General features: G+C 38.0%; 1 protein-coding gene, 1 non-coding gene and 2 pseudogenes across 5 annotated transcripts; 3 read left to right on the top strand and 1 right to left on the bottom strand.

Annotated features, from left to right (window-relative positions):
- Positions 1 to 58,249: 58,249 nt before the first annotated feature.
- On the bottom strand, positions 58,250 to 58,378 carry LOC118620589 (annotated as a pseudogene).
- A 1,863-nt stretch (positions 58,379 to 60,241) lies between these two features.
- LOC118620533 lies at positions 60,242 to 60,535 on the top strand (annotated as a pseudogene).
- A 71,511-nt stretch (positions 60,536 to 132,046) lies between these two features.
- CAPZA2 (capping actin protein of muscle Z-line subunit alpha 2) lies at positions 132,047 to 239,753 on the top strand. Of its 4 annotated transcripts, XM_036246682.1 has the most exons (10): positions 132,047 to 132,177; positions 190,565 to 190,628; positions 201,866 to 201,917; positions 215,607 to 215,670; positions 222,453 to 222,659; positions 224,155 to 224,234; positions 229,249 to 229,327; positions 232,469 to 232,540; positions 237,603 to 237,665; positions 238,767 to 239,753. In XM_036246682.1, the coding sequence occupies exons 1-10, from the start codon at positions 132,139 to 132,141 to the stop codon at positions 238,905 to 238,907; spliced, it is 861 nt and encodes a 286-aa protein (XP_036102575.1). In that variant the 5' UTR covers positions 132,047 to 132,138; the 3' UTR covers positions 238,908 to 239,753. The 4 variants fall into 4 exon arrangements, with proteins under 4 accessions (XP_036102575.1, XP_036102576.1, XP_036102578.1 ...); XM_036246683.1 differs by lacking the exon at positions 232,469 to 232,540; XM_036246685.1 differs by lacking the exons at positions 232,469 to 232,540; positions 237,603 to 237,665; positions 238,767 to 239,753 and adding an exon at positions 229,530 to 229,679.
- Positions 167,936 to 168,072, top strand: LOC118620588. Its single transcript, XR_004957490.1, has one exon. It is a non-coding gene; the product is annotated as a small nucleolar RNA SNORA42/SNORA80 family (small nucleolar RNA).
- Positions 239,754 to 240,903: the final 1,150 nt, after the last annotated feature.

Here is a 240,903-nt window from a genome sequence, read left to right on the forward strand (position 1 = left end):
ACACTACTCTTTTGCCTCACCAGGCATTTTCTCTTTCCTTTACACTCGCTTCCCCTTTAGGGTCTTGCCCTCATTACCTCTGGCTACAACTCTCTCCTCAAGATCTTTTCCTGGCTGGCCCCTTTTCATCATTCTCAGTGAGGCCTTTCCTGATCACCCAGTATACGAGGTACCCAACCCCTCAGTCATACTGTCACATAAACCTGGTTTCTTTTTTTTTTAAATTATTATGTATAATTATTGGAAATTATCTTGTTTATCCACATCTACTTTTGTATTGCCTGTTTCTCTTCCACTAGATTATGGGCTCCAGGAAAGCAAGATTGATCTCTCTTATTAATTCCTAAATCTATAGTACCTAGATAGAGCTTTACACACAACAGGCACCAAAAAATATGTGTCAAATGAGTGAATAGTTGAGTAAGCAATAGTTGATATTGCTCTGCCTATATACAAATCTGAGATTCAGTTGCTATGGAATACCATCCTTTACTTGGTTCCATTTTTGTTATTTGGCCAGTTTCTTCTGGTTTACTTGAATTCTTTTTTCTTCTCTTTCTCTGCTTCTACCCATATTTTAAATATTAGTGTTTTCCAAGGCTCAAATAGTTATTAAATTCTCACTCTTACGTATCTCTTATTTCTATCTTGTTCTCTCCCACTCATGTCTACTGCCTAACCCCAGGTAATCATCTGTTACCTTAACATCATAATCTCTCCTAATGGTGCCTCCATTCTTAAGTCCAATATCCAATTTTTCTTTCTTTTTTTAATTAATTTTAGAGAAATAAAGGGAAAGGGGGAAAGAAACAGAGAAATATTGATGTGAAAGATCGATCAGTTGCCTTCTGCATCCAACACCAACCCCAACTGGGGATGGAACCTGAAACCTGCGTATGTGCCCTGAATGGAAATCAAAATCACCACCTTTTGGTGCACAGGATTATACTCCAACAAACTGAATCATACTGACCGGGGTTATCCAATTTTTTTCTAATACACAAATTTCAACTGACAGCCTTCAGAGTTTCCACCATTTCTAGAGACTCCTAAGTAAGGTAGGAAAAGGTCCTTTGTGATTGTGTTAGGAGTGAAACACCACCAGAATGTTACTAGCAATTGGATTTCAGTTTAGCAACCACAGTACTTGAGTTCTGGATAAGAAAGAATTCAAAGCTACGACTCAAATACAAGCAAAAATTTATTTAGAAATTCACAGAGGCAGAAGTGGGCTGTGGAAGAAGTCAGCCAGGTGGGATTCATGGGCTCTGGAAACAAGTTATAGAGGCAAAAGAATGGCCCTTGGAACTTAGGATAAAGAAAAAAAGGATATAGGCACCTGGGGGGAGTTCTTGGGTATGCTTCAAAGAGAGGGAGCCACCCTGGGGAAAGAAGGGAGTAGGGAAAGGCATGGGTGTGTGCGTGAGAGAGACATATACACATACACACATACATACACACACACACTAGGTCATCTGTCCTAAGGGCTTTTAAGATAAGGGTGGAGGTTTTAAAAGAGGTCGCAGGAGAGGGTCCTAACACACTACTCATCAACTTTTCAGATGTGTCATTTCAAGGTTGTGGTCTCCACTAATTGGTTGGTGCCAGGGCAGGGGGTCATTACTCATCTCAGCTGCTCCTGATGTCAGCCATGGCATCACCGAACCTGGCCTTGCTGCTTTTCTGGGACTAGAGTTGAAACACATCTGAGGCTTAGATGTTATCTCTAGTTTGACCAAAACTGTCTCCATGCTCAATAGATCTGAGGCTTTGTTCCTAAGATTATTTGATGCAGATCAGAGCCTCATTGTCCTGAGGTCTTAATGCTTCAGGGAGTGATTGTGCAAGGGCTTCTATGGGAGGCTTATGAGGCTATGCTCTGGCCCCATTGTTCCTCCTATAAGGGGGTCCTTCACATGACTAGTGACATGCTTGGGGAGGAAAGGTCACCCTTTGGGTGAGGTCCCATCCTACAACTGTCTGTTTCCAACAGTGCTGGGTGACCTTCTATACAATTTTCTTTGCTCTGCTCATGTCGGTCTAACTGCCTACTACAATAGGGCCCCTTCTGTGTGCATCACAATTTACAGCTTCCCTAGGTCTCCTATGCTACAGTTATTTCAAAGTGACTTTTAAAAGTGCTTCCATTTTTACCTCTTTGCTCTTGTACAGACTGTTCTACTGATAGAAATTCCTTTTCAACATCCCCCCCAATCTCCCATTTGTATGTTAAACTCACACTCTTCCTTCAATATCTAGTGCAAGAATTTTCTCTTCTGCAAAATCTTCTCCAATCTACCAAATCCACATTGGTCTTGTTTTCTCCCCTGTATTGCCTTTTTAACAAATACATACTTTTGTTATTTTATTTTTTTAAGCTATATAACAGTTATTTATTAGCTTGATACCATATTGTGAGCTCTGATGACAGGAACTACATTTTGTCATTACATCTCTAGCACTGACTAGAATACAATATTGTCACTAATAAACATTTGATAGAAAACACATAAAAAGGTAGAGACAAATACATTTAAACACTCAGTAAACTTGCACTGTACAAAATAAGTTTGACTTCCAAATAATCATTTTAAAAGTATCAAAGGTATCACCATAAGCTCTTTTATTATAATAATTTTATGCAAATTATCTTTTAGGCTTTTATTTCAAACACCTGGATCTTTTCTGGGGAAAATCCTATAATTTAATACTAAATTTAAATTATAATAAGAAATAAAGCAAGAAAGAATTATATCTGCACTGGACTTAGTGAGAATCAAGCCTTCCCTCTAAATCTTCTAAAGTTAAAATAAATTTAAGAGACTCTTTGGGGATTCTATATATTATATTGTATGCTTGTTTATGGGGGTGGGGAATACTTGTCTATGTTACTGGAGAATTGTGTGAATTTCCTTTTTCCATTGTTAGTGGGAGTGGGGTTCTTACAGTATCTCAAGAAAAGTAATTTTCTAAGACCTATATGGGAGAATGAATGATCTTTTATTTGTGTGAAGTTACATCCCTGAGGTTCTAAAGTCCTGTTTGTCTTAGTCCAGAGAAGAACCAGAAACAAATCCAGTGTCCAGTTTCCTTTCCATGGTGGAGTCGAGTCTCACGTAGCATCAGGCTAATCACAGTCCATTAGTCCATTGTGTGTGGGGTCCACATGGCTCACAGCCATGTGTGTAACTGCAACAGCATGAAAGCCTCACAAGCCAGGAGTCAGGCTCTAGCAACAAGCAAGCAAGAAGCACCAAGAGAGCAGGAGGGGAGAACTCCCTTTGTTTAGGCTTTAAGTATATCAGATTTCATGCCCTGGCAGTGGCCACGCCTATTCTGATTAATTGCCTGTTTTCAGGTGTAATTGATAGGCAAGAACCTTCCCATATCACCCAGACCTTATTAGGCTCTTCCCCCAGCAATCTGTAGGGAATAGACTTGGAGAATGTTAAACTGCAGCTTTCTGGCAAAGCTATATTAATGGCATGCCTATATTATCTAATCCCTGCTGTTAATTAATAACCAGGTTATTACAGTGGTATCAGTCTATACTTATTAAAGCCTAAAAAAATTAATATATTCTTCTACTTTTATTTTTGAGAAACAATATTTGTGAAGCTTATGACAGAATAATTACACTATTTTGAGACTGATTTGCATTTTTCAGTCTTGATTTACTACAGAGATACTTGTCAACTGGATATCTTGATTCTATAAATTGAGTCCAATTTCTGAAAAATAAATTTAAAAAAATAAAAAGTATCAATGAAACATGTCATACATTATTACTCTTTAGATTTACCAGAAAAATAAAAAGTATCAATGAAACATTTCATATACTATTACTCTTTAGATTTATTAGAAATGAGTGATGGAAGACACTCATTCTGAAATCCTGCTTAATAATCTAGGTCAAATGTCAGAAACTTGGAAATCACACAGTTTTGAAAACTGTTTGTCACCACAATGTCTCTCCCCACCACTTGTCACTTTGAAAATGGCTAGTTAACAAAATCCTTTACTTTAAATGCATCTTAAGCCCTGGCTGGTTTGGCTCAGCAGTTAGTGTTGGTCCACAGACTGAAGGTCTCAGGTTTTATTCTGGTCAAGGGCATGTACCTGGGTTGCAGGTTCAATCCCCAGCCCTGTTTGGCACCATGCAGGAGGCAACCAATTGATGCATTTCTCTCATGGTGATGTTTCTTTCTCCCTTTCTCTCTCTCTTCCATTCTAAAAATCAATGGCAAAAATATTTTGAAGTGAGGATTAACAAAAATAAAAGAAATGCACCTTAAAATAGCACATTTTTTTAAGTCAGCAATATGAATATTATGAGAACTCTAGGTTATTTGGGAATTCCTAAACAAAATATACAAATCAATCTTTTAATTGTCCTTGGAAATACAGATCAACAGAGCAGATATCAAAAGGAAGGGAGGTGCTTGATATTCTTTAGGTGGGGCCTAAAAATACCATGAACACTAAGAACACCAAGAACAATCATACTGCAGAGTCGGTTTTAAATGTAAGTCTCTTTTTTTTTTCTTTAATTCCCTAAAAATATCTGAAAGACTAAAATAGGAAGTACAATTAAAATGTATCACCCTGGCTCATGTGGCTCAGCAGGTAGAACCATAATCCACTACATCATAAGGTCCCAGGTTTGATTCCTGATCAGAGCACGTACCTAGGTTGGCCCTGGTTGGAGCGTGTGTAGGAGGCAACCAATCAATGTTTTTGTCTCTCTTCCTCACCCTTTCTCTAAAAATCAATGAAAGTGTCCTAGGGTGAGAATTTTAAATAAATAAATATAAATAAAATACTATAAAAAAGACACACCTAGCCCTGGCTGGTTTGGCTCAACAATTAGAGCATCCGCCTGAGGACCAAAGAGTCCAGAGTTCAATTTCAGACAAGGGCACATGCTTCAGTTGCAGTTTGTCCCGGGCCCTGGTTGGGGTCATGTGGAAGACAACCAATTGATGTGTTTTTTTCATATTGATGTTTCTCTCTCTCTCTCTCTCTCTCTCTCTCTCTCTCTCTCTCTCTCTCCCTTCCACTCTGTCTGAAGATAAAATGTAAAAATATCCTCAGTTGAGGATAAAAAAAACAACATGTACCTAATAAACTGTATCATAAGGCTCTCCGCAGCTCAAAACAAAACATCTTCTCCTCCTCAGAAAAAAAAGGAGGACCCTTTTTTTGACCAAAAGCCATTTGGATATTTATAACATTATTTGAGAGCCATACAAAATTATCAACTTAAAAGTTAGCCTGCTATATTTGGTCAAACATTTAATTAATTCACCCCTGATGTGATGGTTGAAACTGCTTCTCTTTGGTGAGGTATTTGATGTTAGCGAGTATTGATGATGTTGCTACCCAAAACTGCTTTTCCAGATTTGTGTCAGTCAGTCGGAGCACAGCTGACTCTTTGCAATGGTAACAAGATAAATATTCCAGTGCAAGTCTCCTCAAAGTGGGAAATTCATCATTGCTTATATAAGGCAGTGGGAGGTTATCAGCTTATTACTGCTTTGCAGCTAAATGCTTTTATGTTTTAGGTTTTCAGGCACATCAGCTGTTTCCGCATTGAATGGTGTAGCAAAGTTGTTCAATTCCATTTGCTTATTTTTCATGTCCTTGAATCTTGCATTAAATGCTTCAAATAGTTTTGCACATTCAACAGCATATTCAAGTATCATAGAAGGCTTTTGTCCTTCCAGAATGGGGAAATGCACTGTTATTTTTTTCAAGTTGCCACAGCCTTCATTCAGCTTCAAATGATTTCATGTTTCAAAGTAGAGAGCTAAGCAGCTGGTCAGCTTGATGTTCAGCTCTGAGAGGTACTTGGTAATGTCCACCATGAATGCTAAATCACACAGCCACTTGGCTATCACTGAGTTTCCTGACAAGTTTTCCTTCATCTCTATGAACTGATTGACTTCATCCCAGTTTGTAAAATCTCATGAGCATGTATGTTCCTCTAACTCTCAGCTACTTCACTTCACAGTGATAAACAAGATCACTGTACTCAGAATCCAGATCATTTAGTAACTTCTTAAACTAGTGGCTATTAAACATTCTTCTTTTGACAAAATTTATGCATGACACTACTGTTGACATCACATTGTTGAGCCACAATGACTGTGCACAGAGACTTTGTTGGTGTATAATGTAGTGGCATATAATTAAATCACATGGATCAAGAGAGAAGATTCAGTTCTTTCTTGACAAATGCATTAACTATTTTTATGAGCCAACCATGGCTGGAGATCTATCCATAGTAAGGCCAGTTAACTTTTCAAATATTAGTTCAAGTTTTGTTGTTTTTTTCCTAATTTTTTTTTTCCTTTATTAATTTTAGAAAAAGAGGAAGTTAGAGGGAGAAAGAGATAGAAACATTGATGCGAGAGAACATTGATTGGCTGCCTCCTGCATGTCCCCCACTGGGGATCGGGCCCACAACCTGGGCATGTGTCCTGACTGGGAATCAAACCAGCAACCTCTTGGTGCATGGGTCGATGCTCAACCACTGAGCCACACCAGCGAGACTAGCTCAAGTTTTTTCATTGATAAAACAAGTATTTCAAACAAGTCCTTACCTCCTGTAGGGCCATGCATGGCTTCCAGTGATAGCAGTTCCTCTCACGTGTCAAATGCTACAGTTATCCCATGAACAAAAACAACCAGTTGGGCAGTATTTGTTATGTTCGTTGTCTCATCACAAGCCAGAGAAAAAAATTGGAAATCTTCATTGTTTTTTCAATATCTTGTGCTAAGTCAATAATTTGATCTGAGATGGTTCTCTGAGACAAACTAACACTCTGAAACAATTTTACTTTGGTGCTAATAACTCTGCAGCAATCACCATGCACTCAAACTCTCCCTCTACAAGAGGCCTCAGTTTCTTTGCAACTAGCTTGCTCACTACATAACTTGTCTGAATAACATTGTCTCTGTCACAGTTAGGTCCAAGGAAAGTGGCTTGTGATTCCAAACTCCACTGAAGAGCCCTGATTTAATCCAGATGCATTTGGCCTCCCAATTCAAGTTTAGCATGTGTTGAGCTGTAATGACATTCCAGAATGGCTTTTTTCATTACTGCTAATGCATTGACAAAAACTAGGCACACAGGTTTGCCTTTAACTTTAACAAAAAATAATCATTTGTCCATTTCTCTTCAACAGATTGACACTCTACATCAACTTTGCTTTTCTTTGTAGTCGCCATTTGTAGGATGTCATACCACTTAACTTTTAATAACTATTCAGTGTGTGTGTGTCACCAGTGACATGATTATTTTAATTTGATTGCTGCTCTAATCTTGCATCTTGAATTTGGAACATATCCAACATTCATAACATCAACTCTTGAGGTCTTTCCTGTGTACTGTAATTTTCTTAATTTTCATCTGAGATTAAGTTTTTGCGAGGATTGTTGATCATGGACATGTAAATAAAGGTTGAATTGGAGTTATTGTCTGTGTCAACAACATTGTCATTAATCATCAGAGGCAAGGTCATCAATGTCACAAGTAATCATCTCATCACATCTCGTCTCATCATCACCAGATCACTGTAGTTTTGCCACAGTGTGTTAACACTTTTGCAATGTCTACACTCCCAGCCTATTTGGCACTGACTGTCCTCTGAGTCACTGTAATACAGGCAGTTGGACCATGGGCAGCCAAATAGAAGCATATGTATCTGTCCTGTCATATACTTGTATGTGTCCTATCTATCCCATAATGGACATTCCTTGCTTGTCCCTCAAAATTTATGTTATTATTATGATTCACTTAATATAAATTTATGTTGCTATGAAAAAAGCCCTAGTTTTATTAAATTTTGAGTCCTACCTGCAGTTGCCTTGGCAGGGCCAGATCAAATTATTTCACAGGCCTATACTGCCCACAGGCCTCTTAAAGCCTGTGCTGCCTAAGGTTAATGTTTTATTGAAATGGGACAATGAATCGGTCCAAGCTTCTTGTCACTACTTGAGCCAATTAAGCAGAGATAAGGTTGAATTGTATATGAGTGTTTATTTCAATATTGCCAGTAATATGGGAGATCAGCGGGTCATCCCTAAAAAATCTACTCTGTACTCCCTTGATAGCCAGTCACTTATATTGTGTAGCTATGGGAGCAATGGAAGATTGACAAAAAAGGAGCAATAATGCGTAAAATGGTTACAGATTCAGGCATGAGAAACAACAATGAGTAAAATGATTACACATTACAGATATGAAGAAGTAATGTTGGCTGGGGAATGTTGGATGGGAGATACAAAGGGTTATCCACCTCCAGGGCTCCAGGGTTATTGGTTTTTCCATGATATTAAGCAGTTTTCCCTTGTTCTCAAAGAAGGAGAATGGACAGCATTTCTGAGGTAAACTCCCAGGACGTACAACCCCCAGCCAGGTCACAATGGGCTTTCTTTAATCAGAAAAAAGCAATCACAATTAACAGAGTAAGGATGTTTAACATTTCTTATAACTATGTCTAGTACCCACTGTAATTAGTTCCCTATTATTCTATTATCTCCCCCACACCTTCATTACCTCCTACTGATTTTATTATCTTATATATATGAGATTATTTTTAAATATAAAATGTCTTGTTGAATTGTATTATTCCTGGCTTATTATATTTTCCCCTTATGGATTTTGAGTCTGAATCCCTTCAAGGAAAAGAGGTGTTGGGGCTCTTTTGTTACTGCTCCCTGCTGATAGAGAGAGGAGTCTTGAGATTCTCCCTGGCTTGTTGTGGCACGAGAGAACCGAGAGACCACCAGAGCCAAATTAATGCCAAATAGAGAGCAAAGCTGGCCAGCAACTGATCCCCAGTTCTCGGCAATCAGCCCTGACTTTCAGCTTTTTTATTTTATAGGGGGCTTGTTACAAACTTCTACAACTGGCATTTCTTGTTGGCCTTGGGGGAGAGCAAGCATGCAAGTACAGAAGCGAGGCAGTTAGAGATAAGCGGAGGCAGTTAGAGATAAGTGGGAGGGAATATAGGTGGGAGGAAGCTGAGGCGGAAGAGAACTGGGTAAACTGGGTCATCACACATCTATCCTGCTATTTATTCTATTTTCTAAGTTCTAAAAACTAACAAATTCACTTAGAGAACAAATTCATTTAGAGATGTACCAGACCAGCTGGTACTTCCTCAGTTTGCCTCTAAAAGCTTCATAGTTGGCCTTTTGTTTATTTAGTCAGGACAAGGTGATAAGAGCAGGCCAGTACAGGCTGACTAAAGAATTAGGGAGCCAAAAGGGGAAAAGAGTTTTTAAGTGAAGCTGATTTATAGTCCATGTTTCACTGACTCAATGATAAGTCCAAACCACTGAGTCTCATATTTCAGGAGATGGTGATGCAGATGACTTCTATAATGAGGCCTATACTGTGTGAGTAAATAATTAGGTAAACGGGAACATAGGCATACATTCTATGAAATAGAAGAACACAAACATAAAGGCTAATGTATACAGTAAATCATATACCATTTGAGAAGATTTCCACATGTAAGTCTTCTTCTAGAATGAAATCACACTGTGACAATCTGATAGATTGTCTGTAGTTAGAATATCTCTGGTGATGTCATCAGGTGCTGAGGCATGTATGGCATACACAGACAAGCTTAAAACAATACTTTGAAGACAGTTAACTGCATTGTAGTTTATTACCCACAGTTAGGCCTTATAGTTTCTATTGAAGCACATTATTTTCTCTCCCTAAGAGTACCCTCCTATTAAAGATACTTTATTAAGTCTAGTTCTAGTCTGGCTTGGTTATTTGCATAAACACAAGAGTATCAATAGATCATATTGATCATACAGGCTTTCTCTGATTTGTTTGGCTGGAATGTCAGTTATTTATAAGGAATCTTTAGATTGAGCTCTAGTAAACAGTCAGTTCCCCAGGAAGGAGAAGCCAAAGCCACACTTGCTATCAAGCTATGTTGGAAATACCTGTAGATTTGGGTCATGTCCTCAAGTCCTTGAGGTTCCCAAAGATGCAGAGTTCCCTTTTGCCATCTTTCAGAAAAGTAACCTTCATTCCTTACCTAAAAAGATTGCCATAAACTACATGGTAACAGACCATGTCTCCAAGGGACTTTTTCAGCTTCAGAGTCAATCTTCATTCCTTAAAGCTTTCTGCTGACATCCAGAATCTTGGCATGTCTCTTAGACATGACATTTCAGTCACAACCTTGGTTAATAAAACCACAATTGGAGGCTGGATTCATGTGTCCTTTTATGAATAATCAGATTCCTATTGGAATAAACATATTGCCGTGAATGTAATAATACTCACTCATTAAGAGCTTCCAAATTTCAGAAGGAGAAAAATATAAATGCCTCAATATTGCTTATGAAAATATAATTTACTAAATTGCTTTAAGAAAAGAAACAAGTTTACAAGCAATACTTAAAAGAATTACAAAAACTATAATTATTTTTAGTTCATTTATCTCATAATCAAATCCTGTTTCTCCTGATTTTTCTTGCCAGTACTTCCATAAATTCAGATATTCCCCAGAGTTCTAGTAATTTCCATCCAGTTCAAGGGGGTTGTCTGAAAATTTATTCTCAGAGATATGTAATTTAAAATAAGTCAGAGTCTTTTCCATGAATCTTTCAGAAGATGTAATATCTTTGGAAGTGCATCAAAATAAACCAATGACTGTCTGTAAATGACAAAAAGAAAACTTAAAATGACACTTGATTATAACACAATTGATAAAGAACTTTGCTTTTCTGTAAGATATAACATTCCAAGAAAACAACTTCTTGGTAAATAATAATTATTATGTAATGACATTAAAGAACAATATATAAAGTTCACATGTTTAGTCAATATACAATTCCAATCTATAAAGAACAAATATTATGCAAGATTTTAAAAACTGCACATGGCTCATTGGAAGTGTGCACTGAGCACTATAAACAACTCATAAATGCCCCAATGTCTGGATTACAAACCCCGGAGTACCACTGCCAGATGCCTCCCATAGGAATTCATTACTTAGCTTGCCCAGAGTCACTAACAGGATACCTGTTGCCACTGAGTGTTTCCTGTTTGAACTTGGCTCTGAATCTTTGCAAGTTCCTTCTAGAGCAAACTGAACATCCATTTCTAGAACATCCATTATAATAAAATATTTGTATACAAACAGAATATAGTTATTATTATAATTTTATTTGGCAAAGCTTCCCATGCAATTTTTAAGCCTATCAAACAGGTCTAATTAGTTCACAAAACTTAGGAGAGAGAATAAATCCTTGAGGTATTCCAGGACCCATAGGAATAACTCAAAATCATTTCTCAATTAAAAAACAAAAAAGGTCTCTTAAAATTTAAACTTTGAGAAGGTTGTCAAATATATTTAATCAAAAGGTTATGATATAAACTATTTTAAATTTAGGTAAAACAAATACATATTTTATGGTAATAACTCTAAAAGACATCAATTAAATTTAAGTCAGTTTTAATATCAAATATTTTGTCCAGACCACAGGATTCTACTTAACCTATATTGTTGTGGCAGAAATTCAATTGGCGGGAAGACACAGACAGCAATGCACTCGGAGGATTAAAAAAGGACTGTTTAATGTGCACCAGTGCTGTCCCAGCAGTCACCTTCAAAGGCTGAATCCCAAGTCTGGGTTCTAGCCACCTTTTATACATGATAAGCCTCCAGGCATTTGGGGGCCTTCTAGTTCCACTGTAGTTTAGGTGGTTGGCAGATGTATGGGAATTACATTACAGAAGCCAAAGATGGGGTCACTGCACTGCCTAAGGGGCTGCACCTGCATTGCCTTCTCATTTTCCCCCACCCCTTGATTCTCAAGCTTCTCCCAGAAGACTTAGATAACATCTTGGACAGGGAGTTCCCTTAATGCCATGTGAGGAAGAGAGGCAAGGACCTCTCTGACTGCTTCCTGCTGAAATAGGGGCATTGAAGGGGAGGGATGCAGCAACTAGAGTTCATCATCCAGAGAAGAGTAGTTGGGGGTCTTTATTTAAAGCATCATTTGGAGCTTTATTGTTTCTAAGTGAAAGGACATAAAATGAGTTAGCATGTTGAGAATACAAGGGCCAAACAGGAGCGCTATAAAAAGCATTAAGAGAGGACCAGCTAATGGGAATACCCAAGATGCCCAGTATTTTTTTTTTTTTTTTAACTGCTGGGCCATATCTCTAACTATTCCTGATTGATTAACATAAAAGCAACATTCCTCGCTTAAGAAGAGGCATATTCCTCCATTTTCCGCAATCAATAGGTCTGCCTTCCATTTTGTCCTGTAAAGCTACTAAGGATACAGAGTCCAGTGCTGGGATCAGTCCAGCAGGTGACAACCCTTGATTCTACTGACAAAGTCCTCAGGCACTTGCTGTAGACGGATCAGCAGGTTTTACTATCCTCTTAAGGGTGACCTGCAGAGGATTGTTCTGGCTGGTGGTCACTCTCCAGGCAGGTTGGTTGTCATGTGGCAAGTGAGCTGCATTCACCCAAGAATGGTGGATCCAGGTATTCAGACCTGCAACTTTAAGAGCTGTGGGAGTGGTTAGCATAACTAAACAGGGCTCTTTCTAGTTGGTTTGAGGGGTTCCCTTTTTCAGTCTTTTATCCAGACTTGATCCCCTGGTCCCAGGGAAATGAGTATTCTATTGGTTACCCACTTATGTACCTCACAAATAGTTTTTCCTAGTCCTTGTAGTTGTTTTTGGATTTTTAAATTTTCCAGTTCTTTTATATACCCTTTGAATTTAATCATTGAGGGAGGTCTCCCATATAAGATTTCAAAAGGGAAAAACCCTATCTTTGCCCGAGGGGTACAATGTACTCACAGGAGAGCTAGGGGCAGTATATCAGTCCAGGGAATTTGGTTTCTTGACATAGTTTTGCCATGGTCTGCTTAAGGGTCTGATTTATGCATTCTACTTTCCCTGAGCTCTGGGGCTTGTAGGCTGTGTACAAATTCCATTGGATGCCTAGAGTTTGGGCTACCTCCTATACTATTTCTGCTATGAAGGCTGGGCCATTGCCTGATCCTATAGTCAATGGCAATTTTTATATCTCAGGATCATGTCTCTCAGTAGAGCTTTGGTTATTTCTGTTGCCTTTTCTGAACGTGTGGGGTAAACTTCAACCCAGCCTGAGAAAGTACAGATGAAAACCAGGAGATATTTATTTCTTCTACTGGGTCTTATTTCCAAGAAGTCTACCTCTAGATCTTCAAAGGGTGCTTGGCTGCAGTGCTGGATCCCAGTGGACCTTGTGGGGCCTTGTGTGGTGTTGTTTTGAGCACAGAGAAGACAGCATTGGGAGACTGAGGCACAGAAGAATGGAAGTTGAACAATCAGGTAGTACCAGCTTAATAAGGCTTCTAAGGCAGTTTTTTTGTTTTTGTTTTTTTTCAGATGAGTGAGTTCATGTTGTTGGAGGACTAACTGATGGGCTAGTTGTTCTTGCACATAGATTCTAAAAGGTAGTCTGAAAGGATCCACCATCCTTCCTTTGTTATATTCTCCCCATCCTATTGTGCCCATTCTTCTTCCTGAGCCATGTATTTTGGGGTTGCTGGTAGTTCTGGAGCCAGCATGATTTTCGATGGGTCTGTCTGTTCTCTTGCAGCTTGTTTAGCTGTAGCATCTGCCCGATGGTTTCCTTCTGACAATGAATCTCTTCCTTTTGGGTGTCCCTTGCAGTGAATGACTGCTACCTCTCTTGGTTCCCAGACCACCTTTAACAACTTTAGGATTTCACCTTGTTTTTTTATTACTTTCCCCCTTGCAATAAGGAGCCCTCTTTCTAATGCCCTCACCAGGGCCCATAGTTCATAGCCTTTGTCAGGGAAAGTCACAGGCAGGTGCAGGGGAGCCTCTAGCTTCTCTAAGATACAGTTCATGTAGCTATTATCCAGGAAGTCCATGATAATGCAGGCACTGCAGGGGGACCTAGGCTCCTTAGGATCTACATGAGACATTATAGGAGCCATGACATGATTAGAGGTGCTCCCAGGCTTGTTCAGACTGACACATAGAGCACAGCTCTGAGCCGGGTCACATGTGCCCATGTCAGCCATGCCCAGGGTATCACAGGTAGAGACCCCACACAGGTCATGATAGGTAAACAGCAAAGTGCTCTGGGTCTGGGTCCTCAGGGGTGTTGTGTCCTCACTGCCAGACACAGAATCTGTGCAGGGTCTGGGCAGCTCTGGGTCCCACCTGGGACCCTTCCTCTCCAGGCCCTAGAACCACTAGCCAAGTTATCACCAAGCTGACAGGATTGCGGATGCTCAGATGCTTGAAGGCCTTGGCTGCAGCTGCCATGACTGTGAGCAGGTAGCACTTCAGCCTTGCACCATGAAATGCTTCCATCTTGTCATCTGCCACCACCAGGGTCTCCACAAATCTACTCAGGAAAGCACAGTGCTTGGCTCTTTGGGGGCTGGGCCTGGGGTTCCCAGGAGAAGTGTTGACACTGCACATAGGGCCCTGGCTGCTGGTGGGACTCTTCCAGTGTAGGATGGGAGCCCCAGAACCCTTTGCATAGTTAGGGGTGCCTCCCTCATTTCAGTGCAGAGATGCCACCAACTATGGATCTCTGTTGATGGTGCCAGTGAGGTAGGTACTTGGCTCAACCCCACCCAGCAGCTCAGGTGCCTGGCCCAGGTACTGCACTGTCAGCCCCTTGACCCACATGCCTGGGTCTTGCTTCAGTTCTAGCACCAGTGTCTCTCCAAAGGCAGGCAAATGGTACCAAAGCCTAGCAGGGATGTCCAAACCAGGCAGGATCCTGGGTCTGTGTTTCTCAGGAAATACGATCACCTCCTCCTAGGGGAAGGAGGCCAGCCAGCCTGCAACAACTGGGTCAATATGCTTTGAAATGTAAGCTACTGGTCTCTGCCAAGGCCCAAATTCCTGGGTTAGGAGTCCCAGGGATGGCTAGGAGTTCTAAGGCTGGTTCCTCCATGAGCTTGGTAAATGCTTTCTCAACAGGGCCCCAGAAAACGAGTACCCATTCTTCTCCTTTCAGGGCCTCATATAAGGGTTTTTCCAGTTCTGAAAATCTGGGTATCCATATTCAACAGAACCCTGCTGTTCCCAGGAATTCTCAAATCTGTCGACGAGAAGTGGAAATCAGAATAGTGCAGACTGCCTATTTCCTTTTGGCCCCTAGCATTCATTTGCCTTGGGTGATCTTGAAACCTAAGTCTGGCCAGTAGCAGCTAGGTGGAGCAGAAGTTCTTGGTTTTCCTCACTGGTTGGTTGAGGCACTCATTTTTTCACCTCCTACATGCCCCCCACTGGGGGTTGGGCCCACAACCTGGGGATGTGCCTTGACTGAGAATCAAACTGGTGACCTCTTGATGCATGGGCTGATGCTCAATCACTGAGATACACTGGCCAGGCTGAGGGCAGGAGGGAGGCCAGCAGTAGCAGGAGCAGCCACACCAGCCCAGGGAAATTCACAGTGGGGAGCAGTAGACAGGGTTGGGCTCCCCACTGCCAGCTGCCCATCCAGCCCCCCCTGGAATATGGTTTCAGCTGAAGCTGGGAGGCACTGAGGCTGCGTGGGCACTGCATCCTTCACACCCTGGCTTTGTGAAAAGCTCCTCTCTGCAGCCTGGGGCTTGGACTAGCACCAGGGTCAGAAGCAGTTTCAGAGGGGCTGGGGACCTTGAGATGAGATGAAAAATACTTGCCCCTTGGCTTGGAAGAGGTGCCTAGTAGCTTGGCTCCTGCAAACCCTCCTCTCCTGTGTCTTTGTCCCTCCCTACCTCTGTCTTCTGCACCTTCTCTGGCCTCTCTCTGTCCACCCCAATCTCTGGCTTTGCCTCTGTGCCTTTGTCTGTCTCTCTCTTGCCCTCTCCTATCTCTGTGTCTGCGGGTTTCCCTGAGGGTTTCTCATCAGGTAAGGCCTCTTGTGCCCAGGTTTCTATGTCTAGATATCTAGCTGGTGCCTGGGTCTGGACCCACTTTCTGGCTTCTGTGTACAGTCAATCCAGGTGGGGCAATGAGTCTGGAAGACTGCTCCCCCCTCTTATAGGGTCCCATCATTAAGGCCCTTTCTCTGTGGGCCCCTTATAATTACATTGCTGCTGGGGGTTTTGGTTCCTGGGTCGCTGATGTGAGGCATCTTCTCACTGGCTCCAGCAACCCTGGTTCCAGGGGCACAGTGGCTGGTTGTGGGGGTAAGACAAATGGAAGTGGGCTATTGGGCATGTGATGTTCCCCATCCTTAAGTAGTGGGGCATATGGTGGTGTCAGTGGAGGGGCCTCTTCTGAATTCCCTTGTAATATAAGAGGCCACTTAATTTGCTGTGAAGTCTTCCTTTCACCTTGTGCCATGAGGACCTTATACTGTCCCTGACTAGTAACACAGAATCAGACCCAAGGAGGCTTGATTTGGGCTATTTCCAACCACTGGTCTATGTAGGAAAATTGGTCAGATGGCCGAAGTCTCCAATGACTAGCCTTTACATGACCTGGACTGTGGGAACATCAAGGGTGCCTTCAGAGGGCTATTCCACATCAAAGATGGGTCTTTCTAATTTACAGAGGGTGCGTAATTTTCTGGGGCTCAATTTGACCCCATAATCTGAGAAATTCTTTATAAAATTCTCTCTCTCTCTTTTTTTTGTTCCTCACCCAGGGATACTTTTCTATTTATCATCAGACTGGTTGCCTTTCGCATGACCCAACCAGAGCCGGGGATGAACCATAACCAAGGTTTGTGGCCTTGACCAGAATCAAATCCTTGACTCATTGGTCTGTGGGCTGATGCTCTAACCACTGAGCCAAACCAGCCAGGGCTATAAAATTCTTTATTATACATTCCAGAATAGTGGACTTAGAGGAACTGCCCCCCATAATAATATCTAAGATGGCTAAGCAAGCCTCCCAGTGAACTGTGTCATAAGACAAACAGAAGGAAACTCTCATTTGGTCTACCTGGCCTCATGGGGATTTAGGTGCCTCTTGGCATTGGCAGGTCAGTATAAACCTCTGACTCGGATTGGGTTTGCTGGTGGAGACAAATGTCCCCTCAAACTTGATACTGCCTTTAGCCATATGAGGTCACAATGGATGCACAGGTTGGGACTCACACAGGCTCTGTAACAGGCATTGTGGAGCACGGTCACTCACACACACAATCACATAGAATTTAAACTTCCACCCAGGAATTCCTTATCCTGTCTGGTGTCTATACTGCTTGGGAGGTGATCAAGCTCTCCTTTCACCTTAGAGATGGGCCTAAACTCGGTCCTGGGTCCCTGGGGACACTTACTCATCTGATGTTCTGGCAGGTTATTCTATCCTCCCTGGAATCCACTGGTGCACAGCAGTGGCCAACTACAGTTGGGCCCAGTGAGGGTCAGAGTCCAGGGACATTACTAGTGGTGTGCCTTCCTTTCCATTGCAGGGGCCCAAAATTAGTGGCATCTTCCCGCCAGCTACCAATAATGGTGGTTCAAGGGGCAGAGCAGCTGTCAGCTTCCTGGCCAATGCACCAAAATGTTGTGGTGAAATTTAGTCAGTGGGAAGAGACAGACTGCCCACACTCAAAGGATTAGAAAAGAACTGTTTAATGTGCACCAGTGCTGTCCCAGCAGAGTCACCTCCAAAGGCTGAGTTCCAAGCCTGGGTTCCAGCCACATTTTATACATGATAAGCCTCCAGGCATTTGGGGACCTTCTAGTTCCACTGTAGTTTAGGTGGTTGGCAGATGTACGGGAATTACATTACAAAAGCCAAGGGTGGGGTCACTGCACTGCCTAAGGGGCTGCACCTGCCTTGCCTTCTCTATGTAAGTACTGTATTTAATCTCTTTAGGTGAATAATATATTATTCTTTAGTACTGCCACCCAGAGGCAGAAAAAACACTACATATAATACACAGACAAACACATATAATATAAAGTCCATATACATGAACACTAAACACATAAAGACCATACACATAATCTGAATTATTAATTTTTGTACAAAAGATGTAAGATTTTTCTCATTTGTTTTTGATGACTTTTAAGGCTGAAAAGGGGGATAGAAGGTAAAAATGTATTTCTATACCTTATGCCTTCTATTATCAAAACCATATCATTTCTTTTCAACTTAATTTAAAACTTTAACTTTTATAAACCTCAATTTCTAATGATAACTGAAATAATAATCAACATTCCTTAGACTGACATTTATGAACACATTTTAAACACACTCTCACTTTCATGAAATACACCTTTAACAAAGCACAAGACATTACAGCAATAGCTTCAAATGTACTTTACAGACTTTCTGCAATAAAAAGCCAAAAGCAGATAGACTTGAGACCTGTCTAGCAATGAATGTTTCAGTATTTCATGTTATTTTAAAACATCTAGATATTCAATAACTTTTATCAGGAATGACTGAGATAAATTAAATTGATCTGCTCAGATGGCTTGTTTTTTTCCCTTTTCATAAGAATCACCTCCTAAATATTTGTATATTTCCATAACATTTCTTAGTGAGAAGGAAACGGGTTTTGATTTGAAAATAGACATTGATTAAATATTCCTGCCATTGGTACAGAAGCTTTACTTTGAAGAAGGCAATTGCTTGGGTGTGGCTAAAAACAGATAACATAGCTCCAAGGCCTTACTGGCTTTCCCTTTTCTATGATAATTTTAACTTCTCCAAAACTAGCAGTGAGGAGAAGGGGAAATGCCCTTGGAGCAACCCTATGCTTGCTTTTGGTTTCTTTTCTCTTTGTAAATCCAATTTTGGTTTCCTACAATCCTTTTTAAGGTGACTTGGCTTTCTACAATAGAAACAATCGACTCTTCTGTAGTTTCGCAGCTGACCTTATTTAACAATTCTGTTGCCTTGCTCCAAGAAACCAGTAGGGACATTAATTGGATTAGGTCAGGATAGCCAGCACTATATTCTTCTTTTTTTTTTTATCCTCACCTGAGGACTTTTCTACATTTATCTTCAGATAGAGTGGGAGGGAGAGAGAAAGGAAGAGAGAGAGAGAAACATGACATGAGAGAGACACATCAAGTGGTTGCCACCCACACAACCCCAACCGGGGTCAGAGACAAACTGCAACTGAGGTACATGCCCTTAACGGGAACCAAACCCGGGACTCTCTGGTCCCCAGGCCGATGCTCTAACTGCTGAGCCAAACTGGCCAGGGCCCAGCACTAAATTCTTTAACAATAAATAAAATTTATTTGCAAACCCATCAGTGTTCCTGAGGAAGGAATGTGTATAATTGTGGTTCCCCTCTTGCATAAAACCAGCCTTTCTGGTTTTTTGTGTAATTGACCTGTACTCTTTCTAGGAGCTTCTAATTTGCAATCAAGCTTCCCACTAGTTCTGTTTTAATTCTGAAGCTGGCCTTTTCTAATTCTTGCATGCAAAAATAATAATAATTTAGGCATCACAAGAGCTACATTATGGCCATTTTAAGTTGATATCACTTCTGGTAAATCTTTCTATTTCTATAAATCAGGAGTATTAATGGGGTCTAGGGGCTGGAAGTTTCCAGCCCTGTAGGCACAATTTTCCTTCAGCTTGTTCCTGGGACTACAGCAGCTTCAAGGCCTCCAGTGGCTTGAATTTAAAACTATCATTTGTTTTCCTTCACAATGAGGTGGGGCACTGGCCCCTGCTGCTTCCACACCTGCATAAGGTTTTGGGGTAGTATTAATTTCTCCATTCTTCCCAGGACTGCTGTAGCTCCTGAGCCACCAGGAGGACTTAAGGGTGTTTAAAAGACTTATTTCATCACATGTTTTTTTTTTTTTTACTCTCTGGGAGGAAAGTGAAAACTTTATCCCTCTTTGAACCATCAATTTAGATCTTTCTGAGTAGAATTCTTATAATGTAACAGCATGAAACTTTGCACATAAGAGATTCTCTATCTCAAAACAGGAATGGAAACAACATCTAAAGTAAATACATGAGTAATCTCAAAAGGAAAGACTGGGACATTGGCTTCAGAATCTTCTCTCACACCATCTGACACAACAAAATGACCCCAACAAAGTCTGAGTGGCACAAAGTCCAAACAGCAGAGAAAGAGGATTCCCTGTGTTCATAAAACAGCAAAGAACAAACCAAGCCCCCCAAAAAGCAAGCAAGCAAGCAAGCAAGGAACATCCAAAACCAGAGTTTCATTACAGACAGAGAAAAACTCTCAGATAGCTCTCTAACAGAACAGAATACAACAGACAGTGTAGAGCTCTCATACCTGTTTTTTTTCATTAGGTAAGATTTTCAGGTGGCTGATGCCTTGAGAGGGAGAGCAGGGAGGTTTCCAAGCTGCTGGGACATTCCTGCAATCCCTTCCATGGGGTCGGCTGACAAAAATAGCTGGGGTCACAGCTAAATGAAATATGCCCCCATCTTTGAACAAATTATAATGAACATAACAGTCTGAAGAACAGGGTAGTCCCAGAGACATGGAAGTAGGGTACCGACTGACAATCCTCAGAAGAAGGGGTTGGGGGGGGGCAGAGATAAACCACAGAACTTATATGCATGTGTGCATGATCAATAGACATGGACAACAAAGCTGGGGACAGAATGGGGAGGGACGGGAAGGATGGTGTCAATGAGGGTAAAAGGAGAAACATCTGTAACAAAAATAAATACATTAGTTAATTTAAAAAATAAAAAAAATAAATTTAAAAAACAAATTAAGCAAAATTACAGGCAAAGTTACACAAGACAAAAAAACAAATCCACCTTAATATACAATATTTACAAGTGTGCGCAGAGACAAATGAAAGCTTATGGCTTACCATGCCCTTTTGCTTGTACAGCCAGACAGAATGCCAGACAGAATGCCCTGCTCCACACAGAGCAAGTGCCTTGACCTTAAGCTGCTCAGACCCTAAACTGATCAGGCTTGGCTTCAGAGACCAGGCAAGGACTGTGAGAGGTCACTTGCAACCAGGAGCTGATCACGTTCACACCAGGTGAGAGGCAACAGACAACAGATGCCTCTCATTACAGAATTACAGTGTTACAGAGTTACAGAGTTTCATAATGCTCATTTCAACCTTATGTGAAACTATAGGAATTGCTGAGGCTGCAGCCAGGACTCAAACAGAAAAATTCCTGGCAGTGCTGTGAATAAAATAATTCAGGCTTCAGTCCAGGAACCCCCCAGTCCAGGCAGCAAGCAGGATCCCAGTACTTACCCCAGAGGAGTCCCACTTGTGATCCCACCAGAGTTGCCAGACAATAAATGAGTCTGGGCTGCCAGTCACTGCTTGAGCCAATTAAGCAGAGATAAATTTGAATCATATATGAGCATTGATTCCAATATTTACCAGCAATATGGGAGAGTAGTAGCAGGTCATCCCTAAAACATCTGCTCTGCACTCCCTCACTAGCTGGTCACTTATATAGGTAGCTATGTGGGGAAGGTCAGATAGGCAAAAAAGGAATAGCAATGAATAAAACAGCTACAGATTACAGGCATGAGGAATAACAATGAGTAAAATGATTACACATTACTGGCATGGGGAAGTAATATGGGCTGGGGAATGTGGGCTGGGGCCTACAAAGGGTTTTCTCCCTCCAGCATTCCAGGGTTGCTAGTCTTTCCATGATGTTGAGCAGTTTTCCCTTGTTCTCAGATAAAGAGAATGGACAGCATTTCTCAGGTAAATTCCCAGGGTGTACAATCTCCAGCCAGGTCAGAATGGGCTTTCTTTAATCAGAACAAAGCAATCACAATTAACAGAGTAAGGATGTTTAATATTTCTTATAACTATGGCTAGTACCCCATTATGATTAGTTCTCTATTATTATATTATTCTCTCCCACTCTTTTCATTATGTTTATAAAATCTAGCAAATGGACCTAAGAAGGTTTCATCCATGCAAAAATTAATTCTCATTATTTTGTTAGCTGTGTTAGTTTGTCAGATTTTCAAAAACCAGCTCTCAAGAGATAAGAAGAAACATGAAGTTGTTAGTAGAAAAAGAAGCCTAAAAAGGGAAGCATAAAACTGGAGGCAAAATTCAGTCTGCTTTTGACTAAGGCAAGCCTTGATTTGACATAAAGATATGACTAGTAATACTTGCATATGAAGGAAGCAGAACAATGGCTTCCTACCTCATGCCCTTATAAGAGTTAAAATTCAACTTCAAGAGTCCCTGGAGCTCAAGACTATTCTTAGTCCCTAGAGTAACAGCAGTCTTTTTTGTGTGTGTGTGCTTATCTTGCATTAACAAAATGATTAAAAGCAATATATAGAGTTCCTAGTTTAGGGTGGCCTTCCTTTATAATATCCTTCTACGTTTGCCTTTTTAATAAAAGTGTGAGAAAATTTGAACCCTGCCCAAAGCATAAGAAGTGAGAGAAAGCCAACCACAATAAAATGTTTTGCACGTGAAAACACAAGGAACAACATGTACATGAAACTGCCTATACTTACTACACCAGAGTGGAATATACCCCACATCCAATGGATTCCATTAAGAACAGCATGAAATAAATGGCAAATGCTACAAAATCAAAATGGTAGGTACATTACAATGAGCCACAGAACACCAATCATCCCTGATATAGAAACAAATGATAATACAAGGAGCAAGAAATGGAGAGATTAAAGGCTGGCCAGCAAAAGTTGTTATATTAAATAAAATCTCTTGGCCAGATACAGAAATAGATGCTAATATTGTTATCAAGAGCAACTATTTACTGTAACTTTTATTTATAAAGGGATATTCAAAGTTGGAAAAAGCTATGACTAGCTGACTGAAAAAAAATTTTAAAAACACTCTTTAATAGTAAATCAATGGTAACGATACTTGTTACCATCAGCATACCCAACTATATTACTTTCTTAGGGATGCCATGACAAAGTACCACAAACTAGGTGGCTTAAAACAACAGAAATTCATTTTCCTATAGTCTGGAGGCCAGAAGTCCAAAATCAAGACGTCAGCAGGGCTATGCTCCAAGATTGAGTAGAATTTTTTTTTTTTTGGCTTCTTCCTAATTCTGCTGGAGGTGGGTAGTTCATGTTCCTTGGTTTATAGCTATTTATGGCTGCATGACTTCAGTCCCTCCCTCTATCATCACATGAAGTTCTTCCTGTGTATTTCTCTTCACATGTTTTACTTGTCATATAAAAACACCAATCATCCTGCAGCCCCTGCTGGGACCTGCGGCAGCCTCAACTGGGACCTGTGCCCTCGGCTAAGTGTTACGCCCTCGGCTGGGAGCTGCCACAGCCTTGGCCAGAGCGAAGGCCTTGGCTGGGTACAGCACCCTTAGCTGGGAGCAGCGCCCTTGGGTTAAAGTCCCAGGTGGCTCCACAGTGCAGAGCCGGGACACAGGCTAAAACAGCCATAGCTACTCACCTTGGGTTCCAGCAGAGAGAGGGCAAACTGGACTGGAACTGTGTGGGGACCCTCTGGATTTGGAGGGCGCACAGAGCTTTTGCAGAGTTGCAGCCATGCAGGACTGTAGTAATCTTGCTACTTCCCAGGGCCCTAGGGAGAGGTGGGGGACCCCTCCCTTGGAGATTCAACCCCACCCTGTGGCCAATGAAATGCTAATTGAGGCCCATTAATAGCCAGCATAGGCCCCACCCTCGAAAAATCCTCTCACACTGAGCACCTGAGGGAGTTTTTCATTCAACTCAGAAACCAAGGTTCTTCAGGTGACCACTACTAATAGCCTCCAGGCAAAAAAGCTAGAGGATAACTACCATTCGCTGGACTGGCAACTCTAACCAGGAAGTAAGACTTGACAGCGGTGTTTAAAGTGGGTCTTCTCTGCCTCATCAAAACCCAAGAGAGAGTGCCACTAACAGCAAAACACCAACACCCACAAGGAAAATTTAGCAGGCTCCAAAGCCCACTGTGATAGCCAAAATGGTGAAACACAGAAACAAAAGCCAAATGAAAGAACAAGAGACCTTTACCAAAGATGAAATAAATGAGATGCAGTTAAGCAAGCTAACAGAACTAGAATTCAGAGCCATGATCTTGAGGAAGCTCAAAACATTGTGTAAGGACATGAACAGCATGAGTAAAGACATAGAAATGTTGAAAATCAACCAGTTGGAAATTAAAAACCACCAAGAAGAAATGAAGAATGACATATCAGGAAAAAAAAAAAAAAAAAAAAAACATTGGAAAGTCTAAATAGCAGAGTAGAGGAAGCTTAGGACCAGATCAGTGAATTAGAAGATAGGGTAGAAAAAATCAACCAATTGGAAAACCAAAAAAAAAATTAAAAAACAGGAAGACAGCTTAAGAGAACTGTGGGACACCTGAAAATGTAATAACATTCGCATCATAGGAGTCCCCGGAGGAGAAGAAAATGAGTAAGGGTTAGAGAATATATTTGAAGAAATAGTGACAGAAAACTTCCCTAATTTGGTGAAGGACGAAAGCATTCAAGTTCAAGAAGCACAGAGAGCCCCAAGTAAGAAGAACCTAAACAGACCCACATCAAGACACATAGTAATCAAAGTGCCAGAAATTAAAAACAAAGAGAGAATCCTAAATGCAGCAAGAAAGAAGCAACAAGTTACCTAAAAAGGAAACCCCATAAGGCTCTCAGCTAACTTCTCAAGAGAAACACTACAGGCCAGAAGGGAATGGCATGAGGTAGTCAAGGTCATGAAAAACAAGGATCTGAATCCAAGACTACTCTACCCAGCAAGGCTATCATTCAAAATAGGTCAAATAAAGAGCTTCCCAGAGGGAAAAAAAAAAGGCTAAGGGAATACATTAGCACGAAACCAGCACTGCAAGAATTGTTAAAAGGATTGCTGTAATTAGCAGGAGAAATGGGAAGAAAATAGAACCACACTAAACAAAAATGGCAATAAATAAGTACATATCAATAATCACCTTAAATGTAAATGGATTGAATTCTCCCATAAAAAGACACAGATGCCCTGGCCGGTTTGGCTCAGCGGTTAGAGCGTCGGCCTGCGGTCCGGAGAGACCAGGGTTCGGTTCCCGCTAAGGTCACGTACCTTGGTTGCAGTTTGTCCCCAGCCCTGGTTGAGTCATGTGGGTGGCAACCACTCGATGTGTCGCTTTCACGTCGATGTTTCTCTCTCTCTCTCTCCCTCTCACTCTATCTGAACACAATATCAAAAAATGTCCTCGGGTGAGGATAAAAAAAAAAAAGACAGAGTAGCTGATTGGATAAGAAAGCATGACTCATCTATATGTTGTTTACAAGAGACCCACCTCAAAACAAAAGACTCACATAGGTTGAAAGTGAAGGGATGGAAAAAATTTTCCAAGCAAATGGAAAGGAAAATAAAGCTGGGGTAGCGATACTCATATCTGATAAAATAGATTTCAAAATGAAGGCCATAACTAGAGACAAAGAAGGCCACTACATAATATTGAAAGAATCTATCCAACAGGAAGGTATAACCTTGATAAACATATATGCACCCAATATAGGAGCACCAAAATATATTAAAATCTTCTGGAGGACTTCAAAGGAGAAATCAACAGCAATACAATCATAGCAGGGGACTTCAACACCCTGCTGACATCACATCCTCTAGACAAAAAATTAGCAAGGAAACAGAGACTCTAAATAAAGCACTAGACCAAATGGATTTAATAGTTATCTACAAAAAATTATACCCCAAAACTACAGAAATCACATTCTTCTCAAGTTCACATGGGACATTCACAAAAATAGACCACTAATAGGACACAGATTAAATCTCTACAAGTTCAACAATATTGAACCCATATCAAGCATCTTCTCAGGTCACAATGGCATGAAACTAGAAATCAATTGCAACAAGAACATTCAAAGATATTTGAACACATGTAGGCTAAATAGCATGTTATTAAACAATGAATGGGTTGCCAAGGAGATCAAGTAAGAAATTAAAAACTTGCTGAAAACCAACGAAAATGAACACACAACAAGACAAAATCCATGGGATGCATCAAAAGTAGTTCTGAGAGGGAAGTTCATAGCACTACAGGCCTACCTCAAAACACAAGAAAAATCTCTAATAGACTATCTAACCTCACAACTTAAAGAACTAGAGAGCAAACAAAAAGAAAACCCCAGAGCAAGTAGAAGGAAGGAAATAGAAAAGATCAGAGCAGAAATAAATGACATAGAGTCCAAAAAAACAATTCAAAGGATCAATGAAACAAAGAGCTGGTTTTTCGAAAACATAAACAAGACTGATGGCCCTTAGCTAGACTCACCAAGAAACAAAGAGAGAGATCCCAAATACACAAAATCAGAAATGAAAGAGGAGAAGTAACAACTGACACCACAGAAATACAAAAGATCATTAACAACTACTATGAACAATTATATGGTAACAAATTCGACAATCTGAGCAAAATGGACAAATTTCTAGAAACACATAGTCTCCCAAACCTGGACCAGGAAGAGATCGAGAACTTGAACAAACCAATAACAACAGAAGAAAATGAAGATGTAATCAAGACTCTCCCAGTAAACAAAAGCCCAGGCCCAGATGGCTTCACAGGGGAGTTTTACTAAACATTCAAAGAAGAACTAACACCTATTCTCCTCAAACCATTTCAAAAAATTCAAGAAGAAAGACTTCCAAACTCGTTTTATGAACCCAGCATAATTCTAATTCCAAACCCAGGAAAAGACGCTACAAAGAAAGGAAACTACAGGCCAATATCCTTGATGAACATAGATGCCAAAATCCTGAACAAAATACTAGCAAATCAGATCCAGCAACACATCAAAAGAATTATTGATCGTGACCAAGTGGGATTCATCCCAGGGATGCAAGGCTGGTACCATATTCGCAAATCAATAAACGTGATACACCACAAAAAATAAAGAATAATATCCACATGATCATATCAATAGATGCCGAAAAAGCCTTCGACAAAATCCAGCATCCATTTCTGATAAAAACACTCGGCAAAGTGCAAAAAGAGGAATCATATCTTGACATAATAAAGGCCATATATGAAAGACCTACAACCAACATCATATTCAATGGGCAAAAACTAAAAGCATTTCCCTTAAGAACAGGAACAAGGCAAGGATGCCCACTTTTGCCACTCTTATTTAACATAGTACTGGAAGTCTTAGTCACAACAACGAGACAGAAAGAAAACGTAAAAGAGATCCAAATAGGAAAGGAGGAAGTGAAACTGTCATTATTTGCAGATGACATGACACCATACGTAGAAAACGCCAAAGACTCCATCAAAAATTTACTAGACTTAATAAATGAATTTGGCAAAGTAGCAGGATACAAAATTAACGTCAAGAAATCAATGGCATTCTTATATACCAATGATGAACTCATAGAAAGAGAAACTAAGAAAACAGTCCAATTTACCATTGCAGCAAAAAAAAAAAATAAGATACCTTGGAAGAAACTTAACCAAAGAAATAAAGGACCTATTTGCAGAAAACTACAGGTCATTGAAAAATGAAATAGAGGAAGATATAAAAAAAGTGGAAGCACATACCTTGTTCATGGATTGGAAGAATTAACATCATTAAAATGTCCATACTACCCAAAGCAATCTATAGATTCAATGCAATCCCCATCAAAATACCAACGGCATACTTCACAGAATTAGAACAAATACTTCAAAAGTTCATATGGAACCAAAAAAGACCATGAATAGCCACAGCAATCTTGAAAAAGAAGAACAAAGTAGGAGGGATCACATTAACAGATTTCAACTTATACTACAAAGCGACTGTAATCAAAACAGCCTGATACTGGCACAAGAACAGGCATCTAGACCAGTGGAACAGAACAGAGAACCCAGAAATGGACCCAAGGCAATATTCTCAATTAATATTTGACAAAGGTGGCAAGAGCATACAGTGGAGTAAAGACAGCCTCTTTAATAAATGGTGTTGGAAAATTTGGACAGCTACATGCAAAAAAGTGAAACTAGACCATCAACTTACACCCTACACAAGAACAAACTCTTATGGATAAAAGACAAATGTGACTCTTGAATCCATAAAAACCCTAGAAGAAATTGTAGGCAACAAAATTTCAGACATTATACGCAGCAGAATTTTCACTGATACATCACCTAAGGCAACAGAAACAAAGGAGAAAATGAGCACATGAGACTACATCCAACTCAAAAGTTTCTGCACAGCGAAAGATACAATTATGAAAACGGAAAGGCTACCCAGAGCATAATTTTCAATGACATATCAGATAAGGGGTTAATTTCCAATATATATAGAGTGCTCATACAACTCAACCAAAGCAAAACAAAGAACCCAATTAAAAAATGGTCAGAGGAACTAAATAGACACCTCTCCAAACAGGATATACAAATGGCCAAGGGACATATGAACAAATGCTCAACATCACTAATCATCAGATCGATGCAAATTAAAACAACAATGAGGTATCACCTCACACCTGTCAGAGTGGCCACCATCAACAAATCATCAAACAACAAGTGTTGGCGAGGGTGTGGAGAAAAGGGACTTTAGTACACTGCTGGTGGGAATGCAGACTGGTGCAGCCACTATGGAAAACAATATGGTGTTACCTCAAAAAATTAAAAATGAAACTTCCAGTGATCCCCCTTCTAGGAATATACCCTAAGAAGCCTGAAACACCAATCAGAAAGAATATATGTACCCCCATGTGTGTAGCAGCGCTATTTACAATCACTAAGATCTGGAGTGTCCATCGGTAGATGAATGTATAAAAAAGCTTTGGTACATATACACATTGGAGTACTGTGCAGCTGTAAGAAAGAAAGATCTCTTATCCTTTGAGACTACATGGAGGGACCTGGAAAGTATTATCCTAAGCGAAACAAGCCATCAGAGAAAGACAAATATCATATGATCTCACTTATTTGTGGAATATAATGAACATAAGAGTCTGAGGAATGGGGTAGCCCCAGAGATGTGGAAGTGGGGTACTGACTACAATCCCCAAAAGAGGGGGTGGTTGGGGGAGAGATAAACACAGAACTTATATGCATGTATGCATGAACAATGGACAAGGACAACAAAATGGGGACAGGGTAGGGAGGGAGGGAGAGGGGAGAATGAGTGGGGGAAAAGGAGAAACATCTGTAACATAAATAAATTGATTATTTAATAAAAAAATAAAAACACCAATGATACTGGATTAGAGTGTTGTAGACCAATGAGACAGACCAGACTCAGACTTCAAACTGGGTTCAAATTAAGAGAGCTTTATTAGCCGTGCGGCGATTGTCCCATCCTACGCAGAGGAGAGAGCAGCCCAGAGCTCAGGGGTGGGTTGCTTATATAGTTGTATAGCCCGTTAAGGAATTTGGGTTAAGGGTATGCGAGCAAGCAAGCATGTACAGAAGCAGATGTTTGCAGTTAGCTGTTATGCCTGAGGGAACAATCAGTTTTGGTGTACACAAAGCAATGGTTATTTATACAATGCAGTGGTTGTCTATTAGCAGCTAGTTCTTGCCATTCTCTTAAAATCCAGGGGGTAAGGTCATGTGTTTTTCCTTTACAAGAGCCCACCCTAATGTCCTCATTTCAACTTAATTACATATGCAAAGACCTTATTTTCAAATAAGGTCATATTCACAGATGCTGATGGTTGTGTTTGAGAAAGGCTAGTTACATAGGCCTGCGGACCAGAGTGTCAGGTTTGATTCCGGTCAAGAGCACATACCTCAGTTGCAGTTTGGTCCCAAGCCCTGGTCTCTCTCATGTCATGTTTCTCTCTCTGTCTCTCCTTCCCTTCCACTCTATCTGAAGATAAATAGAAAAATATCCACAGGTGAAGATTTACAAAAAGAAATTTTTTTCTATTGATTTTAGAGAGAGAGGAAAGGCGAGGGAGAGAGAAATAGAAACATGAATGAGAGAGAACATCGATTGGCTGCCTCCTGCATACCCCCCATTGGAGATCCTCCCCACAACTTGGGCCTGTGCCCTGACTGGAATCCAAACTGGCAACTTCTTGGTGCATGAGTTGAGCCACACCGGCTGGGCTCAGGTGAGGATTTAAAAAAAAAATTTTTTTTTAAACAAACACATAGAAAGGCTAGTAAGCCAGGACAAGCAGAATAGGAAAACTGAAATAATTAAACTGCAATTTGTAGCAATCTAGAGAATCTAGATGCCAAGCAGTTTGCAGCCACTTAGTGAATCCTATATTCCCTAAACCAGGGACTCTTAAAAGTAAATGGTTTGTACTTCTCCCCAACCAGAGGTTAAATAACTTAAATCACTCTACTCAGGAAGACAGCAGAAATCCAATTAGTGCTATTTGCCAACCATACCCAAGGACAGATGAAGTTAAAAGAATAAATCTCAAAACAAAGGTCCCAGCATTCTCTCTCCTTCCCTGGAGCACACCTGCACCTCCCCACCCTCCTTCCCCACAAGGCATGCATCTTTAAACTCCAAGGGATCCCATGAGGTTTACAGCCAGGGCAGCAATGGGTAGCATCAGTTCATCCCAGACAAATCCCCTGAACCTGTCAACTAGACCCCCTTTTCTCTGACATCTTAGTGAGCTGAAACAGACAGGCCTAAGCTCATTTCCCCAGCCCTTTCTTGTTTCATTGCCCCCAGCTTTAATAAATGCCCTCTAAAATTCACCTGGACTCATGTTGTGGAACTCTTCCTGCATGAAGTTGGGAATCCACACACTGCTGGCTGGACCTATGTAGACCTACCAAGGGCCAGGTCCCCTTTCTGGTAACGGTATAGCAACAGATTCTCTACTCCTTTATGAGCATTTATATTTCAGAGTTCTCATTGCTCTTCCTTTAATCTGCCTTCCCCACACCCTTCCTCCCCTGAGTACATCCAACACTTCTCTATATGAATGAACACCAAATATGGTCATGAACCAAGTTCTTTTCACTGACACTTTTGGGACTCAGAAAAATTAAGAGATAGAGTTGAAAATCTGTTTAAGTGACCCTGTGAATGTTTTCTTCATGGTTATTATTATCATAATTATCCTTGTCATCAACATTTATTGAGTGCTTAACAGATATTTTCTCATTAAAAGCCCCATAAAGTGAGCACTTTATCATTCTGATAAATTCATGGATAAGGAAACTGAGGTACAAGGACATTCAGTAACTTGCCCAAGTCCACACAGCTATAGTAAGTGGTGGAGTGCAAGATTGCATGGAGTCTGGGGAAGCTTTATCTGCCTAAGGACACAGAGGACTCCAGGAAACTGTTACTCTACTTCACACACATGCAGCTGGTATCTGGAGCCCAGGTAAGATGTCGTGTTACAAAAAAAAAAAGACTTATATGTATAGGCAGAAAAGATACAGGTTACACAGTAGTTGATAAACTCCTAATAAACCAGGGAAACTGTGCTAATGCAGCAATAAGTTGAGACAGGAAGAAAACTGAGTGACCGCAAATGGACCTCTGAGGACATGCAAATCAGATGAGCTGCTTCTTCTTTGTTTTACTTCATTTAATTTCTAAAAAATAAATTAGATACTTAACTTTATCTAAAATGTCATGAGTGAACCAATACATAATAATGAGGAGAAAGGTGGGTAAAGAGTAAAAATAGAAATACTGAGTTTAGGGGGGGAAAAGGAGAAACATCTGTGACAAACATATATTAATAAAAGAAAAAATTACATTAAGAAAAGAAATACTGAGTTTAAAATAATAATAGTGCTAGAGAAAATAAAAAGGATAGGGGGAAGTAAGGAGAAAAGCTTTTTATAATCTTTATAAAATCCCTTTGAAAAGCACCTAGGAAGATTTCTCCCGTGCATAAATTAATTCTCATTATTCTGTTGGCTGTGTTAGTTTATCAGACTTTCAGAAGTTAAAAAAAAAAAAAAGGCATGTACATTACAAAAGAGCACATAAAACAGTTTTCTATCACACGCATGCATAACATAAAACTACAGGGTCTATGTATGGGCCCTACATCTTCTTGGAAGAGAAAAATATTTGTTAATGTTTGTTTGTTGTTGCTATCAAAGACACAACAAATTTTAATGGTGATTTTTATCTATTCATCATTAACGTATACTTGAATCAGCCCTCATTCTGGTTAGTAGGGAAGTCTTTCCTTTCTGTTTGAGTAGAAAAAATATATAGTTTACTAATACATGGCTTATTTTTTTAAATCACTTAATAATTATTAAGATAATATTAAAATATTATTTGTTGCATAAAGTAGAGAAGATGGAATGAAATACTACTCTGTAACCCTTACAAAATTTTATTTCATATAAAATTGTTTGCTTTGCTTTTGGTTTGTTCTTTCTTCTTTTCTTCCTTCCTTTTCCAAGAAATTTATTTTATGCAATGAATTCAAAGTACTATAAGATGGAACTGTTCTTGAGACTATCCCTGCCAAGACCTGGCTTGATGCAATCTTAACATGTGAGAAGTTTGACTTTGGTCCTTCATACTTCTCATCTTCACCTCATTTCATCTGTTTTTGATTCATTTCTCCCCAAATCTCTTGTTATGTATATATGCTCATATAATTAAGATATTTGAATTAAATGGACTCTAGTAGATGCAATGCTAAACCTAAAAGAATAATGTTAAGAATGGTCAGATGGTCAGGATATGCAGGGACATGTTTTTGGTAAGTAAAACCTTTTGTTGCAGGCTTCTCAAATCATGCCATGAACCACTGTGCCACTCTGCCTTTCTTCCAGGTCCTGATTGGATCTGTTACCTTGACTTCAGACAGAACTAAACTCATAGTAAATTTTACTAGCAAAAAGTGAACCCTCTGCCCTGGCTGGTGTGGCTCAGTCAGTTGGAGCATCGTCTGGCACACCAAAAAGTGATGGGTTCAATTCCCTGGCAGGACATATACCCAGATTGCTGGTTCAATCCCTGGTTGGAAAGCATGTGGGAGGCAACCAACCAATATTTCTCCCTCACATCAATGTTTCTCACTCTTCTTTGTCCTCTCTAAAATCAATAAAATATATGTGTGTGTATGAGAAAAATATAACAATATTTTTAAAAAACGTGGACCCATCATCCATTTGTTCAATTACGATAACAATAGTTTCTCTCAATTGTTGTGTTACATATTCAAAACTTGCAGAGAAGAAGGAAATGGTATATATTAATTATATACTTACTAAGCATCAGAAATGTTCCAAGCATCTGATTATTATTATCTCAGGTAATCCTCTCAAGAACTTGCTTAAGTAGAAATTGCCAAGTTTAATGTAGGAAATTGCTGATATGTGACTGTTTATAACCTATCAAAATGATAATTTTATATTTCAGCCTAATATTACTACCCCGATTTGCTGATGAGTAAACTGAGGCTCATAGAAATTTGCCTGAAATAAGTGATGGAGCCAAATATTTGAATACAGGTGGTATGATTTCAAAGCTCACAGTTTTAGAGGTGTTTGAATGACACAGTATACAACAGTGCATTAGGACATATACACATATTTTACACATGTAGAAAGTCTCTAAAAAATGTTGTTTGTTCTTCATATTCTTCATCAAGGACAGTTTCTCTTCCTAAATTAGTAATGTTTTCCCTTTTGATGCCAAATACTTAATAGAGAGCCAAAAACTTCAAAGGAAACATTATTGTAATCAAATTGTCCATCACTTCCCCAAAGGTTTTACTCTCTTAGTAATTAACCATTAGTCACCTTTCTGGACTTTATCACAGTGATTCTGAGGATCATCATAGGACTCTACCACCTGGACATAATTCATCTGCTTAGTCTGTGTTGTTTGTTGAATGTTTTGATTTATAGGAGGATGGGAATTAAGTAAATCAAAATTCAAAGGTGAGATCTTAGAACAGAAAAATAACATTAGATAAAAATTCAGAAAATGTGAATAAAGTATAGACCTTATTTAATAATAATAAATCAATATTGGTTTATTAATTGACACAAATATAGCATAATAATGTAAGATGTTAATAACATGGGAAAGTTGATATGGGGTATGTGGGAACTCTTTGTACTATCTTCAGTAATTTTTCTGTAAATCTAAAACAAAAATTTGATTCTTAAAAAAAAATCTATCTGCCTAAATATCTCCCCTCCTAATTGGCCTAGCCATTATATCACATAGAAATATTAGTTGGAAAGTTAATATAAGCTGAGAAAAGTAATACAGCATAATTTTATTTTATATAATAATCTGATTACCCCATAGCAGTCCCTATTTGTGGTTTATAGACCCCCTCAGATGGCCCTAACTAATGGTAAGGGTTCCCCTAACCTTTATATAGCCCAGTTTTTCACCCAGGGTGTATATAACCCTTAGGATCAATAGCAATGTACAGATAGACTAATGAAGCCACATGACAATTTAACTGGAAGACTAGTTGGGGTGGATGTGGGGTAAAAAATATAATTTAAATTTCAAAGTCTTCTGGTTACACTTCTTTTGCCATTCAGGACACTTCTGCATATGACTTTGAGAAGTGTTGACATGTGCAAATCAAATATTGATTATAAATTGCATATGTGATATATACTATAAATGTATGTTTATATATTATTTATATTACTGTTTTTTAAAAGTATGTAGATGCTGCTGTGATAAATATAACACATTCACATGGATCCAAAAAGGAAGGCTTAATGCAGAAGACAGCTAATCTATTGTCTCAGTTCAAAGTTCCACCCTCAACACCTTGCCTCATCAGGTGTTCTGGTTCTGACCTCCATCTACTTTCCCAACTGAGTCACCTTCTACCCAAGTGTAAATTCAACTGTCAACTCCTGTTGCCCTGGGATCTGCACAACAGCCATATTTCCCAGTCCCACCTATTTGGAATTAGCCACTTCACTGGCTCCTGTCCATTCACAAGTCAACCCAGCCCTGCTTTCCTACCAGAATTCTTCTGGTTCAGGTATTTGCTGCTCTTGAAATTCCTCCATAGCAACTGAAAATCCGTATAAGTATTTGATTGTCCCAACCTTAATGTGGGTTTATTTTGAAAAGTTGTTCAGGATTTTTAGACTGCTTCCTATCATGAAACTGCAAATATTGCTTTTCTGTCATGATTGGACCCATAGAATATACAGAAGGAAGAGGGAAGCTATTTAGCTCATTGACTCTCTGTGACTTATCTCTAGGGAACTTAATTTTTAGCAAATTTGTCAAATGAGGGCCACCTTGTTGAACTAGGTGTTGAACTAGGAATTGCTGATGAACATAGTATCATATAGCTGGAGGAAATAAATGGAAGTAATTATTAACATATCTGCCTAATTTTATTTTATTTTATTTATTTTTTTAAAATCTTTATTATTGAATGTAGAATGTATTACAGATGTTCCTCATTTTTCCCCCATTGACCCCCTCCTCTCCACTCCCGCTCCCCTCCCACCTTTTCCCACACTATTGTCTGTGTCTATTGGTTATGCATATAAGTTCTTTGGTTTATTTCTTCCCACCCCACCCCCCCAACCCCTTTTCCTTTGAGGTTTGTCAGTCTAGCAATGAATTTATACTTCTTAATCTCTTCACCTTTTTCACCCATTCCTCCAACCCCCCTCCCATCTGGCAACCAACAAAATGTTCTCTGTATCTATGAGAATGTTTCTGTTCTACCTGTTCATTTTGTTTGTAGATTCCATTGTGGATAGATATGTATTCATTGCCATTTTGTTTGTTCATATATTTTATCTTTTTCTTCAAAAAGACCCTTCATCATTTCATATAATAACGGTTTGGTGGTGATGAACTCCTTTAACTTTCTCTTGTCTGGGAAAGTCTTTATATGACCATAAATTCTAAATGACAGCTTTGCAGGATAGAGTAATCTTGGTTGTAGGTTCTTGCTTTTCATCACTCTGAATATTTCTTGCCACTCCCTTCTGGCCTGCAAAGTTTCTTTTGAGAAATCAGCTGACAGCCTTATGGGAACTCCCTTGTAGGTAACTAGCTGCCTTTCTCTTGCTGCTTTTAAGATTCTCTCTTTGTCTTGAACCTTTTGCATTTTGATGATGATGTGTCTTGGTGTGGGCCTCTTGGAGTTCATCTTGTTTGGGACTCTCTGTGCTTCCTGAACTTGTATTTCTGTTTCCTTCACCAACTTAGGAAAGTTTTCTGCCATTATTGTTTCAAACAGGTTTTCGATTTCTTGTTCTCGCTCTTCTCCTTCTGGCACCCCCAAGATGCAAATGTTGGCACGCTTGAAGTTGTCCCAGAGGCTCCTTACACTATCCTCATTTTTTTGGATTCTTTTTTCTTTTTGCTGTTCTGATTGGGCATTTTTTTGCTTACTTATATTCCAAATCGATGGTTTGCTTCTTGGATTTACGTACTCTACTATTGAATCTGTGCAAATTATTTTTTATTTCAGTTAATGCCTTCTTTATTTCTTACTGTGCATCCATCATTTCTGACTGGTCCTTTATTATGCTCTTGAGGCCCTCACTAAGTTCATTGAGCATCCTAATAAGCAGTATTTTGAACTCAGCATCTGTTTGGTTGCTTATCTCCATTTCGCTTAGTTCTTTTCTTGGGGTTTTGTTCTGTTCTTTCATTTGGGACCTGTTTCTTTGTCTCCTCATTTTGGCTGCCTCTCTGTGTTTGTTTCTATGTATTACTTAATAAGAGGTATGGGGCTATCTGAGACCAGATGCTGCTTGTTTGAAAGAATTTAGGAAAAACCTGAAGCAGGATCCAAGATAGGCCAATCCTATGGTTAAGCAAGTGGCAACAGCTTGGGTGGGCCTGAAAATTGGGTGGGCCTGAAAGTTGGGTGGGGTGGGATGGGGCCTCAGGGAGTCACCAGGGCGGGGCTATCAGTGTGATCCAGGTTGCTGGAGTCCCAGATATGGCGACTGTCTGCCGCCCCAGGGAAGGGCTCACCAAAGGAACAAAGGCCACTGATAGCATGTCTGTCCCGGAGAAAGCCCCCTCTCCAGCCCTCACTCCAGTGCCAAACAGCTCAGTTCTTCCCTGTATGTCTCTGGTGCCCCTTGAGCTGCCTGCCCTCCAAGCTTAGAGGGAGAGAGTCCGATAAGTCCGTGCACGGGCCCTTTAAGGAGCTGGCTGGGGCTCCAGCCGCGTCAGCTTCCCTGAGCCTTAGTTCCTGCTGGTTTTTCCAGCCAGAATTATGGGGACTTCTCTTCTTGGCACTGGAACCCTGAACAGGGCACCTGGTGTGGGACGGGGACCCCTCAGTCCTCAGGAAGGACCTTCCCAGCCGAGGTATCCTGATTTTTATCCGCCACACGTGGGTGTGGGACCAGCCCGTTACGCCTCTGCCCCTCCTACCAGTCTGGATGTGGCTGCTGCTTTAATTCCGTAGTTGTATGACTTCCATTCAGCTAGATTCAGGCGGTTTTGAATGACGGTTGTTCTGTAGTTTAGTTGTAACTTTGATGTGGTTGTGGGAGAATGTGATACCGCGTTTACCTATGCCACCATCTTGACCGGAAGTATGTCTAATTTTAAAGAATTAAGTTAGGAAGACAAAAATATTGGCATTTCACAGAAAAGGAAGCATAAATGTCCTATAAATTTATGAAAATATGATCATTTTCATTAGTAAGTAGCAAAACACAAATTAAAACAATGAAATATCCATACCACCATTGAGAGGGTGGGAAACATGGACTATACCAAGTTTTAGCAAGAATGTGGAAGTTGAACAATAGGAATTCACAAACACTCCTGGTAGGAGTGTAAACTTGTACAATCACTTTGCTTTGTTTGTTAGCATTTTCTAGGAAGGCTTAGAATGTATATACCCTATAACCCAAGAATTCTATTCTCAGGGTCAAGACTATTCCTAGCAGTATTGTTCATAATAGCAAAAAAAGAAAAAAGGAAACACTCCAAATATCTATCAACAATAGAATGAATAACTGAATGTTAACTCATTCACACAATGGAATGCTATTTTGAAAAAAAAAAAGTTGAGAGAAGATTAACTGTTGTTATAACCCAGTAATTCTCCATCTGCTAGAAGATGGAACCTCTCTTGGGTTCCTTGAACCCGAGTTGTTTTTGCAAAAATTCTTGAAGAGGAAGGTATGCATCAGACATGACCACTGGGGTATTAACCACGAGCTTAACTAATCAGGAGATGCCAGACAGAACAATAAAGCATTCAAGGCTAGGGTCTAGTAAATATTAAGAAATATAAAATAAACAACTTGTACAGCTACTAACTGCTGATATCTGCTTCTGTACACGTAGCTTGCTTGCTCTGCTAAACTCTTGAGTAACTCCTGTCCTATATAAGCAACCCACCCCCTGAGCTCGGGGCTGCAGTTCTCCTCTGTGTAGGTTGGCTGCAGTCTCTGCACAGGTAATAAAGCTCCTAATATTCAAAATTACTTTGTGTCCGAGTGAGTTCGATTCTCCTGGGTTACAACACTGTAGTTATATACATTTTAAGTTTGGGGTAAACCTCAAAAACATAATGTGGAAGGAAAAGCCTAAGTACCAAAAGAATATGTAATGGTATGTGGTTGCATTTACTTAAAGCTCAAAAACAGAACAAATACATACATTTTCTTAGTTTCATGTAAATATATATTTTTTAAATTTTAATATAAGAAAAAATAAAACAATGATTGACACAATATTCAGGATCGTATTTACCTGGGTAAGGATGCAGAAGAGAAGGGAACACAGTGGAAGAATGTACACAGTGGGCTTCAAAGTACCGGTAAAATATTCTCTATTTTTAGCTGGATTGGAGGGTACCTGAATGCTTATTTTATTATTCTTTAAACCACATAAATGCTTTATATGCCTGTCATAAATTGAGATCCTTGGAACACAGCCTCCGAGATAGAGATTATCATGCAAGAGATTATTTGGGAGTATTTGGGAATCAACAACTATGGCAGGAAATTGAAGGAAATAGAATAGTATAGGGAAAGAATTTGATCTGCAATGGGCAGACTTGCAATACAAGTCTCAATGGAGGTTTCAGCCAACTGCACAGGGAGTTTTGAAGCTGGGATAGCCCTTCAGAGTTGTCCTGATTTGGTGGTGATGGGAGACCAGTCTTTATATACTCATGTTGATCAGTCAGTGGATGCAAGCCACCCTTGGGAGAAGATCTTGACCTTGAGAAACGCAGATCTCTTCAGCTGAGGCCATCCACACAACTGCAGGCTCACAACTGAGGGCTCTGCTCCTGGAAGCTGAGGCTAAGTTCTTCATTCCTGAAAGGGATTGGGCAGCACATAGCAGTGTCCATCACAACACCAATTTATGTTTAGTATTTTTCACAATAAGATTGTTTAAAAGAAAAGAAAGAATAAGGCAGAAAGGCCAAGATATAAAAGAGAAGAATCTCAGACAAGACAGGACAAAGTCAGGACCCTAAGGTGATGACATAGGATGAGGAAGAAAATTGAGCACACAGTTGGGAGTGTCTGTTCGTGGAGTTATACCTATATAGATTTTCTGCTGATGAAGGGGAAACCAGTGAATAAGACGTTATTTGGTGGTATAACACAGACTACCAAGATTAACAGAGTAGAGTAAGCTTCACAGGGTGAATTAATTTGACAACTCCCAGGAAGCTAATATTTCAAATTGGGCCTTTACTTTGTCCCAACCCAACTGTAAGGGACCTACTCAACATCTCCAAGCTAGTAAGTAATAGGACCAGCTCTGAATCTGAGCAGCTTGACTTCAGAGACTATCTTCTGTCTGAACACTCAGCTGCTTCCCAGAGATGTGAAAGCATCATCCTCAGTGGAACAGGAGCTCTGTGTATTGCACAGCTCTCTGAGCAGGGTTGCAGCTTGATATGGCCAAGTTTGGAGGCTTGGTGCTGAGATGCAGACATAGCATCGAGGCATGAAGGGTGTAGGGTGACAGACAGCAAAGGCTTTGAGGATCAGAGACAACCTTACTCTGGCTCTGGCTCTGGCTCCACAGCAGCTCCCACAATGCCACCCTGAGCCCTCAAGACTGTTCTATATCACAGTAGTTTTCCATGAGCACAAAAGTGAGGAATAACTAGGATCATGACCTGAAGTTCTTGTCTGCAGATGGATTTTGAAAGAGTAAGGTGAGCAGTATCAGTAGATGAGGAAGGATGCTGAAAATGTACTCAATTCCTTGGAGAGGCAGCAGACGCTAAGTGGGAAAAAAAAGGGGGATTTTTTTTTTTCCAAAAACAGGAAATGTTCCTACTGGGATGGGAACTTTCAAGGTTATTCCCACAACATGGGGATTAAGACCAGACCCCTGAGGCAGACTGGCTGGGTACATGGCCTGACTCTACAATTGTATAACAAGTACATAGACAAAATACTGAAACTCTCTGTGCCTTGAGTGCAGATAAGATGGCATCCACCTCATATCACTGTCAGGAAAAGTGTGTAGAGTTAACACATGTCATGTGTTTAGAACCAGGCTTGACCCTGGTTGTTCTAAGTATCTACATGCTATTATTATCTCTTCCTGGGTAGCAGGACATTGTTTGCCTTGATAATCCCATTCCGGCCTTTCTTTTATTTTTTTCCAGGAAATCAGGGTGTGGTTCTGGGATCAAAAGCCTTCAGAGCAACAAAGTGACTAACCATTCTGCCTGAAAGGAAGGAAAGTATTAGAGCTAATAGGCTGGCTAATTCTATTTTAATTCTAGCATAAGCAGGCTAGTTGTAATATCTGGAAACACATCAAAATTCTTTTTTAAAAATTTTTTTAAAAAACACAATCACACTCTCTGGCCTTCTGGTTTCTCATATATAAAGTATGGTGGGGGTTGTGGGTTCAACTGGTGGCTCCAGTTGGGTCCCTGGTATTCCTGAGGTATCCTGGGCCTCCTGGGAGGAATGGAGGGGAAGCCGAGCAGGCAGGATTCCAGACTTTTCAACCACAGAGGCCGCACTTGAATGTGTTTTATATATTATTGTAACTTGTGTTTTATATATTATTGTAACTTAAGGACTAAGTACCTATAGATGGAAACAGAACAGAACTACAGGCCCTTGACTAAGAAGGTAATCACGTTCTTCCTGCAGTAAGAGTCTCAAAGCTCTTCCTTCTGTGATTAAGGGCACAGCTATTAAAATATTGCTGTAGCAGGTTTGGCTCAGCAGTTAGAGCGTCAGCCTGTGGACTGAAGGGTCATGGGTTTGAGTCCAGTCAAGGGCACGTACCTGGGTTGCAGATTTGATCCCCAACACCGGTCTGGGTCATGCAAGGTCATGAGGGGTCATGTGGGAGGCAACCAATCAATGTGTCTCTCTCACATTGATGTTTCTCTCTCTCTCTCTCTCTCTCTCTCTCTCTCTCCACTACCTTCCCTTCCTTCCACTATCTCTAACAATAATTTTTTTAATGTATATATATATATATATATGATACCCTTTTCTTTAATTCATGACAAATCCAAATGAGCACAATTTAGAAAGCAGCATGGAGGAGAATGCACAAATTAAATTCCTGTGTCGGTATTAATGTAGTGCCATAGAAACAGAGATGCTTTGAAAATTTAAGGCAGTTTAAAATATTTTTATTTTGCCCGGCCAGAGTTGCTCAGTGGTTGACGACCCATGCACCAAGAGGTTGCTGGTTCAATTCCTGGCCAGGGCACATGCCCAGTTTGTGGGCTGATCCCCAGTGAGGGGCATGCAGGAGGTAGCCAATAGATGTTCTCTCTCATTGATGTTTCTGTCTCTCTCCCTCTCCTTTCCTCTCTCTCTAAAATCAATAAAGGGGGGGACAGCATAGAGGTTTTAGATAGAGCCTGGAAAAAGCACAAAAGCAGAGGTGTGAGGAAAGCATTTGAGACCAGCTGTGGGGCTGGTTAGAGTTTCACCTGCAACTAAGACTAGATGTCTTTTTTGGGACTGCTTTCTTTTCTTTTATATATATATTTTTATCTTCACCTAAGGACACCTTTGCATTTATCTTCAGATAGAGCAGAAGGGAGAGAGGGAGGAAGAGAGAGAGAAACATTGATGTGAGAGAGAGACACATCGAGTGGTTGCCACCTACACGACCCCAACTGGGGCCGGGGACAAACTGCAACTGAGGTACGTGTCCGAAGCAGGAACTGAGCCCTGGTCTCTCTGGTCCACGGGCCAATGCTCTAACCAGCCAGGACGGGACTGCTTTCTTAACTGAAGCAACATTTTACCCAATTACACTTAATATAATAGTTAAAAATATTCATATACAGCCCTGGCTGGTTTGGCTCAGCAGTTAGAGCATCAGCTGGCAGAACAGAGAGACCGAGGTTCAGTTCCCATGAAGGGCACGTACCTTGTTTGCAGTTTCTCTCTGGCCCCTGTTGGGGTCCTGCAGATGGTAGCCAGTCAATGTGTCTCTCTCACATCAATGTTTCTCTCTCTCTCTCTTCCTCCATCTCTCCCTCCTGCAGATACATGCAAAAATGTCCTCGAGTGAGGATAAAAAAACAAAATAAACTATATATATATATATATATATATATATATATATACACACACACACACACACACACATACATACATATACACACATATATTCATGGAAATTAAATAAGACTTTTTCTAGATCAGTGTTTTCTATACTATTGTTTAGAGAAAACTATTCTTGGTGAAGTTAAGAAAAATATCCAATATGATTCTATTATTTAGCTGTTGGACACTTTAATATGTCTCAGAGCCTTTATCCTAGGGTGAGATGCTAAGAGGAGAATCTATGCAATGTTGGTAGCATTCAGCCTATTGGGAACATTTTCTTAACCCTTATTTTCATTGTCTAGATCAGCACTGTCCAATATAAATATAGCTATATGTGATTTTGTAATAGCCATTGGTAATCAGTGAGATTTTTACATAGCTGCCTTAGATCTCTGGAGTCTTGCAGGTGTCCTCTGTCTAGCTAATCCTTCTAGTTTGCTAGTGACCAGATACTTTGTGATCACATGATCATCTCTGTTCCTGTTATATAGGACTGACTGAAATGACCACTGGATTGAGCATAAAAAAGAGGATTAAAGAGTCAAACTCCGGAGAAACAAAGGCAGTGTGTGGAAGGACTCAGAACATGTGAAATTCCTTAAATAAAAATTTATTAATTTTAAATTATTATGCCTATGTTACAAATAATAAAAACCCTACACTTTTAGTAAAAAGTCAAAAAAAAAAAAAAAGAAAAGAGGAGTATCTAAGATAGTTTCTCAAGCTTACTTGACAAGAAAATCCTTTATTCTTGGAACACTGATAACATTACCTGGAACCAATGTTTTGCTGAATATTTTGGAACTTACTAATCAAGATTAGAGTACTAAACCTGCTGCATAGTAAAATGCAGTATAATTTTTATGAAATGTAACCTCTGTAACTTATAAGGGTAGAAACACAATCTTTTCTTCCAGTTTCAGACATGGAGGAGTTGCGTGCTTGATTTGTATATAGTTTGAGTTACAGTAAATTCTTCTGAACTGGTCCTGAGTAACCACTACCTTGGTCCCCAGATCAGTTCCCATTACACACCCAAACTGCAAGACACTTCACATCAGTGGAGCCATTGCCTTGGTTTACAAAGCTTAGCCTGGCAATAGTTTGAGTTTTACAACTTTTTAATACAGTCTTTCTTAGTTTTTCATAAAATAAACAAAAATAAATGTAGTTTAAGTAGAAGATTGGAACATTCCAGGGTTTTCATGTCTTCTTGTTTGTTTGTTTGTTTAGTTGCATTCCTATTATATTTATTTATTTTTATTAATTTATTTTTGTTACAGATGTTTCTTCTTTTTTTCCTCATTGACACCCTCCTCCCCATCCCTCCCACCCAGACACGGCTTTGTTGTCTGTGTCCATCGGTTATGCATACGTGCACATAAGTTCTGTGGTTTATCTCTTCCTTCCGCCCCCCAAATCGCTCTTCTGAGGGTTATCAGTCTGTGCCCTACTTCCATGTCTCTGGGTCTACCCTATTCCTCAGACTGTTATGTTCATTATATTCAACAATTAAGTGAGATTATGTGATATTTGTCTTTCTCTGCTTGTCTTGTTTTCCTTAGGATAATACTTTCCAGGTCCCTCCATGTAGTCTCAAAGAATGAGAGATCTTTCTTTCTTACAGCTGCATAGTACTCCATTGTGTATATGTACCACTGATTTTTTATCCATTCGTCTACTGATGGACACTTGGGCTACGTCCAGATCTTAGCTATTGTTCTGCTATGAACATGGGGAAACAATTATTCTATCTGATTGGTGTTTCAGGCTTCTTAGGGCACATTCCTAGAAGTGGGATCACTGGGTCAAATGGAAGTTCATTTTTAATTCACTGAGGTAACCCCATAGTGTTTTCCATATTGGTTGCACCAGTCTGCATTCCCACCAGCAGTGTACTAGAGTACCCTTTTCTCTACACCCTCGCCAACACCTATTTGATGATTTGTTGATGGCAGCCATTCTGGCAGGTGTGAGGTGATACCTCATTGTTGTTTTAATTTGCATCTCTCTGATGATTAGTGATGTTGAGCATTTCTTCATATGTCTCTTAGCCATTTGTATGTCCTGTTTAGAGAGGTGTCAATTTAGCTCCTCTGCCCATTTTTTAATTGTGTCCTTTGTCTTCCTTTTGTTCAGTTTCATGAGTAGTCTATAAATTTTGGAAATTAACCCCTTATCTGATGTATCATTGGCAGTGATGCTCTCCCATACAGTGTGTTGCCTTTCCATTTTGATGATTGTTTCTTTTGCTGTGCAGAAGCTTTCTAGTTTGATGTAGTCCCATGTGTTCATTATTTTCCTTTGTTTCTGTTGCCTTAGATGATGTATCAGTGAAAATTCTGCTGCGTATGATGTCTGAAATTTAGTTGCGTACATTTTCTTCTGGAATTTTATGGATTCATGTGTCACATTTAAGTCTTTTATCCATTTTGAGTTTATTCTTGTATATGGTGTAAGTTGATGGTCTAGTTTCATTTTTTTGCAAGTAGCTGTCTAATTTTCCCAACACCATTTATTAAAGAGGCTGTCTATACTCCATTGTATCCTCTTGCCTCCTTTGATTAATATTAATTGAGCATAATGTTTTGGGTACATTTCTGGGTTCTCTGTTCTGTTCCACTGCTCTATGTGCCTGTTCTTGTGTCAGTGCCAGGCTGTTTTGATTACAGTAAGGTTTTTAGTATAACCTGATATCTGGTATTGTGATCCCATCTACTTTGTCCTTTTTTCAAGACTGCTGTGGCTCTTTAGGGTTTTTTTTTTTGGTTCCATATGAACTTTTGAAGGATTTTTTCTAGTTCTGTGAAATATGTCATTGGTATTTTGATGGAGATTGCATTGAATCCATATATTACTTTAGGTAATATGGACATTTAAATGATGTTAATTTTTCGAATCCATGAACAAGGTATGTACTTCAACTTTTTTATATCTTCTTCCATTTCTTTTTTCAATGACCTGGACTTTTCTGGAAATAGGTCCTTTATTTCTCTGATTAAGTTTATTTCTAGGTATCTTATTATTATTATTATTATTATTATTATTTTGCTGCAATGGTAAAAGGGATTGTTTTTTTAGTTTCTCTTTCTGTCAGTTCATCCTTGGTGTATAAGAATACCATCGATTTCTGTTTTTTTTTATTAATTAATTAATTTTTGTTACAGATGTTTCTCCTTTTTCCCCCACTGATTCCCCCCATCCCCTCCCTCCCTGCCCTGTCCCCAGCTTTGTTGTCTATGTCCATTGTTCATGCATACATGCATATAAGTTCTGTGGTTTATCTCTCCCCCAACCACCCCCTCCTCTGGGGATTATAGTCTATACCACACTTCCATGTCTCTGGAACTACCCCATTCCTCAGACTGTTATGTTCATTATATTCCACAAATAAATGAGATCATATGATACTTGTCTTTCTCTGTTTGGCTTGTTTCACTTAGGATGATACTTTCCCGGTCCCTCCATGTAGTCTCAAAAGATAGGAGATCTTTCTTTCTTACAGCTGCGTTGTACTCCATTGTGTATATGTACCACTGCTTTTTTATCCATTCGTCTACTGATGAACATTTGGGCTGTTTCCAGATCTTAGCTATTGTAAATAGTGCTGCTATGAACATGGGGGTACATATATTCTTTCTGATTGGTGTTTCAGGCTTCATAGGGTATATTCCTAGAAGTGGGATCACTGGGTCAAATGGAAGTTCCATTTTTAATTTTTTGAGGTAACACCATATTGTTTTCCAAAGTGGCTGCACCAGTCTGCATTCCCACCAGCAGTGTACTAGAGTTCCCTTTTCTCCACACCCTCACCTATACTTGTTGTTTAATGATTTGTTGATGGTGGCCACTCTGACAGGTGTGAGGTGATACCTCATTGTTGTTTTAATTTGCATCTCTCTGATGATTAGTGATGTTGAGTATTTCTTCCTATGTCTCTTAGCCATTTGTATGTCTTGCTTGGAGAGGTGTCTATTTAGCTCTTCTGCCGATTTTGTAATTGGGTTCTTTATATTCCTTTTGTTAAGTTGTATGAGCACTCTATATATATTGGAAATTAACACCTTATAACATATATCATTGGCAATTATGCTCTCCCATACAGTGGGTAGCCTTTCCATTTTGATGATTGTATCTTTTGCTGTGCAGAAGCTTTTGAGTTTGATGTAGTCCCACCTGTTCATTTTCTCCTTTGTTTCTATTGCCTTAGGTGATGTATCAGTGAAAATTCTGCTGCGTATGATGTCTGAAATTTTGTTGCCTACAGTTTCTTCTAGGGTTTTTATGGATTCAAGAGTCATATTTAAGTCTTTTATCCATTTTGAGTTTGTTCTTGTGTAGGGTGTACGTTGATTGTCTAGTTTCATTTTCCTGCATATAGCTGTCCAAATTTCCCAACACCATTTATTAAAGAGGCTGTCCTTCCTCCACTGTATGCTCATACCACCTTTGTCAAATATTAATTGAGCATATTGCCTTGGGTCCATTTCTGGGTTCTCTGTTCTGTTCCACTGGTCTAGATGCCTGTTCTTGTGCCAGTACCAGGCTGTTTTGATTACAGTGGCTTTGTAGTATAACCTGAAATCTGGTAGTGTGATCCCTCCAACTTTGTTCTTCTTTTACAAAATTGCTGTGGCTATTTGAAGTCTTTTTGGTTCCATATGAACTTTTGAAGTACTTGTTCTAATTCTGTGAAGTATGCCATTGGTATTTTGATGGGGATTGCATTGAATCTATAGATTGCTTTGGGTAGTATGAACATTTTAATATTAATTCTTCCGGACCATGAACAGGGTATGTGCTTCCACTTTTTTATATCTTCCTCTTTTTTTTTTTTCAATGACCTGTAGTTTTCTGCGAATAGGTCCTTTATTTCTTTGGTTAAGTTTATTCCTAGGTATCTTATTTTTTTTGCCACAATGGTAAATGGAAATTTTTTCTTAGTTTCTCTTTCTGTGAGTTCATCATTGGTGTATAAGAATGCCATCGATTTCTTGACTTTAATTTTGTATCCTGCTACTTTGCCAAATTAATTTATTAAGTCTAGTAGGTTTTTGATGGTGTCTTTAAGATTTTCTATGTATAATATCATTGAATCTGCAAATAATGACAGCTTCACTTCCTCCTTTTTAATGTGGATCCCTTTTATTTTTTCCTCAGGTCTGATTGCTATGGTTAAGACTTCCAGTACTATGTTAAATAAGAGTGGCGACAGTGGGCATCTTTTCTTGTTTCTGTTCTTAATGGAAATGCTTTGAATTTTTGCCCTGTGAGTATGATGTTGCCGGTAGGTCTTTTATATATGGCCTTAATTATGTCAAAATATGATCCCTCTATTCCCACATTGCTGAGCATTTTTATCAAAAAAGGGTGCTGGATTTTGTCAAATGCTTTTTCAGCATCTTTTGATATGGTCATGTGGTTTTTCTCTTTTATTTTGTTTATGTGGTGTATCACAGTTATTGATTTGTGAATATGGGACCAACCTTGCATTCCTGGGATGAATCCCACGTGGTCATGGTGAATAATTTTTTTGATGTATTACAGGATTTGATTTGCTAGTATTTTGTTCAGGATTTTGGCGTCTATGTTCTTCAGGGATATTGTACTGTAGTTTTCTTTCTTTGTAGTGTCTTTTTTTGGTTTTAGAATTAGAATTATGCTGGCCTCATCAAACAAGTTTGGAAGTCTTCTTTCTTATTGAATTTTTTGAAGTAGTTTGAAAAGAATGGGTGTTAGTTTTTTTTTAATCTTTGGTAAAACTCCCCCATGAAGCCATCTGGGCCTGGGTTTTTGTTTCCTGGGAGAGTCTTGATTACCTGTTCAATTTCCTTCGTTGCTATTTGTCTGTTCAAATTTTCTATTTCTTCCTGGTCCAGTTTTGAGAGACTATGTGTTTCTAGAAATTTGTCCATTTTGCTTAGATTGTTGAATTTTTTGCCATGTAATTGTTCCTAGTAGTTGTTAATGATCCTTTGTATTTCTGTGGTGTCAGTTGTTACTTCTCCTCTTTCATTTCTGATTTTGTGTATTTTGGATCTCTCTCTTTGTTTCTCAGTGAGTCTAGCTAAAGGTCTATCAATCTTGTTTATCTTTTCAAAAAACCAGCTCTTTGTTTCATTGATCCTTTGAATTGTTTTTTTTGGACTCTCTATCATTTATTTCTGCTCTGATCTTTACTATTTCCTTCCTTCTACTTGCTCTGCGGTTTTATTTTTGTTTGCTTTCAAATTCTTTAAGTTATGAGGTTAGATAGTCTATTAGAGATTTTTCTTGTGTTTTGAGGTAGGCCTGTAGTGCAATGAACTTCCCTCTCAGAACTGCTTTTGCCGCATCCTATAGATATTGTCTTGTTGTGTGTTCATTTTCATTGTTTTTCAGCAAGTTTTTAATTTCTTACTTGATCTCCTTGGTAACCCATTCATTGTTTAATAACGTGCTATTTAGCCTTCATGTGTTCAAATGTCTGTTCATGTTCTTGTTGCAATTGATTTCTAGTTTCATGCCATTGTTATCTGAGAAGATGCTAGATATTATTTCAATGTTCTTGAACATGTAGAAACTTAGTTTGTGTCCTCACATGTGGTCTATCTTTGAGAATGTCCCATGTGCCTTTGAGAAGATTGTGAATTCTGTAGTTTTGGGGTGTAATTCTCTGTAGATATCTATTAAATCCATTTGGTCTATTGCTTCATTTAGGGTCTCTGTTTCCTTGCTAACTTTTTTGTCTAGATGATCTATCCAGTGATGTCAGCAGGGCGTTGAAATACCCTGCTATGAATGTATTGCTATCAATTTCTCCTTTGAAATCCCCCAGATTTTTAATATATTTTGGTGCTCCTATATTGGGTGCACATATGTTTACCAAGGCTGTATCTTCCTGTTGGAGAGATCCTTTGCATATTATGTAGTGGTCTTCTTTGTTTCTAGTTATGGCCTTCATTTTGAAACTTATTTATCAGATATGAATGTTGCTACCCCAGATATTCTTTTCTTTCCATTTGCTTGGAAGATTTTTTTTTCATCCCTTCACTCTCAACCTATGTGTGTCTTTTGTTGTGAGATGGTTCTCTTGTAAACAACATATAGGTGAGTCATGCTTTCTTATCCAATCAGCAACTCTGTCTTTATTGAAGCCTTCAATCCATTTACATTTAAGGTGATTATTGATATGTACTTTTTTGTTGCCATTTTTGTTTAATGTGGTTATATTTTTCTTTCTATTTCTTCTACTAATTACAGCTGTCTTTTTTACATTTCTTGCCATGCTGGATTGGTGCTAATATATTCCCTTAGCTTTTTTTGTTTGGGAAGCTCTTTATTTGACCTTCTATTTTGAATGATAGCCTTGCTGGGTAGAGTAATCTTGGATTCAGATACTTGTTCTTCATGACTTTGATTACCTCATGCCATTACCTTGTGGCCTGTAGTGTTTCTGCTGAGAAATCAGCTGAGAGCATTATGGGGGTTCCTTTGTAGGTAACCTGTTGCTTATCCCTTGCTGCCTTTAGAATTCTCTTTGTCTTTAATTTTTGGCATTTTGATTAGTATGTGTCTTACTATGTGTCTTGGTGTGGGCCTGTTTGGGTTCTTCGTACTTGGGGCTCTCTGTGCTTCTTCAACTTGAATGCCTTCTTTCTTCTTCACCAAATTACAGAAGTTTTCTGTCACTATTTCTTCAAATATATTCTCTAACCCTTGCTCATTTTCTTCTTCCTCGGGGACTCCTATGATGCAAATATTATTATATTTCCAGTTGTCCCACAGTTCTCTTAAGCTGTCTTTCTGTTTTTTTAATGTTTTTTTTTTTTCCTTTTGGTTTTCTGATTGGTTGATTTTTTCTACCCTGTCTTCTAATTCACTGATCCAGTCCTCAGCTTTCTCTTCTTTGCTATTTAGACCTTCTAATGTGTTCTTTATTTATGATATGTCATTCTTCATTTCTTCTTGGTGGTTTTTAATTTCCCGTTGGTTGATTTTTAACATCTCTATGTCCTTACTCATACTGTTGAGCTTCCTCCAGATCATGGCTCTGAATTCTAGCACTGTTAACTTGCTTAACTGCATTTCATTTATCTCATCTTTGGTACAAGTATTTGTTCTTTCATTTGGGATTTGTTTTTTTGTTTCACCATTTTAGCATTCTCAGCGGGTTTTGGAGCCTTCCAAATTTACCTGTGGGTGTTGCTGTTCTGCTGTTTGTGGCTCCCACTACTGGGTTTGGATGAGTGAGGGAGGACCCACATTACAAACCACTGTTAAGTCTTACTTTTCTGGGTAGAGTTGCAAGCCCAGGAAATGTTCATTTATCCTCTAGCTTTTGGCCTGGAGGCTAGCAGTTGTGGTTACTTGAAGAGCCTTGGCTTCTTTGAATGAAAACCTCCCTCAGGTGTTCAGCTAAGGTAATTTCTCGAGGGCAGATGCTGGTTGTTAATGAGCCTCAATTTGCACTCAATGGCCCACTTAGGTGGGGTTGACTCTCTGAGGGAGGGGCCACCTCCTCTTTCCAGAGCCCTGGGAAGGAGTAAGTTGACCACCATCTTGCGTAGCCACAACTCAGCAAAAGCTCTGAGCACCCTCTGAATCCCAAGTATCCCCACACAGTTCCAGTCCAGTCTTCCCTCCCTCTGCTGGAGCCAAGGTGAGTGGTTGTGGCTATTTTAGCACTCTATCCTGGCTCTCTGCACTGTGGAGCCGCTTGGGAGTTTAAACCTCACCCCGTTGCTCACAGCCAAGACCACTGCTGTTTGTGGGTTCCCAGCCCCCTTCTCACACCTCTGCAATCCTACTAGGATTGATTCAGTGTCCCTGGTTATATGGTCCTTGCAAGCTGCTTTTCTGTTGCTTTTCCCCAACGATTTGTCTTTATTTTAGTTGTAATTCCAATTTGGTCCTGGGAGATGGTCAGTGTAGCTTCCATTCACTCTACCGCCATTTTGGAATTCTCCGAATTGCTGCCGATCTTATCTGGAGCAAACCACAGGGAAGTGACTACACCGACTGCCCGCACCTTTCTCAGTGCTTCTGCTTTCAATCTACATGTCTTAAATTATGTAAGTATTCAAGTATTTTCTTTCTTTTGTACTCATTACCACCTCTTCAAGAGAAGTAAAGATGATACCCAAGAGTTCTTTTTAGCTCTAGAAAAGAATGGCTAGGAGCAAAAGAATATTAAACTTAATTAAAATGTGCCTGCAATTTTATACATTTCTTTGGGCTCTCTTTACCTCCCATGAGCACTAAATTTAATCAGGTGGCTCATTATTCTAAGAATTACTTTAACAAGATTGTACCAGAAAACAAAAGAATTACTTGATTTATATTTTAAAGTATTGGCCATGCCTATGATTTAAAAACAAAATAAATCAAAGGGCTTATATAATTATTACTCAAATAAAAATAAATTATTACTTATTAATAAAAGAACAATTTTTGTATTACATATGCTTATGTAATTATATACATACATGGATATATGTATATTACATATATATACATAAGTGTATAGTGAGAGAGACAGAAATAGGCTTATGAGGTTATGAAGGCTGAGAAGTCCCATAATTTGCCATCTGCAAGCTAGAGAACCAGGAAAGCTGATGGTGTAGTTCATTTCCAACTCCTGAAAAAGTCTAGGGGCAAGTCTGAATGCCCATGAATCAGGAACACCAATGAATGTTCAAGGGCAGAAAAAGATAAATGTGTCAGCTCAATTCATCCTTCCTCCACCATTTTCTTCTATTCAGGCCCTCAGAATGGATTGAATGATGCTAACCTGCATTGGAAAGGGAGATCTTCTTTACTCAGTCTACTGATTCAAATGTTAATTTTGTCTAGAAAAACTTCATAGACACACTCAGAAATAATATTTTACCAGCTATCTGGCCAGAGAAAGGCACCTAAGAGTAGAGGCCATATGGAATGAGATCTTTACCCAGCAGAGATGACAGATACTACCAATCAGATTCTCTTTCTTGTAAGCTTGAACTGAAGACACACAGAATAGTTAACCAGTGGGATCATGAGGGAACAAAATTCTCAAGGAAGTGGAGGAGACCAGTTGAGTGGCACTTATCTTCTTCCAACCACATCCACTCTGGCTTATTCTTTTTTCTTCTTTAGATACAAAAATTGCTACCTTGCTTTATTTTATGCCTTTTTTTTTTTTTAATCCTCACCTGAGGATATTATTTTTACATTTATCTTCAGACAGAGTGGGAGGGAGAGAAAGATAGAGAGAAACATCGATGTGAGAAAGGCACATCGACTGGTTGTTACCTGCACGACCCCAACCGGGGCTGAGGACTAACCACAATTGAAGTACGTGCCCATGGCCAGAATTGAACCTGGGACTCCTTGGTCCTCAGGCCAATGCTCTAACTGCTGAGCCACACCAGCCAGGGGTATGCTTTTAATTAAGATATAATAGATAACAATATATTTCAGGTACAATATAATGATTCATGTTGTATATATTGCAAAATGATCACCACAATGAGCATTGTTAACATCCATCAGCTCCCATAGTTAACAATTTTTTTTCTGTAGTGAGAACTTTTAAAATGTACTCTCTTAACAACTTTCAAATATACAGAACAGTATTATTAACTACAGTCATCATGCTGTACATTAAATCCCCAAGACTTATTTATTTTATAAATGTAAGTTTGTACCTTTTGACTCCTTTGGTCCATTTCTACCACCTTCCACGCCTGCCTCTGGCAACCATCATTCAATCTGTTCTCTGTATCTATGAGTTAGGATTTTTTGTTGTTGTTGTTATTGTTTTAGATTCTATATACAGGGGTGGACAAAAGTAGGTTTATAGTTGTAAGTACACAAATACAGAGTTTATTCTTGTATTATTATATATTAATGATTGTATTTCCATACAAACAACTGTAAACCTACTTTTGCCCACCTCTGTATAAGTGGTATCATACAGTAATTGTCTTTCTCTGTCTGACTTATTTTTCATAGCACAATGCCGTCAGTGTTCATCCATGTTGTTGTAAATGGCAAAATTTCCTTCTTTTTTCTGGCTGAATAATATTTCATCGTGTGTATATGCCAAGTTTTCTTCATTCATCTGTGGATGAACCCTTGTGTTGTTTTCAAATGTTGGCTATTATAAATAATGGTACAATAAACATGGAGTACAGATACATTTTTGAGTTAGTGTTTTCTCTGGACAAGGTCCCAGAAGTGGAATTGCTGAATCATATAGTAGTTCTATTTTTAATTTTCTGAAGGCCCTTCATACTGTTTTTCATAGTGGCTGTACCAACTTTTATTCCCACCAATAGTGCACAGGGATTCCTTATTCATAGTTAAGTGCATGTTGCCATTTTATTATTTTCTGGCTATTTCATAATTCCTCTTTTCCTTTTTTCTTCTCTTATTTTCTTCCTCTGTGATTTGATGATTTTTAGTAGTGATGTACTTAGATTTCTTTCTCTTTATCTTTTGTGTATCAACAATAGGACTTTGTTTTGTCGTTATCATGAGGCTTACATAAAACATATATATATGTTAAGCTGATAACTGTGAACTCATACTCAACTCTACATTTTTACTTCTATACCATTTTGTTTTTGATGTCACAGTTTACATCTTTTTACCTTGTGCATGTGTTAACAAATTATTGTAGTTATAGTAATGTTTAATATTTTTGTCTTTTAACCTTCATAGTAGATTTATAAGTGATTTGCTCACCACTATTAAACATTAGAGTATTCTTTTGTTGTTGTTAATCCTCACCCAAGGATATTTTTCCATTCATTTCTAGATACAGTGGAAGGGAGGGAAGTGGGAGGGGAAGAGACGAAGACAGAGACAGAGAGAGAGAGAGAGAGAGAGAGAGAAACATCGAAGTGAGAGAGAGTGACACATCGATTGGTTGCCTCCCACGTAATTCCAACCAGGGCCAGGGATCAAACCTGCAACCCAGGTATGAGCTCTTGACCAGGAATTGAACATGATACCCTTCAGTCCACAGGCCAACACTCTAACCACTGAGTCAATCTGGCCAAGGCCAAGGCAACATTAGAGTATTCTGAATAACTATATATTTACATTTACCTATGAGATTTATGCTTTCATATGTTTTCCTGTTACTAATTTGTGTCCTTTGGTTTTGGCTTATGTATATTTTTTTATATTTTTTAATTTCTCAAGTACAGTTGACATACAATATTATACTAGTTTCAAGTTAGCAAAATAGTGATTAGATAGTCATATAACTTATTAAATGATTACCTGAATAAGTCTAGTACCCCATCTGATATCATACATAGTTATTATGTTATTAATGACTATATTCCCTAAACTGTAATTTATATCCCCATGACTACTTTTTTTTTAATCCTTACTCCGAAGATACTTTTTTCCATTCTTATCTTCAGATAGAGTGGAAGAGGAAGAGAGAGAGAGAGAGAGAGAGAGACAAACATTGATGTGTGAGAGAGTCACATCAATTGGCTGCCTCCTGCAGGACCCAGACCAGGACTGGGGACTGAACCGCAACCGAGGTATGTGCCCTTGACCGGAATTGAACCTGAGACTCTTTGGTTTGAGGGCAAATGCTCTTCCGTCAAGTCAAACCAGCCAGGACCCTGTGTATATTTTTATAATTGCTAATTTGTACTTCTTTTGTTTTTTGTTTTTAATCCTCACCTGAGGATATTTTTGCATTATTATTATTATTTTTTTAGATAGAGGGAGAGAGAAACATCAACATGAGAGAGAGACATTGATCCGTTGCCTTTCAAATGACCTGAATAAAATCTGCCCAACAAGACTAATTATTCTAAGTTGAACTTTTCAATTGGCCAAAGATCAAATACGCAATGTTTATACTAATAGTAGCTAACCCTTTGGTATAGCTCACAACTTTAGAATGTTGTGGAAACAACAAGACATTTTAATTTTCTAAGAGAGCCCATAAAAAATAGAAAACAGCCCTGGGCAGTGGTTAGAGCATCTGCCCTCGAACCAGAATCTTGGGTTTGATTCCAGTCAAGAGCATGACCCTCGGTTGCAGTTCAGTCCCTGGTCCTGGTGAGGGTCGTTTGGGAGGCAACCAGTCAATGTGTCTCTCTCACATTAATGTTTTTCTCTCTCTCTGTCTCTCTTCCTTTCTCTCCCTCCCTCCCACTCTAACTGAAGATAAGTAGAAAAATATTCTTGGATGAGGATTAAAAAATAAAAAATGACAGAATTATTAGATGTAATACAAAAATTTAAACAATTGACAATTATCAAAATTCCAGGACATTCTAAAACTGCCACCATGGAAGCAAAAGGATATTATTTAACTAATACTACAGCTAGACCCGTTTTACCATTCCCAAGGAAAATGGACAGAGATTCCATATATCCAAGCCTTTATGGCTCTCAGAGGCAACCCTAAACTATAAACTGTCTACAAATTTTTTAAAAATACATAAATGAAAAGAAACATTCCAAAAATAAATAAATAAATTTTCCAGTTTATTATTAAGGTATTAAAGTAAGTAAACAAACAAACAAATAAATACATAAATAAAATACTGTCCTCATTTTACAATATAGTTTTTACAGGGGCAAAGATGTGACTCCAAAACATCAAAAGCCCACCAAATTCTTTTACCTTCCCCCAAACTCCCCTATTCATCTTAAGAACCTTATAAATAATTGACTTTATAAAACAAATGTCTTAGCACCTTTAAAATGCAAATACCTGATCTTCTTCAAAAACTTTTATCTAAACCGTCTTTTAAAATACAAACCTATAAAAAAAATTTTATTGCAAAAAAGCCTTAGCCATCTAAACAAATCATTTTAGCCCTGGCCGGTTTGGCTCAGCGGTTAGAGCATCGGCCTGTGGTCCAGAGAGGCTTGGGTTCGGTTCCCGCTAAGGGCATGTACCTTGGTTGCAGTTTGTCCCCGGCCCTGGTTGGATTGTTGTGCGGGTGGCAACCACTCGATGTGTCCCTTTCACGTTGATGTTTCTCTCTCTCTCTCTCTCTCTCTCTCTCTCCTCCTCCCACTCTATCTGAACAAAATATGGAAAAATGTCCTCGGGAAAAATGTCCTGGGGTGAGGATTAAAAAAATAAACAAATCAATTTCTAAAATTAACAAATTCAATAAGTTATTAAATAACTAAATATTTTATAATGTAAAATACTAAAACATTAATTGCTAAGCAAGTCTTAAATTAGCCTGCTTATGGCTTTTGTTACAGAAGGTCAGTAAAATAAATTTGGAACTATTAATAAATGTCTAATACTTTATTAGAGATGTATTTCATGAAGGTATTTTTGTCAACGGAAAAACCTATGTTTCCAAAGGTTATAAAATGTATTCATAAAAGTCAGTCTAGGAAATACTATTTATTTATTTTTATTTATTTAATTATTTAATTTTACATTAGAGGACTTACACCTTCCAATTCTTTAAAATTTGTTTTTATTGATTTTTTATTTTATTTTATTTTATTTTAGAGAGAAAAGAAAGGAGAAGAAAATAGAAACATTGATGTGAGAAAGAAACATTGATTGGCTGCCTCTTGCATGGCCCCCACCAGGGATTAAGCCCGCAACATGGGCATGTGACCCGACCAGGAATCAAACCCGCACCTCTCAGTCAATGGGACGATGCTCAATCCACTAAGTAACACCGGCTGAGCTAATTGCTTATTTTTTTAAATTATCATTGAAAATTAAGGTTTCTAAAAATTAAAAATGCTAATTAAATTTGAAAGTATACAATTTTAAAAATAAAAGGCATGAGGTATAGGAATTCATTTAAAAAATAAATAAGTTATTCTAAAAATAGTTATTTCTAAATAAAAAGGTTTATGAAAATTATAAAAAGGCCTTTTATAGATTTTGAAAGGCTATAATAATTTATAAAAGTTTTAAGTTTATAAAAAAAAAACCCTCCCGGACTCTTTCTCATTACTTAATTTCTTAAATTAGAGCCAAGACTTTCTTTTTTCTTTTTTTTTTAATTGATTTTTTTAGAGAGAGAGGAAGGGAGAGAAAGAAACATCAATGTGGGAGAGAAACATCGATTGGCTGCCTCCTGCAAAGCCCTCACCAGAGATCAAGCTCACAACCTGGGCATGTGCCCTGACCAGGAATTGAACTGGGACCTCTCAGTCCATGGGACAATGCTCACACTGACCAGGCAAGACTTTCTCTGTTTCCACCATTCATTCACAGCCCTGAGGCATTTATTGAAAGTCTCAACAAATCTTCCTACTTAATAATTAGGACCTTCTCTCCCCTTTTCCAGTCTTAGACATTTTCAATGACAAATTTTTTAAAATTCTTACATTATTTTTCTATAAAAACAATAATTCAAATTATATAAATGGCCTTAATATATATCATCTTTATATAATATATATACTCATCTGTATATTATGTGTGGTGAATTTTCAGCCTCCTCATGACATCACTAAAATATAATATTTTTTTGACCTAAAAATATTAAATACTATATAAATTAAAATTCTAGTATGGACAAAATATTTAATAATAAAACTCTTTTTAAGTTTAACAATTTTAAAAATTGTTACTATAAAAATATATTTACTTCACCCAGGTTTACAAGATGTATATATTAATAATCTTTTTGTTGTTGTTGTTCATCCTCACCTGAGGCTATTTTTCCATTAATTTTTAAATAGAGTGCTAGGAAGAGATGGGGAGAAAGAGAGAGATAACAACGTGAGAGAGACACATTGATTGGCTGCCTGTCGCATGAAAATGGCAGGATTTCATTCTTTTTTTTTATGGATGAGTAATAGTCCATTGTATATATGTACCACTTCTTTTGCTTTTTCTTTGTTTCTTTGTTTTTTTTTGTTTGTTTGTTTCCACTGTGCAGCTCACTTCAGTGCCTGAAGCCTACAGGCAGAGACTCAGCAATGGTTCAAGGCCACAATCTGCTCTGGCATGGGACATTAGTAGAGACCCAGAGGTGTACCATTTCTTTTTTATCCACATCTATTGATGAGCACTTGGGTTACTTCCATATCTTAGTTATTATAAATAATGCTGCAATAAAAATAGGGGTACATATAGTCTTTCAAATTAGTGTTTTGGATTTCTTCAGATATATAGCAAAAAGTGGAACTGTGTAGTTCTATTTTAATTTTTTGAGGAAACTTCATACTATTTTCCATATGGGTTGCACCAATTTGTAATCCCACCAACAATGAGTAAGCATGAGAGTTCTGTTTTCTCCACATCCTGGCCAACACTTGTTTGTTGATTTGTTGATGATAGCCATTCTGACAAGTGTGAGGTGATAGATCACTATGATTTTAATTTGCATTTCTCTGATGATTGGTGACATTGAACATCTATTCATATGTCTATTGACTATCTGTATGTCCTCTTTACAAATTTGTGTATTCAGGTTCTCTGCCTATTATTTATTGGATTGTTTGTTTTTTATTAAGTTGTATGAGTTCTTTATATTTTAGATATCGACCTTCTGTTAAATTTATCATCAGCAAATATCTGCCTCCGTTTAGCAGATGGTCTTTACGTTTTATTGATGATTCCCTTCATTGAGCAAAACCTCTTTAGTTTGATGTAGTCCCATGTGTCTATTTTTGTCTTTTGTTTCCTTAGCTGGAGGAGTCATATCCAAAAAAAAGGTTACTAAGAGACATATCAAAAAGTTACTGCATATGTATTCTTCTAGGAGTTTTAGGCTTTGGGTTTTGCATTTAAGTCTTTAATCCAAAATATGCTTAACTTCACCCTGGCCGGTTTGGCTCAGCGGTTAGAATGTCAGCCTGAGGACCAGAGTCTCAGGTTCAATTCCTAGTCAAGGGCATGAACGTGGGTTGCAGGTTCCATCCTTGACCTCTGTTGGGGTCATGCGAGAGGCAAACAATCAATGTGTCTCACTCACCTGGATGTTTCTGTCTCTCTCCCTCATTCCCTTCCATTCATCTAAAAAAAAAAAAAAATCAATGGAAAAATATCCTCAGGTGAGGATTAACAAACAAAGTATGCTTAACTTCAACAAATTGTTTTTTAAAAAATTCTCCTCCTTGACTTTATTTTAATAATTCAAAAGTAAGTGCAGTTTAGGCACTGGCTGGGTAGCTCAGTTGGTTAGAGGATCATCCTAATATGCCCAGGTTGTGAGTTCGATCCCCTGTCAGGACACATACAAGGAGCAACCAATGAATGCATAAGTAAGTGGAACAATGAATCAATGTTTCTCTTTTGCTCTCCTTTCCCCCCCCCCTCTCTCTCAAAGAAATAGTTTAAAAAAAAAAAAAAAAAAGGAACTGCAGTTTAGATATGTGAGATACTAAAAAAATAGCAGAGGCAAATGGTTAAAATGTCAACTAATAATAGATTCTAGTACACTAAGATTTTATTGGAATCATTGATTTACAAAACAAGTCAATGTACTATTGAAAAAGTTAATTTTAAACCATAATTAAATAACATTGTGGTCAAAATGAATATTTTCAACCCAATACCTCTATATCTTTTTGTTGTTGTTGTTAATTCTCATCTGAGGATATTTTTTCTACAGATTTGTTTAGGGAGAGTGGAAGGGAAGGAAAGAGAGAGAAACACTGATATGAGAGAGACACACACATCAATCGATTGCCTCCCGCACACACTCTGACTGACCAGGGCCAGAGAGAGAACCTGCAACCCAGGTGCATGCCCTGGAAATTGAACCTGCAACCCTTCTGTGCGCAGGCTGATGCTGATGCTCTAACCACTGAGGCACACCAGTCAGGGCAATACCTGTATATCTTGATTTAGCTTTCTGTATTAGCATCATCTTCTTGAGAAACTTAATAAGATCTTCCTTGGGAAGAAGGTGCTGCTATGGCTTCCAGCGCGGTCAGTGTGAATGCTGGCAGCTCTGTAAATGAAACTCCTGAAATTCCAGACAATGTGGGAGCTTGGCTTCAGGGTGTCTACCACTTGCCCGCCCACCGACAAGAATGATTTCCGGAGGAACGTGATCCTCAATTTGGGACTTTTCGCTGCAGGAGTTTGGCTGGCCAAAAATTTGAGTGACATTGACTTAATGGCACCTCAGCCAAGGATGTAGCCAAATGGACACATGGAACCCGTGATGTACTTGAACCTTCCAAACACAGAGCCTCCAATCTGTGACCATCAAAACACTTGCCCTGATGGCCGCTGAAGTTTGATTTAGATGGGTACCTTCCCTTTTCTGCCTGGTTTCCTTTTCTTTGCTGAGTCTACTCAGAACTCCATTCTCTGGTCAGCAGTCAGGCTTCAGCTAAAGTGTTATCCTCTGTTTTGGGAAGTTCTGTACATAATTCCTAAGTTTCTTGAGGAATAAGTTGATGGTATTTTAACAATTTTTTGAAATAAAGACTGCACATACACACACAAAGATCTTCCTTGGGCAATGCTTCCAGTGTGGATTCTCCAGTTCCAGGAGTAGCTGATGAAATCACCTCATCTCAAGCAGGATCCACCTCAAATGTCCTCCAGCCCACTGTGCCCTACCTCAGGCTCTAGGCCCCACAGCCTTGCATCCCACAACCAGGCTGCCCCTTTCCACACTTCCATCTCTTGCTTATGTTTTTTATTTTTGCTTTTTCAGACAACTGGGTGCACATGTGGAGAGTAACAGTGAGTTAATCAATGTATAACTTTGAAAGTGGTAGCAGCAGGAGCAGAAAGAAGCTGAGTCACTTTAAGGGCTAAGCACAAAGTAGGGATTAATGATATGAACAAATAACCTATATGCCAGGACAGCCTTGGCCCATTCTTGAAATGATCTTCCAGGCCCTGAAGGCAGTCTGGTCTTCAGGAGTCTGAGATGCACTTAGGGTTCTATTTTTTAAATTTGAAGTGGGGGAGTTCTTATTCTTGGGCCTCACACCAGACGAGATCCCCATCTTCTTTAATTCCCCAAGTTTTTTGTAACGAATACTTAGGACTGAAGTAACTACAATTTGCCTCTGTTCTGTGTATCTAAAAAATATCTAGCACAGAAACTAAATTTTAATTTTGTCATGTGTATATTTATCAACTGTGAAAACAAACAAACAACAGCAATTTAGATAATTTTTCTTCCTCCCTTTTTTGTTAAAAACAACCACTCTTCAGTGTGGCTCAGTGGATTGAGCATCATCCCATGGATTAAGAGCTCCCAGTTTGATTCCCAGTCAGGGCACATGCCCAGGTTGCAGGCTCAATCCCCAGATGGGGGCATACAGGAGGCAGCCAATCAATGTTTCTCACGTCAATGTATCTGTCTGTCTTTCCTTTCCTCTCTCTCTAAGATAAAAGAAAAAAGAAAAAAAAATATATATATATATATGTAAAAAAAAAAATATATATATATATATATATATATATATATAGAGAGAGAGAGAGAGAGAGAGAGAGAAAGCCACTCTGTTTAAGGTGATAAACAAATGTAAAAAGAAAATCCACCAAGTAATCTAATCATTATTGCTATATTGACTGGGGGATATGTTTAACTACAGGTGAGATTCTTTTAGGAGCTTCATTTGTTAAAATGTGACCCCTTAAAGTTCAAAATGTTTGTAGTGCATAAAACCAGTTTCACTGATGTTTAGAAGGGAAGTTTGGAAGAAATTTTATGTAACTGGTTACAGAGCCTATTTTTATGTATATTAATCAAACTTGTTATTTGTGATCATTGTGGTTGTGTGTGTTTGTGTGTATGTATGAATTATTTCAAGGATAATCATTCTATTAGTCAAAGTTCAAATATACCTTTTATTTTCTAAATTTTTTTAATTGATTTCAAAGAGAGAGAAACATCCACTTTTGTTATTGCACTCATTCATGTATTCATTGGTTGATTCTTGTATATGCCCTGATCAGAGGTTAATCCTCAACCTTGGTGTATCAGGAAACATTCTAACCAACTGAGCTACTTGGCCAGGGATACATATATCTAAAGTTTATATAATATGACAGAATAATACTAATAATGCAATGTGATTTAACCTATAATTCAATGACTTGACCTTATTGTTGAAGGTGACTACCAGAATGTACAAAATAAATGAATATGTATTCTCATGTTTTACAGTTGAATGGGTGATATATAAATTTAGGGTATCTAATCCATAAGGACGTTATAACACTTAATTACAATGTGGAAAAGTCTTAAATATTTATCACCCAAGAGTAACAAACTAATCATCCCAAATAAACCTCCATTTATATAGGGCTCCAATGTTTCTACTTTTTTGTTTTTTCAGAGTAGATCTAAATGTTGAAGTGTTTAAAAAGAAGATATCGCCCAGCCAGTGTGGCTCAGTGGTTGAACATTGACCCATGCACCAATAGTTTGCCGGTTTGATCCCCAGTCAGTATACAAGCCCAGGTTGTGGGCCAAGTCCCCAGTGGGGGGCATGCAGGAGGCAGCCAATTGATGTTCTCTCTATTTGATGTTTCTATCTCTCTCTCCATCTCCCTTCCTGTCTGTCTAAAATCAATAAAGAAAAAAAAATTTTTAATTAAAAAATAAAAGGAAGATTTCTTCATATCCTTACATTATTGTGTTTTACTGTATTACTATTTTGGAACATTGTTCTTTGTTGTTGCTATACTCTAACAAAAAGTCTGAATGTTTAAATAAGGAGCCAAATCACTGCAATAAAATTTTGTTTTGTTTCAGTTCAGCTTGTTTTCTTAGTTTAGTTGGCTGCTTCTCCTCCTCCTCCTCCTTCTCCTCCTCCTCCTCCTTCTTTTTTGAGTTTTATTTGTAAAACTCAAATAATGAAAATAGTTTATTGCTACCTAAAAATAAAAAAGCACTTTAACCTGACTTATATCATTCAGTTGTATCTCCCCTCCCCATCCTTATTACCATCATCCACTGGTTTGGTCACTCCTTTTCATTCCTTGAAGTCTATATCATCTGACACTCAATCTCCCCCAACCCCCAATTCTTGTCATTATCTTAACCTACATTAGTGTTCTCTTGATGAGCATTCAATATCTTTGGCTTCTCACTTAATTAACCTCACCCCAAGTGACCTTTTCCAACCCAACTCAGTCACTTTTTTATTAAAGTCACACCCACCTCAGATTTTGTCTACTCCTGTCCTGACTCCTTCTCCCACATCAAAGTCACTAATGTGGACATCAGTGTTCAAGCCCAACATGCTACTATTTTAGCTTTTCCTTTGAGTTGGTATCATCAGGCCTCTTCTCTTCTCACCCAAACCTCTACCTGGATAAGCTCATCTACCAAAATGGTTTGAATCCAACAACTCAAAAATTTAAATCTCCAATCCATATCTCTCTTCTGAGCTTCGGACTTATATGTTCAATAGTGTTTTCAATACATCCTCTCAGAGAGCTCCCAGGTAGCTCTAGAAAAACATTCCAAATTGATGTTCTACTCTTCCTTACTAATCTTTCCCACCTTAGTAAATGGTACCTGTATTCACCCAGTTGATTAAGCTAGAAACCCAAGTGTCATTTTTGACAATTCTTTTTTTTTCCACTTCCCATATCTAATCCATCATCAAATTTCATGTCCTCTAAAATATACTTTGAGAAAGAAAACTATAGGCCAATATTCCTGATGAACATAGATGCTAAAATCCTTAACAAAATAGTGCCAAATCAGATCCAGTGATACATTAAAAAATTATTCACCATGACCAAGGGATGGAAGGCTGGTAAAATACTAATTGAGCATATTGTCTTGGGTAAATTTCTGAGTTCTCTGTTTTGTTCAATTGATCTATATGCCTGTTCTTATGCCAGTACCAGGCTGTTTTGATTACATTGGACTTGTAGTATAATCTATCTGATATTGTAATCCCTCCTACTTTGTTCTTCTTTTTATTTATTTATTTATTTATTTATTTATTTATTACCCTCACCCGAGGACATTTTTCAATAATTTGTTCAATAGAGTGGGAGGGAGATAGAGAGAGAGAGAAACATCGACGTGAAAGGGACACATCGAGTGGATGCCACCCACATGACCCAACCAGGGTGGGGGACAAACTGCAACCGAGGTATGTGCCCTTAGCAGGAACTGAACTCGGGTCTCTCCAGACCGCAGGCCAACGCTCTAACTGCTGAGCCAAACCGGCCAGGACTGTTCTTTTTTAAGATTGCTGTGGATATTATGGGTCTTTTTTGGTTCCATATTAACTTTTGTAGTATTTGTTCTAGTTTTGTGAAATATGTCATTGGAGTTTTGATGGGGATTGCATTCAATCTATAGAATACTTTGGGTAGTATGGACATTTTAATGATGTTAATTCTTCTAATCCATGAACAAGTTATATGCTTGAACTTTTTTATATCTTCCTCTATTTCTTTTTTCAATGATCTGTAGTTTTGTGAAGAGGTCCTTTACTTCTTTGGTTAAGTTTATTTCCAGGTATCTTAATTATTTTTTGCCACAATGTTAAATGAGATTGTTTTTATAGTTTCTCTTTCTGCGAGTTCATTGTTGGTGTATAAGAATGCCATCGATTTCTTGACATTAATTTTGTATCCTGCTACTTTGCCAAATTAATTGATTAAATCTAGTAGATTTTTGATAGAGTCTTTAGGGTTTTCTAGGTACAATATTATGTCATCTGCAAACAATGACAGTTTCACTTCCTCTTTTCCAATTTGGATCCCTTTTATTTTTCTAAATGTCTAATTGCTGTGGCTAAGACTTCCAGTACTATGTTAAATAAGAGTGGCAAAAGTGGCCATCCTTGTCTTGTTCCTGTTCTTAAGGGAAATGCTTTTAGTTTTTGCCCATTGAGTATGACGTTGGCTGTAGGTTTTTCATACATGGCCTTTATTATGTCAAGATATGATCCCTTTATTCCCACATTGCTGAGTGTTTTTATCAGAATGGGTGCTGGATTTTGTCAAATGCTTTTTCAGCATCTATTGATATGATCATATGTTTTTTATCTTTCATTTTGTTTATATGGTGTATTACATTTATTGATTTGCTAATATTGTACCAGCCTTGCATCCCTGGGATGAATCCCACTTGGTCATGGTGAATAATTTTTTTTGATGTTTTGCTAGATCTAATTTGCTAGTATTTTGTTCAGGATTTTGGCATCTATGTTCATCAGGGATATTGGTCTGTAGTTTTCTTTCTTTGTAGTATCTTTATCTGGTTTTGGAATTAGTATTATGCTGGTCTCATGAAATGATTCGGGAAGTCTTATGTCTTCTTGGATTTTTTGAAATAGTTTGAAGAGGATCTTCTTTGAATGTTGGATAAAATGCCCTCGTGCATATATCCAGGCCTGGGCTTTTGTTTGCTGGGAGTTTCTTGATTGCATCTTCAATTTTGTTAGTTGTTATTGATCTGTTCAAGTTTTCTATTGCTTCCTGGTTCAGTTTTGGGAGATTGTGATTCTAGAAATTTGTCCATTTTGCCTAGATTGTCCAATTTGTTGGCATATAATTTCATAGTATGTTTTGATGATCCTTTGTATTTCTGTGATGTCAGTTGTTACTTATGCTCTTGAGTTTCTGATTTTGTTTATTTCAGTCCTCTCTCTTTGTTTTTTGGTGAGTCTGGCTAAGGGTCCATCAATCTTGTTTATCTTTTCAAAGAACCAGCTCTTTGTTTTATTGATCTTTTGAATTTTGTTTTTATGTCATTTATTTCTGCGCTAACTTTTACTATCTCCTTCTTTTTACTTGCTCTGTGTTTTTCTTTTTGTTTACTTTCCAGTTCTTTAAGTTGTAGGGTTAGAAAGTCAATTAGAAATTCTTTATGTTTCTTGAGGTAGGCCTGTAGTGCTATGAACTTCCCTCTCAGGACTGCTTTGCTGTGTCCCATAAATTTTGTGCTGTTTTGTGTTCATTTTCATTGGTTTCCAGGAAATTTTTAATTTCTTCCTTGATCTCCTTGGTGACTCATTTGTTATTTAATAACATGCTATTTAGTCTTCAAATGTTTGAATGTTTTTGTTGTAATTGAGTTCTAGATTCATGCCATTGTGATCTGAGAAGATGCTTGATATGATTTCAATCTACTTGAATTTGTAGGGACTTAGTTTGTGTCTTCACATGTGGTCTATCTTTGAGAATGTCCCATGGGCACTTGAGAATAATGTATATTCTGCAGCTTTGAGGTGAAATGTTCTGTAAATATCAATTAAGTCAAACTGATCTAGTTCATCAATTAAGGACTTGTGTTCCTGTTCATTTTTTGTCTAGAAGATCTATCCAGTGATGTCAGTGGAGTGTTAAAGTCAACCACTATGATTGTATTGCTGTTGATCCGTCTCTTAAAGTCCTCTAGAAGTTTTTAAATATATTTTGATGCTTCCATAGTTGGTGCGTGTATGTTTACCAGGGTTAGATCCTCTTATTGGATTAACCTTTTTAATATTATGTGGTGACCTTATTTTTCTCTTATTATTGCCCTTGTTTTGAAGTCTATCTTATCAAATATGAGTATTACTACACTAGACTTTTTATTTCCATTTGCTTGGAAAAATTTTCCATCCCTTCACTTTCATCCTGTGTGAGTCTTTTGTTGTGAGATGTCTCTTGTAGACAGCATAAATATGGGTTGCGTTTTGTTATTCAATAAGCTACCCCATGTCTTTTGATTGAAGCATTTAAGCCATTTACATTTAAGTTGTTATTCATAGATACTTATTAGTTGCCATTTTTATTTTATGCCTGTGTTCCTTTCTCTTTCTCTTTTTCTTTGTCTTACAATAGTCCCTTCAGCATTTCTTACAGTGCTGGTTTGGTGGTGGTAAATTCCTTTAGCATTTTTTTGTCTGTGAAGTTCTTTATTTCTCCTTCAATTTTAAATGATAGCCTTACTCAATAGAGTAGTCTTAGATTCAGACCTTTGCCTTTTATTACTTTGTTTACTTCATGCCATTCCCTCTGGCCTGCAGTGTTTCTATTGAGAAATCAACTGACAGTCTCCCTTGTATATAATTTTCTGTCTCTCTCTTGCTTCCTTTAAGACTCCTTCGTCTTTAATGTTTGCCATTTTTATTATGATGTGTCTAGCTGTGGGTCTTTTGGGGTTCATCATGCTTGAAAGTGTCAGTGTTTCCTGGATTTGTATGACTTTTTCCTTCACCAATTAAAAAAATTTTTCTGTCAATATTTCTTTTTTTTTTTCCTCTTTACCTTTTTATTTTATTTATTTATTTTTTTATATATATATATTTTTACAGATGTTTCTCATTTTTTACCCCATTGAAACCCTCCACCCCATCTCCCCAGCCCTGTCCCTGGCTTTGTTGTCCATGTCCATTGCTTATGCATACATGCAGATAAGTTCTGTGGTTTATCTCTTCCCTCCCTGTACTACCCCCTCTTCTGAGGGTTGTCAGTCTGTACCCTACTTTCATGTTTCTGGGTCTACCCTATTCTTCAGACTATTATGGTCACTACATTCCAAAAATAAGTGAGATCATGTGGTATTTGTTTTTTCAGGTTTGCTTGTTTCACTTAGGATAATACTTTCCAGGTCCCTCCATGTCGTCTCAAAGGATAAGAGATCTTCCTTTCTTTTTTTCTTTTTTTTTTTTTATCCTCACCCGAGGACCTTTTTCCATTTTTTGTTCAGATAGAGCGGGAGGGAGAGAGAGAGAGAGAGAGAGAAACATCAATGTGAAGGGACACATCGAGTGGCTGCCACCCGCACGACCAACCAGGGACGGGGACAAACTGCAACCGAGGTATATGCCCTTAGCGGGAACCAAACCCAGGTCTCTCTGTACCACAGGCCAACGCTCCAACCGCTGAGCCAAACCGGCCAGGGCAGATCTTCCTTTCTTATAGCTGCATAGTACTCCATTGTGTATATGTACCACAGCTTTTTTATCTATTTGTCTACTGATGGACACTTAGGCTGTTTCCATCTTAGCTATTGTAAATAGTGCAGCTATGAACATGGGGGTACATATATTCTTTCAGATTGGTGTTTCAGGCTTCTTAGGGTGTATTCCTAAAAGTGGTATCACTGGGTCAAATGGCAGTTCAATTTTTAATTTTTTGAGGTAACACCATATTGTTTTCTGTAGTGGCTGCACCAGTGTGGATTCCCACCAGCAGTGTACAAGAGTCCCCTTTTCTCCACACCTTCGCCAACAATTGTTTGATGATTTTTTAATGGTGGCCATTGTGGCAGATGTGAGGTGATACCTCCTTGCTGTTTTAATTTGAAACTCTCTGATCATTAGTGATTTGAGCATTTCTTCATATGTCTCTTAGCCATTTGTATTTCCTGTTCGGAGAGGTGTCTATTCAGCTCCTCTGCCCATTTTTTTATTTGAGTTCTTTGTCTTTCTTTTGTTGAGTTGTATGAGTACTCTATATATTTCGGATATTAACCCCTTATTTGATGTATCATTGGCAATGATGCTCTCCCATACAGTAGGTTTCCTTTCCATTTTGATGGCTGTCTCTTTTACTGTGCAGAAGCTTTTTAATTTGATGTAGTCCCATGTATTCACTTTTCCCTCTGTTTCTGTTGCCTTAGGTGATGTATCAATGAAAATTCTGCTGCATATAATGTTAGAAATGTTGTTGACTATTTTTCTTGTAGGATTTTTATGGATTCACTGGTAACATTTAAGTCTTTTATCCATTTTGAGTTTATTCTTGTGTATGGTGTAAGTTCATGGCCTAGTTTCATTTTTTTTTTTTGCATATAGCTGTCCAATTTTCCCAACACCATTTATTAAAGAGGCTGTCTTGCCCTGGCCGGTTTGGCTCAGCGGTTAGAGCATTGGCCTGCAGTCCAGAAAGACCCGGGTTCGATTCCCGCTAAGGGCATGTACCTCGGTTGCAGTTTGTCCCCGGCCCTGGTTGGTCGTGCGGGTGGCAGCCACTCGATGTGTTCCTTTCACGTCGATGTTTCTCTCTTTCTCTCTGTTCCTCTCTCTCCCTCCCACTCTATCTGAACAAAAAATGGAAAAATGTCCTCGGGTGAGGATTAAAAAATAATAATAAATAAATAAATAAATAAATAAATAAATAAATAAATAGGCTGTCTTTACTCCATTATATGCTCTTGCCTCCTTTGTCGAATATTAATTGAGCATAGTATCTTGGGTCCTTTTCTGGGTTCTCTATTCTGTTCCACTGGTGTATATGACTTGTGCCAGTGTATGTTCTTGTGTCACCTGGCTGTTTTGATTACAGTCGCTTTGTAGAATAACCTAATATCCGGTATTGTGATTCCGCCTACTTTGTTTTTCTTTTTCAAGATTGCTGTGGCTATTTGGAGTGTTTTTTGGTTCCTTGTGAAGTACTTGTTCTAATTCTGTGAAGTATGCCATTGTTATTTTAATGGGGATTGCATTGAATCTATAGATTGCTTTGTGTATTATGGACATTTTAATGATGTTAATTCTTCCAATCCATGAACAAGGTATGTGCTTCCACTTATTTATATCTTCCTCTATTTCTTTTTTCAGTGTTCTGTAGTTTTCTGCAAATATATCTTTTACTTCTTTGGTTAAGTTTATTTCTAGGTATCTTAATTTTTTTGCTGCAATGGTACATGGAAATGTTTTTTCAGTTTCTCTTTCTGTGAGTTCACCATTGGTGTATAAGAATGCCGTCGATTTCTTGACGTTAATTTTGTATCCTGCTACTTTTACAAATTCACTCATTAAGTCTAGTAAATTTTTGATGGAGTCTTTAAAGTTTTCCATGTATAATATCATGTCATCTGCAATAATGACAGTTTCACTTCCTCCTTTCCAATTTGGATTCCTTTTATTTTTTCTTCAGGTCTGATTGCTGTGACTAAGACTTCCAGTACTATGTTAAATAAGAGTGGCAAAAGTGGTCATCACTGTCTTGTTCCTGTTCGTAATGGAAATGCTTTTAGTTTCTGCCCATTGAGTATGATGTTGGCTGTAGTTGTTTCATATATGCCCTTTATTATGTTGAGATATAATCCCTCTATTCCCACAATGTTAAGCGTTTTTATCAGAAATGGATGCCGGATTTTGTTAAATGCTTTTTAAGCATCTATTGATATGATCATGTGGTTTTTAATCTTCATTTTGTTTATGTGGTGTATCACATTTATTGATCTGTGAATATTGTACCAGCCTTGCATCCCTGGGATGAATCAGACTTGGTCATGGTGAATAAATTTTTGATGTATTGCTGGATTCGATTTGCTAGTATTTTGTTCAGGATTTTGGCATCTATGTTCATCAGGGATATTGGCCTGTAGCTTTCTTTCTTTGTAGTGTCTGTTTCTTGTTTTGGAATTAGAATTATGCTGGCCTCATAGAACGAGTTTGGAAGTCTTCCTTCTTCTTGAATTTTTTGAAATAGTTTGAGGAGAATGGGTGTTAGTTCTTTTTTGAATGTTCAGTAAAACTTCCCCATGTAGCTATCCAGACCTGGGCTTTTGTTTGCTGGGAGAGTCTTGATTACCTGTTCAATTTCCTTAGTTGTTATTGGTCTGTTCAAGTTTTACATCTATTCGCGGTACAGTTTTGGGAGACTATGTGTTTCTAGAAATGTGTCCATTTCACTTAGATTGTCAAATTTGTTGCCATATAATTTTTCATAGTTTTTAAGGATCTTTTGTATTTCTATGGTGTCAGTTGTTACTTCTCTTTCATTTCTAATTTTGTGTATTTGGGTTCTCTCTCTTTGTTTCTTGGTGAGTCTAGCTAAGGGTCTATCAATCTTGTTTATCTTTTCGAAAAACCAGGTCTTTGTTTCATTGATCCTTTGAATTGTTTTTTTGGACTCTGTGTCATTTATTTCTCCTCTGATCTTTACTATTTCTTTTCTTCTACTTGCTCTGGGGTTTTCTTTTTGTTTGCTTTCTAATTTTTAAGTTGTGAGGTTAGATAGTTTATTAGAAATTTTTCTCATTTCTTGAGGTAGGCCTGTAGTGCTATGAACTTCCCTCTCAGAACTGATTTTGCTGCATGCCATAGATTTTGTGTTGCTGTGTACTCATTTTCATTGGTTTCATAGGAAATTTTTAATTTCTTCTTTGATCTTTTCGGTAACCCATTCATTGTTTAATAACATGCTATTTAGCCTCCATGTGTTCAAATGTTTTTGCATATTCTTGTTGCAATTGATTTCTAGTTTTATGCCATTGTTATCTGAGAAGATGCTTGATATGAGTTCAATATTCTTGAACTTGTAGAGATTTAATCTGTGTCCTATTAGTGGTCTATTTTTGTGATTGTCCCATGTGCCCTTGAGAAGAATGTGAATTCTGTAGTTTTGGGTGTAATTCTCTGTAAATATCTATTAAATCCATTTGGTATAGTGCTTCATTTAGAGTCTGTTTCCTTGCTAATTTTTTGTCTAGAGGATGTATCCAGTGGTGTCAGCAGGGTGTTTAACTCCCGTGCTATGATTGTATTGCTGTCGATTTCTTTTTTGAAGTCCTCCAGAAGATATTTAATATATTTTGGTGCTGCTATATTGGGTGTATATATGTTTATCAAGGTTATATCTTCCTGTTGGATAGATCCTTTCAATATTATGTAGTGGCCTTCTTTGTCTCTAGTTATGGCCTTCATTTAGAAATCTATTTTTATCAGATATGAGTATTGCTACCTTAGCATTTTTTTTTTTTCCTTTCCATTTGCTTGGAAGATTTTTTTCCATCCCTTCACTCTCCACCTATGTCAGTCTTTAGTTGTGAAGTGGTCTCTTGTAAACAACATATAGATGACTCATGCTTTCTTATCCAATCAGATACGCTGTGTGTTTTTATCAGAACATTCAGTCCATTTACATTTAAGGTGATTATTGATACGTACTTTTTTTTTTTTTCACCCTCACCTGAGGACATTTTTCCATTTCTTGTACAGATTGAGTGGGAGGGAGAGAGAGGAAGAGAGAGAGAGAGAAACATCGATGTGAAAGGGACACATCGAGTGGCTGCCACCCGCACAACCAACCAGGGTCGGGGACAAACGGCAACCGAGGTACATGCCCTTAGCGGGAACCGAACCCGGGTCTCTCCGGACCGCAGGCCGACGCTCTAACCGCTGAGCCAAACCGGCCAGGGCTGATATGTACTTCTTTATAGCCATTTTTGTTTAGTTAGGGTTTATTTTTCTTTCTATTTCTTCTACTAATTACAGCAGTTCTTTTAACATTTCTTGCAGTGCTGGTTTGATGCTAATGTACTACCTTAGACTTTTTTTTGTCTGGAAAGCTCTTTATTTGACCTTCTATTTTGAATGATAGCCTTGCTGGGTAGAATAGTGTTGAATTCAGACCCTTGTTTTTCATGACCTTGATTACCTCATGTCATTCCATTCTGGCCTATAGTGTTTCTGTTAAGAAGTCAGTTGAGAGCCTAATGTGGTATCCTTTGTAGGTAACCTGTTGCTTATCTCTTGCTGCCTTTAGAATTCTCTGTCTTTAATTTTTGGCATTTTGATTACTATGTGTCTTGGTGTGAGCCTGTTTAGGTTCTTATTACTTAGGGCTCTCTATGCTTCTTGAACTTGAATGCCTTCTTCCTTCACCAAACTAGGGAAGTTTTCTGTCACTATTTCTTCAAATATATTCTCTAACCCTTGCTCATTTTCTTCTTCTTTGGGGACTCCTATGATGCAAATATTATTATGTTTCCAGTTGTCCCACAGTTCTCTTAAGCTGTCTTTCTGTGGGTTTTTCTTTTTTTTCCTTTTGGTTTCCTGATTGGTTGATTTTTTTCTACCCTGTCTTCTAATTCACTGATCCCGTCCTCAGCTTCCTCTCCTCTGCTATTTAGACCTTCCAATGTGTTCTTTATTTATGATATGTCATTCTTCATTTCTTCTTGGTGGTTTTTAATTTCCCGTTGGTTGATTTTCAACATCTCTATGTCCTTATTCATACTGTTGAGCTTCCTCCAGATCATGGCTCTGAATTCTAGCACTGTTAACTTGCTTAATTGCATTTCATTTATCTCATCTTCGGTACAAGTATTTGTTCTTTCATTTGGGATTTGTTTTTTTGTTTCACCATTTTAGCATTCTCAGCGGGTTTTGGAGCCTGCCAAATTTACCTGTGGGTGTTGGTGTTCTGCTGTTTGTGGCTCCCTCTACTGGGTTTGGATGAGCGAGGGAGGACCCACATTACAAACCACTGTCAAGTCTTACTTTTCTGGGTAGAGTTGTAAACCCAGGAAAGGTTGAGTTATCCTCTAGCTTTTGGCCTGGAGGCTATCAGTAGTTGTTACTTAAAGAGCCTTGGTTTCTCAGTTGAATGAAAAACTTTCTCAGGTGCTCAGCAGTAAGAGGTTTTTCCCAGTGTGGGGCAGATGCTGGTTGTTAGTGAACTTCATTTTGCATTTCAATGGACCACTTGGGTGGGATTGAATCTCTGAGGGAGGGCTGCTGCCTCTCCCCAGTACCCTGGGAAGGAGTAAGATGGCCAATGTCCTGAGTCGCTGCAACTCAGTAAAAGCTCTGAGCCCCCTCCAAATCCTGAGTGTCCCCACATAGTTCCAGTCCAGTCTACCCTCCCTCTGTCATAGCCCAAGTTGAATGGCTGTGGCTATTTTAGCATCTGCTCTGGCTCTGTGCTGTGGAGCCACTTGGGAGCTTAACCCAAGGGCGCTGTTCACAGCTAAGTCTGCTACTGGGGTGTGTGGATCCTGCTGGTGTGCAGCTGGGGTATGCTGCTGCCTGGTGGGGCTCAGCTTCTAATCAGTAGCTGCTGGGGGTGAGTGTCAGCTCCTGTTTTTTGCTGCTACTGCTGCTGTTGCGTGGGGGTGCTCTCAGCTCCCAATCCTCTGCTGTTGTTGGGGGCTGAGTATGCCTTGCTCCTGGGATTTTGGTGCTGTTGGTGGAGGGACTCTACTCCAAATCCACTGCTGCAGTTGTCAAGGAGCAGGTCTCAGCTGCCTGAGTCTTGCTGCTGCTTGGGCTGGGGCATCACTCCTGATCAGCCTCTGCTGATGCTGCTGGGGATGGGTCTCAGCTGCTAATCTGTGCTGCTGCTGCCTGGGGATGAATGTCTGTTCCCAAGCCTCTGCTGCTGGATGTGTGTGTGTCAGCTTCCTAGCCTCAGCTGCTGTTGGGGGTGGGGCTCCACTAGCGCCCAGTCACTGCTGCTGTGGGGGAAGGTGTGAGGCTCCAATCAGGCTTCTGCCGAGGGGGATGGTGCTTGGCTCCTGACCAGTTGCAGCTACTGCAGCAGGCACCTTAATAGCACTGCTACTGTGCAGTGATCTGTGTTGACACAGTGGGGTCCACTGGTCTGATGATGCAAGGCACTCTGGTGGACTCAGGTTGCTCAGCCCTAGCTACTCCCTGCTTTCTTCTCCCAGAGAAGACCAGGGACCTTCCAAATTGGTGGGGCTTCCCAGCCTCATAGGGAGAAGCTCCCTGACAAGTCACTTACCTTGGTGGCTGGCTGCTTTCTGTCCAGAGCACAAGAACCACTACCCCACATTTCTGCACTGCTCAAGGTTGCTTGTCCACATTTACATCCACTCACAACCCTCTCACACTTTCTCACTCTCTCACACACTCACCCTCATTCTGGTCCTGCCCACTGCCATCTTCCTTCAGGTAACAACTTTAAACAAATTACAAAAATCATTGGGGGCCATCAATTGGCTTCAACCTATGCTTGGCATCACTACTCATCAGTTAACTCATTTATTTAACACTCTCAAGGGTGATCCAGCACTAGATTTGCCTAGAATTATATTAGTAGAGGTGCAGCAGGAACTTGAAATAACCACTGAAATACAAACCCGACAAGCTCATCCTCAGTCATTAAAAAACCCTACTGGGCTATTTGTATATCCAACTGTGCCATACCTTACAGCATTAATAGGACAATTAACTCCTGAAATAAAATATCTAGAATGAATTTTTCTCCCAGCTACCCTGTCTAAAACAATAACTCCATTTATCAAGCAACTGGCAAATCTAATAGCCAAAGGTAGAAAAAGAATATGAGAACTAACAGGGTATAACCCTCAGATTCTACATTTACCTTTTACTCAGGAACAACTTACCATTTTGATTTCCCAAGTAACAGATTTTCAAGTAGCTCTAGCAAATTTTATTGGCTAAATTAATTATTCTCTTTCGGCAAATAAATACTTACAAAATATTCCTCAATTACACCTTAACATGGTGCAAAAAAGCATTATTACCTGAGGCTAGAACTGTATTTATTAATGGATCAGGTAAGTATCACAAAGCAGGGGTAGCCTGGAAAGAAAATGAGGGGTGGAAAAATATTAGCAGCCTTGATCGTGGTCAACTTGGCATGCTGAATTATGGGCTGCAATATTAGTTCTTCAGCAATTTACAGAAGAGCCCTTAAATATAGTTAGTGATTCACAATATGTAGTTAAAATGTTATAAAGAATAGAGCAAGGCTTTATTAAGCCTTTAGCTATCAGCATCTATTAATCTTATTCTTGTCTTTCCAATCTTTGATAGACCAATGGAATCATTCTATGTTTATAACCCATATTTGATCTCATTCTAAACTCCCTGAACCTTTAACACGAGCAAATTAGCAGGCGAATGCCATTGTAGCAGCAACTTCTGTATTTCAGCAAGCACAGAGTCCGCATGACTTTTTTTCACCAGAATGCTGGAGCACTCATGAAAACCTTTTTTTGACCCTTTTGCAAGCTCAAGATATCTTTAAAGCTTGCTCAGATTGCCAACTTTTGGGAGGGACTGCAACATCAGCAGGAGTCAATCCTTGGGATTTAACCCTTAACATCTTATGGCAAACAGAGGTCACACATATTCTATCATTTGGTCATTTTCAGTGGGTACATGTTACCATTGATATCCATTCCAATTTTCTGCATGCAACCACTGCTACCAGGGAAAAAGCCAAAGATGTTAAGCATCACTGGCTGTTCTATCTTGCACATATGGGGTGTCACTAAAAATTAAAACAGATGAAGGACCAACCTATATATTTTAAAGCATTAAATTATTTCTCCAACAGTGGAGCACTGGGCACAAAACTGGCATCCCCTATAACCCTACAGGGTAAGCTATTGTTGAATGTGCTCCAGTTACTTTAAAATTACTAATTAAAAAACAAAAAGGGGGGAATATGGGTGAAACCCCTGTGAATCAACATTCTCAGGCAATCTATACCCTTAATTTTTTTTTTTTTTACCCTATTCGAGGACATTTTTTTCATTTTTTGTTCAAATAGAGTGGGAGGGAGAGAGAGAAACATGGGAAGGTGCATCTGGATTAGCACAATTAGCTAAAACATTAGGATATCCTCATAAAAGGAGGTTCATTGGATGGCTTATAGCATTCATAATTTCAGCAATAGTTATTGCTGCTACTGTAGCTATTTCAGTCATGGCCTTGGCAGAGTCAGTCCAAATGACACATACAGTGGTTAAAGTGATGACCAATGTTACTAAAGATATGTTATCCCAGACAGAGATTGATCAAGGGATTCTAGCTTGATTATATGCCTTAGAAGCAGCTGTATTTTGGCTGGGAGAGTGTGAAGAGGCCTTGGCTACTTGTTCTATGTTACACTGTGATTGGGAATTTAGTCATAATATATGTGTAACTACATTACCTTGGAATGCCACCTCCCACAACTGGACACTGGTCAAACAACACCTACAAGGAACATTTGCTGGCAATTTTGGAGGGCAAATATCTAATCTAAAAAGGGTTGTGGAAATACAGTTAGTAGATATACAACAGCTTGCTCAACAGAATGTTTTGAAGGCAATTTCAGATAATGTCCAATGGCTCAATCCAAAGCATTGGTTTGAGGGTTTCAATCTTAGAATCTGGATTTTTACTGCTATTGGTTGTTTTTTTGTTTGTGTTAGCCTTATAGTACTTCAAGGGCTCTAGCTAATAGTGTCTTCCATGCAGAAGACTGAAAAGCGAGTGTTGATGCTCCTGACCACTATAGCTGTGGTGATTCCTCAATTACAAGAAAACAAAAAAGGGGGAAATGTGGGGTTGGGGGTTTGGTGGATGAACAAAATGTAAACTTGAGATATGCATTTTGCAGCCTGGCCAGCCAAAAACAAAGTATGCATCAGAAAAGACAAAGGGCTTAGAAAACCACCCACCAAGGGAGTGAATGTGTAGCCAGAATAGTAAGAAAGCTGGGTCAGCAGAGATGCTATCTCAAAGACATGATTACCTAAAGCACAGTGTAACCAAGGGAACTGCTTTGCAAATAAATTGGGCTGCATCCTGAGATCAGGAGAATTTGCTCCCTTGTGATACTCCTCCTCACTACAAGCTGTGTCTGCTTGTAGTTCATTGCCTTGTGACAACCCCTGGCAGGCCAATAGTCAGCAATCTTCCACAGTAGTCATGGTGGGTCCTCAAAGCCCATTGGCCTAAGAGTAAATTTCTCCCAATAACATGCCAGGATCAATCAAGGCTAAACTACAATAGAAGGGTACACACAACCTACAAGTAGGGTACACCTGGAGTGCCAGGTTAGGGAAAAAGAGAGACTGTGCCACTGGACTCTACAAAACATTTACTATATAAAACCATACTACCAAGACCAGGACATGACCCTGGCTGGTTTGGTTCAGCAGTTAGAGCATTGGGCTGCAGTCCGGAGAGACCCGGGTTCGGTTCTTGCTAAGGGCACATACCTCGGTTGCAGATTGTCCCCGGCCTTGATTGGGTTGTGTGGGTGGCAACCACTTGATGTGTCCCTTTCACATTGATGACTCTCTCTCTCTCTCTCTCTCTCTCTCTCTCTCTCTCTCTCTTTCTCGCTCTCTCTCCCCCTCTCACACTATCTGAACAAAATATCAAACTGTCCTCGAGTGAGAATAAAAATATAAATAAATAAATAAATAAATAAATACTAGGACATGTAGCAGCTCTACCTAATACATAGAAACAAACACAGATAGGCAGTTAAAATTCAGAGACAAAAAAAACATGTACCAAATAAAAGATAGGAACAATAGACACAGACAATAGTGAGGAGAAGGCAGGAGGGGTGTGGGAGTGAGAAAGAAAAGGTTGAGGGGGACAAAAGAGGAACATCTGTAATACATTCAACAATAAAGATAAGTTTAAAAAAATAATAATAACAAAACTCCAAAAATAAAAACCCTAAACAAAATGGAGACAAAGAATCTACCACATGCAAATTTCAAAACACTGGTTATAAGAATGCTCAGTGAATATGATGTTTCCTCCCAAAATTAAAAATTGATGCCTGGCTGGTGTGGCTCAGTGGCTCAGTATCGACCCATGCACCAAGAGGTCACCAGTTTGATTCCTGGTCAGGGCACATGCCCAGTTTTGGGCCCAATACTCAAGGGGGGGTATGCAGGAGGTGACCAGTCAATTTTGTCTCTCATCAATGTTTCTACCTCTCTCTCCTTCTCCCTTCCTCTCTCTATAAATCAATAAAGAGTGGAATTCCAAAATGGCGGCAGAGTGAATGGAAGCTACACAAACTGACTCCCAGGACCAAACTGAAATTACAACGAAAATAAAGACAAATCATCGGGAAAAAGCAACAGAAAATCAGCTTGCAAGAATCATATAACCAGGGACACTAACTTGATCCTGGTAGGATTGCAGAGGCATGAGAAGCAGGCTGGGAGCCCACAGACAGAGGCGGCCCTAGCTGCGAGCAGCGCCCTTGGGTTAAACTCCCAAGCGGCTCCACAGCCCAGAGCCAGGACAGTGCTAAAATAGCCACAGCCACTCACCTTGGGATCTGGAAGAGGGAGGGTGAACTGACCTGGAAGTGTGTGGAGACACTCAGAGCTTTTGCTGACTTGCAGCCATGCAGGACAGTGGCCATCTTACTCCTACCCAGGGCTCTGGGGAGAGGCAACGGCGCCTCCCTCAGAGATTCAACCCCATCCAGGTAGGCCACTGAAATGCAAACTGAGGCTAATTAACAACCAGCATCTGCCCCACCCTTGGGAAATCCCCTAACTGTTGAACACCTGAGGGAGATTTTCATTCAACTGAGAAACCAAGGCTCTTCAAGTAACTGCTACTGATAGCCTCCAGGCAAAATGCTAGATGATAACTGAACCATTCTTGGGCTATCAACTTTAACCAGGAAAGTAAGACTTGACAGTGGGGTTTAATGTGGGTCCTCCTCGCTCATCCAAACCCAGGACAAGGAACCACAAACAGCAGAAAACCAACATGCACAGGGAAAATTTGGCAGGCTCCAAAGTCCACTGTGATAGCCAAAATGGTGAAACAAAGAAACAAAACCCAAATGAAAGAACAAGAGACCTTTACTGAAGATCAGATAAATGTGGAGCAGTTAAGCAAGCTAACAGACCTAAAACTCAGAGCCATGATCTGGAGAAAGCTCAACAGCATGAGTAAGGACATCAACACCATGAGTAAAACATAGAAATGTTGAAAATCAACCAATTGGGAATTAAAAGCCACCAAAAAGAAATAAAGAATGACATATCAGAAATAAAGAACAGAGGATTCCAAAATGGCAGCAGAGTGAATGGAAGCTACAAAGACCATCTCCCAGGACCAAACTGGAATTACAATGAAAATAAAGACAAATCATCAGGAAAAGGCTACAGAAAAGCAGCTTCAAGGACCACATAACCAGGGACACTGACTCAATCCTGGTAGGCTTGTGGAGATGTGAGAGGGGGGCTGGGAGCTCACGGTCGACAGCAGCCTTAGCTGGGAGCAGTGGCCTTAGTCGGGAGTGGTGGTCTTAGCTGGGAGTGGTGGCCCTGGCTGTGAGTGGTGGCGTTAGCTGAGAGCAGTGGCCTTGGCTGTGAGCGGCGTCCGTGGGTTAAACTACCAAGCAGCTCCACAGCGCAGAGCTGGGACAGAGGCTAAAATAGCCACAACCACTCAACGTGGGCTCTGACAGAGGGAGGGAAGACTGGACTGGAACTGAGTGGGGATACTCAGGATTTGGAGGGGGCTCAGAGCATTTGTTGAGTTGCAGCCACGCAGGACTGTGGTCATCTTACTCTTTCCCAGGACACTGGAAAGAGGCAGCAGCCCCTCTCTTGAAGATTCAACCCACCCAGTGGCCATTGAAATGCTAATTGAGGCCCATTAACAACCATCATCTGCCCCACCCTTGGGAAATCCTCTTACACTGAGCACCAGAGGGAGTTTTCATTCAACTCAGAGGCCAAGAGTCTTCATGTAATCTCTACTGATAGGCTCCAGGCAAAAAGCTAGAGGATAACTGTACCATTCACTGGGCTAACAACTTTAACCAGAAAAGTAAGACTTGACAGTTGAGTTTAACGTGGGTCCTCATTGAATCATTTAAACCCAGGAGAGGGAGCACAAACAGCAGAATACCAACACCCACAGGGAAAATTTGACAGACTCCAAAGCCCACTGTGATAGCCAAAATGGTGAAACACAGAAACAAAAGCCAAATAAAAGAACAAGAGACCTCTACCAAAGAGGAGATAAATGAGGTTCAGTTAAGCAAGTTAACAAAACTAGAATTCAGAGCCATGATCTTGAGGAAGCTCAATAGCATGAGTAAAGACATAGAAATGTTGAAAATCAGCCAGTTGGATATTAAAAACCACCACGACGAAATGAAGAATGACATAGCAGAAATAAAGAAGACATTGGCAGGTCTACATAGCAAAGTAGAGGAAGCTGAGGACCAGATCAGTGAATTAGGAGATAGGGTAGAAAAAATCAACCAATCAAAAAACCAAAAGGAAAAAAAATTTAAAAACAGGAAGACAGCTTAAGAGAACTGTGGGACAACTGGAAACATAATAACATTCACATCATAGGAGTCCCCGAAGAAGAAGAAAATGAACAAGGGTTAGAGAATATATTTGAAGAAATAGTGACAGAAAACTTCCCTAGTTTGGGGAAGGAAGAAGGCATTCAAGATCAATAAGCACAGAGAACCCCAAGTAAGAAGAACCCAAACAACCTGACACCAAGACATATAGTAATCAAAATGCAAAAAAATTAGAAACAAAGAGAGAATCCTAAAAGCAGCAAGAGATAAGCAACAGGATCCCTACAAAGAAAACCACATAAGGCTTTCAACTGATTTCTCAACAGAAACACTACAGGCCAGAAGGGAATGGCATGAGGTAATCAAGGTCATGAAAAACAAGGATCTGAATCCAAGACTACTCAACCCAGCAAGGCTATCATTCAAAATAGAAGGTCAAATAAAGAGCTTTCCAGAAAAGAAGGCTAAGAAAATATATTAGCACCAAACCAGCACTGCAACAAATGTTAAAGGGACTGTTATAATTAGCAGGAGAAATAGGAAGAAAAATAGAACCACACTAAACAAAAATGACAATAAATAAATACATATCACCTTAAATGTAAATGGATTGAATGCTCCAATAAAAAGATACAGAGTAGCTGATTAGATAAGAAAGCATGACTCATCTATATGTTGTTTACAAGAGATCCAATTCACATCAAAAGACTCACATAGGTTGCAAGTGAAGGGATAGAAAAAACATCTTCCAAGTAAATGGAAAGTAAAAAAAGCTAAGGTAGCAATACTCATATCTGATAAAATTTCAAAATGAAGACCATAACTAGAGACAAACAAGTCCACTACACAATATTGAATGGATCTATCCAACAGGAAGATATAACCTTGATAAACATATATGCACCCAATGTAGCAGCACCAAAATATATTAAAAATCTTCTGGAAAACTTCAAAGAAGAAATTAATAGCAATACAATCATAGCAGGGGATTTCAACACCACGCTGACATCACTGGATAGATCCTCTAGACAAAAAATTAGCAAAGAACAGAGACTCTAAATGAAGCACTAGACCAAATGGATTTAATAGATATCTACAGAGAATTACACCCCGAAACTACAGAATTTACATTCTTCTAAAGTGCACATGGAACATTCTCAAAGATAGACCACATGTAAGGATTCAAAACAAGTCTTTACAAGTTTAGGAAGATTGAAATCATATCAATGAGCTTCTCAGATCACAATGGCATGCAACTAGAAATAAATTGCAACAAGAACATGCAAAGACATTTGAACACATGGAAGCTAAATACCATGTTATTAAACATCAAATGGGTCAATGAGGAGATCAATGAAGAAATTAAAAACTTCCTGGAATCCAATGAAAACGAACACACAACAACATAAAACCTATGGGATACAGCAAAAGCAGTTCTGAGAGGGAAGTTCATAGCACTACAGGCCTACCTTAAGTAGCAAGAAAAATCTCTAATAGACTACCTAACTTCATAACTTAAAGAACTAGAAGGCAAACAAAAAGAAAACCCTAGAGCAAGTAAAATGAAAGAAATAGTAAAGATCAGAGCAGAAATAAATGACATAGAGACCAAAAAACAATTCAAAGGATCAATGAAACAAAGAGCTGGTTTTTTGAAAAGATGAACAAGATTGGTGGACCCTTAGCCAGACTCACCAAGAAACAAAGGGAGAGAACTCAAATATACAAAATCAGAAATGAAAGAGAAGTAACAACTGACACCACAGAAATACAGAAGATGGTTAAGAACCACTATGAAAAATTATATGCAACAAATTCCACAATTTAACCAAAATGGAAAAATTTCTAGAAACACATAGTCTCCCAACTATGGACCTGGAAGAGAGAGAAAACTTGAACAGAACAATAATAACAGAAGAAATTGAAGATGTAATCAAGACTCTCCCAGCAAACAAAAACCCAGGCCCAGATGGCTTCATGGGGGAGTTTTACCAAACATTAAAAAAAAAACTAACACCCATTATCCTCAAACTATTTCAAAAAATTCAAGAAGAAGAAAGACTTCCAAATTCATTTTATGAGGCCACAATAATTCTAATTCCAAAAAAAGAAAAAGACACTACAAAGAAAGAAAGCTACAGGCCAATATCCCTGATGAACATAGATGCCAAAATCCTGAACAAAATACTGGCAAATCAGATCAAGCAACACATCAAAAAATTATTCACCATGACCAAGTCGATTCATCCCAGAGATGCAAGGCTGGTACAATATTCGTCAATCAATAAATGTGATGCACCACATAAACAAAATGAAGAACAAAAACCACATGATCATATCAATAGATGCTGAAAAAGCCTTAGACCAAATCCAGCATCCATTTCTGATAAAAATGCTCAGCAGTGTAGGAATAGAGAAATCATATCTAGACATAATAAAGGCCATATATGAAAGACCTACAGCCAACATCATATTCAATGGGTATAAATTAATAGGATTTCTCTTAAGAACAGGAACAAAACAGGGATGCCCACTTTCACCACTCTTATTTAGCATAGTACTGGAAGTCTTAGTCACAGCAATCAGACAGGAAGAAAAACTAAAAGGGATCCAAATTGGAAAGGAGAAAGTGAAACTGTCATTATTCGCAGATGACATGATATTATAAGTAGTGTCCCAAAAACTCCATCAAAAATGTACTAGATTTAATAAATGACTTTGGCAAAGTAGCAGGATACAAAATTAACATCAAGAAATCGATGGCATTTTTATACACCAATGATGAACTCACAGAAAGAGAAACTAGGAAAACAATCCCATTTACCATTGTGGCCAAAAAATTAGGATACCTAGAAATAAACTTAATCAAAGAAATAAAGGACTTATTTGCAGAAAACTACAGGTGATTGAAAAAGTAAATAGAGGATGATATAAAAATGTGGAAGCACATACCTTGTTCATGGATTGGAAGAATTAACATCATTAAAATGTCCATATTACACAAAGCAATCTATAAATTCAATGCAATCCCCATCTAAATACCAACAACATACTTCACAGAACTAGAACAAATACTTCAAAAGTTCATATGGAACCAAAGAGACCTTGAATAGCCACAGCAATCTTGAAAAAGAAGAACAAAGTAGGAGGGATCACATTACCAGATTTCAGGTTATACTGCAAAGCCACTGTATTCAAAACAGCCTGATACTGGCACAAGAACAGGCATCTAGACCAGTGGAACAGAACAGAGAACCCAAAAATGGACCCAAGGCAATATGCTCAATTAATACTAAACAATGTGGCAAGAGTATACAGTGGAGTAAAGACAGACTCTTTAATAAATGGTGTAGGGAAGATTGGACAGCTACATGCAAAACAATAAAACTAGACCATCAACTTTCACCATACACAAGAATAAACTCAAAATGGATAAGAGACTTAAATGTGACTCATGAATCCATATAATCCCTAGAAGAAACTTTAGGCAATGAAATTTCAGACATCATAGGCAGCAAATTTTTCACTGACACATCACCTAAAGCAATAGAAACAAAGGAGAAAATGAACACATGGAATTATATCAAACTAAAAAGCTTCTTCACAGCAAAAGATACAATCTGATAATGGAAAGGCTACCCACTGTATGGGAGAGCATTATAGCCAATGATATATAAGATAAGGGGTTAATTTCCAATATATAGAAAGTGCTCATACAACTCAACAAAATGAAAACAAAGAACCCAATTAAAAAGTGGGCAGAGGAACTAAATAGACACCTCTCTAAACAGGACATACAAATAACTAAGAGACATATGAAAAATGCTCAACATCACTAATCATCAGAGAGATGCAAATTAAAACAATAATGAGGTACCACCTCACACCTGTCAGAATGGCCACCATCAACAAATCATCAAACAACAAGTGTTGGCGAGGGTGTGGAGAAAGGGGACTCTAGCACACTTCTGGTGAGAATGCAGACTGGTGCAGCCACTATAAAAAACAATATGGTGTTAGCTCAAAAAATTAAAAATGGAACTTCCATTTGACCCAGTGATCCCGCTTCTAGGAATATACCCTAAGAAGTCTGAAACAACAATCAGAAAGAATATATGTACCATCATGTTCATAGCAGCACTATTTACAATAGCTAAGATCTGGAAACAGCCCAAATGTCCATAAAAAAGCTGTGGTACATATACACAATGGAGTGCTAGGGAGCAATAAGAAAGAAAGATCTCTTATCCTTTGAGGGACCCGGAAAGTGTCATCCTAAGCGAAACAAGCCAAACAGAGAAAGACAAGTATCATATGATCTCACTTATTTGTGAAATATAATGAACATAACAGTCTGAGGAATGGGGTAGACCCAGAGACGTGGAAGTGGGGTACAGACTTACTATCCCCAGAAGAGGGAAGGGGAGATAAACCACCAAACTCATATGCACGTATGCATGAACAACAGACATGGACAACAAAGCTGGGGAGAGGTCTGGGAAGGAGGGGGAGGAGGGAATCAGTGAGAGGAAAAGGAGAAACATCTGTAACAAAAATAAATTAATTAATTTAAATTTAAAACAAGAGAAAGAAAGAAATAACACATTGGAAGGTCGAAATAGCAGAGTAGAGGAAGGAGAGGACTGAATCATTGAATTCGAAGACAGGGTAGAAAAAATTAAACAATCAGAAAACCAAAAGAAAAAAACAATTAAAAAAACAAGACAGCTTAAGACAACTGTGGGACAACTGCAAACATAATAATGTACGCATCATAGGAGTCCCCGAGGAAGAAAATGAGCAAGGGTTAGCAAATATATTTAAAGAAATGACAGAAAACTTTCCTAATTTGTTGAAGGTAGAAGGCATTCAAGTTCAAGAAGCACAGAGAGCCCCAAGTAAGAAGAACCCAAACAGACCCACATCAAGACACATAGTAATTTAAATGCCAAAAATTAAAGACAAAGAGAGAATTCTAAAGGGAGCAAGAGGTAAGCAACAGGTTACCTACAAAGGAATCCCCATAATGCTCTCAGCTGACTTCTCAAGAGAAACACTACAGGCCAGAAGGGAGTAACGTGAAGTAATCAAGATCATGAAAAACAAAGATCTGAATTCAAGACTACTCTACACAGCAAGGTTGTCATTCAATATAGAAGGTCAAATAAAGAGCTTCCCAAACACACAAAAAAAGCTAAGGGAATACATTTGCACCAAACCAGAACTGCAAGAAATGTTAAAAGAACTGTTGTAATTAGTAGAAGAAATAGGAAGAAAACTATAACCAAACTAAACAAAAATGGCAATAGATAAGTAATATCAATAATCACCTTAAATGTAAATGGACTGAATACTCCCATAAAAAGACACAGAGTAGCTGATTGGATAAGAAAGCATGACTCATCTATATGTTGTTTACAAGAAACCTACCTCACAACAAAAACTCACATAGGTTGAAGTGAAGAAATGGAAAAATTTTTCCAAGCAAACAGAAAGGAGAAAATAGCTGGGGTAGCAATACTCATATCTGATAAAAATAGATTTCAAAATGAAGTTCATAACTAGAGACAAAGAAGGCCACTACATAATATTGAAAGGATCTATCCAACAGGAAGATATAACCTTGATAAACATATATGCACCCAATATAGCAGCACCAAAATATATTAAAAATCTTCTGGAGGATTTCAAAGGAGAAATCGACAGCAATACAATCATAGCAGGCTTCTTCAACACCCCGCTGACACCACTGGATACATCCTCTAGACAAAAAATTAACAAGGAAACAGACTTGAAATGAAACACTAGACCAAATGGATTTCATAGGTATCTACAGAGAATTACACAACAAAACTACAGAATTCACATTCTTCTCAAGTGTACATGGAACATTCTCAAAAATAAACCACATGATAGGACACAGATTAAACCTCTACAAGTTCAAGAATATTGAACTCACATCAAGCATCTTCTCAGATAACAATGGCATGAAACTAGAAATCAATTGCAACAAGAACATGCACAGACATTTGAACACATGGAAGCTAAATAGCATGTTATTAAACAATAAATGAGTTACCGAGGAGATCAAGGGAGAAATTTAAAGACTTCCTGGAAACCAATGAAAATGAGCACACAACAACACAAAACCTACAACATGCAATGAAAGCAGTTCTGAGAGGGAAGTTCATAGCACTACAGGCCTACCTCAAAACACAAGAAAAATCTATAATAGACTATCTAACCTCACAACTTAAAGAATTAGAAAGCAAACAAATAGAAAACCCCAGATCAAGTAGAAGGAAGAAAATAGTAAAGGTCAGAGCAGAAATAAATGACACAGAGACAAAAAAAAAAAAACAACAACAATTTAAATGATCAATGAAAAAAAAGATCTGTTTTTAGAAAGGTAAATAAGATTAATAGACCCTTAGCTAGATTCACCAAGAAACAAAGAGAGACAACCCAGATACACAAAATCAGAAATAAAAGAGGAAAGGTAACAACTGACACCACAGAAATACAAAAGATCCTTAACAACTACTATGAAAAATTATATGGCAACAAATTTGACAATCTAAGTGAAATGAACACATTTCTAGAAACACATAGTCTCCCAAAACTGGACTGGGAAGAGATAGAAAACTTGAACAGACCAATAACAACTAAGGAAATTGAACAGGTAATCAAGACTCTCCCAGCAAACAAAATCCCAGGCCCAGATAGCTACTTGGGCAAGTTTTACTGACAATTCAAAAAACAAATAACACCCATTCTCCTCAAACTATTTCAAAAAATTCAAGAAGAATGAAAACTTCCAAACTTGTTTGATGAGGCCAGCATAACTTTAATTTCAAAACCAGAAACAGACACTACAAAGAAAGAAAACTACAGGGCAATATCCCTGATGAACATAGATGCCAAAATCCTGAACAAAATACTAGCAAATCCGATCCAGCAATACTTCAAAAAAATTATTCACCATGACCAAATGGGATTCATCCCAGGGATGCGAGGCTGGTACAATATTCGCAAATCAATAAATGTGATACACCACATAAACAAAATGAAGATTAAAACCCACATGATCATATCAATAGATGCTGAAAAGCATTTGACAAAATCCAGCATCCATTCCTGGTAAAAATGCTCAACAATATGGGAAGAGAGGAATCATATCTCAACATGATAATGGCCATATATGAAACACCTGCCCTGGCCAGTTTGGCTTAGTGGTTGGAGCATCAGCCTGCAGTTCAAAGAGACTGGGGTTTGGTTCCCGCTAAGGGTGCATACCAAGGTTGCAGATTGTCCCCAGCCCTGGTTGGGTTGTGCGGGTGGCAGCCACTCGATGTGTCCCTTTCACGTCAATGTTTCTCTTTCTCTCTCTCCCTCCCACTCTATCTGAACAAAATGTCCTCAGATAAGGATAAAAATAAATAAATCAAAAAAAAAAGAAAAAGAAAAAAAACACCTACAGCCAACATCATACTCAATGGGCAGAAACTAAAAGCATTTCCCTTAAGAACAGGAACAAGACAGGGATGCCCACTTTCGCCACTCTTATTTAACATAGTACTGGAAGTCTTAGCCACAGCAATCAGACTTGAGGAAAAAATAAAACGGATCCAAATTGGAAAGGAGGAAGTGAAACTGTCATTATTTGCAGATGACATGATATTATACATGGAAAACTTTAAAGACTCCATCAAAAATCTACTAGACTTAATAAATGAATTTGTCAAAGTAGCAGGATACAAAATTAATGTTAAGAAATCTACAGCATTCTTATATACCAATGGTGAACTCACGGAAAGAGAAACTGTAAAAACAATCCTATTTACCATCACAGCAAAAAAATTAAGATACCTGTGGTTAAAATTAATTAACCACAGAAGTAAAAGACCTATTTGCAGAAAACTACAGAACATTGGAAAAAGAAATAGAGGAAGATATAGAAATGTGGAAGCACATAACTTGTTCATGGATTGGAAGAATTAACATCATTAAAATGTCCATATTACATAAAGCAATCTATAGATTCCATGCAATCCTCATTAAAATACCAACAACATACTTCACAGAACTAGAACAAATACTTCACAAATTCATATGGAACTAAAAAAGACCCCCGAATAACCACAGCAATCTTGAAAAAGAAGGACAAAGCAGGTGAGATCACAATACCGGATATCAGGCTACACTACAAAGCGACTGTAATCAAAACAGCCTGGTACTGGCACAAGAACAGGCATATAGACCAGTGAAACAGAATAGAGAACCCAGAAGTGGACCCAAGACACTGTGCTCAATTAATATTTGACAAAGGAGGCAAGAGCATACAATGGAGTAAAGACAGCTTCTTTAATAAATGGTGTTGGGAAAATTGGGCAGCTACATGCAAAATAATGAAACTAGACCATCAACTTATACCATACACAAGAATAAATTCAAAATGAATAAAAGACTTAAATGTGACCCGTAAATCCTAAAAAAAATCCTAGAAGAAAATATAGGCAACAAAATTTTGAACATCATTTGCAGCAGAATTTTTACTGATGCATCACCTAAGGCAACAAAACAAAGGGAAAAATGAATACATGGGACTACATCAAGCTAAAAATCTTCGGCACAGCAAAAGAGACAGCCATCAAAATGGAAAGGAAACCCACTGTATGTGGGAGCATCATTGCCAATGATACATCAAATAAGGGGTTAATATCCAAAATATATAGAGTACTCATATAACTCAACAAAAGGAAGACAAAGAACCCAATTAAAAAATGGGCAGAGGAGCTGCATAGATACCTCTTCAAACAGGACATACAAATGGCTAAGAGACATATGAAGAAATGCTCAACATCACTAATCATCAGAGAGATGCAAATTAAAACAACAATGAGGTATCACCTCACACCTGTCAGAATGGCTGCCATCAATAAATCATCAAACAAGTGTTGGCGAGGGTGTGGAGAAAAGGGAACTCTAGTACACTGCTGGTGAGAATGCAGACTGGTGCAGCCACTATGGAAAACAATATGGTGTTGCCTCAAAAAATTAAAAATTGACTTGCCATTTGACCCAGTTATCCCACTTCTAGGAATGTACCCGAAGAAGCCTGAAACACTAATGAGAAAGAATATATGTACCCCCATGTTTGTAGCAGCACTATTTACAATAGCTAAGATCTGGAAACAGCCTAAGTGTCCATCAGTAGACGAATGGATAAAAAAGCTGTGGTATATATACACAATGGAGTACTATGCAGCTGTAAGAAAGAAAGATCTGTTATCCTTTGAGACAACATGTAGGGACCTGAAAAGTATTATTCTAAGTGAAACAAGCCATGGAGAAAAAGACAAATACCACCTGATCTCACTTATTTGTGGAATATAATGAACATAACAGTCTGAAAAATAGTGTAGACCCAGAGACGTGGAAGTAGGGTACAGACTGACAACACTCAGAAGAGATTTTAGTAGGAGGAGGGAAGAGATAAACCACAGAATTTATCTGCATGTATGCATAACCCATAGACATGGACAACAAAACCAGGGGTGGGTTTGGGGGAATGGAGAGGATGGTGTCAATGGGGTAAAAAAGAAGAAACATCTGTAACAAAAATAAAATTAAAAGTTAGTCTGCTAAAAAATTAAAATAAATAAAATAAAGAAAGAAAAAAAAAATTAACAATTGAATTGCCATTTGACCCAGTGATCCCACTTCTAGGAATGTATCCTAAGAAGCCTGAAACACCAATCAGAAAGAATATATGTACCCCTATGATTATAGCAGCACTATTTACAATTGCTAAGATCTGCAAACAGTCCAAGTGTCCCATCATCAATAGATTAGTGGATAAAAAAGCTGTGGTACGTATACACAATGGAATACTACGAAGCTGTAAGAAAGAAAGATCTTTTATCCTCTGAGATGACACGGAAGGACCTGGAGCATATTATTCTAAGCAAAATAAGCCAGTTAGAGAAAGACAAATACCACGTGATCTCACTTATTTGTGGAATATAATGAACAAAATATGCTGATGAACAAAATAAACCCAAAGACATAGAAGAAAGTATGGTTCAGACTGACAAACCTCTAGAGGAGGGGGTGGGGAAATTAGATAAATTAAAGAACTTATATGCATATACGCATAACCAATGGACATAGACAACAATGCTTTTGGTGTTGGGGGGCAGGATTTGGAGGAGGTTGTCTAGGGGGATTAAAAGGGAATCATCTGTAACAAAAATAAATAAATTAAAAAATGAAATAATGTGAACTCAGGAGAAGAGTAGATGAAGTTAGTGAGAAATTCAACAAAGAGTTAGGAAATATAAAAATTGTAATACATAGAATAAAACCAATCAGAAATTAAGAATATACTAACTGAAATGTAGAATACATTACAGGGAATTAACAGTAGAGTAGATGAAGAAGAGGATCAAGTCAGAGATTTGGAAGATAAGGATGCAGAAAACTACCTAATCAGAACAGCAAAATGAAAAAAAAATCCAAAAAATAAAGATAGCATAAAGAGCCTTTGGGACAACTTCAAGCATATCAACATTTATACTGTGGTGGTGCCAAAGGGAAAGAAAAGAGCAAGTGACTAAAAAACAATTTTAAAAAATAATGGTGGAAAACATTCCTAACCTCAGAGAAAGACAAGTATCACATGATCTTATTTATATGTGGAATCTAATGAACAAAATAAACTGACAAAAAAAAAAATAGGTGCAGAGACACAAAAGCATGGAAAAAATTGACAAATCTCAGAGGGAAGGGGGCAGGTGGGGCAGGAAAAGATTAACCAATGAACTTGTATGTATATGTGCATAACCCATAGACACATATAATGGTGTGGTGAATGCCTGGGGTACAGAAGTAGGGTGGAGGGAGTCAGTGGGGGATAAAGGAATTGGGAGACATCTATAATACTTTAAGCAATAAGAATAATTTTTTTTTAAATTTCTAAACTGGTTACAGAAATAGACATACAAGTTTAGAAAGCACAGAGTCCCAAGCAAAAGAAACTGAGAGAGGCTCACTCCAAGACACATCACAATTAAAATGCAAAAGTTTAAAGACTAAGAGTGAATCTTAAAAGAAGAAAGAGCCCAGCTGGTGTAGCTCAGTGAACTGAGCATTGTCCCATGGACTGAGAGGTCCCTGTTCAATTCCTGGTCAGGGCACATGCCCAGGTTATAGGCTCAATCCCCAACAGGAGGCATGCAGGAGGCAGCCAATCAATGTTTCTCTCTCACATCTATGTTTCTATATCTCTCTCCCTTCTTTTCTGTCTAAAATAATCAACAAATACATTTTTTTAAAGCAGCAAGAGAAAAGCAGTTAATTACCTACAAGGGAGTTTCCATAAGACTGTCAGCTGATTTCTCAACAGAAGCATCGCCGGCCAGAAGGGATTGGCATGAAATATTCAAAGAGATGTAAAGCAAAGAACTATAATCAAGATTACTCTATCTAGCAAGGCTATCACTTAGAATAGAAGGACATATAAAGAGCTTCCCAGACAAGAAAAAGCTGAAGGAGTTTATCACCATCAAACCAGGATTACAAGAATTGTTAAAAGGTCTTCATTAAGAAGAAAAAGAAGAGCCCTGGCCAATTTGGCTCAGTATTTAGAGCGTTGGCCCACGGACTGGAGAGTCTTGGGTTTGGTTCCTGCCAAGGGCATGAACCTCGGTTGCAGTTTATCCCCGACCCCGGTTGGGCTCAGGTGGGTGGCAACTACTTGATATGTCTCTCTCATGTCAATGTTTCTCTCTCTCTCTTCCTCCTCTCTCCCTCCTGCTCTATCTGAAGATAAATGCAAAAATGTCCTTGGTGAGGATTTAAAAAAAAAGAACAAATATATGAATAATAAAATGGCAATAAATACATATCTATCAAAAATTATTTTAAATGCAAATGAACTAAATACTCCAATCAAAAGACTAAGTGAGCCCTGGCCAAAGTGGCTCAGTTGGTTGAGTGTTGTCCCATGCACCAAAAGGCCACCAGTTAGATTCGTAGTCAGGACACATGCCTGGGCTGTGGGCTCGATCCCCAGTAGGAGGTATGCAGGAGGCAGCCTATCGTTGTTTTGTTCTCACATCAGTGTTTCTCTCCCTCCCTCTTCTTTCCTCTCTCTCTAAAATCAATAAAAACATATTTTTTTTGTTCAAAATAGTTTACTTTAATCATTGTTTTTATATCCTAATAGATTTTGAATTTTACAAAATGTATTCACATCTGTTTTTTCACATAAAGACATCATGCGTCTCTGCAAAGGAACTGCTAAAGTCACCATGATAAGTAGCAAGTTTTACAGTCAAGTGCCAACATATTACAAATCCACCTGGCAGGCATTTTTGTTAAATACAAATCTTAGAAATTTTTTATTAAGATTATCAATATTAAAAGAAAAATTAATCTACTACAAAGTGTGTTTTGATGGGTGGCTAACGGACTCAGAGACAGTCAACTAGTAAATTGTGGGTGAGAAGAAACATTCAGATTTTAAAAAGTAGTATGTTATAAAAGCACATATCTGACTTTCATCTAGTGCAAGGGTTTTCAACTGGTGTGTGGCAAGAATTTTTAAAACATTACCTGACTACGTAGTCAGGGGCACTGACCTCTTTTCCCTTAGATCATCAAATAGAAAAATAACCGCTGCCAACACAATAATAGCCATCCAGTGTGAATGAATCAAAATTATACCTTTTATGTGTGTGTTAGATTGACAAAATATATATTTTTTGGTGAGCTGCAGAATTGTAGTAATGAGTTTATGTGTGCCATGAGATGCAAAAGGTTGAAAATCGCTGATCTAGATGGAAAAGGTACCACAAAGGAAACTGTGCAGGTGCAGAAGCTAAGGACCAACAGCTCATAATAGCTATGCTTAGAAAAACTGAGAAAGTTGTTGGTGTGGTAGGAAGGGCATAAGGTGTGAATTCAAGTTCACTAGAGTGCAGGTTTAGTCAACTCCAGAGCATCAGAGTAATCATCTATACAATGTTGAATTTAATACCTAGCTCAGGAAAAATAAACGAGATAATTTATGTATGGAAACCATTGCAGGGCTCCAATACATTGTTAATTTTTTTTTTCTTTATTGATTTTAGAGAGAGGAAGAGAGACAGAGATAGAAACATCAATGAGAGAGAACATCAATTGGCCGCTCCTATATGTCCCCCACTAGGGATTGGACCCACAACCTGGGCATGTATTCTGACCAGGAATCGAACTGGCAACCTCTTGGTGCATGGGTTGACGCTCAACCACTGAGCCACACTGGCCAGGCTCCAATACATTGTTTTTGATTTTTGTAAAATGTTAGTTTAAATTATAGGCCTTATAGTGATATTTTGAGAGAAAAATTTATTGACCCAATGTTTTTTGAGAGTGAAGAACTCTGGAGTACTATTGAAGAAAATGAGAAGACATTTGCATGTCATTTACTATAAAATTCAAATTAAAATCCTGTTTTTCTTTTTCTATATTTCTTCACTGTAAAATTAAATTATGGTCTTTCTCTGTTTACCAAAGAAGGAAATAGATTAAGTTTTAAGAGTTATCATCTAAGGACTGTTGACTTTGAAATTATATGTGTTAAAATTCCCATGGTAGAAGAACATGTATATCCCCTTAAGGTGAAAAATTATGTCAAAAGATTATGAGAAATAACTGCTGATTATGAATGCAATAGTCTTGTTAGGACTAACCCTGCAGATGATAAAAAATAAAAACTATAGATTTTATTGTATTTAGAATAACGAATGCAAAGCCTTTTATTGCCTAGGTTTATAAAAGTAAAAGTAATTGAGACATATAAAAAGATTAAATTTAAAGGGATACTAATTTCATTTCCTTGGCATTCATACACAGGACTTGACATGAAAATATGTGCAATATTTCTTACTCATCTTTCTCAAGTCTTCCACTTTCCTGATTGTATGATCTCATTCAAGAACTGAAGCAAGTGTGTGCCATGTACTAAAGGAAAATATGGGAATAATATAAGACAATAAATTATCTTGTGTTATTAAAAAAAAGGCATACATAAAAAAAACATATAACTATTGCTAATTTTCATGTCCAAGATCATATTTTGTTAGAATTCAAATCACAACATATGCAAGCCATAAATCCTCCTAACAGATAGAAAGTCTAGCTTTTTCCTAAGGTTCCTCTATTACCACTGTCGTAGGTAAAAAAAAAAAAAAAAATGGCACCCCCCAAAATGTCCACATTCCAATCCTTGTAACCTGACACTAGATTAAATCCCATGCCAAAAGGGCTACAGATGTGACCAAGGTCCCGAAAGATGGCAAGATTAGCCTGGGTTATCCAGATGGGCCAGTCTAATCACATGAGTCCTTTAAAGGGAAGAATTATTTCAAGCTGAGGTCCGAGGATGATGCAACAGTTCTGATTGTGAAGATGAAGAGAAGGGGTATATTAAGTGACCTCTAGAAGCTTGAAAAGGCAAGAACACTGACTCCCCCCTAGATTCTTCAGGAGGAACATAGCCCTAAATTTGTGTTGATTTTTTAATGGCATCAACAGAAAACGAATACAGACACTGGAAATCCACCTGCCTTTCCTTTTTTCACACTCCATGTTTCTAGCTGGAGCCACCAAGTCTTTTAAAGCTCTTCACCTTTCACTCCAGGCCATTAGCTCTCTTTGTACTTGTTTACTTCACATATGTATTACGTTGCTTTAACTTCCTATGAGTCCTATTATTAAGGTCATAATATGTGTTTTAAAAGTTGTGACAACTTCTGAGGGATAGGAGACAAAAAAGTGCTGAGCATTGCTGCCTCTCTTATTAGCCCACAGGCACAGGTCAGCCACAGTCTCACAGACACGCAGAAGCAGTGTTAGTGACCTGCAGGAAGGGGTGTAGTATAGAGATTAGGGTTGCACAATAGAGAGGAAGGGTAAAGAAGTCCATGGACGGTTGTTGTTTCTGAAGTGTCTATAAGTCAATGGGGCTGAAGTTGGAAAGAAAAGCTGGATGTAAAATGGGAACAGCAAGGACACACTGGAATGCACATTTGTTTCTCCATGACCCCGGTGTTGATGGAATAGGTGACCCACAGAGGAGACCGCTGACCTTGGTCACAGAGCTAAACATGCATGTCCTTTAGGACTCAGAGAAGATGAAGGACTTGTGCTGGTGCACCCCTGTGTAGCTGTATGTCCTGTCACTCCCCCAACCATACCACCCAGGCAAGCTGTCATGTCAGAGACATCTGCAAACTTCAGAGGCACTGACCTTCACAGCATAATGGCTGCCACCTTCTTCTGCCTTCCAAGCCTCACACACATTTTTCTTGTGGTCAATTCTAAACCAGAACCACTCAGTCTAGAGAATTTGGGGAAATGTTGCATGAGGCTGACAGAGTCCAAGCCACCAAAAGGCCTTAAAATCTTAGGCTTACGTGTTTGAATAGTTTATATCATGTTCTCATATGTGAGGGCTAGCTCAATGCCCATCATAAGAAATCTCTGGAACTGGTTATCGTTTATGTAGCATCCACCTTCCAGAAGTAAAGGGGTCCTCTTGTCTTCTAATCTGAGATCTTGCAGAGAATGGAAGTGCTGACAGGAGGCAAGGACAAATATATTCCTTGTGTGTAAAGTCTTATGTCCAATCACAAGATGTGATCTGAACTTCATGCCATAAAGTAACCATAAAACTTGAGAGTAAATTGCTATATGTCTCAATTTTTCAAAATTGAGTTAAATTTATGTTGGGAAAACCAGTCGTCTAATCCACATCCTCTTTGGGAAGAAACATGTCTCCAATGTTTTAATATCAGAAATTGGATGTAATGGGGGGAAAAAGGAGAAACATTTGTAACAAAAATAAATTAATAAAAAAAATGTTCTTTCAATTAAAAAAAAAGAAGAACTTGGATGTAAACTGTACTTAATAGCACAATGAATAATTCAGTTTCAGCTCTCAGATTAAGATGACACTGCATTTTTTTCAAGGGACAGTTTGCTTTGCTTTTGTTTTTCTGAAGTATAATTTTACCAAAACAAAGTCAGTTCTAAAATTAAAATACTTATTAGTAGATTTGTAGAAGTATGGGCATGTGTGATTTGAAGTGAATAAAATAAATTAGGACCATACCATTTTAAAGGGTCATGTGGCCTAGCAATTTGTAATCTATTTTCTTCTGATTTGCCTTTAATACCTATAAAATATGCACATATAGAGTGTGTGTGTGTGTGTGTGTGTGTTAGAGAAAAATTGAGTTGACATATAGATAAAAGGTTACAGACACAGATACACCTTGGCAGGTCCTACATTTCTTCTTTTCAGAAACATCTATGGTCTCTAGTGACTCATAGGTATTTCTGATTTCCACTTGGTGGAAAAAGACAAGGCTTTAAAATTAAATATGACTTAATTCGCATATCATTTTGGCAACACGACTGGCACTGTGACCTTAAACGAAATTTAATCTTTCTGAGGTCCAGTTGTTACCAGAAAATAGTAGTCACACCCCAAGCATTATTTTATCTCATCTAATTCCCCATTGAGTGAAAGTTCACAATCATCACATATATCATTAGGAATGGAAGGAAAGGGCTGCTATGTTATGGTAGTAATATACATCCTGGGTTGAGCAGAAAGAAAATAGCATAATTATAGTTTTTGGTAAAATCCAAAAGCACTCAATATACTTTATCTCTGATATTTGCAATATATTATTACAGATTAAAAGAAAAGCAAGAACCGAATACACTAATATGTTCTGGTACCAAGATACCTAGGGTCAGATGTTTTTTGTGTTTTTTTTTATGAATTTTTATTTATTTTTTTGTTACAGATATTTTACCTTTTTACCCCATTGGCACCCCCCACCCGCCCCCCTCCACCCTGTCCCCGGCTTAGTTGTCCATGTCCATTGATCATGCATACATGCATGTAAGTTCTGTGGTTAATCTCTTCCCACCCCCCCACCCCCCATCCCCTCTTCTGAGGGATGTCAGTCTGTGCCCTACTTCCATGTGTCTGGGTCTACTGTATTCCTCAGACTGTTATGTTCATTATATTCCGTATATAAGTGAGATCATGTGGTATTTGTCTTTTTCTGCTTGGCTTCTTTCACTTAGGATAATACTTTCCAGGTCCCTCCATGTCGTCTCAAAGGATAAGAGATCTTTCTTTCTTACCGCTGCATAGTACTCCATTGTGTATATGTACCACTGCTTTTTATCCATTCGTCTACTGGTGGACACTTGGGCTGTTTCCAGATCTTAGCTATTATAAATAGTGCTGCTATGAACATGGGGGTACATATATTCTTCCTGATTGGTGTTTCAGGCTTCTTAGGGTATATTCCCAACAGTGGGATCACTGGGTCAAATGGAAGTTCAATTTTTAATTTTTTGAGGTAGCACCATATTGTTTTCCATAGCGGCTGCACCAGTCTGCATTCCCACCAGCAGTGTATTAGAGTCCCCTTTTCTCCACACCCTCGCCAACACTTGTTGTTTGATGATTTGTTGATGGCGGCCATTCTGACAGGTGTGAGGTGATACCTCATTGTTGTTTTAATTTGCATCTCTCTGATGATTAGTGATGTTGAGCATTTCTTCATATATCTCTTGGCCATTTGTATGTCCTGTTTGGAGAGGTGTCTATTCAGCTCCTCTGCCCATTTTTTAATTGGGTTCTTTGTCTTCCTTTTGTGGAGTTGTATGAGCACTCTATATATATTGGAAATTAACCCCTTATCTGATACATCATTGGCAATGATGTTCTCCCATACAGTGGGTTGCCTTTCCATTTTGATGATTGTTTCTTTTGCTGTGCAGAAGCTTTTTAGTTTGATGTAGTCCCATGTGTTCATTTTCTCCTTTATTTCTGTTGCCTTAGGTGATGTATCAGTGAAAATTCTGCTCCGTATGATGTCCAAAATTTTGTTGCCTACATTTTCTTCTAGAATTTTTAAAAACATATTTTTTAAAAGTCTCTGTGACTGAAGGAACAAAAGAAACAAGAACCTTACATATTCTGGCTACAACTGACTTACTTCAGATCAAAAGACTTACCAAAAACACCAAATCAAAATGACATATCCATTCATTGCAGCATTATTTACTATAACCAAGATACGGAAACAACCTAAATGTCCTTAAATAGATGAATGAATAAGAAAGAAGTGGTGCAAATATACGATGGAATATGACTCCACCATAAAAAAAAAAAAAAAGAACGAAATCTTGCCATTTTTAACAATATAGAAGGAATTAAAGGGTATTGTGCTGGGTAAAATAAGTCAGTCAGAGAAAGACAATGCCATATGATTTCACTTATGTTGTACATAAAAAAAATAAATAAATGAACAAGTGGAACAGAAACAGACTTATAGATACAGAGAACATTTTGATGGCTGCCAGATAGGAGGAGGGGTAAAAAAGGTAAAAGGATTAAAAGCACAAATACATAGTTACAGAATAGTCATGGGGATATAAATTACAGCATAAGCAATATAGTCAATAATACTATAAAAATTATGTATGGTGCCAGGTGAGCACTATGTTTATTGGGTTGATTACTTTGTAAATTATATAAATATGCAATCACTGGGTTGTACCCATAAAACTAATATAATATTGTACATGGACTGTAATTAAAAACTAAAAAATTATTTAAAAATTTTTTGTTTTATCATAAAAACAAAACTAGGAAATATAAAATAGCTTAGGGTCACACACTTCCTCCCATATCCACATCAAAATTACCACTAAACTACATAACAACCATCATTCAGAACTGCCTAAAATCAAGCTGAATGGAAATCTTGCAACTATGAAATTAAAAAAGCCCCGCCCTGGCCAGTTTGGCTCAGTGGCAGAGGGTGGGCCCGCATACCGATGAGTCTCAGGTTTGATTCCAGCCAAGGGCATGTACCTTGGTTGTGGTTCTTTCCCGGCCCTGGTCAGGGTCGTGTGGGAGGCACCAGTCAATGTATCCCTCTCACGTCAATGTTTCTTTCTCTCTCCCTTTCTCTTCCACTTTCTCCCTCCCACTCTATCTAAAAAAAATATCCTTGGGTGAGGATTAAGAAAGAAAGAGAGAGAGAGAGAGAGAGAGAGAGAGAGAGAAAGAAGCAACATCATGACTGGCTACAGAGTAGGGTAGGAAGAACTGAGTTGTTAGGCACTAGGGCAAGAGCTGAAGAAGCAGCTTTCTCCACACAGATGTGCTGGCAAAGGCCATTGTTCCTTTTGTGAGCCCTTCCACCAGAGGGCCAGCAGACAGGTACCATACCTGGGACTCCGGGAACCTAGCTCACACTGTTTGCCTGGCCCTGGCGATTCCCTGAGGCCCTGCTCCACCCAACCTTTGGGCCCACCCAAGCTATTTCCAGTGACTGCCAGAGGATTGGCCTGTCTTGGATCCTGCTTCAGATTTTCTTAAATTCTGTCAAACAAGCAGAATCTGCCCATACCTCTTGCTAAGTTGCCTCAGGCCTAACACTAGAAGCAGCCAGCCTTGGTTCACTGCTTGATTTTGCCTAGGCACCTCCAAACCAAGCACAAGAAGCAGCCATCTGTAGATAGCTTTGTAGTCTGTCTGGTGGCCCCAGGTAGAACACAGGCAGTAGCTGACCTTGCCCCAAAGCCATCACACCCAGTGGACAGCTTCAGACCATGTCAAAGCAACACCACAAGGGTCACACTCAAATGGTGTACTTAGTAGATACTAGAGCCATGCTGAAGTAAGTCTTTCTTTGTGTGGTGGGCCCCAGCACCACTGATCCTCCAAGACAGTCAGAGGTCAGTGGTCAGAGGACACAACCAGTCCCTGCAGCTGACTAGCCTGATTAAATCCCTCACATTGACATGCCAACAACAATCAAGACTTAATCACAACCGAAGGGTGTACAGTCCAGGTGAGGGGTGCACTTCGAGGGCCAGCTGGGGTGATCGGGGATGCTGTGCCACTGGACCTCACAGGAATTCTACTACAATAGGACACTCAATGAAGCCTCAGAGACATAGCAACTCTATCTAATAGAAACAAACACAGGGAGGCAGCCAAAATGAGGAGACAAAGAAACATGTCCCAAATGAAAGAACAGAACAAAACTCCAAGAAAAGAACTAGGCTGACTTCCAGTCAAGATGGCTACATAGGTAAACGCTGTACTCGCCTCCCCTAAACTACAGAACAAACATCCTTCAGAACTACCTGCAATTGAGCTGAATGGAAGTCCTACAACTACAAAATTAAAGAAGAAGCCACACGGAGACTCATAGGAGGAACAGAGGCGAGGATGGGCTGGTCCCACACCCACGTGTGGTGGATAAAAATCAGGAGAAATAACTCAGCTGTAAAGGTCCTCCCTGAGGAGTGAGGGGTCACCATGCCACCCCAGGCTTTCCATCTCAGGGTTTCAGTGCAAGGAAGAGAAGTCCCCATAACTTCAGACTGTAAAAACCAGAAGGAACTGAGGCTGAGGAAAGTTAAGGCTGCTGGAGCCCCAGGCAGTTCCTCCTAAAGGGCCCCTGCACAGACTTACTCAGACCCACTCCCTCTGAGCTCCAGTGCAGGGGAGGCAGCTTGAAAGGCACCAGAAACATATGGGGAAGAACTGAGTTGTTTGGCATCAGGGCAAAGGCTGGAGAGGCAGTTTCCTCCCGTTGTTCCTTCGGTGAGCCCTTCCCCAATGAGGCCAGCTGATGGGCACCATATCTGAAACTCCAGCACAGTTTGCCCCACCTTGGTGATTCCCTGAGGCCCTGCCCTACCCAAATTTTGGGCCCACACAAGCTGTTTCCAGCAGCTTTACCATAGAATTGGCCTGTTTTGGCTCCTGCTTCAAATTTTCCTAAATTCTCTGAAACAAGAAGCATCTGGCCACAGAAAGCCCCATACCTCTCCTTAAGTGGCTCCAGGCCTGGCACTAAAAGCAGCCAGCTTGGGTTCACAGCTTGGCTTTGCCTTGACAGCTCCAAGCACAGCACAAGGAGGAGCCATCAGCAAATCACTTTGTAGCTTATGCCTGGTAGCCCCAGGGAAGAACACAGGCAGTGGCTGAACTTGCATCAGAACCAGCACACCCGGAGGACAATTTCAGACCTCATCGAAGCAGCACCACCCAACTACCTCCACAAGTGACACACTCAATGAGTGGACTAAGTGGGTACCGGAACCCTACTGAAGTAAATCTTGCTCTGTGTGGTGGGCCCCTGCACAGCTGATTAACAAAGGTAGTCAGAGGTCAGAGGTTAGTGGGCACAGCCAGTCCTTGCAGCTGATCAGCCTGAATGAATTTGTCCCATTGATGTGCCACCAGCAATCAAGACTCAAATACATCCCTGGCCAGTTTGGCTCAGCAGTTAGAGCATCAGCCCATGGACCAGAGAGTCCCGAGTTCGGTTCCTGCTAAGGGTGCGTACCTCATTTGCAATTTGTCCACAGCCCCAGTTGGGGTCATATGGGTGGCAACAAGTCAATGTATCTCTCTCATGTCAATGTTTCTCTCTCTCTTCCTCCCTCTCTCCTTCCTGTTCTATCTGAATATAAATGCAAAATTGTCCTTGGGTGAGGATAAAATAAATAAATAAATAATAAGACTCAATTACAACAGAAGGTGTAAAGTCCACATGAGGAGTGCACCTTGAGGGCCCAGCTGGGTGACCAGGGAGGCTGTGCCACTGGACCCTATAGGACACCTACTAAAATAGGCCACCCTAGGAAACTTAGGAGACAGAGAAACTCTACCTAATACATTGAAGCAAACACAGGAAAGCAGCCAAAAAAAGGAGACAACGAAACATGTCCCAAATGAAAGAACAGAACAAAAGTCCAAGAATAGAATTAAACAAAATGGAGATAAGCAATCTAACAGATGTACTGTTAGATGCACACAATTCAAAACACTGGTTATAAGGATGTTCAATAAACTTAGTGAAAATTTCAAGGAACTTTGTGAAAATGTCAAGGAACTTCATGAGGACCTCAAGAGCCCAATAAAGGACCAGTCAGAAATAAAGGATGCACTAACTGAAATAAAGAATAATTTATAGGAAATCAATAGTAGAGTAGGTGAAGCCAAGAAGCAAACCATTGATTTGGAACATAAGGAAGCAAAAAACAACCAATCAGAACAGCAAAAAGAAAAAAGAATCCAAAAAAATTAAGGAACCTCTGGGACAGCTTCAAATATGCCAACATTTGCGAGAAGGAGAGGAGAGAGGGCAAGAAATTAAAAACCTATTTGAAAAAATAATGACAGAAAGCTTCCTTAACTTGGTGAAGGAAACAGACATACAAATCCAAGAAGCCCAGAGAGTTCCAAACAAGATGGACCCAAAGAGGTCCACACCAAGACACATCATCATCAAAATGCAAAGGTTAAAGACAAAGAGAGAATCTTAAAAGCAGCAAGAGAAAAGCATTTAGTTACCTACAAGGGAGTTCCCATAAGACTGTCAGCTGATTTCTCAAAAGAAACTTTGCAAGCCAGAAGGGTGTATCAAGAAATATTTAAAGTGATGAAAAGTAAGGACCTACAAGCAAGATTACTCTATCCTGCAAAACTATCATTTAGAATTGATGGCCATATAGAGTTTCCCAGACAAAAAAAAAAAAGCTAAAGGAGTTCATCACCACCAAACTAGTATAATATGAAATGTTGATGAATCTTCTTGAAGAACAAGATAAAAAAAATGAACAATAAAATGTCAATAAATACATATCTATCAACAATTGAATCCACAAACAAAATGAATAAGCAGAACAGAAACAGACTCATAGATACAGAGGCCTTTTTGCTGGTTGCCAGATGGAGGAGGGTTAGGGAATGGGTGAAAAAGATGAAGGGATTAAGAAGTACAAATTGATTGTTAGACTGACAAACCTCAAAGGGAAGGGGGAAGGTGGGGCAGGAAGAGAGAAAACAAAGAACTTATATGCATATATGCTTAATCCAAAGACACAGACAATAGTGTGGGGAAAGCAGAAGAGGTTGGAAGTGGGGTGGAGGGGGTCAAGGGGGAGTTAAGGATGGACATCTGCAATACATTCAACAATAAAGATAAATTTTAAAAGAAAAAAAAGAACTAAATGAAATAGAGTTAAGCTATCCAATTGATGCAATGTTCAAAACACTGATTATAAGGATGCTCAAGAAACTTAGTAAGGACCTCAAGAGCATAAAAAAAAGGACCAGTCAGAAATGAAGGAGGCACTAACTGAAATAAAAATGATTTACAGGGAATCAATTGTAAAGAAGGTGAGCCAAGAAGCAAACCATCGATTTGGAATATAAGAAAGTAAAAAACACCCAATTAGAACAGCAAAATGAAAAACGAATCCAAAAAAATGAGGATAGCGTAAGAAGCCTTTGGGACAACTTCAAGCATACAGATATTTGCCTCATGGGGATGCCAGAAGGAGAAGAGAGAGAAAGCAAGAAAGTGAAAACCTATTTGAAAAAATAATGACAGAAAACTTCCCTAACTTGGTGAAGGAAACACACATACAAGTCCTGGAAGCAGAGTCTCCAATAAGAGGAACCCAATGAAGCCCACACCAAGAAACATCATAATTAAAATGCCAAAGGTTAAAGACAAAGAGAGAATTGTAAAAGCAGCAAGAGAAAATTATTTCATTATCTACAAGGGAGCTCCCATAATACTGTTAGCAAAGCCCTGGTCAGTTTGGCTCAGTGGTTAGAGTGTCAGCCTGTGGACCAATGAGTCCCAGGTTCAATTCCAGTCAAGGGCACATACCTCAGTTGTGGTACACATTGATGTTTCTCTCTCTCTCTCCCTTCCTCCCACTTTATCTGATGATAAGTGAAAAAATATCCTCAAGTGAGAATTAAAAAAAAAAAAAAAAAGACTGTTAGCCGATTTCTCAGTAGAAACTTTGCAGGCCAAAATGAAATGGAAGGAAATATTTAGTGGCAGAACCTATGGTAAAATGAAGAGTATAAACCTTGCCTATAGGCATTCAAATTAATTTTATTAATCAATGTCACCTATTAAACTCAATAAAAAAAGATAAATAAATAAATGTAAGAAGCTGCTGAAATAAAAGTCATGTGGGAAGAATAACACCAACAGATTGGTATCTTGAAAAATACAGTGTTTTGGAAACCTATAAAGAAAAACAAAACTATAAATTATCACATGATAAGATGTTGCATCCATGAAACCAAAACATGATCTCCTTCCAGCTCCTATAGCGTAAGTGAATTGGAGGTTCTAGGTAAAGTTGGTGAAGGGAACACATGTATTTAATTTTTTCTCCCTCACAAAATCTCACAAAAAAAGAAAAATTTTTTTAATCCTCACCCGAGGCTATTTTTTCATTGATTTTTAGATAGAGTGGAAGGGAGAGACAGACAGACAGACAGAAACATTAATGTGAGAGAAACACATCGATTAGTTGCCTTCTGTCAGACCCCCACCTGGGCTGGGGATCAAACCTGCAACCCAGGTAAGTGCCCTTGACCAGGAACTTAACCTGAGACCCTTTAGCCCATGGGCTGATGATCTAACTGCTGAGACAAACTGGCCAGGTCACTAAAAGGAAGTTTAAAATTAATAAACACTAAACAATGTGGACAAAATGAAAGGAGACAACACAACCAGAAATGTTGAGGTTAGAAAGCAAATGGAGGCCTACAGCAGACTTAAGAATACTAAAAAACCAAATTCTAAACTGGTGGTGGTGAAAGCCAAAAATCAGACTGGTTAGTAACCACAGAATCCTCAAGGGTCCATGACTTGATAGCACCAAATACCCCTGAACATGAGGGTGAAATGGGGCCCTAAATCAGAAGGACCAGACATATAGGATATCTGTGAAGCAGGTAGATCCTTAGCTTCCCTCTGCTACTGTGTGCTGCTGAGCCAGTCCCCTGACCCCCAGACAGAAGTATGAAATTTTGTTCCCTAAAGATAGTAAAATAAAGAGATTCAGGACTGGTGGATACCACAGTGAAGGGTGAAGATTTCATGCCAAAAATATAAATTAAAGAAATATCTGGATGGTGAATGCTGAGACATCCAGCCTTCTTCCTCTACTTGGCTTATAAAATACTTCTAAAATTAGCCAGGCCTTTCCCCTTCTGGCAAGAGATTAGTAGAACCTGCTCTGAGGATTCTGACCAAAATGATATGAGAATCATATAATGGTCCAATCAGATATCCCTAAAGTAAAACTTAACTAGTTAGTCAAACACTCATACACATGAGCAGAAAACAAATAATAGGAAAAACTCTGTAGTCATATTAGTCAGGGTTTTTACTTGAAAAGTAGGACAAAAAAGAAGATATGTAAATAAAAGAAAGAAAAATATTTTTAAAATAGAGCACCAACCCAGGAGGTAGAACATACAAATAACTGAAATAGCAGAAAGAAAAACACAGGGAAAGTTAAAGAAGGAAAATCATCAATGAAATAATTTAAGAAACTTTCTCAGAACTGAAGGACCTGATTTTCTGGACTGGAAGGACCCACAGAGCTCAAAAGAAATAGGTGAAAATAAATTCACAAAAGTAACTTTATTGTGACATTTCAGAACACTGAGGACAAAGAGAAGGTCACATACAAAATAAAATTCTAAGACAGTGGAACAATGCCTTCAAAATTCTGAATGAATATTAATTTCAATCTCAAATTCTATATATAGCCAAACTATCAATTAAACATAAGGGTCAAATAGCTGTTTTCATTATTATTTTTTTTAATCCTCACCCGAGGACATTTTTTCCATTTTTTGTACAGATAGAGTGGGAGGGAGAGAGAGGAAGAGAGAGAGAGAGAAACATCGATGTGAAAGGGACACATCGAGTGGCTGCCACCCGCATGACCAACCAGGGCCGGGGACAAACTGCAACCGAAGTACGTGCCCTTAGCGGGAACCGAACCCGGGTCTCTCCGGACCGCAGGCTGACGCTCTAACCGCTGAGCCAAACCGGCCAGGGCCAAATAGCTGTTTTCAGATACATACAATTGCAAAAATTTACCTCTTAGCTATGTTTTCTCAAGAAGCTTCTGGACAATATGTTCTATAAATATAAGAGTAAATTAAAAAAAAGAGAAAGTTGTTGGATACAGAAAATAGGAGATATGACACAAATAGGAGATCTCAAACAATTTCAACATAGAGTTCAAAAGGCATCTCCAGGAGAATTAAAAAGGGAGACCCAAAATGAAACCTATGCATCTGGCAAAAAGAGGAGCATGCCTTTTTGGAGCACAGCATACATCAAGAAATAGGACATGTTGAGGGCCACCAAGATAAAAAATGTCTCCCGCCTTTATATGGTCTTTGTAATCTAAGGGCTGAGCACCGAGGTGAGACTGGCTCAGATCTGTCTCTATACTTGGCTTGTTTTGACTATGTATAGATGAAATTCCTGCTCTCCCCTCTATGCCTACAGGCAAGGACCATCTGTTTGGACCATCTAAGGATGTCCATATCACCCCATAGAAGTATACTGCTTCAACCTAATACTGAGAGTGAGTGGTTGGCCATTGAGAACCTAGAATGAGAACACCCAAACAAGCCCATTCCTGTCATATGTCTCAAACTTAGCCCACATTTTAGTACCTATTGTGGTAGCCGTTTCCAGGACTCACTCATTGCCTTACCACCTGACTTCCCCTGACAGAGCACTGGTAAATTCACAGAAATGCTGAAGCCAGTTTATAACCCAGAAGCAGTTTAATCTTCTCCCAGAAGCCTTCATTATCATTAACAATATTGTCCTGCCCTTATAAAGTGAAATATGTACTTGGGTACCAAGGTTCTTAATCACCTTGTACATCCATTTACATGTAAACTGCTGTTGATAAAATAAAATATTTTATTGAAGAAATAAGCAACATAGAATAATATTTATTGAATTCATGATAGTGTTTAACTCTAGGAAGGGAAGGATAGACAAAGGAGAATGAGATAAGAAAGGAAGACACAGGGAACCTCAACTGTACTTGTAATACTTTATTCATAAATATCAGTTTTAAGCAAACATATCACAGTGTTAGCTAATGTTTGACAAAGCATGGCTGCAGATATGTAGATATTTATATATTAATTTCTATTCTTATCTACATATTTTAAGCATTTTATAGTAAAATAAAATTTGTTTTTAAAATGAATCGGAGGAAGGCTAACCTAGAGGTTTAATGTCTGTTCTTAGAATTGATCCCCTTTTATAACAGGTTTGTGATTCTGCTCTGTTTTCAAGCTAACAAGTTAGCTAGTCAGGTTATGGATGCTGGCAGAAAAAAACAAGATCCCTTGCTCAGAGACAAAGAACTTTATTACTCACGGCACATCAACTAACAAAAGCATTAGCATATTTGCATTAGTTTCTCTTGTCCCATCTCATATGACAACACAGATTGATTCAGATGAAAAGCACATGAAATGGGGTGCATTACAGAAGTGGAACCTTGAGTTTAAGAAACTAGAATCTTTTATAATTTACAGTAAGCAAGCTTTGCTCTGGAGGGAGACACTATCTTCTGAGGCCATTTGCTATGCAAATTCTCTTTTACTCTTTTAAAAATTAAATTTATCCCTAGCCAGTTTGGCTCAGCAGTTAGAATGTTGGCCTGTGGACAGAGTCTTGGGTTTGATTCTTGGTCAAGGGCACATACTTGGGTTGCAGGTTCAGTCCTCGGCCCTGATCAGGGTCGTTGTGAGAGCAATCAACTAATGTGTGGCTCTGTCTCTCTTTCCCTCCTTTCCTCTCATTCTATCTGAAAAATCAATGGAAAAATATCCTCAGGTGAGAAAATAAATAAATAAATAAATAAATAAATAAATAAATAAATAAATAAATAAATAAAATTTAAATTCACTGGGGTGACATTGGTTAATAAAATTATATACAGTTGTCCCTCGCCACTTCGCACTTCAATATTTGCAGCTTCACCCTATCCTCAAAAATCAAAGTGCGAAGTGGCGAGGGACAACTGCGTATAAATAAAGAATCCCACTTCACAGAAATTTCTTTATCACGGTAGCGTCTGGAACTGATCAACCGTGATAAACAAGGGCCGACTGTAAGTTTCAAGTATACATTATATGATACATCATCTGTGTATTGCATTGTGTGCCTACCACCAAAAGTCAAATCTCCTCTCATCACCATATACTTGACCACTTCTACCCTGAACTACCCACCACCTTTCTTTCTTTCTGGACACCACCATATTGTTTACTGTCTGTGTCAATGAATTTTTGTTTGTTTGTTTGTCCTGTTTGTTCATTTGTTGCTTTCACTCACACATGAGTAAAATTATATGGTTCTTGACTTTTTCTGTCTGACTTACTTTGCTTAGCACAATATTCTCAAGGTCTATCCATGTTGTCACAAATGTCAGTATTTCATCTTTTCTTACGGCTGAGTACTGCTCCATTGTATATATGTACCACACCTTCTTTATCCAATCAAGTTACAATAATCAAAATAGCATGGAAGTGGCAGAAAAATAGGCACACAAGCCACAAAATCAAGAGGCCAGAAATGAACCCATATGTATATGGGCAAATTATTTTGACAAAGGAGCCAAAACATACAATGAAGTAAAGAAAGCCTCTTCAGTAAATAATACTGAGCCCTGGACAGTGTTGCTCAGTAGTTAGAACACTGGCCCATGCACCAAAGAGTTGAGGGTTTGATTTCTGGTCAAGGGCATGTGCCTGGATTGTATGTTCAGTCCCATGTGTGAGAGGCAACCAATGACATGCCTCTCTCATATAGATGTTTCTCTCTCATTCTCTACCCCTTCCTCCCTTCCATTTTCTCTAAAACATCAATGGAAAAAATATCCTCAGGTAAGAATTAACAAAATTAAAAATAAAATAAAATAAATAGTGCTGGGAAAATTGCAAAGTCACATGTAAAAGAATGAAACTAGACTACTGTTTGTCCCCATATACAAAAATTCACTCAAAATGGACAAAAGACCTAAATGTAAGACCTAAAATATTACATTACACAGTATAAAACATAGGTACTAAACTTATAAGCCTTGGCCTTAGAGTGGATTTTATGAATTTGACTCCAAAGATAAGGGAAGTAAAAGCAAAAATAAATGAATGGGACTATATCAAACTAAAAAGCTTCTGCACAGCAAAAGAAGCAATCAACAAAACAAAAGGCAACCAACCCAATGGAAAAAGATATTTGCAAATAATAGTTCCAACAAGGGGTTAGTATCCAAAATATATAAAGAACTCATACAACTCAACATTAAACAATTCAATTCAAAATGGACAGAGGACTTGAACAGACACTTCTCCCAAGAAGACATGCAAATGGCCAACAAATATATGAAAAGATGCTCAAGTTCTATAGCTATTAGAGAAATTCAAATAAAAACTGCAGTGAGATACCATTTCACACCTGTTACAATGGCTATTATCAACAAGACAAGTTATAATGTGTTGGAGAGGTTGTGGAGAAAAGAAAACTTCATTCACTGCTGACGGAAATGTAAACTGGTACAGCCACTATGGAAAACAGTCTGGCAGGTCCTCAAAACAATTAAAACTAGAGTTATCATATGACTCAGAAACCCCTCTTCTGGATATGTACCTGAAAATTTTGAAAATATTTATTCACAAAAAGTATATGCAACTCTATGCAGCATTATTCACAGTGGTCAAGACATGGAAACAATCAAAGTCTTTTCAATAGATGCAAACTCTTTAAAAAGGTAGTCCAGAAGAAAGTCCAGTCAATCAGCTTGCAAGATGTGCAGGAATGTGAAAGACCCATTGAGAATTATCTCCCACATGTACACTCAAATCCCCCTGTACCTTCTCTTCTTTGCACTTATCACAACTGTAATTACATTGTTATTTGAGTGATTGTATGTTTACTATATGTTTCTCTTTTAAATAATAAGCTCTATGAAGACAAGGGGACATGTCTATTTTATTTATTGCTACATCGTTAATGACTAGTGTAGTGCTGATACATAATAGAAGCACAAAAAATGTTTTTAGAGAACTACTCATGGATTATTAGACTTAAGTACATTAGAGACACAACCAGAAGAAATATGAATGACAGGTTACTGATGTCACAAGGTATAAAGTACTTTAATGATATTGCTTTACATTCATTTAACACTATTTATTTATTTATTTATTTATTTATTTATTTATTTATTTTTGTCAATTGTCACCCAAGGATATTTTTTCATTGGTTTTTAGATACAGTGAAAGGGAGGGAGGGAGAAAAAGAGAGAAATATCAATGAGAGAAAGACACATTGATTGGTTGCCTCCCACACCACCCTGACAGGGGCCAGGTACATGCCTTTGACTGGGAATCAAACCCATGACTCTTTGGTTCATGGGCTGGCATTCTAACCGCTAAGCCAAACCAGTCAGGGCTAGCACTTTTATTTTAGAAAGCACTTTTCGTACATTATCTTAAACAAGCTTCAAAATACATCTTTAAATGAGATGGAAATGTTAAGAGACTTATCCAAGATCAATGGACTTTTTAAGTAGAAAAAAAGAAAAACAGGCCTGAAATTGATGTAGTCTAAGCCATTACTCTTCCCTATGTTTCAGAAGGCCTTTTTACCCACTACAATTACAAGTTAGGACGATGTCAAAACAAACTGGGGGAAATATCTTTGTCGAGTTTTACTTGAACAAAAAGTTAAACATTCATGCAAATATTTTATATATTTATTATAGTTATCAGAACGAAGATGAATAAATAGAATTCAGTTTCCATCAGACTGTGAATTACAAATAACAGTGCTTTGTATATTTATAAAGTGTCCAACACATTTTATTTTATTCTCACAAAACACATAAAATAAATATTACCACTGTTTCCCTTTTAATGGATAGTGAAATTGAGGCTCAGTATGATAACACTAGTTAGCAGTAATTATACAGCTAATTCTCCCATAAGTTAAAAATATAGAAATGTTAAGCTGAAAATATGATGCAGTCTTAAAAAAAAAATTATTCTTGCACTGGCCAGTTTGGCTCAGTGGTTGGAGTGTCGGCCTGCAGATCAGAGAGTCCTGGATTCGGTTCCGCTCAGGGCATGTACCTCGGTTGCAGTTTGTCCCCAGCCCCAGTTGGGGTCGTGTGGGTGGCAACCACTTGATGTGTCTCTCACATCGATGTTTCTTTCTCCCTCTTTCCCCCTCTCTCTCTCCTGCTTTGTCTGAAGATAAATGCAAAAGTGTCCTCAGGTGAGGATAAAAAAAAAATTACTCTCCCAAGATACAGACATCCCTTTCTTCAATATTAATTGTAAAGACAGAAAACAGGCCTTTCTTTTTGTTATATTTTTTCCACAATTTATGAGAAGCACCTGGTAATTAAACACAGAGATTGCTGATATCTGCAACTTCAAGCCACATTTCTACCCAAACAGTAAAATAGATAAGGGCTGGGCTCTCTCCACAACCCCTCCCCAGCTCTTTTTAGCAACTCAAAAGTAACTCACACCAATAAGCCTCCAACAGAAACTTCCCTTCTCCTTTTCCCCCTTCAAACAAATTTCTCTCTTCTGAACTCTTTGTACTCCTAGCCCCTTCAGGTGATACTTCCTGTTTGTACCCTTGGTAAATCTCTTTACTCCAAAGCATATTTTACAGGCTAAAGAAATGTGATAAGAACCCCCCTGGCACATCTGCCGCTGGACTCTCTCCTGAAGAACAAACTGCAACTCCTCAAGGCAAATCCCCCAACACACATCTGTATCTGTTCAACACGAAACCCTCCCTAAAGCCCCCAATGGAAAAGCAACTCACCCTTTCTGTCATGCCCTTCTAATGCCAGTCAGTGCATGGGTCCTTTCCCCACCTAAGGGGAAAGAAATTAAATTCCTCCTTTTTCCTCTCTTCTCTCAGTTGTGAATTTTTTCACAAGCCTGCATCACCGGTCCAAAACTCTAATAACATTAAAAACAGTCTATTGTAATATGTTCTGCTATATATTAATCCCTTACTTTGTCCTACTGTGTCAAATATGTGAAATTAGGAAACTATTTCCTAAAATAAGCCAATTTATCTAAGAAGCAGTTATCATAGATTCCATCACATGTACATTTACCTTTAGAATCTAGATTTTCTTTGGAAGAATTAAGATTAAAAATAAATATTAATGATTTAACATTGTAATATGCTTTAAATGTATACTTCAGCCATGAGATAGGCAGCATAGCAGACTAAGAAACACATAAGAAGAATAGAATTTTAAAGTCTATATTTCTTTCTTTCATCCATTGTGTTTAATATGATTTATATCTGTTAAAATAAAAAAAAACAAAACAAATGGAGACCAACACTGGAAATTCCCTGAACAGAAAAAAACAGTTTAGCCATACAAGCAGAGCTTAACTTAGCTTATTTTGCAAGGCTAAGTTGAGTGGGGTAATTTCTCACTTATGTCTCTGAGAATCATAAGCAAAACTTAAAATGTTTCTCCAAATTGATGTCATTGAAAAAAATTCTAATATAACCAATCACTGTGAAGAATAAACAATTATCACTTTCTCATTGTGTAAGCTGCTTTATAATAATATATCCCTGAACCATTTTCCATATTTTGGTTTGAGTGATCTCAGTTTGCAAACAATCTTTTTGATGTGTGCACAGTAAATTTTTACTAATTATTACTAATTTACTAATTGGTAATTCATTGTTTTTAGTTCTATTATTTCTTATCTTTTGACACATCCCATCTTACATGTATAAAAAAAACATTTCTCATTTGTGCCATTTATTTTGCACTTATCACATATTGCTTTGTAGGTAAGGGTATTTTCTATATATTGAATTCTATCTTTTCACAACCAGAATAGAAGTTACTTTAGGACATGGATCATGTGTTGTAATCTAAAATTCTCTCTCCTCCACCTCTATGCTTTGCACAGTGTCAAGTTCAATTTGAATGAGTTCCTGACTTTACTCTCTCTCTTCCTCTCCACATTTAAAGTCACCTGCAAAATTAACCCTACTCTATTTCCAGGGCTAATCTTACTGAGTTAAGAGTAGAAGAAGAGCCCTGGCCGGTTTGGCTCAGCGGTTGGAGCGTCGGCCTGCGGTACAGAAAGAGTAGAAGAAGAGCCCTGGCCAGTTTGGCTCAGCGGTTAGAGCGTCGGCCTGCGGTCCGAAGAGACCCGGGTTCGGTTCCCGCTAAGGGCACGTACCTCGGTTGCAGTTTGTCCCCGGCCCTGGTCGGTCGTGCGGGTGGCAACCACTCGATGTATCCCTTTCACGTCGATGCTTCTCTCTCTCTCTCCCTTCCTCTCTCTCCCTCCCACTCTATCTGTACAAAAAATGGAAAAATATCCTCGGGTGAGGATAAAAAAAAAAAAAAAAGAGTAGATGAACATCCTTCCAAATTAATATTTTGGGGCTTATCCTCAAGGATGGTTCAACCCTGATGAGGTTCTCCAAGTTTGATAACTGGTCTTCCACCCTGATCTGGATGGAGTTCCAAAGTGCCATCATATGCAAAACCTACTTTCTATTCTATCACTGTTCCCAGAAAAGGGGGAAAAGACAAGTTGAGATTGTCCTGGGGGTTAAGGGTGGAGGTGGGATTGGGGATCTGGAATGTAAATTACATCTCAGAGTTGTTCTGACCTAGGCAAGGGAGCTGGGTTTTCATACCCCACCATCTGGCAGCCATTGGTTAAGAGAAGCTACAGGAAATTTGAACTCCCAGCTCTGTGCTTATTGACACAAAAGCAATCCTTCAAAGAACAATTGTAGGTTCTGTGAAGTGGACATAGAAAGTACAAAAGCATAGAAATAGCCAAGTCATTGGAGGGGATCTGGTCAGAGCATTTACAGTGCCTACTATAGCTCTGCTCATCAGAAGCAGTTCACAGGAAAAAACTGAAGAAAATTGAGTGCCTCACCACGCATCTGGGTACAGTAGCCAGGGATTGTCCAGCCCTATATTCAATGGATACAACTAAAGTCACAAGAAGAAGATGAGGTGACATGAGCACTGAGACATATGGTCCATGAGGGGAACAATAGGAAAGATGTTAGAGCTACAACATTGGGAGGGATCACAAGCATGATATAGGCCATTATCAAAGGACAAAGGAAGATGCAATGTAAACATTTCTGCACATGAATCACTGTGGCACCCCCAAAGAAGCAAGAGGAATGAATTTGGGCAGGTACTCCTGTAATTTGTTGGATTAGTTAGACTTGAGTTAGAGAAACAAAATTTTATTGTAGGTTGATGTGGCTCAGGGAAATACAAATGACAAATTTCTTTTCTTGCTATTTTTCTATTAGAGTCTAAGAAAAGGTTAAAAATATAATCAGACAGCCCTGGCTAGTTTGGCTCAGCAGTTAAAGTGTTGACCCTTGAACCAAAGAGTCACAGGTTCGATTCCAGTCAAGGTACTTTGGTTGCAATTTGTTCCCAGCCCTGGTTGGGGTTGTGTGGGAGGCAACCAGTCAATGTGCCCCTCTCACATGGATGTTTTTCTCTCTCTCCTTCTCTCTCTCTTTCTCCCTCCCTCCCACCCTATCTGAAGATAAATAAAAAAATATACTCAGGTGAGGATTTTTTAAAAATTATCAGACATTAAGGGTAAAGAATTAAAGATACTGAACTTATTTTTTTACTTACTACCAGTGAGGAGATAGAGGCGGGCTAGGCAGTAAGGGATAGGACCATGGGATGGGAAGGCTGAGATACCTGGGGAGGTTTTTGAGGACTTTGAGCTCAGCACACAGGCAGAACCCAGTACACAGTAGATCTGGAGGTTTATTTGGCCTCTACCCATAAAAAGAAGAAAAGGAAATGCTATCTAGAAGGTAGTAATATATATATATATTTTATAATGACATACTGTATAGTAATGTTATAATGTGTCAACGAGATAACCAGAGACACACAGCCAAATTATAAAGGAGTGCTTTATTCTCACTGGTGGGCTGTGGAGGGCATAGTCTCCCCTCAGATCAGTAGCCCAGATTCTTCTTGCTCAGCTGATTTTAAAGACAGAAGCCCCATTCTCCCCCCTCCCCCTACCAGTACAATAGTGGGCGTGACAGCAATCATAGAAGTCAAAATTAGCATTATTCACCAGGCTCATGAATACCTGCAAATACCTGCAATTACCGGTACTCTGAAACTGCAAATGCCTGCAAATACCAATACTGGAAACTGCAAATGCCTCCCAACATGTGGGGCAACTATAATCTTAGGCAAAATTCCTTTACTTGTAGGGGTAATTAATCGATTATTGGAAAAATATTGAGGAAGGTCCATTGATGATAAAAATGGAGTTATTTAGTCACCTTAGCCCAGAGGCCTACATAAGAATGGAATCTAGTCACCTTAGCCTCGGGACCCGGGTCAGTAATAGTCCAAACAAGTTAATGGAAATAAGTAGAAGATTTAGATGTTCCTTATGTCACTCTAAAGAATCACCTTAGACACTACCCATGACCTGTACTTCATTTGGTGTGATGATGCTGAAGGCTTGAAGTTACAATGGCAGAGTAGAAAATCAATTAGAGAGATATGTAAGAGGTGACTGAATTTGGAGTAAGAAAGAATGAGAGTATTTGTATGACTTGGAGCTTTCCTAGGAAAAGTGTTTGCTTTCCTGGGGAAAGTGTTTGCTCTCCTGTTCTGGAGACCTAGAGCCACATTTTAGGGCAATTGCTAAACTTCATATGGTAGCTATCTCAATTTTTTCAGTTCCCAATTAGGCGTGTGAAATGAATCATTCAATTAGAATGCATTTTAGTAATGCTGTTTAAAGCACTGTGAGCCAGACTCTATATTTGTCAGACAGCTAACTAAGACATAGTCTATATACTCAAGAAGTATATTAGTATTATAATATGATGATAATAGCTAACATTTATTGAGACTTTTGCCAAGGCCTGTGCTTGGTGCTAAACACTTAATCTGCACTATCTCATTAAATCCTCACAAACCCTATGAGGAAGGTACCATTATTATTCCCAATGTGTAAATGAAGAAACCAAAGTTTCCAGAGCAAGTTGTCCAAGTTAACTGGACCTGGAACCAAGATCAGAACCCAAGATTTACTGATTATAAAATCTGTGCACCTCACCAATATAGTACATGGCAAAAACCCATGAAAAACTTTCTGTGGGAATCTAGAAGAAGAAATTACCAGCTTTAGCTAGAGCAATCAATGCAGATTTCATAGAAAAAGAAATAACTGAACTGAGTTTTAAAGGATAGATAAATAGCAAAGAACATTTCAAGTAGAATTTCAACAGAGACATGAGAAAGTGTGATGCGTAATTAAGTAGCTTTGTGTGTTTCAGTGACATGCCCATTTGGAGCTGTGGCCATGTGGTAAAGTTGGTAATACAGTCATCCCTTATCACTTTGTACTTTGACTTTCACGGCTTCACTCTATTGCAGTTTTTTAAAAATATATTCATTAAATAGTTGATCGACACAGTGAAAATGATACAGCGCATGCTCGGTTGTCTGAGGCAATTATACACCCTGTATTACAATTAAAATTAAAATTACTGTACATATAGACTGTAGGTCTATGTATTTGAGCACCCCACAAATCCTTCAATGCCAGGTGCAACCGCTAGACCACTCCTAATTTGTGGGCAATAACTTTTTTCCAAAAATTGGGTGTAGTGAAACCAAGCCAATCAGAGCATGCTGTTCACTGATAGGTTATCCTATCTTCTTCCTATCCTAGCCACTATTTGGCTCAGCCTCATGCAAGTTTGTTTCTCTTCTACATCACTACACATTGAAAGCATCTTTGCTCTTGTGTTTGCAATTTTTGAGAACTTTTATCTAAGCCCCATGATGGCTCCTAAACATGCTGCTTCTTCTAAGCCTTCTGCAATGAAACTAAACACTGGAGGAAGATGCTTACCATTGAGGAAAAGATGAAACTCTTGGATATGATCAAAGATGGCAAGAAAATCGTGGAGGTTGCCCACCATTACGATTTGAAGGAATCTACCATTCTCTCCATCCGTAAAGATGAAAAGAACATCTGTGCAATGGCTACTGTCTCTTTCAACAAGGAAACAAAGCATGTCATGACAAGTTATAATAAGTTCATAGTGAAAATGGAGTCTGCCCTAGCTGTTTGGATCAGTGACAGCCACAAGAAAAACATTTTGTTGCATTCACTGGTCATCCGGGAGAAGGCAAGGCAGCTCTATCAGCATTTCACAGCAGACGAACCTCAACCAGGACCCTCTTCTGCAATATTCATGGATTTTACAGTGAGCAAGGGTTGGTTCAAGAATTTCCAGAAGAGGTGTCATCTGAAGAGTGTTGTTCTCCACGAAGAAGCTGCCTCTGCTGACCAGCCTGCAGCAGAGGACTATGTGAACAACACATTCCAGAAGATCCTTGAGGAGGGCAAGTATTATCCAGAACAGGTGTTCAATATGGATGAAACAGGACTGTTCTGAAAAAGAATGTCTTCCTGAACATTCATTTTCAAGGATGAGGCCAAAGTCCGTGCGTTCCAGGAGTATAAGGATCATGTGACTATCGTTATATGTAGAAATGCTGAGGAATTTTTGCTCAAGCCTGCCCTTATCTACAAGGCCAAGAACCCTAGGGTCCTGAAGAATAAAAACAAGAACCTGCTGCCAGTGCATTGGATGCACAACAACAAGGGCTGGATCATGAAGTAGCTGTCATCAGACTGGTTCCACGAGTGCTTCATCCCCCAAGTCAAACTGTATCTCGCAGAGAAGGAACTCGAATTTAATGTCCTTCTCCTCATGGACAATGCTGGAGATCATGCTCAAGACCTATCCTACAACAGTGTGTGGATTGAGTTCCTTCCTCCCAACACTACTTCACTGGTCCAGCCCATGGATCAAGGTGGTATTCATGCATTCAAAGCCCTCTACCTGTGAAACACCCTGCAGCACCTCATTGAAAGCATGGACCTTGAAGAGAACTTCTTGCTGATGGAGTACTGGTGGCAGTATACCATTGCAACCTGTCTGAAGAACATCCAGGTCACGTTGAAGGACATAAAGACAGAGATCATGAAGGCCAGCTGGAAGAGGTCATGGCCTGAAATTGTCCACAACTACAGAGGACTCACCAGAAGATATAAGCAACTCGACAGTGGATAAGGCAGTTAGGCTAGCCTGGATGGTGGGAGGAGAAGGTTTTGCGGATATGACCCACAATGATGTGGATGAGTTGCTGGATCCCTTAACTGACGAGGGTCTGGTGGAGATGACTAAGTCTGCAAGTGAGGAGGAAGAAGAGCAGCCAGAGTTTCCTGGGGGTCAGAAGGAGGAAGTTGGCCTTACACTTGAGTGTCTCTCGCAAGTCATGAGAACTATTAAGATACTACAGGACATGATTGGCAAATGGGGCCCACAAGTAATGTGTGCGTTATGGTTCTGGAATGCACTCGATGGAACAATAGAACCCTACAAAAGCCTCCTCACACATATGAAAAGACAGTACCAGCAACTGCCTATCACAATGTTCTTCAGCTGCACACCCAGACACTCACTACCTACTCCTAGTACTCCTTCAGCCGAAGAAGATGATGGCACCTGCTGAAGATACTGCACCACCTGAAGACTCTCCTACTGAGGTCGTGCCTTCAGAGGAGCAGAAGTCTTGCTCTTTTTGCTGTGCAGTATATCTCTTCATCTTTATCACTTCATTATCAAACAAGTTGCACTATTTTCATAGGTTAGTGGTTGTGTATAAGAATTCCAGGAACCAGCCTGGAGAGCAGAGTCTCTGAGTTCAAGTTGTGGGAATGAAGACGAAGACATGGATATGGGATCAGGAGGACTGTCCTCAGCAGGATCAGCCTCAATATGCTTTATTACAAGCCTTTTATACCTTACAGCAAAAGTTTAGTCATATAAGCAAGCAGAAACTTCTTGATATAATGCCCAGGGCTACAACAATGCTGTATAGAATCTGTTTGCCTTGTGGATAACAGGAACACCCTGTCTGTTCCTCAGACATCTCAGGTATTTTATGATACACTGGGTCACACTTAGCCCCAAGCTGCACAAACACAATGCAAGCCTACTTCCTTGAGATTGTGGGAGAGGTCAAGTCTCTGACTCTAGACCTTTAGGCTCTGTGAACTTTGTCAGACACGTAGCTGGCTCCCAACATAAGAACTGTGTGTGTGTGTGTGTGTGTGTGTGTGTGTGTAATTAGATGTACAATAATAATAATATAAAACTTGTAACATCTAATATGTTTTATTTTCTCTTATTTTGTCTGATATATTGGGTAATACAAGTATATGGTGACTAAATGGTGTTATTTCATGTCTAGAGGGCTCTAATAATGTTGAAAATACATCTTTAGAAGGTCATAAACAGGTTTTCTATGCTCTAACTACAAAAATATTTGATTTAAAAATAAAGAACTCTACTTCACAGAAATTCATTTATCGCGGTAGAGTCTGGAACTGATTACCCGCAATAAACAAGGACTGACTGTAACCAAATTATAAAGGATAACATATTCAGAAGGATGCTATTTGTGTGGACCTTTTCAAATCTAGCTGAGGAAATGGACTACATGTAGGACACAATTAATTACAAGTAACCAATAATTTAGGCAATTATTTGATTTTAAAAGACAATTACTTTAAAAATATACATGATTTTGACAATTTTCTACTGCCATAAAGAACATTACTTGACACTAGTTATAGTCACTGACCTTGAGAGGGTAACAAACAAATATTAGTTGTCTAATATTGGTATTTCTTCTCAGAAGTAAGGTAAGGCACACTTTTAAACTGCAGCTACTAGTTTTCCAGTACAGAGATTAAATAATATGGTAGTATTTTCAAATCTATATTTGGTACAACCATTTAGTGGTCAATCAGTAATAACTAAATATTTAGCATCTCATTATACATTATATGGTTGAGATATACACACACATATGTGAGATATATATATATATATATATATATATATATATATATATATATATAAATTATACAAAGGATTAAACATGAACCTGACGATCAGGACACTTGGGTTCTAAAATAGTATTAGCTAGATGTGTAATTTTATCAAGTCCTTTAATTTATCTAAGGCTCAACTTACATGTAAAATGAGTGTCTTGCACTAGAAAGACTATAAAATTATGATTCTCCAAAATTCTATGACCTTGACAAACTTAAAATCTAATTGAGGACACATAGCACACCCACACAAAAATAGATTTAAAAGCATACAAGTAACTTAAAAACTAATACTATAAAAGGAAAAACTTCAAAAGATGAAGTTCTGGTGCAGTTAATTGGGAAGGCCAAGATTATCCTCACCCGAGGACTACTAATAAGCACAAAAAAGTGAGTTTAGAAATTAGCTTTGGCCAGTTTGGCTCAGCTGTTAGAGCGTCGGCCCACAGACCAGAGAGTCTCAGATTCAGTTCCTGCTAAGGGCACGTGCCTTGGTTGCAGTTTGTCCCCAGCCCAGTGGGGATCGTGTGGGTGGCAACCACTTGATGAGTCTCTCTCACATCAATGTTTCTCTCTCCCTCCCGCTCTATCTGAAGATGAATGCAAAAAATTGTCCTTGGTGAGGATAAAAAAAAGGAAAGAAAGAAATTAAATGAGAAAGGGGTAGAAATCCTCACATAGTAGGTAGAATTGTGTGTAGGGGGCCATTTTGTTTCATTTCTCTTAATCATAAAATAACTGATTATCAGGAATATCAGTACCACATTTCTACTTGCATTCACATAATAAGCCTTACATATTTATATCTATTTTGTGTGACACTTTAAAATCTTCCCAGAATTCCTAGGTTTCATAAATTCTATAATTCTGTGTAGCTCTGTTGTTACCAAACTCAAGGGGTTCACCACTTGGCATGCTCTATTCAAGAACCAGATGTAGTTGTCCCAAGGTAGTTTTATTTATCTTGCAGCAAGTAAAGGAGACAGAAGATTTATATCCAAAGTTCTGTCTCCCTGAAGGGATGCTTAGCTATTGCTTATATGCATTACTTTGTTGATTTCTTCTTCACAGTTGGCTACATTTTCCTGCCATGTTCCTAGCTGGTTCATCCTGTTTACAGCTGCATCTGCAAAATACTGTGCTACATTTTTGTATTTAGCAAGAATAACATTTAGTAATAACATTTAGAACTGCCCAGACCTTGAGAACTTTGTCTTATCTAACAAATGTAGTGGTAGTGGGAAATTTTTTAAAGGATTGTCAGAAATTGTACATAATTGCTGGTTGTGTCACTATAGAAAACCACATATAAAGTATCAACAATGTTACAATTATAAGCAAAATCTTGTTCAAATTATTGCAAAACATTACCAGACTTGGGTGAGATTTCTAGAGGAAGATGGCAGCCAATTAGTCAAGCAACAATATTTACTGAGTACCCACTGTATACAAATTATTAATATTAGGTGTTGCTGAGGAAACAGAAACCAAAAAGCAGAAGAAAAAAGAATAAAGGACGTACTGTTGATGTGGTAATGAATAGAATTGATGGGATGGGAGAGTAGTTGGCTTCAATAAGTTTTGTTTGGTGGAAAGGGCCTAGAATTTAGAGAAAAACAAAGATCTCAAAGTGGAAAGAACATAGGATACAAAATTAGATGCATGAGTTCCAATTCTAGTTTAGTCACTCTGGAGCTATGCAACATTGGACAAATATTTAGTCTTAGTTTTGTCTCCTGTGAAATGGGTATAATAATGCTGATAAATATTTCATGAGGTTGCAGTGAAAATAATGAAGCAATGGCTTGTAAACTGTAAAAGAGTAACAATGTTATTTATTTACATTCAGTAAGGTTCTTGGCCAAGCTGTGTAGTTTATTCTCTGTTACATCTTCTCTGCACCATTTATCTTCAATAGGATGCCTGCTGCCCACTCTCCTAGAGTCACTCATGCAATGGATTCATGATAGAAAAGTAGCACCAGAGCCCTGCCCCTGGCAAGTTGTAGATGACTGAGGTGGAACCTTCGCAATGAGTACCATAGGTGGTAGTGGTATTTTTCAAGCAAAGTGAAACATGCACCTCTCACAGACATCAGAGAGGTGTTATAAGACAACCTCCTGAGTTGGAGGGAGAGGACTGTCCCCAACCTCTATCCTTGTATTCTCGTATAAACTAATTTAAATGAGAAAACTCCAGATGACTGCGTTGTGAAAAACAACAACCAAACAATTTATTAAAGCAATGGAAGCAAGCACATTTTATTAAAGAAGCAAGCAAATCTATACATCTGGCTTATGAAGTACAGACGGGCTCTCAGCCAATCTGAAGAGCAAGTTGGGTGGGGGGTCTAAGGTGTGTATGGGTGGGTAACCATTTTTCTTTCAATTGCCATTTGGATATTTATAGCATCATTTGTGGGCCATACAAAATTATCAACTTAAAAATTAGCCTGCTATATTTTGTCAGGCTAATTTGTTGAGGCGTGTGATGTTAGCTGGTATTGATTTCTCGGGCCTTACGGCCCATGGGCTGGATGTTTCCCACCCCTGCTATAGGTTTCAAAATTCCTCTGCTGAATATTTTGGTACAGATGAATTCTTAAGGTCCCTTTTTACTTTGTCGTGGCCTTCTCAGAGTTCATGAATAGCACCTGGCAATTTTATCTTGTCAAGCCTTAAGTCTGCTGGCTTTTCTGCTTAGGGAGTAAAAAATAAAATCCCCCCCCCCTTCCTCTCCTTTTCCCTAAAAAAGGACTGATTTCTTTGTTTAGTGGGTGAGAGACTCCCCTCTTCTTCCTGCCTTTCCTGCATTCTCTTCATTAGGGAGGCTTTTAACCATTTGCTCTCAAGTGTCCTTGCCTGAGGAAGATAATGGCTTGTTATTTGCAGGCCAGCTGCAAATTGCCCACTCTATTTGGCCTTGTTTTAACTTTTCTGTCTCAGTTTTCCTATTCCTCCTGTCCTGAAATTTTCCTACATTCTTGTCAGCCTGTAACAAAAGGGTTTTAAAATTCTCCAGTGGGGGTAAACCAAAAACTAGGAGGAAATTTGACAGCTATTAAAACCAGGGCTCCACAGTAGGGAGGTAGCTTTTCTATTTGGGGAGGTTTGTTTTTCAAGTTCCACTAGAGTATGGTTCAAGTCAGAGGGAAGGAGGACCCCTGGACCTTCATCAGGAGTGGAGCCTTAACAGGAGCAAAGCCTTAACAGGAGCCATCTTGACAGCAAGAAGTCCTGTTTGCTGCAAACTCCACCCATTTATGTTCAGCCCAGTTATCATCGTCCTCTTTTGAAGACTGTCAACAATAGCAATAGGCTTTTTAAAGAGATTATGTTGTCGTTCAAGAAAGGATCTCAGAATATCTAGTTTTAAAAACTTGTTTAAAGACAAAATTATGGGACAATTTTGGCCAAATAGGCTACTGAAGAGAAATTTGGTGTTTTTGTTTTGTTTTGTTTTTATATTTAAAGGAACATGGAGGGATGTGTGTCTGTTAGAAGATAATCCACTCATCTATTCACAAAGGGATTGCATTTGTGATCAGAGTAAATGTCTAGTATCTAGAAAAGACAATATACTAAGTGCCTAGAAGATGAAGGACCAAAGGGTAAACTGCAGTGAAACATAGCCATTATCTTCTTGAGGACTTCTGCCTCCTTTTTAAGATAAGTTGTAGAGTTATATTTTTCATTCTTGAATACTTTAGATAGTGCAGAGTAAGTTGAAAATTGCATGTTTTGTAAAAAGTCTGAGCCAGTGGGAGATCACATCCACAATGCAAGGCCAATGTAAAGCAAAACAGCTTTATTGCATGCTCCGGGGTACAGGCAGGTCAACCTCAAATAACAGTTGGGGTGTAGGTTATATACTCTACTTTTAGCTTCTGGCAGTTCCTGCTGACATATTCTGCCTGGCCCCTTGTCCATTTTGTAGTTGGACTGGTCTAGTATCTCACCCTGCATCTTCTGGGTGATTCATTGTCTTGGGATAACCCAATAATCCTAGCTCAACAGAAGGCTGAGCAAAGGTCATTCAAGCAAAGCATTTTTCACCTTTTTTCTTATTTTCTTTATTGATTTTACAGAGAAAGGAAGCGAGTGGGAGAGAGAGATAGAAACATCAATGAGAGAGAACATCGATCAGCCACCTCCTGCATTCCCCTTTTTGGGGACTGGGCCCACAACCTAGGCATGTGCCCTGACCAGGAATCAAACCGGCGACCTCTTGGTGAATGTGTCAACATTCAACCACTGAGCCACACCAGCTGGGCTCAGTTTCTGCCTTTTGCAAGCTTTTACCTTTACCTTTTAAAGTCCCATTTTATAATGATAATAAAAAGGAAAAAGGGGGTGAAGTTTCTCTTTGTCTACTTCATATAGGTGTGGGGTCATCGTAGACTCCTAAAAAATTTGTTAGATAACTTCTTGGGGAATGGGGCTAGGGTACTTTTACCTGTGCTAGAACAAATTGTCCAACTATCTGGTTGACCAAAATTTTGCAGTTGATTTTGTACAAACCTAGTAATTAGGCACAAGAGGCAGAGTCTGAAAAGCAATTATAAGAAGGTTAATACTAGGGGCCCTATAAAGAGGAGTAGCCAGGTTAGTTTAGGCAAGGCTGCCTCTATACTTATCCAGATAGATTAGGCTAGGTGATCCTGACTGAATTATTTTAGCCATGGGCATTATCTAGAATTCATTGTGTCCTCACCTCAATCTGGCCAGTTGAGTTAACATAGAAGCAACAAGATGTATTTGCTATTATACATAGACCTTCTTTTTTGACCAGTAAATAGTCTAGTGTAATGCAGTTATCTATTACCATGTAGGCAAGAAAGTCAAGGGATTTTGAAAAAAGTTTGAAATTTTCACCTGTATCTCTACCTATATTTGCCATGGTGGTGGTTACATTTTTTGCTGTTATGGTATTATAAGTAATTCCTCCCACAAGGCCCCCAGTGGTAATTGCAGCTATGACTCCTGCTATAAGAAGTCTGACTTCGCTTTTTGCCCTATAATGGTTTCCAGGCTTAGGGCTTGATGAGGTTGAAATAGGGATGAAGGAATGGATTAAGGCATTGGCTGGGGTGACATATCCTATTGCCCATAAGCCACCCTGTTTTCCTGGGTTTAGGCACTAAATAGCAATTCCTTTCCGGGGGGCAGAAATGTTCAGTGCGCCTAAAAACAGCATCCCCTTGGGTAAGCAAAGTAGTCCACTCATATTTGAGCCTAGGGAGGTGTTTGACAGACCCACAGTAAGGCTCGAATGATTAAACCATGATGGAGGGAGGAGAGGGCTAGTGCCACCAGCAGTACTACACCCTGGATAGCAAATGATTTCCCTGATATGATTTTCTTGGTATTGCATCAAGGCTCTCTGAGCTTGCACATATAAACTCCCATTGCAGGGTTAGACACATCATGAATAGTTAGATTACAGGTACCCCTGCCAAGGTTATAGTGAGAGATATTATATGTGGTGCCCGCTTTCATGGTCTGTATTCGTACTGAGAATTAAGATCAAAGAAGCTTTTGCCCTTCTGCTCCTCCCTGAGTTGCCTTAGGATACCTGTGTTACCGATTGACATGTGTACCCTCCCAGTCAAACTCCCCACCTAGCACTGTCCCCAAAGCAGGTCACATCCAGCCAGTGCAGCTTGGCAACAGAAGCAAGAACCCCTCAGAGCTCGCCTCCCCCATCAGTGAAAAAAATAAGAGTAGTGGTATTTCACCCAGGGTCCTAAAGGACAGTGGACCCCACCCCACCCCCTCACAAGGACAGAGAGGCTCAGGGGCAGAGGTGGTTTATGTTAGGAGAAGCAGCAGATCCTTGAAGGAGACAAAGTAAAGAATGAGAGGGGTTGGTGCGGAGGGTAAGAGTAAAGGCTAAAATAGAGTTTAGATAGAATGCCCCACCCTAACGAGGGAGTGGGGCAGGCTGGTGGTAACACTAAAAAGTAGAGAAAGATATAAGGGCCTAAAGAACAAGTGAGTGTCTGGGTTGCCCTGGGTTGCGATATTTGGCCATCAATTCCCACAACTAAAACCCCAGAGTGTCTAAGAGGTCCCCTGAACTTGGGGAGGGCAGAGTAGGTTGCCCCAGTATCAATTAAAAATGAAGTTGGCCTACCTGCTACCATCAGAGTTACTTGAGGTTTGGAGTTTGAGATAACAGTTGGGGCGTCTGTTCCTGGGCACCTTCAGTCTTCAGCCACCAGGCCAATCAGATCAAGGCTAAGATTCTCCATTCTGTTAGCCTGAGGATGGATGAGGTGCCAACTCTGTGAAGTCGGAGCTGGAGTAGAAGGTCCATAGGCTGACTTCCAGTGGGGTCCTCCACATTGAGCACATGGCTTAAGCGGTGGTCAAGGATTGGGGCGTTGCCTCACCCAATGGTCAGTCTGATAGTATTTAAAGCAGAGACCCGGGGGTCCACTCTGCTGATTCTGGTGGGTGCCCTTCTTCTGTCCCCTGAAGAGAGTTTGCTGACCCCTTTGATTAGTAGGGCCTCTGATGGCAGAGGCAACCATTTGAAATTCTGCTATTTGCTGTTTAGCCTCTTCATCATGATTATTAAAAACATTAAAGATTAGATTTAGAAGTTTCCATTGAGGGGTTTGAGGGTCATCTTCCAGATTTTGTAACTTTCTCCTAATGTCTGGGGCTGACTGAGAGATATATCTAGGTTTAAAATGACAGTCCCTTCTGGGCTAGTAGGCTCTAAGTTAGTGTATCTTCTCATAGCCTGTGTAAGGCAGGATAGAAAGGTTGCAGGGTTTTCACTCCTTGCCTGGATTAGTTCAGATGGTTTTTCATAGTTAATGGTCTTTCGTGAGGCTTTTTAAAGTCCCTCAATGAGACGTGTTACCATATGGTCCCTGGCTTTCCTACCCACCCCATTGTCCTGATAATGCCACCTGGGGTCCTGTCTAGGGACTGCCTCATCCCCTAACGGGTTAGTGAGGGCCTGTCGCCTCAGATTATCAGCATGGCCCTGGGCATGAACCCAGACTCAATTTTTATCTTCCGGATCAAGAGTGAAAGAGAGAATGACATGAATATCATTCCAAGTTAGATCATAGAACTGGGTAAGATACCCAAATTCCTGAGTATAATTGGTGGGATCCTCAGTAAAGGACCCTGGTCTTTTATTTATTTGGGACAAATCTGACAGAGAGAAGGGGACATTAACTCTGACAATCCCTTAAGCTCCCACTGCTTCCCTCAGGGGACATTCTAAAATGGGGGCCGAGGTAGGGGATGGATAGGGACCAAAGATGTTTCCCGATCGCGTGTGAGAGGGAGTCATTTTCAGTGGTAGAGAAGTCGGAGCTGGAGTAGAAGGTTCAGGGTAGGGTAGGGGACCCACAGAAGGGGCTGAAGGAGGAGGCCCTGCCAGAGGGGCTAAGGAAGAAGGAGGTGGAGCGAGTTCGGCTGGGTCAAAGGAGGAAACAGGAGAAGTTAGCGTGCCATTTTCAGAGGGAGGTTTGGGAGGATTAGAGGGGAGTACAAAGATTTGTGAGAGAGAGCAAGAATCACGTAAGGAGGGGTGTGATCTGAGTGCAAAAGACCTGGATGTAAGGAACATCAGACTATTTTCCTAGCCTTTGACAAAAATTGTTTAGGTGGAGGTGAGAATGTCGACAGTGCCGTTCTTAGGCTAATGTGACCCATTGTCTAATTTGTACTGAGGCCACGCAGTGTTGCAGTAAAAAATGAGTTGCTTGGGACATAAGTCCTGAATGAGCTCTAGGGTCCGTAGATGTTTTTAGGAGACATCCTAGGGGTGTTGCACGAGGGATGGACAATTGAGCATTTCTCATGTCATGGTGTAAGATGTCATGGCCTAGCAATCTGCTGGATATACTAGTGGAAGAAGAAGGCATTCCCCCTTCTGCACTAGAGTAGAGAGATGTACAACTACCTATATCAGACATCCCTAGATACATGGTGAACAGAGGGAACCTGGTTCCTGAGGGAATCTGGTGTCCTGACCAGTGCTGGATTTTGAGGGATGATCACACAGATGTGACTAAGAGACCTGGCTCTCTTATGCCCCAGGTTGGGGATAACATGACAGCAGGAGAATCAGACTGGTAGGCAAAAAACACTCACCAGCGAATTAGTGTCAAGTGTTGATGTTCAATTGGCAGGAAAGGTTGGAGGTCCAGTATGTGGCTGAGGCTGTGATAGATCCCAGCCTGAAGGAGGCCCAGAAGACTCCAGGGGCCCACGGTTGCACCCTATGTGGGATCCTCACAGACCTCCGAGTTTCAGTACCAAATAAAAGTTCAGAGCTGGTGGGAGACCACAACGCAAGGCCAATGTAAAGCAAAACAGCTTTATTGCAAGCACCTGGGTGCAGGCGAGCTGAGTTGAAAAGGGGTCAGCCTCAAATAACAGTTGGGGTGTAGGTTATATACTCTATTTTTAGCTTTGGGCAGTTCCTGCTGACATACTCTCCCTGGCCCATTGTCTACTTTGTAGTTGGACTGGTCTGGTATCTCACCCTGCATCTGCTGGGTGATTCATTGTCTTGCAGATAATCCAATAATCCTCACTCAACAGAAGGCTGAGCAAAGGTCTTTTAAGCAAAGCACTTTTCACAGTTTCTGCCTTTTCCAAGCTTTTACCTTTACCCCTTAAAACGTTACTAACCTTGCATCAAACAGCAAGTGTTGGCGAGGATGTGGAGAAAGGAGACTCTAGTACACTGCTGGTGGGAATGCAGACTGGTGCAGCCACTATGGTAAACAATATGGTGTTATCTCAAAAAATTAAAAATTAAATTGCCATTTGACCCAGTGATCCCACTTCTAGGAATATACCCTAAGAAACCTGAAGCACCAATCAGAAAGAATATATGTACCCCATGTTCATAGCATCACTATTTACAATAGCTAAGATCTGGAAACAGCCCAAGTGTCCATCAGTAGACAAATGGATAAAAAAGCAGTGGTACATATACACAATGGAGTACTATGCAGCAGTAAGAAGAAAGATCTCTTATCCTTTGAGACAACATAGAGGGACCTGGAAAGTATTATCCTAAGTGAAACAAGCCAAGCAAAGAAAGACAAATACCACCTGATCTCACTTATTTGTGAAATATAATGAACATAACAGTCTGAGAAACAGGGTAGTCCCAGAGACATGGAAGTAGGGTATAGACTGACAATCCTCAGAATAGGAGGTGGAGGGGAAGAGATAAACCACAGAACTTATATGCATGTATGCATAACCAATGGACACACACAGCAAAGCTGGGGATGGGGTGGGGAGGAGGGTGTCAATGGGAGAAAAAGGAGAAACATCTGTAACAAAAATAAATAAATAAATAAAATTTAAAAAAAATAAATAAAATCTTACTAACCTTTTCACTTTGTAGTTAGGCCCTCCTCTCACTTAAAGTGAATCTTATGTGACTACAATTGTGCAAAATCAGCATGAATTCTTCTACAGTAGCTACTTCATGGATTGAAGGCTAAGGTAAAATACTCTCCTTTATTTGGAAAGCAAAATATACTATTTCTTGGTTTTAAGGATGTCAAATTCAAAACTGTTTACCTTTGAGGCTTCTGAAACCTTCCCAGAAACAGCTTCCTTCCAATACCCAGTCTTGTGTAAAAAGACTTCTCAGAGGACCTAGTCACACTGGAAGTTTGGTGTTTATTGTTGCTTGAAAATAAAATAGATGCTGATTTTATGTGGGATAAAACAAAAAGGACCCCTGCTTTTTTCTGCATGTATCAGCAAGTTTTCCCTTCCTGTTCTCTCCTCAAATGGACTATAAGCTCTTTAAAACATGTTTTCTGTTATTTTGCATCTACAAGAAACAATTTTTTGCACACTGTGAACATCTAGCATGTTATTTAATAATAATGTATATAAAGTTATTTGAACTCTCTATGGTACCCTCACATGTGTCATTTACATGCAGCTGTCAGATTCATTTTGTAGATATATTTCTGATGATGACATATCACTATTTAAAAGTTGTCAATTTTCTATTAAATAACGTCTTTTTAAATATATGTCTTCATCAATGTATAACATTGTATTAATTTTAGTGTACAACATAATGATTAGTCTTAACTCCTGTTTAATCTCTAAGTTCCTGCTACTCATAGTGCGATACTCAATAGCATTGGCATTACCTGGGAGTTTGTTATATGATTCTCTAGACCTACTGAATTAGCAAGATTCCTAGCCAAGTCATACGTATAGTTTTGACTACATCATAGCTCTCTTGCTAAACTTGAAGCTTCAGAAATAGGGTTGCCAGATTTAGCAAGTAAAAATAGATGTCCAATAAAATTAGGAAACAATAGATAATATTTTTGTATAAATATATCTCAAACGCTTTGTGGGACATCATTATACTTAAAATATATATTCATTGCTTATCTGAAATTCAAATTTTACTAGGCTTTTTATATTTAATCTGGCAACAATATTTAGACGAATAGGATCCGTGTCTAACATAACTTTGTATTTCCCTGTAATAGTACAGTGCTTTCTCCAACTGTTCAATGTATGTTTAAAAACAGGTTTCTGTTTTTTTGCTGAACATTGTATATGCTCAGAGACTAACACATTATCACCACACAATAAGGACCAATAAAATAGTTCTTTAATGATAGGAAAGATAAATGGTGATGAAAATAAAATAAAGAATATTTCTTTAATGACTGTGCGTATTTTAACGAAAGCAGAATATTTTTCTAGTAACTTTTTAAAAAACAATGTTTAAAAAGTTTCTATTCGTACACTTTTCCACATTCTAGTTGGCAGTTCATGACCTAATGTCGCAGACTGGGGCCATACGGTCAACCGCGCGGAAAGAAACCCATACTCGGAAAGCGGACAAACCTGCAGCAGAGGCCACGCGCACGCGCACAGCCGCGCTCTGCCCCGCAGGCCGGGGGCGGGGGTGGGGAAGTAGAGAGGCGGGGCTCCCGGGATGCGTGCGCCGCGGCCTCTCTGCTGGCCCCTCCCAAGGCGGGGGCGCGCGGCGCGGACAACTGCACAGGGAGGGGGAAGTCAGGTGGCAGCTGCCGCCTCGGTTTGTATCCAGAAGGAAAATGGCGGATCTGGAAGAACAGTTGTCTGATGAGGAGAAGGTAAGAGCTGTGGGGGTGGTGAAGTCTATCGGACTGGGAGCCAGCAGAGCTCCAGCGTATCAGCCGCAGTCTCGCCGCCGGGGAAGGGCATTGGTCTGTGCGCTCGGCTGCTCTTCTTTTCCCTCTCCTTTCTGCGCCCAAGTGCCTGCCCCTGTCAGTCACCGGAGGCCTCGCGCTGGGGCAGGTCTTTGCCTGGCTTGTGCGCTCAGCTCCTTGTAGGGCGTGTGCTCTGAAAATAGGCAGAGCTCTGCGGCGGGAGGGGGCGCCGGGGCCCCTCTCCCTTCCCCTGAGCCGCCAGCCGCGGTCGGGTGGGGACTGCAGTGGAGTCTGGGACCTGGCCTGCGGGCGGCGCAAGGCCAGTGCCCAGCGGACGGCCTGCCCATAGAGTAGCCGGGTGAGGGTTAAGGGGAAAAATCGTTGAGGAAGCAGACCTTTACTTCTCCCTTCTAATCCCACCTCCCAGAAACAAAATGCTTCCTTTCCTGGTACTCTACGTTTTTTTTTCCTTTCCCCTTGGAAGTCTCTGTCTCTTCCCCCTCTCTCCCTTCCCCCTCATCCTTCTCCCCGCTCTCCTCCCTGCCTGCTTTTTTCATCTTTAGCTGTAGGCTTTGTGCCTCCCGTGTTCAGCGGGAGTTCCTGACAAAAAACTGTTTTCTGCACAGGTAGGCAGCAGCCCTCCTGGGGCCTGATTTGGTGGTGCCCATAGTCCTGCCAGGAATTTTTTCTAAGAGGGGAGATTGTGCAACTCCTTTTACTGTATCTTAATGCTATGACAGCATTGGAACCAGATGAACGACTTAAGTTCTCAGGCATTTAAAATAAGAAATCTGATAATTGAACTACTCTTATTCCCCCTTTGGCTACTGTGAAGCCCCATTCCCCAGTGTCTGGGAACCCTACTAAGTTTGAGTTGTTTCCTGGAAAGGACCTTGCTTTGCTGTTTCTCTGACTCAGAAGTGACTGACATAACATATGTACAGGATGTGTTCAGTTTTCAAAGTGTCCACTCTTAATTTAGGTCTGTATTTTTTTTACTTCCAAAGCAGTACAGCCATGTAGGCATTAGGAAACTCAGTATGGTGCCTTAACAAGTCCTAACATAAGCCTGAGGATACTTTCAGTTGAAACTCTCCACTAGAGGTGTTTTTGTTTTTAATCCTCACCGGAGGACACTTTTTTCATTTATCTCCATATAGAGTGGGAGGGAGAGAGAGAGAGAGAGAGAAACATCATGTGAGACACATGAACTGTTTGCCACCCACACAACCCCAACTGGGGCCGGGGACAAACTGCAACCGAGGTACCTGCCCTTAGCGGAACCAAATCTGGGACTCTGGTCAATAGCTGACACTCTAACTGCTGAGCCAAACTGGCCAGTTTGTATATTCTGTGTTCTTGTACCAAAATATAATGTTCCATCTCCTTCCTCATGTCAGTGTGCAGATCAGCCTCATCTTCAATTTTGGAAATCTTTTTTTCTCGGTGCTTTTTTGGTGAAAGTGGTAAACAATAAAATGGGGACAGCAACAAGATTCTCCATAACCCAGAGACCTGGTAGGTAGATAGATCCCTTTATACACAGTTGCTGTTCGGTTTTCATACGTGTAATATTGGTAACTAACTATAAACTGGTAACTGAAAATGTGTGCTCATACACACGCACACATTTAAAATTAAGTAGTGCTAAAGTTTGTTAGAGATTATCGTTTTTTAAAAATATGTTTTTATTGATCTTTGTAGAGATACAGAAACATTGATGTGAGAAAGACACATTGACCAGTTGCCTCCTGCATGACACCCCCCCGCACCCCCCTGCCCCGCCCCGCCCCAGGGACGAAGTGCTACCAAGGTACATGCCCCCTTGACCGGAATCTAACTGGAGACTCATTGGTCCCAGGGCCCACGCTCTAACTGCTGAGCCAAACCTGTCAGGGTTGGACTATCATGTTTTTATTCTACGTTTCTTAAGTGCTGATTAGTAGTTAAAGTTGCAAGAAATCTAGCTGAGGAAAGTACTCAGTGTGGTAGTTAATATAGACCTGACATGTGTTGGAAAAGCCTCAAATAGGGAAGCTTTTTCAAAATTGGATGACCAGATTCCTTATAATCAGGTACTCTTAGGGCACTTCCATAAAGGAGGTGGCGTGTGTCTTACTCTCCAAGCTTGCTGAACACAATGTTTTAAGAGTAAATGAATAGCCCTGGCCGGTTTGGCTCAGCGGTTAGAGCGTCGGACTGTGGTCCGGAGAGACCCGGGTTCGGTTCCCGCTAAGGGCACGTACCTTGGTTGCAGTTTGTCCCCAGCCCTGGTTGGGTCGAGTGGGTGGCAACCACTCGATGTGTCGCTTTCACGTCAATGTTTCTCTCTCTCTCTCTCCCTCTCCCTCTATCTTAACAAAATAAAAAAAAAGAGTAAATGAATGAAAATTCTAATATGAAAGACTTAAGTGTTTTTATTTTTATTTCTAGTTTTGTACGACTACTCTGGATATATATGTGTGTGGATATATATAATATATTTTAATATGTTTTTATTGATTTTGAAGGGAGAGAGATATGTGTGAGAGGAAACATCGATTGGTTGCCACCTGCACACACCCTGCCCAGGGCCAGGGATTGAACTCAAAGCTTAGGCATGTGCCCTGACCTTGAATAGAACCAGTGACCTTTTGGTGCACAGGGATGGCACTCAACCAAATGAACCACACCAGCCAGGGCTTATTCTGTAGATATTTTATATGTAGATTTCATTGCTTTATTTAGTAATTTAAGAAAAATACCAGGCTTTTGAATTAAATTCAAGTAACTGGTTAAGTGCAGTTCTTACACTCTTGTCACTTTAATTATCTAAATGTTATTTTAATCTTTTTGGAGGAGGATGTTTGGTATGAAATTAGAAATAGAATTTAAAGGTGACATTTTTTTTTTTTTTCTTTTTCTTTTTTTGGTACGTGCCCCTAGCCACTAGGGCCTAGCGGGAACTGAACCCGGGACTCTGGTCCACAGGCCGACACTCTAACCGCTGAGCCAAACCGACCAGGGCTAAAGGTGACATTTTTAAAACTAATATTTAAATCATGTTACTTTTTCTGCCACCTTTTTGTAATTTTCAAAAATATGCTTTTAATACTTTGTAAACTCTTGGAATTTCCATTATTGACTGCAGATCTAAGGAAGGGAAGCTATTAAGACTTATGTAGTACTGTACTTTGTATATGCCTGGCTCAGATAATATGTTCATTTATCTGAACATATTGTAAGTTTGAGGTATTTTATTATTACCATTTCACAGATTACTAAAATAAGATTTCAAAACTTTAAGCAATTCAACCAAGGACACCTAAGAAGGAAGTGGTGAAGGTGATGTTTAATTCTGAGTTTGTCTGAATCCAGAGGTGATGCTCTTGTGACATATGCTCCCTTAGTTGATGATAGGACCCTTTTCTGGGTTTATCTCCTTGTTTTTAATTTGTTGCTAGTTTATTTTGAAAAAGGACAAACAATAGATTGTTTTGTTTTTAATAAAAATTGCAAATACTAAACTTTAAATAGTGTTGGATTCTAAATTTGTGTTTTAATCATTTTAGAACAAAGCTTATTAACACAGTTAAAAGTTTTATATTACTCGTATAGTTTCACATGTGCTCTATGGTAGGAAGCATTTTATAAATTAATCTAGAATTAAATCTTTGCTTTTTTAAATCATGTAAAATTGTTTTTTGAGGATACCTCTATGAAATTGAATAAGCATATTTTACCTTTGGCCACTGGGTTAATAAGAAATAAGTTATTTGAAGAAGCACAATAATGTTCTTTAAAGTTGTTCATTTGTAGTAGTGTGTCCCACAGACTTTTTTGCATAGAGACACTTAAAGCCAGAAGGAGTTATGTTTTCCATTCCTGGGTCAGGTGTATTGTACAGTTAAGCATATTTACAAATTTGAAATTATATGAAATTGTGGCTCAAGTGAGAAGAACCATTCCCAAATCCCTCTCCAAGTGAGGAAATCCAAGAAGTCATCCCAAGCTTCAGAAGAAAGATAGTTACTGGTTGAAAGGGGTATTTTTTTCTTTTCTTTCTGTAAACCCTCCCACCTTCCCCCAGTGATTACAGTGATTGATCTACTCCCATTACTTCAACTTTAAAAAAAATCTTTATTGTTGTAAGTATTACAGATGTCCCTCCTTTTTTTCCCCCTGTTGATCCCCTCCTCCCTGCTCCCTACCCCTTCACCAAACTATAGTCTGTGTCTGTTGGTTATGCATATATACATATAAGTTCTTTGGTTTATCTAGCATCAACTTTTGTATCTTTCATTGATGTGTCTCAAGTACATAACTCCGCCCTAACTTCTCTCCTGAGCACTGGTCACACATTTTAATCTGCTGGTCTTGTTCACAGGAGACAGTTAATGAGATATGTTTAAATGGAACCTGTCTAAAAGTAAATTTGTAAATTCCCCTCACTTTTCCTTCTATACAAAGAGGGGCAGACATCTATCTCCTAATTTTTTTCTTTATTTCTCTATTCCCATTATTCCAGTCATCCAGATTTTTAACTTTAACTTTATTTTAACTGTTTTTCTTTGTACTCTGTACCTTACAACCAGTTTCTAAATTTTTGTCATGCCCCTCATCAAAATGTCATATAATTTATTTCTTGCTTGAAAAGTCAGTTTATTTATATTAATATTTGATTTATTGTCTTTTAGATGACCAGACGATTACATTAACTGTTGTTATTTATGTTATTAAATACCATACAAACAGAATGCAGGTTGACTGTATACTTGTTCTGTTGAGGAAGAAATAAAGTCAAGGGAGGAAAAGTAGCATTAGAAGAATGGCTAATATTGAGTCTTTTCCTTCTGCTATTTTTAATACTGTTAGGCATTTATTATAAACTTTCTAAACTAATTCTTCTAATTTCCTGTATCTAAGCCATGTTTTAATAAGTCATTTTTCTTTTTCTTAATATATTTTTATTGATTTTTTTTGTTTGTTTTTTTAGAAAGAAAGGGAGGGAGAGAGAGAGATGGAAACATCAATGTGAGAGAGAAACATCAATTGGCTGCCTCCTGCACGCCCCTTTGGGGATCCAGCCCGAAACCTGGGCATGTGCCCTGACTGGGAATTGAAACCAGGACCTCTCAGTCCATGGGAAAACAATGCTCAATCCACTGACCCACACCAGCCGGGCTTAGTATGTCATTTTTCTACTCCCAAACTTTTAGTTGCTGGATCCTCCATTGCTTTTACAAGGAAGCCCAAGTCCTGAAAATGGTATTCATAGTCTTGTAGTCCATTGTATCCTAATTAGTTCTGACATTTCCAATATATACTATTATGTATACTGCTATTTAATTATGTTGTGAATTCAAAGAGTTCTGCATGCTAGTCCATGTCTAGCACCTTGGGTAAATTATTTAATCTCTCAGTCTCAGTTTCCTCTGAACTGTGGGGATATAATAGAAAGTACCTTCTTCATTAAGTTGCTATAAATATAAATGGTACCTGGCATGTAGTAAACACACAGTTAATTATAGTTATTTTTCTTTGCTCATGACTTAACCACTTTGACTGTTAGTACCACTCCCTGGTCTGCCCCCTCAAGATTTAGCTCAGATCACAAGGCAAGTTTAATTTCTCTACTATAACACATCATTAGTTTTCAATAATAGTTATTTATTTATTGTTATTTATTTACCTGTCTTTTCTCCTCTATGTTATTAGGATTCCTAAGTGCAGAAATAGTCTGTCATTATGCTGCATGGGATAAGAAGAGTGGTTCAGTGAATGAACAAAGGAATCATGAATTCATAAATTTAAAAAAAAAGAAATTTTGTAAAAAGTAGAAGTAGCATATAAAGGCAGATTTTTGAGGATAAATTTGGTGTACCTAAGTTTTTTATTTCTAAAAAGTGCTGTGGATTGTAAAGATTCAGATAGTCACATGAAATTCCTAGTGCTCTTTTGAGTTACAGGTAGTGATACTGGTTATGGTTCAAATCATTTACACATGCTAAGTATTCCTTGTAAACATTTTATATACTTTTCCCTAACTACACAACCATAATTTGGCTTCAGAAATTTTGTTTGTTTGTAAAAACAATGTAAGCCGCCTTTATAGTTCATCATAATTAATGTAAAATCAGTAGTGTTCTTATTAACCAAAAACTAAACTCAACCAGGAGCTATTAGTGTAGAAAATATTCATTCCTAATTATATTCTGTTGGTGAATGAATTCTGTTATTGCACTAATAAAATGTAAAAATTCCTACAGCAAGTAGAAACTTAATTCCTGCTATAACAGTGGGGTTTTGCAGACTGCCCATTAAAGCAAATTTGTAGTATGTTTTCAGTGCATTTGCAAGCCATTTCTACATGAAATAAGGGTAGTTATATACATAGAACATTGCATTTTAGCATGAGAACACAGCATATAAGAACACTAGAGCAGCCCTGGCCGGTTTGGCTCAGCGGTTAGAGCGTCGGCCTGCGGTCCGGAGAGACCCGGGTTCGGTTCCCGCTAAGGGCACGTACCTCGGTTGCAGTTTGTCCCCGGCCCTGGTCGGTTGTGCGGGTGGCAGCCACTCGATGTGTTTCTTTCACATCGATGTTTCTCTCTCTCTCTCTCTCTCTCTCTGTTCCTCTCTTTCCCTCCCACTCTACCTGAACAAAAAATGGAAAAAAAAAAAAAATGTCCTCGGGTGAGGATAAAAAAAAAAAAAGAACACTAGAGCAGAGAGTACAAAGTAATGTTCAAGTTTGAAAAACATGATGGGAAAACTTATGGTTCTGTGCTCTGACCTACAGTCCTAATTGCCTGAAGCAGTAGTTTATTTTAAGACATTCATGCATATTAAAGAAAATAGGGCCCTGGCCAATTTGGCTCAGAGTCCTTAGAGCAACGGCCTGCGGTCCAGAGAGACCCGGGTTCGGTTCCCGCTAAGGGCACGTACCTTGGTTGCAGTTTGTCCCCGGCCCTGATTGGGTCATGTGGGGGGCAGCCACTTGATGTGTCCCTTTCATGTCGATGTTTCTCTCTCCTTCCCACTCTATCTGAACAAAAAATGGAAAAAGGTCCTTGGGTGAGGATTAAAAAAAGGAGAATTTCACAAATTTTATTTTGAAGTTTAGTACAATTTTTATATTCTTTCACTACATTTATTTACATGATCTAATGGCTCAGAATGTCTTGCACATTTTTGTTCAGAATGTTTCTATTGACAACAAATGAAAATAATTTTTAAAAACTACCTCCACATTCATTTATTTACCAAATATACCATACTTTGTTAATTTTGGTGCTCATAATTTTCCATTTTTTTAAGATCTCTGTTATCAAGCTGCATTGTACTATCAATAGCTTATGATATTTAACTGGTAGCACTTTTTCTTTTTTAGTAATACATAAAATTTTGCATCTTACATTGATTATGAATTAGGGAAAGCAAGGATATAATGCAATAACAAACAACCTAAAATCTTTAAAAAATTTTTTTTATTTTTAGTCCTCACCTGAGGACATTTTTGCATTTATCTTCAGATAGAGTGGGAGGGAGGGAGGGAGGAAGAGAGAGAGAAAAACATCAATATGAGAGTGACACATTGACTGGTTGCCGCCCGCACAACCCCAACCGGGCTGGGGACAAACCAATTGAGGTACATGCCCTTAGAGGGAACTGAACCCGAGTATCTCTGGTCCATGGGCTGACGCTCTAACCGCTGAGCCAAACCAGCCAGGGCAACAACCTAAAATCTTAATCTTAGCATGTGGGAGTTGGTGGTGAGGGCTTTATACAACATCTCCTCATTCATGTTGTATATGTCTAGTGTGGGTCAGCAGCAGAAGTCACATATTTTCAGGCTGTTGGGGAACTTCAGTCTAAACTTAGCCTTTTTTCCCAGTTTCTGGGGCAGTGGAAAAGAAATACAGTGAATAGCACACTGATTTTTTAAAGCTCTCTCCTCCCCTGTCCCACACACACTTAGCCTCACTACACTTCTGCTCAATTAACTAAAGCAAGTGACATCTAAAAGCCTAATTTCAGAGGGATCACAGAAGGAGAAAAGAACTGTAGTATTTGTGAATACCAGTAATGACACCATAGATTAAGTTTTTAATTTACTGAAGGTTGATGATTTGGTTACCTACTTGGTAGACACAATGCAAGCCTATAGATTCAGAGATGAATTAGACATACAGTCAGCCCGTGTTTATTGTGGTTAATCAGTTCCAGACTCTACCTCAATAAATGAATTTTCGTGAAGTAGGATTATTTATACACAGTCGTCTCTCGTCACTTTGCGCTTTGACTTTCGCGGCTTCACTCTATCGTGGTTTTTTCAAATATAGTAATATATAGTATTTGAAAAAAAACTGCAATAGAGTGAAACCGCGGAAGTCGAAGCGCGAAGTGGTGAGGAATGACTGTGTAAAATATACATACTGTACAGGATAAAAATAGTAAGTTCATGGAAATTCAGAAGGCAGAAAAATTGCTTCTGCCTTGGAGGGAGGATGGTAGATATCAGTTAGGTATAAGGTTATGTGAAGAGTACAACATAGGAAGAAAAATCAGAGAAGTGGGAAGGAACAGCAAGTATGAGTTATGTATCAGGTACTTTGCAGTTAAGAAATGCAGAGATGAATTATGCTATTAAACAGTGCAGGGCTTCTCAGTGCTGTCGACATTTGGGGGCAAGATAACTCATTGTTTTGGGGGCAGTCCTGTGCATTTTAGGATGTTTAATAACATCCTTGGTCCACATGATGCCAGTAACACCCCTATCATCATAATGATAAAAAATGTCTCTTATGGGATAAACTCACCCCTGGTTGAAAACCACAGGTCTAGACAGATTGGGGTTAGTGAGAACAGTTGGCCAACTAGGTTAAGTGTTAGGACCCAACTTAAAGTAGTTACACAAGACAGAGAAAATGAAACAGTTGCTAACAGACTTCAGCATTGGAATCAACAGGATTTGATGAGTAAATAAATGGTAGGGGAAAGAGAAGAATCAGAGATAATGATTAACATTAAAATCTAGATGACTGGAAAGTGGTACCACCACTCACAACTAGAGAACACAAGGAAAAGGATGCACACCTGGGAGGAGTAATGAATTTGATTTAGGTTATACTATTGTTGAGATACTAGCAGATATGGATATATAGAAATGGAGCTTGGGAAAAGCGGTCAGGCCCAGAAATTTTATAGATTTGGCAATCTCTTTATAGGTTAAAGCTACGAGATGGGATAAGCTTTGAAGGAGAACAAATTTAGACATAGCAAAGAGAAGATGGTGGAAAGTATATACTGTGTGTATGCTTTTATTTATGAATAAGAGAAACAAAAAGGTGAGGAATGAGCCCTGGCCAGTTTAGCTCAGCGGTTGAGCGTAGGCCTGTGGACCAGAGAGTCCCGGGTTCGGTTCCTGCTAGGGACACGTACCACAAAAAAAAAGTGAAGAATGACCCTTAAAATTGAAGTGAATACCTAGCACAGAGTGGGTGCTCATGTCATAGAACTTGAGAATTTTCAGAAGGAGCAGTACCAGTGTTACAGAGGATTAAGAAGGAACATAGGTACAGCCAGTGTGGTTCAGTGGTTGAGCATTGACCCATGTACCAAGAGGTTGCCGGTTCAATTCCCTGCCCAGGTTGTGGGCCCAGTCCCCAGTGGGAGGCTTGCAGGAGGTGGCCAATCGATGTTCTTTCTCATTGATGTTGCTCTTTCTCGCTCTCTCTCTCTCTCCCCCCCTTCCTCTCTCTCTAAAAATTAATTTAAAAAAACATTTTTTTTTTTTAAAAAAAGAAGGAATATAGAGTTGAGAAAAGCCTTTGAATTTCAGGGAAAGGAATGAGAAACTCTACTACCATATATTCAGTATTTACTGTATTAATCACAATTGTCAGAGTAGCCTTGTTGTTATCCCCATTTTGCAGATGGAAAAACTGGTAACAGATAATGCCAACTATTTACGTGGTAGACTAGAAATGGTGGCCATTAAGAGAGCAGTTTTACTAGGATTTGGAGCAGGGAATGGAGAGAGAAAAGCCATATTACCAGGGTCTAAAAAGTGCATATGTTTTCCCTCTTCCAGAAATGTTCTTTCAGTCTTGACTGCAGTATAAACAACTCATCCCTCATAACCAAATCCAGGGACTTCCCTTATCTTCTTTTGTATCCTGGCCTGTCTCTGTTCCCTCAGTAATTTATATATACCTTTGTTAAAACATTTACCAATTTTAATATGTTTACCTGATATTCTATTTCCTGTGTTCCTCGGGGGCAGTACTGTGTTTTATTTATTTATTTATTTATTTATTTATTTATTTATTTTTAATCCTCATCCGAGGACTTTTTTATTTTTGTTTTTTTGCATTTATCTTCAGATAGAGCAGGAGGGAGAAAGTGGGGAAGAGAGAGCGAGAAACATCAACTGGTTACCACCCACATGACCCCAACTGGGGCCTGGGACAAAGTGCAACCGAGGTACGTACCCCTAGCAGGAACCGAACCCAGGACTCTCTAGTCCGTGGGCTGATGCTCTAACCATTGGTCCGAAGCTGTCCCCTGGGTATGCTGGCTGTGGGGCAAGGTCAGCCTCTGCCTGTGTTCTACCTGGGGCCACCCAGCATAAGCTACAAAGTGATCTGCCGATGGCTGCTTCTTGTGCTGGGCTTGGAGGTGCCCGGAAAAAGCCAAGTTGTGAACCAAGGCTGGCTGCTTCTAGGCCAGGCCTGGGGCCACTTTACAAGAACTTTGGTGCTCCCTGAGACCAGATGCTACTTATTTGAGAGATTTTAGGAAAATCTGAAGCAGGATCCAAGACAGGCCAATCCTATGGCAAAGCCACTAGAAACAGCTTGGGTGGGCCTGAAGCTGGGTGGGGCAGGGCCTCAGAGAATCACCAGGGTGGGGCAAACAGTGTGAGCCAGGTTGCTGGAGTCCCCCATGGAAGTGCTCACCAAACGAACAACAGCCTCCCACAGCAAGTCTGTCCAGGGGAAAGCTGCCCCTCCAGCTCTCACCCCAATGCCAAAAAATTCAGTTCTTCCCCGTATGTCTCTGATGCCTTTCAAGCTGCCTCCTCAACACTGAAGCCCAGAAGGAGGGAGTCCGCATAAGTCTGTATGTGGGCCTTTTAAGAGGAACTGCCTGGGACTTCAGCAGTCCCAGCCTCTGTCGGCCTCAGTTCCTGCTGGTTTTTACAGCCAGCAGGTATGGTGACTTCTCTTCCTGGCACTGGAACCCTGAGCTGGGCCCCTGGTGTGGGATGGGGACCCCTCTCTCCTTAGGGAAGACCTTCACAGCTGAGGTATCTCCTGATTTTTATCTGCTACACATGGGTGAGGGACCAGCCCATCTGCGCCTCTGCTTCTCCTACCAGTCTCGATGTGGCTGCTTCTTTCATTTCATAGTTATAGGACTTCCATTCAGCTTGGTTCAGGCGGTTCTGAATGATGTTTGTTCTGTGGTTTAGTTGTAATTTTGATGTGGTTGTGGGAGGAGGCAAGTAGTACCATGTTTACCTGTGCCGCCATCTTGACTGGAAGTCCTATACCTTTTTTTTTTGGTCCTCACCCATGGACATTTTTCTGTGTATCTTCAGATAGAGTGGGAGGGAGGGAGGGAGAGAGAGAAAGAGAGAGACAGACAGACAGACATATTGACGTGAGAGGGACACATTGACTGGTTGCCTCCCTCAGGACCCCAACCAGGGCTGGAGACAAACTGCAACCAAGGTACATGCCCTTGACCAGAATCGAACCTGCAACTCATTGGCCTGCAGGTCAACGCTATAACCACTGAGAAAATCCAGCCAGGGCTGCATTTTATACTTTAATCTCCTTTTTTTCTGTTGCTAGGGCTTTTAAAAAATTTTTAAATTTTTTCAGTTTACTAACAGCTGCTTTGGTGAGGACTCTACTTCCTGCTAAAGAATCAAAGTTTTCTTCAGTTTTTAAATCTCTTGGAACCTAAAGTTTTACCTTAGTGTTTGTAAAAATCTTGCCAATTTATAGTGTCCAGCAAAAGCATCAGAAAAATCTGGAGAATTCATGGACACAGGTAGTTGAAGTAACATTAATTTTTCCAACAATTTCTATAAATTGTTGGCAACAATTGACAACCCATAGTAAATTCTCCCACGCTTTTCCTTCTTGTTGTAGCTGGCGATCATAAAGTTGAAGTAGCATTGCCAGATGTTCATCTCTTCCAGTAATAGACACATCTTAAAGGGGCAACATAGGCCTAATCACTTGTACCTGTGGCATTTTAATTTTTTATTTATTTATTTTTTTGCACTTATCTTCAGATAGAACGGGAGGGAGAGAGAGAGAATCATCGAGTTTCTCTCACACAATCTCGACCAGGGCCAGGGACAAACTGCAACTGAGGCACATGCCCTTAGCAGGAACCGAACTCAGGACTCTCTGGTCTGCAGGCCAACGCTCTAACCATTGAGTCAGACTGGCCAGGGCTACCTGTGGCATTTTACCATGAAGCTTGACTTTGCTGAGAAAGGTGCATTTTGTAGCACTAATGCAAACAGTTGACAGAATCAAGGACTGCAAGGCAGAAGGCTGTGGAGTTCATGTGCATTGGGCCTTCCTTCCCTTTGTTTTCCTTCTCTGAGAAGTTTTTCCGTCTTAATTCAGCAGTGTAGGTCTAAGATGAGGTTGTACATTTTCAAATTATGTGAGCCAGGTGACAAAGGATAGTAAAAATGTGATATGTTGTACTAACTTGTTTCTGGGGATCTCTCAAAACCAAGAGCAGCAGTTCAATACTCTATTGATATTCGTCTGGATCATCAGTGTATCCCATAATGATACCAAGGATTTTAATCACAGCTTTTTATAATAAATATGCCTTATCTTCCATTTCCGTTTTTGGGCAACACTCAGCTTATTTGCTTAACTGAGTTCATTACTTTCTAGTCCCCAGTTACATATTTTAAATTCAAGCTTCCCATATAACTGAGTTCTTGTTTTATTTGCCTCCTCTTCACTCTGTTGGTAAGGGATGGGTTCCTGTCATAGGGTTATAGGATGGCTGAACACACAACACCTGACACTAGATAGATGTGATGAAGAGCAGTTTATTAATCACATATGCTTAATAGCCCAGGAGAGGGAGACACAGCATGGAATGCAGGGCCACATGGGAGTTGCACTCAGGAACAGAAAGAGGCCATGGTAGGCAAGCTTTGTAGTATCAAGAGACTGGAGTGATCTCTGGTTCCCACCAGAGGATGTGATTGGCTTGTTTTAATAATTCTGAAGGCTGCTACTGAGGCATAAGTAGGAAGTGTGCCTGTTCCCTGTGATAAAGAGGGTTGTCTGACTAAGGACCTTATCTGCAGGAGCAAAGTAAGGAGGGGAACTTGATGTTAGGCCATTCAAGGCCCTCCCAGTTTTCTCCAGATGTCAATGCACACATAATGTTGGCCCTTAATTTTAGGCCGTTAGACCACAGATTTCAATAGTAGTAATCCTTTATAAAAAGTATTTGCTAATGATTGCTGTACTAAATAATACATCAAGAAGTTTTTAATAGCATAATGTGATCTTAGAGTTTTCCTTTCTTTATGAACTTTTCTTCTGACAATTTGCAAATTTTAAGGTATTTTACTGCTGTGTATATTTTCAACACCTACCAAAGATGGCCAAATCATATATATGCAGTAATATGGAGGCCTGAAAGATAAGAATTCTTGTTTGAGAGATGGAATGAAGTGGTGAGGCTCCAGTACTGTGCATATGTGAGATGAGAAAAAGAGTTGATAGGTTGTAGGAGCTAGAAAGTGGCAAAAAGAGTAAAAAGGTAATAGCTATTATCTGAGTGCTTACTCTGTACTGAGCACTTTTCTAAAGGTCTTACCTCATTTACTACAAATGAGGAAACTGAATTTAGTTTGCTTGTGGTCATACAGGTAGTGGGGCAGTGGAGTTGTAGTCTGCATCCATAGTCTTGTTTAAAAGTTTATTTGTTAACAATTCCATTTTATAGCTTTCAGATATGGCAAATCATTACATGTTATGCAGTGGAGGACCATTAGATAGATTATTTTAAGCAGAAAAAAAATGATCAGAATTTACATTGAAAAATATCAATCTAGTGACAGAGTAGAAAATGAATTTTAGAGAAAGATGTGACTACAGGCAGGGCAGCTATTATCACAACCTAGGAACAAAGGCACTGGGTCTAAATGGAATGGAATCAAAGAAAAGGGAATCGGATTTGAGCAAGAGAGACAGACATCATTGTTCATATGACTGACTGTGAGAGGGAAAAGTATGGAATGATTTCTAGGTGGTGCCAATGATTTTATCAAGAACAGAAGGGAGTTGCTTTGGGTGAGAACAGTCTGAGAGGTATCCTTGAAGCATTGTGATGGAGATTTCTAATAAATTATAGTTAGAAAAATGGATCTTAATCTTGAGAGAGGATGTGATAGGTGTAGAGATTGAGAGCTATTGTGAAGGAGATGAGTTTACCCAGAGATTTCCTTTGTTCCCATTCTATCTTCTGAATTATCATGGAATGATTATGCTGTGTTGGAAAGCAGCTCTGTGAAATGCCTTGGACTTCTTTACTTGAATCCTCATTTTGGATCTCCTTTTCCCTTTCATAAAGTAAGGGTAATAAACGACTATCTTAGAGAGTACTTATAGATAATATTTTATCTAACCAGAGGCAAGGGTTTTGGAAAGTTAAGAAATAATGTTATATTTTATCCCCATTAGTTTACCTATTAAAAATGGGGGTTTATAGAAGTTTAAAAAATTAAAACTTGGATGCAGATTATTTGTCTTGTCTTAGATTAAAAACCCACATTTTAATTCTACACCTTGCAGCTAGGAATCTAGCTTTTTTCTCCTGTGTTGCTAAAACTAGTTTTTGAGGTGAGCAGAGTCAAGTAGAGAGGAAAGTGATGATTTCCAAGTGAGGAGATGAGGCCAGTGAATGCTCTCAATAGCACAGAAATGTTTGGGTATAAGCCACCTTGTACCACTCACTGTAGGGCTCCAAAAAACTAACATGTAGTGTGAAAATGTCTGTTTCAGAGCTGTTTTTAAGAATACTAGAACTATACTAATGCAAGTGTACTTATTATCTACTATTACTGCTAATAATGATACTAATTCTATTATTATTAACCCAAGTACATAGCTAATGAGTAGTGGAGATGAAAATCCAACCCAATTAGTCTCTCAAAAGAAATCATGCTTTATATTAGCATAAGTTTTTTTGTGATTTTGAATATGTTACTTGAAGATTAATAGAGTATATATATAATTACATTAGCAATAACTCTTGGAATATTCATTTCATTGAAATACTACATTTCCTGATTGTTCTAAATAAATGAGAGTTTATTCTTGTAGATGTATTTGGCATATGGTAACAGTCTACTAAGTGGGGACTATAGGGCAGAAACAACAGGGATCCTGCCTTGAAGGGAGATTGAATGTTTATTCAGCAAATATTTAAGACCTGCTATTTGGCAGATATGATTCTACTCATTCAGATACCACAATATATGGGCAAGTCTCTTCCCTCTCTGGCTTCTTTTTCTTTTCCCTCTGATTTTTTTTTTCTTCCCAGTCTTAGACATTGAGACATTGGAGGATTTTGGAAGCAGAGGGGATGAAAATTTAGCCAATTTTTTTTAAGTTAGTTCGATAGGAGATTTTAATATAATTTTCTGAAAACAAATTTTAGCATATTTCCCTATAAGATGATATTTGACTATAACATATTTATAGGAATTTTGTTTTATATTAAGTAACTCTTTCAGCAGTTATTTTAATAAGAAAAACTAATAGCCTTTTCACCTAAAATTGTGTATAGTTTAGTTCCAGGATTTTTTACTCATACATTGTATTGCTTACTTGGTCTATACCCTACCCTAGAACATCATACTTTAACAATCAGCTAAGTCTTCCCTAAAAACAGAAGCTAGTTAATGAAAACTCTATGAGAGTTCAAAATGTAGAAATTTCATTGTTGTGAGATGTCTTAGGAAGATGACTTATGGAATGGTCAGCTTCAGTTTATTCAGTGTGAGCACTGAGACTTCCTTCTTATAAATTGTACACTAATAAAGGAAATGATGAGTAGAGTAAAAACATTATCTGACCAAGAGTCCTCAATTTAAGCAAGAATGCCCCAAAGCTTTTAAGGAGACTGAGGCAAATGCCCTAGAAAATACAGATTTATGCCAACATACTATTTTCTGTAATACAGAGTGAAAGTCTAGTGTCCTTAATTTTTGTTTCTTTAAGATTTTACCTTTAATTTTTTTACTGTATTTTTCATTAGCAAAGCAGAAGGTTAAATATATTTTGTGAATTTTTAGCTATAAAACTTAATGTTGAAAGGTTTGTGATTGTTAATTAGAAAATAAGCTAATATTTAACTCCTTAATTATGGTTACTAAGTTTTTAAATTAATTAACATTCATACATAAAGAATAAAAATAAGATATGCTATTATATATATGAAATAATTGTTTTACATATTTTTAGTTAAGGTATAATTTACATGCCATATAGTGCGCAAGTCTTAAATGTTCAGTTCAGTAGATTTTCACACTTACATACACCCGTACAACCACTAATCACTCAAAATAAGATAAAGAACATTTTATCACCTCATGCCTCTTTTTGATCAATCCCCGTACCTTTTGCCCAACCGTAGTATAGTTTTTATCACCATAGATTAGTTTTCCCTTGTTTGAGATGTCATATAAATGGAATCGTACAGTATACATTTTGTGTGTGTGTGTATGGTTTCTTCCCACTCAACATACTACTTTTTTTTTTTTTTTAAGAGAGAGAGGAAAGGAGAGGGAGAAAGAGAAACATCGAAACATTGTTCTGTTGCCTCCTGTACACACCCCAACCAGAGATTGAACCTGCAACTCTGGGCATGTGCCCTGACCAGAAATCAAACCAGCCACCTTTTGTTGCTTGGGACAGCACTCAACCAATTGAGCCACACTGGCCACGGCACCATTTTCATTCTTGATGGACATTTGGGACTATTCTGAATAAGGCTGCTATTAACAATCTTGTGCAATCTTTTTGTGGATATATGCATACATTTATCTTTTGTAAATACCTAATTATGAAATTTCTGGGTCATAAGAGAACTTTTGAAGTAAATAATTTTGGTAGGGTATATAAAGACAAATTTTTTTGTCATATGAAAATATACGTCTATTAATCAGTTAAAGTCCTTCTCAAGCCCAATTTGTATTGATGTTTAAATTTATGACAATTTAAAATTGATGATAATTTAAAGTGAAGTTAAATATGCTTAGTAGTAGAGGAAACATCAAAAAATGGTTCATTCACTTTCTTTTTATAAAGTCTAAACTAGCGCTTGCCAGGTGGCTCAGTTGGTTGGAGTGTCGTTCCGTACACCAAAAGACTGTGGGTTCAATTTCTACTCAGGGCACGTACCAAGGCTGGGGCATGTACAGGAGGCAATCAATTGATATTTCTTTTTCACATCAATGTTTCTCTTTTTTTTCCGTCTCTCTGAAAATAAAACATATCCTTATGTGAGAATTAATTTTTAAAAAGTCTAAACTACAACAGTTTGTTTTTGAGTCTCAAAAATCATAAGTTTGTTCAAATAATTATAAACAAAAATGGTAGATATGATCATATCTTAATTAGACTCAAGTAATTAGAATCCTCTGTTGAAACGAAAATCAAGTTAATTAAGACTTGATTTGGAAAGAGGGAAGATGGTGGCGGGCAGGACCATAGAGAGGGTGAGTGTGTGAGAGAGTGAGCGAGTGTGAGTGTATGTGAAGGTGGAAAACCAAACCTGAACAGTGCAGAGATGCGGAGCAGAAAGTTCCTGTGCTGCGCTGGCCGGTTTTGCTCAATGGTTAGAGCGTCGGCCTGTGGTCCAGAGAGACCCGGGTTCAGTTCCCACTAAGGGCATGTACCTCAGTTGCAGTTTGTCCCTGGGCTTGGTTGGGTCGTGTGGGTAGCAACCACTTGATGTGTCCCTTTCACATCGATGTTTCTCTTTCTCTCCCCCTCCTTCCCACACTACCTGAATAAAATATGTAAAAATGCCCTTGAGTGAGGAAAAAAAAAAGAAAAAGAAAGTTCTTGTGCTGTGGACGGGAGCAGCTGCTACCGCGGTAAGCAGCCCTTCAGGGTGCTTCTCCCTGCGCCACGGGGAGGTCCCACCATTTTGGAAGATCCTGGGTCTTCCCTGGGAGGAGGCAGTGGGAGCGGCTAAGGCCCACCAACCTGAACCCACCACCACACCTGGAACCTTCGGACCAGTGGACACTCTGTGTCAACACAGATTGGTGCACAGTAGTGGAGCTCCCAAGGTGCTGGTTGCTGAAGCTGCAGACAGCCTGGAGCCCAGCACCATCCCCCACAGTAAAAGCCCAATTAGAGTTGAGATATACCCCCAGCAACAGAGGCTGGGGAGCAGACATCCATCCCCAGGCAACAGAAGCACAGACCAGCAGCTGAGACTCATCCTCAAAACCTACAGCAAAAGCTGAGTAGGAGTTGAGCTCCATGGGGCAGCAGCACTCCCCAGCCGCCAGCAATGGGACTTGGGGATCCACAGAGGCCTTTGCAGTCCAGTAGCCCACAGGAGCAGTGGGAAGCCAGAGCCTGAGAAACACCGATGCAATCCAGCTGCCCGCCCATGGGGATTGCAAGGTGCGGGGGCACCAGAGAGTCCCGTGCAACCCAACAGGGACTGTGCCATCCAGTCACCCGCGGGACCTGCGGGGTGATGAAGCACCAGAGAAGACTGTACGACCCAGCAGAAACTGTACGATCTACTTACCCATGGGGCCTGCTGGGTGCTGAAGCACCAGAGAGACCTGTGCGACCCAGCAGCCCATAACATAGGCATAGAGCCTGGTCCCAAAAGGGACTGTGCGATCCAGTTACCCACGGGACCGGCAGGTTGAGGGGGCACCAGAAAGGCCTGTGCAACCCAGCTGCGCACAAGATAGGCATAGAGGATATGAAAATGGAATAGAAGCTACGCAGGCGCTCTCCCAGGACCAAACAGGAATTACAACTAAAATAAAGACAAATCCTCAGAAAAAAGGAACAGAAAAGCAGCAGCACAGGACCATATAACCAGGAACACTGGGAGGATCTGTGAAGGCACGAGAGGGTGGCGGACTGGGAGCCCACGGACAGCAGCAGTCTTAGCTCTGAGCAGTGCCCTTGGGGAATAAAGACCAAGCCAGCTCCAAGCTCAGAGAGCCGTGACAGAGTGCTAAAATAGCCATAGCCACTTACATGGGGGTTATGGTAGAAGGAGGGCAGACTGAGCTGGAATAGAACTCTGTGGGGACACGCGGGATTTGGAGGGCCCTCAGAGTTTTTGCTGAGTTGCGGCCACAAAGGATGGTGGGCAGTGTGCTTCTTCCCCAAGCTGTGGGGAAAGCAGAAGCCCTTGCTATCGGAGATTCAGCCTTTTCCTGGTGAGGCAAAGAAATGCAAATTGAGGCTCATGAACAACCAGCATCATACCCCCTCTGCAAATCCTCTTATGTGGAACAACAGGGCTACATTCCAAGGCCCTGAGTAATTGAGACTACTAGCCACCAGGAAAAAGGTAAAGGATAACCGAACCTTTCCTGGGTTTCCAAATCTACCCAGGAAAGTAAGACTTGACAGTGATGTTTAACGAGGGCCTACTCAGACTCATCCAAATCCAGTAGAGGGAGCCACAAACAGCAGAACACCAACACCCACAGGGAAAATTTGGCAGGCTCCAAAGCCCACTGAGATAGCCAAAATGGTGAAACAAAGAAATCCCAAATGAAAGAACAAGGGAACTCTATCAAAGATGATATCAATGAAATGCAGCTAAGCAAATTATCAGAGGTAGAGTTCAGAGCCATGATCTTGAGGAAGCTCAACAGCATGAGTAAGGACATCAGCCCCATGAGTAAAGATATAGAAATATTGAACACCAACCAGTTGGAAATGAAGAATGACATAGGAGAAATTAAGAACACATTGGAAGGACTAACCACCAGAGTAGAGGAAGCTGAGGACCGGATCAGTGAATTAGAAGACAGTGTAGAAAAAATCAACCAATCAGAAAACCAAAAGGAAAAAACAATTAAAAAACAGAAAAACAGCTTAAGAGAACTGTGGGACAACTGGAAAGGTATTAACATTCACATCATAGGACTGCCCGGAGAAGAAGAAAATGGGCAAGAGTTAGAGAATATATTTGAAGAAATAGTGACAGGAACTTCCGTAATTTGGTGAAGGAAGAAGGCATTCAAGTTCAAGAAGCACAGAGAGCTCTAAGTAAGAAGAACCCAAAAAGGCCCACACCAAGACACACAGTAATTAAAATGCCAAAAAATAAAGACAAAGAGAATCCTAAAAGCAGCAAGAGAAAAGCAACAGGTTACCTACAAAGAAAACCCCATGAGGCTCTCAGCTGACTTTTCAACAGAAACACTACATGCCAGAAGGGAGTGGCATGAAGTAATCAGGATCATGAAAAACAAGGATCTGTATCCAAGACTACTGTATCTAGCAAGGCTATCATTCAAAATAGAAGGTCAAATAAAGAGCTTTCCAGACAAGCAAAGGTTGAGGGAATATATTAACACCAAACCAGCACTGCAAGATATGCTAAAAGGACTGCTGTAATTAGTGGAAGAAATAGGAAGAAAAATAGAACCACACTAAACAAAAATGGCAATAAATAAGTACTTATCAATTATCACCTTAAATGTGAATGGTTTGAATGCTCTGATAAAAAGACACAGAGTAGCTGACGGGATAAGAAAGCATGACTCACATATATGTTGTTTACAAGAAACCCACCTCAACAAAAGACTCACATAGGTTGAAAGTGAAGGGGTGGAAAAAAATCTTCCAAACAAATGGAAAGGAAAAAAAAAAAAGCTGGGGTAGCAATACTCATATCTGATAAAGTAGATTTCAAAATGAAGGCCGTGACTAGAGACAAAGAAGGCCACTACATAATATTGAAAGGATTTATCTAACAGGAAGATATAACCTTGATAAACATATGCACCCAATATAGGAGCACCAACATATATTAAAAATCATTTGGAGGACTTCAAAGGAGAAATCATCAGCAATACAATAATAGCAGGGCATTTCAATACGTCGCTGACATCACTGGATAGATCTTCTAGACAAAAATTTATCAAGGAAACAGACTCTAAATAAAGCACTAGACCAAGTGGATTTCACACATATCTACAGGGAATTACACCCCAAAATGGAGAATTCACATTCTTCTCAAGTACACATGGGACAAAGATAGACCACGTGTTAGGGCACAAACTAAGTCACTACAAGTTCAAGAAGATTAAAATCATATCAAGCATCTTCTCAGATCACAACGGCATGCAACTAGAAATCAATTGCAATAAGAACATGCAAAGAAATTTGACAACATGGAGGCTAATTAGCATGTTATTGAACAATGAATTGGTCACCATGGAGATCAAGGAAGAAATTAAAGACTTCCTGGAAACCAATGAAAATGAACACACAACAAGACAAAATATATGGGATGCAGGGAAAGCAGTTCTGAGAGGGAAGTTCATAGCACTACAGGCCTACCTCAAGAAGCAAGAAAAATATGTAATAGACTATATAACCTCACAACTTAAAGAACTAGAAAGCAAACAAAAAGAAAACCCCAGAGGAAGTAGAAGGAAGGAAATAGTAAAGATCAGAGCAGAAATAAATGATATGGAGACCAAAAAAACAATTCAAAGGATCAATGAAACAAAGAGCTGGTTCTTTGAAAAGATAAACAAAATTGATGGACCCTTAGGTAGATTCACCAAGAAACAAAGAGAACCCAAATACACAAAATCAGAAATGAAATAGGAGAAATAATAACTAACACTCCAGAAATACAAAGAATTGTTAACAAATATTATGAACAATTATACGGCAACAAATTCAACAATATAAGCGAAATGGACAAATTTCTAGAAGCACATAGCCTCCTAAAACTGAACTGGGAAGAGAGAGAAAATTTGAACAGACCAATAACAACTAAGGAAATTGAAGAGGTAATCAAGACTCCCAGCAAACAAAAGCCCAGGCCTGGATAGTTTCACTGGGGAATTATACCAAACATTCAATGAAGAACTAACGCCCATTCTCCACAAACTGTTCCAAAAAATTCAAGAAGAAGGAAAACTTCCAAACTCATTTTATGAGGCCAGCAGAATTCTAACTCCAAAACAAGAAAAAGACACTACAAATTAAGAAAACTACAGGCCAATATCCCTGATGAACAAAGATGCCAAAATCCTGAACAAAATACTAGCAAATCGAATCTAGCAATACATAAAAAAATTACTCACCAAGACCAAGTGGGATTCATACCTGGGATGCAAGGCTGGTACAATATTCAGAAATCAGTAAATGTGATACACCACATAAACAAAATGAAAGATAAAAATCATATGATCATATCAATAAATGCTGAAAAAACATTCAAGAAAATCCAGCACCCATTTTGATAAAAACACTCAGCAATGTGGGAATAGAGAAATCATATCTCAACATAATAAAGGCCATATATGAAAGATCTATAGTCAACATCATACTCAATGGCAAAAACTAAAAGCATTTCCCTTAAGAACAGGAACAAGACAGGGATGCCCATTTTCGCCACTCTTATTTAACATAGTACTGGAAGTCTTAGCCACAGCAATCAGACAGGAAGAAAAAATAAAAGGGATCCAAATTGGAAAGGAGGAAGTGAAACTGTCATTCGCAGATGACATGACACTATATGTAGAAAACTCCAAAGACTCCATCAAAAATTTACTAGACTTAATAAATGAATTTGGCAGAGTAACAGGATACAAAATTAACATCAAGAAATCGATGGCATTCTTATACACCAATGATGAAGTCACAGAAAGAGAAACTAAAAAAACAATCCCATTTACCATTGTGTCAAAAAAATTAAGATACTTTAGAATAAACTTAACCAAAAAAATAAACGACCTATTCACAGAAAACTACAGGTCATTGAAAAAAGAAATAGAGGAAGATATAAAAAAGTGGAAGCACATACCCTGTTCATGGATTGGGAGAATTACCATCATTAAAATGTCCATATTACCCAAAGCAATCCATATATTCAATGCAATCCCCATTAAAATACCAACGACATACTTCACAGAACTAGAACAAATACTTCAAAAGTTTATATGGAACTAAAAAAGACCTCAAATAGCCCTGGCCGGTTTGGTTCAGCGGTTAGAGCATCGGCCTGCGGTCCTGAGAGACCCGGGTTCGGTTCCCGCTAAGGGCGCGTACCTCGGTTGCAGTTTGTCCCCGGCCCTGGTCGGTTGTGCGGGTGGCAGCCACTCGATGTGTTCCTTTCACATCGATGTTTCTCTCTCTCTCTCTGTTCCTCTCTCTCCCTCCCACTCTACCTGAACAAAAAATGGAAAAATGTCCTCGGGTGAGGATAAAAAAAAAAAAAGACCTCAAATAGCAACAGCAATCTTGAAAAAGAAGAACAAAGTTGGAGGGATCACATTACCAGATTTCAGCTTATACTACAAATCCACTATAATCAAAACAGCCTGGTTCTGGCACAAGAATAGGCATATAGACCAGTGGAACAGAACAGAGAACCCAGAAATGGGCCCAAGGCAGTATGCTCAATTAATATTTGACAAAGGAGGCAAGAGCATACAGTGGAGTAAAGGCAGCCTGTTTAATAAATGGTGCTGGGAAAATTGGACAGCTACATGCAAAAAAAAGTGAAACTAGACCATCAGCTTACACCATACACCAGAATAAACTCAAAATTGATGAATGACTTAAATGTGACTCATGAATCCATAAAAATCCTAGAAGAAAATGTAGGCAACACAATTTCAGACATCATATTCAGCAGAAATTTCACTGATACATTACCTAAGACAACAGAAACAAAAGAGAAAATGAACACATGGGTCTACATCAAACTCAGAAGCTTCCTTTATTTCTTTGGTTAAGTTTATTCCCAGCAAAAGATATAATCATCAAAATGGAAAGGCAACCCATTGTATGGGAGGGCATAATTGCCAATGATATATCAGATAAGGGGTTAATTTCCAATATATGTAGAGTGCTCATACAACTCAACAAAAGGAAGACAACCCAATTAAAAAATGGTCAGAGGAACTAAATAGACACCTCTCCAAACAGGACATACAAATGGCCAAGAGATATATGAAGAAATCCTCAACATCACTAATCATCAGAAAGATGCAGATTAAAACAACAATTAGGTACCACCTCACACCTGTCAGAATGGCCACCATCAACCAATCATCAAACAACAAGTGTTGGCGAGGGTGTGGAGAAAGGGGGACTCTATTACACTGATGGTGGGAATGCAGACTGGTGCAGCCACTATGGAAAATAATATGGTGTTACCTCCAAAAATTAAAAATTGAACTTCCCTTTGACCCTGTGATCCCACTTCTAGGACTATACCCTAAGAAGCCTGAAGCACCAACCAGAAGGAGTATATATACCCCCATGTTTGTAGCAGCACTATTTACAATAGCTAAGATCTGGAAACATCCCAAATGTCCATCAGTAGACGAATGCATAAAAAAGCAGTGGTATAGCCCTGGCAGGTTTGGCTCAGCAGTTGGAGTGACGGCTTGCAGACAGAGAGTCCCGGGTTCAGGACCCGCTAAGGGCACGTATGAAAAAAAAAAAAAAGCAGTGGTACATATACACAGTGGAGTACTATGCAGCTGTAAGAAAGAAAGATCTCTTATCCTTGGAGATGACATGGACCTGGAAAGTATTATCCTAAGCGAAACAAGCCAAACAGAGAAAGACTAGTATTGTATGATGTCACTTATTTGTGGAATATAATGAACATAACAGTCTGAGTAATGGTGTAGTCCCAGAGACGTGGATACTGACTTCCAATCCCCGGAAGAGGAGGTGGTGGGGGAGAGATAAACCACAGAACTCATATGCATGTGTGCATGAACAATAGACATGGACAACAATTTTGGGGATGGCAGGGAGGGATGGGGAGGGGTGAATCAGTGTAGGAAGAAGGAGAAACATCTGTAATAAAAATAAGTAAATTGATTAATTAAAAAAACTTGATTTGAAAGAGATAATGTCTGAACTGCAACATTGTCCAAATAATCCTACTAAAATTTTTGTGTAGAAAAATGAATTATTTATTACTTCCAGAGATAAACATTGGACATCTTTAAAGAAATTAAGTATTTGTGAGAAGTAATAGAATATTAATATAATGATAGTAATTACACTGATATTTTCTTTTTTTTTTTTTTTTTTTTATCCTCACCCGAGGACATTTTTCCATTTTTTGTTCAGGTAGAGTGGGAGGGAGAGAGAGGAACAGAGAGAGAGAGAGAAACATCGATGTGAAAGGAACACATCGAGTGGCTGCCACCCGCACAACCGACCAGGGCCGGGGAAAAACTGCAACCGAAGTACGTGCCCTTAGCGGGAACCGAACCCGGGTCTCTCAGGACCACAGGCCGATGCTCTAACCGCTGAGCCAAACCGGCCAGGGCTACACTGATATTTTCTTAATGTTAGCTATCAGGTCTTCTTACTGTTATTACTGAATATTCAGAAGTTCCTTGAGCAATTATATTCTTGCAATTACTGCCTGAATGATGACTGCTAACTTCATTAGACACTTTCAGAAGGATTTTTGGAATTTATTATAGTGTATCAGATGTTTTGCTTATTCCTGACTGAAATTTAAAAATAAAAAATGTCCATCACATTTTAAAAATAGTTCTAAATATATCATACTTTTTCTTTCATTTTAAATTTTACTCATTGATTTTGGAGAGAGAGGAAGGGAGAGGGATAGAAACATCAGTGGAAAGGACATTGATCGGCTTCCTCCTGCCCATCCCGCACTGGGAATTGAGCCCACAACCCAGCCATGTGCACTGACCAGGAATTGAACCAGGGCCCTCTTGCTGCATGGGTCAATGTTCAACCACTGAGACGCACCAGCTGGGCAATATAATTTTTCTTTTTTTAAATAATGAATTTATTTTTGGTCCAATGGCGAAAAGAGGTACATTTTAACAAATAGTATTAGGTTGTTTTATTTATCAATAAGACTGTAATAAAAAATCTATCTCCATCCCACACCATACACAATAATTGATCCTAAGTCAATTAAAGATTTAAATGCAAAGAACAAAACTTTAAAGTTAGAAAAAATATAAGAGAAAATCCTCACAACCACAGAGTAGAGAAGAACATTTTTTATCCCACTCTACAAATATTTCACTGTTTAGGGATTTCTCTTACATAATCACAGTATAATTATCAAAATCAAGACATTAAAAATTGATGCAATACTGCTGTGTTCTACCGACCCTGTTTAAATTTCACCAATTGCTAGTCCAGGATTCTGTTCAGGATCACATTGAATTTTGTTGTAATGTCTCTTTAGTCTTTAATCTAGAATGATTTCTCAACTTTGTCTTTCAAGACCTTAACACTTTGAAAGAACTCAGACTAGTTACTTTGTACACTGCCTCTCAGTTTCAGTTTGTTTGATATTTCCTCATGATTAGATTCAGCCTATGAATTTTTGGCAGAAGTATTGTACAAGTGATGTTGTATCCTCAGTATATATCCTATTAAGAGGCACATAATGTCAGTGTTTCCTGTCACTTAATGATAACTTTGATCATTTAGTGAAGGTGGTATGTGTTGTGTTTCCTCAATGTAAAATTAACTGTTTATTCCTTTATAATTAAGTATCTTGTGGAAAAATATTTTCAGATCTTGTAAACATGCTACTGTTGTTTTGTCATACTTTTACCCTCTCATTTTAGCATCCATAGATGATTTTTGTCTTCAACAATTACTGTGGTAGTCACTCAAGGTGAATTTCTAATTAAATAATTTCTTCTAGATTTATTAGTTGAAATTTTATAATGAAGAGCTTTTTTCCTTTCCCCACATTTGTTCATACATTTATGTCAGTATGGATTCATGGGCTCTTAAATTTATAATCTATGCGTTACTATCTATTACTATCATTATTTAATTTGTTGCTTGAATTGTAGAATGTTTTTTTTAAGCCCATAAGAAAAGCAGTGTAAAAATAAAGTTTGACTCTAAATACTTTTATGTAACCTCAGTTGATGGGAAGAAATTACTTTTTCTTAGAGCTAACATATACTAGTATTTTGGATATTCTTTTGAATATGGTTTTATCTTCTGTATAAGTAACTTGTGGTATCTAGTCTTTTATAAGAAGCAACAGAATGGCACATACCTTTTATACTATGTTTATCTTTTATATATTTTAAACAAAATAATGTTTGGATCCAAGAGAAAGGGAAAAAGAGAAAAAAAATATGTATATGTGTGTGTGTGTGTGTGTGTGTGTGTGTGTGTATGGTGGGGCGCTTTTACAGCTTTTAGCCAAGGTTAATACATTAAGCGCTACATTAATAGATTAACTTTTCAAAACTGTACTTCTTGGTGCAGTTGTTAGGAAGTACACCTGTCAGCTGCTGTTGACTAGCTTAATCTCCCATCTAGCCACACCTTCCCAACAAAGTCAAAGTGCCCCCATCTCAATCTAGAATCGCAGTTCAGAAGTACAATAAAAGTAATAATTCTTTCTTGAATCTGAATTCAATTTAGAAGGACTTCATTTCAAATAATATGTGGAGGAAGGTGGTGAAGAAGATTCAGCAACAGGCCTAGAAATGTATCTAATACTTCACTGGGCTCTTCCAGAAAAAAACTATAATATTCCTAGGGGTAAATAGAGTATAGTTCCTTGTGTGTTAGAGAAAATTTGAGGAAATATATTTTCAATTATTTTCAGAAATTAATTTTACTCTTGGGACCTCTTCTTAACTTGTTTAAACTTTTTTCTTTCTTGGGTTTAGAAATGAGCTAGAGTAAATAATTTTTAAAATTAAAAAAAGGTCAACTAGGAAGAGTGGTTGGAGGGGAATGTTGAGTCTATATAAATGCTTAGAAAATATCTTCATAATAGAACAATTTTTTAGGAAGCCTTTGCCATGCTAGATACCCTTTCTTTTCTCTAGCACCTGAGAAATCTAAAAATCAAATTATTCTTATCTGGTGAAATTCACAGAGAGACCAGACTTCAAGCGTAGCTATTGTAATCCAAGTTGTATTTTGGGGAAATTAACTAAAAATTTTAAAGCTCAACAGCTAGTTAATCACATCACTGAATATGCCAGATAGATAGATAGATAGATAGATAGATAGATAGATAGAGATAGATGATAGATTGATTTGTATCAGTACATTGTTGCGCAGTTTTATAGGTAATGTGTAAGTTATTAAGAGTTAAAAACAAATACCTCAAAATTGGAAAACTTTTCAAAAGTAATATTTGATAAAAATTGTGGTAACCTTCTGATGAATTTGTTTGTTGCCTGAGGTGGTGATTAAGACTTTGTTTTAAATGCTTTCTAACAACTCCTTACCTCCCTAGGAGGAGGGAGGGGAATTAAAACATTTTCATAATCATAATAGATTCCAATGTATGTTCAGCATGCACTATCTTTCATACCATACTCCACCCTTGCCTTCTTAAAATTAATTATTCATATTTTGCCTTTTGATTTTAATAGTCCTCTTATATATTTTAGAAAATAATGTGGAAAAAAATTTTTTTTTAATTAACATATAGTTAAGGGTACACCCCTCCCTTTTTTCTGATGACTTGCAACTGTGTATAAATTCATGTTAACTACCAAAATCTAGCTGTCATACAATTCCATTATCCCAAAAGACTTCCTTATTTTCTTCTCCTCATTTCTCCCGTGGTATCCACACCCTCCCCACCCCTTGGCCCAGCCCCTGGCAACCATTGATCTGTTTGTTCTCCATACTATGTAACCTTTTAAGTCTGGTTTCTTTCATTCGGCACAAAGCTTTTGAGATTCATCCAAATTGTTGCTTGTATTCATAATTTGTTCCTTTTCATTGCTGAGTAGTATTCCGTTGTGTGGAAACAACATCATTTATTTATTCATATACCCTTTTGTAGACATTTAATTGTGAATTGTTTTCAGTTTTGAGCAATTGTTAATAGATTTTTGTGTGAACATAGATTTGCATTTCTTTAGGGTACATACCTAGGAGTGGGATTATTGTGTCATATTTGTGTGCGTAACTTTATAAGAAATTGTCAAATTGTTTTCTACTGATTAGCAGTGAGCCTTGGAATATATCTAGTAATTCACTGGACTGTTCCAGTTGTTTTGTATCATGATTGCACTTGATATTATCAATCTTTTTTATTTTAGCCATTCTATTAAGTATGTAATAGTATCTCATGATTTTAATATTCATTTCTCTAATCAATAATATTGCACATCCCTTTATGCATTTATCTGTCTTCTGTATATCCTCTCTGTTGAAGTGTCTATTCTAGTCTTTTGATTACTGTTTTCTTAACTGTTCAGTTTTGACAATATATATTCTGGATACAAATCCTTTGTTGGATATGTGGTTTGCTACTATTTTCTCCATTTTGTAGCTTTTCATTCCCTGAACAGTATCTTTTTTTTTTAAATCCTCACCTCAGGATATTTTTCTATTGATCTTCAGATAGAGTGGGGGGAAGGGGAGGAAGAGAGAGAGAAACATCAATTGGTTGCCTCCTGCACAACCTCGACCAGGGCCAGGGACAGACTGCAACTGAGGTACGTGCCCTTGACCAGAATCAAACCCGAGACTCTTTGGTCCGCAAGCAGACACTCTAATAACCACTGAACCAAGCCAGGGTCCTGAACAGTGTCTTTAACAGAGCAAAAGTTTTTAATTTCAATGAAGTCCAATTTATTAATTTTAAATTTCTTTATTGATTTTTATAGAGAGAGGAAGGGTGGGGGGAGAGAAACATGATTCAGCTGTCTCCTGCACATCCCCTACTGGGGATTGAGCCCAAAACCTGGACATGTGCCCTGGCAGGATAGAATGGGAACCTTTTGGTGCACGGAAGGAGGCCCAACCAACTGAGCCACACGGGCCAGGGTTCAATTTTTTTTAAATGGATCATGTTTTTAATAACAGGTCTAAGGACTTTGCCGAATCCCAGACCATGATTTTCTTGTTTTCTTTTTAGTATTTTTTAAGTTTATGTTTTATATTTAGATCTGTAATCCATTTGTTGTTTTTTCATGTGTTTTATTATTTTTTTAAATACTCACCCAAAGATATATTCATTGACATTTTTTTTTGAGAGAGAGAGAAACATCAATTGGTCACCTCCTTCACATGCCCCTACCAGAGATGGAACCCAAAACCTAGGTATGTATGAGCTACCCCCACTGGGAATTGAACATGTGATCTTTTGGTGTCTGGGACAATGCTCCAACCAACTGAGCCACTGGGCCAGAGCAAGTTGTGATCAATTTTGAAGTAATTTTTTAATAAGGTGTGAGATTTAGATTTAGGTACATTTTTTCCTCTTGAATGCCTAATTGTTTTGTAAATGGCAGAATTGACCTCCATTCTTGAGTTCTGGCTAAGGAAGAATTCAGAGCCAAGACTTAAACTCACTAGAGAAAGTTTATTCAGCAAGCAAAGTGAGAGTATACTCCGAGGCTACCTTTTGGGACCTGTCCTGTTGTCTCCTGTCCTTGTACGGAAGTCAGATAGGGCTTTTTGTCAGCCACCTTATTTTTCTCTGAGGAGGGTGTGTGGTGGGGGGGAGGGGAAGGGGGTCATTCCACATGACTAACTACAATCCAGGGGGAAAGGGAAAAGATCAGGGGGAGGATCTAACCCACATGACCTGAGACCATCTATGGGAGGAAACTGCCTTAGGGCAAGGTCCTAGTTAACATTAATATTTCCAGTACTTGCTGTCCCAGTTCTGCCCCTTGCTAGGTGTCCAGGACTTTCTGCCCTGGTGACATTATGTACCTGACCTGTTATCTTGCTCTGCTCATGCCTGTCTTACTGCTTACCACAGTTCGAGTATCACTGTTGAAAAGATATCTTTTCTCTATTGAATTACCTTTACTCGTCAAAAATCATTTGGACATGTATATATAGGTATGTTTTTGACTCAGTCCTGTTCCATTGATTTTCTGTCCTGTCAACAATACCACACTATCTTAATAACTAGCTTTATATTAAGTTTTGCAATCAGGTGGTATGAATTCTTCAACTTTGTTCTTTTTCAAAATTGTTTTGACTATTCTAGTTTATTTGCTTTTACTACTTTGCATTTACTATTAAGAGCATGAAGTAACATGTAGTTTGTTTCCTCTTTTATTTCTTTCCTAACCAAGATTTTATTTTTTTAATAGAATGGTGTCATGTGTGTATTTGTGGTCATTTTGGACACGAGTGATTTTTTTTTTCATCTTGCTTGCATTTGAGCAGAAGGGGTGTTTTTAATACATGGCCAAAATAATCTGCATTTATTGCATTCTTTAAACATGGAATAATAATGTATAAAACATCTAAATGCTAGAATCAGCTTTTTAGTGCATATAAAAAAATTCTGGAATTTTGATTGGGACTTCATTGACTGTAGAATAGTTTGGGGAAAAATATCTTCATGATATTGAGTCTTCCAACCCATGAACATATAATATCCCTCCATTTATTTAGCCCTTTGATTTCTTTCATCATTGTTTTGTGTAGTTTTCAGCATACTAGCCCTGCACATATTTGTTAGATTTATACCTAAGTATTTTATAGATAAGATCCCTTGGGATTTTTTTATTGTGAGCAATCTTGTCTGCAAATAGAAAGTTTCATTTATAAAATTCCTTTCATTTCTTTTTCTTATCTTATTGCATTAAGACCTCAGTAGGATATTGAGTAGGAATGGTGAAAACAGACATGCTTGTCTTGTTCCTGTTTTTAGGGGGAAAGCCTTCGGTCTTTGACCATTAAGGATGATGTTAGCTATAGGCTTTCTTATAAATACTTTTTTTCATGAGAGATTTTGGTCTGTGACTTGTGCTAACCTAAAAATAAAAGTCCAAACTGAGAGGCAACAAGCATTTATTTGAGATTTAAAAAGAAGAATAGCTATTTGAGATACACTGATTCAGGCAGTAACCCAAATAGTACTGCAGTTAGGAGACTAAGGCAAGGGGTTATTAATGAGAAAGGGAAGGGGAACAAGAAGGAAGGCATTTCTGCCCTGGCCAGTTTGGCTCGGCGGTTAGAGCGTCGGCCTGCGGTACAGAGAGACCTGAGTTCGGTTCCCGCTAAGGGCACGTACCTGGTTGCAGTTTGTCCCCGGCCCTGGTTGGTCGTGCGGGTGGCAACCACTCGATGTGTCTCTTTCACATCGATGTTTCTCTCTCTCTCTCTCTCTCTTCCTCTCTCTCCCTCCCGCTCTGTCTGAACAAAAAAATGCAAAAATGTCCTCGGGTGAGGATAAAAAAAAAAAAAAAAAAAAAGAAGGAAGGCATTTCTTTTTGTGCAGATAAGCTAATATAGCAAAGCTCATTCTAAAAAATGTTTTTAATTTTCAGTTTCGTAGTCATTAGTCATATAGTCATAATATCTGCTTTCCTTGTTATTTTATAAACAGTTGTTTGGAACTGTCAATGTAAGAAAACTTAAATTTATAGAGAATTTTTGTGAGTTTATTTGAGCCAAATTGTTGACAATTTACTGGGAAGTAAAATCTCAATAGATTAAGATAATGTTCCAGAGAGTGGCAGTTTTGTATTTTATTTTATATATTATAATTAAAAGAGCAGATGCAAGTGGGTGACATAAAATCTATTGGTGATAGATAAAGGAGATGGGAGAAAGTAAAGCTGGGAAACCTGGGATAGGATGAAAAGTAAAAGGTAACAAGTGTCCTGTCAGTGACTCTGGGCAAGCCCAAAATGAAAATTCCCTATGGGCAGTAATAGTTCAGACATTAGGAGTTTATAAATTATTTGCAATACTCAGTACACACTTCCAATAAGCCCATTGGAATAATTTGAAGTCATTTCTTGGTTTAAAAAGTTTCTTAAAATTTAAACTTTGAGAAGGTTGTCAAACAAACTTAATTAAAAGATTATAATATAGCCTTGGCCAGTTTGGCTCAGTGGCATAGAATTGGCCCGTGCACCCAAGGATCTCGGGTCTGATTCTTGGTCAAGGGCACGTATGGATTGCAGATTTGATCCCCGGCCCTCAGTTGAGGTCGTGTGGGAGGCAACCGAATGATAAGTTTAAATTAGTGGAAAAAGATCCTCAGGTAAGGATTAACAACAACAAAAAAGGTTATTAATATATAAATGTTTTATACCTAGGGAAATAAACATATTTTTGTGAAAATAATTTTAAAGTTATTAAACTTAAAAATAGTTTTAATATTAAATATTTTGTCCCTGCTAGAATTTTGTTTAATTTATATAAGTGTTTAATTTTTAGGGGTCAGTTGAAGATTATATTTCAGTAATGTCATCTGGAGGCTGAAAATTCACCATACATAATGTACAAATGAATATATATTATATAAAGACCATATATATATATGCCATATATATAAAGGCCATATATAATTTGAATTCTTAGTTTTTGTAGAGAAAGTATAAGAATTTTTTTTTATTTGTCCTTGATAATGTTTAAGAAGACTAGAAAAGGAGAGGAGGGAATATCCTAATTATTCAGTAGGAAGAGTTGTTGAGACTTTCAATAAAAGCCTTAAGGGCTCTGAATAAGTGGTGGGAATAAAGAAAGTCTTGGCTCCAATTTAAGTAAATAAGTAATAGGAGAGAATTGGACTGGGTCTTATTTTTTTTAATAAACTTAAAACTTTTATAGCCTTTTTGTTGTTGTTAATCCTCACCTCAGGTTCTTTAATAATTGATTTTTAGATAGAGTGGAAGGGAGAAGAGAGAGAGAGAGAAACATCAATGTGAGAGAGAGACATCAGCCCTGGCCGGTTTGGCTCAGTGGTTAGAGTGTCAGCCTTCGGTCCAGAGAGAGAGACACATCGACTAGTTGCCTCATGCACGACCCCGACTGGGGCCAGGGATTGAACTTGCAACCCAGGTATGTGCCCTTGACTGGAAATCAGACTTGTGACCCTTCGGTCTGTAGGCCAATGCTCTACAACAGAGCCTAACTGGTCAGGGCTTTATAGCCTTTTATAATCTTTCATATACCTTTTTATAATTTTCATAACCCTTTTTATTTATTTAGAAATAACTATTTTTAGAATAATTTATTTTTAAATGAATTTTTATACCTCATGCCTTTTATTAAAATTATATATTTTTAAAATTTAATTCAAATTTTTAACTTTTAGAAACCTCAATTTTCAATGGTAATTTAAAAAATAAGCAATTAGTATCTCCTAGACTGACTTTATGAATACATTTTATAACCTTTGGAAAAAATGTTTTTTTCTGTTGGCAAATATACCTTCAAAAAATATATCTCTGATAAATTACTGGACATCTATTAATAGTGCCAAATTTATTTTACAGTTCTTCTGCAACAAAAGCCAAAAGCAAGTGAATTTAAGAGTTGTTTAGCAATTAATGTTTTAGTATTTTATGTCTGTAAAATATTTAGATGTTTAATAACTTTTATTAAATTTCTTAATTTAAGAAACAGCTAAAATAAGTTGATTTGATTTGTTTAGATGGCTAAGGATTATTTTATAAGATTTATTTACTTTTCATATGATTTTTTAATTGATTTTTTTTTTTTAAGGGAGAGAGAAAGAGATAGAAACATTGGTATGAGAGAAATATTCAATGGCAGACTCTGGTACACCCCCCACTGGAGATTGAGCCTGGAACCTGGGCATATGCCCTGACCAGAAATAGAACTGGGACCTCTCAGTCCATGGGACCAAACTCAGTTCACTGAGCTACACCGCAGGGAAAAAAAAATAGAGCAAGATAAATGGAGGCAGATATTTGCCAATGATAAATTTAACAAAGGGTTGATATCCAAAATATGAGGAACTCATACAACTTAATAAAAAAACAAACAATCCAGTAAACAATAGGCAGAGAACCTGAATACACATATTTGTACACAGGACATTCAGATAGTTATTAGACATATGAATAGATTCTCAATGTCACCACTCATCAGCGAAATGCAAATTAAAATTACGGTGATCTATCACCTCACACTTGTCAGAATGGCTATCATCAACAAATCAACAAACAAGTATTGGCCAGGATGTGGAATAAATGGAATTCTCATGTGTAATCATTGTTGGTGGGATTACAAATTGGTACAACCTGTATGGAAAATAGTATGAAAGTTCCTCAAAAAATTAAAATAGAACTACACATTCCACCTTTTGGTATATATCTGAAGAAATCCAGAACACTAATTTGAAAGGCTATATGTACTCCTATTTTTATTGCAGCATTATTTATAATAACCAAGATATGGAAGCAACCCAAGTGCTCATTAATAGACGTGAATAAAAAAGAAGTATACAGTCGTTCCTTGCCACTTCGCGCTTTGACTTTCGCAGCCTCACTATCACGGTTTTTTCAAATTTAATATTAAAAAGTTGATCAAGACAGTGAAAATGATACAGCGCGCACTCGGTTGTCTGAGTCAATTATACATCCCTGTATTTCAATTAAAAATAAAATTATTGTACGTATGGACTGTAGGCCTATGTATTTGAGCACTCCAGGAATTCTTCAACACCAGGTGCAACCACTAGAGTCTGGAACAGATTAACCGTAATAAACGAGGGACGACTATACCCCTGGGTCTCTACTAAGTGTCCCATGCCAGAACAGACTGTGGCCTTGAACCATCGCCTGGTCTCTGCCTGTAGGCTGTAGGCACTGAAGTGAGTTGTACAGTGGCGGGGGGGGGACAAGTGGTACACATATACAATAGAATATTACTCATCCATAGAAAAAGAACGAAATCCTGCCATTTCTGTGCAGGAGGCAACCAATAGATGTTTCTCTCTCACATTGATGTCTCTTTCTCCCCTTCCCTTCCTAGCACTCTATTTAAAAATTAATGAAAAATAGCCTCAGGTGAGGATGAATAGCAACAACAAAAAAATTATTAATATATAAATTTTATAAACCTGGGTGAAATAAATGTGTTTTTATGGTAATATTTTTAAAGTTGTTAAACTTAGAGTTTTAGTATTAAATATTTTGTCCCAACTAGAATTTTGTTTAATTTATATAAGTATATATATTAATATATTATAAGTATTTAACATTTTTAGGTCAATAAAATATTGTATTTTAGTAATCTCATCTGGAGGCTGAAAATTCACCACAGATAATATACAGATGAATATATATTATATAAAGACCATATATATAAAGGCCATATATGTAATATGAATTATTAGTTTTTGTAGAAAAATAATGTAAGAATTTTTTTTTTATTTGTCCTTGATAATGTGTAAGAAGACTGGGAAAGGGGAAGGTAGGTCCTAATGATTAAATAGGAAGATTTGTTGAGACTTTCAATAAAAGCCTTAAGGTCTGTGAATGAGTGGTAGAAATAAAGAAAGTCTTGCCTGGCTGGTGTGGCTTAGTGGATTGAGCACCATCCCATAGACTGGGAGGTCCCTGTTCAATTCCTGGTCAGAGCCCAGGTTGCAGGCTTGATCCCGTATAGGAGGCAGCTGATCTATGTTTCTCTCCCACATCAATGTTTTTTTCTCTCCCTTCCTCTCTCTAAAAAATCAACTAAAAAAAATATTTTAAAAAAAGTCTTGGCTCCAATTTAAGGAATTAAGTAATAGGAGAGAGTCAGACTGGTTTTTCTTTCTTTATAAACTTAAAACTTTTATAAATTTTTATAATCTTTTATATACCTTTTTATTTATTTAGAAATAACTATTTTTAGAATAATTTATTTTTAAATGAATTTTATAACCTCAAGCCTTTTTATTATTAAAGTTATATATTTTTAAATTTAATTAGAACTTTTATCTTTTAGAAACATTAATTTTCATTGATAATTTTAAAAATAAGCAATTAGCTGGCCAGTGTACCTGGATGGATTGAGCATATTCCCATGGACTGAAAGATCTTGGTTCGATTCCTGGTCAGGGAATATCCCCGGGTTGTGGACTTGATTCCCGGTAGGGGCTGTGCAGGAGGAAACCAATCAATGTTTCCCTCTCACATCAATGTTTCTCTCTCTTTCTCCCTTCCACTCTCTCTCTAAAAAATAAAAAATAATAAAGACACTAAACAAATAATAATAAAATTGAAAGCTGTAAGTCCTCCAATTTAAAAATAAGTATTTAGTATTTCTTAGACTGTCTTTTATGAATATATTTTATAACCTTTGGAAACAGGTTTTTCCATTGACAAAAATACCTTTAAGAAATACATCTGTAATAAAGTAATAGACATTTATTAATAGTTCCAAATTTATTTTACAGCCCCTCTGCAACAAAAGCCAAAACGCAGGCTAATTAAAACTTATTTAGCAATTAATGTTTTAGCATTTTATGTTATTGTAAAATATTTAGATATTTAATAACTCATCAAATTTGTTAATTTTAGAAAGGAATAGCTAAAATAGCTTAAATTAATTTGTTTAGATGGCTACAATTTCTTACAAGATTTTTTTTTTTTTTTTTTGTGGTATGTGCCCCTAGCGGGAACCGAACCCGGGACTCTCTGGTCCACAGGCGGACGCTCAATTGCTGAGCCAAACTGGCCAGGGCTATAAGATTTTTTAATATATATTTGTATTTTAAAAGATGGTTTAAATAAAAGTTTTTGAAGACCAGGTATTTGCATTTCAAGGATCCTAAGACTTTGGTTTTATAATATCAATTTATAAGTCTCTTAAGATGAATAGGGGAGTTTGGCGGAAGGTAAAAGAATTTGGTGGGCTTTTGATGTTTTGGAGTCACATCTTTGGCCCTGTAAAAACTATATTGTAAAATGAGGACAGTGTTTTTTTTTTTGTTTGTTTTTTTTACTTACTTACTTTAATACCTTAATAATGACCTGGCAAATCTATTTATTTTTGGAATATTTCTTTTCATTTGTGTATTTTTTTTTTAGTTTGTAGGCAGTATAGTTTAGGGTCATCTCCGAAAGCCATAAAGGCGTGGATATCTGGAACCTCCGTACATTTTCCTTGGGAATGGTAAAACTGTAGTATTGGTTAAATAATTTACTTTTGCTTCCATGGTGGCAGTTTTAGAATGTCCTGGAATTTTGATGATTGGCAGTTGTTTAAATTTTTCTATGACATGTAACAATTCTGTAACCTGTTTTTTTAATTTTGGGGGGCTGTCTTAGAAAATTAAGAAGTCTTGCTTGTTCCACAACATCCTAATGCTGTGAGCTATACCAAAGGCTTAGCTACTATTAGCATAAATATTGGCTATTTGATCTTCAGCCAATTAACAAGCTCAAATTAGAATAATTAAGCTTGTTGGGCAGATTTTATTCAGGTAAATAAGAACCTTCAATTATGTTCATCATGGATGTTTTGAATAGTCATCTCTGTAATATTCCTGCATGTTCTTTTATTTTTATTCCTCATCCAAGGATACTTTTCTGTTTATCATCAGATAAAATGGGAGGGAGGGAGAGAGATAAAGAGAAACATCAATGTGATAGAGCCACATCGACTGGCTGCCTCCCACACGAACCTCAACCAAGGTAGTGCCCTTGGCTGGCATCAAACTCGTGACTGACTCATTGGTATGCAGGCCGACGCTCTAACCACTGAGAAAACTGGCCAGGGCTCTGGCTTATTCTTTAAAGATCTATTTGTAAACCATATTAAGTCAGTATTTTTTTTTTAATCCTCATTCAAGGACATTTTTTCACTTTTTGTTCAGATAGAGCAGGAGGGAGAGAGAAGAGGAGAGAGAGAGAGAGAAAAAAAAACATCGACATGAAAGGGACACAATCGAGTGGCTGCCACCCACATGACCCAACCAGGGCCCGGGACAAACCGCAACCGAGGTACATGCCCTTAGCGGAAACCGAACCCGGGTCTCTCTGGACCGCAGGTCGATGCTCTAACCCCTGAGCCAAACCAGCCAGGGCTTAAGTCAGTATTATAACAGAGTTTCCTCTAAAACATTCTTAGGAATAATAAGGTGGTCAGTAAGCAAAACGTAATTGTGGATGTCTTTATTCTGCAAAGAAAGTAGCAGAGTTGCTGGGTTACATCAAGTTTAGGTGAAAATAGTTGCAGAAGGCAAGAGCCAATCAGCTGATAGGAGTGTTCGATGTGATGAGAATTTCATGGAGGTTTTTTTTTTTCATTCTTACCCGAGGAAATATTTTTCCACTGATGTTTAGATAGAGTGGAAAGGAAGTTGGGAGAGAGAAACATAGGTATGAGAGAAACACATTGATTGGTTGCCTCCCACAGGACCCTGACTGGGGCTGGGGATGAAACCTGCAACCCAAGTATGTGGCTTTGACCGGGAATTGAACTTTCGAAATTTTGGTCACCAGGCTGACACTCTAACCACTGAGCCAGACTGGCCAGAACTTTAGTGGAGATTTAATAGAATGAGGAACATTTTTTTGTTTGTTTGCATAATACGTGTATAGCATAAATGGCTGTCATCTAGGAAAGGAGCCCTTTGGCTACTTGACTGTAATAGCCTATAGGTCTATGATGATTTATATTTTTGACTTAAATTTTTTTACAATTAAGGTGTACCAGAGTGGGAGTTTTATTATTTTTTTTATTCCTCATCCGAGGATATTTTTCCACCTATTATCAGATTGAGTGGGAGGGAGGGAGGGAGAGAGAGAGACAGAGAGAAACATCGATGTGATAGAGCCACATCTACTGGTTGCCTCCTGCACGACCCAGCCAGGGCCAGGGATGAACTGCAACCGCGGTACGTGCCCTTGTTCAGAATCAAACCCATGACTCATTGGTCTATGGTCTGACGCTCTAACCACTAAGCCAAACCGGCCAGGACACAAGAGTGGAAGTTTTAGATAGTTCCTTCCTTCCTTCCTTCCTTCCTTCCTTCCTTCCTTCCTTCCTTCCTTCCTTCCTTCCTTCCTTCCTCCCTCCCTCCCTCCCTCCCTCCCTCCCTCCCTTCCTTATTTTTTTTTACCAATTTTATAGCTCATTTCCCTTCTGGGTTTTACTGAATTGGATTAGGTCAATTTTATTTTAATAAGACTTACAGAGCCTGGGCCATTAATGAAAAATTTGGAATCCAGTTGTGACATTATTTATTCAAACCAGGAATTCTCTGTTTTCTTGTTTTTTTTTGGAAGAGGAAAAGATACGATTTTTCTGAGTCTGTTAGGGTTAATTAGTAGCCCATTTTTTTAGATATTAGAATCAAAGTATTTTAACTGAGGTAAACAGAATCAGAGTTTGTTTTTTGATGTCCATGGCTTTTTATAGCTAGCTGTTGTAATAGGTATATTATGTTTTTTGGGAGTCTAGTAATTTTTTAGAGCATAAAACTAAATCACCCACATGTAGTATTAGAGTGGAGTATTTAGGAAACTTAACATTATTTAAATCAGTTTTTATTATCTAGGACAATAGGTGGGACTCTTCGTATATTCCTGGGACATTATGTCCAAGTAAACTTGTGCTTTCTCCATGTGAAAGCAAAGAAGTACGATTGTCTTTTTCTACTGAAATGTTGAAGAAGGCATTACATACATTTATTATTGAAAAATATTGCCAGTCACAGGAATGGCAGATAATAATGTATGTGGATTTGGAAACATAGGATGTCTGGAAATAACTAGTTTATTTATAGTTTCAATATTTTGTACAAATCTCCATTTTTTTCTATTTGTTGTTTTGTTTTTTTTCTACTGGAAGAATAGGAGAATTACAGGGGCTTGTACATGGAATTATAAGCCCCCCATTTCACGGTAATTTTAATTTTCCTAAACTATTAATAAGAAGGGAAAGTGCCTTTTTGTAGTCCTCAAAGCAGCCCCTATGCTTTTTCTTGTTTTATTTATTTATTCTGTGAATTTATTTTAGTTTCCTATAATCTTTAAAATGGACAGACTTCTCTACAGGAGTTTTTTGTGAACCTTATTTAGTAATTCTGTTCCTTTTGCTCCCAGAAACCAGTAGGTATATTAATTGGAATAGATTAGAATACTGTAGTCCAGATTACATGTTTTAACAGTTAAATTTCTTTGTGAACCCATCAAGGTCCCAGATAAAAATATGGAACAATTGCTGGTTCCTCTCTAGCTGAGAGAAACTTTTCCAAAGGGAGTTGTTAGAATTCCTGTTTTCATTTTCCCTTAAGTCTAAGTAAGGAGTGGTAGTGGAAATGGTTTCTAGAAGAGATAGGAAGAAGGGAAAGGGAAGGGCAAGTCCAGGCAAGGGGGCTCAGAGAGCAAAGGATATGGTGGAGGAGTTTAAAAAGAGTGGGGAGGGGGCATCAGGGTGTAGGCATTTATTAGCTTTAGAAGAGTTCATAGACAATTTCTAAAATTTCTTAATATTTTATTTTGCTTTTTAAATTTATCTTTATCGTTGAAAGTATTACAGATGTCCTTCCTTTTTTCCCCCATTGACACCCTCCTCCTTGTTCCTGACCTCCCCCCTTAATTACACTGGTGTCTCTGTCCATTGATTATGCATATATGCATATCAGTCTTTGGGTTTATCTTTTTCCGCCCCCACTCCCCTTCCCCCTTCCCACTGTGGTTTGTCAGTCTCTCTTCCATGTCTCTGGACTTTTTTTTTTTAAGAATTTATTTGTGCTTTTTCTAGAAGTTTCTAATTTCCAAATCAAGATAACGCTTTTCAGTCAATCATTCAGTTTAACTTCAGAGCCAGCCTTTTTCTAAATTTTTTGCACATAAAATATATAGACACCCAAAGACAATTGAATTTTGGCCATTTTGCGTTGATATTTTCTAGTTAAATCTTTCCATTTCTATAAAGTACTTGCAAGTAAAGGTTTCCTCTCAGGAGTATTAATAAGGGCTGGGGTCTGGGAGTTCCTGGCCTTGGAGGCATAATGTTCCATGTTAATTTTAGGTTTTTTGGTGTGTTTTTTTTAATCTGAGTCTGAGCAAATTTTCTAGTGGCACTATGTAGTGGGTGGAAGTATGTTGCTTATGGGTTGAACTTCACAAGGCTCTCACCCGTCCAGTCACATTCAACCATCTTATGTGTCTCATGTTCTCTCCTGGCTGTCTAAAACAATCAGAAGGGCTCGGGGCCTTTGGTAATCAACCCTCATGGATGCTTCCCTGGAAGAGCCAGTCAGTTAATTACAGTTGAGTTAGAATTTCCCTATAGGGCTCCTTCAAATCCAGAGGAATGACCTCTGACACATCCACAAAGATTCTTAGTCGCCTAAGAACACCCAAGACTAGAAGAGAGAGAACTTGCCGCTTTATTTTCGGAACTAAACAAGTTCAGCTCTCATTTATACAGTGAAGGTTTTTGTTCAGATTCTCAGAAAGCCAATTCCAGTTGAACAGCCCAAGTTAAAAGCGAGCTCCCCATGTTTCCTCCTGTCTTGCCTTAGCCTGGGTTCTGTTTAACCCATAATTTTAGTACTACCTCAAGGGTTTACAGCTCAAAAAAAGTCAGATCCTCAACTACAAGTAAGGGAATGTCTTGGATCCAAGAGACAACTCAACCAAGTTCACCCAATGCTGCATCTTAGCACTGGGTCTGGGTCCTATAGATATCTGATTTTTGTGAGTTTATTTGAGCCAAACTGCCAGCAGCTGTCAGAAAGCAAAATCTCAACAGACTCCAGAGAATGGCAGTTGTTTTTTTTTTTAACCTTATTTTACACATTATAATCAAAAGAGAAGATGCAGTGAGTTCCATGAAATCCACTTGTGATAGATTAGGGAGGTAGGAGAAAGCAAAGAAGGGAAACCTCTGGGATTGGATGAAAAGTAAAATGATAGACACACATCTTTTACATAGGTTGGTACAGGATAGTTCATGGTCAACAGTTAACTCAATAACAGTGAGGGGATTTGTGGTTTCTGAAGAGCAGTGTCTATGTTTTGAGAGATCCGGAAAAAGGAAAATTACTTTGACATTCCAAAGATATGTTAATCTTAGATGCAAAAAGAAAATAGGCTCAGTTAGGGTAAACATTGACCTTTGTCATGGAAGATGCCAGCCTATGACATGACTTCCCACCATAAACTGCTTTTAGTTGAAAAGTTTTAATTTTAGTCCTGGTGGGTGAGCTCAATGGTTAGAGAGTCGGCCCATGCACCAAAGGGTTACAGGTTTGATTCCCAGTCAAGGGCATGTATCTGGGTTGCAGGTTCAATCCCTGGTACCAGTCAGGGCATGTGCAGGAGGCAACCAATCAATGTGTCTCTCTTACATTGATGCCTCTTTCTCTCTCTCTCTCTCTCTCTCTCTCTCTCACACACACACACACACACACACACACACACACACACACTCACTCAGTCGGTCTCTCCCCTACCTCCCTCCTCCCTTCCTTCCACTCTCTCTAAAAAGCAATGAAAAAAAATTAGGTGAGGATTAACGAAACAAAACAGAACTTTTCAGACCATCCTTTGTGTCTGTACCAATCTACATTCCTACCAAGAGTGCATAAGGGTTCCTTTTTCTCCACGTCCTCACCATCACTTGTTTGTTGATTTATTGACAATAGTCATTCTGACAGATGTGAAGTGGTATTTCGTGGTTGTTTTAATTTGCATCTCTGATGATTAGTGATGTTGAGCATTTTTTTTCATATGTCTTTTGTCCTCTTTGGAGAAGTGTCTGTTCAGGTCCTATGCCTGTTTTTTGTTTGTTTTTTCACATCCTCACCTGAGGACTTTTTTTTTGCATTTATCTTGCGATAGAAGGGGAGGCAGAGAGGAAGGAGGAAGAGAGAGAGAGAAACATCGATGTGAGAGAGAGACATCGAGTGGCTGCCACCCACACAACTCCAACTGGGGCCAGGGACAAACCACAGTCAATATACATGCCCATAACAGAAACTGAACCTGGGCCTCTCTGGTCTGCAGGCCAACGCTCTAACCACTGAGCCAAACCAGCCAGGGCTTTGCCCGTTTTTTAATTGGATTGTTTTTCTTCCCAGTGTTGACTTGTGTATGTTCTATATATATTTTGGAGACTCGCTTATCTGGCGAATGGCTGGCGAATATATTCTCCCATATAGTGATTCCCTTTTTGTTTTGTTAATGGTTAATGTGCAGAAGCGTTTTAGTTTGATGTAGTACCATTTTTTAATTTTTTATATTGTTTTTCTTGCTCTCAAAGACATATTAGCAAAAATACTGCTGCAAGAGGTGTCTGATATTTTAATGCCTATATTTTCTTCTAGGTTTTTTATGGTTTGGGGACTTACATTTAAGTCTTTTATCCATTTTTGTCTATTTTTATAATGGTGTAAGTTGGTCTAGAGTAATTTTTTTTTTTTATGTACCTGTCCGATTTTCCCAGCACCATTTACTGAAGAAATTGTTGTTACTCAATTGTATGCTCTTGCCTCCTTTGTCAAACACTATCTGACCATAAAAGCATGGGTTGATTTCTGGCCTCTCTGTTCTGTTCCGTTGACCTATATGCCTATTCTTGTGCCAGTACCAGCCTGTTTTCAGTACAGTAGCTATATTTTAGTTTATTTTTTTTTTATCCTCACCCGAGGACATTTTTCCTTTTTTTTTTTTTGTACAGAGAGAGTGGGAGGGAGAGAGAGGAAGAGAGACAGAAACATCGATGTGAAAGAGACACATCGAGTGGCTGCCACCCGCTCGACCAACCAGGGCCGGGGACAAACTGCAACCGAGGTACATGCCCTTAGCGGGAACCGAACCCGGGTCTCTCCGGACCGCAGGCAGACGCTCCAACCGCTGAGCCAAACCGGCCAGGGCAGTACAGTAGCTTTATACTATAGTTTGATATCCAGTATTATGATCCTTCCTACTTTATTCTTCTTTCCCACAAATGCTGTGGCTATTCAGGATCCTTTTTTGGTCTCATATAAATTTTTGGAATATTTTTTGTAGTTCTGAGAAATATGCCATTATTATTTTAATAGGAATTGTGTTGAATCTATGGATTACTTTCAGTAGTACGGACATTTTAATGATGTTAATTCTTTTAATCCATGAACATGGTATATGTTTTCATTTTTTGTATCTTTCTTAATTTATTTCTTCAGTGTCCTGTAGTTTTCCGAGTATAGGTCTTTTACCTCTTGGATAATTTTAATCTTAGGTGTCTTATTTTTTCTTTGTTGCAATAGTAAAGCGATTGTTATTTTTGTTAATCTTACTGAGAGTTCATTACTGGTATATAAAAATACTACCAATTTCTGGATATTTTGCATCGTTCTACTTTGCCGAATTCATTTATTAGATTTAGTAGTGTTTTGATGGAGTCTTTAGGGTTTTCTATGTACAATATTATGTCATCTGCAAATAAAGACAGTTTTGCTTCCTGTTTTCCAATTTGAAATTCTTTTATTTTTTCTACTTGTCTGATCGCTGTGGCTAGGACTTCTAAGCACTGTGTTTAATAGAAGAGGTAAAAGTGGACGTTCCCTTGCCCGGCTGGTGTGGCTCAATGGTTGAGCATCGTCCCATGCACCACGAGGTCGCCAGTTCGATTCCCAGTCAGGGCACATGCCCAGGTTATGGGCCAAACCCCCAGTGAGAGGCATGCAGGAGGCAGCCAGTTGATGTTCCCTCTCATTTGTGTTTCTCTCTCTTCCTCTCCCTTCCTCTCTCTCTAAAATCAATAGAGAGAAAAAAAAATTTTTTTTAAAGTGGACATCCCTTTCTTGTTCCTGATCTCAAGGAAAATGATTTAATTTGTGTCTATGAGTATGAGTAGGTTTTTCATATATGACCTTTATTTATCGAGGTATGATTCCTCTATTTCCATCTTCAGAGACTTTTTGTCATAAATGGGTGCTGGGTTTTATCGATTGCTTTTTTACATCTATTGATAGGATAATGTAACTTATATTTTTCATTTTGTTTAGATGATGTATTATATTTATTAATTTGCGGATATTGTACCAGCCTTGTGTCCCCAGAATTAATCCCTCTTGGTCATAGTGGATCTTTTTAATTACTCCTGAATCCAGGTTGCTACTATTTTGTTGAGGATTTTAGCAGGGATATTGGCCTATAATTTCTTTCTTTCTTGTGTCTTATCTCTGGTTTTGGAATTAAGATAATGCTGGCCTCATAAAAAGAGTATGGAAGTCTTCCCTCCTCTTAAATTTTTTGTAATAGTTTGAGAAGGATAGGTGTTCTTTGAATATTTGATAAAATTCACCTGTGACGGCATCAGGTCTAGGACTTTTAGCTAGGAGGTTTTTTGTTTGTTTGTTTTGTTTTTCTTAACTGCTTTTATTTCATTAGTAGTTATTGGTCAGTTCAGGTTTTCTGTTTCTTCAGTTTTGGAAGATTCTTTCTAGTAATTTGTCCATTTCACCCAGGTTGTCCAATTTGTTGGCATGCAGTTCATAGTATTTTCTTAAAATCCTTTATTTCTGTGATGTTAGTTGTTACTTCACATCTTTCATTTCTGATTTTATTTATAAGTGTATGCTTTTTGTTTCCTTGGTGAATCATGATAAAGGTTCACCAGTCTTGTTTATCTTTTCTTTTTTTAAAGTTTTTTTTCTCTATTGATTTTAGAGAGAAAGGAAGTGAGAGGGAGAAAGGTAGAAACATGGATGAGAGAGAACATCGATTGGCCACCTCCTGCATGCCCACTGGGGATTGGGCCCACAACCTGGTCATGTGCCCTGACCGGGAATCAAACTGGCGACCTCTTGGTACATGGGTTGATGCTCAACCACTGAGCCACACCAGCCGGACCTTGTTTATCTTTTCAAAGAAACAACTCTTGGTTTCATTGATCTTTTGTAATTTTTTTTAGACTTTTTATTTATTTCCATTCTCATCTTTATTATTTTCTTCTTCTTGCATGCTATAGGCTTTTCTAGTTTTTATATTTCTAGTTCTTTTAGGTGTATGGTTCGGTTGTTTATTTGAAATTTTTTTTGCTTCTTAAGGTAGGCCTGTAATGCTGTGTTCACTCTCAGGACTGCTTTCTCTGCTTCCCATAGATTTTGGATCGTTTTGTGTTCTTTGCTATTTATTTCCAGGTGATTTTTTATTTCTTCCTTGCTCGCCTTGGTAACCCATTCATTGTTTAATAACATGCTATTTACCCTCTATATGTTTGACTGTTTATTGAGGTTTTTTTTATTATAGTTGATTTCTAATTTTAGGACATTGTGATCCGTGAAGATGTTTGGTATGATTTCAGTCTCCTTGAGTTTGTTAGTTATTTTGTGCACTAACATATCATCTGCCTTTGACAATGTTCCATGTGCACTTGAGAAGAATGTATATTCTGCTTTGGGATAAAATGTTCTGTAAATACAGTCGTCCCTCGCCACTTCGCACTTTGACTTCCGCGGCTTCACTATCGTGGTTTTGTATTTGAAAAAACCGTGATAGAGTGAAGTCCCAAAGCCCCAAAAGTCGAAGCGCGAAGTGGTGAGGGACGACTGTATATAAATAAAGAATCCTACTTTGTGGAAGTTCATTTATTGCGATAGAGTCTGGAACTGATTAACTGCCGACTGTATCAATTAAATCCATCTGATCCCGTGTGTCATTTAAGGTTATGGTTTCCTTGTTGATTATCTATCTGGAAGTTCTATCCATTGTTGTCAGTAGGGTGTTAAAGTCTCCTACTGTGACCATATTACTGTCCATCAATTATTTTATATCCATCAATATTTACTTTATTCTTTTATTTATTTTGTCATTTTTTCTTTCTTTTCCTCCCTCCTTCCCTCCCTCCCTCCCTCCTTCCTTCCTTCCTTTCTTCCTTCCAACACCATTTATTCCCTCTATGCCCTTTTCCACCTCCACCCACTCCCAGCCCCACCATCATTTTACTATTGTCCGTGAGTCCTTTTTTTTTTTTGCTCCCCTCTCCCTGTCCTGAGCTGTCTGCCTGCTCTCTATCTATGAGTTTGTCTCTATTTTGTTTGGTAGTTCAGTTTCTTCCATTAAATTTCAGATATGAATGAAATCATATGGTACTTGTATTTCTCTGACTGGGTCATTTCACTTAGCATAATGTTCTCCAGGTCCATCCATGCTGTCACAAATGGTAAAATTTTCTTCCTTTTTATAGCAGTGTAGTATTTTATTTTGTAAATGCACCACAGCTTTTTTATTCATTCATCTACTGATGGACACTTGGGCTGCTTCCAAATCTTGATTATTATAAATAATCCTGCAGTGAACATAGGGGTATGTATATTTTTTTCACTTTAGTGTTTCGAGTTTCTTTGGATAAATTCTCAGAAGGGGAATTGCTGAGTCATAAGGCAGTTCTATTTCTAATTTTTTGAGGTATCTTCATACTGCTTTCCACAGTGGCTGCACCAATCTGCTTTCTCACCTACAGTTACAAGGATGCTCTTTTTTCCACATCCTCACCAACACTTGTTCGTTGATTTATTGAGGATAGCTATTCTGATGGCTGTGAAGTGATATCTCATTGTGGTTTTAATTTGCATTTCTCTGATGATTAGTGACGTTGAGTATCTTTTCATATGTTAATTGGCCAACTATATGTCCTCTTTTGAGCAGTGTCTATTGGGTCTTTTGCCATTTTTTAATTGTATTTGTTTGTTTTCTTGGTGTTGAGTTTTCTCTTGCTGTGTTTCTTCTTAAAGCAATCCCTTTAACATTGCTTGCAGTGCTGGTTTGTTAGTAGTGAACTTCTTCAGCCTTTTTTTGTCTGGGAAACTCTTTATTTCATTTTCAATTTTAACTAATAGCCTTGCTGGATAGACTAATCTGGTTGTAACTTCTTGCTTTTCATTACTTTGAATACTTCGTGCCAGTTCCTCTGTCCTGAAGTGTTTCTGTTGAAAAATCAGCTGACAACTTTATGGGAACTCCTTTAAGGGTAACTAACTCCTTCTCTCTTGTTGCCTTTAAGATTCCCTCTGTCATTGATCTTTACCATTTTAATTATGATGTGTGTGGTTGTGGGTTTGTTTGAGTTCATCTTGATTGGGACTCTCTGTCCTTCATGAACTTGTGTGTTTTTCCATCAACAGGTTAGGAGAAATTTTCTGTCATTATTTCATACTGGTTTTCTATCTTTTGCTCATTTTCTTCTAGTACCCCATGATGCAGATATTGTTACGTCATGTTGTCTCAGTGTTCCCTTAAACTAGCCTTGTGTGTGTTTTTTTTTTATTATTATTAATTTATTTTTGCTACACATGGTTCTCCTTTTCCCCCCTTTGACACCCTCCTCTTGACTCCCCTCCCCCCGTAACATTTTTGTCTATGTCCATTGGTTATGCATATATGCATATAAGTTCTTTGGTTTATCTCTTCTCTCTTTCTGGCCTCCCTCTTCTGAGCTTTGTCAGTATGAACCCTACTTCTGTCTCTGGGTCTGTTTTGTTCACCTGCCTATTTTGTTCATTATATTCCACAAAAAAATGAGATCATGTGATATTTGTCTTTCTCTGATTGGCTTATTTCACTTAGCATAATACTCTCCAGGACCCTCCATGTCATCTCAAAGGATAAGAGATCTTTCTTATAACTGCATAGTATTCCATTGTGTATATGTACCACAGCTTTTTTTATCCACTCATCTATTAATGGACACTTGGACTGTTTCCAGATGTTAGTGATTGTAAATAGTGCTGCTATGAACATAGGAGTGCATATATTCTTTCTCATTGGTGCTTCAGGCTTTTTAGGATATATTCCTAGAAGTGGGATCACTGGGTCAAATGGCAGATTAATTTTTAATTTTTTTGAGGAAACACCATATTGTTTTCCATAGTGGCTGCATAAGTCTGCATCCCCACCAACAGTGTATAGAGCCTCCTTTTCTCCACACCTCACCAGTGCTTGTTGTTTGATGATTTGTTGATGGCAGCCATTCTGGCAGGTGTGAGGTGATAACTCATAGTCATTTTTATTTGCATCTCTGTGATGATTAGTGATGTTGAGCATTTTTTTGTATGTCTCTTGGCCATTTGTATCTCCTGTTTGGAGAGGTGTCTATTTAGATCCTCTGCCCATTTTAATTGGATTATTTCTCTTCCTTTGTTGAGTTGTATGAGCACTTTATATATTTTGGAAATTAACTCTTATCTGATGTATCATTGGCAATTATGCTTTCCCATATAGTGGGTTCCCTTTGAAACTTGTTTCTTTTGCTGTGCAGAAGCTTTTTAGTTTAGTTCCATTTATTAATTTTTTCCTTTGTTTCTCTTGCCTTAGGCGTTGTATCAGTAAAAATTCTACTGTATGTGATGTCTGAAATTTTGTTGCCTACATTTTCTTCTAGGATTTTTATGGATTCATGAGTCACATTTAATTCTTTTATCCATTTTGAGTTTATTCTTTTGTATGGCATAAGTTGATGGTCTACCTTCATTTTTTTGCATGTAGCTATCCAATTTTCCCAACACCATTTATTACAGAGGTAGTCTTCACTCTATTTTATGCTTTTGCTGTATTCATCAAATACTAATTGAGCATAATATCTTGAATCAATTTCTGGGTCTGGATTCTGTTCCATTGATCTATATGCCTGTTCTTGTTCCAGTACCAGGCTAATTTAGTTCCAATGGCTCTGTAGTATAGCCTGATATCTGGTATTGTTATCCCTCCTACTTTGTTCTTTTTTTTTTTTTTCAAGATTGCTGTGGCTATTTGGGGTCTTTTTTGGTTCCTCTTTTTTGGTTCCATATAAACTTTTGGAGTATTTGTTCTAGTTCTGTGAAATATGTCATTGGTATTTTGATGGGGATTACATCAAACATAGATTGCTTTGGGTAGCATAGACATTTTAAAGATATTAATTCTTCCAGTCCATGAACAAGGTATATGCTTACACTTTTTTATATCTTCCTCTATTTCTTTTTTTATTGTCCTGTAGTTTTCTGTGAACAGGTTCTTCCTTGGTTAAGTTTATTCCTAGGTATCTTAATTTTTTTTGCTGTAATGGTAAATGGCATTTTTTTTTAGTTTCTCTTTCTGCGAGTTCATTATTGGTGTTTAAGAATGCCAGCGATTTCCTGATGTTAATTTTGTATCCTGCTACTTTGCCAAATTCATTTATTATCTTTAGGAGGTTTCTGATGGGATCTTTAGGGTTTTCTATGTACAATATCATGTCATCTGCGAACAATTACAGCTTCACTTCCTCCTTTCCAATTTGGATCCCTCTTAATTTTTCTTCTTGTCTAATTGCTGTGACTAGGACTTCCAAGAACTATGTTAAATAAGAGTGGCGTAAGTGGGCATCCCTGTCTTGTTTCTGTTCTTAAGAGAAATGCTTTTAGTTTTTACCCATTGAGTATGGTGTTGGCTGTAGGTTTTTAATAGATGGCCTTTATTATGTCAACATACGATCTTTCTATTCCCCCATTGCTGCGCATTTTCATCAGAAGTGGGTGCTGGATTTTGTCAAGTGCTTTTTCAGCATCTATTGATATGATTGTATGCTGATTTATTTGGTCCTCTGCTTCATCCAACCTACTTTTTATTTCATTATTTTTTAAATATGATATCACTTGTTAACCAGTTATTTTTTAAAAATATGTTTTTATTGAGTTTTTTAGAGAGAGGGGAGAGGAGAGAGAGAGATAGAAACATCAATTTGAGAGAAAAACATCAGCTACCTCCTGCATGCCCCCAGCAACCCAGGTATGTGCCCTGACCTGGAATCAAACCTGGAATCAAATCAGTCTCTGGGATGATGCTCATTCCACTGAGTCACACCAGCCAGGCTACTTTTTATTTCTTCCAATGTATTTTTGTGGTCTGATGTGGTATTCTTCATTTGTGACTGGTTCGTATTTATGGTTTCTATGTCCTCTTTCATGGTGATGTAGTTTCACTAAGTTCCTTGTAGTTCCCACCAAGTTTCTTACAGTTCTCACTAAGTTCCTTGAGCATCCTTAAACTGCTACTCTGAATTCTACATCTGGTAAATTGCTTGTCTCCATTTCATTTAGCTCTTTTTTTAGAGGTTTCTTCTTTTCTTTCATTGGTTATTTCTTTGTTTCCCCATTTTATCTCTCTCTCTGTTTCTTTGTATTAGATAGATCTGCTATGGCTCCCAGTCTTCGATCAGTGGCCCTATGTATTCATTGTCCTATGGGACCCAGTGGTAAAGTCCCCTTGGTTTCTTGAGCTGGGAAAGTCAGGGGAATGGTGTGCCCCAAAGCCAGTCACTGAAACCCCCAATACTGACTAGATGTGTAGGCTTAACTTCTGATGCTACCTCCTCAGCAGGGGTCAAGTTGCAGGGTGTGGTGAGCAGGATTCCAGGCGGTGGGGCAAGCTATATTCCAGGAGGTGTGGTAATAGCCTTTCCCCAGACTAGGCTGCTGGGAGTGGTTTGCACCTTTCAGGAAAAATGGTTGCTGTGGTGTTGGGTAAAGGGAAACCAGGCACAGGTATCCTGTCAGTGGCTCTTCCACGCCTCTCCCCAATGCCTCCCACCTTATACTCTCCTGATGCCACTCCAGTTTGCACTGCCTTCCCTCTGTCAAAGCCTAGGGTTAGTGGCTGCTAATAAAAATCCCTTGTTCTGTTTTTTTAAAAAATGCGACTTTGTCTCCAGCAGGCTCCATCTCTGCTTGGCAGATAAAAGACCTGCCACCTACCCAGCTGGTGTGGCTCAGTGGTTGAGCATCAACCCATGCACCAAGAGGTCTCCGGTTTGATTCCTGGTCAGGGCACATGCCCAGGTTGTGGGCCTGATCCCCAGTGAGGGGCAAGGATGCGGCCAGTCAGTGATCTCTCTCATTGATGTTTCCATCTCTCTCTCCCTCTCTCTTCCTCTCTCAAATCAATAAAGAAAGAACAAAAGAAAAAGACCTGCCACCTTCCTTGGCTGGTTTCTACATGCACTGCTGTTCCTGGCCCTGGTGCTCCAAGCTGGGGAGGTCCAGGGCTCACTCCTCTTAGGAGTGAATCCTCTTCTCCTGCAGCCAAGATACCCCTCAAATGCTTGGCCTGCAACCCATGAGAGTAAGGCTAGCCCCTCTTGTGACCCTGCCCTACCTACTAGTCTCCAGGTGGTTTCTGTCCTTTTTTGTTTAAAATTCTCTTCAGCTAGTCTTCAGTTGGTATTTCAGGGTGAATGTTGCCCAATTTAGTTTTGTTTCTATTTTGGTTCAGGAGGAGGTAGGAGAAAGATGGCCTATATCACTCTTATCTTGAAACCTGATCTATTTCTTCTTGAGTGAACCTTGGTTTTTGTGTCTTTCAAAGAATTTGTCTGTTTTATTTAAGTTGTTGTGATTGATTTTTTAAATACCAAAAAATGAAAGTGTTTATATTGAGGTAATTGTTTTGTGGCTACACTATTACATTCTGCCATGTTCAGTTTTTGGTGGCTGGATTTTATTTATTCTACCAAAACTGTTTTAAATTTGAGAAGCAGAACAATGTAGTGAATAAGAGTGAAAATTTATGCCCTGGCCAGTTCGGCTCAGCACTTAGAACCTGCCGACCAAATGGTTGCGGGTTGATTTCCCAGTTAAGGGCTTGTACCTTGGTTCCAGGTTCAATCCCCAGCCCTGGTTGAGGTCATACGGGAGACAGCCAATCGATGTGTCTCTCTTACATCAATGTTGCTCTCTCTCTCTCTCTCTCTCCCTTCCCCCTCCCTCCCTTCCACTCTATCTAAGAATCAATGGAAAAGTATTCTCAGGTGAGGATTAAAAAAGAAAAGAAAAATGAAGTGTAGATTTATGAGTCAACTGACTGTTACTTAACTTCTCCTCAGTCACTTCATCTAAAAATATGCAATTATAATAATAACTACCTCATAAAGTTGTTGTGAAGAGTAAGGGACATAATCCATATAAAGTGCTTGGTAAACAGTAATTATTATTATCCCATTTTTGTTATCTTCATCATTGTTATCACTCATTTTGCTTCATACTTTTTTAGTGTTCCAGACTTCAAAGGCTTTTTTTTTTTTAAACTGACATTTTGTAATCTTTTAAATGCCTTATCACTTATGTAGCCTCTAACTAGGATTATCTCCATTCTCTCCATATGTGTTTCTTTTTCATCTGTCTGTCTCTTCTGAAAATTTAGATGAACGCACACACAGAGAACATATATATACAATCATTGCTATTTTTTTTTATCTTTTCATTATTTTTAGTTCCCGCATCAGATAAGTCACAGTGCTGGTAAAGTTAGAAATAAGAAAATAAGCCAGGGTTTTCATTTTTGCCAAAGATGTTTAATTCAGCGAATACTTAAAGGTGCATTAAAATGTCACCTGGAAAGCTTGTTTAAATAATGTTCCCTGTGCCTCATTTCCAGAGTCTAATTGAATTGGTCAGAGTGGGACTCATGATTATACTTTCAAACACAATCACTGATGCTGATGCTGCTTGTTCAAGGACTGCACTTTAGGGCACACATTGCCTCAAATGAGTCAGAAGTGACTGGGTAGTGGTTGGAAAACATAAAATTTTCAAGACTTCTTCACTAAACTGTAAGATTGGGCGTAGCATTTAACTTCTCAGATATATTATTATTAGTGATTTACTTCTTTATCAAACAAAACAGACTTTATTCTCTTAAAATATAACTGTCAGTACACCTGTTAATATTTGGTTTCTCACTTACCTGTTTTTTGTTTGTTTTTGTTAATCTTCACCTGAGGATATTTTTTTCATTGATTTTTTTTTTTTTTTTTTTTTTAGAGAGAATGTTAGGGAGGGAAGGGTGGGAGGGAGGGAGAGAAAGAGAAACAAAGTAAGAGGGACATATCAATTGGTTGGCCCCAGCACATGCAGCTGGGACCAGGGATCAAACCTATAACCCAGGTACATGCCCTTGACTGGGAATCGAACCTGTGACCCTTTGGTGCACTGGCTGATGCTCTAACCACTTAGCTCACTAGCCAGGGTCTCTCATTTATCTTTGTACTAAAATTTCCTAAGATCCAGTCAGATCTCATGTTAAAAAACATTAAACCATTCTTCCCCTCTTCCTTTCTATATTTTTCATCTGTTTTTTCCCATTATACCTAAATGCATCTTATTTCTTTACACATAGATTTTCTTGATATTTTTTCATTTTTGTTTAAAATAAAATTTGCTTATAAGAATATTTTATATGAAGGCAGCTTTGAATCCTGAAATTCATTAAATTGTATATGTATTTTTTTATCCCCCACCTACCTCTCCTCTACCCCCAATCTCTGGCAACCATCAATCTCCATATCTATGAACTTGTAACTTGAGTTTTTTGCTTTATTGGTTTGTTGATTTAGACTCCCCATATAAAAGAGATCATAAGACATTTGTCTCTCTTTCTAAATTATTTTATTCAGCATAATGCCCTCGGATTTCATCCATGTTGTCATAAATGGGAAGATTTCACTCTGTTTGATGGCTGAATAATAATAATTTGTTCATCATTGGGTACTTAAGTTGTTTTCATACCTTGGCTATTGTGAATAATGCTGCAGTGAATATGGGGATGCAGATATCTTAATTGAGTTTGTTTTTATTTTCTTTGGGCACATACCCAGAAGTGGAACTGCTGAAACATATGGTAGTTCTATTTATTAATTATTTACTGAACCTTCAAATTGTTTTCCATAGTGGCTGACCAATTTACATTACTACCAGCAGTGTACATGGGTTCCCCTTTTCTATTCATCCTTGCCAACAGTTATTACTTATCTTTGTTATAATAGCCATTCTAACAAATGTAAGGTGGTATTTCATTGTGGTTTTTATTTGTATTTCCCTGATGATCAGTGATGTAGAGAGCATTATTTTATATACCTGTTACCCATCTTTCTGTCTTTTTGGAAAAAATATCTATTCAGATATTCTGCCTACTTTTTAATCAGATAGTTTGGTTTGTTTGTTGGTTCTTGCTGTTGAGTTGTTATGAGTTCTTTATATATTTTGGATATTAGCTTCTTATCAGATATATGATTTGCAAATAGTTGCTCCCATTCAGCAGGTTGTTTCTTTATTTTGTTGATGGTTTCCTTTGCTGTGTAGAATCTTTTTAGTTTGATGTAGTCCCATTTATTTATTTTTGCTTTTGTTGTTTTTTCTTTTGGTGTCAGATTTAAAAATTCATTGCCAAGACCTGTGTCAAGGAGCTTACTGCCTTATAGGAGTTTTATGGTTTCAGTTCTTATATTCAAGTCTTTAATCCATTTTGAGTTCATTTTTGTGTGTGGTATAAGATAGTGATCAAGTTTCATTCTTTTGCATGTGATTTTCCAGTTTTCCCAAACCATTTATTGAAAAGACTCTCCTTTCCCCATTGTGTATTCTTGGCTCCTTTGTCTTAAGTTAATTGACTGTATGCTTGTGGATTTATTTCTGGGATCTCTGTTCTGTTCCCATTCAATGATATGTGTCTGTTATTATGCTAATACCATACTGCTGTAATTACTATAGCTTTGTAATATAGTTTGAAATCAGGGTGTGTGATGCCTCTAGCTTGTTCTTCCTTCTCAAGATTGTTTGGCTATTCAGAGTCTTTTGTGGTTTCTTATAAATTTTAGGGTTATTTATTTCTGTGCAAAATGTTATTGGAATTTTGATAGGGATAACATTGAATCTAGATTGCTGTGGGTAGTATGGACATTTTAACATTGATCCTTTCCATGAGCATGGAAAATCTTACCGTTTATTTGCTTTATTTTCCATTTCTTTCATTAATGTCTTGTAGTTTTCAATATACAGGTCTTTTACCTCCTTGGTTAAATTTATTCCTAGGTATTTTGTTCTTTTGTTATAAATTGGTTTTTTTCTTAATTTTTATTTCTGTAGTGCATAGAAATGCTTAAGAATTTTGTGTATTGATTCTGTATCCTGCAACTTTATGGAATTTGTTTATTAGCTTTAACCATTTTTGTCATGGAGTCTTTAGGGTTTTCTATATATATATTATGTAATCTACAAATAGTGACACTTTTATTTCTTCATTTGTGACTTGTATGCCTTTTATTTCTTCTTGCCTGATTGCTGTGGCTAGGACTTCCATACTTTGTTGAACAAAAATAGTAAAAGTGGGCATCCTTGTCTTTTTCCTGATCTTAGAGGAAAAGCTTTCAGCTTTTCACCTTCCAGTATGATGGTAGCTATGGGCTTGTCATATATGACTTTTATTATACTGAGGTACATTTTCTCTGTATCTGTTTTGTTGAGACTTCATCATAAATGGATGTTGACTTTTATTAAATGCCTTTCCTGCATCTGTTAAGGTGATTATGTGATGTTTATCCTTCATTTTGTTAATGGTGCCGTATCATATTGACTGATGTTGAACGATCCTTGCATTCTGGAATAAATCCCACTTGATAATGGTATATGATCCTTTTGATGTATTGTTGAGTTGTTTACCAATATTTTGTTGAGAATTTTTTACATTTATATTCACCAGGGATATCGGCCTATAATTTTCTTCTCTTGTGGTGTTTTGGTCTGGTTTTGTAATGCTGGCTGTTTAAAAGTTTGAAAGAGTTTCCTCTTCTATTTTTTTTTGGAAGAGTTTAAGGAGGGTTGGCATTAATTATTCTTTGAAAATTTAGTGGAGTTCGCCAGTGATGAAGCTATTTGGTCCTTGACTTTTGTCTTTTGGAAGGTAGTGATTTAATCTTGTAACTGGTCTGTTAAGATTTTCTATTTCATTATGATTCTGTGTTGGCAGGTTGTGTTTTTTTAGAAATTACCAATTTCTTGTAGGTTGCCCAATTTTTACCTTACAATTGTTCATAGTAGTCTCTTATGATCCTTTGTATTTCTGTGGTATCATTTGTAAAAGGCAAAAGATTTATATGATCTGAAGAGAAACCAGAGTATTCTGTGGTATCATTTGTAACAGTTCCTCTTTCATTTCTGATTTTGTTTATCTGAGTCTTCTCTTGTTTTCTTGGTGAGTCTAGCTAAAAAGACTTGTCAATATTGTTTATCTCTTCAGAGAACCAGCTCTTAGTTTCATTGATCTGCCCTGTTTTTCTGCACTATTTAATTCTGCTCTAATTTTCATTTATTCTTTCTACTAACTTTGGGCTATATTTGTTCTTCTTTTGTAATTCTTTATATGTAAATTTAGGTTGTTGTAGAGACTTTTATATATTTTATCTACATTCAGCCTATACATTATGATTATAATAGTAAATGATTAAAACTAATAAACTTTAGTTGTTTGAGGTGTCACTATCTTTAAATTTTCTTAAGTCATTTTTAGTAGAACTTTAAAATAGTATAAGTTTGCATTTTTTGTTGTTATTTTGGTAGAGGCCTGTGCTATGTGACATTTATGTCTTTATTTCTATTTTAGGTGCGTATAGCAGCAAAATTCATCATTCATGCCCCACCTGGAGAATTTAATGAGGTGTTTAATGGTGAGTGTTTAATTCATAACACTAAGACTTGATATATCAAGCAGTCTTTTTAAAAAGAGTACACGGCAGAACCAAAATAATTAAGTTAAGCGGAGTATGTAGAAAACTCTGTATTTTCTCCATTACAGTGAAAATGTTTTGTCAGTCTATATTATTTTTGTTTTTGTTTTTTAAATTTTTTTTAATCCTCACCCGAGGATATTTTTCCCATTGATTTTCAGATAGTGGGAAAGAGGGAGGAAGGGAGAAACATCAACATGAGAGGGACACATAAACTGATTGCCTCCTGCATGACCCTAACCAGGGCCAGGGATTGAACCACAACTGAGATACAGGCCCTTCACCAGAATCAATCCCTCGACTCTTTGGTCTGCAGGCTGACACTCTAATCTCGGAGCCAAACAGGCCAGGGCTCAATCTGGATTTTGTAACAGCTTGAATATAATTTATTTATGATATACATAATAATTATGTTGTAATAAATTAAACCTCTTGAAAGATCATTTTAAGTTATAACTATTATTTGGAATTAGGAAATTCATTTTTATATTTTTTGTAAGGAAAAACATACTGGATTATTATGAATAGCAAAGAAGATGGGGGGAAAACATTGTTTCACCATAATTAGGTGACAGCTCATGTAAAAACAATTTGTTATTTAAATTACTATATCTCATAAATTTACAGTATGCCATTCTATAAACCTCGCTGGCAAACATTTTTATAATTATTCACCCATAAATTAAAATTTTAAACTGTTAAATTTACAGGAACTTCTGGTTGCCAAGAAAACTGTTAAAATAGCTTCTCTTTAAAAAAATTTTTTTAATTGATTTTAGAGAGAGGAAGGAAGAGGGAGATAGAAACATCAATGAGAGAAAACACCAGTAGGCTGTCCCTTGCATGCCCCCCACTGGCGATTTGGCTCACAACCTGGGCATGTGACCTGACCAGGAATCAAACCAGTGACCTCTTGGTGCATGGGTCAAAGCACAACCACTGAGCCACACCGGCCAGACTAAATAGCTTCTATTTAACACTAAGAATGATATTGTTGAAAGTCGCCAGGAATATGGCCAGCAGTGATCTTTTTACATAACTTTTCTTAAGCAGTTTTAGGAATAAGCTACCACAAACACTTTAAATGTGTTATTTCTAACTGATATAGATTTGACCTTCATCATGTCTCAAATTAAAATTAATTTACACAGGGCCTTTAGATTTCATTTTTTTAAACATTCTGCCCCACAGTAAACTTTTTAAACATATTTAATTAGGAAATTTAATCAGTCACCCTGGTGGGGTAGCTCAGTTGGTTAGAGTGTTATCCTGATAAGCCAAGGTTGTGGGTTTGATTCCCAATCAGGTCACATATAAGAGTCATCCGATGAATGCATGAATAAGTGGAACAATGAGTTGATGTTTCGTTCTTTCTCTCTCTCTCTTTCTTTCTAAAAAATACAATAAATTTAAAAAAAAATTTAAAAAGGAACTTTGAACAGTCATTTTTATTCATAGTGAAGCAATTTTCAACCAGTGTGCTGCACGAATTTTTTAAAACATGCAGTATCTGGCTATTTAGTCAGGAACACTGACCTCTTTTTCCTTAGATTGTCAAATTAAAAAATGACAACTACCCTGGCTGGTTTGGCTCAGGAGTGTTGGCACGGGGACCAAAGAGTTATGGGTTCGATTCCAGTCAAGGGCAGGTACCTAGGTTGCAGTTCGATCCCCTGCCCTAGTCAGGGTTGTGTGGGAGACAACCAATCAATGTGTCTATCTCCCATCAATGTTTCTTTCCCTCTCTCTCCCTCCCTTCCTTCCACTCTATGTGAAAATCAGTGGAAAAATATCCTACGCTGAGGATTAAAAAAAAAATGACAACAACCAACATAATAACCATCTGGTATGAGTAAATCAAAATTATAACTATTTTTTGGTGTGATTGGCAAAAAAAGTTTTTTTTGGTGTGTTGCAGAATTTTAGTAATTTATGTGTGCAATGAGATGAAAATGATTGAAAATCACTGTTGTAACATACAATGAAATCTTACCTTGAAAAGATTAGGTTTGATAGATAAAAATTGTAGAAAATTAAAACTATCCTTGAAAATTCCTTCACTCATCCACAAACTATAATAATATATAATTTAATGTATGCAATTACATATAGTAATTCTTATGCTTTTAAAAATTTAAGTGTTGTGCTGTACACTTATTGGAAAAATGATGGCAAGTCTACACTGTAAAAAAAGAATCTGGAAATTAAAGTAATTCTTTTGCGATAAATATAAAATCTATAGTAGTGAATTTTCACTACTAGAAGTTGAGAATTCAAAAGTATTTCTTCTTCCATTAGGGTTTAATTTCTGTTTTAATATTCAGCATCTATAACATAAATATATGTTAATACATTTGATGGTTGGGGCATTAAAGAAGATAACAGTCTCTTCTCCTGAGGTTCAGAAGTTGGCATGTAACTTAAATTGATTGATGATTAAACTACACTGACTGAAGTCAGTGGCCCCCACACTTCTGTACAATTCATAGAGCCAAGAATAAATTCCAGCGCTGGCTGGTTTGGCTCAGCAGTTGGAGCATCGGCCTGCAGACCAGAGAGTCCCGGGTTCAGTTTCCGCTAGGGGCACATACCAAAAATTAAAATAAAAAAGAATAAATTCCAATCTTAATTAAGCTTTTCACTACAGTTTTACCCTGAATTAAATGCCCTACATATTTGTTACTAAGAAAGGGCCTAAAAGAATGTATGAGTCTCACTGTAAAATTATATTGATGTTCTTTGTTGAGGTATAGTAAATTTGGGCATTTAGGATGAGCCATTCACTAGGCCTGGGATGGAGAGTGAGCTATGGAATAGAAGTGAATGTTATATAAGTTTTAACTGAGGGGTTATTTTAGAGTTAAAAAGGAATTAAAATATTTGAAGGGGGAATCCCATATGAATTTGATTATTTTCATTCTATTTTAGTTGATAACATTGGTATCAGAATGATTGTGAGAGAAGCCACAAAGTTTAGGACTACCATCATAAAATCTTGTCAGTTCAATGATTCCCAAATGTTATTTCCTAGACCAACTACACTAGAGTCACTGAAACAGAGATTTCTGGTCTTCAGTCTCAGAAACATTTGGTAGATCTGGGCTGGGACTCTGAAACATGTACTTTTTGTTTTTTTAAAGCCATGTACCCACCACCCTATGTACTTTTTGTACCCTATATACCCTATGGTCTGATGTGTTGCCTGGCTTAGAACCACAGCCTAAGAGTAGTAGTATTTTATTCAAATTCTCTGTTTCTTCCACTGGACTCACCTTACAATAAGAGCATTGCCCCCCCCCCCCCCCCCCCCCCCAGAACAAAACTAGCTTGATCAGATATATTCTGCTTTTAAAATTATTTTTCTATTTAAAACTGGTAAACAACCCCGGCTGGTGGCTCACTTGTTTGGAGTATTGTCTCATACATAACACCAAAAGGTTGCAGGTTCTGTCCCTATTGGGACGCGTACAGGAGGCTACTAATTGATGTTTCTCTTTCACATGGACGATTCTCTCCCTTCCTTTCTCTAAAAATAAATAAACATATTCTTGGGTGAGGATAAAAAAAAAAAAAACAGAAAACATACACTAGCATGCAATATCACTGTTAATGATTATGTTTTAAATATTGAAGATAAAAGAATTATATTAATCAAATAGAACTTCTTCATTTGTTTTGTGAGATAGGAATAACTATAATTTTTAATATCTGTTTTTTTAGGCAGAAGCTTCCATTGTTTAAAATCAGTTCATTTAGAAATCAAATTAGTGTTATTTTAGTGGTTAGCAGAAAAGATTGTTTTTTAAATCGAGTTCTAATGAAAAGAGGTATGTAAATAGGAAATATTTTTTCTTTTGGAATAGGTTTATTGTTTTTGTAAAGAGTATTCAGTCATAAAGTACAAAAAAGAACCAAAGAATCAACAAAATTCTACCCTCCAGTTCTCCACTGTTTCTATTAAATTCTTCTAAAATCTCTCAATTTAGGTACACACATGACATTATGTAAATATGATAGTAATGTACAAGTTGAGTTTCCCCCTTCCTATGGATGTATTTGCAATTTGATATATACATATCTACATTATTTTTAATGAGTTCTCAATTTTACATTGTTTATAAGATCTATAGTCTATTCACATTAAACCAGTTTCTTCATGGGAAATACTTAGGTTATTTGTGTTCTTTTTTTCTTTCTTTCTTTTTTGTTAGTACTTATCCGAGAATATTTTTCTGTTGATTTTTTTTAATCCTCACCCGAGGACATTTTTCCTGTTTTTTAAAAATGTTTTATTTATTTTTTTTGTTACAGATATTTCACCTTTTTTACCCCATTGGTACCCTCCTCCCCACCCCACCCTCGCCACATCCCCGGCTTAGTTGTCCATGTCCATTGGTCATGAATACATGCATATAAGTTCTGTGGTTTATCTCTTCCCACCCCACCCACCCCCTCTTCTGAGGGATGTCAGTCTGTGCCCTACTTCCATGTTTCTGGGTCTACCGTATTCCTCAGACTGTTATGTTCATTATATTCCGTATATAAGTGAGATCATGTGGTATTTGACTTTTTCTGCTTGGCTTCTTTCACTTAGGATAATACTTTCCAGGTCCCTCCATGTCGTCTCAAAGGATAAGAGATCTTTCTTTCTTACCGCTGCATAGTACTCCATTCTGTATATGTACCACTGCTTTTTTATCCATTCGTCTACTGATGGACACTTGGGCTGTTTCCAGATCTTAGCTATTGTAAATAGTGCTGCTATGAACATGGGGGTACATATATTCTTCCTGATTGGTGTTTCAGGCTTCTTAGGGTATATTCCTAGAAGTGGGATCACTGGGTCAAATGGAAGTTCAATTTTTAATTTTTTGAGGCAACACCATATTGTTTTCCACAGTGGCTGCACCAGTCTGCATTCCCACCAGCAGTTTATTAGAGTCCCCTTTTCTCCACACCCTCACCAACACTTGTTTTTTGATGATTTGTTGATGGTGGCCATTCTGACAGGTGTGAGGTGATACCTCACTGTTGTTTTAATTTGCATCTCTCTGATGATTAGTGATGTTGAGCATTTCTTCATATGTCTCTTGGCCATTTATATGTCCTGTTTGGAGAGGTGTCTATTCAGCTCCTCTGCCTATTTTTTAATTGGGTTCTTTGTCTTCCTTTTGTTGAGTTGTATAAGCACTCTATATATATTGGAAATTAACCCCTTATCTGATGTATCATTGGCAATGATGTTCTCCCATACAGTGGGTTGCCTTTCCATTTTGATGATTGTTTCTTTTGCTGTGCAAAAGCTTTTTAGTTTGATGTAGTCCCATGTTTTCAATTTTTCCTTTGTTTCTGTTGCCTTAGGTGATGTACCAGTGAAAATTCCGCTCCGTATGATGTCCGAAATTTTGTTGCCTAAATTTTCTTCTAGAATTTTTATGGATTCACGGGTCACATTTAAGGCTTTTATCCATTTTGAGTTTATTTTTGTGTATGGTGTAAGTTGATGGTCTAGTTTCATTTTTTTGCATGTAGCTGTCTAATTTTCCCAACACCATTTATTAAAGAGGCTGTCTTTACTCCACTGTATGCTCTTGCCACCTTTGTCAAATATTAATTGAGCGTATTGCTTTGGGTTCAGTTCTGTTCCACTGGTCTATATGCCTGTTCTTGTGCCAGTACCAGGCTGTTTTGGTTACCGTCGTTTTGTAGTATAACCTGATATCTGGTATTGTGATCCCACCTACTTTGTCCTTCTTTTTCAAGATTGCTGTGGCTATTCGAGGTCTTTTTTGGTTCCATATGAACTTTTCAAGTATTTGTTCTAGTTCTATGAAATATGTCGTTGGTATTTCGATGGGGATTGCATTGAATCTATAGATTGCTTTGGGTAGTATGGACATTTTAATGATGTTAATTCTTCCAATCCATGAACAGGGTATGTGCTTCCACTTTTTTATATCTTCCTCTATTTCTTTTTTCAATGACCTGTAGTTTTCTGCAAATAGGTCCTTTACTTCTTTGGTTAAGTTTATTCCTAGGTATCTTAATTTTTTTGGCGCAATGGTAAATGGGATTGTTTCTTCAGTTTCTCTTTCTGTGAGTGCATCATTGGTGTACAAGAACGCCGTCGATTTCTTGAGATTAATTTTGTATCCTGCTACTTTGCCAAATTCATTTATTAAGTCTAGTAGATTTTTGATGGAGTCTTTAGGGTTTTCTATGTATAATATCATGTCATCTGCAAATAATGACAGTTTCACTTCCTCCTTTCCAATTTGGATCCCTTTTATTTTTTCTTCATGTCTGATTGCTGTGGCTAAGACTTCCAGTACAATGTTAAATAAGAGTGGGGAAAGTGGACATCCCTGTCTTGTTCCTCTTCTTAATGGAAATGGTTTTAGTTTCTGTCCATTGAGTATGATGTTGGCTGTAGGTCTTTCATATATGGCCTTTATTATGTCGAGATATGATCCCTCTATTCCCACATTGCTGAGCGTTTTAATCAGAAATGGATGCTGGATTTTTTCAAATGCTTTTTCAGCATCTATTGATATGATCATGTGGTTTTTATTTTTCATTTTGTTTATGTGGTGTATCACATTTATTGATTTGCGAATATTGTACCAGCATTGCATCCCTGGAATGAATTCCACTTGCTCATGGTGAATAATTTTTTGATGTATTTCTGAATCCGATTTGCTAATATTTTGTTCAGGATTTTGGCATCTATGTTCATCAGGGATATTGGCCTGTAGTTTTCTTTCTTCGTAGTGTCTTTTTCTGGTTTTGGGATTAGAATTATGCTGGCCTCATAGAAGGTGTTTGGAAGTCTTCCTTCTTCTTGAATTTTTTTAAATAGTTTGAGGAGAATGGGTGTTAGTTCTTTTTTGAATGTTCGGTAAAACTCCCCCGTGAAGCCATCTGGGCCTGGGCTTTTGTTTGCTGGGAGAGTCTTGATTACCTCTTCAATTTCCTTAGTTGTTATTGGTCTGTTCAAGTTTTCTATCTCTTCCGGGTCCAGTTTTGAGAGACTGTGTGTTTCTAGAAATTTGTCCATTTCGCTTAGATTGTTGAATTTGTTGCCATATAGTTGTTCATAGTAGTTGTTAACGATCTTTTGTATTTCCGTGGTGTCGGTTGTTACTTCTCCTCTTTCGTTTCTGATTTTGTGTATTTGGGTTCTCTCTCTTTGTTCCTTGGTGAGTCTAGCTAAGGGTCCATCAATCTTGTTTATCTTTTAAAAAAACCAGCTCTTGGTTTCATTGATCCTTTGAATTGTTTTTTTGGTCTCTATGTCATTTATTTCTGCTCTGATCTTTACTATTTCCTTCCTTCTACTTGCTCTGGGGTTTTCTTTTTGTTTGCTTTCTAATTCCTTAAGTTGTGAGGTTAGACAGTCAATTAGAAATTTTTCTTGTTTTGTGAGGTAGGCCTGTAGTGCTATGAACTTCCCTCTCAGAACTGCTTTCGCTGCATCCCATAGATTTTGTGTTGTTGTGTCTTCATTTTCATTGGTTTCCAGGAAGTTTTTAATTTCTTCCTTGATCTCCTCGGTGACCCACTCATTGTTTAATAACATGCTATTTAGCCTCCATGTGTTGAAATGTCTTTGCATGTTCTTGTTGCAATTGATTTCTAGTTTCATGCCATTGTGATCTGAGAAGATGCTTGATATGATTTCAATCTTCTTGAACTTTTAGAGATTTAGTTTGTGCCCTAACATGTGGTCTATCTTTGAGAATGTCCCATGTGCACTTGAGAAGAATGTGTATTCTGTAGTTTTGGGGTGTAATTCTCTGTAGATATCTATTAAATCCATTTGGTTTAGTGCTTCATTTAGAGTCTCTGTTTCCTTGCTAATGTTTTGCCTAGAGGATCTATCCAGTGCTGTCAACGGGGTGTTGAAGTCCCCTGCTATGATAGTATTGTTGTCGATTTCTCCTTGGAAGTCCTCCAGAAGATTTTTAATATATTTTGGTGCTCCTATATTGGGTGCATATATGTTTATCAAGGTTATGTCTTTCTCTTGGATAGATCCCTTTCAATATTATGTAGTGGCCGTCTTTGTCTCTAGTTATGGTCTTCATTTTGAAATCTATTTTATCAGATATGAGAATTGCTACCCCAGCTTTTTTTTGCTTTCCATTTGCTTGGAAAATTTTTTTCCATCCTTTCACTTTCAACCTATGTGAGTCTTTTGTTGTGAGGTGGGTCTATTGCAAACAACATATAGATGAGTCATGTGTTCTTATCCAATCAGCTACTCTGTGTCTTTTTATGGGAGCATTCAACCATTTACATTTAAGGTGATAATTGATATGTACTTATTTATTGCCATTTTTGTTTAGTGTGGTTCTATTTTTCTTCCCATTTCTACTGCTAATTACAGCAGTCCTTTTAACATTTCTTGCAGTGCTGGTTTGGTGCTAATGTATTCCCTTAGCCTTTTTTTGTCTGGGAAGCTCTTTATTTGACCTTCTATTTTGAATGATAGCCTTGCTGGGTAGAGTAGTCTTGGATTCAGATTCTTGTTTTTCATGACTTTGATTACTTCATGCCATTCCCTTCTGGCCTGTAGTGTTTCTTGTGAGAGGTCAGCTGAGAGCCTTATGGGGTTTCCTTTGTAGGTAACCTGTTGCTTATCCCTTGCTGCTTTTAGGATTCTCTCTTTGCCTTTAATTTGTGGCATTTTAATTACTATGTGTCTTGGTGTTGGCCTGTTTGGGTTCTTCTTACTTGGGACTCTCTGTGCTTCTTGAACTTGAATGCCTTCTTCCTTCATCAAATTAGGGAAGTTTTCTGTCACTATTTTTTTGAATATATTCTCTATCCCTTGCTCCTTTTCTTCTTCGGGGACTCCTATGATGCGAATATTATTACGTTTCCAGTTGTCCCACAGTTCTCTTAAGCTGTCTTCCTGTTTTTTAATAGTTTTTTTCCTTTTGTTTTTCTGATTGGTTGATTTTTTCTACCCTGTCTTCTAATTCACTGATCCGGTCCTCAGCTTCCTCTACCCTGCTTTTTAAACCTTCCAATGTGTTTTTCATTTCTGATATGTCATTTTTTATCTCTTCTTGATGGCTTTTAATTTCCAATTGGCTTATTTTTAGTGTCTGTGTGTCTTTACTCATGCTGTTCAGCTTCCTCAAGATCATGGCTCTGAATTCTAGCTCTGTTAACATGCCTAATTGCTCCACATTGATCTCATCTTCGGTGGAGGTCTCTTGCTCTTTCACTTGGCTTCTGTTTCTGTGTTTCACCATTTTGGCTATCACTGTGGGCTTTGGAACCTGTCAAGTTTTACCTTGGGTGTTGGTGTTCTGCTGTTTGTGGCTCCCTCTCCTGTGTTTAGATGAGCGAGGGAGGACCCACGTTAAACACCACTGTCAAGTCTTACTTTCCTGGTTAAAGTTGCCAGTCCAGGAAAGGTACTGTTAGCTTTTTGCCTGGAGGCTAGCAGTGGAGGTTGGTTACTTGATGAGTTTTGGGTTGTCAGTTGATTGAAAAACTCCCTCAGGTGCTCAGCACAAGGGGATTTCACGAGGGTGGGGCAGATGCTGGTTGTTAATGAGCCTCAATTAGCACTTCAATGGCCCACAGGGTGGGGTTGGATCTCCTAGCCAGGGGCTGCTACCTCTCCTCAGAGCCGTCGGAAGGAGCAATATGGCCACCGTCCTGCCTGGCTGCACTCAGCAAAAGCTCTGAGCGCCCTCCAAATCTCAGGTGTCCCCACACAGTTCCAGTCCAGTCTGCCCTCCCTCTGCCGGAGCCCAAGGTGAGTGGCTGTGGCTTTTCTAGCCTCTGTCCCGGCTCTGTGCTGTGGAGCCGCCTGGCAGTGTAACCCGAGGGTGCTGCTCCCAGCTAAGGCCGCTGCCGAGCTGCCCACCGTGGGCTCCCAGCCCCCGTCTCACGCCTTCGCAAGCCTACCAGGATCAAGTCAGTGTCCCTCGTTATATGGTCCTCGCAAGCTGCTTTTCTGTTGCTTTTTCCTGTCAATTTGTCTGTGTTATAGTTGCAATTCCAGTTTGGTTCTGGGAGAGGTCTGTGTAGCTTCCGTTCAGTCCGCCGCCATTTTTCAAAACCCATTTTTCCATTTTTGGTTCAGATTGAGTGGGGGGGAGGGAGAGGTGGGGTGAGAGAGGGAGAGAGAGAGAGAAAAGAGGGAAAGAAAAGAAAAGAAAGGGAAGGGGAGGGGAGGAAGAGGGAAGGGGACGGGAAAGGGAAAAGGAAAAAGGAAAGGAAAGTAACAGGGCCGGGGCAGGCCAACGCTCTAACCACTAAGCAAACCTGCCAGGGCAAGAGTCATTATTCTTAAAGTTCTGTTTTAATGATTAATAGGCAAATGTCTATATAATAGTTGAATCTAAAATTAGGACAGAATTATCAAAAGAGATTACTAAATCAAATAAAGCAGCTGCCATGTCAAACTAAATACATTCATCTTTTGTTTGAAGATGCTCTAAAGACAGGAATGCCTCCTACTTCTGCACTCTGTTCACAAGCTTCTTAACCAGTGAACTCTTGGTTCATGGTTCGATGCTCAGTGGCCATACTGGCTGGGCACAAGCTGTTTCTTGTTTCTTCACTTTCCTATAGAGCATATTCATTTGAAACTCATGATAGTATTGTCTAAGTATAGGCATAGTGCTAAATCTTTTGCAGATCTTATCATACCATATTTTTGGTATAGTTTATCTGTACTTTAGTTGTTTGGAGATACATTGCAGTCTGCCTGCATTGACTATTGAGAAGGGGTGGGAATCTTTTTTCTGCCAAGGGCAGTTTGAATATTTATAACATTATTTGGGCCTATACAAAATTATCAACTTAAAAATTAGCCTGCTATATTTGATCAGGCAAATTTGGTGAGGCTCATATGATGTTAGCTGGCATTGATTTTGGCCCAAGGGTCCAAAGTTTCCCACTCCTGATAAGGGTATAAAATAACTTTTATTTCTATTTTATTTCCTCTTCTATTTTCTAACCAGTTTTTAAATTAATACCATGATATGTTTTTGTGTTTATTTTGGCTACCAGAGCCAAATTTTGATCTTGCTTACATCTTAAGGCCGGGGTGAGGGGGTTATTAATACATGACCAAAATAACCACATTCATTGCATAGAAATTTCAAACATGGAAAAATAGTAATGTAGAATATATAATATTTGTTTTGCAGATGTCCGATTACTGCTCAATAATGATAATCTTCTTAGGGAAGGAGCAGCCCAGTAAGTATTATATATTATATTAACCGAATGAAAGTGACTTGGAAAAAATGTTTTAAAAGTGTTTTTTAAGCTCTAATCCTTGAAATAGATATTTGTACCTCAAGTTCAAATATATATAATTATATGCACTAGGCTGGAAGAGAAATACTTTTTATCATAGTTATAAATTAAATTCTCTACTCATTGTGTGTTTGGTAGTGGCTTATATGCTCAATACTATTTTTGACTTTTGCAAAGTTGGATAAAATTATTTTAGAAACTTTGGTTTTTAAAATTGTGATTGCTTTAAAAATAAGTAAATAAAAAATAAAATTGTGATTGTTTTCCTTTTTTTATGCAGGTTTCATTTTTTGTTATATGTTTGGCCCTCATAAGGATTTTGAGGATTAGGAGATTTTATTCATCCATAAATACCTAACATAGTATCTGACACATATTTACTTATAAATCCCAGTACATCATCTTTAAACTAATGACCAGAATCATGATGTGTCATAACTATCTTAGGATTTCAAAGCCACCTTCCAAAATAAGGTCAGAAGACCAGTATTTTAGGCTGACTACATTACTCATTTGAAAATGATGAAATTGAACAGATTTTTAGGTGCCTTACAGAGTGTTTAGTATCCATATATTTACCTACTTTCATCCTAGTATACTCTCCAGTGTGTGAAATCCTCCTAACTTACGAGGGAAATTTGCTCTGATTCTGTATTTGTAACATTTGAAGGCTTTATCAAGTAAATCTGTCCTTTACTGTTAATCCTAATGAAGGTAGAGGTTCAACAGACTTCTTAGGCCTATCTAATTTTGCTTCTGATTAAATTCCTCTTATTTTTAATAGCTGTTTTTATGTATTATTTTTTATTGTGGGAACATTCAAAATGTATAATTTATCTTTTTAATTTTATTTTTCAATTAAAGTTTACATTCATTATTATTTTGTTTTAGTTTCAGATGTACAGCATAGTGGTCAATCATATACTTTACAAAATGATCCCCTTGATATTTCACTTGGCACTATACAGTTATTACAATATTATTGACTATATTCTGTATGTTGTACTTTACATCCCCATAACTATTTTGTAACTACCAATAACATTTATCTTTGTAACTACTTTTAGAAGTACAATCCATTAAGTACATTCACATTGATTGTTGTATCATCATTACCACCGTTCGTCTCCAGAACATCTTTCATTATCCTAAACCAAAACTCCGTACCCATTAAACAATAATTTCCCATTCTCCCCTTACCCCAGTCCATGGCAACTACTATTTTTTGTCTCTTTGAATTTGACTTCTCTAGGAAACTCATATAAGTGGAATCATGCAGCATTTGTACTTTTGTGACTGATTTATTCTACTTAGCATAATGTCTTTAAGATTTATCCATGTTGTAGCATGTGTCAGAATTTCTTTCCCTTTAAATACCGAATATATATATAATCACACTTTATTTATTCATTCATATGTCAATGGAAACTTGTGTTGCTTCCACCTCTGTTAATTATTATATTTAAGTGCTTTATAGAAATCTGTTTATACGTTTGACTTTAGTCATTAGCTTCTGAGTGAATATCCACTTACTACTAGTTCTTTAAACCTTAAATTATTTGTATATTCAAGTAAAATTAATTTTCTTTCTAATACCATATAGCATGTTGACAAAAGCCTTAAAGAAGTACATAAATGCACAGCATTTGAAGTTTCAAAGTTAACTTTTTCTCTGAGTTCTCTATGGTAAATAAATTTGTGGGTTGTTTCAGGTAGGTGCAAAAATTAGTAGTTTTTTTGTTTTGTTTTGTTTTGTTTTATCTTCACCTGAGGACATTTTTGCATTCATCTTCAGATAGAGTGGGAGGAAGAGAGAGAGAGAAACATTGATATGAGAGAGACACATCAAGTGGTTGCCACCCACACAACCCCCACTGGGGCCAGGGACAAACTGCAACTGAGGTACATGCCCTTAGAGGGAACTGAACCCAGGACTCTCTGGTCCACGGGCCAACACTCTAACTGCTGAGCCAAACTGGCCAGGACATTTTTTTTTTAAGTTAAGAAAATGAGAAACTTGATTTATTGAAAGACAAGAGTTTTTCCCCTGAGAGAATATGGTTTAATGAAGGTCAGAGAAATGTTTATTATTATACAAGTGGTATGAACTAGTTATATATTTAATTTAGAAATAATGAAAGTACTGAATTGTATTTGTCCAAAGAAGTACTTTTCTGTCGATTATTGTTACATTAAGTTAAATAACTTGGATTTGTTATAAAAAGAATTAGAATGTGAGTTATATTTCTCTTGTATTATGAACCAAATTTCAGGGACAGTTGGGGTCCACATTTCAAAGGCAGATACATTGAAATGCCTGATATTCTGATCTTTTGTTTTTTTTTTTTAAGAAAATGAGTTTGTGAAGAAATCATTAACTAATGATAAAAGATGTTTATAGTATAAACCCAAGGAAAAAAGCATTAAAACCTTCAGTAGAAACTTTAGATTTTCTTGGATGTGCTTCTATGCTCAGTAAATGATTGTTAACCAGTTGAACAGATTGAGAAAATATTGATTCTTTTTGTTGACTTCAGTAATACTCTTAGTATAGAATTTCTCAAAGTCAGTATTCATTTGAGTTCATTTTGTAGACATCTGATGATAACAGTGAAGTGCAGAAATGTACCTTAAATCAGTGATTTTCAACCTTGTTCATCTCATGACACACATAAACTAATTATTAAAATTTTGTGGCACACCAGAAAAATACATATTTTGCCCATCTGACAAAAAAATAGGTATAATTTTGATTCATTCACACTGGCCAGCTCTTGTGTTAGCTGCTGTCATTTTATTTATTTATCTATTTTTAATTTTTCTTTATTGATTTTAAAGAGAGAGAGGGAGAGAGAAGTGGAAATATCCATAAGACAGAACACCAATTGGCCACCTCCTGCATGCCCCCCACTGGGGATCAAGCCCACAACCTGGCAGGAGCCCTGACTGGGAATCAAACTGGTGACCTGTTGCTGCATGGGTCAATGCTCAACCATTGAGCCACACTGGCCGAGCGGCTGCTGTCATTTTTTTATTTGACAACTTAAGGGAAAAGAAGTCAGTACCCCTGACTAAAAAGCCAGGTATTAAATGTTTTAAAAATTCTTGCAGACCACCAGTTGAAAATCACTGCCTTAAATCATTGATTGACTTGGAATTATAATACTCTGGTTCACAGTATCCTTTCTATGAAATAATTTTCAAGCGAAAAATAGTTTTACCTTTATTGTTCACTAGATTTGGTTCTGAATTACTTTTGAAATATCTCCAAACCTGGTTTCACTCAAAAGATAATTTATCACCTATCATTGAGGCTGTCCACAACTATATAAGCTTGGAAAGCATTGTAAAAAACATTTAGAGTATGTCCCAGTGGCAGTTTCACCAGGGTAAATGGATAGGCGTAGTTCTGCTGCTGCTTCTGTTGCATTTCTTGATATTGAATCAAGTACATCTCTTTCTCACATATATGTACTTTTGCTCTCCTTTCCTCCACATTTTTCCTGTTGCTTTATCTCTTAATCATTTTTTGTTTTCTGTCTACCTTTTTGAAAGGGAATAAACATGGCTATTATTCTTAATAGTGGTTCTAATTGGACATTTTTACTAAATGACACAAATTCAGTATGTTTTATACTAAAATTAGACATACTGAAGAATTGATATTCTCAATTCTAGCACATTTTGAAATATCTAGAAATAGCCTTTATTCAACAGACATGAATGCCAAACTTTACTGTGATGATGAGATGGAATTAGAAATGTTCAATACCAGACCAAATGAAATAAGATATTATTATAATAGAGGCATAACAAAGTCCTTTAGAGCCCAAAGGAAGAAATTTTTAATTTCTACTTAGAGTTGGTTTTTGAGCTGAGTTTAAATAATAGAATTTTAATAATAAAGGAAAAACGATGTGGCTAAACTGAGGGAAACATATGGTGAAAAGTATAAGATGCGATTGGTGAAGGGCTAATAGTAAAGGGTGTAAAAAAAAATCTAAATACAGGAACAGGTGACTTAAAAATAGATGATTGGGCTACAAAACTACAAGGGCAGATAAATCATTGTGTCACTGTGTCTAGTAGAGTGCTTTACACTTTAATATTTGCATAGGGAGAGGCTTGGGGGAGTGGATGATGAGTGGGTAGATGGAGTAAGTTTTCTGAACTGGAAGGGACTTTGGAAGTCATTTAGTCCAAACCTTTCTTTTTTATAGATAAGGTAAATGGGTTCTATATTAGCTAGTAACAGGTTTTGAACAAAACATAAATATTCTATATTCTGACTCTTAAGTTAGTGAGTACCTTTCTGAATGTGCTGTGTAATTGTCACCTACTTAACTTGCTTTATATTTAAGATAAAGTTTTATCTGTTTCATATTCATTGTCTCCTTTTCAGATTCCCTATTATTCCTCTATTCCCAAATTATAGATAGGTGGAGTTTGTTGTTAGGAGTAGTAAAAGGTTTAGGACCAAATTATTATCCAGATTTATTATTTAAATATGTCTTGCTGGAAAATTAATCCTAAATTTAAATGATTTAGAAATATAGCCATGCAGTGCGTAATAACAGGGACTTGTTCTTAGAAATGTATCAAATTAGGCGATTTTGTCATGCAAAAGTGTATTTATACAAACCTAGATGGTATAACCTACTTGCACACCTAGGCCATCTAGTATAGCCTACTGTTCCTAGGCTACAAATCTGCACAGCATGTTTATTGCACAAAACAACACAAGATTAAATCAAGCACAAGATAAAATGATGTGATCAAGAGATATTACAGGGGAAAAATGGCGGCGGAGTGAATGGAAGCTACACAGACCGTCTCCCAGAACCAAACTGGAAATACAACTATAACACAGACAAATTGATGGGGAAAAGCAACAGAAAAGCAGCTTGGAGGACCATATAATGAGGGACACTGACTTCCTCCCGGTAGGCTTGCGAAGGCGCAAGACGGGGGCTGGGAGCCCACGGTTGGCAGCTCGGCAGCGGCCTTAGCTATGAACAGCGCCCTCGGGTTACACTCCCAGGCGGCTCCACAGCGCAGAGCCGGGACAGAGGCTAAAACAGCCACAGTCACTCACCTTGGGCTCCGGCAGAGGGAGGTCAGACTGGACTGGAGCTATGTCGGGACAATTGAGATTTGTAGGGCACTCAGAGCTTTTGCTGAGTGCCAGCCACGCAGGACAGTGGCCACATTGCTCCTTCCGAGGGCTCTGAGGAGAGGCAGCAGCCCCTGGCTAGGAGATCCATCCCCACTCTGTGGGCCATTGAAGTGCTAATTGAGCTCATTAACAACCAGCATCTGACGCACCCTAGTGAAAGGCCCTTGTGCTGAGCACCTGAGGGAGTTTTTCAACCAATTGACAATCCAAAACTCATCAAGTAACCTCCACTGCTAGCCTCCAGGCAAAAAGCTAGAGGATAACAGTACCTTTCCTGGACTGGCAACTTTAACCAGGAAAGTAAGACTTGACAGTGGTGTTTAACGTGGGTCCTCCCTCGCTCATCTAAACACAGGAGAGGGAGCCACAAACAGCAGAACACCAACACCCACAGGGAAAACTTGACAGGCTCCAAAGCCCTCAGTGATAGTCAAAATGGTGAAACACAGAAAACGAAGCCAAGTGAAAGAGCAAGAGACCTCCACTGAAGATGAGATCAATGTGGAGCAATTAGGCATGTTAACAGAGCTAGAATTCAGAGCCATGATCTTGAGGAAGCTGAACAGCATGAGTAAGAACATAGAGACACTGAAAATAAGCCAACTGGAAATTAAAAACCATCAAGAAGAGATAAAAAATGACATATCAGAAATGAAAAACACATTGGAAGGTTTAAAAAGCAGGGTAGAGGAAGCTGAGGACCGGATCAGTGAATTAGAAGACAGGGTAGAAAAAATCAACCAATCAGAAAAACAAAAGGAAAAAAACTATTAAAAAACAGGAAGACAGCTTAAGAGAACTGTGGGACAACTGGAAACGTAATAATATTCGCATCATAGGAGTCCCCGAAGAAGAAGAAAAGGAGCAAGGGATAGAGAATATATTCAAAAAAATAGTGACAGAAAACTTCCCTAATTTGATGAAGGAAGAAGGCATTCAAGTTCAAGAAGCACAGAGAGTCCCAAGTAAGAAGAACCCAAACAGGCCCACACCAAGATACATAGTAATTAAAATGCCACAAATTAAAGACAAAGAGAGAATCCTAAAAGCAGCAAGGGATAAGCAACAGGTTACCTACAAAGGAAATCCCATAAGGCTCTCAGTTGACCTCTCACAAGAAACACTACAGGCCAGAAGGGAATGGCATGAAGTAATCAAAGTCATGAAAAACAAGAATCTGAATCCAAGACTACTCTACCCAGCAAGGCTATCATTCAAAATAGAAGGTCAAATAAAGAGCTTCCCAGACAAAAAAAAGGCTAAGGGAATACATTAGCACCAAACCAGCACTGCAAGAAATGTTAAAAGGATTGCTGTAATTAGCAGTAGAAATGGGAAGAAAAATAGAACCACACTAAACAAAAATGGCAATAAATAAGTACATATCAATTATCACCTTAAATGTAAATGGACTGAATGCTCCCATAAAAAGACAGAGTAGCTGATTGGATAAGAACGCATGACTCATCTATATGTTGTTTGCAATAGACCCACCTCACAACAAAAGACTCACATAGGTTGAAAGTGAAAGGATGGAAAAAAATTTTCCAAGCAAATGGAAAGCAAAAAAAAGCTGGGGTAGCAATTCTCATATCTGATAAAATAGATTTCAAAATGAAGACCATAACTAGAGACAAAGAAGGCCACTACATAATTTTGAAAGTATCTATCCAACAGGAAGGTATAACCTTGATAAACATATATGCACCCAATATAGGAGCACCAAAATATATTAAAAATCTTCTGGAGGACTTCCAAGGAGAAATCGACAACAATGCAATCATAGCAGGGGACTTCAACACCCCGTTGACAGCACTGGATAGATCCTCTAGGCAAAACATTAGCAAGGAAACAGAGACTCTAAATGAAGCACTAAACCAAATGGATTTAATAGATATCTACAGAGAATTACACCCCAAAACTACAGAATACACATTCTTCTCAAGTGCACATGGGACATTCTCAAAGATAGACCACATGTTAGGGCACAAACTAAATCTCTAAAAGTTCAAGAAGATTGAAATGATATCAAGCATCTTCTCAGATCACAGTGGCATGAAACTAGAAATCAATTGCAACAAGAACATGCAAAGACATTTCAACACATGGAGGCTAAATAGCATGTTATTAAACAATGAGTGGGTCACCGAGGAGATCAAGGAAGAAATTAAAAACTTCCTGGAAACCAATGAAAATGAAGACACAACAACACAAAATCTATGGGATGCAGCGAAAGCAGTTCTGAGAGGGAAGTTCATAGCACTACAGACCTACCTCACAAAACAAGAAAAATTTCTAATTGACTGTCTAACCTCACAACTTAAGGAATTAGAAAGCAAACAAAAAGAAAACCCCAGAGCAAGTAGAAGGAAGGAAATAGTAAAGATCAGAGCAGAAATAAATGACACAGAGACCAAAAAAACAATTCAAAGGATCAATGAAACAAAGAGCTGGTTTTTTTAAAAGATAAACAAGATTGATGGACCCTTAGCTAGACTCACCAAGGAACAAAGAGAGAGAACCCAAATACACAAAATCAGAAACGAAAGAGGAGAAGTAACAACCGACACCACGGAAATACAAAAGATCGTTAACAACTACTATGAACAACTATATGGCAACAAATTCAACAATCTAAGCAAAATGGACAAATTTCTAGAAACACACAGACTCTCAAAACTGGACCCGGAAGAGATAGAAAACTTGAACAGACCAATAAAAACTAAGGAAATTGAAGAGGTAATCAAGACTCTCCCAGCAAACAAAAGCCCAGGCCCAGATGGCTTCACGGGGGAGTTTTACCGAACATTCAAAAAAGAACTAACACCCATTCTCCTCAAATTATTTTAAAAAATTCAAGAAGAAGGAAGACTTCCAAACACCTTCTATGAGACCAGCATAATTCTAATCCCAAAACCAGAAAAAGACACTACGAAGAAAGAAAACTACAGGCCAATATCCCTGATGAACATAGATGCCAAAATCCTGAACAAAATATTAGCAAATCGGATTCAGAAATACATCAAAAAAATTATTCACCATGAGCAAGTGGAATTCATTCCAGGGATGCAATGCTGGTACAATATTCGCAAATCAATAAATGTGATACACCACATAAACAAAATGAAGAATAAAAACCACATGATCATATCAATAGATGCTGAAAAAGCATTTGAAAAAATCCAGCATCCATTTCTGATTAAAACGCTCAGCAATGTGGGAATAGAGGGATCATATCTCGACATAATAAAGGCCATATATGAAAGACCTACAGCCAACATCATACTCAATGGACAGAAACTAAAACCATTTCCATTAAGAAAAGGAACAAGACAGGGATGTCCACTTTCCCCACTCTTATTTAACATTGTACTGGAAGTCTTAGCCACAGCAATCAGACATGAAGAAAAAATAAAAGGGATCCAAATTGGAAAGGAGGAAGTGAAACTGTCATTATTTGCAGATGACATGATATTGTACATAGAAAACCCTAAAGACTCCATCAAAAATCTACTAGACTTAATAAATGAATTTGGCAAAGTAGCAGGATACAAAATTAACCTCAAGAAATCGACGGCGTTCTTGTACACCAATGATGCACTCACAGAAAGAGAAACTGAAGAAACAATCCCATTTACCATTGCGCCAAAAAAATTAAGATACCTAGGAATAAACTTAACCAAAGAAGTAAAGGACCTATTTGCAGAAAACTACAGGTCATTGAAAAAAGAAATAGAGGAAGATATAAAAAAGTGGAAGCACATATCCTGTTCATGGATTGGAAGAATTAACATCATTAAAATGTCCATACTACCCAACGCAATCTATAGATTCAATGCAATCCCCATCGAAATACCAACGACATATTTCATAGAACTAGAACAAATACTTGAAAAGTTCATATGGAACCAAAAAAGACCTCGAATAGCCACAGCAATCTTGAAAAAGAAGGACAAAGTTGGTGGGATCACAATACCAGATATCAGGTTATACTACAAAACGACGGTAACCAAAACAGCCTGGTACTGGCACAAGAACAGGCATATAGACCAGTGGAACAGAACTGAAAACCCAGAAATGGACCCAAAGCAATACGCTCAATTAATATTTGACAAAGGTGGCAAGAGCATACAGTGGAGTAAAGACAGCCTCTTTAATAAATGGTGTTGGGAAAATTGGACAGCTACATGCAAAAAAATGAAACTAGACCATCAACTTACACCATACACAAAAATAAACTCAAAATGGATAAAAGCCTTAAATGTGACCCGTGAATCCATAAAAATTCTAGAAGAAAATTTAGGCAACAAAATTTCGGACATCATACGGAGCAGAATTTTCACTGGTACATCACCTAAGGCAACAGAAACAAAGGAAAAATTGAAAACATGGGACTACATCAAACTAAAAAGCTTTTGCACAGCAAAAGAAACAATCATCAAAATGGAAAGGCAACCCACTGTATGGGAGAACATCATTGCCAATGATACATCAGATAAGGGGTTAATTTCCAATATATATAGAGTGCTTATACAACTCAACAAAAGGAAGACAAAGAACCCAATTAAAATATAGGCAGAGGAGCTGAATAGACACCTCTCCAAACAGGACATATAAATGGCCAAGAGACATATGAAGAAATGCTCAACATCACTAATCATCAGAGAGATGCAAATTAAAACAACAGTGAGGTATCACCTCACACCTGTCAGAATGGCCACCGTCAACAAATCATCAAAAAACAAGTGTTGGTGAGGGTGTGGAGAAAAGGGGACTCTAATAAACTGCTGGTGGGAATGCAGACTGGTGCAGCCACTGTGGAAAACAATATGGTGTTGCCTCAAAAAATTAAAAATTGAACTTCCATTTGACCCAGTGATCCCACTTCTAGGAATATACCCTAAGAAGCCTGAAACACCAATCAGGAAGAATATATGTACCCCCATGTTCATAGCAGCACTATTTACAATAGCTAAGATCTGGAAACGCCTAAGTGTCCATCAGTAGACGAATGGATAAAAAAGCAGTGGTACATATACAGAATGGAGTACTATGCAGCGGTAAGAAAGAAAGATCTCTTATCCTTTGAGACGACATGGAGGGACCTGGAAAGTATTATCCTAAGTGAAAGAAGCCAAGCAGAAAAAGTCAAATACCACATGATCTCACTTATATATGGAATATAATGAACATAACAGTCTGAGGAATACGGTAGACCCAGAAACATGGAAGTAGGGCACAGACTGACATCCCTCAGAAGAGGGGGTGGGTGGGGTGGGAAGAGATAAACCACAGAACTTATATGCATGTATGCATGACCAATGGACATGGACAACAAAGCCGGGACCGGGCAGGGGTGGGGTGAGGAAGGGATGCCAATGGGGTAAAAAAGGTAAAATATCTGTGACAAAAAAATAAATAAAAAATTGAAAGTAAAATAAAAAAAAAGAGAGATATTATAAGTAAGATGTTTGAGGCTGCTAGCATAACATAGCATACAGTTTTATAGCAAACTTTTTGTAAATAGAAAGTACACTCTAAAATAACAAAAGTGTAGTATGGTAAGTACATAAATAACAGTTGTTTATCATTACTATAAAGAATTATGTACTATATACCGTGCATAATTATATGTTATGCTTTTATGAAACTAGAACACAGTATATTTGTTTACACCAGCATTACCAGATTGCACTTTGATGTTACTAGGTGATATAATATGGGACCATCATATATATGAGATTCATTGTTGACCAAACATCCTTACACAGTGCATGACTGTACTTTGTTTTTCATCTTAAACATACTTTCGAGATAATTTCATTTAAGGATTATTCAGTGCTTGGCTGTTTTGAGGCTTTTCCCAGGAAAATTAGAGTTTTAACGAATTAAGAAAATCAGAAGTTAATGGATACTTTAACTATCCCCCTTCCTGCGTTTCTATATTTTTTTGAATATGCAGTGTCAGGAATTTGACAGCTGGTAATTTAATTCTGCTTTGCTTTTTTTATATTTACTAATCTCTTGTTAACTTGTCAATATTAGTTTGGTCAACCAAACATTCCTTTCTAGAGGAGACCAAGTAGCTAATACCTGAAAATGTAGTGCATATCTTGCCATCCATTGCAATCTGAAAGATTCCAAGTAGATTAGATTAGATGTCTTCCTAAATTTAAAAATTCTCAATATCTGTTCTGTTAAGTGGAAGAAAATTCTCAGGTTATAGATTGAATAAAATACAGTATGATCTTTATATATATTTTTAGATAATTAGTTGTACTATGACAGTTTTTCATACAAATGTGTTGTATAGTTACAAGTAGAGAGAAGTGCCCTGACTGGTTTTTCTCAGTGGTTAGAGCATTAGCCGGCAGACTCAAGAGTCTTGGGTTCAATTCCTGGTCAAGGGCACATACCTGAGTTGCAGATTCAATCCCCTGCCCTGGTCAGAGTCCAGGTGGCAGGCAATCAATATGGACACATAAATGTTTCTCTCTCCTTCCTTGCCTCCCTTCTACTCCATCTAAAACAATCAATGGAAAAATCTCCTTGGGTGAAGATTAACAAAAAAATAAAATAAATTTAAAGAAAAGAAAGGGTAAAGCTTTATTCTTGACTCTATCTCATCACCATTTCCTAGTTCAGACTCTCAGCAGTTCTAGCTGTAGTTGCTTCACTGCCTAATTTGCCATACACACTGCTGCCAAATAAATCTATTTTTAGAAGCAGTTCTAAGTTCTCCTTTCTCAGAAAACTTCTGTGATTATTCTTTAACTCCCCAATGAAATAATTATTCCATTATTCAGGACTTGACATTCGCCCGGCTGGTGTGTCTCGGAATTGAGCGTCATCCCATGGACTGAAAGGTCCTGGTTCCATTCCCAGACATGGCACATGCCTTGGTTGTCGGGTCGATCCCCAGTTAGGGGGCCTGCAGGGGGCAGCTGATCAGTGTTTCTCTCTCACATCAATGTTTCTATCTCTCACTCCCTTCCTTTCACTGTAAAAAATGAATAAAATCATTTTTTTTTTTTTTTTTTAATCCTCACCCGAGGACATTTTTCCATTTTTTGTTCAGGTAGAGTGAGAGAGAGAGAGAGAAACATCGATGTGAAGGGACACATCGAGTGGCTGCCACCCGCACAACCAACCAGGGCCGGGGACAAACTGCAACCGAGGTACGTGCCCTTAGCGGGAACCGAACCCGGGTCTCTCAGGACCGCAGGCCGACGCTCTAACCGCTGAGCCAAACCGGCCAGGGCTAAAATCATATTTTTTAAAAAGGACTTTCAATTCAGTAAGCATAACAGAACACCTGCTATGTGCCAGGTATTGAGCTTGGTGCTTTCTTTGATGTTGGACCTAACCTATCTTCTTGTGTGTTTTGCTCATCCTGGTCCCTCTCATTGAAATATTTCTTTTTTTTTTTATCCTCACCCGAGGATATTTTTCCATTTTTTGTACAGATAGAGTGGGAGGGAGAGAGAGGAAGAGAGAGAGAGAGAAACATCGACGTGAAGGGACACATCGAGTGGCTGCCACCCGCACGACCAACCAGGGCCGGGGACAAACTGCAACCGAAGTACGCGCCCTTAGCGGGAACCGAACCCTGGTCTCTCCGGACCGCAGGCCGACGCTCTAACCGCTGAGCCAAACCGGCCAGGGCTCATTTAAATATTTCTATAATACCAGAGAGACTACACATTATATTTAAGGCCATTTCTCAGTATCACATTTATTATGAAATTACTCCTAATTCTCTTTTCCTTTTACCCTTGCTTCAGCAAAATGTTACTTTTAAAAAGATATATTCTCACCTGGCCAGTGTGGCTCACTGGTTGAGCATCGATCCATGCACCAAGAGGTCACCAGTTCGATTCCAGGTCAGGGCACATGCCTAGGTTGTGGACCAAATCCCCAGTGGGGGGCATGTAGGAGGCGGCTAGTCAGTGTTCTCTCTAATCGATGTTTCTATCTCTCTGTCCTTCTCCCTTCCTCTCTCCCTAAAATCGATTTTAAAAAAGATATATTCTCCATGGTGCTTTACTAGTCATTATTTTATGTATTTTCTCCTTTGTCTTAACATTTATGTTTATCAATTATCTCTCCTATTCAACTGTAAGCCCTAAATGATCACTTTGATTACTCATCAGTTTTATGTTGTATACTAAATATATGTCTGAATAATTAGATCTGTATCTTATAGAGGGCTAACCTTTATTTTCAGGGTTTTGAATTAAAAGACCCAACTAATTTTCTCTTGATAAACATTGAAAGCTGGATATTATTCATCAATTTTTTAAATATAAGACCAGTAGTGGAGAGTTATATTTAAAAGTTAAATTTTATTTAACTTGCCATGTGACTTTTATTGATAGGTGAATTGTCTGACTGTGATTTTTTATGGGGTATTAAATAAGTAATTTTAAGTAATTGGCCTTTTTCTTTTTTAGTGCATTTGCACAGTATAACTTGGATCAGTTTACTCCAGTAAAAATTGAAGGTTATGAAGATCAGGTATGTTTCATATAAACACAGGATCTAGGTATTCTTACTTTCATTTACAATGGTTAATGTTATCCTGCAAGAATTGTGAAGTGATATTAAAAAAGTGGTCTAAGATTTTAGAAAATAATTGCTTTAAATCTACTTTTTTGTTTTTTTATAGGAAAAAAATCAAACCTATATTAATCCAAAATCTAGAATATATATTAGTAAGATTTATGCATAATTTGGTTGCTCTGGAATTCTGCAGTTCTTCCTGTGAGGAACTTAGCATTTAGCAATTATTGAATCTTTTTTTTCCCAAAGTATCAGTTAGAATAGCCAAGTTGAGAAAAGCCACAAAAGATCACTAGCATTTTTATTTTTAATTTCTTTGGATTAGAGTTATTAATAATTGAACCATGATTGTATTAATTCATATCTTGCTTATGTGAAGCAAAATTTATATAAAACAACACGAAGACAGAACTGGTAGGTGGAACATAAGACAGAGTGGTAACAGTTATTAATGGCTAATTATATCAAAGCTTTTCTTTCTCTCTTATGAGATTTTTGTATTTTGGCTTTTTGATTTAATTTGATTTCATTTTTTCCATCACCATTTATTCCCTCTATGTCCTCTTCTACCTCCTCACACGCCCTCCCACTCCCTACTCCCATAATCACCCCACTGTTGTCCATGCCCCTGAGTTCTCTCTCTTTTTTATTTCTTTTTTGCTCAATCTCTCCACACATCCCGACATGCCCCGCCCCCATCAACTTTCCAGAGCTGTCTCCCTGCTCTCTAAGGTGTTTTGGTGTTTGTGGGATTTTTGTTGTTTGTTTGGTTGTTTTTTATGACATAAACAGTGCTATATTGAACACCTTTGTACCTATGGACACATTGTGTTATAGACCAACGAGACAGACCAGACTCAGACTCCGAACTGGGTTCAAATTAAGAGAGATTTATTAGCCGCGCGGTGACTGTCCCATCCTACACAGAGGAGAGAGCAGCCCCGAGTTTAGGGCGAGGGTTGCTTATATAGTTGTCTTAGCCCCTGTTAAGAAATTGGGCTAAAGGTTTGTGAGCAAGCCAGCACGTACAGAAGCAGATATCTGCGGTTAGCCGTTATGCCTGAGGGAGCAAGCAGTTTCGGGTCTGTACAATGCAATTGTTAACTACACAGTATAATGGTTAACTATTAACTCTGGCTGCTAGTTCTTGCTATTCTTGAAGTCCAAGGGGTGAGGTCTGCCTAATGGGAAAAATCTCTCTGAACATTCACATAGCATGTGTTTGTCCTTTACAATTGACTATTCTTGTCTTAAGATAAAAATCAATAAAAGATTTGTTGGGTCCAGGTAATACATCTTTTTAAAATGTTGGATAACTCCCAAACTCATTTTATGAACCTATCATAATTTTAGTAAAGATAAAACAAAAAAGCTAACTCTACAGTAATCTCACGTATAGATTTAAAAACTTTAAATAGATATTAACAAATAGAATCCAGGAACATAGCAAAAGAATAATATGCCAAGACTAAATAAAATTTATTACTGGAATATAAGAGTGGTTTCATGTAAGGCAATACTGTTGGCTATCAGTTTGCAATCTCAATTCTGCATCTTAAACCTCTTTACTACATCACAAACTTTGTGAAAGTAAAGTCTGTGTACTTGAACTCTTTATCACAGTCTCTGATTATTTGTTGTTAAATCAGAATTTTCCAGCCCTTGGAAGACACACATTTCTGAAGTCTGCCTGGAAGGATGCTTTTTTCTTTTCTTTTCCAGAACTTATACTTACAGAGCACATTATAAGACATAACAATTTGGTTTAAATGTTTTGTACACTAGAGCCATTTCTTACTTCAAACAGTAAAATCCTTTCTAAAACAAACTGTTTGCTGTTTTGAAGTCACTACACATATATAAGGAACAATTTGTGATTACAGGGTTCCTTTGAACAATTTAATATTTGTAATTCCAAAGCCAGCAGTCTTGCTTCCTAAACTCTGTGTCCACATACTGATTAAATCAACCACAGATTTCAGCCTCTTAAGTTGTATGTGGGCTCAGTTTAGGTATTAAATTGGAAAAGATAGTAAGCTAGAAGGGAGGAATGGAAACTTGAGCAGCACAACAGCCGCCTCTCCCTAAGGGACTGAGAAATTATCCAGACTTCACAGGGTATAGAACATCAGACAGATCACTAAATATCTATATAATTGAAAATATATCAAACAGCAAATCGACAGGCCTGCCAGAACCAGAGGAATAGAGTAAGAAAGTCTGTATTTTTGGCAATCAAATGGGATGATCTGAACAGATAAGATAATCAGTAAGGCATCAAAATAAATAAGTCACTTTCAGTTTTGCATTCTGATCAAGAAGATCAGATAAAAGATAAATACTCAATTTACTTTACCTGTAGATAAACCTATTTCTGGATCATTTAGGCCTGTGCTTCTCAACCAGAGTTCCTGTGCACATATTTGATAATGTTTGAAGATACTCTTGGTTGAGAAACCTAGGAGGATGGTGCTAGTGGCATCTACTGAGTAGAGGTCAGGGGTGCTGCTAACATTCTGTAGTACACAGGACAGCATCCTTCTGCCAAGAATTATCCAGCCCCAAATGTCAATAGTGCTGAGGTTGAGAAACCCTGATATAAGCCCAAAATAGTTTTTTTCTTAATTGGGTTGATGTAGGGGGAAAAAAATGGGACTTTTTGAATTTTTCTCCTTTTTTATCGAATTTTGTAGAGTAACATTGGTTAATAAAATTACCTAAGTTTTAGGTGTATAGTTCTATAGTACATCATCTGTATATTATATTGTGTGTTCACTAAGTCTACTTCCATCACCATTTATCCACGCTGTTCCTTCTTCCACCTCCCCCCACCACCCACTCTTTCCCTCTGGTAATCACCATATTATTGTTGTCTGTGTCTATGAGTTGTTGTGGGGTTTTTGTTATTGTTGTTGTTTTCTTTTTTGCTTTATCCAATATATTGATGTTATCAGTTGACCAACAAATCAGAGAAAAATCTTATGACATATCAATAGCCAGTGAAAAGGAATTAGAAAAATCCAGCAGCTAGTCAGTAAAAATATGGATAGAAAAAAATACCTCTTTAATAGATTGTTTAGCGAAAAACAATAGCAAATATCATAAACTACAAACACAAATAACTTGAGCTAAATAGAAAAATTAGCCAGGTATATCTATTATTATTATTTATAATAATAATAGCAAAGAAAACAAGAAAATGAGAACTCTGAAAGCTTTAGAAAAGAGAAAAACTCATAGGTGATATGATATACTTTTTGGAAATACTGGGAGACTAGTAAAATTAACCTCCCAACCAAAAAAAAAAAAAAAAAAAACTGCTCGACTTAAAAGAATTCCATAAGATTCATTTAAGGTAAATATACAAAACTCATTAGCTTTCCTCTGTTTTAGCAAGTAAGTACTTTAAACTAGAAGTAGTTGGAGGGGATGGAATTCCATTTTAAATAGCAGTGAAATTGCACATTAACCTAGGAAAAACCTTCACAAGAAAGAAGTAGATCTGACTGGTGTGCCTCAGTGGTTGAGCATCAACCAAGTGGTCGATGTTCGATTCCTGATCAGGGCACATGCCCAAGTTATGGGCCAAATTCCCAGTGCAGGGTGTGCAGGAAGCGGCCAATTGATGTTTCTGTTTCTCTCTCCCTCTCCTTTCCTCTCTATTTAAAATAAAAAAATTTTTTAATTTAAAAAAGAAAGAAGTAGAATTATTAAGAAAATGCTGATTGTCTTCTTGAAACACATAAAACCAGATCTGAACAATGGATTCTTTTTTTTTTTTTTAATTCTCATCTGAGGATATTTTCTTATTTATCTTCAGATACAGTGGGAGGGAGGGAGAGAGAGAAAGAGAGAGAGAGACACATTGACTGGTTGCCTCCCACAGTACCCGGACCAGGGCTGGGGACCAAACCGGAACCAAAATCTGTGCCCTTAACCGGAATCGAACCTGCAGCTCTTTGGTCCACGAGCCGGCACTCTAACTGCTGAGCCATTCTGGCCAGGGCTTATTTTGAGATAAAAAGTTAAATTATTTAAAAATTACTAATGTGCCCTGGCCAGTTTGGTTCAGCGGTTAGAGCGTCGGCCTGCGGTCCTGAGAGACCCGGGTTCAGTTCCCGCTAAGGGCACGTACTTCGGTTGCAGTTTGTCCCCGGCCCTGGTCGGTTGTGCGGGTGGCAGCCACTCGATGTGTTCCTTTCACATCGATGTTTCTCTCTCTCTCTCTGTTCCTCTCTCTCCCTCCCACTCTACCTGAACAAAAAATGGAAAAATGTCCTCGGGTGAGGATAAAAAAAAAAATTACTAATGTAATGCAGTCTGATTACAAAATATTAATTTAATATACTGATTATAATATTGAATACAATAGTTTTTTAATTGGTCAGAATTTTTATAAGGTGTATGTGAAAAATACATGCTTAAAAAATGTAAGAACAGTAAGACGTGGGAATTGCCTTACTAGATAACACAAGAAACTTTACAACCAATATAAAGTTAATTCAGGGTTGTAATCTATAGAGTAGATGAATAAATCAGTATAACAGCATATAGAACAAGGATTTAGTCCCAATATATATGAAAATTTTTATATGTGACAGGGTTATAATTTAGACGTATAATGAAAGATACTGCACAACTGCTTTCTATCAAGAAAAGGTTAAGTTGAACCTCTATCTCATACAATATCCAGAAATAAATTTCAGTTGGTTAGAATGTTGTCCCATACACCAAAAGGTTGCAGGTTCAGTATCAGTCAGGACACATGTCTAGGTTGCGATTCAATCCCAGTTGGGGCGGGTACAGGAGGCAACAAATGATCATTTCTCTCTTTCCCCCTCTCTCCTTTCCTTTCCCCATTCCTCTCTAAAAAGTCAATAAATGTCCAGGGGTGAGGATTAAAAAAATTTTTTTTTTAATTTGTAAAAGTGACTAAAATTTTAAAAACATGCAAGATAGGGACAGGGGAGACCATATTAAATAAGACCGGAAACCCAGAAACTATAAAAAGAAAAGATGGGCATTTTGCTAACAATTATTTTAACTATAGAATGAAAGAGATACCTTAAAGCACTCTTATAAGTGAATAAGAAAAAAAAAAGAGAGAGAAAAATACAAAAATATTAAAGGATATCTGCTCAGAAGAGCAAATGGCTCACTAAATATCAAAAGATATCTAGATCTGTCAGAAGTCAAATACAGTGACGAGATGTATTTTGTACCCATCAGACAGAAAGAAAAAAAAATAGAATCGTATTCCTATTGATTGTGATAATGTGAAGGGAAACATATGTCATATATTATTTGTAAAAATCTGGTTATAGTCATTTTTTGGAAAACAACCTTGAACTCTGTCCCCACTACCAGTGATCTGTTTAAGAGAAATAGAAGCTTCCAATGGAAATAAAAGCTTCAGTAGGTTAAAATATATGTACAGTAATACTTATTTCAACCTTTTTGTTATTGTTGTTAATCCTCACCTGAGGATATTTTTCCATTGAATTTTTTTTTTTTTTTTTTTTTTAGACTGGAAGGAAGAGGAGGCGAGAGAGAGAAACATTAGTATGAGAGAGACACAGGGATTGGTTGCCTCCTGCAGGACCCCGATCCCTGACTGGGTCAGGGATTGAACCTGAGACCCTTCGATTTGCATGCTGACACTCTAACTGCTGAGCCAAATCTGCCAGGGCTATTTCAGCATTTTTAATGTGCCCTCACTTCCCCCAAAAAAGAAAACAGCCTGGAAATAAAGAGATTGCCCATCAATAGTGGAATGGCAGAATAGATTGTTATATCCACATTATGGGATATCTTGCATATCTTAAAAAAGAGTGGTGAGAGGTATACCAGTTGACTTTGAAAATTTCCATAAGGTATTGATGTGGAAAAAAGCTAGATGCAGAAAAAATGTGTGTGTGTGCATGTATTTGTACTCTATTCATATAAAACAGTAACCAAAAATAAAATGTATGTATATATAGATGTGTATATATTTATCTAGGTAGGATTGCTTATATGACTGAAAGAAGTATAGAAGGATACATTCTGTATTTTCATGATTTACATCAGAGAGATGGGGAACTCCTGACATAGATAAGGAGTCAAAAATTAGGAGAGTTGCTACAGAAGGAAAATAACTTTTTAAAATAAAGCACAAATGTCGAATTTATGCATATGTAATATAAATGTACATAAATGAATAAATTACATTTCAAAAAATTTGGAAATCAGTAGAAAATAACTGTCGATGATTAGCTTATAAAAACAGGAGAGTGGCACTTTACAGTGGATGAAATTGTGGTCCCAGCAGCAATGTAGGAAACACTGAAGAGGAGTCTGACTAGATTAAAACTATTTTTGTAAACATCTTCATCAAGATTATTATCACTTTCTTAGATTTGAGGAACTGGAGACTGATAACAGAAACAGTAAGCTGTTCACGGTTCTCAAAAGAACTTGACTCCAATAATGTATTAGAAGAAACTTTTTTCCCACTAGGAGCTACAAGTTATATTAGATCAGATACACTGATCCAAGCTGAATAAGAGTAGCCTCATTGTCTTTATAGTCTACTCATTTGAAGTATTATAGTTGTGCCATATAGTTAAACCAGTTGTTTGGAGTAGGTTTATTTTATAGTTTAAAGGGAAAAGCTTAAGTGAATGTATATTAATATATATCAGTACTCAAATGCTATTTTAAATACTTTTTCCCCAAAATTGATTATGTCATTGAAGGTGTTGATAACAGAACATGGTGATGTGGGAAATGGAAAGTTTTTGGATCCAAAAAACAGAATCTGTTTCAAATTTGATCACTTAAGAAAGGAAGCAACTGATCCAAGACCCTATGAAGCAGAGAATGCAATTGAATCATGGCGAACTTCAGTAGAAACTGCTCTTCGAGCGTATGTAAAAGAACATTATCCAAATGGGGTCTGCACTGTAAGTCATCATTGAAAGTCACCTTTTCCTTTTGTCTTCTGACCGTATTTTTATGATCTGAAATTAACAGTAACTTATAGAACTGACATTTCATAACTTGCCATTTTTTTGAAGTAAATATTTTCAAAAATGTTTACTATTATGATAGCCCAGAATGGGAAAATGCTGTACCTTGAATTAAATACAAGTAGGAATTCTGATATACTGATTAAAGGAACATGATTATGATGAGATTTTTTAATCTCATGTTCATGACAATAAGTTTCTATCAAGTTTCTCTTAGTTATGAGATCTTAGAACAATAAAATTATTTGGAAGTGGAATCATTTTGTGTGTTTTAAAATAAAATTTCTTATGTTTTACAATGTTCTTTCATAGGTTTAAGCTATTTTTATTTTTCCAGAATGAAATATTTTAGAAAGTAGGAGGGCTTTTAAAATTTTTTCTTTCATAAGATTGTACTCAGATAAGCTTTTTAGTTGTCCACAGTCTGTTTGTACTTCTATGATCTCCATAGCCGGAGTGATCTTTTGAAATGCCGATCAGATCATGAAAATTTCTTGCTTAAAATCCTTCACTGATTTCCCATTAACACTTAGGATATAATCTAGACTTCTGAATATGGCTTTCAAGGCCCTATGGACCTCTGCCTACCTCTCCAGCCTAAGGGGACCATAAATCTTGGTTTATACCTGCTGTTCCAACATAATTAATATTACCAATAGAACACTATTTCATTCTTAGAGATTTCCTCGTTAAGACAAAAATTTACATGGGCCCTTTTAGTATCTAGCTCTGAATAATTATTTGAGAAATATAGCAGTATAACCTAAAATACCTTATAAATTCTTTGAATTATAACTTGTTGATTAAGATTATTTTGGAAGAGTAACTCAAAAATAGAGTGGTTAGATTGGGTTAGTGAGTTTCTCACTTGTTCCTGGGGGATTGAAAGCCACAATTTATTCATTACTTCTAAAACAGTAATCAAGGGGTAAAATAACACCATCATACCATTATAGACATTCTCTTAACAATCTTTCTTAGTTATAAGTAACTTTCTCATCTCTATCTGGATACTTTTTTAAATGACTAGAGAAATTGCAGTCCCTAACATTGTGAAGTAAACAAAGATGATCATCACAATCTAAATCCAGTTTTTATTTGCATGGAAACAGTCAGATTGGTATCTATATGTTTACACTTCTTCTGATACTGTACTTACGTTCGGAATGAAAAGTACAGTGTGAGGTGTCGAATGTTTATGATTACTTTAGAGTACAGTCAGGTTTACTCAGTAAATTGAATTTTATTAATTGTGAATTCTTTTATGATCCACTAAGAATCTGTGATTAATTGTTCACATCTGAGCATTATATGTTCCCGCCAAAGCGCTATACAATTTTCAGTATCTTATAGATGTTTAAAGTTGAACTTTCTGTGGCCCTAAATTCCCTCTTGTGTTTATTTTTATTTTTATTTTTTTGCCATCAAGGTGTATGGTAAAAAAATAGATGGACAGCAAACCATTATTGCTTGCATAGAAAGCCATCAGTTCCAAGCAAAAAACTTTTGGTAAGTTAAAACTTTTGTGTTTTAGGGAATTTTGACATTGTTTATATTCTTGTCAAAGGTTCTTGCTTTATTGATTGAGCTTATACCTGGTCTTTTGTGTATGATTGACTAAGAGCAATCTAGACACAGTGTAAAACTTTAGCTTTTTTATGACCCAGAGATTCCACTTCTGAGTATATATATGAAAAAACCCAAAACACTAATTTGAAAGGATATATGCACCCCTATGTTCATTGCAGCATTATTTACAGCAGTTAAGATACCGAAGCAACCCCAGGTGCCCATCAACAGACAATTGGATAAAGAAGTGGTACATAGATACAGTGGAATATTACTCGGCCATAAAAAAAGGATGAAATCTTAACCATTTGCAGTAGCCTGGATGGACCTACAGGGGATTATGCTCAGGCCAATGTCAGTCGGAGAAAGACAAATATGATTTCACTTATAGTTAGAGTCTAAAGAAAAAAATAAATGAACAAACAAAATTGAAACAGAATCATAGAAACAGAGAGTGAACTGATGGTTGCCAGAAGAGAGGGACTTGGGGGACTGGGTGAGAAAGATGAAGGGATTAAGAAGTACAAATTGAGCCTGGCTGGTGTGGTCAGTGGTTGAGCGTCGACCCATGCACCAAGAAGTCGCCAGTTTGATTCCTGGTCAGGGCACATGCCCAGGTTGTGGGCCAAATTCCCAGTGGGGGGCATGCAGGAGAGAGCCATTCAATGTTCTCTCTCATCAATGTTGCCATCTCTCTCTCTCTCTTCTTTCCTCTCTCTAAAACCAATAAAGAAAAAGAAGTACAAATTGGTAGTTATAAAATAATCATGGGGATATAAGTAAAGCATAGGGAATATAGTCAGTAGTGTTGCAATAACTGTATATGGTGCCAGTTGGGGTACTGGAAATATTGAGGGGAACACTATGTAAAGTATATGATTGTCTAACCACTAAGCTGTATATCTGAAACCAATACAAAATAAAACTGGGGGAAAAGTAACCTTCAGCCTTTTGATATAAGAACAGCATCTGCTCTTTAATCAGCCTAATTATTTAAAGGTAGCAGTAAATTGCCTGGCCCGTGTGGCTCAGTGGATTGAGCATCATCCCATGGACTGAGAGGTCCCGATTCAATTCCCGGTTAGGGCACACGCCCAGGTTGTGGGCTCAATCCTCAGTTGGGGTGCCGTGCAGGAGATAGCCAATTCATGTTTCTCACATTGATGTTTCTATCTCTCTGTCTTAAAAAAAAAAATTTTTTTTTAATAAATTTAAAAAATAATAAAGGTAGCAGTAAATCCATTGAAAAGATCATGGGAGCGTGTTGAGTGCTTTTAGAAATTAGCAAGCACCATCCTAAAGGAATATGGGTGCCTGTGAGCAGACCAGTTGGAGGCCCATGTGCTCATTAAGAGAAGGGGTTGTTTCTGATTGAGACTTTTATGAAAGAGGAGAACAGTTATAAATGGAAGAATTATAGATTTTTTTGGTGAACTTCAGGGGCTTTGAAGTAGATATTTTCATGTGGATTGCCTTGTGCCTGGTTAGCCAATGTGAGGAAGTAATGACATATTTTATACAGTGAGGCAAATTATAATATCGTCTTATAATTTTTTGTATAAATGGTTTGACTTTTCCTTATAAAAGTCTACTCCTCTAAAGCACTGACTTGCCCTATTAATCTTTGATCTTTGACAAGTTGTTAGGCCTTTTTATTAAACAACACTGTTTCTGAGATATCTTTTATTACAAAATTCTGGGGCTCTCCAAGACTTTATAAGTTCAGAATTAAATGAAATCTTTATCTTTATCCCCCTTTTGAGTTAATACATGCTATCGTCATTAGAGTAAGTATGGTCATAATATATGCCTTTTAAGTATATTAGTCTTTGATTTGTTAATCAGGTTGGTTGTTGGTGCTCCTGAAAGTTATCAGTAATCCCTATGGGCCAGTTTGATCTGTAGTCCAGGCTTGCTCTACTATTTAACCATCTCAGAAATAAATAAATGCAAGGTTACAAAGTTAACCAAGAACATTTGGAGGAATGCAGATACATTATCACTGAAGGAAAATCAATTTCATATATAAACATGCCTGATGACAAGCTACAGTCACTTAAAGATTCTGGTGTACAAAGTTACTTTTAAGGACTTTATTTATATATATATATATATGTAGTATCTCCATTTTAGTCTTAAAAAACCTGTAGCATTAATCTACCAGTATGCTAAAGAAATAAATCTGTACAAAATCACTATTAATTTATGCTATTTGTGCCAGGATATGTTAATAAAATCAATCTTATTGAAATTGAATTACTTAAAGGAAAATTCATGTTACTCAGTTTTACCAGAAAGTGTATTTGGAGATGTTATAGTAAATTTATTAGTTTTCAAAAATATAATTTATTTGAGCTCTAGCATATATAAAATGAAGATAATGTCTGTCCTTGAGTTTTCTGTTCTCACTATTTTACTTTACATACCTGAATTTTTTTTCTAAGCTACCACTATGGATATTATATCATTGAAGTTAAAAATCGTTTCCAATTAAAATTTATATGATATTCCAAGTGCTAAATATCACGTATCACAATAATATCATTAAAATCTAAATATTTTGGTACAAAGAAATATACTTCAATTCACTTATAGTAGAGGTGGAATAAAAATCAGAAAATATTAGTCATGATTGTTTTGTAGATTTTACTATGAACATTCTCTTCTCGGTCTCTACTATTTTCCTAATGTCTAGCAGTATCGGGGGCCTTAATAAATGTTTGTTGTAATTTATAATTACAGCATTAAAGACTAGGACATCTTGACTGTTTACACCATTGATGGAAGGGTACTCTCAGTATCATTTACTATTACTATATAAATAATTTCTTTGGAAGGATCTTTTGAAATAATTCTCCAATTCATATTATTACTTGATTTGAATTTTTATTTCTTTTCACAATCAGTGATATATGCATGTTGTCAATGATAAATCAGAAGCATATATGCTTAGAACTCACTAGTACTTGATACTAATAAGTAAATGAAAAGATTAACTTCTTTTTGGAATTACGAAATAAAATTAATAGTCCTAGGTTTTTTTCCAGTTAAGCTTCAATGTATAATTTTAGATGAGTCACTAAAAATCAAGACATGTTACACAATTCTCTTTTATTTTATACAACATATCTGTTCTAATAATAGTACTTTTCAAATGATAAATGTTAACTTTGGGTATGAGAGTCATCATTTTGCATATTTTTATGATTAGTTAGGCTGCAGAAATATCTAAAAGAACCCTCAAATAATTTTATACCAAAGTCAGTATAGTGATCTATTAGCCCTGTAATTATTTTAGAAATGTATACTGTTCGTAAAAATCTAACAGGCCCTGGCTGGTGTGGCTCAGTGGTTACAGGGTCAGCCCAAGTACCAAAGAAGGGTCTTGGGTTCAGTTCCCAGTCTAAGATACCTACCTGAGTTGCAAGTTCAATCCTGATTGGGTATGTGCTGGCAGCAACCAGTCGATGTGTGTGTCTCTCTCTCCCTCCCTCTCTCTATGTCTTTCCCTCTCTCCCCCTTCCCTCCTTCCCTTTTATTCTCTCTAAAAATCGGTTGAAAAAATATCTTGGGTGAAGCCCTGGCCGGTTTGGCTCAGCGGTTAGAGCGTCGGCCTGCGGTCCGGAGAGACCCGGGTTCGGTTTCCACTAAGGGCACGTACTTCAGTTGCAGTTTGTCCCCGGCCCTGGTTGGTCGTGCGGGTGGCAGCCACTCGATGTGTCCCTTCACGTCGATGTTTCTCTCTCTCTCTCCCTTCCTCTCTCTCCCTCCCACTCTATCTGTACAAAAAATGGAAAAATATCCTTGGGTGAGGATAAAAAAATATATATATATATCTTGGGTGAAGATTAACAACAACAAAAAATACTAACAGGCACAGCCCCGGCCGGTTTTGCTCAGCAGTCGGCCTGCAGTCCAGAGAGACCCGGGTTTGGTTCCCACTAAGGGCACGTACCTCGGTTGCAGTTTGTCCCTGGACCTGGTTGGGTCGTGTGGGTGGCAGCCACTCAATGCGTCCCTTTCACATCGATGTTTCTCTCTCTCTCTGTCTCTCCCTCCCTCCCACTCTGTCTGAACAAAAAATGGAAAAATGTCCTCGGGTGAGGATAAAAAAATACTAACAGGTACATGTTGGCATATCAGAATATCTTTAGCATGCAAAGAGCAAGTAAAGGTACAAAGAAAAGGAGTTGCTATGAAAGGCTACCAGGGAAAAAAAGGATAAAATTTATTACCTGGGAGACAGAAAAGAATACCATGCCTGTTGCTTGTTGTAACTTCACAATTTTCTACCATGATGTACGCGTATATTCATTTGTATACCAAAAATCATTTCAGGAAGTGGGAGGAAAGTGTGCTTTTGATATTAAAACTTTAAACCTAAAGTTGGAAAAGGGAAGAGAAAAATCTGATGCTTATCATTCTTTATAGCCCTTCTCTTTTCAGATATCAAAACTTCCTTAAGAATATTATATTATTGCTCTGCCCAGTGTGGCTGAGTTGGCTGGGCATCGTCCCATGCCCTAAAAGATGGCCATTCGAGGCACATGCCTGAGTTGTGGCTTGATCCCCAGTAGGAAGCAGCTGAATGTTTTGCTCTCATTTCAATGTTTCTCTCCCTCTCCTCTCTCTCTTAAAAAAATAATCAATTAAAGAAAAAAATGTGTAGTACTCTCCATTCTTTTTAAATTATTTGGTACTTTGTATCACTCAGTTAATGTTAAACTGCATCTGAACATTTATTCATTTTGTTCATAATTAAAACATAAGTGAGTCCATTGAAGAAATAGCTTCAAATGTTTCTCTAAAAGTAGCTTATATGTTTTAATTAAATTAATATCCAGGATTCATCCCCCATCTCTCTCAGATTGTAACATTAATTTTAAATCTAGAACTTAAAATTTATTCAGATTATTTTCCTTACCTGTTTACAGCTGCTGTTTTTATTTTTAAGGAATGGTCGTTGGAGGTCAGAGTGGAAGTTTACAATCACTCCTTCAACCACTCAAGTGGTTGGCATCTTGAAAATTCAGGTATGAAATAAAAAGAATTTGTTTAGTGAGCTCTAAATGATTCTGAGTAGAAAAACAATGACTCGTAAGTTTACATTTTCATAATATACAATAACCATTTCTTTTTCAGATCTTTCTGTTGAGGTAATTGGAAAAACAAGTAGTACTAATTTTATCTTTCTTAAAAATGTTTTTATTGTTTGTGTGTTTTTTTTTTTTTTAGAGAGAGGAGAAGGGAGAAAAAGAAAATCAGTGTAAGAAATACATCAATCTGTGGCATCCTGCATGCCCCCTACTGGGGATTGAGCCCACAACCCGGACATGTGCCCTGACTGGGAATCAAACCGGGACCTCTTAGTTCATGGAAACGCTCAATCCACTGAGCCACACCAGCCAGGCTGATTTTATCTTTTAAATAACCTTTAATTCATTATCCATAGTCAACAAGAATCTGCAAATATAATTGACAGATTCTAAAAACACAGCTAAAATTAGGTGCTATCATTTGGTCTGCTGTTTATATAATTTGTTCATGTAAGCATCTTCTGTTTGTCATTTCAATTGGTTGGAGTTGGGTGAAGTATGATATTAATATAAGTGTGTTTAGATCAGTGAACCTTCCTAATGCCACGACCCTTTAATACAGTTCCTCATGTTGTGGTGACCCCCAACCATAAAATTATTTTTGTTGCTGCTTCATAACTGCAATTTTGCTACTGTTATGAATCGTCATGGAAATATGTGTTTTCCAGTGGTCTTAGGCGACCTCTGTGAAAGGGTAGTTCAATCCCCAAAGATGTCACGACAATCCACAGGTTGAGAACCACTGGTTTAGATCTATAAATATATGTATTATATGTATATTAATATATGTCCATAGTACATATATAAGTATCTTATGTACTCGTATTTAGGCTTCTTATATGAAATCCCTTAAAACTGAATTCTTTGGCCTAATGTAAGCTCAAATTTTTATAGAGAAGACTATTTGATAGCTAAGACCAAGTATTTCAATATAGATAGTAATAAATAAGTTAAAGGAAAATACTCACTAGTCTTTTTTTAATCTTGGTTCACACATTCAGTACATTTGTTGATCAACTATCATGAAAGATATTGTATTGTGCCAAGAGCCATAAAGGAATAAAGGTGAATTAGACACTGCTACTCTATCATCTGGCTCCAATATACATTTCTAATTTCTAGTCCTATATACTATTACTTTTATGTCTTAGTGACTGTCCTTTAGGGGCTACAGAAATGAAGTTAAGAGTATGGATTTTGAAAACAGACTGCCTGGGTTTGAATCCTAGCTCTGCCAGTTACTAGTTGTGTGATATCAGAAAGTCATTTAAGCTTTTTTTTCTCATCAGCTAAGAAACACACACACACAATAAAAAAGCTCATTTAACTATTTAAAGATTAGTTAAAATGGACAAAAAAGTTAAAATAGAGGAAGACATAAAGTGTTTAATGAATGGTAGCCATTTTTGTTGACATTCTTCCTTCAGTTAGGTGTCAGCAGCTCTCGTCTTTTTTTTGTAAAATGCTGTCCCTGGTGGACCAAAGCTTGTTGAGAGCTAGGATTTGTCTGGTTCATATTTCTATTTTGAACACTTAGCATTATGTCTGGCATAGAATCATTGCTTTATTTTGTTGAATTGCTAGACTTTTTGCCATCCCCTAATCCATTTTTCATATTTCCATCAGGAAAGATGACTTTTAAAATTTAAATCTGGATGTGTTTCTTGCCTGCTTATGACCCCTTTTAGCAGTATACTCTCATGTATTAGATAGTCCGGACATATTTACGTGGCATTCAAGGCCCAAAGTTGGCTTGTTCCCTACCTGTATGTATACCTCCATCCACTTCTCTTCCTCCCTGACCTCACACACATTCCATCCATAAGTACCTCCAGGCCTTCCTAAAGTATGCTGTTCTCTAAGCTTGGTTTCCTTTATCTTCCCTGATTTGTCTGTCATTTTGCTAAATCCAAGTGCAGTGTTGTCTCTTTTTTGAAGTCCTTTTTTATGAGTAGAGAGAGTCTGAAGTATTACTTACTTAAAAAAAATTTTTTTTCTTTATTTTAGAGCAGCATTTCTCAACCTGTGGGTCGCGACCCCTTTGGGGGTGGAACGACCCTTTCACAGGGGTCGCCTAAGACATAACAGTAGCAAAATTACAATTATGAAGTAGCAATGAAAATAATTTTATGGTTGGGGGTCACCACAACATGAGGAACTGTATTAAAGGGTTGTGTCATTAGGAAGGTAGAGAACCACTGTTTTAGAGATAGAAACATTGATGAGAGAGGACATTGATTGGCCGCCTCCTGCATGTCCCCCACTGAGGTTTGGGCCCACAACCTGGGCATGTGCCCTGACTGGAAATCAAACTGGCAACCTCTTAGTGCATGGGTCAAAGCTCAACCACTGAGCCAAATCGGCCGAGCTAATTTACTTTATACATACCTGTTATGTTGTGTTGCAATATGTCAGGGACTTTTTTTTTTTACATGTTTTTATTGATTTTTTTTAGAGAGAGCGGAAGGGGGAGAGAGATAGAAACATAGATGAGAGAGAAACATTGATCAGCTGCCTCCTTCATGCCCCTCACTGAGGATCAAGCCTACAACCCAGGCATGTGCCCTTACCCGGAATCGAATTGGTACCTCTCAGTTCCTAGGATGATGCTCAATCCACTGAGCCAAATCGGGACGGCAAGGGACTATTTTTAAAAAGATGTGTATCCCTAGAACCTTCTTAGTAGAAGGCATATGTAGTAATCACTCAGTGTTTAGTGAATAAATTTATGTCTGAATTTGAGGAATTAAATGATTGGTAGAAATATACAATAGAGGAGCAGGAGTATTGTGAGCTCAGTTTTGGAAATATTGAATTTAGGTATCAGTAGAATATCTATGAGGTAAAAATGTCCAGCAATCAGGTTAATGGAAGGTTTGCATGGGTGATTACAGGAACTGCTAGCTAGTCTTCTTACTAGATTGAGGGCAGGAAGTCTTACTGGGGTTTAAAAGGTTGGGAGTTCATCAGAGAAGTCTAGATTACAGCTGAAATTGATAGTCATGTGATTGTTGAAGTCATGAGGATAATAATGGTTCCTGCCTATAGTATGGTTTCTGCAATTTCTTTTTTTAATAGGTTCATTATTATGAAGATGGTAATGTTCAGCTAGTGAGTCATAAAGATATACAGGATTCCCTAACAGTGTCTGTAAGTAATTAATTCTAAAATACAATTTAAACAATCTAATACTTCTATAAAACCAGAACCGTTTTGGAAGTAACATTTTAAGTGATATTTCTGCTTCAGATTCAAGTGTTTTCTGATAGATTAAAGATGATAAGTAATGGAAATTAGCGGCTTTATTGAGATATAATTGACATACTATTCAATTCACCCAGTTAAAGTGTAAAATTCTGTGTTATTTAGTATGCTAACAGGATTGTACAATAATCAACACAGTCTAATTTAGAACATTTTTTTCCTCTAAAAATTTGGTACCCATTATCAGTCCTTCCCCATTCCCCGCCACCAACCTTTTCCCCAAACCACTCTCAGGCCTAGGCAACCATGAATTAATTTTCTAACTATGGATTTTGCCTATTCTTGACCTGTCGTATAAATGGAATCCTATAATACGTGGTCTCTTCTGACTGGCTTTTTTTTTTTCACTTAGCATGGTTCTCAGGGTTCATTCCTATTGGAGCAAGTATCAATATTTCATTCCTTTTTATTGACAAAATAATATTCCATATACCACAGGTAGATGCGGACCATTTGTGTTGTTTTTTCCATTTTTGCTGCTATGAACCTTCATGTACAATTTTTATGCAGACATTTGTTATAGTTTCTCTTTGGTATATATGTGGCAGTAGAATTGCTGGGTCATATGGGAGTTCTATGTTTAACCTTTTGAAAAACTGCCAGACTATTTCCAAAGTGGCTGCATCTTTTTACATTTCTGTCAGTTGTATATGAGGGTTCCAATTTTTTCACATCCTCATCATAATTTATATATTTTTAGTTATAGCTATCCTAGTTGGTATGAAATGGCATCTCATTGTGGTTTTTATTTACATATTTCTGATGTATAATGATAATAAGCATCTTTTCATGTTATTTATTATTCATTGATGTATTAAAAATGTCTATTCAGATCCTTTACCTATTTCTTTTTTTAATTAATTTTTGTTACAGATGTTTTTCCTTTTCCCCATCAAGACACCCTCCTCCCCATCCAGCCTCCCATCCCCCCCCCCCCCCCCAGCATTCTTGTCTATGTCCATTGGTTACACATACATGCATATAAGTTCTTTGGTTTATCTCATCCATCCCTCCCGCCCCCCTTCTCTCAGATTCGTCAATCTGAACAATACTCCTTATGTCTCTGGATCTATTTTGTTCATCAGCTTTTTTTCTTCATTATATTCCACAAATAAGTGAGATCATGTGGTACTTGTCTTTCTCTGATTGGTTCATTTCACTTAGTATATTGCTCTCCAGGTCCCTCCATGTCATCTCAAAGTATAAGAGATCTCTCTTTCTTACATCTGCATAGTGTTCCATTGGGTATATGTACCACAGCTTTTTAATCCACTCATTTGTTGATGGACACTTGGGCTGCTTCCAGATCTTAGAAATTATAAATAGTGCTGCTGTGAACATAGGGGTACATATATTCTTTCTGATTGGTGTTTCAGGCTTCTTAGGATATATGCCTAGAAGTGGGATCACTGGATCAAATGGCAGATCAATATTCAATTTTTTGAGGAAACACCATATTGTTTTCCATAGTGGTTGCACCAGTCTGCATCCCCACCAGCAGTGTACTAGAGTCCCCTTTTCTCCACACCCTCACCAGAACTTGTATTTTGATGATTTGTTGATGGCAGCCATTCTGGCAGGTGTGAGGTGATACCTCATAGGTGTTTTAATTTGCATCTCTCTGATGATTAGTGATGTTGAGCATTTCTTCATATGTCTCTTGGCATTTGTATGTCCTGTTTGGAGAGGTGTCTCCTTAGGTCCTGTGCCCATTTTTTAATTGGGTTCTTTGTCTTCCTTTTGTAGAGTTGTATGAAGGCTCAATATATTTTGAAAATTAACCCTTTATCGGAAGTATCGTTGGCAATTATGCTCTCCCATATAGTGAGTTTCCTTTCCATTTTGATGGTGGTTTCTTTTGCTGTGCGGAAGCTTTTAATAGTTTGATGTAGTCCCATGTATTAATTTTGCCTTTGTTTCTCTTGCCTAAGGCGATATTTCAGTGAAAATTCTGCTACGTATAATGTCTGAAATTTTGTTGCGTACATTTTCGTCCTAGGATTTTTATGGATTCATGAGTCACATTTAAGTCTTTTATCCATTTTGAGTTTATTCTTTTGTATGGTGTAAGTTGTTAGTCTAGTTCCGTTTTTTTGCATGTAGCTGTCCAGTTTTCCCAACACCATTTTTTTTTTAATTTTATATTTTTATTTATTTTTTTGTTACAGATATTTCACCATTTTTACCCCATTGGCACCCCCCTCCCCACCCCACCCCCGCCCCGTCCCCGGCTTAGTTGTCCATGTCCATTGGTCATGCATACATGCATATAAGTTCTGTGGTTTATCTCTTCCCACCCCACCCACCCCCTCTTCTGAGGGATGTCAGTCTGTGCCCTACTTCCATGTTTCTGGGTCTACCGTATTCCTCAGACTGTTATGTTCATTATATTCCATATATAAGTGAGATCATCTCTCTGATGATTAGCCAACACCATTTATTAAAGAGGCTGTCTTTACTCATTGCATTATCTTGCCACTTCTGTGACATATTAATGGAGCATAATGTCTTGGATCAATTTCTGGGTTCTCTGTTTTAATTTTCATCTCTCTGATTATTAGAGGTTGTGTTTTTATTGTTGAGTTGTAGTCGTTGGTTATATATTCTGGATTCATATGATCTATCACAAATATAATTTGCAAATTTTACCTCCCATTCTATATATGTTTTTACTGTCTTGATAGTATCATTTGCAGAACAGAATATTTCAGGTTTTTTTGTTGTTAATCCTCACCTGAAGATATATTGTTTCCATTGATTTTTAGAGAGAGTGGAAAGTGGGGGTTGGAGGATGGGTGAGGGAGAGAGAGAAATATCAGTGTGAGAGAGACACATTAGTTGGTTGCCTCCCACACACAGCCTACTGGGGCCAAGAATCATACCCATGACCCCTCAGTGTGGGGCTGACACTCTAACCACTGAACCACCAGCCACAGCAAAATTTCAGTTTTAACATAGTCCAGTTTGTTTCTTTTGTTACTTGTGCCTTTGGTATATTAATAGAAACCATTGCCTAACCCACAGTCATGAATGAAGATTTACCTTGAGTGTTTTTTCCTAAAAATTTTATAGTTTTAGCTCATAAATTTACATCTGTGATCCTGTACTTAACCTTTATGTTTGTACTGTATGCTTTTTTACCCCCTCTGTGTATTGGATTATGATTTAATGAAGTTTTCTAAAGTTCAGCTTTCAAATTCAAGAAACTTTGAACTTAGTTTTATTTTCCTGCGGAGTTTTTTTCACACATTCTTCCTGTTGCATGTGCAGTTATTTCTTTGTGGAATTTTGTTGCCTCACGGATATTAATAATATAACATTACAGTGACATTTTCCCATAAACAGTTGTGTTGTATACCTAAAAGTACCAGTATATTTTAAATATCAACTGCTAATATATTAAATTAGCTAACTTATGAAATGTTAAGGAACATTTTACTTTTAATTTATGAAAGCATTTGATTGAACATTAAGAAATATGTATGAATGAATGTGTTAAGCCAAATGCTACCTGAGAATAGTAGAAAACTGTATTTTTTTAAAGTTTTTATTAGCACTTAGGTGATTTCTGCTTTTTTCACTAAGTTGTAGGTTTCTTGCAAAATTTACCAGTAAAAGAAATTTATAGATGTCTGGTTCTCCTTGAGACATTATATCTGATTTAGTTCTTTATCATGATGAGCATACATACACTATTACTTGCTTAGCAGGGTACTTGATTATTAACTTCTTTGAGGAGCTTGACATTGGGCAAAGAATCTCCTTAAGAGACATTTGTCTATAAAATTATAGACTGTGGAGTTGTGAGAGATGGTTATTATAGTAATTAAACTTAACTAATATGTCAGTTTATACTGTTTTTTGGTTTTTTTTGAGGAGTGCGTTTTTCATTTTATTTTATAGTTTTCATTGTTCTAGCATTTTTGGACAGAGAAAAATGCGCCCATTATAGAAAAATAAATATATATGTGTAACTATACATAGTTGATTCTTAAACAATCTGGGGATTATTGGTACCAACCTTCTTCATAGTTAAAAATCTGCATATAACTTTTGACTTCCCCAAAACTTAACTACTAATAGTCTACTGTTGACCGTAACCCTTACCACTAACATAGACGATTATCACATATTTTGTATTTTATACATATTATATACTGTATTCTTACGGTAAAGAAAGCTAGAGAAAAGAAAGCATTATTAAGAAAATCATAAGGAAGAGAAAATAAATTTATAGTACTGTATTTATTTAAAAAAAAAACACACAAATATAAATGGGCGCCCACAGTTCAAACTCATGTCGTTCAAGGATCAACTATAAATTATCAATATATAATTTGAGAACTTCACATTAATTTGAGAATTTTACATTAACACTGTTTTATACAAAAGTTTAGATGTCCGTTAACTTTACCAGTGTTAGCAAAAATATCAAAGAAGTTCATGTGTTAGAAAGTTTTTAAAAATTCCAAAAACTATTTAAACAATACAGTAATTTCACCTTAAACTTGAAAATGTGTTCTTCCTAATTGGTAATATTTTTAATGTATTATTATGGCAGTAAATATTGTTCAGTAAATTAAACAATATTTAGATATAGTCATCAATTAGGAATCTGACTTTTTACCTATAAAGATTGTCTTTTGGAATGCATCTCAAGTGTTATTAATTGCATTTTCCAGCAATGTGTATTATTACAGTTTCTCTTTACTTAATCAGTGAAACACTGAGACCAACCTCATTCTATAGACTTTTCAAGCATTTTTACCTAGTTCCCCTTGGACTTACAATAATTCTCTTACAGTATTTTTCCTCTATTATAATTTCCATCTGTTATTTATTAAAGTATAACATGTTACCCATACATTTATTAGCATACCTATTTAAAAATAATAGAGGTATAGTTTTTAATTAATATTTTATTCAATTTTGGTTGTTTTTTATTCAGAATGAGGTACAAACAGCAAAAGAATTTATAAAGATTGTAGAAGCTGCAGAAAATGAATACCAGGTATGATTTTAAAAATTATTTTATCTATGTTTGCTTATAAATAATGGCACTGAAATTTTGATGTTAGTCATAAGCCTGAATTGTTTTCTTTGTTTCACTACAATAAGATGTCCTTTTTTTTTTTTTTTTTTTAATTTCTTTTTGCAGCTGTAGGAAACCAGCCTTTCGCTGGGGAAGTGCCATTTTATTTTATTTTATTTTATTTTATTTTTGGTACGTGCCCCTAGTGGAAACTGAACCCAGGATTCTCTGATCCGCAGGCCCACGCTCCAACCGCTAAGCCAAACTGGCCATGGCTAAGATGTAGTCTTTTTGTTTGTTTTTATTTCAAGGGCAAACTTGTGAAAGTGTAGGCAAAATTCAGAGTATTATTCAAAATATGTCAAGGTTTTAAATGATTGTTTTGTTTCTGATTGGAAATTTTAATTTAGGAAGTATTTCTCAAAGCACTTGGATTATGTGTAGTGTACTTAGATCATATTTTATTTTGTACTCTGCTTTTTACATTATTTATCAGCTTCTAGAATATACTCTTCAACATAACCGTTCAATTTGTGGATTGGCAAGTTTTCACTCCTTACAAACAGTAATTTATGAAATTGTTCTGAGTGAATAATAGTAAAATAGGTCCAAAATGAGGATGCACAAATGTTAACTCTTACAATTTTATTTTATTGCATCTAATTATTCAAAATGATTATAAGCTTTTTCTTTTAGCTGCCCTTTTTTTTTAAAGTACATTTTTATTGGTTTTTTTAGAGAGAGAGGAAGGGAGGGAGAGGAAGAGAAAGGCAATGGATCTCTTGCCTCCTGCACACCCCCTACTGGGAATGGAGCCCAAAACCCAGGCATGTGCCCTGACTAGAAATCAAACCGGGACCTCTCAGTCCTTGGGACAACGCTCAGTCCACTGAGCCATACTATCCCGGATCTTTTAAATACTTTTGAACAGCTTTTAAAACCATATTGGGGGTTTTATTTTACTTTTAAAAGCAATGAAACAGGATGCTTAAATAAAGTTTTTTCCTAAAACATCTATGTGTTTTATAAATTGTTCTGTTCCTTTTATTTCATTGAACGTGTAACTATTGTTTTTCACAGACTGCCATCAGTGAAAATTATCAGACAATGTCAGACACTACTTTCAAAGCCTTACGTCGACAATTGCCAGTTACACGCACCAAGATTGATTGGAACAAGATCCTCAGCTACAAGATTGGCAAAGAGATGCAGAATGCATAAGCTAAAGATTGCATGATTGGATCATTTTAGTGTTTTTTTTTTAATTACTGCAAAATTACTCATAACTATCAAGCTACCCTAGTCAAGTGGGCTGTTGCCATTTAAAGATCACAGTAATTAGTTTGGTTAGAGCACAAAGCTTAGCTAAGCAACCATTATTTTTTATTTCTTTTGTTCAAAGAGAATTGAGAATCAATTTAGTTTAAATGTCTTTTCACTTTCTCTTATGACTTTCTTACAATGACGAGATGATTCCTCTAGTTTAATGTTAAAAGTTTTTGAAGTGTTTCAAAAATATTTTACTTACCATAATCCTAAAATTGTTGCCTTTTGGTTTATGAAGTGTGTAACTTTTGATATTGCCCAGTTATTTTTAAAGGTGTCAATAATGGACTTTCTAGTTTAAGGTGGTTGATGGATTTAGCCATATATGCTGCTAAAGAAATTGTCTACCTTTTCCCCCTCACTTCTTCCATTTATGTAAGATTGAGATTAGAGGAAAAGCATTTTGTATATCAGTTGTGTTTAAAGCTTTCAAAAAGTTATTTAGCTAGCTTAGTGTTTAACTAAACTTTTTTAAACAAGGCCAAGGTCTAATACTGTTTTGAGATTCTGGAATTAAATGAAAAAACTTATTTCAGAAGTACATTTTAATGCTTTTTTTCTTGTGATGCAGAGTAGCTTGTTCCTGAGTTATTTTTATCATAAAGCCACAAATGTATTATAACAAGGCAAATTGTAATATATATAATCCTGAACTCATGACCATGTCTCAGTTGATTTATTTTTTCTTGGATTGAAAAGTACTGAAATTCAATGCGACATTAAAATGAAAATTTTCTTATTTATTTGAGTAGAAAATCACTTACCAATGAGTCGTATGTTATTTTAAAATACTTTCTTTAAGTATTGTGATTCTTAACTAGTTGTAAATTAGAAAAACTGGGAGTACATAAGGTATGCAGTTACAGTCTAAATTTTTCCATCTTCCTGTGCATCATACGCATGTTTGTGATACTTTATAAAATTCATTTACAGATGCTACAGGGATTTCAAGCCTGTGGTGAATGTTAGTATGTACTATAGGGAGTGGAGTGGATTATGGTTTCATCAGTGGAGTACCACTTACTATACCGCAGTGGAATTCTTTCCTCGCATACTTCTGCAGATGCCTGGGCCTGGAAATGTTTTTGTTTTTTTAAAAACACCACTTTTATTATGTACAATAAAATATTTCACTAGCTTGAATTGTATAGATTTTTTAAATTTTTCTCAGTGAAAGCATATTGTTTTATTTCTTTTTAAAAATCACTGTTGGGCTTTGAAAGCATTGAAAATATAATATGAAATTATGACATTTTCTGTTAAATCGTTTTCTCTAATTTTAAAATACAAGTTTTGTCATATTGGGATTCCTGAAGAAAATGAATTGGCAAATTTAAGAGATTTTCAACAGTCTGATGATGATTATGAAGTAAATACTACATGAAGCTTTAATTGATTAGCTCAGCTGTATCAATTGGGTTATTGTGGGTTTGTATCCCCCAAAGTTCAATTGTTTTGGCTCTGTTTTATGACCTAGAATGCTTTCTTTGAAAATACATATAACTTTTTAATGTGATGTGCATGTGAAAGGTAGCATTTATCAAAATAATTCCAAGCATAGTTTGAAATGATGGTTGTGTAATAGAGTAGTCTTTATGGTCTAAAATTAACATTTTATTTAAGTGCAAGAATGGAAACCCAGCATAACTGAAAGCTCAGGGATATAGTTTTGTTTTGTGTTTTTATCCTCACCCAAGGGCATTTTTGTGTTTATCCAGATAGAACGGGAAGGAGACAGGGAGGAAGAGAGACAGAAACATCGATGTGAGAGAGACATTGACTGGCTGCCACCCACACAACCCCACGGGGCCAGGGACAAATTGCAACTGATGTACACGCCCCTAACGGGAACCAAACCCAGGACTCTGTGGTCCACAGGCCGACACTCTAA

Source organism: Molossus molossus, unplaced genomic scaffold, assembly GCF_014108415.1.
Source record: "Molossus molossus isolate mMolMol1 unplaced genomic scaffold, mMolMol1.p scaffold_m16_p_7, whole genome shotgun sequence".
Taxonomy (NCBI): Eukaryota; Metazoa; Chordata; class Mammalia; order Chiroptera; family Molossidae; genus Molossus; species Molossus molossus.

Coding starts and splice junctions, on each gene's coding strand:
- CAPZA2 (XM_036246682.1), top strand. CDS start 132,139: ATGGCGGATCTGGAAGAACAGTTGTCTGATGAGGAGAAG. Junction 190,629..201,865: donor ATTTAATGAGGTGTTTAATG/GTGAGTGTTTAA, acceptor TTTGTTTTGCAG/ATGTCCGATTACTGCTCAAT. Junction 232,541..237,602: donor AGGATTCCCTAACAGTGTCT/GTAAGTAATTAA, acceptor TTTTTTATTCAG/AATGAGGTACAAACAGCAAA.